The sequence below is a fragment of the Bolinopsis microptera genome, chromosome 13 (genome assembly GCF_026151205.1).
Source record: "Bolinopsis microptera isolate Bmic1 chromosome 13, MBARI_Bmic_1.0, whole genome shotgun sequence".
NCBI classification, from domain to species: Eukaryota; Metazoa; Ctenophora; class Tentaculata; order Lobata; family Bolinopsidae; genus Bolinopsis; species Bolinopsis microptera.
In genome coordinates this window covers 10,939,575-11,162,300 of record NC_087084.1, presented here as the reverse complement: position 1 = coordinate 11,162,300, position 222,726 = coordinate 10,939,575, and the positions used below count along the sequence as shown (strand labels likewise).

At 38.6% G+C, this 222,726-nt stretch overlaps 23 protein-coding genes across 28 annotated transcripts; 6 read left to right on the top strand and 17 right to left on the bottom strand.

Annotated features, from left to right (window-relative positions):
* The first annotated feature begins 6 nt into the window (after nt 1-6).
* LOC134825549 (solute carrier family 28 member 3-like) lies at nt 7-1,401 on the top strand. The gene has a single exon (XM_063837781.1). The coding sequence runs from the start codon at nt 30-32 to the stop codon at nt 1,182-1,184; it is 1,155 nt and encodes a 384-aa protein (XP_063693851.1). The 5' UTR covers nt 7-29; the 3' UTR covers nt 1,185-1,401.
* Nucleotides 1,402-5,659: 4,258 nt separating this feature from the next.
* On the bottom strand, nt 5,660-20,268 carry LOC134825545 (fibrillin-2-like). Its single transcript, XM_063837777.1, has 13 exons — nt 20,158-20,268; nt 13,303-13,382; nt 12,983-13,060; nt 12,348-12,427; nt 11,970-12,089; nt 11,714-11,836; nt 11,261-11,389; nt 9,528-9,659; nt 9,062-9,184; nt 8,628-8,747; nt 8,219-8,379; nt 6,816-6,882; nt 5,660-6,340 (listed from the first exon to the last, which is right to left on the bottom strand). The coding sequence occupies exons 1-13, from the start codon at nt 20,209-20,211 to the stop codon at nt 6,228-6,230; spliced, it is 1,380 nt and encodes a 459-aa protein (XP_063693847.1). The 5' UTR covers nt 20,212-20,268; the 3' UTR covers nt 5,660-6,227.
* Nucleotides 20,269-30,394: 10,126 nt separating this feature from the next.
* On the top strand, nt 30,395-37,785 carry LOC134825083 (uncharacterized). Of its 2 annotated transcripts, none has more exons than XM_063837211.1 (10): nt 30,395-30,452; nt 32,125-32,209; nt 32,353-32,489; nt 32,860-33,016; nt 34,070-34,231; nt 35,247-35,350; nt 35,659-35,758; nt 35,899-35,958; nt 36,440-36,547; nt 36,880-37,785. In XM_063837211.1, exons 1-10 carry the CDS (start codon nt 30,418-30,420, stop codon nt 37,012-37,014), a joined length of 1,083 nt encoding a protein of 360 aa, XP_063693281.1. In that variant the 5' UTR covers nt 30,395-30,417; the 3' UTR covers nt 37,015-37,785. The 2 variants fall into 2 exon arrangements, with proteins under 2 accessions (XP_063693281.1, XP_063693282.1); XM_063837212.1 differs by lacking the exon at nt 30,395-30,452 and adding an exon at nt 31,575-31,676 and having other exon boundaries at nt 36,880-37,784.
* Nucleotides 37,786-43,336: 5,551 nt separating this feature from the next.
* LOC134825543 (putative transporter svop-1) lies at nt 43,337-46,613 on the bottom strand. Of its 2 annotated transcripts, XM_063837776.1 has the most exons (4): nt 45,897-46,613; nt 45,311-45,433; nt 44,898-45,071; nt 43,337-44,757 (listed from the first exon to the last, which is right to left on the bottom strand). In XM_063837776.1, exons 2-4 carry the CDS (start codon nt 45,423-45,425, stop codon nt 43,607-43,609), a joined length of 1,440 nt encoding a protein of 479 aa, XP_063693846.1. In that variant the 5' UTR covers nt 45,426-45,433; nt 45,897-46,613; the 3' UTR covers nt 43,337-43,606. The 2 variants fall into 2 exon arrangements, with proteins under 2 accessions (XP_063693846.1, XP_063693845.1); XM_063837775.1 differs by lacking the exon at nt 45,897-46,613 and having other exon boundaries at nt 45,311-45,511.
* LOC134825542 (uncharacterized) lies at nt 45,763-117,113 on the top strand. Its single transcript, XM_063837774.1, has 62 exons — nt 45,763-46,019; nt 46,996-47,144; nt 47,361-47,452; nt 48,008-48,148; nt 49,001-49,118; nt 49,396-49,558; nt 53,793-53,898; nt 54,159-54,269; nt 55,967-56,075; nt 57,165-57,250; nt 60,047-60,127; nt 60,484-60,601; nt 67,171-67,281; nt 67,494-67,586; nt 81,164-81,292; nt 81,563-81,664; nt 81,889-81,981; nt 83,193-83,284; nt 83,566-83,706; nt 83,951-84,041; nt 85,502-85,590; nt 85,966-86,084; nt 86,758-86,850; nt 87,137-87,264; nt 87,466-87,585; nt 88,060-88,169; nt 88,381-88,445; nt 88,943-89,103; nt 89,393-89,508; nt 95,307-95,407; nt 95,690-95,797; nt 96,087-96,190; nt 96,723-96,900; nt 97,150-97,290; nt 97,887-97,975; nt 101,577-101,693; nt 102,142-102,263; nt 102,575-102,730; nt 102,993-103,127; nt 103,251-103,433; nt 103,650-103,792; nt 104,073-104,219; nt 104,506-104,663; nt 104,884-105,033; nt 105,338-105,499; nt 105,765-105,891; nt 106,127-106,238; nt 106,515-106,624; nt 106,797-106,894; nt 107,354-107,481; nt 107,834-107,976; nt 108,227-108,333; nt 109,118-109,244; nt 109,500-109,600; nt 112,991-113,143; nt 113,516-113,632; nt 113,802-114,257; nt 114,427-114,535; nt 114,708-114,916; nt 115,312-115,468; nt 115,985-116,079; nt 116,236-117,113. The coding sequence occupies exons 1-62, from the start codon at nt 45,860-45,862 to the stop codon at nt 116,512-116,514; spliced, it is 8,109 nt and encodes a 2,702-aa protein (XP_063693844.1). The 5' UTR covers nt 45,763-45,859; the 3' UTR covers nt 116,515-117,113.
* Nucleotides 67,936-68,626, bottom strand: LOC134825547 (calmodulin-4-like). The gene has a single exon (XM_063837779.1). It carries the CDS (start codon nt 68,609-68,611, stop codon nt 67,946-67,948), a length of 666 nt encoding a protein of 221 aa, XP_063693849.1. The 5' UTR covers nt 68,612-68,626; the 3' UTR covers nt 67,936-67,945.
* On the bottom strand, nt 68,850-69,543 carry LOC134825548 (calmodulin-4-like). The gene has a single exon (XM_063837780.1). The coding sequence runs from the start codon at nt 69,505-69,507 to the stop codon at nt 68,884-68,886; it is 624 nt and encodes a 207-aa protein (XP_063693850.1). The 5' UTR covers nt 69,508-69,543; the 3' UTR covers nt 68,850-68,883.
* On the bottom strand, nt 69,823-70,756 carry LOC134825546 (calmodulin-4-like). Its single transcript, XM_063837778.1, has one exon. The coding sequence runs from the start codon at nt 70,495-70,497 to the stop codon at nt 69,826-69,828; it is 672 nt and encodes a 223-aa protein (XP_063693848.1). The 5' UTR covers nt 70,498-70,756; the 3' UTR covers nt 69,823-69,825.
* On the bottom strand, nt 73,672-74,361 carry LOC134824938 (calmodulin-4-like). Its single transcript, XM_063836952.1, has one exon. It carries the CDS (start codon nt 74,344-74,346, stop codon nt 73,675-73,677), a length of 672 nt encoding a protein of 223 aa, XP_063693022.1. The 5' UTR covers nt 74,347-74,361; the 3' UTR covers nt 73,672-73,674.
* On the bottom strand, nt 74,609-75,454 carry LOC134824933 (calmodulin-4-like). The gene has a single exon (XM_063836947.1). It carries the CDS (start codon nt 75,277-75,279, stop codon nt 74,614-74,616), a length of 666 nt encoding a protein of 221 aa, XP_063693017.1. The 5' UTR covers nt 75,280-75,454; the 3' UTR covers nt 74,609-74,613.
* LOC134824937 (calmodulin-4-like) lies at nt 75,553-76,176 on the bottom strand. Its single transcript, XM_063836951.1, has one exon. The coding sequence runs from the start codon at nt 76,174-76,176 to the stop codon at nt 75,553-75,555; it is 624 nt and encodes a 207-aa protein (XP_063693021.1).
* LOC134824932 (calmodulin-4-like) lies at nt 76,363-77,337 on the bottom strand. Its single transcript, XM_063836946.1, has one exon. The coding sequence runs from the start codon at nt 77,157-77,159 to the stop codon at nt 76,494-76,496; it is 666 nt and encodes a 221-aa protein (XP_063693016.1). The 5' UTR covers nt 77,160-77,337; the 3' UTR covers nt 76,363-76,493.
* LOC134824934 (calmodulin-4-like) lies at nt 77,428-78,071 on the bottom strand. The gene has a single exon (XM_063836948.1). The coding sequence runs from the start codon at nt 78,054-78,056 to the stop codon at nt 77,433-77,435; it is 624 nt and encodes a 207-aa protein (XP_063693018.1). The 5' UTR covers nt 78,057-78,071; the 3' UTR covers nt 77,428-77,432.
* LOC134824935 (calmodulin-4-like) lies at nt 78,367-78,995 on the bottom strand. Its single transcript, XM_063836950.1, has one exon. The coding sequence runs from the start codon at nt 78,993-78,995 to the stop codon at nt 78,372-78,374; it is 624 nt and encodes a 207-aa protein (XP_063693020.1). The 3' UTR covers nt 78,367-78,371.
* LOC134824931 (calmodulin-4-like) lies at nt 79,309-79,938 on the bottom strand. The gene has a single exon (XM_063836945.1). It carries the CDS (start codon nt 79,935-79,937, stop codon nt 79,314-79,316), a length of 624 nt encoding a protein of 207 aa, XP_063693015.1. The 5' UTR covers nt 79,938; the 3' UTR covers nt 79,309-79,313.
* Nucleotides 98,620-99,835, bottom strand: LOC134825390 (uncharacterized). The gene is made up of 2 exons (XM_063837568.1): nt 99,667-99,835; nt 98,620-99,111 (listed from the first exon to the last, which is right to left on the bottom strand). The coding sequence occupies exons 1-2, from the start codon at nt 99,823-99,825 to the stop codon at nt 98,620-98,622; spliced, it is 651 nt and encodes a 216-aa protein (XP_063693638.1). The 5' UTR covers nt 99,826-99,835.
* A 2,020-nt stretch (nt 117,114-119,133) lies between the features above and the next one.
* Nucleotides 119,134-120,171, top strand: LOC134824780 (plexin domain-containing protein 2-like). The gene has a single exon (XM_063836756.1). It carries the CDS (start codon nt 119,134-119,136, stop codon nt 120,169-120,171), a length of 1,038 nt encoding a protein of 345 aa, XP_063692826.1.
* A 7,534-nt stretch (nt 120,172-127,705) lies between these two features.
* Nucleotides 127,706-134,009, top strand: LOC134825045 (uncharacterized). Its single transcript, XM_063837125.1, has 14 exons — nt 127,706-127,906; nt 128,156-128,291; nt 128,433-128,498; nt 128,716-128,817; nt 128,950-129,033; nt 129,286-129,394; nt 129,860-129,972; nt 131,155-131,294; nt 131,529-131,608; nt 132,406-132,584; nt 132,731-132,857; nt 133,047-133,123; nt 133,392-133,521; nt 133,690-134,009. The coding sequence occupies exons 1-14, from the start codon at nt 127,769-127,771 to the stop codon at nt 133,805-133,807; spliced, it is 1,599 nt and encodes a 532-aa protein (XP_063693195.1). The 5' UTR covers nt 127,706-127,768; the 3' UTR covers nt 133,808-134,009.
* Nucleotides 134,010-134,250: 241 nt separating this feature from the next.
* Nucleotides 134,251-161,735, bottom strand: LOC134825044 (kelch-like protein 5). Of its 2 annotated transcripts, XR_010161480.1 has the most exons (16): nt 161,454-161,735; nt 161,230-161,353; nt 160,730-160,808; nt 159,667-159,801; nt 158,876-158,982; nt 154,243-154,313; nt 153,832-153,940; nt 151,909-152,044; nt 148,071-148,180; nt 147,704-147,860; nt 147,446-147,555; nt 147,138-147,305; nt 146,737-146,834; nt 139,708-139,843; nt 135,118-135,450; nt 134,251-135,024 (listed from the first exon to the last, which is right to left on the bottom strand). XR_010161480.1 is itself a non-coding variant. In XM_063837123.1 (15 exons), the coding sequence occupies exons 1-15, from the start codon at nt 161,555-161,557 to the stop codon at nt 135,343-135,345; spliced, it is 1,752 nt and encodes a 583-aa protein (XP_063693193.1). In that variant the 5' UTR covers nt 161,558-161,735; the 3' UTR covers nt 134,251-135,342. The 2 variants fall into 2 exon arrangements, 1 of the variants encoding a protein (XP_063693193.1); XM_063837123.1 differs by having other exon boundaries at nt 134,251-135,450.
* Nucleotides 161,736-171,185: 9,450 nt separating this feature from the next.
* Nucleotides 171,186-183,803, bottom strand: LOC134825570 (G2/mitotic-specific cyclin-B3-like). Its single transcript, XM_063837804.1, has 8 exons — nt 183,739-183,803; nt 183,388-183,492; nt 175,946-176,052; nt 174,985-175,078; nt 174,587-174,799; nt 174,138-174,281; nt 173,763-173,956; nt 171,186-172,897 (listed from the first exon to the last, which is right to left on the bottom strand). The coding sequence occupies exons 1-8, from the start codon at nt 183,778-183,780 to the stop codon at nt 172,612-172,614; spliced, it is 1,185 nt and encodes a 394-aa protein (XP_063693874.1). The 5' UTR covers nt 183,781-183,803; the 3' UTR covers nt 171,186-172,611.
* A 552-nt stretch (nt 183,804-184,355) lies between these two features.
* LOC134824779 (mediator of RNA polymerase II transcription subunit 16-like) lies at nt 184,356-185,378 on the bottom strand. Its single transcript, XM_063836755.1, has one exon. It carries the CDS (start codon nt 185,376-185,378, stop codon nt 184,356-184,358), a length of 1,023 nt encoding a protein of 340 aa, XP_063692825.1.
* A 4,678-nt stretch (nt 185,379-190,056) lies between these two features.
* Nucleotides 190,057-208,281, top strand: LOC134825311 (centromere protein J-like). Of its 3 annotated transcripts, none has more exons than XM_063837480.1 (21): nt 190,057-190,203; nt 190,364-190,501; nt 191,361-191,552; nt 191,728-191,828; nt 196,376-196,457; nt 199,216-199,324; nt 199,770-199,882; nt 200,438-200,628; nt 200,909-201,127; nt 201,285-201,426; nt 201,913-201,970; nt 204,130-204,244; nt 204,531-204,662; nt 204,797-204,915; nt 205,167-205,329; nt 205,444-205,719; nt 205,786-205,954; nt 206,283-206,406; nt 206,636-206,780; nt 207,133-207,295; nt 207,569-208,281. In XM_063837480.1, the coding sequence occupies exons 1-21, from the start codon at nt 190,059-190,061 to the stop codon at nt 207,709-207,711; spliced, it is 3,039 nt and encodes a 1,012-aa protein (XP_063693550.1). In that variant the 5' UTR covers nt 190,057-190,058; the 3' UTR covers nt 207,712-208,281. The 3 variants fall into 3 exon arrangements, with proteins under 3 accessions (XP_063693550.1, XP_063693552.1, XP_063693553.1); XM_063837482.1 differs by having other exon boundaries at nt 205,444-205,653; nt 205,720-205,954; nt 207,569-207,801; XM_063837483.1 differs by lacking the exons at nt 190,057-190,203; nt 190,364-190,501; nt 191,361-191,552; nt 191,728-191,828; nt 196,376-196,457 and adding an exon at nt 198,750-198,818.
* Nucleotides 208,282-208,727: 446 nt separating this feature from the next.
* Nucleotides 208,728-220,604, bottom strand: LOC134825117 (uncharacterized). Its single transcript, XM_063837256.1, has 15 exons — nt 220,482-220,604; nt 220,047-220,210; nt 216,067-216,213; nt 215,753-215,856; nt 215,458-215,569; nt 215,128-215,313; nt 214,812-214,900; nt 212,589-212,697; nt 212,331-212,447; nt 211,933-212,066; nt 211,067-211,172; nt 210,560-210,732; nt 210,151-210,244; nt 209,584-209,713; nt 208,728-209,181 (listed from the first exon to the last, which is right to left on the bottom strand). The coding sequence occupies exons 1-14, from the start codon at nt 220,594-220,596 to the stop codon at nt 209,618-209,620; spliced, it is 1,746 nt and encodes a 581-aa protein (XP_063693326.1). The 5' UTR covers nt 220,597-220,604; the 3' UTR covers nt 208,728-209,181; nt 209,584-209,617.
* Between the last annotated feature and the right edge of the window lie 2,122 nt (nt 220,605-222,726).

The window sequence follows — 222,726 nt, the reverse complement described above, 5'->3', positions numbered from 1 at the left end:
GGTGGAGGTCTGTGCTGTGGGGTTTGGGTATGCAGTATGTGTTTGCCATGTTGATCCTCAAAACCAGTCCTGGTCAGCAGCTGTTCGACTTTGTGGGTGATAAGACCACTATTTTCCTGAGCTACGCAAGGAAAGGGGGTGTGTTTGTGTTTGGAGAGGTTGTGATGAATGGTGCGTACGAAGGGGATGTTCCAGATGAGCACAGGTGGGGGTACGCTATCTGGTGTTTCAGTATCTTTATACCTGTCTTAGTGTATTTCTCAGCGCTGGTCTCCATTCTCTTCCACCTGGGAGTGCTCCAAGTCATCATCCAGGGGATCAGTAAAATCATGTTCTACACAATGCAGACCTCCGTGGTTGAGTCTCTCTCAGCAGCTGGAAATATCTTTGTGGGGATGACGGAGGCTCCTCTCATGATCCGACCGTTCATCCCAAACATGACAAAGTCTGAGTTACACGCGGTTATGACGGGTGGGTTTGCAACTATAGCAGGTGGGGTTATGGCAGCTTACATAGGAATGGGGATGCCTGCCAAACATCTGATAGCTGCATCTGTGATGAGTTGTCCTGCTGCTCTGGCTATTTCCAAGCTGGTGTATCCTGAGAGGGAACAAAGCAATTACACTTCAGGGAAAAAGATTACAATGCCGAAAATGGAAAACTCGAAGAATTTCATCGAGGCAGCAACGGACGGAGCATCAAAGTCCATCTCGTTGTGCCTCAACATAGTAGTGATCCTGATAGCATTCATCTCATTCTACGCTTGCTTCCAAACCTGGTTCCATTACCTTGCCCTGTGTGTCAACTGGGACATCACCTTCACAGAGCTGATTGGGTATATCTTCGTGCCGTTTGCGTGGATGCTAGGTATAGAAGAGGACCAGTGTCAGCACGCTGGAGAGCTGCTAGCTACCAAGATTCTCATAAATGAGTACGTGGCGTACTCCACCCTCTCTGCTAAGGTCAGCGCGGGGCTGATTACTCAGAGAACCCACGTGTTGATGACATATGCTCTGTGTGGGTTTGGGAATATCGGGTCTATGGGGATACAACTGGGGGCTCTGTCTGTTATGGCTCCGGAGAGGAAGTCTGATTTGGCAAAGTTGGTGTTTAGTTCCATGTTAGCAGGAACAGTGGCGTGCCAGATGACTGCGTGCATTGCTGGCATACTAATAGACGCTTAGTTGGTTTTCAGTTCTGTTTTAGGGGAAACTGTAGCATACTAATAGACGCTTAGTTGGTTTTCAGTTCTGTTTTAGGGGAAACTGAAGCATACTTTTAGACGCTTAGTTATTTATAAACTTTTTAATCTAATTTATTAGTAAAGTTAGTTTTCAGTTCTGTTTTAGGGGAAACTGTAGCATACTATTATACGCTTAGTTGGTTTTCAGTTCTCTTTTAGGGGAAACTGTGGCATGCTATTAGACGCTTAGTTATTTATAAACTTTTAATCTTACTCTAGTAGCAGGGAGGGATTGAGTGTGCACTTCGATGTACAGAGTTTTTTGATACTGAATCGGGTTAAGTAGGTCATTGGTAACTCAAATCACCGAGGGGCACATTTTGTGTCGCTAGTCCCAACCCTGTGGGGGCCACGCCCATATTTCACATTAGGCGCATGTATGGGAAATATGTATCTCAGCTTCTGAAGGTCTTAGAGACTCAAACTTTGGCTTAAAATGACCGCAATGGACATATTTATATTGACACTATGAAGGGTATAAAGGCCCAAAATGCTTACTTTTGGAAAAAAGCCAGAAAAACCGATTTTCACTGGGGCGAGAGTGAAAAAATCTACTCTAGAAGCTTATTGACATCGAGTATGCAGTTTGGTGTCTACAACTTTTCTAGAAACCAGGTCTTTTGTAAGGTCATTCTGGATCAGAATTGATAAGGTACGCAATTTCTATCAGTAATCCCAACCCTAGGGGGACATTTCTAAATTACCCTCAGGCGCAAATATATGACTTTTGTATCTCGGCTTCTGAACGTTGTAGGGGCCTCTCTTTTACCTCAAACTAACTGCAAAGGCCACATTTATTTACAAGCTTTAAAGCATCATAGGGTTTATAGTGCTTAGTTTTGGAGATATTCATTAAAAACTGTTTTAACTTTCGTGCATCCTAAGTTAGTAACACATGTACTTAATTTTGGTATCCCGGGCTAAAAAAGTCTTACAGATACTTCACTTGCAGCACAGCAAAATGTTCAGCATGAACACATTCAGATAATATTTATGGAGCAACACAATTCAGTTTCAGAAGATCCTTCCAGCTATCTTATCTTATCCACAAATGTATACATCTAACCATCTCTCTTGTTACTTCAAACCACTTCAACCCCAAATTTATACATCTAACCATCTCTCTGGTTACTTCAAACCACTTCAATCCCCAAATTTATACATCTAACCATCTCTCTGGTTACTTCAAACCACTTCAATCCCCAAATTTATACATCTAACCATCTCTCTGGTTACTTCAAACCACTTCAATCCCCAAATTTATACATCTAACCATCTCTCTGGTTACTTCAAACCACTTCAATCCCCAAATTTATACATCTAACCATCTCTCTGGTTACTTCAAACCACTTCAATCCCCAAATTTATACATCTAACCATCTCTCTGGTTACTTCAAACCACTTCAATCCCCAAATTTATACATCTAACCATCTCTCTGGTTACTTCAAACCACTTCAATCCCCAAATTTATACATCTAACCATCTCTCTGGTTACTTCAAACCACTTCAATCCCCAAATTTATACATCTAACCATCTCTCTGGTTACTTCAAACCACTTCAATCCCCAAATTTATACATCTAACCATCTCTCTGGTTACTTCAAACCACTTCAATCCCCAAATTTATACATCTAACCATCTCTCTGGTTACTTCAAACCACTTCAATCCCCAAATTTATACATCTAACCATCTCTCTGGTTACTTCAAACCACTTCAATCCCCAAATTTATACATCTAACCATCCCTCTGGTTGCTTCCATCTCGTTAAAGCCAAGGATCGACCGAGACTGCTTTTTTGACCGGGACTGGGAAAAAGTGCTGGGACCGGGATTAAGACCGGGACCGGGATTAAGCCGGGATCCCGGTCTTACCACAAGTTGGGCTCTCTTCAGTACTGTTTGGCTATTATGGCTAATTACCTCCAATCCAACCTCATGTAGTAGAATCTACTTCTAGTTTCCTTCAATTCTGCTACCTCCATTCTAGCTCTTTCTAGCAATCTCTGAATGCTACTTCCTGCTATATCTAGCTTCCACCAACACCCAATAATTGTTGTTATGCTACAACTAGCACTGCAAATTCTAGCCCTATCCAGCACCTCAGACTTACTCCTACTCTGTTCAGCTGCAGCTCATTGGCCGGTGTACCAAAAACCGGTCCCCAAACAAACAAACAAACAGCTATCACCAGCACCTGCAAATTCTAGCACTATCCAGCAACCTCAGACTACTTTCTGCTCTATCCAGCTAACACTAGCAAACGGTACCCACAAATTTTAGCTTCTTCTAGTTACTTTGGGCTACATCCATCCTTATTCAGCTAAATGAGCACTCTCAAATTCTATCTGTTTTACCTAATTCAGGCTACCTCCAGGCTCCAGCTAGAACTTTAGGTGCTTGTGCTATCTGGATATAGCATAATGTAGTCTGAGTTTGCTGGATAGGGCTATAATTTGCAGGTGCTAGTGGTAGCTTAACAAGTAACAACAATTAGTGGGTGTTGGTGGAAGCTAGATAGAGCAGGAAGTAGCATTCAGAGGTTGCTAGAAATAGCAGGTTTCCTCTTCCTCAATTAACTAGAAATTGTTGAATGCAGCTGAGGCAGCCTGAAAGAGCCAGAATAAATTGTTGCTGGTGGTGTTATAAAAGGCAAGAGGTAGCTTAAGTTAAGTTTGCTAGAAAGAGCAGAGGTTGGAGGGGCCAGGGGGCCTTGCAGTAGCAGCTAAATAGATGTAGCCAAAGTAAGTGAAAAGAGCTGTAGTTGGTGGTTTCTGCCCACTGGTGGTACCTGTATAGAGCAGGAGGTAGCATTCAGAGGTTGCTAGAAAGAGCTAGAATTATAACGTGCTGGTGGTAGCTGTGTAGAATAGGCATGACATGGAAGTAGCAGAATTATAGGTAGCTAGAAGGAGATTCTACATCATGAGGTTAGATTGGAGGTGATTAGCCATAACAGCCAAACAGTACAGGAGAGAGCCCAACTTGTGGTAGATATAACGAGATAGTTAGATTTTCATGTATAAATTTGGGGATTGAAGTGGTTTGAAGTAACCAGAGAGATGGTTAGATGTATACATTTGTGGATAAGATAAGATAGCTGGAAGGAGCTTCTGAAACTGAATTGTGTTGCTCCATAAATATTATCTGAATGTTTTCATGCTGAACATTTTGCTGTGCTGCAAGTGAAGTATCTGTAAGACTTTTTTAGCCCGGGATACCAAAATTAAGTACATGTGTTACTAATTTAGGATGCACGAAAGTTAAAACAGTTTTTAATGAATATCTCCAAAACTAAGCACTATAAACCCTATGTTGCTTTATAGCTTGTAAATAAATGTGGCCTTTGCAGTTAGTTTGAGGTAAAAGAGAGGCCCCTACAACGTTCAGAAGCCGAGATACAAAAGTCATATATTTGCGCCTGAGGGTAATTTAGAAATTTCCCCCTAGGGTTGGGATTACTGATAGAAATTGCGTACCTTATCAATTCTGATCCAGAATTACCTTACAAAAGACCTGGTTTCTAGAAAAGTTGTAGACACCAAACTGCATACTCGATGTCAATAAGCTTCTAGAGTAGATTTTTTCACTCTCGCCCCAGTGAAAATCGGTTTTTCTGGATTTTTTCCAAAAGTAAGCATTTTGGGCCTTTATACCCTTCATAGTGTCAATATAAATATGTGCATTGCGGTCATTTTAAGCCAAAGTTTGAGTCTCTAAGACCTTCAGAAGCTGAGATACATATTTCCCATATGTGCGCCTAATGTGAAATATGGGCGTGGCCCCCACAGGGTTGGGACTAGCGACACGAAATGTGCCCCTCGGTGATTTGAGTTACCAATGACCTAATTAACCCGATTCAGTATCAAAAAACTCTGTACATCGAAGTGCACACTCAATCCCTCCCTGCTACTAGAGTATCTAATCTATTAGTTAAGTTGGTTTTCAGTTCTGTTTTAGGGGAAACTGTAGCATACTTTTAGACACTTAGTTATTTATACATTTTTTAGTCTAATTTATTAATTAAGTTGGTTTTCAGTTCTGTTTTAGTGGAACTGTGGCAAAATTTTAGACGCTTAGTTATTTACCTTATCGGACGTTATTCGACCGGACAATAAGATCGACAGCATTCCTAATCAGTATTTAATTTAACTACCTTATCGGACTTTATTTGAACAGACATTAAAATGAACGTTATAGCCTCCAGCGTCCAATTAATGACCGTTCAAATAAAGTCTGATAAGGTATAAACGTTTTTTATCTAATTTATTCTAATAACTAAAAAATTCTTAACGCAAATCGTTTTGATACAAATCTTTTTGTTTCATTGCTAAATATAAGTTGATGCAATAAAAAAATAATGATGGAAAATTTGGTAAACTAAATTATTTCAGTTTAGTCAAGAGTAAACAAACAAATTTTATTCTAATCACAATATGATTGATATTATTTCTTTAATAAATCTGACGTGTATTTAACTAAACCAAAACATTTCGCAACAACAAACAAGAAAATCATCAAAAATAATAATCATTATAAGCCTTGCATATCCTCAGCAGTTTCATTATCGAGATCTCATTCCCAAGATGTAAGTAAAAGTTCATTGTTCAACTTCTCTCACGATTCGCAAATGTTTCATTTTTAAACAATAGTAATCTATAAACCAATTACTATTAAAATGTTATAAGTCCGCAATTATGTGCATTTTATCACCCCAAAAAAATGATAATTACATTTGTCCAATTTACAATGGTGGTAATCCTGAAATAATTTAAACATAATGAGCAAGTTATGGCCGCAAAAGTTATGACCCTTTCAAAATCAATAATTAAGTTTAAATTAAGATAAGTAGGAATCCTAATTTTAGCCAGTCTTGCCACTGCTCTCTGCAGAGCTGACTAACGTATTGTTAAATGGTCGTGTCGTCCTCACTTGCAGTAGCGCGCACCCGCCATACGGCGTCACTACCATACTTCATCCTCTGCACTACTCCTCGGTAATACCATAATTCTTAACATTTTTCCTGTGGAATGTTTGGTACGGCTCAGCTCTTGATACCTCATCTGCTACTCCCATACCTCTAGTTTCCAGCTCCATACCTAGAAGAGTGAGAATATCAGAGATTAGAAAATTAGAAAAGTAGAAAAGTAGAAAAGTAGAAAATTAGAAAGATCTTTATAATTTAACACATGTGTCAGATCAAAACTGAATTTTTTATTATTATTTACAAACTCAGTAATCAAACAAAAAATGTTAAATGATTCCAAAATGAAAACTGATCGGTTAGAATATCACTGTTAGTGTTTTAGTTACCGAGGTGTGATACACGTGGTTTTTATTGTTACTTGCATGCTCAACGCTCATCTAAATGATGGCACATATAAAACAGAGGAGAACCCAACTTCTTTGTTTGTCTAATACACTCTGTCTCTAAGAGGAAAGCAAGACCAATAGACCATGTAAGACCAAGACACTGTCACTAGGCACTTCACAGAGGAGAACACAACTTGTTTATTTTATTTTTAAAATGAAAGCTAAATACCATGACTTACTGGTGCAGTTTAATTTACTTACTTTCTGTGTTAGGGTTGTAGAAAACGTCAGGTGGGCTGGGTTCACCGTGCTTTATTGCTCTTAGCACCTGAGAGATTAATTAGTTAGTACCAATTACTAATTAGCTATATCATAATGGATCACTATAAAAGTGCTTTGAATTTAGAGTTATCAAGGTCAGCAGAGTTTGTTATCTTTTAGATTTAATGCAAATTTTGTCAGAATGTAACAGAGTTTAAGTTAATAATTGGTTGTTGCTAATTTGTTTCTAATTGGTTGTTGCTAATTTGTTTCTAATTGGTTGTTGCTAATTTGTTTCTAATTGGTGACTGGTTGGTCTCTGATATCAGAATTTAGCAGAGTATAAGAGTGGGTTCAGTATTAACAATAGCGAAAAATTAAAATGGGTTCTTTTGCGATAGTCTAAACGCGATAGCTCTAGCATAAGATAAAAAGTGAAAATAGTAAGATAGAAAAATAAAAAGGGTAAGATTATAGTGTAAGATTACACTTTAAAAGGGTAAAAAAGCAGTTACCGAATTTAGAGAGGCACCTCATCAGTCAGCACGACTAATTTAATATTGTTTAAGATACGTATCAACTAGCAGTACGTTAGCGAAGAAGTAAGAACTCCTTTAGCTGGCAATATAATTGAACTGAATAAACTTTTACCTCCAATGTTAAAGTATTGTTGTGATTGAAATTTAACTGATCTTTAATATCGTTGGCCTGCATCTTGGGGAGTTTATTTAATAAATTAGACTGGCACCCGATTAAAAAATCAACTGGAAAGTGGAACAAACAGACTCATCTCAACCATGTTCTAACTTCAGCCACCTGTTTTCTTATAAATAACACGATCTGAACCCTCATCCCCCCAACTCTGTGAAGTCAGAGCTGATCTGTGAACTGTGATCTGATCTGAGTTTCTTCTCTCAAGAATATGGGACGCTGAATCAGAATACAGCGCAGCAGCTCGGGGCTCATGTTCCTGGTCATTGTAAAATGTGGCCATGGTCACACCTTTTAGCACCTACGAGAACAGGGTAAAGCGGGGTACGAGAACTTTCTGTGGTATTAACTTATTAAGTGGGGTTGAACGCTGGTCCTATTTTTGGGGCTTCAGTCTCGAAACGTGAGGTCGAATCTATTTATAAACTTAGCGAAACGTAAAACTGTGCACTCGCACATTCATGATCCAGCATTCTTTATTCCTTTTACAAGTAAGTCGAGGTAATTTTTGCATAGCAAGCATCGGTGAAACGCTCAAATTTCCTAAATTTACATTTCGACGAGACACCTCGCCGACATGTAAATCCATCGGCGTGGTATGGTGGCACCCAGCCGAGATTTGCACGCCCGAAACCTGCACCATATTAACAACACCAACTAAACATTAACCTTAAATCTAATGAACAACAAACCTTTTCACTGGTACTGAGGTTCCTCTTCAACATTCTCCAGATTACTACCACTAGAATACCCACAATCACCACTGCCAGCACGGACACCGCGATAACTAGTTTCTGTGACGTGGTGGTCTTACCCTCAGCAGATAGGGGTCTTATACACTTTCCTATCTCACCTGAGATAAGGACGGTAAGGGGGTCTGGAATAGCGTGGTTATAGACAAACTGGTTAGTAAGATAATGCTTTAATGAAGAAACTTCTTTGGACACAGCTGAGCAGCTAAATTGTTTCAGTTATAGTAATTAACTGTTTTAACTAATTGATTAATATATAAGTTCGTTAATTGATAAATTGTTTCGTATCACTGATATTTAATGCAGAAAATGATGTATTGTTTTAGTGTACTATATTATGTTAACTCACAGCAAGTTCTGTTATCATGTTCCAGTTCCATATTAGCCGGACAGGCGCACGCATAGCTCCCTGTCAGGTCATGGCAAGAGTGGGAACAGGGCGGTGGGTCCCTCAGACACTCATTCTCATCTGAACAGTACATATTCTTTAATTTTTTCTTTTAATTTAAATAAATCGATTATTTAATAAAACAATTATTTGTTTAGAATAATATAAAATCGATATCATTATTAGTTTTGCTTAGTATTCTTGAGGATATACATCAGATTACAAAATCGTCTGTCTCCTGCAAACGACAAAAATTTTCAAGAGCAAGTTTACAAATTAAAAACAATCTAAGATAAGATCCAATGTGCTACTTTGCTCTAACCAGGGCCCTCGCGCTTGCAGTAGCGCGCGCCAGCCATTCGAATGTGCTATACCTAGCAGGCTGTCCTACTAACCTTCACAAGTTTTATGGTCTTTTCCAATGATCATACCAGCCGGGCAGAGACACACGTGACCAGCATTCTTATTTACACACGTGTGACTACACTGGCTGATCCCTGCCTTACATTCGTCAACATCTGCCGAGTTAGATGGGTTATAGATATGTGCTGAAATCTGTAAGATCCTAGTTTCAAAACATAGCAACCCTCCAATTTGATACACTTACATTATAGACTCGTATTATAATGGAGTCAAAAAATGAAGATATAATAATTGTGGCTGAAACTGATAATAAAACACTAACTAATATTGTGACTGAAACTGATAATAAAACACTAACCAATATTGTGACTGAAACTGATAATAAAACACTAACTAATATTGTGACTGAAGCTGATAATAAAACACTAGCCAATATTGTGACTGAAACTGATAATAAAACACTAACCAACTAACTGAAACTGATAATAAAACACTAACCAATGCACTTTTCTCCATCTGAGTCTAGTCCTCTACCAATACCACAGTTACAAAGAGCCTTGTTAGGGCCCCGCCCACTAATACACGTACCCCCAGCACAGAACATGGGGTTACTCTGACATTCATCAATATCTGAAACAAGAACATGGGGTTACTCTGACATTCATCAATATCTGAAACAAGAACATGGGGTTACTCTGACATTCATCAATATCTGAAACAAGAACATGAGGTTACTCTGACATTCATCAATATCTGAAACAAGAACATGGGGTTACTCTGACACTCATCAATATCTGAAACAAGAAAATTGGGTTACTCTGACATTCATCAATATCTGAAACAAGAACATGGGGTTACTCTGACACTCATCAATATCTGAAACAAGAAAATTGGGTTACTCTGACATTCATCAATATCTGAAACAAGAACATGGGGTTACTCTGACACTCATCAATATCTGAAACAAGAACATGGGGTTACTCTGACATTGATCAATATCTGAAACAAGAACATGGGGTTACTCTGACACTCATCAATATCTGAAACAAGAAAATTGGGTTACTCTGACATTGATCAATATCTGAAACAAGAACATGGGGTTACTCTGACATTGATCAATATCTGAAACAAGAACACGGGGTTACTCTGACACTGATCAATATCTGAAACAAGAAAATTGGGTTACTCTGACATTCATCAATATCTGAAACAAGAACATGGGGTTACTCTGACATTCATCAATATCTGAAACAAGAACATGGGGTTACTCTGACACTCATCAATATCTGAAACAAGAAAATTGGGTTACTCTGACATTCATCAATATCTGAAACAAGAACATGGGGTTACTCTGACATTGATCAATATCTGAAACAAGAACATGGGGTTACTCTGACATTGATCAATATCTGAAACAAGAACATGGGGTTACTCTGACACTCATCAATATCTGAAACAAGAAAATTGGGTTACTCTGACATTCATCAATATCTGAAACAAGAACATGGGGTTACTCTGACATTCATCAATATCTGAAACAAGAACATGGGGTTACTCTGACATTCATCAATATCTGAAACAAGAACATGGGGTTACTCTGACATTGATCAATATCTGAAACAAGAACATGGGGTTACTCTGACACTGATCAATATCTGAAACAAGAAAATTGGGTTACTCTGACATTCATCAATATCTGAAACAAGAACATGGGGTTACTCTGACATTCATCAATATCTGAAACAAGAACATGGGGTTACTCTGACACTCATCAATATCTGAAACAAGAAAATTGGGTTACTCTGACATTCATCAATATCTGAAACAAGAACATGGGGTTACTCTGACATTGATCAATATCTGAAACAAGAACATGGGGTTACTCTGACATTGATCAATATCTGAAACAAGAACATGGGGTTACTCTGACACTCATCAATATCTGAAACAAGAAAATTGGGTTACTCTGACATTCATCAATATCTGAAACAAGAACATGGGGTTACTCTGACATTCATCAATATCTGAAACAAGAACATGGGGTTACTCTGACATTCATCAATATCTCGGTTGGGTTATCATAAAATTCATGGCTGACCATCAAACTATCAATGGAGAAAATAAAGCTAAATTTATCACAATTAAGTTATCGTTATAATAATATACAATAACTATGCAGGTACTCAAGGAAATAATAATAACTATCATAATAATCATTTATAATTATTTACCGTCACACTCGAAATTAGACTCGTTAAGCGTGAAGCCCTCAGGGCATTCACACTTAAACTGGTTGTTGTGGATGACACACCCGTGTTCACAGTGAACAGCGTCCGGGTCGGTGACACAGTGGTTCTCCGCTGGAAAGAGAGAGCGAGGTTTTTATTGAAATCTTTAAAATGAATCAATTACAAACAAATTATAACACAATTGATTTACAAAATGTATCCTGACAGTAAATATAAATGTACATCTTTAACATTAATTAATTAATTTAGCAGGCATTAGTTATATCATATCTGTGGAGAAAGAGAGAGGTTATTTTTAGTATAGAGTGGAATGAAAATCGTGCGAATTCAGAATATTCCACATCAGATGCACGAATAATGAATATTTTATTTTAAATATAGTTGAGATAAATAGAGTAGCACAAGTAACGAGATTTATAACGATAAGGAACTTACATGAACATGACCGTCCGTCCATCTCCAATATTTTAGGAGGTATGCAACCACAAACATGGCTACCGTAGTAGTTCATACATAAATTGTCACAACCGCCATTACCCACACTACACTCGTCAATATCTGAAGGTATACACCTTTAAACCCTTGCTTAAAACGGGCCACTTGTGTAAAACATATTTCTCTCACCATAGTAACAGCCAGATTATGAGCTTATGATTCTGAAGAAGATGCTAAAACTAAAAACAAACTTTACCTTTACAAACGTTCATGTCGTTCAGTTCGAATCCGGCGAAACACTCGCATTTGAAGGATCCAATCTCGTTAACACACTTATGTTGACAGCCACCATTAGCATTAGCGCATTCATCGACATCTGAATATAGGTGAACACTTTTTAAATTATTTGTTGATCATTTGAAATCTCCGATACCGACTTTAAATTCTAGAATACAGTACAACTACAGATTATAACTGTATTATAGTGTATAGCAAAAAGGTAATAGCCTTTAATGAAATTATGCTGAAGAGTTGAGACTTTTAGATTTTAAACTGAAATTAACCCACTACCCAGCTCTTTTAGAGTTTAAACTGACACTTACCCAGCTCTTTTAGAGTTTAAACTGACACTTACCCAGCTCGCAGCATGAACCGGAGTACCCCTGGAGACACTGACACATTGTGGATTGTAGGATACCGCCGTTCTCGCAAAACCTGGAATTAAAGGGAGCTGTGTTATTGTGTTCAGATGTACTGCTGCACTGTTCAACTAGAACTACCTTATCGAACCTTATTTGGACGGACATTAATTGAACGCTGGAGACCCTAACGTTCATCTTAATGTCCGTTTAAATAAAGTCCGTTCATTTAAGGTCCGTCCAAATTAAAGTCCGATAAGGTAAATAACAATAAGAGAGTCGCTGCACTTGATGTGATACTTTTGTGGATAAATATACGTGGGGAAGAATTATTCGTAAATTTTTTTGAATACCGCGTTATTTTACAAGCAATAAGATTGTGTGGTTGTGATTGGAAAACTTAATACACCATGCGCTCGGTTATTGTCATGGGAAATAAATTGTAGAAGAAAATCGAGTATTTAAAGACAAATTTTGGTTTACGTAACTAAACACAACGCTTTGTTTCGTGATCATTGTAATTTGCCAAAACAAATATCTATTTGTCGTTCATTCAGCCGAATAACAAGGCAGCTGATGGAATCAAAAGAAGCTGAAACTTTAGAAATCTTGAAGTAAATCTCTCAGATACCTGTTACACCCCTCTACTTCCAGAAAGTCCAGGGAACTACACTGTACACCGTCAACAGTGGGTAATATTGCTATTTTCCTGAAATTTACTTGTCAGTATCTACCACGATTATATACTTGTATCACATGATACACATGAGGAGCAATTCAACAAGTTGCACTCATCATTACTAAACTAAATTTACTAAAGCACCAAGAACTGAACCTAATGAGAATGGCATCGTCAATTAATACGATCAAACTAGGACTTAAAAGTCTAACGCCTCAACCGCGAAAAGCTGGCACTTAAACTACGTGATCTAGACGTATTGAAGCACTTGCCTACTCCGCTGCCGTGTACCGGTAGCACCGCAAGTTGTTGTACAGGAACTCCAGTCCTCCCACTGGTCGGGAATACAGTCCTGCAGGGGTAATAGAGTTATAGGTAAGTAGGTAAGGATTTTGTGAGTATAAGGAGGAGTCGCTGAGACATTGATCACTGATCGGTAGTCAGTTTTAAACTAATTACAACACTACAAATCTATTACCTTATCGGACCTTATTAATATTTGGACGGACATTACATAAACGGACATAATTATGAACGGACATTAATATGAACGCTAGAAGGCACTCAAACCCATCAAAAATCCGAATTTTTTTCATTTTTTAAAACGTTTTTTTAATTTCAGAAAATGATTTTTAGCAGTAAAAATGTTAAAGAAGTGTACATGATCAGTGTTTAATATCGCATATCATCTTCATCAAATGGGTTTTCGTGCATGAAATAGTTCAACGTTAAAAAATTAACCTTTAAAATTAACCAACGGTGGCCTATAAAATTAAAACGTTTAAGAACTTTTCATTCACAATCCAAAATTAAATACAACGTTAAAACGCTGTTCAACTTTAAACGTTGCTCATATCAATTGGTTCATCTTTTTGGGCGTTCGTGTAATGTTTTTTATCCCAGTTTCAACGTCTTTTCAGTTTCAATGAGTCAGCTAGACTCTTGATCTCTATTTCCAGACTTTCATAATGATCATTAGGCTCACAACAGCTGGAATAAAATAAGTTAACCTCCTTTCTGGCTCACTTGTGGGCTGCTTCAGAAGGCTATACTATATATAACTGTATAAATATAATTGAATAATTGGAAAAGAACTCCATCAGGCCTAGCTGAACCAAGCGGGGAGTTGATACACCTTTCACAAGCAAGAGCCACTTTGGTCTACTTGCTGTGAGGTGTCTCAGCTACGCCTACATGTATGGCCATGGGTTTGGGGTCCCCCCTTTTCTTTTTTTTTGGCTTTGCTGTTTGGTCTGCACTGATCACCATTATTTAGGACTCGACATGATTTAGTGTTTTACAGTGTGGGAGCTTGGGAGTAACTCTTAGAGGGAATATCTTCGATCAGATTTGCAAGGGTTTTGCTTGACTGTCCTTTTTCCAGTTCCCGCTCTAATTAGCGATTCATCAAGAGCGCTTTTTCCATGGGATTTATTTTCGTTGAATTACATATTGCGTAGTCTGAACTTTGATATCATTGTGGAATGTGGTAATATAATTTCCTGGAAATGCAAGATTTTGCAGTTTTGAATTCCCGGGTTCACTGGTTCAGATAATTTTATAAACTTAAAATTAAATTAAAGTCTATGTACCAAGCGCTTTAGGGCCGTTGCAATCTATAAATCAATTTTATATTGGAGAAACTCTTTAGTCTCGTCTAATAGACAATATCCTTGGCAACACGATTTACCGTAATATATGTAGAGGCTGGAACAAGTTTGTAATGTTGGCGGGGACTAGCTCATGAACTATGTTGTTGAGTGCCATAATTTCATTGACTTTTTCCGCAAAGTGCCCCTTGAAAACATCATATACAATTAGAGTTTTCTGTGCCTCCGGCAGACCAAGGAGAACCTTTCCGTGATCGTTAACTTACGGCACAATTAAGTTCTCATAGTTGTCATATTCTGGACAAAAAGTTCGAATTTTTGAAAAAAATTCAACGGACTTTAATTTAGACGGACCTTAAATGAAAGGACTTTATTTAAACGGACATTAAGATGAACGTTAAGGCCTCCAGCGTTCAATTAATGTCTGTCCAAATAAGGTCCGATAAGGTACATTTATTGAGGACATTACAGAAGGAATGTATTTAATGTATTTATGGAGGAGTCCTAAATCTCCTCACGTCCGTAAATGGAGTTTTCTTTGTATCAATATAGTAAAGTCACTAGGTTCCTTACTCTGTACTGAGAAGGACATTCAAAGAAGGAGAATCCTAGCTGACATTGCTTTTAAGAACTTTGGAAAAGTATGGTTGTCCGGTAAGAAAATTTCCCTTAAAAGAAAGCTGAGGTTATATGATGCTCAAGTTGCATCTGTATTGATTTACAACTCAAATAGTTGGAGTCCAAAGAAAGCAACCATAGAGAAAATGGACACACTCTATCGTAGACACCTCAGGTCCATTTTAAACATCAAATGGCCTAAAGGTATGTCGATTGTCGATAAGCAACAAAGCATTGTATGAAAGGTGCAAATTTGAAAAGTTATCCAAGTGTATTGATTACTACACCAGCGGTGGAAGATGTTTGGACACATTCTCAGGAGTATGGAGAACACCCCAGCCGAAACGGCTCTCTCTTTTGCTATTGAATCAGATAATTTATTATTGGTAGATTGGGGAGACCTAGAATGAACTTGTTATCGGTTTTAAGAAGTGATTTAAGTAGTAGAAATTTGCAAATGGACAACTTGCATGAATTGAACGAAATTAGAAACATAGCTGCATGCAACAGATGTTGGGAAAATGTTTTTCAAGGGTATGTACAGTTTACCGCATTAAGGTATTTTTAAGAATCATTTTTGTCTGTAAGATCTTGTTTTATAATAATAATAATAATACATTAAACGTGGTTTTGATTCTGATTAGGACTATCAACTCTAGCTTTGTAAATTAAGTTAGTTTGAGAAACTATCTTGTCTATCATTATTTACTTACATTTAGTATTCCACTCAAGATTTCGTTGAATAACTTAAAGACTTAAGTACCGTACTTTGATCTACGTACGGTTTTGTACTATGTTTATATTGGCGTGCCAGGTTTATAACAGTACCTATATAACCTACCAAAACGCGCGCCGGGTTGGACTCGTCGACGGTCTTGGAACAAATATTTTACAAGTATCATCGTATAGATCGTATAATCTTTTAGCTTGTGTGTTGATAACTGTTGCTCTCTTATCAGTAAAATCGTTTAATTACACTGCGCTCACCGTGTAGCCTTGTAATACAATTATTAGTTAAGTACATCATGGACGATATGGAATTATTAGAACACGTGTGTCAGCTCGCTCTGTGTATTTGACTGAAACGCATCAGGATTTCCAGTCTTGGATTACAGAACTTGAAGAAGCCTCAAACTGTGATGAATCAGAGTTCTCAGCAGAACAATTTGAAAAACCAGGGAAACCGACTAAGAAAGTTATATCAAATTTATTGTACAGTGTGTACAGGCATATGAAACAATTTGTAGGAGAAGCTGTCAAAATGAAAGAAGATGTGGAGGAGTTGAAGAACTTTCTTATTCGATCTCAAAATTCGGTGATTAAACTGCAGAGTGAACTTCTTGAGGGCAAATTAAAGCAGTTGGAATCTGTTCAGACCACCGTTAAATCTGCCGTTCAGGAAAGTGTACAAGCTGAGATCAGGTCATACAGTAAAGCTGTTTCGAAGGTCCCGCCGGAAACTGCACTGACAGAACAGAGTTTGAAAAAGGTAGTTCAGAGTGCTGTATCGAAAGAGGACCGCAGTAGGAATTTGGTCGTGTTTGGTTTAATGGAGACAGATGATGAGAAACTATCCGATAAAGTAGACGAACTGTTTGAACAAATCGAAGTAAAACCACGCTATGAAGCTGTCAGGATTGGAAGGAGATTAGCCGACAAGACCAGACCTGTCAAAATATCGGTCTCAAATACCAACAATGTCCACGAGATATTATTGAAATCGAAAAAACTGAAACTGAGTCAGCACCACAAAACAGTTTTCATTTCTCCGGATCGCTCACCTGAGGAGCAAACCAAACACCATCTGCTGGTATTGGAAATGAAACAGAAGGCAAAGGACGATTTGAATAGACGCTATTATATCAGAAGTGGTATTATTTGTTGTGAGGACAAGATCCTACACTAATTTAAATTATTTACGACATTGTCATATTCATTTTCACGCTTGTCTTTTTCACTCACCCTTTAGAGCCGCTCTGACATGGTTAGTAGCTCAATTTGGTTTGGACACATAGTAAGACAGCACAAATATAGGTGAATTCTTCGTATATTTACATCACTAGCCTATAAAAATAAAATTAGGTTAGACTAATGAAAGCAATTTAAAAGTTAACAACTTGAAAATTTAAAACAGATTTTAATCTGAAACTTTATTAAAGAGCTCAATGTGCTAGGTAGAATGGACAACAGAGCATAACAGATTATTCAGCGAGTAACTACAATCCTATTTAACCCAAAAATATTAGTTCTAAATTTTGAAATAAGAATGCTCTCTTCTCTATCAAGTGCTGTTGGTCGGACTTTTCTTACTACACCTAATTTAAAAACTCCCATAGTGAAATCAGATTTATGCGCTAGAAAACAATGCATGGAAAGTGCCGACTTCTCAAATGACAATTCATTATCAATTTTAAACTTGTTTCTGTGTCCGTTCATTCTGATATGAAATGGAGAAACCGTTTGGCCGAAATAGGTATCGTCTTTTAGGCTCTGGGGAAGTTTATTACAAATTTGGCATTGGGCGACATAAATTATATTGCTGTCCTTACATGTCAACCGGAAATCCAGAGTTAAATCCAAACCATTGACAGTGATAACTTCGTTGGAGTTGAACAGTTGGGGACAGGTTGCACAGCCTCTCCCGCCACAGTTTTGGCTGACGGTGAAAGAATCCGTTTCGGAGCACGAACTGAGTTTTCTATTGCGCACTACTGTGTTGCCTATAGATGGCTGTTTACGTAGTGCAAACAATATCTGTACGTCTCCGCATAATTGTTTGATGTCCTCACTAGTAGAGTGTACCAACTTCCTAAGTTCAGTGACCTCTTTGAAAAATTTCACTGAAAAGACAACTTTGTCAGTGATTGGCTTCTTATCTTCCCTCTCATACAAATCGTGTTCTATTGATCTCAAGACTGCTTCAGGCTCTGTTTCCGTTAAGGTCCCCTCCTTGTGTCCACTTTTCATTAGGTCTTCTTTAAGTTCCTCCAGGTCCTCCACACATGTGTGATCCTGCGAATTTCGCTTGATCACTCGGATCATCTGTGAGAATACTACTGATTTAAAGACGTGGTTTGGGTGGAAACTATCAGTATTAAGGTAAAGCCTGGCATCAGTCTCTTTCTTAAATAGTCTGTAGTCGATGTTGTTGTTCTCCCCCAGGGAGAGTTCTACATCCAAGTAGTTAACTGATTTGCCAAACTGACAATCACCGAACTGGATTCCAAATCGTTTTGCGGCTTCATTTAGTTTCGACACAAAAAGATCAAATTGCCTCCTGGAGCCCTTCCAAATTCCAAAGACATCGTCGATGAAGCGTCGCCAGAATAAAATAAGACTCCATAGCTGTATCATTTCAGGCCAGATGTTGATGAATAGCACCCAATGAAGCATGATATCAGCGACTTGACGCGAAATACAATTTCCAGTTGGGATACCCTTTTTGCCTGTGTACACATTTTCTTGGAAAGTGACAAAGGAGTTTGTGAAGATAATCTCCGTGAATGTTTTCAGGATAGCCTTTCGTTTATCAATCATAGTACTACCGTTCAGGGCATGTTCCAATGCAGACATAGCTATTTCAGGTTTTATGCTTGGATACAGACTGATCACGTCTAAAGTAAACAAGTTGATGGTGCTATATTTTGACATATCTGCCGATTCATTAAGGTTTTTTATGTTACTGAGAAGGTCTGGTGTATCCAGGAGAAACTCCTGTTGGCAATAAATCCTACTTACATCTGTTAGGTATGGGCTAACCCACTTTTCAAGCCTGTAGAGGGGGCCTTCCTTAGTGGCATGGACAAGCCTGGTAGGGGGAACTATTTTCCCCTCAATCTGTTGTGGACTTAATTTATGCAGCTTAAATAGAGGGTACACATAAGGGACTACTGGTTTGAATACATGTGCATGCATTTGGTTATTATTTTCATTAAGTCCAGTAATGAGTTTCTTGTCTTTTTCTGTGATTTTCCCCTCTGATAAAGCCAGAAGAACTGCATCCTTAACATTATTCTTCACATCTGTCATTTTCTCTTCAACTGACATTTGGGAATGAGCAAAGTTCTCTCTATCTCCTAAGCTCCTTTGAACACATTCCACAGCTTCCTTATAGTCAAGAATCAAGGTAGATCCTCCTTTGTCAGCTTTGGTGACAAAGATGTTCTCATCTTCTATATTTTTCAAAATCCATCTCTTCCCTCTCCTCTCTGCTGGTGTCAGGTTAGACTTCGGGTCAGCAGGCATGAAGCTGTTTACGAAACCCATCAGTTTTGTTTTTATTTCATCAAAGAGCGGGTTGCTGTACTCAGGATGCCTTCTTGAAGGTATCCTTAAGCCAGGATGTTCGTCTTCGTTGAAACTATTGTTCTCAGTTGGGTTATCATGAAAGAACGCCTTCCATGAAACTTTACGTAAGAACTCTTTGGTGTCATACTGAAGGTCTTCCTTACTTGCCTTTTTACTTTCCACAAAGTTCAAGCCTTTGGCCAGATACAAAAATGCTATATCGGGGACTTCTACATGGGACAGATTTCTCACAACTGTGGACGATATCTCCTTGACTCTCTGTTCCAACCATAACTTTTTCCGGTTCTGCTTGTTTTTCTGGTAGCGTTTGCGCCCGGCCTTCTTCTTTTCGGCAGATGCTTTTCTCCACTTCTTGCGTTTGGAATTTGAAGAAGGAGGGTTGGCTTCTGTTCCCTGTTTGTTGAGATGAAACTGAATTTTCTTTTGGTGGGTTTTCCTGATGCGCTCACGAGCCTTTTCAGCCTTGTTTTGGTTAGTAGCTGGAACTTGTGCCGGCAGCTAACCATATGGGCGGGATATAAGCACATTATTTCATTTCATTTCATTTCAAGTATCATCCGTTAACGTATAGTTGGGACTTGGGAGACTAACCTGTTTAGCAGATACTGAGTGAAGGAAGAGTACAGATAACAGTAATGGTAACATCACACTGCTGCAGACTATCTTTCAACCTTAACAGGTATTTAGTGTGAGATTAAACCTACATAAACAAACAGTGAATTAACAATAATTTCTTCATGAAGTGGATTGAAGTGTATGTATGTCTTCATAAAATCCATGAAAATGAATCGATAAGGTCTTGAGATAGAGCGACACGAAGAAGGTGACGTACGCAAATATTTAAAAAAAAGCTCTTGCAATTAGATAAGAGGAAATCTGGTTTGAAAAGCAATCATAGTGATCCCAACTCCCAAGGTCATGAAACATCCTCAACTCTCCGGGCAACTACTCACGCAACATTGGTATGCAATTACTATTGACAATGCTCAGCTGTTAAAGTTAAGATGCAATTTGCACGTGCAACCCAATCATGTAAATCGTCCTTTAAGCCTCGTTAAATGTCATTATGTTATTGTACATGTGGTTCCATTACATCATGTATCAACAAGCAACTTAGCAACTATCACACCAGGATGTGTGTAGACACTAGACATACAGAGACAAAACGCAAACTACGCTATAACAAAGGGAGATGCTGAGGTTTTGATATAAACATGTATAAAAGACTTCATCGGTGAAGTTACCCAAGGGGATTTAACAATAGCTTTGTAGCCGAGATATGTAGAATAATACCTGCACACAATTGAGCAATTATATATAACTGGGATTCAAAACGTGACAGCTACAAGTACTGAGAGATGAAAACGGAAAAGGGAGATTTGATCAGTAATCTAGACCAGGGCCCGCTAATATTATGAGATTAATGTCGTGAGTGTTGGCTTGTTAAGTTGTTAGACTGATACAACGAAGGCTCACCAATTAATGAAATATGTGAAATATGTGAAAGTTGAAGATCATGGTCCAGTTGTAAGCTGTTGGCAGCATGATTCCTGTTGACTGTTGAAATGATAATCTTAACTAATGACCAGTCGCCAGTCTAATAAGTTTTCGAATGAAACGTTTTCTAAAAATACAATAAAATAAAGACTAGTATAACAGTCTTTGAGTGTACGATTGTACAGTGAGAGAGTAGAGCTCCAAAGGGAACGTATCAGCGAAGTGATTGTGCTTCCTACAGTCATTCCATTAGTCTATAATATCTACATTATGTAAACAAGTCACCATCATTAGATTTAGTAATTACTTATCATAATAGTAGAATAGTTTGTAACCCTAACAGCTTACAGCGAGGGTTTAAAGATATTTCAGGTTTTTGTATTTCAGGTTCTCCTTTCGCCTTTGACGTATACTACGTGACGTCACACGTGCGTGTTTACTGTACGTGACGTGTGTTACTGTACGTAGAGAGGGTATGCGATGATGATTTAAGGTGCGGGATCGCTGCTTAACAATATTACTAGTCTGTGAGACTAATATTTATCTCACCCCCGATTTTATTGTTTAATCAAGCGACAATAAGGAGGATTACCATGTAAGAAACCCCAGATGGCAGAAGAGCAAGATGCCAGTGTAGGGTAACCACACCGGGTTGCTTGTTGACGTCACTACCGTGAGTGATAATAACATATCTGCCCGATGAAATTCACAGCCGCCTCTTATAGCGACCCCTATCAACCGGTTGAAGATACAGCTCTTCCAGGGGAGTTAGTTGTTAACCACCACGCTTCATTAATGTTGGGTCTTGTGGGTAAAGTATTGGTTAAGGTATCACGTCACATAACCACGTTCTTATCCATTACCGTTATGATTTGAATCTCACTTGTCTCAGACATTCAAGATAGCACCGTGAATTTAATTAACACGAAACTTAATTAATCACCAATCAGACATTCAAGATAACACCGTGAATTTTCTCTAAGTACAGTTAATTTAAGTGACATCACTCTTGACGCCTTTACGGACTTTTGCACTTTTCGAGCAAACTGTCGCTGCATGCGCCGTATCGAACCCCTTGGGTACAGAGTCATTCCCAGTTCCCACCATTGTAAATCACGTCATGATAGAGAGGTCAAGTGCACAATTGTCTCATGTGAGACAAGAGATGAGAAGCCATTGAGACCACGGATTCCCACCAATATTGATCACCTGAAAATAACGGAGAACCACTGTGCGATAAACCCTGAGCAGGGCTTGAACACGTGATGTACAACAGCCATTAGGACCGTCCGTTTGAGTAGAGTACCGTCACGTGACATTGCAGCTCGGAGTAGAGAAACACCAGTAATTGCGAATTGTGGGAGCGAATATGTGAATCTAGCAGTAAATAGCGAACCTTAGCAATTAACATAGTGTAACCTGAACCATTCTCAGTGTCGACACTGAGAATGGTTCAGGTTACATTATCTTAATTGCTAAGGGCGATCGCTGTGTACACGAAAACTTGATTAATAACCTCGAATGGTCTTTAACTCTAATATTAATTGTCCATGATTAGACTGTGATCTCGAGCTCTCTGGGTTACTCCTTTTGATGGTATAACCTGTAAGCTGAATTTTTTTTAAATATTTAGGCCGGGTTTGTACTTGTAAACATATTGTGTACCGAATGGAAACTTGCCCTGTTTTGATACCGTCAGTGTAAATAATGTTTTTGCGAATTTTACGTCGGCAAGTGCCTATATTTTGATCGTTTACATTAAAATTTAAAATATATATATATATATTGAAACAATGAGCTCAAAAATTGTTTGATAGTGGCCGGTTTTTCGTGGGTTACTCTATTATATTTATGTTCTATAGTAAGTAATTTTGCCCTGCTCTGCATCTTAATAAACCAAAACCAACATGATTTTATCGTAAATTTTATGAAATCTTTTACCTAATAATTTGCTGTGATTGTTGGAAACTGAAGCTTCGTGATCTAATAATTATAAGGTAATGACTAATTGTTCCTCTCCCTCCTAGTATATAAGTCATGTTACCAACAATGAAGGAAATCAATCACAGTCTCATAATCCCGTTACCTCGCTTTCGGGAAATGGTGGAACAACTCGGCCAAAGAATGAATACCATGACGCCGAAGACGCTGCTAAATGAAAAGCAATGTGTCGAGCTGATCCAGTCGCTGGTCAAAAGAATACTTCCCCTGAATATATTGTTATCGGGCATGGCTGATCCCCTCGATGCCTATGAGAGGATATTGGTAGCGACCAAGCAAGTCCTGGACGAAACGGCGCTCCCTGAGGAGTGGTCCTTACACATCCAAGCGACAGCGATTCGGGCCGCCCGATCTATGCTGTACTTCCCGCACCGACGCCAGGAGGAGATGAGCGCCCTGTTCGCCCTGATAAGGAAAGTTCCCTTAATGGGACCAAATACGGTGGAGGTCGCCACCCAGACGGAGGGGGAGGCGCCGAAACAACCGATCATATTGGAAGAGGACACCGACGACGAGGAGACGATTGAATTTGACCCTTGGTGGGATTTTCCTCGGAGCAACGACGAAATCGACTTTCGACCTCGCCACCGAAGAAGTGGGACAAAATCAAGCGACCAACGCAGCAGACTTAATCCGAGAGTTGAAGAAGTTCATGGGTCTGTCCGCCGCGTTGTGTCAAGACGTCCTCGAGAATTTCGGGTATCCACACGACATGGACGGAACGAACTTCGTGGGTTCAAGCGGCGTAGAAATGCGACCGGAGGAAGTCGCAGCCCGAATACTGAAGAAGGTCGCCAACAAATTCTCAGATGCACTCGTAAATCGTTGTGGTAGATCTGATGAACGAGCCGTCGGCGGCGACCAATGCTGAAGCTCATCGCATTCCGAAGGACTGCAAAGTGGTGACGATTATATTTATACTAGGAAAGTAATTAAGAGGCAGATGCTATTTTCTTTTTTTATTCTTATATTTACCTGTTCTGAGGGTCGACTACTGGGTGAGTACTCCTAGAGAGGCTTATAGATTACAACGTGTTAAATTTATATCCTATCGTGAACTATTGTCTGTATCCAATACTCTATATTATATAGTATATTTACCTTGATGTCAGAAGCGCCATTCTGACCCCTTAAATAAGCGTATTTCGATAGCCTTGAAAGCATAAGTATGTGATCTAAAGAGTCACTAGCCAGGAACGGTCCTGAGCTATAATTATCATTGAAAGTGTTAACAAGAGTCTTTGTGACTCCACGTATATTACCGCGGGGTAACTAACACACCGGTTCACTGATGTTGGGTGTCACTATATTAGTGGAACGTTACGAGTCCGAGACCCTGATGAGACCTGAAGGAGGACATGATGGAGGTAAGTACTAGCTCGGTTCCCCTGGCTAACCAGGTATGATCATGTTTCGAGAGCAGTAGGTACGCTCTCGTGGAATCTTCAATAAATATTCAGACCTAGGTTGTACTATACTAAGTGCATTTTGGTCCACCTTTGTAGATTACTTTTCCAGCAGCTCCTGTGTCTTACATGATTACCTTAGTCGGTAATATTATGGGTGTTAAAAATATGGACTGTTATAAATTTGGTTCTATGGCCAAAAAAGAACCAAATTTGACCCCCACAATTTTAATTACGATTTTGCTTTCGTGAAAAAATCTCAAATCGAAAATATTGGTCAAATTTTGTTCGCAATTATAACCACATGAACTTGTATTATTCATCTGAAGTTGCTGATCTGAAATTTAAATTGAAATTGTCCCTAGTAAACCCCTCAGATTGAAAGGATGGGGGAATAGTAGACAAATCGGACTTTTCGAACCAGAACTATAGCTTCAATTCAGCAAACAATAACGTAAGCATACTTCTGGACGTGATCAATGAAAGAAACGTTAAGCATATTATCAATTATGACTGTTATACCAAAAGGAATACCAAAATTTGACTCGGGGGGTTAAATTATGGGGGGTAAAAATATGGACTGTTATATTTATAAATATGGTTCTTTGGCCCAAAAAGGACCAAATTATACCCCCCATAATATTACCGACTAAGGTATTCATTAACTACAAATAGCCTATTTTTCAATATAAATTAACAAACCATTATACTGTTCATTTCAGCTCCTCGTATGGTATCTTCACTGTTCAGCGCTGATGAATCGGTCTGTGTCAACTTGCACTACTTCTTGGATACATCGTCCTTACAGAACTACAGAACTACAGAACAAGGGTGAGAATTCATTCTTTCTTATAATGTTTATAACTATAAGTATAAGACTAACTTTCCCCAGTTTTCAAAGGAAATGTATTGGACGGAGGGGGAAACGACAAGAACAGCCATTTTACAATTTGTTACTCAATTAGTAATGCAGGTATTGGTAAGTAAAATATCTGCTAAAACTATCATAGACCCAAACTAGCAGCGGAAATATTATTTTGATTCACTGGTGCGGTTCCAACTTCCACTAGATCCTTGATGGTACTTGTGGGTTTCGATTGGTCAATCACCGTTGGTACACGTACTTTAGTTCAACACGTACTCTAGTTCAACACGTACTCTAGTTCAACACGTACCCTAGTTCAACACGTACCCTAGTTCAACACGTACCCTAGTTCAACACGTACTCTAGTTCAACACGTACTCTAGTTCAACACGTACCCTAGTTCAACACGTACCCTAGTTCAACACGTACTCTAGTTCAACACGTACCCTAGTTCAACACGTACCCTAGTTCAACACGTACCCTAGTTCAACACGTACCCTAGTTCAACACGTACCCTAGTTCAACACGTACCCTAGTTCAACACGTACTTTAGTTCAACACGTACCCTAGTTCAACACGTACTCTAGTTCAACACGTGCCCTAGTTCAACACGTACTCTAGTTCAACACGTACCCTAGTTCAACACGTACTCTAGTTCAGCACGTACTCTAGTTCAAAAAACCCTAAAGTTCGACTATGTCGACCTAGAGTACGCTACCTGGACTCCAGTTCGACACGTACTGAATTTCGACTGTCGAACTAGGGTACTTAATACATCTTTAAGCTGGAGTTTAAACCTGTAACGTTGTTTATTAATTATTCTGATGCCAAAATTTCTACTGATCCTTTTTATTGCGAGAAAGAAAAATACTCTTTTTTAGAACTAGGTAATGGTCGACGTTTTAATGTCACAACATCGTCATTGAAACGTCGAACATTTCCTATTCCTTAAAAGGAGCATTTTTACTTGTCGCAAAAAGTAAAAAGGAATGACTATAAATGTTGAATCAGAACTAGTACTGGTAGTTGGTACTGTAGTTCATGGGCTTATAATTTATATACCATCTCAGCATGCGAGCTTGTTATCCCAATCAAATGCCTGTATGGTATTTATGGTCCTCATCAATTATACCTGATTGCCTCATGATCAGTTCGTGATCTGATGGATCACAAGGCAGTAAATGGGGGAAAGTATCTGTCAAACTTGTTACTAAACATGTATAGTACAGAAGTTCGGCAGGGGTGAATTCTAGCGAACTAATTCAGTTGTCGAACTATAGTATGTGAATCATCGCCGTCACGTGACAGAAAATTATGGTTTACCTCCCCCCGCCAGTATCCGAATCTATAACGGGCCACAAAGTTCCGAAATCACAATTTTTAACTTTATCTGAAGATTTAAAATGCTCCATATGCTTGGCGACACCTCACGACCATGACTTCACAATTCTATAAAGTACGGGACAAATTTATACGGATTCTAATTTAGCTTTATGGAGACACTTTCCACGGCCTAGCACATGGGGACATAAACGTGAAAAAACCTCCAAACTTAAACACTTTGGTACCAAACGAGCCATCACGAGAGGAGACTAAGAATCCGTATGATTTTGCTCTAGTGTCCTGGTTTGGCTGTGAGAGGTTACCAAGGTTACCAATGTTGGTTAAAATGTCAGTTTTGCCGTATTTATATTTTCTCTAAACAAGTTTTATTCTTAATTGTTTTTTCCTTATATTTTCTCTATTCTTAATTATTTTTGACCTGGTATCACAGCTTGAACAATCCAAGCTATATAGCTCCCGAATTAGCCGTTTAAAGGGACTCATTCAGTATTACATATAGCAGTATAAACAAAAACTGTCGGCACTTATGATAATAATTTACTTTTATTGCTCGTCTTATAGTAAGTATCATATCAGATAAGGGTCCAGTTTTATCTCGCAGGTTATCTTATCTTAGCAACCTTTTCTACTGATTACCATGGTAATGTCTCATATTTTTGCTTTGGGTTAGTAGGAGATAACATCGCAGCAGCGGCTTTTCAAAACTAACGGACGTCTGAACTCTGACATTCTATTTTAGTTTGCTAGTTTCTACTGATAATCATGATAATATTACTTTAATCGCTACTATATAATAAATAATTTGAGGCTCTTATGATGTAGTTTTTTACAAAGATTTCAAGCCTCGTATTGTGTATTTCCCTTCGAGTCCAACAGATAATCATGATAATCATCTTAACAACCTTCTCCACTAATAAAACTATGATATAATCGTCTTTTCCTCAACTGATAAGTTTACGCCACAATATATCAATTTGTCACAGCCACGTCTCTCTTCAACAACTACTCTCTCTCTCTCTCTCTCTCTCTCTCTCTCTCTCTCTCTCCTCTCTCTCTCTCTCTCTCTCTCTCTCTCTCTCTCTCTCTCTCTCTCTCTCTCTCTCTCTCTCTCTCTCTCTCTCTCTCTCTCTCTCTCTCTCTCTCTCTCTCTCTCTCTCTCTCTCTCTCTCTCTCTCTCTCTCTCTCTCTCTCTCTCTCTCTCTCTCTCTCTCTCTCTCTCTCTCTCTCTCTCTCTCTCTCTCTCTCTCTCTCTCTCTCTCTCTCTCTCTCTCTCTCTCTCTCTCTCTCTCTCTCTCTCTCTCTCTCTCTCTCTCTCTCTCTCTCTCTCTCTCTCTCTCTCTCTCTCTCTCTCTCTCTCTCTCTCTCTCTCTCTCTCTCTCTCTCTCTCTCTCTCTCTCTCTCTCTCTCTCTCTCTCTCTCTCTCTCTCTCTCTCTCTCTCTCTCTCTCTCTCTCTCTCTCTCTCTCTCTCTCTCTCTCTCTCTCTCTCTCTCTCTCTCTCTCTCTTCTCCAATACACTACAAGTATATCACTCTCTTCTAACACAACTACCCTCACTAGCCTCCGAACACACCTCACGTGACACACATCACGTGTTCAATGTTCAGAGTGATATGTGCTCAGGGAACACGTGTCACCTCGTCACGTGTCACCTCGTCACGTGTCACCTTGTCACCAATCTCCTTCTCTCTTCAGAAAAATCAACTTATCAGTATCCCAACGTGTTTTCTTCAGCTTACAAGATGCTTCACCCGCTATCTTATTGATTGGTTATAAAGTTATAAGTAAAATGACAAGATATATATAAACCTGTATAGGCATGTGACATGTATTATATCGCATCTAGTGTGCCACTTTTCAGTTAAACCTATATCATCGCGATGAAACAAGCATATTATATTATGTAATCATGTTTCGTCGCTTGTCGCCATTTCAGTGTAACGGTCAAGGGAAGAAATTCGTGTGGCACATATTTATTAAAGTATTTATAATACACAGAGATTTTAATAATTTATTAAAACCTCTGTAAGATATTAGATACGTATTATTTTTAAATAAAATGGTCTTTTTTATCAGTTTTCAATTTTCAAGCCAGGTTTCTCAAGTATTAGTTTTAGTGGTATTTTGATATGGTGATATCGTCTGATTTCAAAGTATTTTACGGTGATTATTTCCTGGCGTGTTGACCTTCTAAAAATAGATATCATCTTTATTCTTTACAGACTTCCTGCAATAATAGCAGCCACTTCCATTTGAGTCCTCATATTCGTGTTCTTTCATCGTACATGGCTGCATTTCTACCTAACGAAATCTGTAGAAACGTTAATAAACCTGTAAAAACAGCATCTTAGTAAAAGGATAAGTACAGACGATGTTTTCTGTTTCTGTAGATAATCACACAACTCTGCCGCTTAAAAATAAACACAGTGGTAAGTATAGGAGTTAACCACTCTTGAATAATATGGCATGTTCACATAACATTCCCGATCTGAAGACTGAAACCCTATCGACTTTCAACAGTGCTTTAAGAACTTAGCCTAATAAAACTTGATAATCACACAAGTTAGCCGATTAAAAAAGAAACACGGTGGTAAGTGAGAGCTAACGCATCATGTCACGTGACCATGTTTTATAGTAAGCTTTAACCACTCTTGCTGCCAATTATAAGATTAAAAACCTCAGTTTCAGTGCAGTTAACTGTGTTCAGAATATCCGCCATGAAAATGCAATAATTTGTTTGTAGTTGCCCGATAAAGCGTGTCACGTGACCTTTTAAATCATGTCACGTGACCTTGTTTTATAGGCTATCACTGGTCCGGGTAAGACAAAGTGGTCTGATTGGTTCAGATAAGGGTAGACAGCTACCAGGCAATATGTGGGAATCTGAAAAATCTCTTTTTCTATTACAGTATTAGCTTTTATTCGTATACTAGAATTATATACTGTTATTTAAGGGTTATCATAGGATTCAATCGTTAACAGAAACAGAGCAGATCTATTCGTAAAACGTTGTCGACTGACTGATTGGTTTGAAATTTAACTACTAATAGTAATCACTATAATATGTACGTTATTAAATTGACATGCTTGCTATATTATATTGAGAGCCAAAAAATTATCATGCCGGCAATTCATTTGATATACTTCACAGGAAATAAGAGTATTTAGTTTCCAGATAAAAATTCAGTATATAACGACAATCTGGTCGCCCTTCTCGTTACTCAATAGAAATTGTTCATTCTATCCTGTGATCAGATTTTAATTAAAACAATCTTACTCCTTTATCAATCTTACTCCTTTATAATACAGACAGTTCCTTTAAATTTCTTTGTTCCAACAATAGCTCATTTTCTTGGACAAAGAAACTAAGAAACAGCAGAGAAATGAATTGTAACAACTTATTGTCTTAGTTTGAAATTTATCAAAATTTAGCAATTTAATTTTGCCAATATCATGGTTGTGATGGAAAAGCCAACTCAGACACGTTCTTTCTCACATTTTTGCTTTGGTGAAGGATCATTTTACCCCTCAAAATTGTACCGCTTACAGTTTTCAACTGTTAGATAGGCAAGGTTCCGTCCAAACTTAGAATTTCCGAGTCGCCACCATTTTGCATTTCATTTGCTTTTGCTCTTTTACTGATGCTTAGCCATAACTTAAAAACTGTTCATCGTTATTTTTTGCAATCATCGTAAAATTAACACTTTCACTTTTCAGTTAGGTTTGAACAGCTGATACAGATGGCGCAGACCCAATTACAATCAGAAATAGTGAGGTGAGGCCTTTTTTAATAGTTCCTTTACACTTGTATTACTATGAATAACAGCTTATTATTAGCAATAAAGATCTGTATCCCCTGTTTGAACGATTTTTTGCCTATTTGAACGCAAGGAAACATTTGAAAAGCTAAGTTTGTCTGCTACAAACGTGATTTCTGGTCACTACTTGGATTTGATTCACAAAGCTTTTTTTACGGAAAATTTAGACAGTTTTCTTTGCTTTCAAGACGTAAAGAATGTTGATTGTTCAACTTCCGTAACCAACTTTGATCTATCCGCCAAGATGGCGATTTTAATGTGATACAAATTAAATTAAAATTTGATATAAAATGGAATTTAGAGCATTTGATCACGGGTAGTCGGCACGTAATATTGCGTTATATTTATGAAGTGTTATACTTCCCGGGGCGTTATTATTTCTCTACCCTTACTCCCACCACACAAAGAAGCAATTAACTAACTTATCTGCTGCTGATTACTGTAGTGTATAACTAAAATAGTGGAGGAGGAGCCCTCCTGGACTTTATATTAACAAACCCCCTGTAATTACAGCCCCTACAGGGTAGGTACACTCTACCCACTGAACAGTTAATCGTCTACCCTACCATAGTGTCTGTGTTATACTTTTATCACGTGATCATATCCACCGTGTATTTTATCAAACGGCGAGCAAGACGGCGTGATGTCGTCTCATATCTTTGTGACTCATGGCACGCGTTATTTCGCCGATGGAATTCTATTGCTATAGCAACCACTATTTGCATTTTTCCTCTGCTTGTGGCTCCATCTGGATCCTTAAGAATATAGATCATTAATGAAAACACAATGTTTAATTTTAGTTATAATTTTATGTACCAAAGATTTCTCCGGTAAACAATAGCCAGCACTTTACGAGTACAACAATAGCACAACAATTTCAAAGTTGATATGTATTCAATGAGGGAATTGAAGAAATATATATTGGGCTAAGATTAACGGCGCCCTGTTGATTGAGGGAGCAAATTCTTTGGTTTAATTTGTAACTGGGCAGGGCTGTAGTTATTTTGATTAGACGGTATTATACTCAAATATTTGCTTACTAACCGGGAAGCATTTCTTCATTTTTGTGCGATAATTTCTTAATTTTGTCCTATCCCATTCTAAGTTAAACAAGTTTTGTTAAAGAAGTTTTCCTGTTTGTTATTTGTTTAACGTCACGAGAAAAAGATGGAAACTTTAAGGTGATTATAATATATTATGATTTCATCTCTTTTTAAATTAGATGAAATAGTGATCTTAATTTTATATCTGCCTTTACGGAAAATAATTATCTTTAGTATCACGATCGCGTAACAATACAATTTTTGTTTCAAAAATATCAAATTCGTGTCGGTGTAGTTTACCAGTACTTCGATATAATGATAGAATTTGTTGTTATAAATTCTCATGAAGAATCCCCATGGGTTAAATCTTGAACTGGGCAAACTTTAGCGGAATATGTCAGTTTCAATCGATTTATAGGATCTCTGTTTCTTCAATTCCAACTTTGAATTTTGAGACGCCTGCGAAACTTTAGTTTTTACCAAATGTGAAAATTATTTTATTGAAAACGCTAAATTGTCAAGAAATCCACACACTTTATAACTTACACAGTAACATAAAAGTTATAGACTAATACAAATATTTCAGAACAGAGACGGACTCGACAGCAGATGAAAATATCCAGAACTATATGCAAGTAGTGGACCTACTATGGCAGCTTGGAGCCAAATCTGTAAGATATTCTTATTATTACCATCTTCAGTTGATTATTTAAATTCTATTTAATAGTTCAGTAATAAGTGTCTCCATTTATTTCCTTATGAAAGTTCCAAGAAAAACTCTTAACTATCACTTATAATAAGCAAATTCCCGCAGAATTACGACCAGTTTATGACAGAAGCCCAAGCTATTTGGGTAGATATCTTCAGTAAACAACCTGACAGAATTTCAATGCTGCTGGAACAGCTGAAAAGACAGAGGTCCACCCAGAACGGAAATGAGGCCTACAGATTGTGAGTTATATCTGCTTTTTATCTGACTTATCAGAGAATCTATAGATTCATATCGTGCGGATCTTTATAACGATTAGACTTATTTGGAAATTAGCATATCCGGCTCAGAGTAAATTCGTCAGAATGTAGATCAAACTATAGTTTTAAGAAAGTGTCCGTTTACAAATTCAGCATGTTCAGCTACAGAGCTACAAAGTTGAAGACTCTAATGTAGATAGTAGAGGCCTCAATTCCATGTGATTCGACAGAATTTCTACGAAAATTAGTCCTATTATGAACCCTCCATCAAACATTAGGGGCGTTACTTAACTTACGGCTGTTTCTATTGTCCTTAAAAACCAAGTTCACGAACCTCACTTTCTCTATCCAGGACAGAAAACGGTGCATTTCACCAAAATACCGAGGACAGCCCCACCCGTAATCATGGTAACAATGGTAACGATGTGTCTCCAATCTCACCCAGCCTCGCTTTACAGAGATTTTCTGATAACAGTAATTCTAATTCCATCATCTCCGAGTCTCTACCGGTAACTGTTAATTTGATTAATTAATTAACAACTAATTATCATTATCAATCTTCCGTCGTAGTGTTTTCCATCTACGGTTTCCTTTTATGATTTTGGTATGATAATTTCACCAAAACACTGATGAAGGCCCTCTCAGAACTTTATTAGATGTTAAGAAGGATAAGTACCCATTGAATGTAAATTTTTGTAAATGTAATGTTGAGCCGAACAATTACCTAGAGGAGTAATCTGATAGTGCAGAATAAGGACCTGGATAGTTAAACATTTGCAATGTAATTGTACAGTAAAACCCCGATTTACTGCGGGATTTTGAAGAAAGGAAGAAGCTGCGATAAATCAGGGTTTTAAGCTGTATCATCTCAGTAATGAATATCGTGGTCAACTTCAAACTTTATTCTGCTTTTTGTTATTGAACGTTAACAATATAATCAGTAACATGGTCAATATAATAAGTTCCATTTCTTTACATTTGCTCTTGTCTGCCAGAAGTCTGCAGTATGAAAACAAACCTCCCTCATAGAAAATATTGCAGATCACAATGTCTAAAATACTCGGCTTCACCATCCACTGCGTAAATATAATGGCTCACCATTACTCAGACATGTGGTCATATAAATATATTGACTATTTTAATGGAGTCTCCTGATGAGTGGGAATTGTTAACCAAAACACACCACCTTTTATTTTTCGTCTATTTAATACTTTCAGTAATTATATACTTTTAGCAATTATATATAGGGTAAACCGGTAAAGAATTATCGAGAATTCCACCTCATTAGCGACTGTGCATTATTCGGACTAATTCTTATATAGTTTTATTCTTTTATTGCAATTATTATCCCCCACTCGCCAGACCTCAATAACACTCATTACACAGAATGGTTTAAATAATTATAAACAATTAACGCTGTGTGGTATTACTTATCTCAATTAAAATTAAGTGCCATAAAATAAGATGCACTGGATGAATCATGATACAGAGTATTCGGTATCCATTAATCATTATTAGATAACGAACTTGCATACCGTTTAATTATATTTCCCACTTTTCAGATGAACCAAACAGCAACCACACCGCCCACCCCTGAGGACATCTCGCGGATACTATTCGAGCACTACCGGCGTCAGGGTTCTGTACCACGGGAATCAAGACCCAACCTCAACTGTCTCGATAACTTCCTCCAGAATGATGAATATCTCATTAATTTTCTACAGGTAATACGACTGGTTTAATTAAGTTCTATATTTTGATGTTCATTTTTTGATATGATTTATCGTTGTGTGCTCAAAAGCGGTTTTTACTCGCGACTGTGACGATATGTTATCAAGTTAGAATTAATTGTTGAAGTTAAAAATTAACACTTAACGTACAAATTCATTTTAAAAGTTAAACGTTTATTTCACCAGATTTGTAACGTAGATCTGTAATGTAGATCTGTAACATTTTCCCCAAACTCTATTATCAAACACAAGGAATGTTTCTAGTGTGACATATAGACCTCTAAAATCGACAACAAAGTCAACAGATTGAATCAGGAAACTTGGTTAGCTGATGGTCCCAGACACACCAAACTGACACTCAGCCACAAGCACGCCAACATCATCAAAAACCTCAACACTACACTCAGCAACAACAGACAAGATTACAGAACTGCAGTTCACCTCATCACGGGTCACTGTGGCTTAAACAAACACCTTCACACCATTTGCAAATCAAACACCAGTGCTTGTCCTATGTGCGGCGACGGAGAGGAAACTGTCTCACACTTCCTTGGACAGTGTCCGGCTATTGCCCAAATTAGAGGTCAATATTTCCAGGACTACTACCTCTCTGTCAATGACATATTCGACAACCAACACATCACCACGATTGTCAATTTCGCAAACCGCACCAAACGCTTAATTGTGCCGGAAGAGCTGGATCAGACCGGGGTGACTTAGAGTATTAACTCATATTATGCTGTCTCGTCTCTTTTTAAGCTTTTCCAAACCCAGCTGGCACTTAAGCGTATCATTTTGACTCATGTCACTTTTTAAACAATCCTCCACCATTCACTCTGATTTCACCAGCAACCTTCCCCAGGGTTGCCACAGCCCAGAGGTAGGCAGAGCATCTCAATGCTATCCTCTCGTGGACTAACTTGGCCCAGCCTCTCTTTAAAAAATTTTAAAAATAAAATAAAAATATAGACCTCTAATTAACCAATTATACTAATACTGTAATCTCAAGGTGTGTGCTCTGGATGTTGCGACTCTCCTGCAGATCTGTAATGTGTTCCCTAAACTAAGAGACGAGATAATGGACGTGGCTCGTCTCTGGGATAGATATGAGAGGTGGGTGAAATCAACTAATTTACTGATTAATCAACTAATTACTAATTAACCAGCTAATTACTGATCAATTAACTCATTACTAATTAATTTGCTAATTATTTAATTACTAATTAATGATCATCAAAACGTTGTTGAAACTTCTTACCAGTTTTAGTAGAGTTAAACCATGAACCCCTACGCCTCTATCTTTCAACCAATACTTTACTGATAAGGTTAATGTCACTCCAACTTATTTATAAATCTAAACTGGTATTATTGTTTATTCTCTGATTCTCAACTCTATTTTTATCATTTCGTTCCTCATTCAGTACGAAGTACAATTACGCAAGTACGAAGAAGTGGACTTGGAAGCGTAGTAAACTCACTGAGGGTCAGGAAATGATTCACGAGGGACTCCTGGAGGTCAAGGTAAATAAAGTATAGCCATAAGCCTTATTACAAGTCTTAGCTTATCTATAATTGAGAAAGGATTATCTACAATACTTTAATAGTAATGTGCTTGTAGATAATAATAATTGTGTACAGTTATAAATAACTAAAACCTCTAGGTGCGCCTTGAAGAGCTGTGTAAAAGATTTATTGCCCCCATGAACAGTGATGTTACTAAGGTTAGATAATTAAACATAATTAGGTTAGATAATTAAACATAATTAGGTTAGATAATTAAACATAATTAGGTTAGATAATCATAATTAGGTTAGATAATTAAACATAATTAGGTTAGATAATCATAATTAGGTTAGATAATTAAATTTAATTAGGTTAGATAATTTAGTATAATTAGGTTAGATATTTAAATATAATTTTTATACTTTTATTATTTGGACACTTCTCAAACCTATTTCAAATTCACTATAATTTTTACCTCTTAGCATTAATTCAAATAATTGAGCATCTTGGTAAATAATGAACAAAAACGATTTCCATTTATAACCAATTATAAAGTTTAGCCAATAGAATATTTCACCGCAACACATTTCCCTATACGTAGTGGTTTTAAAAATAAATCACTATGGTGTCTGGGTCATTTGCTATTGTTTTAAATCTACATCACGTTGTAGCACATTGTCAGAGCATAATCTATTACAGGTGTACGACTATGGTATGGTAGCCTGTCTACAACAAGCACAGAAAGCATTGAATTTCCTTAAAAACATCCTCACCGATGTAACGAATAGACTTCAAAAACGGAACCAAGTTAGTTAGCAATAATTTTCGTTTTTGCCTCATCAACACCATATTGAACCGACATTATACAAGTTTAAACTATTTTACGGACCCTTATTAGTTTATTACGAATAACGCTGGTCCAACAGTGGCGGAATGTCAACAGATCAAGAACAAGGACTCTTCTTGTACTAACACCAAGCTAGCTACCACTAGCTAGCTACAATTAGTTTAAGTTACCGCTAGGACTCCAAACTGTGTCTTTACAAGTTATCAGACCTAGCAGTGGAAACTTATGCATTACAAAACTTAACAAAAATTACTGTACTTATGGTCTGATATTCTAACCTGAACTTATTCAGATGCAGAGATCGCAGGAGCTAGCACAGGAGCGGCTGAGAATCGCAGAGTCAGAATTCAAGAAACAGTCGTGTGGTGACGTAGACAACACTCCTCGGAATCAGAACACTTTTACTCGGCAGACTCCACTTTACTGACCAGCTACACCGGGAACAACCTAGTTGCTAGGTGATAGATATTGACACACGTTGCAACCTCTTTTCGCGCGCACGAGAGAGGTATACAACGTGTAGCTAGCAGGATAGTTACTAGGCGATTGCAGCCTGTAGAACATCAACCATTAACAAACAAGTCACGTGCAGATAATCCCTCACGTGTTAAACAAAGTGTTAGACAGTGAAACCAAGAACTGCTAGCAGTCAGATAAACTGGAGTTAATCGTTTGCAACAGAATTATTTTAATCTCGACGTGCCCTTTTTGGTCACAATCTTTTGCAAAAACCTGCATCCGTTATCGGATCTAAACAATACAATTGATAAATGAAAGTGATCAGAAAGGCATTGTCAAATTGTGCCGTGTTAAAGCTTAACTAATAATTTTTTTAAATTCCTAAATCTAACATTTGAACAATAGATTTGTAGTGTTACTCAATTCAATTAAGTAATTTAGTATACTAGTATTACGCATGAAGTCAAAAAAACTTAGCTTGACGAATTAAATTAAACTTTTAATTTAGATTTACAATCCAGACAATAATATTAAGTATTTCAAGATGTCAGAAATTCACGATTCACGATTTGCGACGCGATTACTTAAACTTTATTTGTTTTTAGCGGTTTCAACATTAATTTAAATTTACATAGTGTTAGTGTGAAAACTTTAAATTTATTTAACATTTACAATTTATTTATAAATTTGTGCATGTGAGATCAAAAGTAAAAAACTAAAATATTTCGTCATTCCAATACATTTGCCTTTGTTATTGCGCTTGTCGCTGATTTAATTAACGAATAATCAAAGCAAAGTTAATTAACTTAAAAAGAAGACAAAAAATGCAATGAAACAATTCAATTCATCGCGGTTATTCGAAAAAATCTTTTAATTATATATACAAAGTGCCTAGTGTATAAGCAATTAACGTACGCGCGTAACATGACTAATTCACATTTCACGATATCAATTCTTTTCAGCTCGGCAAGGCCCAATGGACCAATGGTGTATTTTGCCGAGAAGAATTGCGAGAAGAATTATTTTATGCGCGGCGCAGCCGGGCCCAGTAGTGCATTACGCTACAAATAACATTACAATTATAAATAATTCCTTTCAAAAATAAAATAAGCTTAGAGTCCTCAATCCCCAGCAGACCTTACTGGATGGCGCTATTACTACAAGTGATTGCGTCTTCACAGCTTGCTGAACTCTGCACGCGCGCGGCGCGCGCTCGTTAGCTCATTGTTGATACATGTTACGTATCACAAATATCAGAGATATTATATTTTTCCGCCTTCGGCGGCGCGCGCTTCGCGCGCGAAAAGTGGCATGCAACGTATGTCAAGTTCATTGCATTTGCACGCTTCAATTATTCAAAGAATGCAATTGCACCACGTACCACGTGATACGATTCAGCCAATCAGATAACAAAAATCCGCAAAGTTAAAGCTGCGCACTTTTATAAAGCCCAAAATAAAACTTTTCGCGATAATTCAAAATCTGCGTTGTTTTTAAATTTCCTCCTGGGGAGGAAAAGTTATTTTTACAAGGCGAATATTTTGTTGAAAACCGGCCAGACGTTTCTATCTCTTTTATTTTCAAAGTTAGGCCCCTACCAGTAAACAGTAAGGCCGTTTCCGGGGTCGAATCGCAATCATTGAAATTTTTTTTCTGCGCAAAATTGTAATTAGAAGTAACCGAGCTCTTCACGTAGCCATGTGTCTACGCGTACTGCGTGATGCGCTTGTTTCACGGTGGTCGCGCGCTACTGCAAGCGAGAGGGCTCTGGTTAGAGCAAACCCAGCTCTGCTCGTTGGTTTACAAACCATTTTTAACCTCCACGAGCGTGTTAATTGTTTTTGATCACTGACTGCAGCCGCGACCTTAGGTAAAAAATCAAACAACCCCAAAACGTGAACTAACAAGTGAGGCGAAAAATCGTGATCATCAATATTATAAAAACTTTAACTTAAATAACGTTGCTGGGCCGCGCGCGCTCAGCCTGTCATTCCGCCTAATCTCTATTTATGTTTATGAACATAATAGCCTGAGGTCCCCAGGAAAACATTACGTAGCCAAAGCCAGCTTGTGCGCTTGCAACAGCGCGCATTTTCCAATAATATACACAACGGGCGACGGCGTTTGTGAATTAATGATTAAGCGCACGTACAGTGCGTACTCTTTTAATACACAATATGCGTAGCCTAATGGTTACTTTAACAGTTAAATAAAACCTTGAGGACCTCAGCTAGATTTTAAATTTTGCCATGGCCTGGTGACCTTTGCCTTTTACTTAAAAAGTTCATTGTTTGCTTCTATTCTATAATGGATATGCAAGACGCCGCGCAGAGGGAACGGCGCGCGGCTCTCTTTTTTAAGTTTCTTTTAATATTTAAGTAAAAAAAATTTAACGAACGGTACTAGTTTAAATTTTTCGAAGTAGCACGCGCAGTTATTTTTGAAATATTATATTTTGACCCGAACGCTCGGTCAGTACATTATCAAAAAAAGACTAAAAACAAATAAATGTAGGCTCCAAAGAGCGTCTGATTAATATAATAATGAGGTGGGTACTTTTCCTTTCAGCTGTAGACTGGAAATCCTCAATTTGACAACGCTGGCAGAGCGGCGAGTACGTTGGGACCTCATACTTCATAGAAGCTTTTAATTAAAGTAACAAGTGGTTTGACTGATTGAGGATCGGGGATGTTTAGAATTAGCAGATCTAGTCTTAATCTTGTTTCAACTTCAAGCAACAGATGTAGTAGAAGTTTAACTAAAATCAAAAATATCCAAAAGTCTTTTCTCATCCGAACGTCAAGAACTCTGTGAAAGTTTTAGGCTTTAAAATTAAATTAGAAGGATTTAAGAAAAACATGATTTCTAAAAGTATTACAAATGATTGCTTTTTTTAGAATGTTTCTAATGAAGTTTTAGTAATAATTGAGGGATCAGCCAGTTATGTCAGTAATAAAGAGAAACATAACGATTATCTTTGGTTTCATCCATATGTGACAAAGAAGCGTTATATAAATCTTTATTCCACTGGGAAGTTTGATTAGGTTTTTAAAATAGGATAATGTTTCGATAATGTTTTAAAATATTGTATTTGATAAATAATTAATGTTGGTGGGGAAATATTTATTATATATTTTTTCACATAGTGCGATGATATTTTGTAGACTTGTGTGATGATGTGATGTCATAAATTTTACTTTACTTTACTTTACTGTATAAGCTATTTAAATATTAAGTTAATATTATATTGATGATCGTGACCAAGCCTAAGATTAGGTAATTAAAACATTGGCCAATTATTTGCTGTTTACGAATGTTATGTGGGTTTAATTGATTTTATTACATCCGGCAACTTTTAGCTGATCACCTAAATTTAGTTACGGGGCGGCGCTCAGTGTGTCATTTTGCCCTATATTTAATGGTTACACTCCAGGTGTTTCCCTGGCTAAACCTTGCTTTGCTTAATAATACAGTTGGAACCCTAGGCTTAGTGTTCGTAATTTAAAACGTTCTTCAACAAGAAAAAGTGGATTAAAAATTATACTTTGCATTACCTGGGGACCCCAGGCTTAGTTTTTATAAACGCTTATTTTATAAAGTAGTCAAGAAGCTTGAGTTTTGGTGCTATGGTGCTCCAGATTTTAGTTGGTCTTCATATAAAATCTTTAGATAGAATTGAGCAATACAATGAGAATGGCTTCCTTTCTACATGATAACTCATAATGCTAAAGTAAAGTAAAATAAAGTAAAAATTATGACATAACATCATCACTAATGTCTACAAAGTATCATCACACTACATGGAAAAATAACTATTTCTCCATCAAATTTAAGAATCAATAGTTCCCACAGTTAGACAACGAATGAGTTTAAAAATTCCAACAAAATCTTTATAACATCATTGGTAAAACATTTTCGGACATCTTCAGTACCTAATAAAGATAAGGGTTAATACTCCAATTATATCAGAAAACTATAAATTGAACTAAAGGATGTTAGCTGTAAAAAGAAGCCAAACTCTCAAAAATGGAATGGGAAGCACTCGGGTATGGGGGGTTGTGAGGCCCCAACTAGTCGGAAAAAAATATACTAGTCCCTGCATTAAGGGTGAAATAATTTAAGGACCATTGTCAAAAGTTTTATTTTCAAATAAAAGTGGCATACCAAAAGGATCACATGAATTAATACCATGTGGTTTCAAAGTTCTGAGTTTTTGTATAAGTAGATGTTCGTTAACTTCTAAATTACTAGGACTAGAATTCTTTAGGATAAAAAACATTATAAGAAGCATCAAAATCAGGTCTATTGGAAAGGTTATGTGAGTCTATAAGGTGAGCTGCTAAACTATAGGTGTCACTATCATCAGATATAAAATCATCACTAAGTTTTAAGGAAGGGTCTTTCAATAATTTATAATAGTTAGCTCTATGTTCGGTTACTCTTTCATGCAGAGTCCTAATGGTACGTCCAACATAGCAGAAAGGAGATGGACATAATTTACAAATGAATATATAGACTATGTTGTAGCTAGAACAGGTCCCTGGAGCTTGTCTTATCTTGACTCCATTAATACTATAACACTTTTCACTTCCTATCATTGCACAACACTCCATCAAATTTAAAGGTAATAATTTATCAAATTATATTAATCATGAATAAAAACAACATTACAAAATTTAATTTATTCATACTTCCCAGTGGAGTAAAGATTTATAAAACGTTTCTTTGCTACATAAGGATGGAACCACAGATAATCATTGTGTTTTTCCTTATTACTGATATAACTGGTACCTTCAATTCTTGTTAAAACTTCTTTCGAAACATTCCAAAAATGAAAGTCATTTACAATACATTTAGAAATCATATTCTTTTTAAAACTTTCCAATCCAATTTTAAAACTCAAAACTGTCAAGCAGTTCTTCACCTCCGAAGGGAGTTTGTTCCAATAAGGAACAACCCGCTCTGGAAGAAAAGAACACTGAAGATTCTTGACCTTTGTCACACTCTTACTACATCTATTGGATGAAACCAGATTAAGACCTGATCTGCTTGGTCTGAACAAGTCTGAACCATAATCAGTCAAGCCATTAATAACCTTAAAAGCTTCAATAAGGTCCCCACGTATTCGCCGCTCTGCCAGCGTTGTCAAATTAAGGATTTCCAGTCTACGGCTGTAAGGAAGAGTACCCACCTCATCAATCAGACGGGTAAACCGCCTCTGGACGCTCTCCAGCTCCAAAACAGTCCCCCAACTTCCATGAGCCGCAACTGGATTCCACAATTGGACACAATACTCTAGATGAGGTCTTATCAAAGCTTTATAGATGGCTATCATTACACATTTTTCTCTAATTATCAAATTCCTTACAATCCAGCAAATCATACGATTTGCCTTGGAAATACATGCTTTTATCTGTTCATTCCAAAGCAGGGAACTATGGGTAATAACCCCCAAATCTTTTTCCTGATCAGATACTTCAAGTTCTACGCCATTTACTAAATAATTTAAGTTAGGGTTGCTATTAAGATTAATATGAACAACTTTACATTTAGCAGGATTAAACTTCAAAAGCCAAATACTCTCCCAGACTTCCAGTTCTACAATATCTTCAGCAACACTGCTGTGGTTAGCTGCATTACCAATCAACTTGAGGTCATCTGCAAATAATTTATGCTGGTGCAGTTATGTTGGGTACCTGAGTTTGAGTATTATAAATACTTCCATAAACGTGTGTTATGTATATAGAAAGGCCAGAAAGTTTTGTTGCTTGTATTATAGTGGTTTGCAATGCTCTAGTTGGAATAATGTGTGATCAAGTTCTTGGTTATCTTATTCATTAACACTGGTATTAACAACAATAAAAGTTAAGGATTAAATTTCCTTGTCTTCAAAAATTTAAATGGTTGGAAATATAGTGTTTGTATTTGTTTTTGTAACAGCAGTAATATCAATATAATGTACGTTTGGTTTTGTACCTGTTGAGCTCCTAATTCCTACAAAAATCTACTTTAATAGATATTTGGTCTACAGTTTTGTGAGTGAGTGATGGATGGTTTTGGTCTGTAACGATTGAGTGAGATCCAACAGTCATTATTGTTGATCATGGATTGTGATTCTAGAACATAAAAGAATCCTTTTTCGCAGTTAGTTTATCTTTTAAAAATTGTCTTTTCTCAATTAATCCACATATTTTTTGCTTTTGTTGAGGAAAAATATGGATAAATTCAGAGGATATTTTAAACTACCCTCACTGTAATTGTTGCTACAAGATGAACACAAAGTTTCTTTTAATAAGTTATGTACACGAATTACAACTAGCATTCACAAGAATTTAATTTACAAATCAGGCTTTAAGTGTTTATCTACATCGAAAATTTACCTGCATCAAAAATCAGCTTTTTAAATTCAGCTTTAACGTTTCATAATGGAATAATCTGGAAACATCAAAGGAATGATAGAAATATTTTTTTCAAATTCAAACTGTGGTCTGTATCTGCTGGTTTCAAATGACTACGAAGAAGCAACTAAAAGAATTTGTAGCTAAAGTAAGTTCTTAAGCCTAAGTGTCCATGAGTGCCACGTCCTGTGTCTCCTTTGTGAGCAAGAAGCTGCAAATGCAAGTAATGGCAGATATAACTACAAAGCAGATAACCACAGCAACAGGACTAGCATAGAAGAGCAGGTACACCATCGCTGTGCCTAATACTGCCCCAAGTTTACCAGAAGAGTTAATCATTCCTGTTGCGGTGTTGCGAATCATAGTTGGGAAGCTCTCTGGTATGATAAACCAGATCATCATGCAGATGAAGGCATTGATTATTTTGATAACTGTCGCTACCCCAAAGAGATAGGTATCATTGAAGCATTTAAACATCAATCCAAAAGTGATTATTTGTAGTATGTTGCTGCCCCTGGTTGGTTTGAGACGTCCCAGACATTTAGCCACAAAGTAAGCAGCCATGCAGCCAGCAAGAGAACCAAAAGCTGATCCAGACAGCTTCCAGAGATCACTCTGAGAAAGGGGCTGGCATCTGTCCCTCTCGGGAGCACCACTTTCCCCACCACAGAACTGGGAGATAAAAGCAAGGGGTAGGAACACAAGGACTGCTGTCTCAATGAAGATGTTACAAAAGTACATGATACTGAGGAGAACAGCTGGTTTCCTGTGTTCTGAACCAGATCCTAAAATCATCTTAAAGGATCCCAACTGTTTGTTCTGATGACAGAACACTTCTAGGTTCTCTGGCAAAGAAGCTTTGTTCAGTTTAGCCATGAGACGCACTGCTTTCAGTGCTGCTTCGTTTTTTCCACTCACACAGAGATATCGAGGGGTCTCCGGCATGATCATCAACAATATCCATCCTGGAATTATAGGTATGGTGATGATTATTATCACCCATCTCCAGCCGAGAGCGTTGATGGCAAAATAACCCACTATATTGACCAAAAACATGGACACATAACTGCCCATCAATGAAATCAGTGGTCCCACGGACTTGTGACTTGTTGGGGAGAACTCAGTTGAGTACACAACTACAGTAGCAAAGTTAGCTCCGATACAGGCTCCAGCTATTGACCTCCACACAAGGAAGATGTACTTGTTAGTAGCTAACGCAGCTCCAACTGCAGTTATTACTAGGATAACTATTGTCACTGACATGACTCTCTTCCGGCCATATATGTCAGATACCTTCCCGAATATTAGTGCACCTGAAAATGTGTATAATATTATAATGAATGTTATTTTAGGCAAGGTCTGAGTCAAGCAGCTATTGATTTGAATGTATCCAAGTTGGTAAATAAGATGTTTGTCTTTAAAAAGTAAACTAATAAAACTGTCAGCCACTTACTGATGGCGTATATAAAGAATATAGTGATGGTTATGGTTGCTTCAAAGGTTTCGGTGAGGTCCCACTCGCACCGCAAATACGGCATAATGAGAGCAATGAGAGTGAGCTCTGCATAGTCAGAGTAGGCTATCAGGAAACTTATTGTCCAGAAGATACCTTGTGATGTACCAACACCTGGAGGTGGTGAATGGGGTGAGAAGTAGATATCGTTATTTGGAATAAGCGAGTAGAGCTTATAATCATAAACGATAGTTAAATACTTTTGTTATTCACCGCAGTACCTCCAGAATGCAATTAGGTTTTATGAAAATCAAGTTTAAATCTCGCCACTAAAATTACTAAAATTACTCTCCTGGAATCATTAAATCGATCATATTATTTAATTCATCTAATGTTGAATATTAAACACTAACCAATAGTCTCGTACACTTTGTTAAGTTCCATCTCCTCAGGAAGATTATTACTCCCTTTCAAAGGATCTGTGTTAGCAGCTGTATCTGCCATCTCACTGAGCTCCGTCTCAGTCATGTCGTCCGCTGGGGAAGGGGAAAGGATCGGGTCTGTTATTGACCCATAGTTGTTATCTTTCCCCGGGTCGGACATCATGATCTGTCTTTAATAGTTACGGTTAATTTGACAGATAAATCATTTGTTTGTTAACTCAGATTTCTGTGATAAAATTACAAATTGAACAAATTACTTTTACTTTTACGATAAAACTACAATAACTTTGTGTTGAAATCAAAATATATTATTTGTAACACGACGAGTACCTAAATAACAGTTTTACAATAATAGAACATAAAACTGTGTTAATTTTAATAAAACACAGATATAAAACAATCCTGAATACAACATTAATCACAGCACGATGTAGAACAAACCACGTGACAAGAACCACGTGACAAGAACCACGTGACAATAACCACGTGACAAGAACCACGTGACACAGACCACGTGACATGACCTCTCTTACCGAGAGGGTGGAACACTTCCTACCTCTATCCCTCAACGAGTTCGAGACACGCTTTGTAAAGGAGTTGTACGAGAAAATAACAGAGAAGAAGATAGAAAGTTGGCACGTAGAGGAGGCTGTTAGTCGGATATGTGCAAATAAAACAGGTGAGTTAAAACAGTAACAACTGTGACAGTAAATCAGCGATAAATGCTTTGTAACTCAAGTAGGCTCTATAGAGGGGTGTTGATAACAAATAGAGAAATCAGCTGCTAGGGGTGAAGTATAATGGGATGAAGTATGAACTGAAGGATATACGACAGTCCTCTTACAATAAATCAGTAAATGATATGTATGCATGTTCCTAAACCCTCTTAAATACTGAACATCTGGTACGTGTAATCTGGTATGTGTTTTCTAGAAGTTATTGGATAATTAATAATTATCCACGAATTGCAAAGCGCCCTCGGCCCTCAGCACTAATCAGTTGAAGATTAAAATGAGGTAATAAAATTGGGGAAATGATAAAAAATGTGTCGATTCATCAGCACTTTCTAGTGATGCTCTATGAAGCAACGTTACTGATAACGAATAGCATGATAACAGAGCATGAACTGCAGCGCTTATCAAAATGAACCTGGATTACGCTACCAAGAGATTAGATCAATAATCAGTATTTCCCGTATTCAGATTGAGTTTAAAAAAGTTCCAATTAAATCTTTACGACATGGGCAGAATATTTTCGGTCATCATCAGTACCTAATAAAGATTAGATTAGCATTCTAATAAAAGAGATAAGCTCTGCAGAAGGGTTAGCTCTGCAGCTCACTGCTGATTCACAAGATAAGACAAAGAGAAAAGCTGTTTTATTGACGCACCGTGAGATGGCTGCTGTCACATCTTGACATTAACGCAATCGTGTACAATAGACAACATTACAAACACACAACTGCACTCTATACAATTATACAACAGAGCAATATGACAAACACACAATTCACAGCTACATGTTGAATACAAGATACAATGCTCCTGACAGAAGATGAAATACCACACTACATTGAAACAATGGGTGCTGAATTAATATAATATTGTTAGTTAACACAGAAATATATCCTTGTGTTTGAGAATATCTAAACTCAGGGGTGTGCTCCAGAGATAAACTAGGTGAGGTTATAAAAGAGCTGGAGAGACGCGAGACGCTGCAAAGACAGTTGTTATGGGATGTAAGGTTCCTACATGGTAGTGACAGTACACTGGTAACCCTTGACAACGCATTTATTCTCTTCAAGGTACACATTCTATTGTACATTTAAATAGACTTTAAAGATACTGTTATTTAAATGAGAACGAGATGTTATTGTGGCTTTTGCTTCGAGTTTACGCGATGATGGCTTAAACAATGTAGTTTCTTCAGATACATTTTCCGTCTCGAGGGCTCGTTGATATTTCTGATATTCCATTATATAAGGTTTTGTGAATACTGAGATATCAAATGAAATTTTCAGAGTTACTTCGGACAGAGTTTTGGTATAAAAGACTGGGAAGTATTCACCAAGAATCGCAACAGATCAGGACCAGCGACTTTCCTGGAGCTCAGGTAGTAAATTAAAAACTCGGCCGCAATCTAAATCTCAAATCAAGCCATAGATAGACGATGCAATAAGAAATGATAAGTAACGATAAGAAAATAAGTAACGATAAGTAACGATAAGTAACAATAACAACCGATAAAGCAACTCACCTTATAATTATATAGGGTATATAATAGACTATTGTAAATATCTAATCTTCAAAGGTAGCTAACTTACAAAAGGGAGCAAAGAACTGAAATTTAGCAAAGATGTGCTACAAAGCACACTGACAATTATAGTAATTAAATATTAATTAAATGTTAAGTCACTTAATATATTGTTATTTGTTAGAATAGGACCAAAAGTTACACAAAGAAGATCGTTTAAGGTTCTTTGTTATAATTCTCTTACACATTGACCATTGTCTAAAGCTCCGAAATTAAACTGCACAACTACAAATGTGTATGAAAAGATGTATACCCTAGAAAGAATAGGTTGAAATTATGTCAAATGCCCCTCATATAAGATCCCTCACGTAATACCTCAGTCAAGGAACTCTAAATAAGAAATTATCTTGCCAGGAATGCGGTGTGTAACTACATACCAAGTAGCAGTGATAATAGCACGGAAGATGTAGAGGACTACATTGAAGAACTAAAGAAACCAGCAGCACCTGCAAAGTACACTGAAACAGACCGGGAGAGAGACAGGAGGAGACAGAGGTGAGGGTGAGGGTGAGGGTGAGGGTGAGGGTGAGGGTGAGGGTGAGGGTGAGGGTGAGGGTGAGGGTGAGGGTGAGGGTGAGGGTGAGGGTGAGGGTGAGGGTGAGGGTGAGGGTGAGGGTGAGGGTGAGGGTGAGGGTGAGGGTGAGGGTGAGGGTGAGGGTGAGGGTGAGGGTGAGGGTGAGGGTGAGGGTGAGGGTGAGGGTGAGGGTGAGGGTGAGGGTGAGGGTGAGGGTGAGGGTGAGGGTGAGGGTGAGGGTGAGGGTGAGATATAGAAAGGGGAGGGGTTACTGGGCAATGCTGTTTAAAGCCATGAAGATTGAAGCTACTGTGTTATCTAGATATCTGACTCAGTAAATAAGTTTAAAGCTACCCACAATTGACATACTATCACCATAACTATCAATATTTCAAGAATCAATCGACATCTACACTTCATTTGCTTGTCAAATTATAATGTCCGTAACATTTATTAACTAACTTAATAATTAATTGAAGATTTCGATATTTTGTCATACTACGAAGGACAATTAATGTGAAATTGTAACAATTTGTATGCTCAATTTTGTGTGTTTTCAATTCAATTTTGTTTGTTTTCAATTCAATTCGATTCAATTCAATTCAATTTAAATTCAATTCAATTCAATTCAATTCAATTCAATTCAATTCAATTCAATTCAATTCAATCCAATCCAATCCAATCCAATACAATCCAATACAATCCAATCCAATCCAATCCAATCCAATCCAATCCAATTCCAATTCAATCCAATCCAATTCAATCCAATCCAATTCAATTCACAACTTTTTAGAAATTCTGATTTTCACCACCTATATTATCAACTCCTGCAGATACAAAGACAATGCAAGCAGCTGGTTAGGAGACCAGAGGAAACTACTTACCTCTGGAGCTGTTACTACAGACATGTTCATCTCAGCTCTTCATCTCAAGTACAGGGTCCTTTGCAAGGTTAGTCACGTGCTACTCACTTGTACAAAGTCAGTCATGTCAGGCCAATGCTGTCGACCCGGACTTGCCACCCCGTCATGATCTGTTATTATGCTATTCGTTATCAGTAACGTTACTTCATAGAGCATTACTAGAAAGTGCTGATGAATCGGCGCATTTTTTATCATTTCCCCAATTTGATTACCTCATTTTAATCTTCAACTGACCAGTGCTGAGGCCACATTGCAATTCCGTAGCAACATTGAATATATTGTCACCTCACTTAAAACTCCACTAGGTGGCACTGAAACAAGCGCTAGAAAGAGAAGCAGGAGAGGAGGCGTGGCTCATCAAAACAGAGACAGAGAAAGAAGAGCTGGTCTCAACTTTAGAGGCAAGGGTGGAAACATTGAGAAACATGGACAGGCTCTTGTACTGTGACCATGCCCTCAATTTGAAAGGTATTTGGGTATTTGGTTGACTTACTTACTTGTACTTGAAAAGGTCTCCTCCTAGTCGTTGGAGTGGCCTGCACCACATAGTAACTCCTTTCTCCGATGTATTAGGCCTCTCCAATGTACCCTGTTTGTTGCTTGTTGTTCTGCATCTTCTATCGTGATGTTATCGACACCTGTGAAGATTGCTGCATCCTCCCGGACACATGACAGCCAGTTTTTCCGAGGTCTACCTCTTGATCTTTTACCATGCTTTGGGATCCAGTGCAGAAGATAGTTGGGTATTCTTTCTTCTGGCATCCTCACCACATGGCCAAACCATCGGAGCCTAGCTGCTCGTACGAAAGTATCAACAGGGGCGATGTTGGCCCGCTTACGTACGTCAGCATTAGATACGTGATAAAACCATTTGATTTTCAGGATTCTTCTCAGACATCTATGATGGAACACCTCAAATCTTTTCATCTGCGTCTGTGTGGTATTCCATACCTCACTTCCATAAAGCAGTATAGTGAGGACAGCCGCTTTGTAGATCCTGATTTTAGTCGGTGTCTTGATGTTGCGACTGTACCATATACTGCTAAGCTGATAGAATGCCCCAGAGGCCTTCTGAATTCGAGCTGATAGTTCTTTGTCGATTGTTCCATCCGCACTGATGATAGCACCCAAGTAAGTGAAGCTGCTGACCTGCTGTATTGGGAGACCTTCCACATTGATGTCCATAGTGTCGTCTTTAGAATACGGCCTCTGCGATGCACTTTTACTGACAGCCATGCTCTGTGTTTTGCCAGCATTAATCTTCAGACCCGCATAGGCACTGTATTTGCAGAGAAGGTCAGTGGTTTCCTGCAGCCCCTCTTTTGAGTTATCTAACATGGCCATGTCATCAGCGTAATCAGTGTCCAAGAGATGTTTCTCTTCTACCCCGGGGGCTGGCAGCTGTAATAGAGCCCCCTTACTAATGACCTTGTTCAGTTCCATAAGGTATGCCGAAAAATTCAGACAGAAGTTGAATACTGGTGGTCCCTGTATATCACCTTGCCCAGTTCCCGAGTTGACATCAAACCAGCCTGTAACCTCTCCATTGACCCTAACAGCACTAACTGTGTGAGTAAAGAACGCCTTCATGATTCTAATGTACTTGTCAGGTAAGCCGTAGTGCTGCATACTTCTCCAAATGAACTGCCTGTCAATTGAATCAAAAGCTGCTTTGAAATCAACAAAATTAATATACAGAGGGATATTATACTCAATACATTGGTGTATAATACAGCGGAGTGAATAAACCTGGTCAATGCATGAGCGATTCTGCCTAAAACCACTTTGATTCTCCCGGAGAAATTTTTCCATGCCATTGCTAAGTCTTCGCAGGAGTATCATCTGCAGGAGCTTCGAGGCTGTGGATCTTAATGTAATGCCTCTGTTGTTAGCGCAATGAGAGGTGTCACCCTTCTTTCCAACGATGATAATAACACCTTTGGACCAATCCTCAGGAATCTTCTCATCTTCCCACACTTTCTTGAACAACACAACTAGTTGATCAACTAACCCATCCTGTCCATACTTAAGTTGCTCGTTGGTGATACCATCCACTCCTGGACTTTTGTGATTCTTGAGTTTTTTGAGGGCATCAACAATCTCGTTTCTTGTAGGAGCCTCATCCGAATCGGAAAGGTCATCAAAACTGGGTTGAGGAGAGATGTTGTCTAGGTCGGAAATATTAGCCTCTTGCGGGGGCGGGTTCAATAGCCTTGAGAAGTGCTCTTTCCACCTTTCTTTCTGGGCATGTGGGTCGGCAATCAACTGGCCAGATACGTCTCTAACTGCAGTTGACTGCTTCTTCTTCTTTCCAGATATGACATTAATCTTCTGCCATACCTCGCGTTGCTGACCTTTTCTCGCAGCTTCTTCCAGGTTAACAGCCATTCTAAGTGCCCAGTTGTTATCGTCCACCTTACTACTTTTTTTAAAGAGCTTATTCAATCTAGAATACTCTGACCTGTTAGCGTTTGAATTAGGGTCTTTACGCTTAAATTCTTTACGGTTCTTCAATAAATCTTTTGTCTTCTGAGATTGGTGCCTGTCCTTCTTTTTTCGAGGTCTTTGACCAAGGATTTCCATGGAGACTTGTTGGACAGTTGTCTTGAAGTTGTCCCACATTGATTCCAGGTCAACCTCAGGTTCCAAACAGTCAAATTTGTTTCTCAGAACAATATTGTATTCGGAAACAAGTGAATGATCACGCAGATGCTCAATAGCAGGAATCTCAAGCTTACGTTCCTGCTTCTTTTTCACTGACATAAGCTTCATTCTCAGTCGTGCTCTTACCAAATAGTGATCAGACCCAATGTCAGCCCCCCTACAAACTTTTACATTTAGCAAAGAGCCTCCAAACTTCTTACTGATACAGATATGGTCTATTTGGTTTACAGTACGACCATTAGGTGATCTCCACGTACCTTTATGTATATCCTTTTGCTGAAACATAGTGCCACCGATGGTAAGTTGGTGGGCAATGCAAAAGTCCAACAATCGGGTACCATTGTCATTTGATGAGCTGTGAAGCGAGTGTCCACCAATGACACCTGACATAGAACTGCAGTCTGATGTGACCTTAGCATTAAGATCACCGAGCAGTAATTTTAAATCATGTCGGGGTAGCTCATCGAATGCACTTGACAACTGCTGGTAGAATTCATCCTTATCATTATCTGAAGCCCCCTCAGTTGGCGCATATGCCACAACAACAGAGATGTTCAGGTGTTGACTATGCAGCCTTGCACTCAACAAACGGTCAGATATTGGTAGATAGGAAATTAATGAATTTTTAATCCTCTTTGAAAGGGTAAGACCGACACCTCGCCTTCTTATACCGTCCGTCCTCCCTGAATAAATAAGTAAGGAGCCATTATCCAGTAGCTCTGATCCTGTACCAGGCATATGGGTCTCAGTTATACCCAGCAAGTCCAACTTATACTCAGAGATATTCTCTGATAGCTGGAACAACTGACTTGAACTACTTGTCAGAGATAATACATTCCATGTCCCAAATGTAAGACCTGTTTTAGAATAATTCGCTGGCTGTTTCTTATTAGAGTCGGAGTCCACATGGGTGATCTGTGGAGAAATAAATCTGCTACAATGACGTGTTCTCCCAACACTCATCTGGCCACGGGGGTCCCTTAGGCTTTGCCCCGCCACCTTCATACTGGTATCATCCGTCCTTGCAGAGGGAGCCACACACCGTTTCTTGTTGTTACTTTGTGATGTTTCTGCAGCAAAATTTTTAGAGAGGAGAAGTTGCCAGCATCTCGCACCCGGTTTTTTATCGACCTTTGCCTGTCTAGATCCATAGTGTTTAGTTGCATGTCATCTGTTTATACTGGAGTCACCCAGGACAGATTACAATGCTTAATAGTAGCACCTCGAAAAGGATGTGATTCTTCATCACGCACTATGGTCATTGGAATAGGAGAGGTGATTGGTTACACGATCACTATTCCCTGAGATTAAAAATAATCTCTTGCCACCTCTTGGTTGACGGGGGCAAATAATTAGATAATTATATTATATATCAAAAATTGGATAATTAGGTATTTAACATTACGTTTTCGAATATTACTTATACTCTGAAAGTTCTGGTTAAATAAAACGCCGAAAATAAGCTCAACATTCCCATGAAAACAGAAATTTTTCACGACGATAAACAAGTTCTATTTAATATGTCCAAAATGGAAACAAGAGAACTAAGTATTGAGGTGAGAGCAAGAGGTGAAACACTTGCAGAACAATGTAGACTGTAGTGTACCTCAACTTTGTTACACTGACATACCTTAACATCCACATTCCACAGCTCTATTATCTCTCAAGAGCTGAAGATGTGGATTCTGGTGGGGAGATGAGGCATATTGTTTGACACGTGACAGTGATTCTGGGTCAATACTCAATAGTGGATGCTGATTGGTTTATAGCTGTCATGTGTCAAAAAAATGCGTCTCACCTCCCCGCCAGAATCCAAATCTATCAACTAAGTCCATCCAACTGTAATGACCACTCTAAATTTAATGGTTGTAAATAATTTTGAGGTGGAGATTGCTAAAGTTCAACTTTTCTAAGTTTTTTAGAAACGCAACACTGATAGTGAGCAGACCACTGATAAGTGATTATTGATTAAACACATACTAGCTGTATGACTTGCTTTATGATTTGCTCTATGACTATTTAACTGTGGTTTACACAGGTTTGTTGACTACAAAGGGTGGGCTTTACAACGTTATGGGTCTACACCAGCTGGAGTCTAAGATATTCGCTAATAAAATGATAAAACATCGGCAGAAACTATTCAGGTAAAATGAGAACTGGTCATACGCCTCCATATACCAGATTGCAACCTTTGTATAATGTATAGTGTATACAATGTATAATGTATACAATGTATAATGTATTTAAATGTATAATGTATTTAAATATACATTCTAAAGGTTCAATCCTTTAATCTAACCCACAATAACACCTCATATTTAAAGGACAACTTTTTCAACAACATTGCAAATTTAGCATTTTGAACATTGTCTACGCTAACAACAACTGATAAACTGATGCACAGGGCCGGTAAGGATGAGTCCTACGTAAAAGAGAGGGAAATGGTGGAATATTCTCGAAAAAGAAAGGAAAACGAGAGCAACTCTTCAAACATATTATACGATCTACAAAGAAGGTGAGTGTAAATGCAAACTTGGAGAATAGGATAGCAGTAATATCGTCAGGGAAGAAGTCCGGTAGTTGTTCACGAGAACCAGCGATCAAGTTTAGAAACCTGGATATTATTATTTACTAGGTTTCTGGATTATATTGAGAGTCCAAACTGTATCAAGTCTTACCCCCACAGAGCGGTTCACTTATAAGTTTATAAGCAGAAGTATTATTAAATTAAGTGCTGTGGACAACTCAGAACGTATTTAAAGCAGATGTTTAATTATACGCTAATGAAGGCACAACAGTGCTTCTCACTGGAAAACAACACTAGAAAAGTGCACTACACAACTGGTAGCCTATATACGTTAACTAATCTCGATATTGTGGACTATGAGTAGCTGGTCCGTGTATAGCTAGCACATGTAATGTAGTTATATTAATATATAATGTAGCTAGTAGTTATATTAATATATAATGTACAGCTAGTAGTTATATTAATATATAATGTAGCTAGAAAAGTTGATTCAGATGAACACATCAAGCGCTCATCTGATAAATAAGAGCACAAGTTAAAACAGGAGATTCTAATATAATATAAATGTAATATAAATGCACTGAAATGTGTTAGAGATCACGACTACTAAAACCAAATTATTGCGATGAAAGATGTAGGAACATAATTGTCGAATGCAGAGAATATCCTTCCTGGAAATTGAGAGATTTTCTCAGAATCGGTGTACAGTTCTGTCGCTCTTAGATTTAAAGCACATAATATGATACTGTAAGTTAGGCACTGTGTTTAAAATCAACAGACAGTAAATACAAGCTCTTTGTGGCATGACAAACCGCTATATGGGCGTTTAGAAACTGTGGTACGATTAAAAGCCACAAGTTCCAGGAAACACAAAACATCACGCAACAAAGTAACCTAGTAACCTATTGCTTAGGACTCTAGGACTGTAGAACTCTATTAAATTATTAACCCAGTAACCTAGTAACCTGGTTACTTGGTTACCCGGTAACCTGGTAACCTAGTAGCCTTGTAACCTAGGACTCCAGTTTAATTCAATGTAAGAAAGGGAAGAAATTGTAATTATATGATAATAATGCGCTCCACTCCTCCTAGATACAGTAAACAAGGTGGAACAGTGCTAAACGTGACTGCTAAACTATTTTGTGTCTGTCTAAATCAGCTAAATAGTGACCCTAAATATTTTGAATATTTAGCACATTTAGCATATTTAGGGTATTCAGAATATTTGGTATGTATGGCTCCTGGCATTGTCAGCAGAGGTTATCACATGACAATTTAATTCTACTGAGGCTTACAATACTATAATTTAAATAGTGACACTGGTCTTGAGACGAGAATATGGAGAGGGAGTTACTGGGCTTTTAATTAAAGTTATGATGTAAAGAAACGGTGGTTTTATTTTTATTGGAGCCCGGTTGATGATAAAGTCTCTATTGGCCCAGATTTATAATATAAATATAAACGCGATCGCAAACGCTTCATGGGCTATTCGGGTTGCAGTTTTGTTAACTTGCAACATCCATTAGCCGACGGCTTGTAAAGTAACAGTCATAAAACGGAAGTAATGATATATATCAAAACTACTGTTTTTTCAGGCTCAGTGAGGAACTGGAATATCAATGTATTTAAATCATTATATTTCAGGAGCAAGAAAATTAAAGTAATAAACAACTATTGTATTTCAGACTAGGAGAAGAGCTGGAGCTGTTGAAGAAGCAACTCTCAGGAGGAATGGGTAGAGTGTGGGGCTCAAGAGAGAGAGATACTATGCTAGCACTGCTCTACTTTCATCAGGTCACTTTTATACTCCACTATAAGACTATAGTACCTATTTTCTATGATTGGATTACTCGCGTGACCTTCACTTAGCTCTCACGTGACTGCTATTTTCCTTTGCTTCGCACGTGTTTGGGTTGCACGTGTCTGCTCCACACGTGTTTAGTTTGCACGTGTGAGATGTTACGTTAGATAAAGGCACTTTAGCTCTGTTCAGCCGGTATCCTACAATATTAGGTCCGGTACTCTAATGTATTGAAATGTTAATCGCCAGATGAATCAACCGGCGAGACAGACATATTAACATGTCTTTAATAACCATAATAATAAACTACAACAAACCATATACGATCATGTTATCAAATCCTAATCTATCTAGAACTTCAATCCTATAAAACGATATGTAAACACGAGTGACAGAAACCAGTCTTTAGACTCCCATAAAATAAACAATGTACTAACCAGTTAGAAATATCAATAAACTAGCCAATTAGAAACTGTACCACATTAGTAACATGCTGAGAGAACACGTCTTGCAACCACCACCCTCATAGAGCTTTAAGGAAAACTCACTAAACACCCAACCACTAAGCACTAAACACTAGACTCTAGACTCTAAGTACTAAGTACTAAGTACTAAGCACTTCTAGACACTGATAACTTGTTGAACTAAACAGCTGTTAAATCAGATGGTTATTGTCTTTAGCCGGTGTCTGTGACTATTTTTGAGTATGTTTCAGTCTCAGACTGTAGCTCAATGATTGTACTGAAATATGCTCATCTTGCACGTGCAAAACAGTCACGTGCCAAGTAGTCACGTGCAAAGTAGTCACGTGCAGAGCTGGGGAGCACTTAAAATATGAGATCCGTACAAAGTTACTAAAGCGTTTGATTCCACTTCGACAAGAGGGCAGAGGCAGAATACGAATTTGTGAGGCATAGTTTGACAAGGGGTGAGGGACTTATTTTAAACAATAACCCACATGTGACTGCTTCACACGTGACTCCTTCACACGTGACTCCTTCACACGTGACTCCTTCACACGTGACTCCTTCACACGTGACTCCTTCACACGTGATAACCTATTTAACCACTAACCCTTACAGTACCGAGCTACAGTTGAGACAGCCTTCAGACCAAGTGTTCTCAGTGTGTCACTAGTTGAACACGTGTCACCCCTTCCAGAAGAGAGGTTTGTTAAAAATTAGTTTATAGAAATTTAGGAAATTCAGGAAATATCAGCAATCACTTAAGAAACTACTGTATCATGAAATACGAATAAAATATTTCAATCTACTTAAAAAACCTACCACTCTTTCCTTGGTACGTTCTAAGAATCACCTCTAAATCTAAATGATATAAACAATAATAATCTACAATCTACAAACAATCTACAAACTATAATCTACAAACAATCTACAAACTACTTGACAATCAACAGAGCGTGAGCCACTGCCTCGAGGGCCACAATCGTAATACTGAGCAACAAAACTTGTACACTATGCACGAAATACAGCCTAATAATCCAACATACTGCATAACAATACACCCTAATAACATTAATAGAATAGTAATGTCAGTAGCTTAGTACAGCTCAATATCAAATTTCCAAAAACATAACAGTCGTTCATTTTACTTTTGTAAATCTGCAGACACACGAACGATAGGACACTTATAATTAATAGCTTAAAGCACTATAACCTTTGTATATATTTAGATGCAGTGAAACTATCGGACTACGATGTATGGGGACTAGCCACCCTATGGCAACATTAAAATATATCGACTCTGTTACATCGTTTCCTGTTAATATACAACTCCGTAACAAACTGAACTGGGATCCGGCGCGGCAGTCCTATATAATATGTATGAGGTGGTGTGTGATGTGTAGTGAGTATTGAGCTTTACCAGTGTATTGCAGACCACAGAGGAGAAAACAGTTATTTCAATTTAGGAAAAAGCTTTTAAGCTCACTCCTACGGGAAATCATGAATTAGTTGTTAGTAATTCTATCCTGGAGGCGACCATGTTGATTGGGCGACTCCTGTCCGACTCCGAAAATAGGTTTTCTTGAAACTTCCCAGATAGTAAGATAGCTTTAAGACGAATAATCTGTACAAGTTTGGGTGAAGTTCTATGTGCCAAATTTTAGATATCACTTCAAACACAAGAAAATAGTGCTGTCGGACTGGAGTCGTGTTACCGACCATGTTGTTTCAGTTCCAACATGTTAGCATCTTAGATTGGCATCTTAGAGCCAACGAGATTTATTATTAAATCGCCCGGATAATTCTTCGCCGGTATGTTCAGGCTGAATTACCTCAGCTCTTAGAAATAATGTCAAGTTCAATGATCCAGCTCAGATACGAATGAGCTCGGCTAAATATGTTCTAGAGCCGTGCCCTCTGCAGTCCAGGTCAGTCAACTGATACGTCTAGACCACTGCTGTTCACTTGGCGAGATGTCGGGCTAGCAATTCAAAACTGTCAAAAAGATCGATAAAGTTACCTGCTAAAATTCTCCAAGACGGGTACTTTGAGATCGTGTCAAAGAAACTGTACCTTAGTATGAGGAGTTACACCATAATTTCATCTGCAAAGTCATAAGTCTCAAATATAAAAGATGGCTATGAGAACCAACGTATGCGTACTGACCTTTGTCGCAACAAACGGGAACACTAAAAATTTTGCCCTAGAATCAATAACATAGCATATAATGCCCGTCTGCATTGGTTACACAATAACATGATAACATTATGTACATCATATATAGTTATATGGGAATATTTACTTGTGTCGAATTATTGGTGACAAAAGAATAACCTACATATACACAATACACGTAAGGAATAAGGATAGTCGCTATAATAGTAGCAACATGAAACATACCCATGGGATGGCTATACAATAAGGCTTTACTTTTTAAGTTAACTAGCACTTTAAACTTGTATCAAACAAATGAATCGAGTAGCTTATAACTAAACCACACGATAAAAAGAGCAACTTAACTCAGAACTAAATAACTTAAATAACTTAAATAACTCAAATAAACTAAATACGGTAACTAAATGATTTAAAGGACTTAAATAACTGAAAAAACTTAAATAAACTAAATACGGCAACTCAATAACTTAAGCAACTTAAATAACTTAAATAACTCAAATAAACTAAGTACGGTACCTAAATAACCTAAATAATTTAAATAAACTAAATACTGCAACTAAATAACGCACAACAGCAGCAAATAACACACAGCTCGAGTGTATTAAAAAGTTCTACAGTCAGACTAGGAGAGGAGCTGTAGAGCGTTACCTGGGGGTAATTATACCATATATGGAATAATTACCTACATCTCCACTCTCCAGTCACTCATTGGAACATGAGAAGTTGGTATGGTAGTATGATAGGTGGTATGTACTATATACCACCTATATATTATAGTTATAAATAATATTGTATATTGTTTAATAGAATACTATGATACAGTAAAACCCCGATTTACCGCGGAGTTTGGGGGAAAGGAAATATCCGCAGTAAATCGGGGTTCGCGGTAAATCGGGGTTTTGTTTGTATAAATTACACAATACACATGTTAAGCCCTATTTCATGGATTTTTTAGGAATACTAATAACTTAATTAGTAATCATAAAATTAAATTACTCCTTAACTTAACAAATATTCATCTTCATCTTCTGTGGTAGGAGAAACTAAGGTCGATTTTCACCTGAAGTTTTAAATATTCGTGATACCCTGAAAAACCTCTTGGTCAATTACCAGTATTAATGCTTTTCAAACAAAGTTACAACGAATTCTTCATGTAGTGCATCCTAGGTTTGGACAGGATATGCCCGTTTAAAATATTTCCATCACGTTACATTACATAATTCTCAATAAATGTAATAGATTTGTAGTGTTGTAATTAGTTTAAAACTAGAATATTAGAAGTTTAATCATATATTCAATCTACAGCTGATGTATTACTATCTCAGGTTATTCGAGGATTACGACAGGTGGTACGATCTAGCAAGGTATAGAGTTACCAGAATCATATTTGATGACGACTACGACAGGTACATACTCTGCTAGTGTTTAGAGATAGAATCAGTTGTCTTGGTAACGGTACTAGATTTACTACGGTAGCTAGTAGCTATCATAGTGTCTGTTCTGTGGTATGGTTGAGAGATGTACGCTCTCTGACGACCTCTAAGTAGTTCTCTAAGTAACTTAGCAGGGAAATATTTAGTTACTTTAGGAATATATTGTGTGTAAGTGAACATTTTGCAAATCAAATGAAATATAATGTGTTATTACTAGGTATCCTCTAAATTATCAGTACATTATTTAATTTAAAAACAAGGGCTTGAATCAACACATTGTAAGTTAACGTACTTTTTAGATATTATTACACCGAATTAACATCACACAGTTTAACAGGACTACCCCTCACCCCACTATCCCTCCCTCCTGTCCTATCTCTCACATCCTCCCAGAACACGCTCAGACACTGTCTTGTGTTGTTACACCGCGTACATGAAGCCCAGTGTGTGAGTAAATTACAATCCTTTACGTGTCATGCCCATATAAGGAGTCTATACTACAATCCTTCTTAGATTGTGGGTTTTGATCAAAAATATCAAAATTTTAAATTTTTGATAAGACAAAATATTAAAAATATTATTACAATCCTTCTATCTTTGATTATGATTTTTGGGCAAGTTTCCATAAACGATATTTTATGATCGTCGCCGATAATCGCTTATTGAGCGCTTTTTCGGCGCTTTTTTTAAATAAAACCGTTTACAATCGCTTTTTTTACGATTATAAACGGTTCAAAAAAAATCGCTTATAATCGACTATAATTGATGTCATAATTCAAAAAAGCGCTTTTTTGAATTTAAAAGCGCTTATAAGCGCTTTTAAGCGCTTACTAGCGTCGCTGAGCGATTTGAAAGCGGTTTTCCAGTAGGATTGGCGCCAAAAACGGGTGGATAAGCGGTTGGCCGGATAAGCGATTCGTAGGCGCTTTTTTGAACCATTTATAAGCGATTATAAGCGCTTATAAGTGGGGTGCAATTTAGCTGTTTGTAAAGCGCAAACAAAGCGCTTATAAGCGCTTTTAAAATTGAGTCAGGAAAACGCTATATTACATCTTATAACCGCTTATAATCGATTATAATCGCTTTTTTAGAAATCGCTTATAACGGCTAATTCATCGCTATTTTACCGCTTTTACCGCTTTTCCTATCATCCATGGCCAGGTGAGCAGGAATTAAAAAGCGCTTATAAGCGCTTTTTCGATGCTGCCCCTAACCTGGTCGGAACGGGGTAGTGCCCGGAATTTAAAAGCGCTTATAAGCGCTTTTTCAATGCTGCCCCTTACCTGGTCGGAACGGGGTAGTGCCCGGAATTTAAAAGCGCTTATAAGCGCTTTTTCAATGCTGCCCCTTACCTGGTCGGAACGGGGGAGTGCCCGGAATTTAAAAGCGCTTATAAGCGCTTTTTCAATGCTGCCCCTTACCTGGTCGGAACGGGGGAGTGCCCGGAATTTAAAAGCGCTTATAAGCGCTTTTTCAATGCTGCCCCTTACCTGGTCGGAACGGGGGAGTGCCCGGAATTAAAAAGCGCTTATAAGCGATTTCTCAATTCCCCTTTGGCTTTACCTGGTCGGAACTGGAAATCAGAGTGCCCGCTTATAAGTGCTTTTCTGTGCAACCTGGGCCTGGGGTGCACCGGCAGAGTCAGATCAGGATTTAAAAGCGCTTATAGGCGCTTATGATCGCTTTTCTACCGCTTTTCCTATCACCCATGGCCTGGTTGGCAGGAATTAGAAAGCGCTTATAAGCACTTTTTCAATGCTGCACCTAACCCGGTCGGAACGGGGGAGTGCCCGGAATTAAAAAGCGCTTATAAGCGATTTCTCAATTACCCTTAACCTGGTCGGAACTGGAAATCAGAGTGCCCGCTTATAAGTGCTTTTCTGTGCAATCTGGGGTGCACCGGCAGAGTCAGGATTTAAAAGCGCTTATAGGCGCTTATGATCGCTTTTCTACCGCTTTTCCCATCACCCATGGCCTGGTTGGCAGGAATTAGAAAGTGCTTATAAGCAATTAAAAAGTGCTTATAAGCACTTTTTCAATGCTGCCCCTAGGCCCTAACAGTAACCTGGTCGATTTGAAAGCGGTTTTCCAGTAGGATTGGCGCCAAAAACGGGTGGATAAGCGGTTGGCCGGATAAGCGATTCGTAGGCGCTTTTTTGAACCATTTATAAGCGATTATAAGCGCTTATAAGTGGGGTGCAATTTAGCTGTTTGTAAAGCGCAAACAAAGCGCTTATAAGCGCTTTTAAAATTGAGTCAGGAAAACGCTATATTACATCTTATAACCGCTTATAATCGATTATAATCGCTTTTTTAGAAATCGCTTATAACGGCTAATTCATCGCTATTTTACCGCTTTTACCGCTTTTCCTATCATCCATGGCCAGGCGAGCAGGAATTAAAAAGCGCTTATAAGCGCTTTTTCGATGCTGCCCCTAACCTGGTCGGAACGGGGTAGTGCCCGGAATTTAAAAGCGCTTATAAGCGCTTTTTCAATGCTGCCCCTTACCTGGTCGGAACTGGAGAGTGCCTGGAATTAATAAGCGCTTATAAGCGATTTCTCAATTCCCCTTAACCTGGTCGGAACTGGAAATCAGAGTGCCCGCTTATAAGTGCTTTTCTGTGCAACCTGGGGTGCACCGGCAGAGTCAGGATTTAAAAGCGCTTATAGGCGCTTATGATCGCTTTTCTGCCGCTTTTCCCATCACCCATGGCCTGGTTGGCAAGAATTATAAAGCATTTATAAGCGCTTTTTCAATGCTGCCCCTAACCTGGTCGGAACGGGGGAGTGCCTGGAATTAATAAGCGCTTATAAGCGATTTCTGAATTCCCCTTAACCTGGTCGGAACTGGAAATCAGAGTGCCCGCTTATAAGTGCTTTTCTGTGCAACCTGGGGTGCACCGGCAGAGTCAGGATTTACAAGCGCTTATAGGCGCTTATGATCGCTTATCTACCGCTTTTCCCATCACCCATGGGCTGGTTGGCAGGAATTAGAAAGCGCTTATAAGCGCTTTTTCAATGCTGCCCCTAACCTGGTCGGAACGGGGAGTACCCGAAATTAGAAAGCGCTTACAAGGGAGAGTGCCAGGAATTAGAAAGCGCTTATAAGCTTAACGGGCGATACTCGTAAAATATTTGTTTCAGATATTACGTTGAGTCCAACTCGGCGTGCGTCCTGGTAAGTTATAAACTTACAATTATAAGCACAAATCTGAACATCCGTTCACCTGGAGTGCACGGAATTTAAATGCGCTTATAAGCGCTTTTCTCGATGCCCCTAAACCTGTCATGCACTGGCGGGAGTCAGGATTTGAAAAGCGGTTATAAGCGATTACAATCACTTTTTATTACTGGTTTTTACCGCTTTATCTATCATTTATCAACATGGATTTAAACATAGTTGTTTGACTGGCGATCTAGAAGCCAAGCAAAAAGGCTAAGTGCACGGCGCGGCAAAGTTCTCCGACAATAATTGTCAGAAATTGTTAAGCGCTTGCAAGCGTTTATTTATATGTTGTTAATGGTGGCGGTTGTCCTGGTACGGTGGCGGTCGATGCCCGCTGCGTCATCAGTCATACACACTTCACATTCAGAACTTGCAAAAGAAAAGTATAGTATATGAAATTAAATTATTGCGCTGGGCCACGCTCAGTCTGTCAACGAGTATGACAGGCCTGTTCATGTTATTCCAAGGAATCTCTAGTCGGGCTGAGCGAATCACGACGTCTGAAAAAAGTGCGGTGCTCATTGAAAGTTAGTGTGTGCGTGACCAGCATTTATGATTTAAGTACTTGTTCATAATCAATCGCAAATCGTGGACATAAAAAACACGTGCACGCTGATTGACCATTGTTAATGATCTGGCCCGGCGCGCGCTACTTCGTAGCACTTGCCATCGGGCAAGTGATATTTCGAGAAGAAAGCGGCGCGCGCTACTTCGAAGAAATTTAGACGAGTAACATCCGTCAATGGTCAAGCACGCTGAGTACCAATAGGAAAAAAAGTAATGTATACGCTAGAAAAGCCGCGCGCGTGCTGAGATAGCTTGTAAAATCTGGTTATTAGATACAGTGGGGTGACATATGTTTTCGTCACTTCTGATAATGACAATACAAACAGCGTTAAACTAACAATTTTCATTAAACCATAACTCCACTTCCGGACCACCGATTTACAAAATTCAAAAATGGGTGTTTAGAGAAAATTCTGAACTTTTCTCGGACAGTAGAAATTAAGTTCATTCGTGCTTCAGAAGAGACTGGCAGGCCCATAAATAAGAGGTTTGATCACGATAATGATACTATTTATGAAGGAGCACATGTTTTAATAGCAAGCGACGAACTTTTTTCTACTTCAATATTACCATGAAGTTTAAAACGGAATATCTTTGTACTGCATCGTTCGATTTCGATAAAATTGATGAGGTAACAAGCGCTTCTACTAAATCGCTCGCCCAAATTTTAAGAAAATTCTTGTGAAAAGGCCTTTGGGTATGATATTGATCTGAATCGGTGTATTTTTTGGACGCTGATCCCGAATCACCCGCCATGAAGTAGGGTAAAAATACTTCCCTGGAGAGTTACATGGGCAAAAACCGTTTTACTTTTAGTCACGTGCTGCCGTTGCTCTATCCAGATAGGTAGTCCGCCATCGACAGTGAGCCGCGCGTGCCGACTGTATAGTAGTATGGTTTTTAGCGCTAATTTCGGCCAGCACAATTTTCTTCAAACAAAAAGTTATTGAGTATCCTTCCCGACCTCCGATTGCAACAAAAATTGTTGAGCTTACTAATAGACTTACAAGGAAAGTGTCCGAAATAATACGACAAAAATCACCGAATTTGGTCAAATTACGCGACTTTTACCAGGTTAAGGCCACAGGGGGGGGTCGAGGCCTCAAAAAATGCAAAAAAACATTATGCTTTGAATCAATATATATTTTTGTGGTGGATACTTTGCCACCACTCATTTGTCTGTAGCTATTTTACTTTTTTTTATAAATGAGGTTAACCAATTCTCATTTAACCTCATTTTTTTGATAAATCGATAATGGAGGGCAGAAATATTGATGCCATTACAACTGAAAACTACGATAAGCTTTGTTTTTATTGTTTTTGTGTAATTTCAGCAGTTAAACTTTGAAAAATATACAAATAAAGGCAAAATTCTCAAAAATCACATAACATAAAAAACAGTTTTTTGCCTCTCCTGAAAACCTCGAATTTTTGACTTCAAAATCTATCTTCTCCTAGAGTTTTTATCCATTTCACCTCAAATTTGGAACTTATGTTCCTGACATAAATTTAAAAGTTTGTTATGTAACGATCGTTGTAATTTTGCTCCTAACTCTTTTTATGAGGTTAACCATTTTAAATTTTTTAACCCGCACTCATGGTTAACCTCATATCTCAGCTTTGGAGCAAGATATCATAAATCGTTACATAACAAAAACTCAAAATACCTTGAAGAACATTGTTGCCAAGTTACAAGGTTCTAAGTCATAAACTGAAAAAGAAGATAGATTTTGAACACGATTTCATTTAAAGTTTTCATTTACAATAGAATTACAGGTAAACCTCAAAATTCAACGCGCGATATCTTCAAATAGGAAACTTTGTTTTCGGTAAGGACAAAAGCATTTGAAAATTTAGATCGAGCTCTACAACATATCTCAAAATCGCAAAATCGACCTCGGACCCCCCCCCCCCTGTGGCCTTAAGGGGCATTGAGAAAGCGCTTATAAGCGCTTTTTAATTCCGGGCACTCCCCCGTTCCGACCGGGTTAGGTGCAGCATTGAAAAAGTGCTTATAAGCGCTTTCTAATTCCTGCCAACCAGGCCATGGGTGATAGGAAAAGCGGTAGAAAAGCGATCATAAGCGCCTATAAGCGCTTTTAAATCCTGATCTGACTCTGCCGGTGCACCCCAGGCCCAGGTTGCACAGAAAAGCACTTATAAGCGGGCACTCTGATTTCCAGTTCCGACCAGGTAAAGCCAAAGGGGAATTGAGAAATCGCTTATAAGCGCTTTTTAATTCCGGGCACTCCCCCGTTCCGACCAGGTAAGGGGCAGCATTGAAAAAGCGCTTATAAAAGCTTTTAAATTCCAGGCACTACCCCGTTCCGACCAGGTTAGGGGCAGCATCGAAAAAGCGCTTATAAGCGCTTTTTAATTCCTGCTCACCTGGCCATGGATGATAGGAAAAGCGGTAAAAGCGGTAAAATAGCGATGAATTAGCCGTTATAAGCGATTTCTAAAAAAGCGATTATAATCGATTATAAGCGGTTATAAGATGTAATATAGCGTTTTCCTGACTCAATTTTAAAAGCGCTTATAAGCGCTTTGTTTGCGCTTTACAAACAGCTAAATTGCACCCCACTTATAAGCGCTTATAATCGCTTATAAATGGTTCAAAAAAGCGCCTACGAATCGCTTATCCAGCCAACCGCTTATCCACCCGTTTTTGGCGCCAATCCTACTGGAAAACCGCTTTCAAATCGCTCAGCGACGCTAGTAAGCGCTTAAAAGCGCTTATAAGCGCTTTTAAATTCAAAAAAGCGCTTTTTTGAATTATGACATCAATTATAGTCGATTATAAGCGATTTTTTTTGAACTGTTTATAATCGTAAAAAAAGCGATTGTAAACGGTTTTATTTAAAAAAACGCCGAAAAAGCGCTCAATAAGCGATTATCGGCGACGATCATAAAATATCGTTTATGGAAACTTGCCGATTTTTGATTGTTTTTCCAAAAGTTTGATTTTTGATATGATTTAGAAACGTTACAGCTCCTAACTTTATGGTCAGTTGAGATTTTTACACATTATATTCTAAGCCACGTTACTACGTTATTACGAAAATACAAAACTTGATGAGCATGACAAAACTTAACAATATTGTTCTATTCTCTTTCTGTAGGGCACCCTAATCTAAAAGAAACAGAGCTGTAATCACAATCTAACCTGAATTATAGTACACCGTTACCATGACAACTAAATGATAACACACTGTCACTCAGGTGTACCTGCAATTCCTCCTCTTCTCTGACCTAGATGAGGAAGATCACATAAAGCTTCTCTCATCCAGCCAGGATGAGTTGGAGGACGCTCTAGCATACATCCGACAACTGGTATTTGTTATATTCATTATACTTTAACCGTTATATAATACACAACAAAGTTAGTATATAATATTACACCTTATTATACTTTGAATGCAATTATAATACATTGTATTTGTTATAATGTAATTATAATACACTTTTACTGCAATAGAATCCTTACTGTATAATATATTAGTTCATAAAAGTTCTCATTCTAACCAATTTTAACCCTTTGCCAGAGGAATGACTGGAGACTGAGGTATGATGGGGTGAGAGCGGAAGAAGAACTACTCGAACAATATGAACTGCTCAAGAAGGCCATGTTTATTAAGGTATGTGGAGTATTTCAGCAGAAATACTGATATTATTATGGTGCTAACTATAATTATTAAATCTAAGATTATTGATATTGTCAAATTATCTGTATAATAGAATGGAAAATGCTTCATTTTCGAGGAAAATTGGTTGAACTTTTCAAGATATTTATGATCAGCAAAATGACAATCAAATCTCAAAAACAAATATAATTTATAATTTGCAAAACCATAGTCCAAAACCTGATTTTCGAGATATGAATAAGGACTCCATATTCATATCACAAAAATCAGGATTCAAAAGTGAAAACCGTGAAAGTCAAAGTGAAACTGAATGTACATGTCCAAAGGTGAATTAACTCATTTATGTTTGATGATCAGTATTTGTAAGCGTAGACACCGTCCCACTGAGGATCGTAGGGCTCCATCCAGAACTTTCTGAACAGATGCACCAGCTCAGGTCGCTCCAGTTTTCCACTTTTGTCTGTGTCAGCCTTCTCGAAGAAGGTGTAAGCAGCCTCCTGGGGCACATCGAAAGCTTTCATCATGGTTTTCAGTTCATCAACATCAACGGTACCATCACCATCATCATCCAGGACATCGTAGTAAGCGTTGGACAAGAGACCAATCATGGAGGCTTCACCACGTCGTTCCCTTTCTCTTTCAGCCTCAGCAAAGACTCTGTTAGACTCAACCCAGTTCTCCCTGAGAAGTCCGTTTACTGGATCCACTCCTTTGTTGGTGAAGAAGGTGTAGCAAGCAGCCCTCATCTTCTCGACCTGTTCGTCAGTAGCGTTTACCAGCTGCCTCATTCTGTCGGGCCAGTACAGGATCTCGTCGATCTCCATTTTGCCGTCACAGTCCAGATCGAAGGTGTCGAACCTCTTGTAGAGTCGGGAGACCATCTTGGGGTGGAGATCCTCTACGTTGAACTGCCAGTCGTTACCCACGCTCCTCAGGTATTTGTAACTCTCGTTGTTGGTCTCGTCGAGTCCTGGCATCTTGGTGCACTTAGCTAGAATAGTGGACTGTTTAGTAATCATCTCAATGGTATTTTTTCGAATTGATATTTGAAAAATGTTATGAATAATGAGGAGAAAGATTTTAAAGAAGAATGATCAAATTTTATCTGTTGCATGTAATTTGAATCATAGACGAAAAAATGAAAAACCGAATCTTTATATCACTGTATCATTGTATCACTGAAAACTGAAATTACAAAGAATATCTGACTGTTAAGCCGAGAAGCTCAATGTAAAGGCTATGGTGGGTAAATATCGGAGAATAGATTAGTCTATTGGGTCCATGAATCTGTTTAGTATTTGTAAGCGTAGACACCGTCCCACTGAGGATCGTAGGGCTCCATCCAGAACTTTCTGAACAGATGCACCAGCTCAGGTCGCTCCAGTTTTCCACTTTTGTCTGTGTCAGCCTTCTCGAAGAAGGTGTAAGCAGCCTCCTGGGGCACATCGAAAGCTTTCATCATGGTTTTCAGTTCATCAACATCAACGGTACCATCACCATCATCATCCAGGACATCGTAGTAAGCGTTGGACAAGAGACCAATCATGGAGTCTTCACCACGTCGTTCCCTTTCTCTTTCAGCCTCAGCAAAGACTCTGTTAGACTCAACCCAGTTCTCCCTGAGAAGTCCGTTTACTGGATCCACTCCTTTGTTGGTGAAGAAGGTGTAGCAAGCAGCCCTCATCTTCTCGACCTGTTCGTCAGTAGCGTTTACCAGCTGCCTCATTCTGTCGGGCCAGTACAGGATCTCGTCGATCTTCATTTTGCCGTCACAGTCCAGATCGAAGGTGTCGAACCTCTTGTAGAGTCGGGAGACCATCTTGGGGTGGAGATCCTCTACGTTGAACTGCCAGTCGTTACCCACGCTCCTCAGGTATTTGTAACTCTCGTTGTTGGTCTCGTCGAGTCCTGGCATCTTGGTGCACTTAGCTAGAATAGTGGATTGTTTAGTAATCATCTCCATGGTATTTTTTCGAATTGATATTTGAAAAATGGTATGAATAATGCTCAGGAGAAAGATTTTAAAGAAGAATGTACAAATTTTATCTGTTGCATGTAATTTGATTCATAGACGAAAAAATGAAAAACCGAATCTTTATATCACTGTATCATTGTATCACTGTAAAACTGAAATTACAAAGAATATCTGACTGTTAAGCCGAGAAGCTCAATGTAAAGGCTATGGAGGGTAAATATCGGAGAATATATTAGTCTATTGAGTCCATGAATCTGTTTAATATTTGTAAGCGTAGACACCGTCCCACTGAGGATCGTAGGGCTCCATCCAGAACTTTCTGAACAGATGCACCAGCTCAGGTCGCTCCAGTTTTCCACTCTTGTCTGTGTCAGCCTTCTCGAAGAAGGTGTAAGCAGCCTCCTGGGGCACATCGAAAGCTTTCATCATGGTTTTCAGTTCATCAACATCAACGGTACCATCACCATCATCATCCAGGACATCGTAGTAAGCGTTGGACAAGAGACCAATCATGGAGTCTTCACCACGTCGTTCCCTTTCTCTTTCAGCCTCAGCAAAGACTCTGTTAGACTCAACCCAGTTCTCCCTGAGAAGTCCGTTTACTGGATCCACTCCTTTGTTGGTGAAGAAGGTGTAGCAAGCAGCCCTCATCTTCTCGACCTGTTCGTCAGTAGCGTTTACCAGCTGCCTCATTCTGTCGGGCCAGTACAGGATCTCGTCGATCTCCATTTTGCCGTCACAGTCCAGATCGAAGGTGTCGAACCTCTTGTAGAGTCGGGAGACCATCTTGGGGTGGAGATCCTCTACGTTGAACTGCCAGTCGTTACCCACGCTCCTCAGGTATTTGTAACTCTCGTTGTTGGTCTCGTCGAGTCCTGGCATCTTGGTGCACTTAGCTAGAATAGTGGATTGTTTAGTAATCATCTCCATGGTATTTTTTCGAATTGATATTTGAAAAATGTTATGAATAATGCTCAGGAGAAAGATTTTAAAGAAGAATGTACAAATTTTATCTGTTGCATGTAATTTGATTCATAGACGAAAAAATGAAAAACCGAATCTTTATATCACTGTATCATTGTATCACTGTAAAACTGAAATTACAAAGAATATCTGACTGTTAAGCCGAGAAGCTCAATGTAAAGGCTATGGTGGGTAAATATCGGAGAATATATTAGTCTATTGGGTCCATGAATCTGTTTAGTATTTGTAAGCGTAGACACCGTCCCACTGAGGATCGTAGGGCTCCATCCAGAACTTTCTGAACAGATGCACCAGCTCAGGTCGCTCCAGTTTTCCACTCTTGTCTGTGTCAGCCTTCTCGAAGAAGGTGTAAGCAGCCTCCTGGGGCACATCGAAAGCTTTCATCATGGTTTTCAGTTCATCAACATCAACGGTACCATCACCATCATCATCCAGGACATCGTAGTAAGCGTTGGACAAGAGACCAATCATGGAGTCTTCACCACGTCGTTCCCTTTCTCTTTCAGCCTCAGCAAAGACTCTGTTAGACTCAACCCAGTTCTCCCTGAGAAGTCCGTTTACTGGATCCACTCCTTTGTTGGTGAAGAAGGTGTAGCAAGCAGCCCTCATCTTCTCGACCTGTTCGTCAGTAGCGTTTACCAGCTGCCTCATTCTGTCGGGCCAGTACAGGATCTCGTCGATCTCCATTTTGCCGTCACAGTCCAGATCGAAGGTGTCGAACCTCTTGTAGAGTCGGGAGACCATCTTGGGGTGGAGATCCTCTACGTTGAACTGCCAGTCGTTACTGACAGACTCACAGTTACTGACAGACTCACAGTTTGGATTTAGAAAAGGTCATTCCACCACTCATGCTCTACACAAATCTATAGACTCCGTTACAAAGACTCTAGCTGGCAATAAACATGTCTTAGGAATATTCATTGACTTAAGCAAAGCCTTCGACACCCTTGACCACAACATTCTTCTAAGCAAATTAAACTCCTATGGTATTAGGGGCACAGCACTTACCTTACTTAAAAGCTATTTGACTAACAGAAAGCAGTATGTTATGTATAACGATGTACCATCAGAAACATTGGATGTGAAATTTGGGGTACCACAGGGGTCAATTCTAGGGCCGTTACTCTTCCTACTGTATATGAACGATATAGTGAACTGTTTTTCTGACAGTGAGGTGAAATTTGTACTTTATGCTGATGACACTAATATCTTTATATCAGGACCATCTAGAGAAGCAACATACAAAAAAGCAAACTTAGTTCTTAAACATGTGTCGATTTACATGAAATGTAATCTACTCCATATCAATATGTCTAAATGTTGCTACATCCATTTTAAACCTGCCTCTGAATATGATGAGACCTGTGCAAGGACCAGACCATTTGCTAACCTGCTAGATGAGTCTAGGTCAATATTCATCGATGGTAAGGTTATTACTAAAGTCAAGGATACCAAATTCCTAGGTATTGTTATAGATAGTAAGTTAAACTGGGCTGCCCATATGCACTACATTCGTAAAAAACTTCGGTCCATGACTGGTGCAATCTGTAGAATTCGACACTCGATACCTGGTGAACTATATTTGAAAATATATAATGCTCTCTTTGAATCACATCTCAGTTATGGTATAAGTGTTTGGGGCGTTGTCCTTAAAGAACGATCAAATGACAGTCTTTTTATCACACAGAAGCACTGTGTAAGGATCCTTTTTGGTGATCTCGACTCATATTTAGATAAACAATCAACATGTGCACGTACTAGACCGTATGGTATGCAAAAATTAGACCATAAACACTTTGAAAAGGAGCATACAAAACCCATTTTTAATAGACTAAAAATTCTAACGGCTCAAAACTTGTACAAATATCACTGCATTTTAGAATTCTCTAAGATTATCAAGTACCACTGCCCCTACTCCCTTTATGAGGCCATCAACATTTCAAACCGTGCAACGAGTCTAACTGTTATTCTTCTAAATAAATCAAATACCTTTTTGTTTAATGCAGCCAAGCTTTGGAACACAGTTCATAAAAAAATTTTAACTTCAAGCAATTGCCTAGAAACTTCCATTAACTTGATAAAATTGAGAACCAAAGCACTATTAGTACAATCACAGGCAGCTGACTTAAAAGATACCTGGACTCCAACCAATTTTAAATTACAGTAATTAAATTGCACATGCAGCAGCACACACCTAATATTACTATCATGATTGAACTATAAGCTGATAAGCTTTCAGATCCATTTTTAACCACTTGATGTAATGTTTTTAATAATTAAATATTTTATTTTACAAATTTATATCAGATCGAACCTATATTTGATAATCGAACCTATATTCGATAATCAAACCTGTATTCGATAGTTAAATTTATGTGATAAATTGATATTGATATTATTATTGTTGAATGAAGTTAACTCCTGAGATAAATTTTATTAATTTTTAACAAAGGGACTTGGAGTATAAACGACCAAGTTCGCATAAATGCCTACCCAACCAAGAATTTAGGAGGCAAGGGTGGGTGCGTAAACTTTACGGTCTGCACTCTCCGATCCTGTATCACCCTGGATTCTTTTTGACGTATTTTTGTATTAGGTATATACCTTCTATCCATTCTCTTGCTACTCCAAGTCCCCTAAGATATCTGGTAAAAAGGTCCTGCTAGTTATATATAAAATATATTTATGTTTGCTTTAATTGATACTAAATAAAATTGTTGTTTTCTTGAAAATTGTTGTTTTCTTGTTACCCACGCTCCTCAGGTATTTGTAACTTTCGTTGTTGGTCTCGTCGAGTCCTGGCATCTTGGTGCACTTAGCTAGAATAGTGGATTGTTTAGTAATCATCTCCATGGTATTTTTTCGAATTGATATTTGAAAAATGTTATGAATAATGCTCAGGAGAAAGATTTTAAAGAAGAATGTACAAATTTTATCTGTTGCATGTAATTTGATTCATAGACGAAAAAATGAAAAACCGAATCTTTATATCACTGTATCATTGTATCACTGTAAAACTGAAATTACAAAGAATATCTGACTGTTAAGCCGAGAAGCTCAATGTAAAGGCTATGGAGGGTAAATATCGGAGAATATATTAGTCTATTGGGTCCATGAATCTGTTTAATATTTGTAAGCGTAGACACCGTCCCACTGAGGATCGTAGGGCTCCATCCAGAACTTTCTGAACAGATGCACCAGCTCAGGTCGCTCCAGTTTTCCACTTTTGTCTGTGTCAGCCTTCTCGAAGAAGGTGTAAGCAGCCTCCTGGGGCACATCGAAAGCTTTCATCATGGTTTTCAGTTCATCAACATCAACGGTACCATCACCATCATCATCCAGGACATCGTAGTAAGCGTTGGACAAGAGACCAATCATGGAGTCTTCACCACGTCGTTCCCTTTCTCTTTCAGCCTCAGCAAAGACTCTGTTAGACTCAACCCAGTTCTCCCTGAGAAGTCCGTTTACTGGATCCACTCCTTTGTTGGTGAAGAAGGTGTAGCAAGCAGCCCTCATCTTCTCGACCTGTTCGTCAGTAGCGTTTACCAGCTGCCTCATTCTGTCGGGCCAGTACAGGATCTCGTCGATCTCCATTTTGCCGTCACAGTCCAGATCGAAGGTGTCGAACCTCTTGTAGAGTCGGGAGACCATCTTGGGGTGGAGATCCTCTACGTTGAACTGCCAGTCGTTACCCACGCTCCTCAGGTATTTGTAACTCTCGTTGTTGGTCTCGTCGAGTCCTGGCATCTTGGTGCACTTAGCTAGAATAGTGGATTGTTTAGTAATCATCTCCATGGTATTTTTTCGAATTGATATTTGAAAAATGTGATGAATATTGAGGAGAAAGATTTTAAAGAAGAATGTACAAATTTTATCTGTTGCATGTGATTTGAATCATAGACGAAAAAATGAAAAACCGAATCTTTATATCACTGTATCATTGTATCACTGTAAAACTGAAATTACAAAGATTATCTGACTGTTAAGCCGAGAAGCTCAATGTAAAGGCTATGGAGGGTAAATATCGGAGAATAGATTAGTCAATTGGGTCCATGAATCTGTTTAGTATTTGTAAGCGTAGACACCGTCCCACTGAGGATCGTAGGGCTCCATCCAGAACTTTCTGAACAGATGCACCAGCTCAGGTCGCTCCAGTTTTCCACTCTTGTCTGTGTCAGCCTTCTCGAAGAAGGTGTAAGCAGCCTCCTGGGGCACATCGAATGCTTTCATCATGGTTTTCAGTTCATCAACATCAACGGTACCATCACCATCATCATCCAGGACATCGTAGTAAGCGTTGGACAAGAGACCAATCATGGAGGCTTCACCACGTCGTTCCCTTTCTCTTTCAGCCTCAGCAAAGACTCTGTTAGACTCAACCCAGTTCTCCCTGAGAAGTCCGTTTACTGGATCCACTCCTTTGTTGGTGAAGAAGGTGTAGCAAGCAGCCCTCATCTTCTCGACCTGTTCGTCAGTAGCGTTTACCAGCTGCCTCATTCTGTCGGGCCAGTACAGGATCTCGTCGATCTCCATTTTGCCGTCACAGTCCAGATCGAAGGTGTCGAACCTCTTGTAGAGTCGGGAGACCATCTTGGGGTGGAGATCCTCTACGTTGAACTGCCAGTCGTTACCCACGCTCCTCAGGTATTTGTAACTCTCGTTGTTGGTCTCGTCGAGTCCTGGCATCTTGGTGCACTTAGCTAGAATAGTGGATAGTTTAGTAATCATCTCAATAGTATTTTTTCGAATTGATATTTGAAAAATGTTATGAATATTGAGGAGAAAGATTTTAAAGAAGAATGTACAAATTTTATCTGTTGCATGTAATTTGAATCATAGACGAAAAAATGAAAAACCGAATCTTTATATCACTGTATCATTGTATCACTGTAAAACTGAAATTACAAAGAATATCTGACTGTTAAGCCGAGAAGCTCAATGTAAAGGCTATGGAGGGTAAATATCGGAGAATATATTAGTCTATTGGGTCCATGAATCTGTTTAGTATTTGTAAGCGTAGACACCGTCCCACTGAGGATCGTAGGGCTCCATCCAGAACTTTCTGAACAGATGCACCAGCTCAGGTCGCTCCAGTTTTCCACTTTTGTCTGTGTCAGCCTTCTCGAAGAAGGTGTAAGCAGCCTCCTGGGGCACATCGAAAGCTTTCATCATGGTTTTCAGTTCATCAACATCAACGGTACCATCACCATCATCATCCAGGACATCGTAGTAAGCGTTGGACAAGAGACCAATCATGGAGTCTTCACCACGTCGTTCCCTTTCTCTTTCAGCCTCAGCAAAGACTCTGTTAGACTCAACCCAGTTCTCCCTGAGAAGTCCGTTTACTGGATCCACTCCTTTGTTGGTGAAGAAGGTGTAGCAAGCAGCCCTCATCTTCTCGACCTGTTCGTCAGTAGCGTTTACCAGCTGCCTCATTCTGTCGGGCCAGTACAGGATCTCGTCGATCTCCATTTTGCCGTCACAGTCCAGATCGAAGGTGTCGAACCTCTTGTAGAGTCGGGAGACCATCTTGGGGTGGAGATCCTCTACGTTGAACTGCCAGTCGTTACCCACGCTCCTCAGGTATTTGTAACTTTCGTTGTTGGTCTCGTCGAGTCCTGGCATCTTGGTGCACTTAGCTAGAATAGTGGATTGATTAGTAATCATCTCAATGGTATTTTTTCGAATTGATATTTGAAAAATGTTATGAATAATGAGGAGAAAGATGTTAAAGAAGAATGATCAAATTTTATCTGTTGCATGTGATTTGAATCATAGACGAAAAAATGAAAAACCGAATCTTTATATATCACTGTATCATTGTATCACTGTAAAACTGAAATTACAAAGAATATCCGACTGTTAAGCCGAGAAGCTCAATGTAAAGGCTATGGAGGGTAAATATCGGAGAATAGATTAGTCGATTGGGTCCATGAATCTGTTCAGTATTTGTAAGCGTAGACACCGTCCCACTGAGGATCGTAGGGCTCCATCCAGAACTTTCTGAACAGATGCACCAGCTCAGGTCGCTCCAGTTTTCCACTCTTGTCTGTGTCAGCCTTCTCGAAGAAGGTGTAAGCAGCCTCCTGGGGCACATCGAATGCTTTCATCATGGTTTTCAGTTCATCAACATCAACGGTACCATCACCATCATCATCCAGGACATCGTAGTAAGCGTTGGACAAGAGACCAATCATGGAGGCTTCACCACGTCGTTCCCTTTCTCTTTCAGCCTCAGCAAAGACTCTGTTAGACTCAACCCAGTTCTCCCTGAGAAGTCCGTTTACTGGATCCACTCCTTTGTTGGTGAAGAAGGTGTAGCAAGCAGCCCTCATCTTCTCGACCTGTTCGTCAGTAGCGTTTACCAGCTGCCTCATTCTGTCGGGCCAGTACAGGATCTCGTCGATCTCCATTTTGCCGTCACAGTCCAGATCGAAGGTGTCGAACCTCTTGTAGAGTCGGGAGACCATCTTGGGGTGGAGATCCTCTACGTTGAACTGCCAGTCGTTACCCACGCTCCTCAGGTATTTGTAACTCTCGTTGTTGGTCTCGTCGAGTCCTGGCATCTTGGTGCACTTAGCTAGAATAGTGGATTGTTTAGTAATCATCTCAATAGTATTTTTTCGAATTGATATTTGAAAAATGTTATGAATAATGAGGAGAAAGATTTTAAAGAAGAATGATCAAATTTTATCTGTTGCATGTGATTTGAATCATAGACGAAAAAATGAAAAACCGAATCTTTATATCACTGTATCATTGTATCACTGTAAAACTGAAATTACAAAGAATATCTGACTGTTAAGCCGAGAAGCTCAATGTAAAGGCTATGGAGGGTAAATATCGGAGAATATATTAGTCTATTGGGTCCATGAATCTGTTTAGTATTTGTAAGCGTAGACACCGTCCCACTGAGGATCGTAGGGCTCCATCCAGAACTTTCTGAACAGATGCACCAGCTCAGGTCGCTCCAGTTTTCCACTCTTGTCTGTGTCAGCCTTCTCGAAGAAGGTGTAAGCAGCCTCCTGGGGCACATCGAAAGCTTTCATCATGGTTTTCAGTTCATCAACATCAACGGTACCATCACCATCATCATCCAGGACATCGTAGTAAGCGTTGGACAAGAGACCAATCATGGAGTCTTCACCACGTCGTTCCCTTTCTCTTTCAGCCTCAGCAAAGACTCTGTTAGACTCAACCCAGTTCTCCCTGAGAAGTCCGTTTACTGGATCCACTCCTTTGTTGGTGAAGAAGGTGTAGCAAGCAGCCCTCATCTTCTCGACCTGTTCGTCAGTAGCGTTTACCAGCTGCCTCATTCTGTCGGGCCAGTACAGGATCTCGTCGATCTCCATTTTGCCGTCACAGTCCAGATCGAAGGTGTCGAACCTCTTGTAGAGTCGGGAGACCATCTTGGGGTGGAGATCCTCTACGTTGAACTGCCAGTCGTTACCCACGCTCCTTAGGTATTTGTAACTCTCGTTGTTGGTCTCGTCGAGTCCTGGCATCTTGGTGCACTTAGCTAGAATAGTGGATTGATTAGTAATCATCTCAATGGTATTTTTTCGAATTGATATTTGAAAAATGTTATGAATAATGAGGAGAAAGATGTTAAAGAAGAATGATCAAATTTTATCTGTTGCATGTGATTTGAATCATAGACGAAAAAATGAAAAACCGAATCTTTATATCACTGTATCATTGTATCACTGTAAAACTGAAATTACAAAGAATATCCGACTGTTAAGCCGAGAAGCTCAATGTAAAGGCTATGGAGGGTAAATATCGGAGAATAGATTAGTCTATTGGGTCCATGAATCTGTTTAGTATTTGTAAGCGTAGACACCGTCCCACTGAGGATCGTAGGGCTCCATCCAGAACTTTCTGAACAGATGCACCAGCTCAGGTCGCTCCAGTTTTCCACTCTTGTCTGTGTCAGCCTTCTCGAAGAAGGTGTAAGCAGCCTCCTGGGGCACATCGAAAGCTTTCATCATGGTTTTTAGTTCATCAACATCAACGGTACCATCACCATCATCATCCAGGACATCGTAGTAAGCGTTGGACAAGAGACCAATCATGGAGGCTTCACCACGTCGTTCCCTTTCTCTTTCAGCCTCAGCAAAGACTCTGTTAGACTCAACCCAGTTCTCCCTGAGAAGTCCGTTTACTGGATCCACTCCTTTGTTGGTGAAGAAGGTGTAGCAAGCAGCCCTCATCTTCTCGACCTGTTCGTCAGTAGCGTTTACCAGCTGCCTCATTCTGTCGGGCCAGTACAGGATCTCGTCGATCTCCATTTTGCCGTCACAGTCCAGATCGAAGGTGTCGAACCTCTTGTAGAGTCGGGAGACCATCTTGGGATGGAGATCCTCTACGTTGAACTGCCAGTCGTTACCCACGCTCCTCAGGTATTTGTAACTTTCGTTGTTGGTCTCGTCGAGTCCTGGCATCTTGGTGCACTTAGCTAGAATAGTGGATTGATTAGTAATCATCTCAATGGTATTTTTTCGAATTGATATTTGAAAAATGTTATGAATAATGCAGGAGAAAGATGTTAAAGAAGAATGATCAAATTTTATCTGTTGCATGTGATTTGAATCATAGACGAAAAAATGAAAAACCGAATCTTTATATATTAATGTATCATTGTATCACTGTAAAACTGAAATTACAAAGAATATCCGACTGTTAAGCCGAGAAGCTCAATGTAAAGGCTATGGAGGGTAAATATCGGAGAATATATTAGTCTATTGAGTCCATGAATCTGTTTAGTATTTGTAAGCGTAGACACCGTCCCACTGAGGATCGTAGGGCTCCATCCAGAACTTTCTGAACAGATGCACCAGCTCAGGTCGCTCCAGTTTTCCACTCTTGTCTGTGTCAGCCTTCTCGAAGAAGGTGTAAGCAGCCTCCTGGGGCACATCGAAAGCTTTCATCATGGTTTTTAGTTCATCAACATCAACGGTACCATCACCATCATCATCCAGGACATCGTAGTAAGCGTTGGACAAGAGACCAATCATGGAGGCTTCACCACGTCGTTCCCTTTCTCTTTCAGCCTCAGCAAAGACTCTGTTAGACTCAACCCAGTTCTCCCTGAGAAGTCCGTTTACTGGATCCACTCCTTTGTTGGTGAAGAAGGTGTAGCAAGCAGCCCTCATCTTCTCGACCTGTTCGTCAGTAGCGTTTACCAGCTGCCTCATTCTGTCGGGCCAGTACAGGATCTCGTCGATCTCCATTTTGCCGTCACAGTCCAGATCGAAGGTGTCGAACCTCTTGTAGAGTCGGGAGACCATCTTGGGGTGGAGATCCTCTACGTTGAACTGCCAGTCGTTACCCACGCTCCTCAGGTATTTGTAACTCTCGTTGTTGGTCTCGTCGAGTCCTGGCATCTTGATGCACTTAGCTACAATATTAAAGTATTAAGGAATGAGATAGCTGTATAATATATAACTTACGTTTTACAAATTACTAATAAAACTTTACTTACTGATACTCATTAATATTATATGGCGTTTAAATATTGGCGGTTTTTGGGTTTTAACGGTTATAATTTAACCAGCCATGATATTAACGAGTAAGGTCATTTTTTGTTAAAATATCGGATGGAAATGGGCTGGGCACTCTATCTGTTCTGCGTTACAACAAATGTCTGACAACTGACAGATAAAAAACGTTCTAAGAAAGTAATAGGTCGAAAAGTAGAAATATTACAAGGTTGACTGACAAGCTTTTCAATATGATGTGAATACTTTTGCAAGTCTGAAACCCTCTGATGGGGGTGTAGGATTAAATCTTGCAATAACTTCTAACATCATATAGAATTTAACAATCTAACAGCTTATTTAAGGACTTGGTAAAATTATCAAACAGAGATTACGATTGCATAAACCCTGAACTCAATCTGAATGATTGTTGACTGCTACAGTATAATATGAGTATAGAGCAATATGAATTGAGGTGGACTTAGAACCAAAAAGTAAAACCTTAGAACCAACAAGTATACGACAACCACTCTGGCAGTGGTTCACCTAACGAACTTCTAGTCACTACAAAAGGAAACCTAGAATTATATTTTTGAAAGGTACCAAAATGTACTTTTATACCCTTCACTATAATTAATTTCATGGTCTCATTAGCCCAAAATACCTTATCTTCTAATTGAATGGAATTAACATTGGTAGTGCCAGGATTTAATCTAGATCATCCAGATACAATCACATAAGAAATATTAACCTGAAGTATTAATTAGATGTTACAGAACTCCTCCATTGCTAATTGATCGCATATTTTACAATTAGATGACCGGGAATAGCTCTAATTATAATGTAGATTACTCTTTATTAGTTTCCGGGGTAAACACCACTTCATTAACCATGCCAATCAACAAACTTGATATTAATCTCACCAAAAGTAGTGACTGGATGAAATCGAAGACCAGGGAAATTTAAGGGAAAATATTTTCGGATAAGATGATTCAGTTTTGGGTGTTTTAACTTTTAACTTTTTAACAGATCATCATTGAGAGAAATCTCTTGCTGGGGAAACTCCTATAACATTGTTATCTCACGTGTTATTTTACAGGTGCTACTGATACAGTAAAAGTGTTACTTTACAGGTGTTACTGATACAGTACAAACATGACCTGCTAGAGGATGCTGACAGTGCCATGGTAGTCGTTATGAGTGAGCTGCTACAAATACAAGAGACTGAGTTGGCTGTGCTCATCTCTCAGCTAGTTGTTACGGTGAGTGTTTCTATATTATTTTCATTAAATTATGCATTATGTTGTAATATAGTAATTTTTTTGTGTGCATGGATAAATTAAATTATATTCCCTAGTTTGAACTTTGAATCGTTCTTTAATTGCGATGCGATAAACTAAGTTTGGGTTAGGATTAGGGTTTCAGTTAGGGTTTTCTTTTTAGGGGAATCTTCATTTTAAGGATATTCCTTATTGGATGAAGTTGTCTGGTAGCCAATGTTTTATATCAGAAAAGTAAAACTAACCATTTAGAGCACAGATGAGGTGGAGAAGGTAAAGACAGGATTGAAGGAGACATCTGAGTCTGGATACAATGATAACGTGGCCCACGTCCTGTTATCAGGGGTCGCTGAGGTAATGTGCTGTTGTCACGTGCTGTTGTCACGTGCTGTTGTCACGTGCTGTTGTCACGTGCTGTTGTCAGGTGTCGCTGAGGTAACGAAACAGTGTATACTACAGTGTACAGTGTACACCATTGTTACATATAATATAATACATATTATATATTATATTATATTATGCATATAATATTATGTATATATTATATAATAAGTATTTGAAACCACACTTCTGTACAGTACGACGACAGTGTATTACTCGAGATAGTGAACATGAAGTACGAAGAGCTGAAAAGAGTCTGGAATAGACAACTCGTCTCCAGTAATCTGAATGTGAGACTTACCTTATAAAACATTTCCTTGTGTTTGATAACGCTGTCCTGGTTCACTATTTTACTTATTCTGTACCTTATCATTCTGATAACAGCTCCAGTTGGCTAATATCGCATTACACTGGTCTTTGAGAAGTTGAATAACTTTGTGATTTCTTTAATAAACAAGAATTTCGCCGCGGTTAAACCACGCACGATCAATTTTCCCTACGATGTACTTGTACCATTAACTCATTGATTCTTTAGAGTGAAAAGTGTGACTGGAAAAAGTGCACCATATTTACATACTATGTTTTTTATAAATGAGTGGGATTCGTGCATGGCAAAAATTGACGATTTATTTGACCAACGCAGCGCCGCGCATCAACAATAAATGAATCCAGAAAATTGCGGAAAATAACTTTGCGAAGGAGGAATTTCACTGTAATTAATTAACACATGGCTAGCGTCGCGCGCAGCATAACAGACGCTTCCTATACACATAATTATAGGGGAGTGGTCTATATTGCGAAGGAGCAGACTTTTGTCATCATCGCAGGTCCATCGGGCCACCTCATATATCCAAACCCGATTACTTATTCCCTACGATCTTTTTGCCTTCAGCAAGAGTATGGAAAACAAGAAATGCGGCCGCTTTTCTTTTGTGGATGGCCGCTCAATTTCCCGATCCGTGATGGCGTATTTATCATATTCCATACAACCTGGGGACGGCCCAGTCTTTACTGTTTATATAAACATGCAAATATGGCGAAGTGACATGCCGACTGCCGAGCGCCGCCCAGTTAATATAATTCTATATTAAATTTGAAAATCGTGTATACTTCTATGTAACCATATGTTTATTGTTTATGCAACCTGACACGGATCTGTGCAAAATAATAATACTAACTCAAAATAATAATAATATGCTATCAATTAGTGCCTAGTGGGATACGTACATGATGAAATTAATAATGTACTTGGTTGGTTCAGCGCCGCGCGCCAACAATTATATAATTCAGATTATCACGCAAAATAACTTTGCGCAGGTAGTCACGTACGTGGGCGATAACAGTGCTCGCAGGCACGTACGCACGCACGCACGCACGCTCGCAGGCACGGTCGCAAAGCTACCATATACAAAAAAAAACCTCGATCGCTAACCCTTGTCCTTGACTCTTTTGTGCCTTCGGCACGAGTCATGGATCGGGAAAAAATTAATGAAATCTTCAGAAAGGCCTATCAGAGACAGAGTTGTTGATGAAGGAGCGGGATTTGTACGCTTCGGGGCAATTGTACGACGCTAAAAATGTCTTCGGAGACTGGTATGTTTTAGATGATTTAGAAAGTTAATAATATTTTGTATACTTTTTAAAAGTACGTTATAGATGGAGAATCTGGTCGGGATGCACAATTTGTTGTCACGTGACAGCAATTAGCCAATAGCATCCACTATCGACCAATCATACTAACAATTTCGTAGTTTCTGACCTTGCAAATTATAAATTTGAATTTTCAAATTTTCGGTATAACATTAACAAGCATTCTGCATTGTAAAAATAGTTAAATTGTACGTTTCAAAAATAACCCTTATAAAACACCACAGTGTTGTCCACAAGTGGGGTCTACATGGACTAATGGGCCCTAACAGAGAGATAACGGAAGACACGTGGTCGGGGCAGGGCCAGGAGGAGATAGTGTTTGAGGAGGAGCCCTCTGATAACATCCTCATGGACGTGCAGTTCAGGTGAGAAATATTTATCTAATATAATTAGAATATTTTAGAATATTTTAGAATATTTTAGAATATTTTAGAATGTTTTAGAATATTTTAGAATATTTTAGGATATTTTAGGATATTTTAGAATAACATTTATTGAATTGATACTCCCTTGTTTATGGCCGTAAAAAGCCGAGGTCACAAACGAGTTGCCAGGTTGTGGAATGTGGGTTGCCTCGAGGTAAATATTTTTCATGCTTCCACAATTCAGGTATAAAGACGATAAAGCCTATCTGCTGAGTGAACTAAAGAATGCTAAACCTCGTCAGAGAATGTACGAACATTCTCTGCTTGAATACCAGGTAATAGAGTGACACAGCTGACAACTTATAAGCTCAAATTTGATGATTAAGCGAATATTTCGACAATTCCTAATAACTAATAAGTTATCGATTATCTTGATAAAATATTTTGTACCAATAATTTAAACCAGGGGTGTAGGAAGCGGGGGGGGGGGCAGGGGGGCCATAAAATCTGGGCAAGGGGCCAAAAAGGGCCAACTTTTTAATTTAGCTTTCTACAAATTTTTTCTACAATGTTTTTCTGGAAACTACTTTTGTTCATGTTTCATGCTACCCTGATAATTATGAGCCGAAAATATTTTTTTCGGTTTTCGAAGTTGGCACCTACACCCCTTCGACGCGATATACGATTTTGGACTCGAGGGTTCCCCTTTGTAATGCGATCTCGGAAGGCAGGCCTACCCTTCGCAATACGAACTCGGAAGCGGGAGCTCTGCCTTCAGAGGTACGTATCAAGAATAACTCGGACCGAAACTCGGAGTCAAAATTTTTCAATATTTTTCTGGAAACTACTTTTGTTTGAGTCCGATATTAATCTACCTTCACTTTTAACGAATTTTCTTCCATCTAAAATGCTAAAGTGGAAATTTTCGTCAATTTGTTGTTATTATTAGCTCTACCTATTTCTGGTTCTATCATTTGTCTCATCTCAGTCTATAACTTTGCTACCCTTGTTCTACAATATTCTGAAAGCGTTCACATTTCTCAGACTTCATATCATATTCGTAAAATATAACAGTCAATAGCAGTTGTATTGATATGTATTTGAAGAAGGTAGTATCACCGTTGATTTAATTAAGGAAACACATATTGTAGATATCTAAGTAACGGTAACCGGGGTAACGGGTATTTACTTATTTAATGACATATTCCTCAGCTCCGGTATGGGACAGTCACACAGTATGCAGATCGTCGTGATGGCGCGAACACCAAACAGCATTTATTATTGCTCCACAACTAATGCGCGCAGCCAGTGTAACAAAATAAACGCCGCGCAGTCACGTTTATTCGATCTGGCCAATGAAAATTGAGTAAAATGGTCAAGGGGGCCCTTAATGACTCTAACGAGACCCTGGTGGCGTAAAAAATCAAATTGTCCCCTGACAATACCAGCCTAATTATTTTGAATTTCAGTCACTTCTAGTTGTCAGTTGGTTGGTGATCTTATTTTTGAGACTAAATTGACTTTTTGGTGATATTGAACTTGTGATCTTGACTTGTTTACCTGCATGGTTGATGGATCCATTTTAAACACTTGTGATAGAAACTGTCTGCTTGATTATTACCATAGTTTTGCTGAACAGGTTAGAAAGTCTGTTGTCTGTTTTTCCCGACTAAAACCAAGGTCCTCATTCGGTGGTAATATTAGCCAACAATGTGTTTAAAACTGAATTATATCACAACGTAAATCAACCCGCATTTGTTAGAAAACTATCCTAAACAAGGTGTGCTGTTTTCAGATTTACCTCCTACAAGAGTACAGTAACTTTGATGCTGCAGCTAGCTATGTGGGACTGGTAGAAAAGGTTCACATCCACCCTCAATACAAGTCAGTATTAGTATTATTTTCAAGTTTGTAACACAACTAGCATCTTATGCAGTTGTTGTTTTTAGTGTTATTTAGTATAAAAATGATCACCTGGGCAGAAATGAATTTTTTGCGATTTACATTGTATACAAGTTAGTGCTGTGTCTATTATTTAAAGTTTGTCGCTTTATTGTCTTTTTATATGATATTCTTTTCATTTTTACTTGCATGTACTTAACATAACGTTACTTTCATAAACCGAACACTGTCAGATTATCACTTCCTTATCGCTTCCTTAACACTTCCTTGACAACTTTTATCATGCCCTCCGACCGAGTAAAAACCGGATAATGTCGAATTAATTATTAATTTTACTGCAATTTTATCCGTTTTCAGACTGAGTCAAAACTGGGGCATCCTAAAGAGAATATCAGACCATGTGTTGTGTTGTAATGTTGAAAAACAGCCCACATTTCAGCATATCAACCTCCTCTCACACTCACTCTTCCTCGAAGGTAAATAATTAACATTCTTCATTTTCACGTCCATTAGTAGTCTTTCAGACGAATCCTAATTTGTGCTTCAATTCTCAACTACGTCACATGGAGTGTTTTAATTGTTTTGATTTACAAGCTGACACCCACTAGCCTCTATCAGAACGCTGTTGGACTCACCACTAACCTTATTTATTAAAACTCTAAACCTTTTTACATGATCATTGACGCATGACAAGTGAAACCCAATATGTATTAAAACTCCCCACAGATCATGTTATTGAGTTTACAAACACTTCATACTCTAGTGTAGACATTTCATTTGGGCTCTCTAATTGGGTACCGTTACTTGTTATGTCATACTGATCTGGAAACATGAGAGTTTTAAATAGAATTTAAACCTAGATAAAATTCATACATACATACATCAGTGGCGTAACGTTGCCTGTTGGCGCCCCCTTTACTTTTGGCCCACCCTGTAAATACCTCATTTCATTTCATACTGATATGGGAACATGAGATTTTGAAATAAAATAAGATGTAATATAATTGTTAAAATGCACATATCGTAATATCTGGGGATAAAAGTTTACTGAAACTTCAACTAATTTGATATAATAAAATTTACATTTTTATAATTTACAGTTGAAAAATTTTGAAACTATTGAGAAATTAAAATAGTTCAATACCCCAGGCACGTTTAGACAAGTGTTACGAAAGACGATGATATATTTGTTACAGAAGAAACATCTTGGAGAACAGAGAGCTTTTAGCTTCATACTTAATGGTAAGTGAGGGGTTGGGTGAGATTTAACGTAGTGTGTGACGTCACGTCACGTGCTGTGTGACGTCACGTGCTGTATGATGTCACGTGCTGTGTACATTCGCAGTGTAAAATCTTAAAATGTATACTTTTAGAGAGTTGGGACCTTTATCTACAAACTCTTTACTAGTCTGTATTGACTATCTGATATGATAGTTTGAGTGAAGCTGACTAATCCCTCACCGCACTTAGTTACTTTAAACAGGATCAGTAATACTGCACAATATTAAACCTCTCCCCTCTCTCACAGTTGATCAGGTAAAGAAGAGTGAGCAGATGGAGCTGAAGATGGAGGAGACCAGATTACGGGAGATAAGGAGTGAGATGTGTAGCGGTCAAATTGCGGGAACTTTCCTCGCTTCTCTCCAAAACAAACAGGTCATTTTGTAGTGTGGCGTGTGACGTCATGTCACGTGGTTTAAGAAAATACGTTTTATGGCGCGAAATTTCGTTTATGTGAACTGTGCTTATATGTGAACTGTGTAAATACTAAATTTAAACCCTTCCTGCTATCTATCACAGTATTATCATATAATTGATCATATCACAAAGATTGTACCGTAATATATAATCTCTCAGTTGGCAGTGTTCCAAGAGCTGGTGGCACATTCCAGTAAAGATAAGAGCAGGCTGATGTCGGAACTATTGCTCTCAGAGATGGACGAGACTGCAACCTGTATCGCTGATATGCTCACTATGGTTTGTCACGCAGTGTGACGTCATATCACGTGGTGTGACGTCATGCCACGTGGTGTATGACATTGTTGACATGATTGGTTGATTCTCCAATCTCCTCTGTTAGTGTATGAGAGGAGGAGATAGTAAAATATAATTATCCACTTCTTGTCAGTGTTCATGTTTCCACGATGTTATTCGCTGGGGTGTCCGCAAGACATTTTATATCTTACCTTTGCTCTAAATCTTGCAATGCTCAATTCTCAAAGTCATCCCCACTGGATTATCATAATATGAGCTAACTATTCTACAGCATATTTGATGCCAGTAAATATATTAATCATTAAAATTAAGACTCCCCCACTCCTTAAACTCATACACATACAAATTGGAACGTCATGTCACGTGGTGTGTGACGTCATGTCACGTGGTGTGTGACGTCATGTCACGTGGTGTGTGACGTCATGTACTGTACAATGATAGTATCTCCCACCCCAGGGAAAGTTGGAACTCTCAGTTCTAGTTCACTCAGTAAGAGAGGGTATAACAACAGGATACAATGATAATATCTCGCACGTGCTATGTGCTTCAGATCCTGTAGCTGAATGGTGGGTTGCTTGCGGAGTTTTATGTGGAATATTTACTATTAACTTATTAAATTCTGATTTTTTGTCTTTCCGTAAAATTGTTTGCTGTTTTAATCAGGAACAACCGTCTGTTAGTTGATAGTATAATTGATATAATATATAAATTAGGAAATATCAACAACAAAAACACCGCTGATTCGCATTCTTTCTAGTCACCAATTTACTTTTACAGTGAAGAGAGCTTAAAGGCGTGGTTTCTGGCAGTACTGAGAAAACTCCTACCCTCTGATATCCCAGGTATTGCACTGCACTGTGACACTGCAATGTGACACTGCAATGTGACACTGCAATGTGACACTGCAATGTGACACTGCAATGTGACACTGCAATGTGACACTGCAATGTGACACTGCAATGTGACACTGCAATGTGACACTGCAATGTGACACTGCAATGTGACACTGCAATGTGACACTGCAATGTGACACTGCAATGTGACACTGCAATGTGACACTGCAATGTGACACTGCAATGTGACACTGCAATGTGACACTGCAATGTGACACTATGTAATTATGTTATAGCGACGTGTTTATTTATCCCTGTTTATAACTTCTGATTTCTACGAAGAAGAATTATATTATGTAGACTTAATTTAAATCATCTTTTGTTGCATTATCAAACTATGTTGCATGATACACATTTTGTAGAGCATAAGGAAATTAACTCTGATATTTTTGTAATCAATAATACTTAGAAATAATTAAGATACTATAATAAAATTCTCTGATCAGCCAGCCAGTCAGTGTACAAGAAGCTTACCTCCCCCGACCTCCCGACCCCGGAGGTGCTACAAGGAGTGGATATAGTCCCAGCTGAGAAGAGGTGGGGCCTGTTACCCTCTCAAATAACTGCAGTACTGGAGGCTATGAGAACTGAGGAGCAGTTACTAAAGGTGGGGTTGTGAGCTGTGTTATCTGTGGTAACTGTGGTAATTGTGTTATCTGTGGTAAATGTGGTAACTGTGGTAACTGTGGTAACTGTGTTATCTGTGGTAACTGTGGTAACTGTGTTATCTGTGGTATCTGTGGTAAATGTGTTATATGTGGTATCTGTGGTAACTGTGTTAGCTGTGTTATCTGTTTTATCTGTGGTAACTGTGGTAACTGTGGTAACTGTGTTAAATCTGGTAACTCTGGTAACTCTGGTAAATACTAAATGTAGTAACCACTCTATCCTCCCAGGATGAGGAACTGTCTGAAGAGGAGCTGAAACTGAGGATAGAGGAAGTGTACAGAACACAAACATTACACTGTCTTAAAGAGACTCCTAATCTTATCACCGCTATTAGTAACTACAGGTACAGATAATATAGAGATAACAGTAGTTCTTATCAGCAACGTACGGATAATTGAAACATGTAACCTGCGAAACGAAACATATTGTTTTCAATTTGGAAAAAGATCTTTCGAGTATACAGTAACAGGGTGTTCCACATGAAATGTGACTATTTTGAAACAATAACGTTACAATAATACAATCTGCATCAATTCCAGTTATCTAAAGTTCGCGTAAAACATGTCATTACTCATTATACAAGACAATCACGCCTCTACATCACGTGTTACAAAGTCTTCATCACTTAAAGTCACTGATGGGGATGGTGAGACCTTTTGATGTTCACTTTCACTTTCACTTTCACTCGCCTCCTCAAGAACATAATCCATATATTCTTCACTATGAGTATGACTTTCTACATTTTCACCTTGATTTCCTCCGATTAATTGATGCTGGGTTTGATGGCTACTACCCACCACCCCATGATGTGAAGTGACGTCGCTCATCACGTGACGTGACGTCACAGACATGACGTCACTCACCGTGTGACGTGACGTCATACTCACTGGTGCTGGGTGAACTTTGCCCTGATATCTTCCTTTTCCAAATATCATTAGTTTTGTCATGAGAACAGCTATTCCCACAATAACCATGGTCGCCACAGCAACACATATGAGAATCCACGGGAGATTGTCCGCCACGAGATGAGAACGTCTGCTTGGTAGAGATGGAAGTGTTGCCATGGTCAACTCGTAGATCTTTGTTACTTGATTTCCTAGATTCCTGTTAAAGACAGTGCATGTCCACCTCCCTTTGTCATTAGTATCAAAGTTTTTAATCTCAATCTGGGATACTATTCTATGGGTAGCGTTATTCACCGTGTGGGTTTCCCTTGAGCTTGTCTTGAGTTTCCCATCATGAATCCAGCTCGCAGCAAGGAAGGGAGCACCCGAGGCAGAGCAAGTGAGAGTGTAGGATCCCCCTAACTGTGCTTCTACAACTGAAGAAGGTTCATCACAGAGTCTAGGAGTTGCATCAGGACACACGGAGATGTACTTGAAGACCACACATTCCCCGGGCTCACTTGTTATCCTCACTGTGTCACGAAGTCTTGTGTTCTGGAACTGTGCCCAAATCAGTTCCGACCTGTAATTATACTCCACTAACCCCATTGACCCTGAGTTAGTGTTTCCCATAGCAACCAAATAAAAGTCACTATTCCTGTCTGATAACTGGAAATAATCTCCCATTTGTTCGGGGAACTCAAAGCGTTCCCCTGCTTGCTTAACCCCAGATATGGTCCCATGTAGAGTTACCAGTATCTCTGGGTGGAACACGATTGTAAGGGGAATGTTACCTCCAGGGCTACTCACAAAATGGACCTTGCTCGTAGAACAATCATCCCAGAAGTAGTAAGTTTTGAATTCAGCAGTCAGTATACCAGTCACTGTATCAGGCTCCGTTGTAATGGAGAAGCCTGCGTCCTGGTTCTCAGTTATCATCTCCCATTTTATCTCATTGTAGAGATACGTACACGTGTCAGGGCAGTGTGTTTCTAGCAGAGCTGAAGGTTTGATAAGGAACACGCAAAACAGAGACCTAAGCAAAACCAGCATACTATCAAACAAAATGTGTAGTGTTCCTGTTTATTGCGACAAGGAAAAGGCTCTTATCAGGAAATGTTCTACGTTTCAATGTAACAACATCGTATTCATGATTCAACAAGATTACTAATAAATTAATAAATAATGTTCCCATCTGGATATTACATAGTATCAAACACAGTGCTTGTGGATGGTAACAAGTAACTAAGTGTGTGTAGTTTTAATCTTTTATAGTAAAATAGTAACAGAATACGTCTTGTAGTATGTGTAGTTTTAATCTGTTATACTTATTAAATTAATAAAGCGATAAGTAGAGAACTAGATCACGCTTGATTATTCATCTGGAGTCTGGACTCCGTGATACAAGCTTGTCTTGATAAGTTTACAAAATTTTGTAGTGGAAATTAGGTTTGATAATAAGGTGATAAGCTTATGTAAGTTTAACTGATAACGTTAGTTTTACTTCAGATAACACAGCCACATGTGGTCATTCTTACTTTTTAAGCATTTTTACTCTCATCAGAGCCACATGCTTGCAGATGATATGTTTTGAAGGGCAGCATGTTTAAAACAAAATAAAAGATTTGGAGTTGATGAAATATGTTTGAACGAAAGAAATACATTTCTATTCAAGTTAAAATGCACATTTGACCAATTAAATAACACGGTCATTCTTTAAAAACGATTCCAAGATATTCAGAAATTAAGCTTTGTTTTGATTTGTTTTGATTTTTTTTTGCAAAAGTTTTTCTGCAAAATTTTTTCTACAAAATTAACACTACAGAATTAACGTGCTTCGATATATAATCATTCTATTTAAAAAGTAATCGTTACCACAAAATCTATATTAAATCGGTCATTAGATCATAAATCTACAAACAATAATCACTGTTTTTTTAATTTGTATATAATGCTTTTCAAACTTTACACGTACACTGTTATACAGTGTACAGCGATTATGTATAACGTATAAAATATATCAAAATATGGAACTAGCTTGCATAGTCGCAATGCCAATATAATCAATTACTTGCCGAAATTAGTTGTAAATTAAGCTAAGCATATTTTGTCATGTGTATGACTATAAGTCTCATATCGAAGTCCGTAAACACTATTTATTAGAACAAAATTATCGCACAAGACTGAAAAAGTCTTCTGAACGGACCATTTTTCAATTGGCAGTATAATAACTTTACTTTTTTCCTGTTTCGAGTCTTCCGTCTCTCGGTCTTTCAGAAAAAAAATGATGGCGTTATATTTTACAAATCTTCTAAAATGGATCGTAAGAAACACATTAGTTGATCGCAAGAAAACCATTACTACCCAAAATTCTATCTTTCTCAAAGCTTCAAAGGTTTCAATAAGAGCTTACCCGACTGTAGAACGCATCACCAAGTTTATGATTGAGGTTCCTTGAGAACCTCATAGGTATGTTCGTCATCACTAGGTTCGTGGGTTTCAGCGGCAGCCTCCTTTGTGGGCTTCATCCTGGGCCTTTTCTTAGGTTTCTTAGGTTTCTTGCTCCTAGATGCAGTGGCTCCAGCATACATGTACATTGTACTCTGAAACATCGTTTGTATATGTTATGGCATTCTCAATGTATTCGTGGTTTTCTTCCGTAAGAGGCTCAGTGAGGATGGTATTCTCAATGTATTCATGGTTTTCTTCCGTAAGAGGCTCAGTGAAGATGGTATTCTCAATGTATTCGTGCTCTTGAGTCATGATTTCTGGATGTCCACCTTGAATAACTTTAAGTTGGAGCTCGGTTTGATGGCTATCTCGTTGTGTACTTGTTGGGTTTGGATGTTCCTCCACCTGATGTCTTGTTCCTCTTCTTTTTAGTAGCTTTATTATCAGGATAACTACTCCTGCTGTTGCCATGACAGCAAGAAGTACAGATACCAATATCAGTGGAACAGTTGTGTCTCTTGAGTGTGATCCCGGTTTAAGAAAACAGTCTTTAGCTTTGACAGCATATTTGTGACTGTTCTCTCCGCTTGGCAGAGTGAGCAGTTATCTTTAACTCCAAAGAATCCTTCACCGCAGGAACTTTCTTTAAACTCGCAGTCCTGTATCTTGACGGTAGATTGGGGACTATCGCTACCGTGGGGGCAAGTGTGACATATGTCAGTGCCATATTCACCTTCTTCGCATGGGCTTGTGACAGTTTCACATTCTTGGACTTTTACAGAGTGCTTTTCACTTATCTTCCCTATTGGGCACTTAGTGGAATTGTTGTTATAACCAAACTCTCCTTTTCTACAGCTACTCTCAACTTTAACACACTCCTGTATTTTTACAGAACTTGTAGAGCTTATCTCACCCTTTGGACATACTTCACAGTAATTTCCACTCCTATAGGACCCGTCTTCACAGCTGCTTGTTGTTAATATACATTCCTGTACTTTCACAGCATTTTCCGGACTGATTGCTCCCTTTGGACATACCTCACATTCATCCTCTACGCCATAAGTTCCTTCTTCACACTGACTCTCGGCCGAGAAGCACTTTATACTTCCAGCATGACTTGTTTGTCCTTTAGGACATACCTCACAGCCTTTATCAACACCCTTCTCACCAGCCACACAGCCGAACCCTACCTTGGTGATATTCTTGGTATCTAGAACCTTATCACCGTCAGTGACTTTGCACAATACCTGATCTTTATCATGTAGTGTCAAAGTAAGGTTAATAAAAGGGGGTTCGTTATACTCTGAGCTACCTTTATTGATATCATTTTCTTCAACACCATGACAATCTAAAGTAACTTGATCTAGAGGCCAGCCTTCCACAGTCCACTCAAATGATGTTAGTTGATCATTCTTTGGTATGTAATAGTCCTGCGATGGAGCTTGGGTTACAGTTGTTTTGCTTGAGTAGGAATATTTGATGGTCTTTGTCACATTGTTCCCGAAATTCCTGTTACGAATAGTGCAAGTCCATTCTCCTAGGTCATTAATTGAGAAATCCTGTATCTCCATCTGTGAAGTGATTCTGTGATTGGCTTTATCAACAACATAGGTCTCTCTTGAGTTCGTCACGAGTTCTTCATCATGAATCCAGCTCGCAGCAAGGAATGGAGCACCCGAAGCAGAGCAATAGAGAGTATAGGATTCACCTAACTGCGCTTCTACAACCGAGGAAGGTTCGTCACAGAGTCGAGGAGTTGCATCAGGACACACAGAAATGTACTTAAACACCAAACAATTTCCCTCACTTTTTATCTTGACTGTGTCACGGAGTGTGACGCTATTGTTTTGGTACTTTTCCCAGGTTTCGTTGGATTTGTAATTGATCTCAAGGGATTGCATAGATGTTGCATTATTAATTATTCCCATGACCACCGAATAGAAGTTCGTATTCCTGTCCGATAACTGGAAATAATCTCCCATTTGCTGGGGGAATTGAAAATTACCACTATATGTTTTTGCTCCAGAAAGAAACCCGTTCACACTTACTGATTTTGACGCGTAGAACCTAAGTTCCAGGGGTATGTAAAAATCTCCCGCTTCACAACTTTTAAATTGCACCTTGTTTTCAGGGCAGCTATCACTTAATATGTGGTAGTAAGTGTTGAATTCTGCAGATATTATACCAGTTGCTGAGCCAAAATACAATTCACGGGTAAATGCAGCTTGTTCAACGTCAGTATTGCTTTCCCATTCAGTATCAAGGTACAAAAATGTGCATAAATCCGGACAGTTTGTGTTAGACGAAGTGGCCTGCTTAACGAAGAAAAGAAGCACAATTAGAAACCAAAGCAAAACCCTCATACTACCAAGCGAAGTGCTTGTGCAAGATGGCATTAACTACTAACTGGTAGTGCCAGTTAGTGCCTGTGCAACATGGCATTAACTACTAACTGGTTGGTCAGCATATGATAAGAATTCATGCTCCGCTGGGTATTCTACTTATAGTGGGGTTTAAAGCATGGTCACAAGTTATATATAGTTCACTTCGTTACACTGTGTGGAGTTTAAGGTATTCTCAGTTCTTACACTGCGTTTCTGAATAGCTAGCATCTTACCCGGAACTGGAAACTGGAAAGTGATGCATGGTTCTACTATACATAAACTTAAAGCAAGACGATATAGTATAAAATATAAAGATGTTGCCATTTTACTGACACCACGATATCAACTTTAACTCGACTCTCCTAGCTTCTTTCCAGTACTTTACCCACAATTTACAAATGTAATTTCTGATTTTGTCGCAGGTCGGAGATATCGCATATTTCGACAAACTCAAAACCGACTCTTACCAGTCTCTACATCTCTTACGGTAACATCCTGATAAACCAACAACCCCTTGTACCTGGTGAGGGACAGCTATTTCTTATCTGATCTTTAATACAAGAAAATTTCTGATTTTTTCTGATTAGAATCAGCGATGACAATTTTCTAATGAAGCTAAATAGCACTAGAGATTTGGTTAATGGTTTCATTCTCCAATAGAAAAGGTTAAATCTTAAAAACTGCTCACTTATTATTTTTTAAACTAGACGACACGTAACGCGGCACGTAACCAACTACGTGCCGTGTTACGTGCCGTCTAGCTAGGGCCACTAAGTAAGACACTAACTAACTAAACCCCCAACAGAACGGGTTATATTCTGCTACCTGTCTCACTTGCTAAGAATGATGGTCAGTGCCGACCATCTGACTTGTGAGGACACGGTTAAAGATGCTGCCAGGACTTTCCTTGCAGGTAAGCTACTAACACGAGTAAAAGTAGTAAATAAATTGTTTTGTACTAGAATGTAACTGCATTTTTATCGTTTAAATTTATGAAGGTTGTGGTATTTCAGCGTACTAATTTATTCTTGTTACATTACCAAACAGTGAAAAAGAATCAACACCACTCTGCCTAGGTGGTATAACATGTTATAGTGCATAACAACGTATATTATATTAAGGTAAAACAACGTACCATAACTATAAGCCATCTTAATTACTACCCAGGATATAATGTATCATAAACCATCTTCACTACTCAGGATACAATGCAGAGTGGGCAGCTAAAACCAAGCTGGGCAGTACAGGCATGTTCTCCCTGGTCAGGGACTACAGCAACATCCACTACAGCATCCGCTCCTACAGGGTTTGTAGATTTCAACACTTGATAAGCCCGGTTACACAAGAGCACTTTCACTTTCAATTTCACTCTCTCTTTTACTTTCAACATGTTCATCACTTGATAAACAATGCCAGGTTTATCAGTATATGGACTAGCGACGGTATCCGTATGGAGTTGCCTAGTGTGTCTTGAATTTGTCCTACAATTTCTAAACGGTTCATATAATTTTCTATACCATCTTTAACATAACCATCGCCCCCCCCCCCCCCCCCCCCCCCCCCCCCCCATCCATGGTTAGTAGGAGTGCAGCGAATTAATTTTAATACAATTACGTGAGGCATCAGTTACAGGATGGGATTGCTCTCTCCTATTTCTGTTAAGTGTGGACATTCAAATGTATCTCCACTTTATATTCGTTATTCGTATAAGCCCGGTCACACAAGACCACTTTCACTTTACCTTTCACTTTCACTTTTCACACTCACTTCCACGGTTACGAAGAATGAAACTTGTGTTTAACCGCGATGTACGATTTATCACTCGTTCTCATCCCCAGGAGTACATACTGTCATGTCTACACAAACACCACGGAATGGAGATCTCCCTGTTCTGTGGCCTCCTCCTGGATAGTGACAGTGGGATAGAAGAGGCTATGCCACAAGCGGACAGGGTTACTGAGATGAAGAAGCTACATGATCAGTGGAAGAGGGTTCAGGAGGCTCTAAGGGCTATGAGTGAGTGTTTAATGATTTTATAAACGACCCGCTCGTCCCTAATGAGTTAACATTTCACTGGGGGAAGGGGGGGGGGGCTTACTTATTAGTTCATTTTATGAAAGTTCTTTGTTTAATAATAATATTACTTGAAAAATTGGGTCAGAAATATGAAATTTCGTTTAACGAAGCTTTTTCCGGAAATCTAACTTCCAGTACCTTAACCCTCTCCTACTCAGCACTATTTAACCCATCCCTCCCCCCATTCAGCACTATTTAACGACAGATCAGCAGATCAGATCTCCCAGCTCCACGCCCAGCAGAGAACCCTTCTCTCTACAGCCCTCTCCCTCAAGTATGGTAGTGTGATGAAACGGGTCAAGTACCGGGAGAATAGTGGGCATGTCACATGTGAGTTAGCGGGAGATATCTATTTTTAGTTTTTTATTGTGTTTTAAAAGTAAAATTTGGAATGTTTTTTACTTCCATAGTTCATTTTATAGTTGTGTTGACTTGATGGCTTAATTCTGAATGGTATTAGAATCAATAAATTTACAACGTTCCAAATAAAAGTTGAAGATGGGAAGCCCAGATATTATTTTGTATCCCATTTCATTTCATAATTCATATCTTTTTCAAGGAACAATTTTCCTTATGGAATTACATATTATTATGTATAAGTTAAACGCTGTTGTCATTCACAATGAATAGCCTTTGTTAAAATTCAAACTATCATTTCCGAGCCTTCTAGTCAAATGCATAAATTTTAGTACGTTTAAGATTTAGAAAATGTATTCATTGATCAAAAACCATACTGCACATTTAAAATTACGATCGCTACAAGAATACCACTGAACTATAATCATTTTTAAAATTACATGAACTCTCTGCATATTTACGATTTTAACATTTTGTGATTTACAAATAATCATTAAATCCAAAAGGTACTTACACTTGTACAGTCCATATCATATTACATCAATTAATGAACCTTAAACTTTTTTCAGTGGAAGAGGCAAGAGTGGAGTTGTTGTCAGAACTTATAAAACATCACATTCAAGACATCGTGGAAAGTATCCGCTCTCTCCACGACATGGTACATATTTTATATGTTTATAAAAACTTAAATAACTATCCTCTCCTAAGTAAGAAATTCAATAATGTAAATATTGTGTACTATTTTATCTGTTTATAGAAAACCTAAGTAACTATCCCTTCTAAGTAAGAAATTAAAAATGAATTAAAAAATACCTTCGAAAATTACATATCGTATCGGATGCGAAAACATCAAACATTTGTATCTATAATGTCACCACTGAACTCCTCCAAACTAAACAAAGTGAAGCCCGCCCCCCCCCCCCCCCCCCCCCCCCCCTCTAACTAAACCCCCTAATCAACCCCTGCTCCTAAAGAGTGCTCTCTGAGAGGCAGGGTTAACACACGTCCTCCTAGCCCCTCTCCAGATACACCTCCCTCTATCATCCTCATCACACGCTATATCCCCTGTAGCACAGTTAGGTTCCCCCTTCTCCCCCCCCCCCCCCCCCCCTATAACTAAACCCCCTAATCAACCCCTGCTCCTAAAGAGTGCTCTCTGAGAGGCAGGGTTAACACACGTCCTCCTAGCCCCTCTCCAGATACACCTCCCTCTATCATCCTCATCACACGCTATATCCCCTGTAGCACAGTTAGGTTCCCCCTTCTCCCCCCCCCCCCCCCCCCTATAACTAAACCCCCTAATCAACCCCTGCTCCTAAAGAGTGCTCTCTGAGAGGCAGGGTTAACACACGTCCTCCTAGCCCCTCTCCAGATACACCTCCCTCTATCATCCTCATCACACGCTATATCCCCTGTAGCACAGTTAGGTTCCCCCTTCTTCCCGCTCACTCTATCCAAACACTGTCCTATCTCACACTTACAGTTGTACTTCTGCTCTCTCAGTGCGTTCTTCTCAAAATCAGAGGTTTCAGACCAACCCTTGCAGTATCTCTTCAACTTTATGTTATTCCAGTTATCAAAATACAGGACTGCTGACACAACCTGGTCAGTGTATGGTTCACGCTGATAAAAATCACAACCGTCAGCATCAGGGTTAACCTCAGTATCCTTGCTAAGAGCATGGAACATGCTGCCTCTGAGTAGAGTTGCAAATAGTGGAGCTAGATCACTCTTCAACACTTCCTCTACTTCTATCTCGAACCTCCTGTAGAACGGAGGGAGAGCTGGTTTCTCCTGGAGGTTGTGATTGGTTAGTTTGTGTCACGTGGTGTGAGTACTGTGTTCTAATTGGTTAGTTTGTGTCACGTGGTGTGAGTACTGTGTTCTAATTGGTTAGTTTGTGTCACGTGGTGTGAGTACTGTGTTCTAATTGGTTAGTTTGTGTCACGTGGTGTGAGTACTGTGTTCTAATTGGTTAGTTTGTGTCACGTGGTGTGAGTACTGTGTTCTAATTGGTTAGTTTGTGTCACGTGGTGTGAGTACTGTGTTCTAATTGGTTAGTTTGTGTCACGTGGTGTGAGTACTGTGTTCTAATTGGTTAGTTTGTTTCACGTGGTATGAGTACTGTGTTCTAATTGGTTAGTTTGTGTCTCGTGGTATGAGAGCTGGTTTCTTCTGGAGGCTGTACATGAATTGTAAAGTTATTATTTGTAAAGGAATGTAACAAAGTAAAGTAAAAATAAAAAGCTTTCCATCCACTGACATTACAATTGATGATAAAGCTTACAGTAAGACTAGGGTTAGCTCCCTACTGGGAGGTAAATTAATACCTGGGAGGTAAATTAATACCTGGGGGTTATTACTCTTCTCTATAGTGCCAGCAGGGAGCAGCTTAGCTTTAACCACGACACTGGAGTCACAGTATTCCCGCTGGGAGAAGTGGTTACTGTAGCCGTAAGAGTGGCAGAGGGAGGTTAGGGTGGTTAGGAGGAGCAGCACTGTTATCATGGTTACTTGAAATGTTATCATGGTTACTTGAAATGTTATCATGGTTACTTGAAATGTTATCATGGTTACTTGAAATGTTACCATGCTTACTTGAAATGTTATCATGGTTACTTGAAATGTTACCATGGTTACTTGAAATGTTATCATGGTTACGTCAACTTGTAATGTGATACAGCTGTTAGGATTTTGGTGGGCTTTGGGATAGTTTAGTTGCTTTTATTGATTGTTCAGCTTTATCGTTATGTTAAGTTAGTTCTTTCATTCAGCTATTTATTTCCATTAGAATCTGTCTTCACTGAGTTTATTCAGAAACAGTCAGAAATTTGAATGAAAGAACTATCAAATCATGAGACTCTATAACGCTACACGAATCCACCAGGTTATTATGTTAAGTATTCAAGTAAAAACTAATGAATTTATCTGTTAAAATACGTTTAAATTATGGCTAAAGTCAAAATTCCTAGCTCAAACGCAAACTTATGTTCAAACTAAAACAAATCTTATTTATCTGCAGTTAGATATCGGAAGGACATTATGCTCAAATATGCTCCAAAATGATCATGGTTATTTGTAACACAATAAAATACAAACAATAAAATGGCACACAACAAACAACAACGGAGCAAATCAAGGATCGTCTGAAAGTTCATCACTACAGTAACTGTAACATAAACTATTTTTAAAGTTTAAAGGTCGCTCTCTAAAACGAAGGAGTGGTCGTAGAACAGTTAACAGGCAATCTTCACACAACGTTATCCCACCGTCACGTCTTGTACTTTAACACATCCACTCAGAGGCAGGGATCTTCATGTTGTCCTCTCGTGGGTCACCAAGTACAACACTTAGCAGACTTTCTCGCTGACGTCATAGGTGTGGTTACGTTGGTACGTCCGACCAAATTACCAAACAAATGATAATTAATTAATGTTGATTACCAAATTAATGTTTATGATCAGTGAGCGTGTCATGTTCCGGGCTGGTCACCCGTGTTATTTATAAGTATCTATTTGTGGGATTCGAGTATTGTGGAGTTTTAAGTAAAGATCAGTGCAGATAAAACTGGAGTGTACTTAAATTTACAACTGATTCAACAAGGGATTAGCAAAGGAAACCAATATTATTTCAAGAACACAACTGAAATGTGAAATAACAAATTCAATGCTCAAAATGTAAGCGTTCTATATGTGACATTTAATCTAGGGAAGAAAAATGGAACAGGATGGAGAATCAGCCAAAATGGTTATCAGCAGATGTTTGTATTGGTGTTGAATATCAGTCCTATATCCATTATCCATCTCACATACATACTCATCCCGTACTAGGTTACTGTGTGTTACTGTGTGTGAACCAGGATTTACTGTGTGTGAACCAGGATTTACTGTGTGTGAACCAGGATTTACTGGTGTTGTAAACCAGGATTTACTGGTGCAGTCAACTTAATCTTCATTGGTCAACACAAAAGTTCTAAAAAAACATTAGAAAACCCAGTTGAGGCATGTTTGTTGGACACGTTACAGAAATTAACCCATCAGCTTCAACTATTGACCAATCAAACATTGGAATCACGTGATGAATAATATGTATATTATTCCGTAAAAAAATAATTGTTTTATTAAATAATTGTTTTATTAAATAATTGATTTATTAAATAATTGTATTATTAAATAATTGTTTTATCAAATAGTAGTTTTATTAAATAATTTTTATTAATTAAATAGTTATTTTATTATTATAATACACTGTATTTTCAGACGATGCTGGAGTTAGCAAGTCTGAAGATCACACTCCACCACAATGTTAAAGCAGGGATTGTGGGCTCTGTTGCTGTCGTCTGTTTTACTCCTCTACTTCTTGACAAGGACGAACAGGTATTAATGCTTTTCAAACAAAGTTACAACGAATTCTTCATGTAGTGCATCCTGGGTTTGGACAGGATATGCCCGTTTAAAATATTTCCATCTCGTTACATAATTCTCAATAAATGTAATATATTTGTAGTGTTGTAATTAGTTATTTGATCTTACCACCTTTTATTGATCCACTGCTTGGTTTCTGGAATTAGCGAACAAGAAATTGTAAAGAACAGAGTTAGAGTTAAAGTTAAAGTTAAAGTTATTATTAAGAAGTAAAAATCTGCCTATACTAGTCGTTCCACTAATTAGTTATGCATGATAACTGACATAAAATTTTAAAAAATATTTTTAATTTTCAGTGATCTTAATTTTCAACTTCACATCTGTTCACTATAATAACAGATAGTATAATAGATGTCAGCAACCAAACTACAACACTAACTAACTAAATTATAATGTCCAGGTAGCCCAGGAGTTAGAAGATAAGTATGATCTACTGAAGGATAAACTGTACGCTGCTGCACTGATGAAGGAGGCTGGGGAACAGGAGTGGGCTTTACTTTCTGAGAAAGAGCGCCAGAAAAGGTACAGATCGTTTGATCACTGTGGTTCTTTACCGATAGTTGAAATTCGACATCTAGATGACGCTAGATAGCGTCATCTTACATCTAGCGTCGAATAGATGTCGAATTTCAACTATCAGTAAAGGTGTAGATTATTTGTTCATTAACCAGTACAATGTCTTGAATCTGTACAAACATTTGAAAATTGCAACTGCTTTTCTTCAGTTCAAATTGGAACATGAGCTTCCCTTTACCTGTGTTAGATTCTTCAGGGTTTAACCCCAATCTTGTTATCAAAGGGGCCACAAAATAAACTCACCATTCTAAACCCAGGATATTAGAGATGAGAAAAAAAGCTATGAAGCTTAAAAGAGAAGGTAAAGAAGACGAGATGGAGCGAATGTTTGCTGATGCCCTAGCTAACGACAAAGGAATGATAGAAATACTTGGGATGTCTAAGGAACAGTACCTGAAGTCGTTAGAAGAGAAGTATGTACTCTTTATCATATTACAAATATGTGCACTGCTAACGTTCAAAATCTTAGCTAGTCATGTAACTGATTATGGCGAAACATTTGACAATAATGTGTATCAATGAATTGCATGCTTTCCGAACATCATATTCATATCAATGCTTCTCTACAAAAATAAATCTCAAACATTTTTTAAATTTAACAATAAACTCTCATCTAAGTCTCTTTCGGACCTTAACTTCTCTCAAATCCCCGGCACCTCTAACCTGTATAACCAGGAGGAAGCTTCGTAAAGAGACCCGTAAGAAGGTGCTAGAAGACGGAACTGAGGTGGAAGTGGAGGTGGAAGTAGACGAGGAGGGAAATGTGGTGGACAATAAGTTTACTAGTATTCTGGATGCTCTCAATAAGAAGTAGGGCTTTATTTCTCTTTAATTCTCTTTAATTATACTATCTAGAGTTTGTATTTTTATGGAAAAATACGTTTTCATTCGAGAATCTTGGTTTATTATAATCCTCAGCACCTCCAACTTCAGTTTCGAGTCTGAGAAGGACGCGCTGATGAAGCAGCTCCGAGACAGTGGGGACCAGTTCTCCGCCGCCAGAGAAAGACAGGCCATGTTAGTGAAACTGAGACTGGAGAAGAAGAAACTGGATCAGCAGGGCACGTTCGATCAGGCTGCTCTCATTCTGGGGCAAGCTAATGCTATGGGGGACAGGTTAGTTTCAAGCTGCTCTGATTCTGGGGCAAGCTAATGCTATGGGGGACAGGTTAGTTGCAAGCTGCTCTGATTCTTGGGCAAGCTAATGCTTTAAAGTCAGAAAAATTTCAGCTGCAAAATTATATTATTTCTAATATTTTTTCTAACAATGATTTCTGTTAGTGATTTACGTGATCTACATTGCAATTAATAACAATCCGTTTCATTCTCCAGGCAGCTGTCAGAGAAGGAGAGGCAGATTGCCCTTGCCAAGGCTAGGATTGCAGCTCGGAAAAACAAGCTTAAAAAAGCAAATTCTAAGACAGGACTCCTCCTCGACAGTGAGGAGTATATCAATATTGATACTGATGATGCAGGTTATTTTCGGAAACTTTTCACTTGTTTAATCTCTTAACTTCCAGTTTTAAATTCAGCTTATTAAAGCGTCTAAATCCCATTATTATTAACTCTGTTACGAAGCTGTTAACACTAATATGATTGAGTCGTGTAGTGTTATTGAACATCATTTGATGCTTCCTTTTTAAAGAAAATCTTTGATTGTTTCTGAATAGACTCAGTGATGACAATGTTCTAATGAAGTCCGCTCGATAAAACATATCCTTGTGTTTGAAGATAGATAACATGGTGATACCCCAGATGAGTTACAGGACATCCTAGTAGACCTGGTACACCGGAAACATGAAGGAGAAAGAGAGATCCTGCACCAGCTGATGGATAACGTGGATAAGGAGCAGTATGAGGCTGTGTCAGACATGTCACGCAAGGAGAGACAGAACGAGATTGGTAAGTTTTTAGTTTATGGGGCTTTAAAGGCAAAATTTGTGCGTTTTTATAGGCTTTAAGGACCAAATTGGTGCGTTTTTAGAGGCTTTAAGGGCGAAGTTGGTGTTTACTTTAAGAGAATACTCAATAGATGGTTGGGACAAATTTAAACTTGATTCTTTTTTACATTTTTTTAAAGGTTCCCTCCTTGATCTGATAATCTAATAATACACTGGTTAGATGGTCATAAAACATTACTATGGTATACATATTTTGTGGAAGTTTTGATCATGTTCCCCTTGACTAGGCCTGTTACGAGAAGACAGAAGAAAGTGGAGAGAAGAAGTGGGAGACACGGTACCCACAGCAGAGGAGCTGAGTAAACAGCAGGGTCAGCAGTTGGAGTGGTTGAGGCAGGCTGCTCTGTTGAATCTGGCTAATGTTCTGAGTGAGACCAGTCACGTGGTAAGTCACGTGTTTGTAGAGGTGGTTACTAGGATGTTGTCACTGGTTACAGCTTTTGTAATTTTGACAAAAGTCTGAAAGTGGCTGAGATCGTCATCACCTATCATTTTAATCGTAGATATAATTTTAAAAGTCTTGGTAACTCCTAAAATGGAAATATTTACATAATGTTCCATTTCAATTAAAGTAGGAATGTGGCTGCTCACTTGTGTACACCCAGGAGTACGACATGACAATAGAAAACGAAGAAGAACGAAAAGAAGATTTCGAGAGGAGAAGAAAAGAAGAAGCAGCAGTGAGCATGCTCGCACAGTTACAGGAGAAACAAGATGACGAGTCCGCCATGTTGCTAGGCAACATCAAACACAAGGTAATATTCTGTTGCTTACACAAGGTAATATTATGTTTCTAGGGAACGTCAAACACAAGGTAATATTATTTTGCTGTACTTGCTAAGCAACATTAAACACAAGGTAATATTATGTAAAACATGCGATTGTTTGGATTTGATAGACATTACATAAAGTAACAGTCAGGATTGGTTTTGAACTTCATATCCTTCGATTATGATGTTTTGGAGTGAGCAAATAGTTGGCAAATAATGGGCAATTAGTGACAAAATAGGTGAAAATTACTGAAAGTAAACCTACTTGTTCACCCTACCCTCCTTCCAGGGACTGAGCGAGATACAGGGGATGTGTCTGAAGCACAAGAGAGCAGTGACTGAAGGGTGGATGGACAACATGGCAGCAGTTTTCCTCGCTAAACAGGCTGCAGCTAACGAAGCTGAACAGGAGCTGGTTAAGGAGCTGGAGAAGAAATACGATAACATCAAGGTTTGTTATACTGAAGTCCATCGTGAGTACTTGAGGTACTGGATAGCTTCCTTAGTAAGATTTTGAGAAGTTTAGGTATGCGATTAAAAGCATGTTTATTGTTTATACATCATCTCCAACATCTTTCAACATTTCTAACCAACCTGGCATCCTTTAAACTTATTATTGACGTTAAACTAAGTTGTTGTTCATATATCATAATTTTCCTTGCGACCTCACACCTGCAATAATCTACACAACACATAAAACACCTCTCCTTAACCAGGACAAGCTGATTCTGCAGATGCTAGAGCAGCAGATAGGAGCTGAAGAGTGGGCTAAGTTATCTGAGAAGGACCGTCAGAAGAAGGTGATGCAGACTAAGCTTAGGGAGCGACAGCTCCGTGCTGCAGGTTAGGGACTATCATATCTGCCTATCAGGTATCTGCCTGGAGGGCGTTGTTTAAAACATATAAGTGATACGTAATGTTTATAAAGCAGGAGCTTTCAAAATACTTGTGTAAATTGTCTTTAGGTCATATCTGGTTTTGATAGTTTTATGAATGAATGAATTTTCTTAGGTAGCAACAAAAATAGTTATAGTTTGGATTCTAGTTCGGAGATAAGGAACGAGTCTTATAACCTCAGGAAGGGAGGATGAGGCGGATGAGATCTACAAAGCTATGATAAACGTGCAGAAGATGAAAGAAGAAAACGAGGAAGAGTCGAGGAAGAAACAGAAGGACAGGATAAAAGCAAGGTATGTATGTGTTGTCATGGTGACGGTTGATATATTGGAGTAGGAACAAACTAGCTTTAGATGAACGAATTTGTGTAATAGTTCTCGAAGTATCCTAAATAAAGTGGAATTTCAGTGGCAATTTTCAAATCAATTTATTACTGTCAACACTACTATATTATAACAAATACGGTAATAATAACGAAGATTTATTTGAAGGGTTCAAGAGGCGTATAAACTGTGCATGATTCGCCTCTCCAAACAAATCCAAAAATTTCGAATGACTATTTTTTGCAGACTGGAGTATAAGAAGAGGAGGCAGGGAGAAGGAGCATCTAAAGAGGAGATAGAACAGGAGTTGGAGGAGATAAAACAGGAGCAGGAGGAACTTGACGGTGCAAACAGAGGTTACTTAGCTGGGCATTCAGATACAGGGTGTTATATGAATAATGTCCTGATTTTTAAAAATAGTACAAATTTAGTTTCAAAGACATTTAATATTTTTCCAATGAAATACATAATAGACAATAGACATTAGACATCTTATTAAAAACCTAACGTGAATCTATACCCTCTTAGAGTCAGTATCTGCTAAAGACATGCTAGCAAGTCTGATGTCCAGCTTTGACTCCGAGAAAGACTCTCTTCTAGCACAGATCAGAGATGGAGATGGCAATGTTAGTAAAACTGAAACTTTCATCAAATAATACAGAATTATTAAATAACAGCCCCGTAACTCTTACCGTTTTCTTGATTAAGCCGCTCGGAAATTACACACGCACACACAGACAAACACACATCTTGAGAATATTAAGATTGATTACACAACAAGGGAACGTGAATAAAATCAATGGTGACAAAGAATGTTTAGGCTGGAAAATTCCTCGGACGTTGGTGAAAACAATGTTTATACTGCATAGTAAGATGTATTAAGATGTATTGACATCAAGCTATTTTGAAGCTTTTGACTTCAGTGCAGTAACAACATAACAGATCAGATACATATTTCTCAATGAAGCTCTAGAAAGAAAAAACAACATTTCAGTCGAATTTTAAAAGGTCAACTTTCATGATCTCCTTTTTATCAATAACGAGCATGCTCTCCTATCAGAAGTTCCTAAAAATCATCCTCTCAGATCAAAAATGAAAAAGATCGGCAGTTAGCATTACTAAAACTAAAACGAGAACGACTGAGAGTGAAGAAAGACGCGGAGATGGACGCAGCTGCTCTGGTGTTTGGTAAAGCTAAAGCTAAGGATCAGCAGTGAGTGTTCATTAGCCTGGTGTTAAATATTAAGATAAGATATATCTAAGATGTTCTACAGTTTTAATTTAACATTTTAATTTTTCTGAGTTGTGGAAGAAGAGCAAAACACATCGTATTGGCTAAAGATAGGATAGCAGTTGCCACAAAATGCTATCTCAGTTGGCCGCTCAAAAATCCATGTTTTATTTACATCTGAAACCCCGTGTGACTGTGATGACTGATGATCCGTCTAGATTCCTTCTTAATTGAGGGTACAAATGGGCGAGATACCTATGATATATACTGTCCCCTATAACGGTTTGAAGTGTATGTCATTATTAAATGTATACGGAATAATCTTCTTATCCAGGGTTAAAGACGCCAAGCAACATCAGCTGTTCCTTGCCAAACAGAGGATTTTAGCCAGAAAACGGAAGAAGGAAGCATCACTGGAGAGGGAGGAGGAGGAGGAGAAGGGACTGGAGGAGTTAAAAGACATCTCCAACGCTGAAGGTTTATAGAATTATATGTAACCCAGGATACATAACATGAAGACTTTGTTGTAACGTTGTATGAAAAATAATACAGCAAAAACCGTTTTTATCGTTCATAACAGCTAAGGTTAATACAGCAAATAAAACACTGTTATAATAAATCAATACTCTCAGAAAGGTGGGTTCTATATTAATGTAAGTCACAAGACACAAGCGGGTCGCCTTCCATTAGTACTACTTGTAACGCATACACAAATACCTCCCAACAGACGCGGTGGTGACGCTCCAAGACTCCATTATCCACCTCATTGAGCAGAAGCACGAGGAGGAGAGGGAAAGTTTCATGAACATTGCTCACAAGATAGCTTCTTTTGAGGTGAGAGGATTGTTACCTGACTTTCATGAACATTGCTCACAAGATAGCTTCTTTTGAGGTGAGAGGATTGTTACCTGACTTTCATGAACATTGCTCACAAGATAGCTTCTTTTGAGGTGAGAGGATTGTTACCTGAGTTTGCTCACAAGATAGCTTCTTTTGAGGTGAGAGGATTGTTACCTTTCATGAACATTGCTCACAAGATAGCTTCTTTTGAGGTGAGAGGATTGTTACCTGACTTTCATGAACATTGCTCACAAGATAGCTTCTTTTGAGGTGAGAGGATTGTTACCTGAGTTTGCTCACAAGATAGCTTCTTTTGAGGTGAGAGGATTGTTACCTTTCATGAACATTGCTCACAAGATAGCTTCTTTTGAGGTGAGAGGATTGTTACCTGAGTTTGCTCACAAGATAGCTTCTTTTGAGGTGAGAGGATTGTTACCTGAGTTTAGGAGACGGTTTTAGTTTATGGTCAGTTTAGGGCTAATGCCTAAAAGTCCAAGACGTGGTAAATAAAGAAGTTCACCGACAGTTCCTATTATCAAATCTGTTAATTATCTTTTATCACTACGACATGTAGCGACAGTAGTATAGAGGAGTATAGTTTTAAACTAATTACAACACTACAAATCTATTACATTTATTGAGAATTATGTAATGTAACGTGATGGAAATATTTAAAACGGGCATATCCTGTCCAAACCCAGGATGCACTACATGAAGAATTCGTTGTAATTTTATTTGAAAAGCATTAATAGATATTCTAACCGCCATTATTATCCAGGTAGTCTCAGAGAAAGAACTGCTAGAGATAAAGGCTAACACAAAAGAGGAACAGGAAGCTCGAATAGTTTCGTTACGGAGACAGCGTCTCAGAAGTCTGAAGTCTATTAAAACTGCTAACGATCAAGGTGCGTGGTGTTCCCTTTAACATCAAGTCTTGTAACACGGTGTACATAGTTTCACTGAGTCACCTAAAACATGTAGAGTTTTGAATTATTTGACATCAAGCAGTTGATCTGATTTCCACCATGTAGATTGTAGAACTGTTTAATACAAAGTTGTTTACCCAATATAGACTCTAGACCATGTACAACTGCAATGGAATGATAGATATTTAATGTCGCTATTAGACAATAATATATTCCTGGACATTCCCTTTTCAGATGAGGAAGAAGAGCGATTACTTGAGTTTAAGGATCTCCAGGAGGCTTACCTTCTTGACGCTGTTGCTGTGAGAATACTTTCAGAACTATCCCATGAACAGGTAATTATTATATAAAATTCCATTATTTTGAAGTTTTTACTTTTCATTCAAGAATTTTGATGGTTGATTAATATAAAGTCGATTATATAAAGTGTGAGCATCCATCCTTAGATTACTCACCCGGACTCGTTACAAAATGTTTCAACCTGTTCCGCACCATGCGGTTGTATATCATATATTTCTTATTATACTAATATAAGAGCAATGAGCATAAAGAGAAGATAAAGAAACTCAGATATTAAGAAACGCATCATTCACAGAGATCAGATCTAACGGGGTTCAACTGTTTATCAATACACTTGCCTGTGTTCAAGGTTCGACCGGGACCGAACTGGGATTTTTTTCTGAATTTAAAAACATTTTTTTGTTAATTTTGTTAAATTATCGAAACACTTTTCGACGACTTATGTCGTCTCGCTTTATATATAGTAAGATACGGTATCTTAGAACTTTAGAAGCCATAATAAACCTTAATTGATATATTTTAGATAAATATTTATATTGGTGAGCTTGGGCCCAAACTCGCCTATATCAGGGGGATTAATATAGATCGCAAATACATATTAAATCGGTAACGGATTATAACTGCGAATTGATTAAACAACACGTACACTTAAACGAAAAGCAGACATTTGAACTTTTGTAGTACAAACTTCCACAGATTTGCCAAATAAATTAAATTTAAGAATGGTAAACGAACATCCGAGTCATGTGTCCACTGAAAAGTGCAAATGCTTATGATGATCGTTTCGAGACTATAGTCTTATAGTACTCTTTAAAACCAATTCGAATACAATTGCAAATATTTGTTAGTCCAAGAGTTGAAAAGTTGAACATCAGGTGCTGAGAAAATAATCTCCTGCAGAGCACAATTCTAGGAGTGAGGTGAGAAACTAAGCGAGTTAATTTGCCTCGACTTGAGAAATTGTAATCGACAATTTGCTCTCCTTTTTGCCGTAATTATTGTCTTTGAAAATCGTGTCTTTAGCCACAAAAGTACCGTTACCGAAGCATAGAGTTGGGGATAATTTTCCAAGAAACGTTTATCATTATGCGCATGAACATTTTTCCCAAATTTGAACTAATGATTACTCTTAGATTTTTTGAAAAATATATGATCATGATCGTAATATAAGTTATATGAAGAAGCCACTTTTATAGTATTATGAAAAAAACCATTATTCAACATTTGCTAGATGTGACCACTGACCACGTGCCATACCCTCGTCCCAGACAATTAATAGAACAATTATTTTAAATGAAAGGTTATTTTAATCTATAAAGCAGACCTATCAATGCAAATGACCACACAAATCATGAAGTTTTACACTTTGGTTTTATTTCATTATTTCTTAATCACGAAGAACGATTACATCATTGGGAAACGTTCTCAACATCATTTTTCCTATGCACACATAGAATCATAAAAGCAGCGGCATTATGATTATTTTGTTGTGATTATTATCTTTAAAGTTCGTAATACCTTTTTATTTGCTATATTTTCAGTTCTGACGAACATGTTTTGAATTTGTAAAAACTTACTGTCAAAAATCACGACTAGCTTCAATCCTGTTACAACGTTCATTCTAGTTATGTATTCATTCTAGTTATGTATTCTAGTTCTGTATAAAATGCGAACAGACAACAAGACGCTTTACGTAATAACAGATGACCGGGAGCGATGTATCTTCATCTTATGGAGCTTTATTACTCTTTTGGCGTCCTTAATAGGGGACGGCATCATTCTGGTAGCGACTATAAGATACAATGCCATCAAACTTCAGAAGGTTATCATAGCGGCGATGCAGCACATGGCTATCTGCGACCTTTTACAAACTGTTTTCGAAGTATTCCCAATCACTTTGGCATTCATCACAGACCGTTGGGTGGTAGGAGAACTACTTTGTGAACTTTCAGATAATGTGAGCTGGGCTGGTGCAGTGGTGACCCTGTTCCAAACTTGCACTCTGACAACCCTTAAGCTGATAATCTTGAAATACCCCTTGAAATGCAGAATGTGGTCGTCACGGTTCGGACATAAAATCTTTATTTCAATCTGGCTCCTAGCAGTGGTTGTTTACTCTCCAGTACTTATGGTGAAGATAATCTATCTCAGAAATACGGCTTACTTTAGTTACCATGAATATGTTTGTAACTATAGTTACACTTCACCAAATCTCCCATCATGGTACAAATGGTATATTCTGATAACATTACCTGTCGTTGCTCTCCTTCCCTACATAGCTATCACTGTCACATCAATTGCTATTCTGGTTGTCGCCAAAAAGGCTAGCTCCCAGCACGGACGAACATTACGGTGGGAGGGGGTGCTAACAGTGCTGCTAACGGTGGGAGTCTTGTTACTTTCCACACTTCCGTTCGGTGTTGCATTTATAACTTGGCTCCTCGGAGCAGAGCATGGCACTGGAGTGTGGCGACCAGTTATTTTAGTGCAGTACCTCAACATAATGGCTAACTTCTTTATATATTCCATTACAGTTAAGAGTTTTAGAAAGTTCTTAAAGCTGAAAATTTCCCAAATCATGCTGAGAATATCTACTCGACGAACACAAGTAACCCATGAACGAGCAGCACCACCTCAAATGCAAGTTGCCACTCAAGAACTGGGAGGTCACTAGCAAGATAAAGCAGTACTAGAGTGGGGTACACGACCTGCAAGGGATGACCAAATCACGCTGTCGCCATGGTTGGATACAGCGCTGAATCCTTCGCTATTAAAAACAGTTGGGGAGGACACTGGGGTGACAAAGGTTCACATGTCCCGACACTATCACAACTGCAAACTCTACCATTTGGCGGACAAATTCTGAGTTTTGCCCGGAAAATTTCAAAATTATGCCGCCAAAATTTTTGGAGGGCTAAATTAACAAGAAATGCGCCCGTTGTTTCGTTGTGGCGGACGCTAGATTTCCATTCACTTACAACTACAAGCTCTAATCAGCTCACTTCATAATATGAAGTATGAACATTATGTTTTAAATAGGGAAACACTTGTGATTCAATTCAATTGCCGTAGAACTTAATTTTTATCTGTAATTTAAGAAATTATAAGCAAAAAGTGAGCTATACTCATGTTTTATAATTGTACACATCAGTAGTCACATCTCCACAAGCACAAGCTGAGGGATGAACAAAGTGTAGCAAATATTCTAGATCTTTGCTCTTACTCTTCTACTTAACTACCAGTTCTGTGACTTTACACAGAATGGGGTGTCTTTTGATTAATGAGTTAATGTTAAATGTTAATATTATCAAGTTTAAGGAACAAAAATTGGTGGCTTTAATAATCGCACAATATTTAAGAATCTTCTTAAGAATCTTTAAAAATCGAATCTATAATTTTATATCTTACTCGTTACTTTGTATCAGGTTGAAACTGAGGAAGTAGAGAAGAAGTCCCTGAGTGAACAGGTAGAGGAGACGGCGGTGAAGCTGCTAGCAACGGTACAGGAACAGCAGGAGCAGGAGAGTGAGGACTTGCTCCACTCGCTCAACGAGATGGGTGTGGGACAGCTGAGCGAGGTATTGTTACAGTGTTATAGTGTCACAGTTTTACAGTGTTACAGTGTTACAGTGTCACAGTGTCACTCTGTCTTTGATGACCTATCATCATGGGAAAGTGAAAGGTTTAAATGGGGGAGAGGAAAGGGGGGCTAGGTGTCCCCCCCCCCCCCCCCCCCCTCCCCCCTCCTGGTCACTACGCAGTATCCCAATATTTCCTAACTCCTATTCCTTAGATCTGACCTTGAGAGGAGTTATAGTAGAGATAAACTTATTTCATAACTAAATGTGTAGAGGATTCGAAAACTCATAAAATTAATCATTGAAAAGTGAGCAATATCGATATTTTTCACACTAGCAGTTACTTTATCAGCACTAACGCAAGTGTATCAGGTCAGACAGGTGATACACGGAGATATATCGAGGTCTGTATACAACAATCTCTGTGAGGTTATCCTAGGAGCTCCAACTGAGGACGACTACACTTTCAAAGCAGATGCCATGATGGAGGTACACTTTAGCACATTTTTGATCATTTTCAGATCAATTTGTTTTTAATTTAAGTAGCTGGAGTATGTTCCTTTTTTACCATTTATATTAATGAATTTAAATTAAACTTTATATTTGTGGCAGCGTCCTTCAAAAGTCTTGTGTGGAATTAACGGACCACTCACTTCAGGTGAAAACAAAACGTGACAAAGATTTAAAAGCAGTAATGTTAATACGCCGAGAAGAACGGCGAACAAGAAAAGATAAGGACAAAGCAAACCTAACCGCCCTGCTAAAAGACCTAAACAGTGAAACCAACAAGTCTGTCGCGGAAGTTACCGAACAGTTTGAGCAATACAAAGCAGCGCTGGACCACCTTCTAAGCAAGAAAAACCTAACTAACCTCACGAAAGAAGAAGAAGAAATGCTGGCAAAGATCCAGGATATGCTATCTACTGTTAACGATGGAGACAAAAGTGAGGACCCCCTCAAAGGTCTCACTCAAGAGAACAGAGACGAGCTCTACAACCAGTTGAAGCGGGAACATCAGTCCCAGCTAAACCAGATAACTGCTCAGAAGGAAGCTCAGAAGAAGGCTATGTTAGCTAAAATGAGGGTGAAAGTGGCTGTGAAGGATAAGAAGGAGGTAAGTTCTGATAGTATTAATAATTAGAGGTAATTAGTGGTAATTAGTGGTAATTAGTGGTAATTAGTGGTAATTGTGAGATGATTTATGAAGAGTGTTATGAATGTAGAACTAGATGTAATAATGACAAAACACAACTTTCAAGTTAATTTTAATTTCAATTTCAAAGGTAGAGGAGGATCACATGAGGTCTATATTCGGGGACTTTGAGAGGTCCCAGACAATAGTACGGAGTAAGAGTGTTACAGGGCAGAGTGCTGCTAAAGAGAAACTAGCAGGTTGGGTGTCAAATGTAGATTACAGGAGTAATGAAGCTGATGGAATGAAATTTTTTTCAGATATTTAAAAATATGGCTACTAACTCGATTTTTTTATTTCTCAAATTCGAATCATAACGATTCAGCTGGCAACGTCTTATAAAACTCAGATACCTTACATTTAAAATCTCAGGTATTCTTGCAAAAAATAAGGAGGCTGCCCAACTTGCAGCACAAAAACGGGAAGAGCAGAAGAAGAAACAAGGGCAAGAAGAGAAGAAATCGGAAGAACGGAGAGTGTCGACGGAAGAGGCCAGTCTTCCTTCAACTCCCTCCTCGACCGAGAGACCTGGTGATAGATTACTGGGGTCTAGACAGGGCTCTAGATCTTCAATGGTCGAGGTTTGTTAAACAGTGTATTTATTTTGTTTGTTTTTGTACGTCCGTTTTTGGCGTAAAAACATAAACTTAGAAATGATTTCCATAATCAGTAATATGATATCAGACGCTATCATAGATCGGGAAATTTAGCGGTCGTCCACTTATATTTATAACGTGTTATTATAATTTTATCAAACACATTTCATTTTTGCTCTGAAGTATACGACTGTTTTCCTAATGTACAATGTACCATGTACAATTTACATTGAAAAAACAATATCCTCCAGGAGGGGGATATTTAAAACATATAAGTGATACGAAAGGATTTTATTAGCAGGAGCTTTCAAAATACTTGTGTAAATCGTCTTCAGCTGGGGATGATGTTGTGAAGGGTGATTATATATGATATCCTCCAGCTGACCGGTAAACTGGGTGACAGTGATAAGAAGGAACTGCTAGACTCTTTAGTACGACAAGCTACCTCAGCAGAGGTCAAGAAGACCAGACAGAGAGACAAGCAGGCTGAGCAACTTAGAGCTCGTATTAGAGCTAGGCAGATGGCTGGAGGGTCAGGTAATACTCTAGGATACTTTTACTAAAATATTTACTTTTTATGATTAAGATATCTAAGGAATGTCACGTGAAATTATACTCTCTTTCTGTATAATTGATTCTCTCTCTCTCTCTCTCTCTCTCTCTCTCTCTCTCTCTCTCTCTCTCTCTCTCTCTCTCTCTCTCTCTCTCTCTCTCTCTCTCTCTCTCTCTCTCTCTCTCTCTCTCTCTCTCTCTCTCTCTCTCTCTCTCTCTCTCTCTCTCTCTCTCTCTCTCTCTCTCTCTCTCTCTCTCTCTCTCTCTCTCTCTCTCTCTCTCTCTCTCTCTCTCTCTCTCTCTCTCTCTCTCTCTCTCTCTCTCTCTCTCTCTCTCTCTCTCTCTCTCTCTCTCCAAGTAAGTCCACTTACTTTTTTGTGTATACCCACATAAATAAGAGGGTGTGAAAAGGGTATTTAAGGAATGTCACTTGAGATTTTCTGGGATTCTTCTTAAATATTTGAATCATAATGAACGTCCTTTTACTCCTCTAACTTTCAGCCGGTGTAAAACGAGATAAAGTCCAAGAAGAGGCGGAGGAAATATTAGGAGCTATGGAACGAGACAAAACACAGCTTGATTTCGTGCATAATCAGGTGAGCACATGCTCTTATCACGTGTTCTTATCACGTGCTCTTATCACGTGTTCTTATCTGTTTTGTCACGTGTTTTATTCACGTGGTTCATGATCAACTGTGACCTGTTCTATCACCTGTTTTATAACATCATAAATATATAAACCATCATTCCAGGAACTTACAAGACAGAAAACCATAATAAAGGAGCGAATAAAGAGGATCAGAGAGAAGACCCTGACTGGGGCAGCAGCAGAAACCAGGCCCCCTCCCGGTCCTCTCAAACGACAACAGTCTGACCTAGGCATATCCTCCCATCTCACTGCAGAGGAGCAGAAGCTGTCTAAACAGGAGAAGATGCAGTTAGTGGCAGCAAGAATGCAGGACAAGTTTAAGAAGAGTGAGGGTGGGGACCAGGGTTTGGCAGCGCTAAGGGAGGATGAGAATCTGCAGTAGGAGAAGTCATGTGACAGTCATGTTACACTGTTTATGTGACAGTCATGCGACAGCTGCATTCAGTACCCTGAAATGATGACAGTATCAGTGCGAGAATTTTGTGAAAACTAGAAGGGAAGAAAACCTATCATAACTGGAAACTGGAAAGACGCTTGGTTCACAGTATTTTGCAAACGTTTGATCAAAAGAAAAAGCATTTTTCAACATTCAAAGTTGACTTTTTTCACTATAATTCAAAGTTGACCTTTTTATTTACAATTTTACAATAATTCGCCGAATGATTCTAAATATTTTAAATCGTGAGCTTTTATTTCGAGGATGCTCTAAAGTTTCTAGTAACTAGTAACCAATCATTTACGTAGTTTATTCAGTATTGATTAATTAATTCTACTTATTTTTCAGATACTAGCTATTTATATCATACATTTTTATTCGACTTTCAGTTTCAACATTAAATGTATTATAATAATTTGTAGTAGTAACATACATTTTATGCAGTTATAAAAATTATGGAGTGATTTGTATATTTTAATGTTACTCAGACTAAGATAGAGTAAAAACATGCATGTATTTGAATTTGATAAAGATTATATCAACCAAATGGTTTACTTTACTTCTTTCACCAGTATCTACAGATCTGCTGAGGCCTGAGGTCGTTATTTAAAATAAACTGCACAAATTAAATGTGCCGACCCCACTGTCTGAGCTGAGGTGCGGGTAATTAACTAAGTGTTAACACTGACAATATCTCGCTAATTGTAATAATAATATCTCGACAATGCTACCCAGACTCACGTGTCCCATCGGGACCCTCTACGTGGAGGAGTAGGGAGGGCAAATTGAGTTAATTGCCCCCGTATTTGTTTGGTAACCACTAACAATTGTAATTGCACAAGGTTGGAGCAGCGCTAAAACTTTTAAAAAGGGGAAAAAGAGAAACAAAGAAATCGCGGGGAAGGGAGAAATCATCGCCCACATGAAATATTGGATTATGGAAAATGGGCAATTAACTGCACGACTATTTACCGAAATGAAACAACTTTACAGTATGTATACTATTAATTTTTGTTGTTGTAAACTGTTGTTTTCCAGTAACAATAAGGGTTTTGAAACCAATATATGATTATAAACTATTAACTATAGTTTACAAATGCAATATATAGTTTATCGAACTTACAACTGCAGTAGAATTACACTGAATGTTCGAAATGTATAAGAAAAGTCCAATCATAGTTGATTGTCTGTCCTTCTAAGGTATGGTTTCATTTGAACTCAAATATTAATAAACTTTTTGAGCAATTTTGAACATTAAAAAATTGAAAATTTAAATTGTACAAAAAATTGAATACTCAACTTCAAGAGACTACTTTTTTAGTCTTTTGAGTATTGACAGAACTTTAGGGTTAGACGGGTTCCTGCTAGTGGTAATAACTAATAAGCAATGCCTCCCCCTATTTAGTGTCCTGTTATTGTTAATGACTTACTGGGCGGCGCTCAACCTGTCATTCCGCCTAATCTCTAATATATGAACATTATAGCCTGGGGTCTTCAAGTTCAGGTAAGTTAATGACCAGCGCCTTTCTACTTTAAGAGAGAACAATTTGATAATTATTGCCGTTAGCGACGTGGTACTTGAACTATTATTAATTAGTTCAAGTCCACGATTGTCGTGATAATGATATGACATGGGTGTTAAAATTATTGACATAAGTTTTTTGGGACCTGGCATTAATTACCGTCACTAATAAATGAACCTACTGCTAGAACCTTATCGAATCATTATTTTTCAACTGTGGCACGACCGTAATGAAGACCGTGATGTGTTAGTTATCTGGATTAATTGGACTTAAAAAAGTAATTATATCGTACAGAAGTTAAAATTAACGATATAATTATATGTGAGACGAAGGTTTCAGATCATTGATGACACGGTTTACGCCTATACGATACAGTATATATCTGCTATAATTTTTCATCTCCATAATCTTTTCCGCGGTGGCGTTGGTAAGTTACGTTCGGTGAACTCAAGAGCTACCTTCTTATTCGGCGATGTTTCGCACTTTAAAATAACAAAAGCTATGTTGTGATTTGGGGAAATGTGAAATCGGGGATTGGGACTCATTTTGGCCATGATATGTATTATGTACCCAAGTGAAATACATTATACAATGCATCAAGTTAATTCAAATTGTAATTGGTAAATGATCCCACATTTTAAACTCAAGTATTTTTGCCGCTAGCTTGTCTAAATCTAATTCTAAAATCTGAATCTCTCCGTCTAGTGATGGTAGTGGTACACTGAATCACACAGTATTAATTTCACTCGTTTGGCGATTTACACTCTTTTTGATCGACTGAAATAAAATCTGCGAAATAGAATCTGCTAATCGCCTGATCACTGCTTGTTTTAAGCGGCTAATGAGTCTAAAATCTAATTAAAACCAAAAAGAAACCAAAAGCTATTAAAGCTTGATTGACCATCAACGATGTCAATTAACACCAAAGTCGATCAGTCAATTAGCCTCAATTCTTATTTTCAGCTGAGGTAGAATTGTGTCGGTCATATTGTGTCGTTATTGCAGTTTTTTCCGTTCTAGTGAACCTTTCAGTATACTAAACATGATTAAATTCCTGCTTTTGCTATCTTCCTGTGCATCAGTTATTTTCACCGACCCCTGGTACAGTGTTTCCTACAAAGGAGATCTGAACCACTGGATACCCCTCCCTGCTAACACCACCCACGAGATACTATCTAGATCCTATCTAGCCAGCACTACCTCACAGTCCCTCTTTACCTTCCCCTTCTATAACACAACACGTGACGACAACATGACGTCATCAGCACGTGACGTCATCACGACAACCTCCTCTGGGTTCCTGTATCTGGGCACGTTTAGTGAGGTGCCTCACACAGGAGTAGCTGGGTACATTGCTCCTCTGATGGCAGACTTCATTCCCAACCCTCACAGCCCTCCCAAGATCAGCATTCTCTCGCTGGACACTGTCTTCGTGGTGGAGTGGAGAGATATGCAGCTGGAGCATTACCATGGTAATGAGCAGGAGCCTCCTGCATTCTTCACATTCCAATGCCAACTGTACCCTAACGGCACTATTCTCTTCCTCTACCAGAACATTCCAGTATCCCTTGCCTCCCTCTCGTCCTACAACCACCCTCTGGAGGTAGGTCTGAAAACAGCACCCCAAATACCCCAGTCTGCCCACGTGGAGAAGGAGCTGTTAGTGGAGATGGGGAGGGTGGTGTCTGGTGTTAGTGTGGTGTTATCACCTAATATCACCGGGTGTTGTGGGGAGGAGGTGAGGTTGGGGAGGTGGTGTGAGATGGTGGCACTGTGTGGGGATCTGCCTGCAGAGGAGGAGTACTTAACGGGTGAGAAGAAAGGCCCTGGTAATAGTTCTGCTGGTTATAGTTCTGATTATAAGAGTTCAGCTGATAAGAAGAAACCCTGGGATTCTAGTCAAGAAAGTGGAGACGACAGTGACCAAGCAGGGAGTGACTGGAATGTTTTTGTGCTGATGTTGGCAGTGATGATCTTCTCCGTAGCCATGGTTATTTCCGCCATTTACTTGTTTTACAGATACGTTATGAGGGGGAGACGGGAGAGAGTGGCACCTTTTAAGGAAGTACTTTTGCTTTAGTTTTATAGGTTTTTAGAATTTTGACATAGTTTTGTAAATTAGAAATAAAGCATGCCGGGGTTTTATATTATCATTAAGTGTGCTGTTCAGTGTTCATCCAAACATCACTGTTGTTTTCAAGCGATCAATTAGTTTGCAATTAGGACCGAATAGAAACAACAGTTTCAAGTTCAAGTTTAATTGACCATCATTTGTCATTGCGACCAAGAATAATGATATCATAACAATCAACATCAAGGTAAATGAGCCAATTAGTCTCAATTCTCTATGTGAGTTGTGCAAAGTGGTTGTCCCCATCTTCTTTTGCCAGACTTTTGCTCAAAAATGTTTCCTTCTTTGCAGTATGAACAGCCACGGTGGAGTTATTAACTTTCATTAAATTGTACTTTTGTATATTTTTGAATGGAAGCGTTGTACTGGTTCTGTTTTTCAAATTCTTTGTGTAAAATATTCATCACTGGCATACCTCAAACAAGACACTGTAATTTACTACCACAAAGACGGTTAGTCTTGTTAAGTCTACCTAAATTCTAAACTAGCTAATAAACTCATGAAGTACTGAACATTTCATTACCAGGTTCCATATATCATGAGGTTACAAAATTACTGCTAGAGTAAACTTACTTCTGAATTTATTTACTATTTTTCTGGATGCATATTTTTTTATCAATCATCTTTTTCTGAGCTGATTTGTACATGAGTTAGTTTTTAGTGTGTTGATTGAACTTGATAACTTTTGTATATAATGAATAATACAAATTGTTGACTATTGATTTAAATGTTTCTCTGCTTGTATTGCGTGATATTGATACGTACAGTTACCATTGTGATACGTACAGTTACTATGGTCACCCTGTTGTGAGCTTTGATCTTTGTTAAACACAACAACAAATGGGCCACTGCACGGCCTCTTCATTTCCCTTACAGGACCCCACATGGCCTTTATTACTGTGGTCTGTGGACCAGCTGCAAATTGTAGCTGATCGTATCCTAAGATCAGTTTGATGTGCTCGTCTGGAAAACTGATTATTTTCAGAAATTACCGGTTATGATTGATTGATTGTATAATGCAGATCACGGTTTTATAAAGTGAAACCTTTCTGCAATCCTGCAGTTTCCTGCCCTGATTAGGGCAATGCGCCAATAAAAACCATAAAGTACATAGTTTAACGACATATTTTCCATGTACATTACTTACACAAACGAAAAGCTTTGAACCACTCACTTCGTTCGAACTAGCTTAAGCTAGGTAACGGCGGTATCAAAAGATAAGTTCCTTTTGAAGCCTTTCTTGACCGCGTTTCAATTGTTGTACTATGTGCTTAATAATAAGTTAACAACACATAAACATTCTCACTGAAAATTGGTTCAAATTTTGTGCCGTACTAGATTTGCTCACACAAAACACGCTGATGTACTATTTTTACAAATGAACTTCACTCTTCTCAAATTTGAAAATGCTGTTCGTGTCCATTTTAATTTTTAGCAAGATAGTAATAAAATTCTGTGAACATTTTGTTACAATTCTGTTCTTTTAAAGTTACATAATTAGCCTTATTACGTGGTTACGTGGTGTTCGTTACTCGTTAGGTCAATGTGAATTGCAATAATTTCGTGTGGCTTCCAATGTATTTGAAGTGGAAATTTTATGTAACTTTCTGCAACAAAATAAATGTATTTAATTGTAGTTGTGAAAATAGTTTAAATCTCTATACATTTAAAAGTTTTTGAAAGGACTATAATTGTAGAGGTCACTAAAACGTGATTTTTAAAATATCGTTGCCATGGCTAGGATCAATGCTTACTTTGCTTAGGTTCGTGATGATTAAGAATGATACGTGGTGTTTGGTTGTATTGCACTCGGCATCCCCTTTTCATGTACCTCATATAGTTTGTGACGACAAAGTACTTCCACATACCTGCCTTTACAGCTGTAGCGAGTTCTCAGAAACAAAAGAGTGCTGTATATACCGTATACACACTATCACAACAACGGTAAAAGCTATCAGCTATATTGACTAACTCCATTTGTTTATTGTTTCTAATCAGAGCGACTAGTAGAACCAGTTTCTAGTTGACAATATATTGTCTTTTTTTAAATACAGCTTTGTTCATTAAGTAATTAATTTCAGTATGCACAATTCTAAACGATTTTTTTACACGATTTAAAAAATTACTTTTTGCACAGGAATATAAAAAGATCGATTTAAAATAAGAAGTTTTCCTTAAATTGATATTCCAGTTGGTGACAGCGCTTACGGTAGGGGAAGCGATAGCTCACCACTGGGAGATAGATTATAATGCTTTGTAGTGTGCTTTTTTAAACCTGTATGTGCTTTTTAGTTTTTACCTGTATTGTGCTTTTTACTGAGCGCTTAGTGAAAAGAAAGTAGAGTACAAGTTATTTCTGGTTAGGTGTGGGTAGAAAGTCACTTTTAAGGTTTACCATAAGTACGAACTAAGGGGTGAAACCGGAAACGTTATAGTTATACAAGATAACGGAAACGTTATACAAGCTCAAATGTCGTCATCCAGATATAAATGCCGCCTTATAATTAATTAATTATCACAGATATGAAGGTGTGATGAAGTTTTAGCGGTTTTACAGGTTTGGTGTTTACTTTTGCTATCAACCTTTTTGTTTACTTGTATTTGTAATGTACGTCGCGATCAGTTTAGGTTCGACTCCTTAAACCATATTCTGCTTCGATAAACGTAATATATTTCACATCAGAGGCAAACAAATAACTGTGGTGGGTGCATAGTCACACTTATTGACATAATACCGCATTTTTTAGACCATCGTCCGTTATTTGTTCTATCAGATTCGTGTACTTTAATAGTTTAATGAGATGTGATCGATAAGCCCATGACTATGGTTACTGTTAAACTTTTTTTCATGATGTAACACTTTTTTAAATCGGACAGCAGAATATATAAATAACTTTTTAAAATCAGGAAAAACATATAACAATTTCTCTTCCTAAATATATTCTCAGAAGTTCTTTATTCAGTACTATTATTACCATATGGGAAGTTGATAATGCCTTGACTTTTAATACTATCGGTTAAATCTTGGCAGATAAATACCTTGTCATGCTGGATCGCAATGCCTCGACAGATTTTAGTCAAGTTAGTTGCTTATTATACACGCATTGTGTTGGAATCTTAATCGTATGTTGCAAGGTTATAATTTATAATATTGAATACTGTACTTCAATTATGCTCACCAACTAGCTCAAACTATCCTGCCCATGTGTGAATTGTAAACCCTTCCATGAGGATGAGACAAAAAAAGGCGCAATTAAGCTGAACAATTCGCTAAATTTGCAGCCTTTAAACTTACTATTATACTCCCTGGTTTGATTATTATAAATAAAGTTGCCTTACACAATTAAATTGTGTCTAACACCATATTTACCTTACTCTGTGTAGACATATTACCTAGAATCATCCTCATAGAAGGTTTTACAATTCCCACATGGGCAGGATAGCTTGAACAATTGATTTGGAAACTAACGTAAGGAACAATTGTTACCATAAGTTCAAGTTTTAGAACTTTCAGTTGAGCAGTAAACGAACCACTAATTAGTTACTGCTGATAAATTAGTTACATGTAACACCTCACCACCGATTAAACGACGAACGTTACCTGAAATTAATCACCTAATGAATGAGTTTAAGTAAATTTTACTGTGCCACCTAGGTTAATTACTCACCTCTGAGCTGAGTAGCCTTAAATTAGATTACCAGTCGAGTCCGAATTGTTTTTCGTTTTTTTTAACAGCGTCGTTTCTTGCACACATACGTTTAATAATTTAAGTACGTTTAGGATTACATACTTCATTTCGTTAAAACTACGAAAGCTTACTCGAACCGGATTAGTTTTAAACTCTACCAAGATATTGAATGTCATTTATATGGCATTAGTTTGTGAACACCCCTTATTTATGTTAATTTTTTTAGTTTGCTGATATAAGTTTACCTTTTTTTCGATTTGTACATTATCGCCTGAAGCTGTAATATTTGCCAGTTGAAATGTTTGTTGCTTTATAGGATACTAGTGTAACCCGTGCTTACGGCCGGGACTTCACTATCGCAGTTGAAATCCAAAAGTATAAACCCAGGGGAGAGAGAGTGAGAGAGGGAGAGTACGTGGGACGCTTTATTATCACATTTGGGTCTCCAAATGGTCAATTAAACCACTTACTATCGACTGATTTAAAAAACCTTAATCATTAACTATATCAACAACAAAAAACCAGTCCCATAGCTCCGGACAACCTTATAACGTAATTGCGGCACTGTGGCAGTGTGGACTGTGGCATTTGCGGCACTCGTATGCGGTACTTGCGGCACTATCATATGTAACATGCGACACTTGCGGCACTAATAGTAATACGATAATGTGGCACTTGCGGCACCAACATATGTGGCACTCTTATAATCACATCTGGTCAGAATTTAATATGTGGTACATTATTGGAACGTTGTTGTTTGATACAATGGTTGAAATGAGGCTGACCAATCTTTAACTTAAACTATTCGAATTTTAATGATGAATACGATCAAATTCTCGTTAATATAATTTGACCAAAACCCATAATCATGGGTAGAGTGGACCGCTGCCAGTGTCTCTCTTTCCCAAACAAAAGGAAATGATATTAATTTGAATAACCGTCCGCAAATGCAAAATGATACCGAGAATGAAATCGATCACTCGCTTTTCCCATTCATTCACGGCTTACGAATTTTAATAAGTTTCGATTAATTACATCAATCACATGCTGTACAAATCTCTTTGGGTTGCTTTCGGGTCGATACCTAGTATTTCGGGATAACAGTGGTAGTTAGTGTCCAATTAGCTGATGTTTACTGAATCTTTCTTGCCGAGTACAGCTGCATTCGGGTAGTTCTTCTTAATCTATTACAATTGTACATTGATTTTTACACTCATTCAAGTTGTCATTAAATTCATATATAATGCCATTTAACTGTCGTTGGAAAGCAAAATTTGTTCGAAATCACGAATGAGCAAAATTCTGACCTTTCGCTAGTGCAAACTTTGAGCGGACGTTGTGTGCTCATACAATATTTATCACCGTAAATGTTGGCATATTGCCATCAAAAAATATATAAAACACCAATATTATTGGTGTTTTATATATTGTTTGATAAGCATGGGTTCCAGAAAACCTTCTCCCGATACTCCTGAAACTTTTGTTTAAAAATTACTATCGATTTGGTCAACACCTAGCTGCTCAGTAAAATTTCAGATCTCTATGTCAATTTTAATGCATGATTTTAAGGCAACTGAATATGGCGATTTTGGGTTTTTTACCGAATTTTGTATAACATGCTGGCGCGTATTTTGCGCAAATTTCTTAAAAACCTCCACATAACTTTTTTCTATTCCTGTCATCTGACATTGAATTAGAATTGTTTGAACTTAACATATGCCTGCTGAACTACCTACTTTCGGTGAGTTTTAATGCCTGAAACGAGTAAAGGGGGTATAATAGTATAGGGGGTAAATAGTTTAGTGAGTATTAATGGCGACGGTCGTGCTTGCTAGCACTGTGATGTTTTGTTAATGTGATGTTTTGTTATAATGATATACCACAGTTCTCATGTCACCCCTGCCCTTATTGTTAGTCGTTATTCTGCAATTATAATTGTCAAATTTAACCAAAAAGTCTCAGCTTAAACCAAAGGATTGAACCATATGATAAAAGCTTTGTTGGCTCTGACAATTATATATCTGGCCATTGTTCTGCACTCTGCTTTTGTTACGAAATTTTTGATAATGAGAAAAATATATTTTTAATTATTCACGAGACTTTCTACAAAGGCTTTTTTATAAACATCCCCCAAATATCTGGAGCCTTGATACATATCAAAGCCAAGGCTTTGTTTGCTCTGACAAGTATATGTCTGGCCATTTTTCTGCGACTTCTTTGTTCTCATATGCACACTGGGAACCTTGCGGCTTTGCCCAAAGCACGTACTTCATTCTATTTACACACCCTCCTTGAACTCCGAGAGCCACTCCGCTTTTGGTGTTTCAGTAGCAAGTCTTGAGGCTGAAGGGTAGCTGGCCCCTCGAACCCGGTTATTTATCGACCTTTACTGGTCGACCTTTACTAAACTCATCTGTTTAAACTGGAATCACCGAGATCAGATTACCGTACAGGGTAAACTATGGTCATTGAAATAGGAGAAGTTATAAGTTGCACGATCACTATTTCCTGAGACTATAAAAATTTCTTGCCACCAAACAGGTCACTCGAATGATTGGGGAGACCTAATCAAGTACAAGTACAAGTACCATTATTCTGTACTCTTCTTTTGTTTTAAAAAATTGAACAATTAGAAAAATAAGTTTTTTATTATTCATGAAACCTTCTACAAAGGCTTTTTATAAACGTCCCCCAAATATCTGGAGCCTTAATTTATCCCATATAATGACTACAAGTTGTAAAGAAGACTGACTAATAATTCACATCACAATTCGTTTTATTTCGGGCAATTTGTTTTTAAGTCCGTCTGGTCTAACCTCATAATATGTAAGTATGTAACATGCGGCACTAATATGTGGCACTTGCGACACTATGATATGTAATAGTAATAGTAATAGTAATAGTAATAGTAATATGGGCACTATCATATTATATAATATGCGGCACTTGCACAATTAAGTGAGACACATTTGTGGCATTCTTATTTGGTATTAGACTAGTACCATAATATGCGATAAGACCTCAACTTCTAAAAATAATAACAGCGTGGAAAAAGTATGAGATGCTTTTGCAGAGATTCAAAACCTATTACACAATTAAAATGGTAATTTAGGACATACAGAAGGTATTCTGCAGACACAATTTCACCGCTAACAACGATTTTAAGAATGTTAAGTCATCTGAACATATAATGAACTTATTCCAAAACGTATCCATGTTTCTTCTTATAAGTTTAATCGTTAATGATATAGTTACAAAAAAATGAATGCTCGTTGTATTAATTATTTAATCAAGAACAAAGGATGAAATTGTAATTTGAAGAACTCGAGCAAAAATACAAACTTTCAGTTTCACAAACTAGTGCAAACATTTCAAAAGTAGACACAGCATCGATCACTAGTTATACATTACAACAACTATATCTCAATTAGCAAATGCCAAATATTACATATTATGTTAGTGATACAAGTGCCACATGTTAGTGATACAAGTGCTGCGTGTTAGTGCCGCAAATGCAATATTGCCGCATTTACGTAATAAGATCGGCTCCATAACTCTTACCTTTTTTTATTAAGCTGTTCGGAAATTTCCAACACACACACGAACCCACACACTTTTTCACTTTTTGGGATTATATATGTAGATAACATTAGTGAGTTGTGGCAGCCTGTTATGTTCGAGTTTAATAAATTTCTATGCGATTTTGTACTTCGTAGTTCGTATTTTGTTGAATTAAATGTTTATAATTAACAATTTTATGCCAGCTAAATTGCCGCGACTCTAACCAATTTCTCAGTAGTAGATAATCAGGTAAGAAAACTCAATCGACTAGTACGAAGAAGGACAGTGGAAGTACAATGTTACGAGCTTTAACAGTTCTAGGATGCCTCTTTGGGGTACTCCGTGCGGAATTAACTGACAGTGACTACAGAGGCTCGTACATGTCCGTACCAGGTGATCAGATGTCATGTGGGGGCTGTTACGGATTCGCTGAGGTATGTTTCACTGTGTTTCACTGTGTTTCACTGTGTTTCACTGTGTTTCACTGTGTTTCGCTGTATTTCACTGTGTTTCACTGCGTTCCACAACAACGGAAGAATTTCCGATGATGATCTAGCGGTGGTTTAATGAAACATGTGGAGGCTGTACATTGTGCCTTACGGCTTACCTCAATAACATTCTTAATTAATATTATATATTATATAACACATATTATATACAAAAGATAACTCTGCACTCTGCAGGCTGCAGTAATAGAGTGGTTTGCTGCAAACACAACGGGTAAACTAATACCCCTGTCGACACAGTTCTTTGTGGACTGCATGGAGGACGACTATGGTAATGATGTTAACGGGTGTAGTGGAGGTGTTGTTACTGATGGTAAGATCTGTGTCATAAGTAATATCTTTCTTTGTAATTCTTTTGGTTGCCTGTTTCAGATAATCAAACATTTAAAACCGTGATGTTACCACGGTGATATTCAACACCTTGTCTTGTTCATTATTATGAGTTACTTTTCAGGACTCAAGTACTTGCTGACTTATCAATATCACCCGTACGCTGAGGATTACCCCTACACTGGCGACTGTAAGTAAATACCGCCAAGTTTAACAGTAACAGTTTTATAATCATTCAAGTTTTTAAAAGTAATTGAAATTAATTGCTAAATATCAATTATAAGTAGTTAATAAGCTCGTGATCCTTTTGGATATATTGAAGAAATAATTGAACTTAATCGCTAATTAATTATGAATAATTGATAAGCTCGTCTATTTGGATTGCTTACAACTCTTCCCACACTCAGGGAATTCCCAGACATGTATAGATAACGGAGTGAAGGACAGAAAAAGGAGGAATGCTCTGGCTGATGTTTGGGTGTTTAACTACATTCCCTTGTCCAAAACAGGTTAACCTTTTCAATAATCAGCAGTATTAACTTTAACTTTATTTACTTAAAAACTTGATCTTAATTGACACTTTAGACACTATTTTCTTCTATTTTCTTCATATTATATGGGTTAATAAATGTTTTGTTCAGCTCAAGCGATGAGGGAGGCATTGCAAAATGGCCCTGTGATATCGTCAATGTATATCGGTGAAGAAATATTCGGCTGGGATGGAAGTAAGCATTCTTTTAACTTCAAATTTTATCAAATGAAATTATAGTCAAAGTTGGATGATTCTAAATAAAATTATTGACTATCACAAGTTTTCTGATTGTAGTTTTGAAGTATGTAGTTTTATGAGTCGCTCAACCTGTTATTCCGTACTTATTACCTTATATTATTCTTATTCGTGATATTATCTTAATTCCATTCGATGGAAACTATGCTCAATTTTCATCCAATCAACCTTGAGATTTCAATATTTCCAGGTACGATCAATACGGACACAACTTGTGCCACCTCTCCAGCTGCTCACGCTCTGACCTTTGTTGGGTGGCAATCTAACAACGAAAACCCTTACTATATTATCCGGAACAGGTAACAAGTTACTAGGTAACAGGTAACTAGGTAACAGGTATCTAGGTAACTAGTAACTAGGTAACAGGTGACTAGGTAATTAGTAACTAGGTAACATGTATCTAGGTGACAGGTAACTAGTATATGAAATAGCTGAAATAGTAGCGCGGGTAGCAAGTTATGACCGTTTCGTAATTCCTTTACAATTGTTTACTCGACCCATTCGTACACTTTATTGGGTGTGATCTTCAGAATCTGATATATTCGTGGGTAAACTGCACAGAATTAGAAATCATAGTTAGACGAAGACCACTTTTAATCATGTTAATTAATCAATTGATGTTAGTTAACAATCGACAAATCCTGATTCGTCCAACCGATGATAAGACTTTTTAAACTAAGACCATAAAAGACCCATATTATCAGTTCTGTTCAAACTGAAATATTTCTCACTAACAATTCTCACTAACGTGTATACCTTTACAGTTACAGCGAGTACTGGGCCGATAAGGGATATGCTAACTATGCTGATAACGAAGAGAACACCTACTGTAATTACCAGAACCATGCTGTCACACTGTCAGTGGGGAGACGTCATGGTTAGTGCATTTATTATAAAGTTATAAATAATGGGGTAACAAATATGATAAACTGAATTATTATTGTAAGTATTGGAGATTTAATTTTAATATAGCATCGGATTCAAACGGTGTTATTTTATAAATAAATACTTTTGTTTATTAGCATAAATCTAGCTACGATCCAACTTATAGTGTTATAAACTTATAACCCACCCAGACCTGGAGTACAGTAACCACAGTAACCACCCAGTAACCACACAGTAACCACAGTAACCACCCAGTAACCACAGTAACCACCCAGAACTGGAGTACAGTAACCACAGTAACCACCCAGTAACCACACAGTAACTACCCAGTAACCACAGTAACCACCCAGTAACCACACAGTAACTACCCAGTAACCACAGTAACCACCCAGTAACCACACAGTAACCACAGTAACCACGCAGTAACCACCCAGAACTGGAGTGCAGTAACCACAGTAACCACCCAGTAACCACAGTAACCACCCAGTAACCACAGTAACCACCCAGTAACCACAGTAACCACCCAGTAACCACAGTAACCATCCAGTAACCACAGTAACCACCCAGAACTGGAGTACAGTAAGCACCCAGTAACCACCCAGTAACCACACAGTAACCACACAGTAACCACAGTAACCACCCAGTAACCACAGTAACCACCCAGCACTGGAGTACAGTAACCACCCAGTAACCACACAGTAACCACCCAGTAACCACAGTAACCACCCAGTAACCACAGTAACCACCCAGCACTGGAGTACAGTAACCACCCAGTAACCACACAGTAACCACCCAGTTACCACCCAGTAACCACAGTAACCACCCAGTAACCACACAGTAACCACCCAGTAACCACAGTAACCACCCAGCACTGGAGTACAGTAACCACCCAGTAACCACACAGTAACCACCCAGTAACCACCCAGTAACCACAGTAACCACAGTAACCACAGTAACCACCCAGTAACCACAGTAACCACCCAGCACTGGAGTACAGTAACCACCCAGTAACCACACAGTAACCACCCAGTTACCACCCAGTAACCACAGTAACCACCCAGTAACCACAGTAACCACCCAGTAACCACAGTAACCACCCAGAACTGGAGTACAGTAACCACAGTAACCACCCAGTAACCACAGTAACCACCCAGTAACCACAGTAACCACCCAGAACTGGAGTACAGACTAGGGTTTGGTAAGAAGAAGTTTGACGATGCTAGGGAGGCTTGTCAGACTCTTGATGGGGACTCTCCCGCTGATAGAGGGGGCTGGGATCTGGCTGTTATTCCTACTCAAATGCATAACTTTGAGGTGAGGGATGTATTTAGTTTTTATGTAGATTGTATTTTATTTTTGTGAGAACAGACGGTACGTTTACAGAAATCAATAATTGTGAATTTAAACTGATTTAAAATGTCGATAATGTGAATAAATGATGATCGATTCAATTGACATAATAGTTGACAGTGAAAAATTTCCCCATAAATTCATTAATTTAGAACTTCATTCTTACAGTATCTAAAATCCTCCTCAATAATCTCACAGGTATACGATTTGTTCACACAAACGTATGGTAGCGACAAGAAAGGAGACGATTCTTTTAATTTTATCTGGATCGGCATGTTGTGAGTCTGAAACCTTGTCTATCATATCTTACTGTTTAAAGAGTACAATATTATTCATTGATTAATTAATTACATTTCGTAATCTTGAATTTTCAACACCTCTATTATCAATATTTTAGCAACAAAATATTCAAAGGAGATCACGCAGAAAACCTCATCATCTGCCTTTAATTATATGTCGATTCTTTTTAATCTTACATTTTATCGATAACATCTCAGACAGCAACCTAAAACCACACACCCAACCACATACACTAACTTAGTGTCCCGACCACAGCAAGCAGCAGTCACATATCATACACTAACTTAGTGTCTCAACCACAGCAAGCAGCAGTCACATAATATCATACACTAACTTAGTGTCCCGACCACAGCAAGCAGCAGTCACATATCATACACTAACTTAGTGTCCCGACCACAGCAAGCAGCAGTCACATATCATACACTAACTTAGTGTTTCAACCACAGCAAGCAGCAGTCACATATCATACACTAACTTAGTGTCTTAACCACAGCAAGCAGCAGTCACATATCATAAACTAACTTAGTGTCTTAACCACAGCAAGCAGCAGTCACATATCATACACTAACTTAGTGCCTTAACCACAGCAAGCAGCAGTCACATATCATAAACTAACTTAGTGCCTTAACCACAGCAAGCAGCAGTCACATATCATACACTAACACAGTGTCTCAACCACAGCAAGCAGCAGTCACATATCATAAACTAACACAGTGTCTCAACCACAGCAAGCAGCAGTCACATATCATAAACTAACTTAGTGCCTTAACCACAGCAAGCAGCAGTGGGTGGATGGTACAGATGTCAACTACGTAAACTGGTTTGATTACAAGTTGAAGTATTTCCACACAGCCATGATGAAGGTACACCCGGGTAACGAGAACCGGAGGGGAAAGTGGACAACCCGAGCTAAAGTGGACACTTACAGATTTGTGTGCAGTCGCTACAGACAAGGTTCATTTAAAATTCTGTGATTTGAATCAGCGGATCTCCTAAACTTTCTTTAGGAAATAGCGTCTTTTTGTTGTTGCTATTTTGGTGATTATGATTAATTTCAGGAAGAACACTCATTGTTTTTACAAACCGCATTTAATGTTCAGAGCGATGTCCAAGAATTTCTCAAACTGCAGTTGACAATGCAGAAACACTAACGATGTTTGATGCGGAGGGGGTCGTCACAAAAGAAATAGATGTAGGCACTGTCGCGGTGGTCGAATGTATTTCTGAGTAAGTGCTCCCAAAATGTTGACTTTACCCTCGTATGCTATGTACTTGCATCATGAAATACAATTCTAACTATAATTTGTATACTATATTTTTATCCGCTGACAGTCTTATATTATAAATAATATTGCAAGTCTGTAATGCATGGGCTCATTAATGTTATTTATACTTATAATGGATCTATCCTGACAGAACCAACAGAGTTGGACCGGAGACAAGTAAGTGCCAGGGAGATGGAACCTGGACGGAACTTCCAGCATGCAAGTCGGGTAGGTCTTGTTTGTTTTTTCTGTTCTTACCATGGTTACTGTCTTCTGGATAAAATGAAATCATGTTTTCTGTAGACAAACTTATAGATTTTCATGTAAATTTGTATGACATATCAGTCGATGAAGATGAATACCATCATTTTCATTCAACTTCATGTTTAAAAACTTCATGTTTACTAAAAAGCTTTACGATGCTTTAATCTTAACCGTCTAAAACATCTGAATTTTCAAATTGAATAAATTTAACTACTCAACATTAACACCTCAGCCGTTGTAAACAACAATTGTAAGATGTTGACTGTATCTGACATTCCCAACTCAAAATCGGTGACTGGTAAAGAGGTCGAACCCGGGTTTGTAGCTCCAGGAAGCACTTTGAAAGTAAAGTGCGCTAAAAAGTGAGTTAAATTGTTGTTAATTGTTGTTAATTGTTGTTAACCGTTAATGCCTTTCGTTATTTTCAAATATGACAACTTAATTTCAAAATGATTATCCTACAGCTGTAAAAGTAACCTGCGTATCATCCATTTCACCATTATTTGGTATTAAAATCATCTACAATTCAGGCTCAAGCTGATAAACTCCGGTGACTTCACGTGTTCTGAAGGAGAGTGGTTGAATATTCCTACTTGCGAGAAGAAGCAAAAAAAATCAAAAAACAGCAATAAGAAGGAAAAAGAATAAATCTAAATCCTAACTGCTTGATATGTGATATTAGCTTGTGACAAAACATCATTTTCCTAAAACTATGATTGCAATGTTGTACCGGGTTTACCATCTTATTTTCGTGTGTTTTGAAACAATACTGCTTTTGTGGATACACTTTTAGTTTTCCACAATTCCTGTCGAAATTTCTGCTATAATAACATTTATGTTCAGTATTAAATGAGTTTTGTTTCTTAGTTTTGGTGATATAGTATGATATTTCCTGAACCGAAATTGAGCCACATAGTACCTCACTGATTGGTGGCTGGCCAAAAATTGAATCAAAATTGTAAAATTTCCCTTCCTATATACAATATACATTCCCAGAGAAAGAAGTAAATATTGCAAGATCACCAAAGTGAGACAACTTTAAGTTGACCCTTGTTTCTTACTAAGTAAAGCGAGAGATATTTTCGTTTTTAATTACATAAATAAACATTTTACACAATTTTAGCAATATCAATCTTCAACACATCTGATATCCTAGTCGTTATTGACCACCAGTCCATGCTAAGAAATTTCATCTTCGGGGTCGTTCAAATATTACTTTTACACGTCATAGCTATTGCATAGTGTGTCAAAATTATTCTAGCGTAATCATTTAGAAATCCCATCCCTCCCCCTCAGTGATTACGTAATCATATGTGAACGACTCCTTACAGAAATACTGTCATCATTTACCGAGCTTTAATAATAATGAGATCCTATAAATTGGTTGTGGTTAAAGAAATTTAGATTCATTTACATTGTACCTGGTCGTTTTACTGGAAAACTGGTAAATTAAGGTTTTACTGTAGAGTTACCTTAATTTAAAGCAACAATTTTTCAAGTCCCAATCATTCAATCCTTGACAGCAGTAATATAACTTTCCTATTTGGGTAATTGTAATGAATGAAATGATCAACATTTCTATAACAAACGTTGTTGTTATAGCAACCAGTTGCAAAAGTATGGGTGACTGTTTAGATGTTTAGTTCAAAATACAAACCATCGCTATTATTCATCATACGGACACGCATATTATTGGTCCTTATATGGACATCTCGTGAGATAACGCAAATGCTCTTCAAAAAATAATAATCCATCAAATTAATTAATGTTGATTAATTAATTAATTAATTAATGTCGAAATTTCTGATTCTGCAGTGTCTGAAAACCATCCAAAATATAGTAAATAGTTGTAACCCGATGTACTACTGGGCCGCGCCGCGCATCAAATAATGCTTCTCGCCGTGGTGATGTGAAGCATTATTTGATGCGCGGCGCGGCCCAGTAGTGCATCGCGCTACAAAGTAAATAATAACTCAAAAACTTCGGCATTGTCTCAAAAAAAGGTGAACAAGCGAAGTCGCGAAGAGCAACCTTTTTATAAACATTTACATTTACTTCTTGGTTCTTGGTCTGATCGGAGAGTCAAATCTGAGATTTTAAATCTAACAGTATTACTGTGATCATCAGTATTCAGCGACGTCACCAGTTTAGACTAGTGACGTCTTGGGTGTCTGATTACGTCATCATCTGTAGAAAGAGTCCGGATCTGAGACATCTGAACCCCCTAACACTGCAACCCCGGCCACAGCTCGCGGTGTAGTCATGGGAGTTACTGGGACCCAGTCAAGCAGCTGAAATGGGACACAATGTTATACGACATTAAAACGTCATCAATACAACATCAAATACATTAATTGTAGCGCAAGTAGTGCAATTAGTTTTACACAGTTCAATCGCATTTAGCGAAAAGTGGTTTTTTCAAACAGTAAAATGTCTCATTTCAATTATAGGCCGAAACGTTTATTGTTGAGAAGTTTTTGAACCCTAATTTTAGCGGTCAATAAACTGCACCCAATTTATTACGCTGTCGCCCAGTCATCGACACAATGACAATTACCTGATTACTGAATAGTAATGAGTGATGAAATAGCATTGGTCGGAACCAATGTTCAATAATTGATAATCAGGTCCCAAATTATCATATCAAGGATCGGCACTTGCCCTTTAATAGCAGCTTTTATTGGAGTAGTTTGCGGAACTGGAAGCTAGATAATTCCTAATTTTGAGAACACGTGTGATCACGTGGTACAATAATCTCCGGTTATCTTCCTAGAGATAAGGAACCCAGTTGTGAACTTAGTCTTACTCTAAATATTAATGAGTACAGGTGGGTTGGAATAGTTCCTCAGTATTGCACGTGCTAGCTCAGTATTGCACGTGCTAGCTCACTGCTCAGTATTGCACGTGCTAGCTAATAGCCAGTTAGCCTAGCTCCCCGTGGTTAGTAGTTCCTTAGCTTACGATCTTACTAGCTTACTTTAGTGATAATATTTATTGTCGAAATTTCGCTGAAGTTAATTAAGTGCCTCCTTTTATAAAGCGACTTTTTTTTCTTCAGTAATTTTACATCGTCAATTGTAAGAGTAACCTATTGAGATTTTTAAAAGTTTGATCATCACCCCGACACTTTTAATAAAGCATCCAATATTAAACCGATGAAGGCTAGGATATTTACTTGAATAAATTTGAACGAGTAGAATGTTTCTTTGGTATGACATCACATTACGTGGTATGCCGCATGACGTCACATCACGTGATATGACGTCACATTTTCCCAGCTACAAGAGATGAAAATATTACCGTGGCTGCTGACACTTCTTTGTGGAGTGTCATCAGACGTGACAGAGAAGGATTGGAATGTCGTGAAGGTAAAGGAGATTCAGGTCATGTCGGGTGAATGGGTCGAGAATAACACAGGTTAGTGTGACTTCACTTTCACTTTCATTCTCACTTTCATTCTCACTTTCATTCTCACTTTCATTCTCACTTTCAATTTCTCTTTCTGTTTCCCTTGCACTTGTTTCTTGTACTCAATCCACTCCCTTACAGTGCTTACACGCTTTATCATTTGCTACCTCAACATTCAACAATTCAACAATTATAACCAAACTCAGAGTTGCCCGTACCGCATCTCATTTTGAAACAGATCTATGATCAGGGGAAAAGGGACACGACGGAGATATGAACACGTTCATGAAAGCTAAGAAAGAAGACGGAGATATGAAGATTATGAACACGATAGCTAATAACGAAAACATTTCTCTTAAAGTTCTCCTCAATATGGACCACCTGTCGGATCAATGGATATCACGTGTTACGGTAAGGTGGACTTTTAAAAATACAAATTTAAGATTATGAAAGGATCGAAAATTACCAGTACATTTGTAAACCTCATTAGTATTACTCATCTGACAACATCGCACAGGTTACAACGACACCAGATTCTGGACTGGATTACGAGATAAAACTATTCGGCAGGGAAGGAGAACAGAAACTGTCTTGTGAGGAGGAGAACGAAATTCAACTTCAAGGTAAGGATGAGTTAACTCAGCTTAGTGTGACGTCACGTGAGGGAAAGTGTGACGTCACATGAGGAAAGTGTGCAATTCTAAGTGAGTATTCATCAAACTTATTCCTCAGCGGAAAGCACAGAAAGCACAGAAACGACAGTGTACAGATGTGCCGAAACTACGAGTGTAAACTACCTTACTGTTTCCAGTGACAAGGAATACTTAAAGATAAACGAGATAAAGATTACTGCAGCAGGTCACTATTGTTATTATTATCCTTGTCATTTTACGAGTACTGATAAGAAAATATTAGTATCATTGGAAAAAAACCACAGTTTTACAGAAATCATATCTAGGCACACACAATAGTTTTAATAATCGCTAGTAATTTAGTAAAAAATAGTTTTAAACGAGCTAATTAAATGACGAGCTAATAGATTAGTAAACAATAGTTTTAAAAGAGCTAATTAAATGACGAGCTAATTAAATGACCCTCAGGATGCTCGATACCGTTTAAACTGACTGACAAGGTAGTAGGATACTATAACTCACAAGTAGAACAGGAGGGGAACCAGCCTTATATGTCATATTCCTCCTTGCTTCTTGCCACATGTGACTATGTGAGTATATGCATACATACTTAGTTGAGGGAGAGGGTGACGCCACACTCACTCATGACGTCACGTTGTGGTGTGTGACGTCACGTGAGATTGTGGTACGCTCACTCTGCGATGGAGCGCATTCAGTAGAGGTAGTGTTTGGGCACGTGTCACGTGACAACGACTAACCAGTAACCAAATCTAGCTGTCGCACAATGTTGTTTGTCCTTTACTATTCATCTGCATTCTTACATTGTACGCTGGTAACAACAAAATCGTACTTCGCAGGGACTTAAAGCATTCAGGTGTAAAGACGTGAATCTAAGCTTCCCGGCAAAGAACTGCGGCAGAGTGGGCATGGACATTACCTTTGACTGTGAGTTTAATTTGGTTTACAATCAACACACCATCAGTGTAAGTGCTATGGTTCCAAAATACAAACCGGTCAGCTAATAGTAATTAACGACTCCATGCTAATTAACAACTAAATGCTAATTAACAACTAAATGCTAATTAACAACTAAATTGTATTTGACGGTCCTACACTCTACAGCGGTATTCGTTCTACAAACCAAAGCAGAACCTGAATCTTACGACACAATGAAAGGTGTCTGTGAAGATAACGGTGGAAATTCTGCAAAGATAACGAATCAACTTGAGAACGACAAGGCTGTGTGGCTGATGAAAGCTAGGAGCATTGAGACTGCTTTCTTTGGTGAGTGGTGTGTGACGTCATGACACGTGACATGTGTGACGTCATGACACGTGACATGTGTCATTTCATTTAATCATGTGTGTATCAATTATCCAATATGCAACTTTATGATTTATTCAGTTAAGATTGCGTCTAGGTATTATTTTAAGTTCTCTCACATGAATCATTTTTCAGGCTTACGCTACAAAAGCGACAAACATTTTGAATACGAAGACGGCAGCGAAGATTCCTTCAAAAACTGGGGTAAGCCATCATTCTTTTAAGGTACTTATTTGAATATTGATATTGTTTTCCCAAAACAGTGAGATAGCTGTTAACGATATTTCTCTTCAGATGATGAAGAACCGAACTCCGGTGCCGATGAGCCATGTGCAGCGGTGCATATAAAGTCCAATAAAGTGGTAAGTCACGTGAGGGGTAGTGTGACGTCACGTGAGGAGTAGTGTGACGTCACGTGAGGGGTGGTGTGACGTCACGTGAGGAGTAGTGTGACGTCACGTGAGTGGCATTATGCCCCCCCCCCCCCACTATGATAACACGTGCTATTCCAGGGTAAGTGGGCAGATGTGGGATGCGAGGTCGCAATCTTCAACCCCGTGTTTGGGAGCATCGGTTTTCTCTGCCAGTATGACAATTTGCAGGTGAGTGGGCTATGTTACATGTTATAAATTAAAGATCTGGTAATTATATTTCAACTTATGTTCATTGTTTAAAGATGTAGATTATACTGTGAGTGGCTGATACACATTTTAACTTAATATTACCTAGGTTAAAGGACAGCACCTATTTCCCGGTAAGCAGTTTCTATTATATTAACTATTTAGTTCACTAATTATAATAGCTTACTGGTAACCGCGCCACAACCCAGCTGCACGTTAATTATCAGGACGCGCATCTAAATATCTGTATCTACACAGAATACAGGCTCTTGTTTAGAGTGAACCATAAGCGAGGCACGACATGGAGTATTGTAAATTAGCTTCACTATTACCACTTAACAAAGATATCTTGAAGATCCGAAACAAGTTCTTTATTAATGAGAAGAGAACCGAATTTTAAAAATTATGTATTTGCTCCCACAATTTTGGTTAAGTGAAAAAGAACCGGTGGAAGATTGTTGACAAATTACTTGACGTCACTCCACATGACATGACGCCATACCACATGACATGACGTCATACCACATGACATGACGCAACTCGTTTGTAGAAAATTTTCACGTACCCTCGGATCGAAACACTCCACGCTGTTAAGATACGCCCGGTCGAATCCGCCGACGGCGTAGATTTTATCTGATAAGATAGCCACGCCCACCCCATCTCGCGACGTCTTCAGTGAAGCGACTGTCTCCCACTTATTCCTGGCAAGGTGAAATTGAAATTAAAATGGTGGTGCATGGACTAGTTCTTTCTTCAAACACTAGTGATATAATTGTCTTTTAGAGATGTCGAAATATCTCCAAGACAACACATTAACTACCAATAAATAAATATTAAGAATCTGAAAGGTTCGAAACTATATATTTGTAATTTACGCAGCAGAGTTTGTTTGATTCGGAATTATAATTCAAAATCTTTACGATTCATAACGTTCCATTAGCCAAATGTTCGCATTTGGGTCTGTTTACATTCGCATTTCAGTAATTAGACTGTTGTGACGCGCGCTAATTTACTTTTCGCGCGACAAGATCTACAATTTGGGTGCCGCCCGTTCCAATTTAAATCCCCAGAAGACGTTTCCCTGAAATGTGTATGCGATTTTGTATGCGATTTGCGCGCCGCACGTACGTTAAAATAATTTATTTGTAGAATTTATGACGGTAACCCTTCAAAAGTCAAAATAAACTGCTCGTATATTTATAGACACTATGATATGAATTACTAAATAACACCTTGAACCCAACTTGGAACCACATCCAAGGGCTGCACCGACCCCAGAAAAGCTATAATTCAAGTCAAAAATCTTTACTCGGCCCTGTATGTGATTTGTGTTCCGGAGTAGTGGACAGATGTTTTAGTGGTTGAATAGCTAGTACCTATCCCAAACCATCATAAAAACCAAGTTTTGTTCTCTCAACCCACTCAGGCCACTCCCAGGGGCCACACATAACCCAAAATAGCTGAAATCCAGGTCAAATCCCATACATAAAAATCCAGACTAAGAATCTTTACCCCCGTATGCGATTTATGTTCCGGGGTAGGTGGCCCATGTTTTAGTATAAACCACTCTCAAACCACTCAGGCCAATCCCAGGAGCCACGCCCATCCCAAAATAGCTGAAATCCAGCTGAAATCCCATACAAATTCAGACTGAGAATCTTTACCCCCGTATGCGATTTATGTTCCGGGGTAGGTGGCCCATGTTTTAGTATAAAAATGGGTACTGCCTATCCCAAACCATCATAAAAACGAAGTTTCAACCTCTCAAACCACTCAGGCCACTCCCAGGGGCCACGCCCATCACAAAATAGCTGAAATCCTGGTCAAATCCCATACAAATTCAGACTGAGAATCTTTACCCCCGTATGCGATTTATGTTCCGGGGTAGGTGGCCCATGTTCTAGTATAAAAATGGGTACTGCCTATCCCAAACCATCATAAAAATCAAGTTTCGACCTCTCAAACCACTCACGCCACTCCCAGGGGCCACGCCCATCACAAAATAGCTGAAATCATGGTCAAATCCCATACAAATTCAGACTGAGAATCTTTACCCCCGTATGCAATTTATGTTCCGGGGTAGGTGGCCCATATTTTGGTATAAAAATGGGTACAACCTATCCCAAACCATCATAAAAACCAAGTTTCGACCTCTCAAACCACTCAGGCCACTCCCAGGAGCCACGCCCATCCCAAAATAGCTGAAATCCAGCTGAAATCCTAAACAAATTCAGACTGAGAATCTTTACCCCCGTATGCGATTTATGTTCCGGGGTAGGTGGCCCATGTTCTAGTATAAAAATGGGTACTGCCTATCCCAAACCATCATAAAAACCAAGTTTCGACCTCTCAACCCACTCAGGCCACTCCCAGGAGCCACGCCCATCCCAAAATTACTGAAATCCAGCTAAAATCCAGACTTTAAAATCTTTACCCCCGTATGCGATTTATGTTCCAGGGTAGGTGGCCCATGTTTTACTATAAAAATGGGTACTACCTATCCCAAACCATCATAAAAACCAAGTTTCGACCTCTCAACCCACTCAGGCCACTCCCAGGAGCCACGCCCATCCCAAAATTACTGAAATCCAGCTAAAATCCAGACTTTAAAATCTTTACCCCCGTATGCGATTTATGTTCCAGGGTAGGTGGCCCATGTTTTACTATAAAAATGGGTACTACCTATCCCAAACCATCATAAAAACCAAGTTTCGACCTCTCAAACCACTCAGGCCACTCCCAGGGGCCACGCCCATCACAAAATAGCTGAAATCCTGGTCAAATCCCATACAAATTCAGACTGAGAATCTTTACCCCCGTATGCGATTTATGTTCCGGGGTAGGTGGCCCATGTTTTAGAATAAAAATGGGTACTACCTATCCCAGACCATCATCAAAACTAAGTTTCGACCTCTCAAACCACTCAGGCCACTCCCAGGAGCCACGCCCATCCCAAAATAGCTGAAATCTAGCTGAAATCCCATACAAATTCAGACTGAGAATCTTTACCCCCGTATGCGATTTATGTTCCGGGGTAGGTGGCCCATGTTTTAGTATAAAAATGGGTACTACCTATCCCAAACCATCATAAAAACCAAGTTTCGACCTCTCAAACCACTCAGGCCACTCCCAGGAGCCACGCCCATCCCAAAATAGCTCAAATCCAGCTCAAATCCCATACAAATTCAGACTGAGAATCTTTACCCCCGTATGCGATTTATGTTCCGGGGTAGGTGGCCCATGTTCTAGTATAAAAATGGGTACTGCCTATCCCAAACCATCATAAAAACCAAGTTTCGACCTCTCAAACCACTCACGCCACTCCCAGGAGCCACGCCCATCCCAAAATAGCTCAAATCCAGCTCAAATCCCATACAAATTCAGACTGAGAATCTTTACCCCCGTATGCGATTTATGTTCCGGGGTAGGTGGCCCATGTTCTAGTATAAAAATGGGTACTGCCTATCCCAAACCATCATGAAAATCAAGTTTCGACCTCTCAAACCACTCACGCCACTCCCAGGGGCCACGCCCATCACAAAATAGCTGAAATCCCATACAAATTCAGACTGAGAATCTTTACCCCCGTATGCGATTTATGTTCCGGGGTAGGTGGCCCATGTTTTAGTATAAAAATGGGTACTGCCTATCCCAAACCATCATAAAAACGAAGTTTCAACCTCTCAAACCACTCAGGCCACTCCCAGGGGCCACGCCCATCACAAAATAGCTGAAATCCTGGTCAAATCCCATACAAATTCAGACTGAGAATCTTTACCCCCGTATGCAATTTATGTTCTGGGGTAGGTGGCCCATATTTTGGTATAAAAATGGGTACAACCTATCCCAAACCATCATAAAAACCAAGTTTCGACCTCTCTAACCACTCAGGCCACTCCCAGGAGCCACGCCCATCCCAAAATAACTGAAATCCAGCTAAAATCCAGACTTTAAAATCTTCACCCCCGTATGCGATTTATGTTCCGGGGTAGGTGGCCCATGTTTTAGTATAAAAATGGGTACTGCCTATCCCAAACCATCATAAAAACGAAGTTTCAACCTCTCAAACCACTCAGGCCACTCCCAGGGGCCACGCCCATCACAAAATAGCTGAAATCCTGGTCAAATCCCATACAAATTCAGACTGAGAATCTTTACCCCCGTATGCAATTTATGTTCCGGGGTAGGTGGCCCATATTTTGGTATTAAAATGTGTACAACCTATCCCAAACCATCATAAAACCAAGTTTCGATCTCTCAAACCACTCACGCCACTCCCAGGGGCCACGCCCATCACAAAATAGCTGAAATCATGGTCAAATCCCATACAAATTCAGACTGAGAATCTTTACCCCCGTATGCGATTTATGTTCCGGGGTAGGTGGCCGATGTTTTAGTATAAAAATGGGTACTACCTATCGCAAACCATCATAAAAACCAATTTTCGACCTCTCAACTCACTTAGGCCACTCCCAGAGGCTACGCCTATCCCAAAATAGCTGAAATTCAGGTCAAATCAAGAATGAGAATCTTTACACCTGTAGGGGATTTAAGTTCCGGGGTATTCTTTTTGGTATGACTTACTATCACCACTCATTCGAGGAATATGTTAAATCAAAGAATATTCATGTTCATTTTTTTCGAATGAAGGTTCATTATCGCATTTTTTAAATTGTTTTGATAATCAGATCGAGCCAAATTTTATAGGATTGTATTTGGCCATTCAAATTACGTTCGATCTGAAAAAATGAGAGTTGTAGCTTCTCAGATGTCCGAGATACGAGGCATAACGAGTTTATTCATTACGTGTGATCAGGTGATTGGATTACCTGTTCCGGTGATTAGATGGCCCCGTTAAATTGCAAGGGAACCCAATCAAGGTGTCCTATCACATAATCACCCAATCAATTTTGTTAACGAGATACATTCAATGCGTCATTTCAACTCCGATTGACCTCAATTTTTCAGATCAGATGCAACAATTAAATATCTACAGTAATCTGAAATAAATGGGCGTCTAGTATGTCTGGAAAGAACAATATAGGTGATTTAAATTTATTATATGGACGTAGGCCGTAGTCTAAATATTCAAATTTTCAAACATTGGCGACGGAATCCTCGAATGAGTAGTTACAGCATGCCATCTGCAAGGCTACAGGTCCATAATATGAAACACGGTGGTGGTGTAAGACCCAACATATGTAACGTTAGTTTTGCCCCAACCCCTGTAGCTTTTCTAGGTTAGGCGTGGCCCCTGGGAGTAACCTGAGTGGTTTGAGAGGTCGAAACTTGGTTTTTATGTTGGTTTGGGATAGGTAGTACCCATTTTTACACTAAAACATGGGCCACCTACCCCGGAACATAAATCGCATACGGGGGTAAAGATTCTCAGTCTGGATATGTATGGGATTTGACCTGGATTTCAGCTATTTTGGGATGGGCGTGGCCCCTGGGAGTGGCCTGAGTGGTTTGAGAGGTCGAAACTTGGTTTTTATGATGGTTTGGGATAGGCAGTACCCATTTTTATACTAAAACATGGGCCACCTACCCTGGAACATAAATCGCATACGGGGGTAAAGATTCTCAGTCTGGATTTGTATGGGATTTGACCTGGATTTCAGCTATTTTGGGATGGGCGTGGCCCCTGGGAGTGGCCTGAGTGGTTTGAGAGGTCGAAACTTGGTTTTTATGATGGTTTGGGATAGGCAGTACCCATTTTTATACTAAAACATGGGCCACCTACCCCGGAACATAAATCGCATACGGAGGTAAAGATTTTCAATCTTGATTTTACCAGGATTTCAGCTATTTTGGGATGGGCGTGGCCCCTGGGAGTGGCCTGAGTAGGTTGGGAGGTCGAAACTTGATTTTTATGATGGTTTGGGATATGCAGTACCCATTTTTATACTAAAACATGGGCCACCTACCCCGGAACATAAATCGCATACGGGGGTAAAGATTTTCAATCTTGATTTTTTACCAGGATTTCAGCTATTTTGGGATGGGCGTGGCCCCTGGGAGTGGCCTGAGTGGGTTGGGAGGTCGAAACTTGATTTTTATGATGGTTTGGGATATGCAGTACCCATTTTTATACTAAAACATGGGCCACCTACCCCGGAACATAAATTGCATACGGGGGTAAAGATTTTCAATCTTGATTTTACCAGGATTTCAGCTATTTTGGGATGGGCGTGGCCCCTGGGAGTGGCCTGAGTGGGTTGGGAGGTCGAAACTTGATTTTTATGATGGTTTGGGATAGGCAGTACCCATTTTTATACTAAAACATGGGCCACCTACCCCGGAACATAAATCGCATACGGGGGTAAAGATTTTCAATCTTGATTTTACCAGGATTTCAGCTATTTTGGGATGGGCGTGGCCCCTGGGAGTGGCCTGAGTGGGTTGGGAGGTGGACAATTGGTTTTTATGATGGTTTGGGATAGGCAGTACCCATTTTTATACTAAAACATGGACCACCTACCCCGGAACATAAATCGCATACGGGGGTAAAGATTCTCAGTCTGGATTTGTATGGGATTTGACCTGGATTTCAGCTATTTTGGGATGGGCGTGGCCCCTGGGAGTGGCCTGAGTGGTTTGCGAGGTCGAAACTTGGTTTTTATGATGGTTTGGGATAGGTAGTACCCATTTTTATACTAAAACATGGGCCACCTACCCCGGAACATAAATCGCATACGGGGGTAAAGATTTTCAATCTTGATTTTACCAGGATTTCAGCTATTTTGGGATGGGCGTGGCCCCTGGGAGTGGCCTGAGTGGGTTGGGAGGTCGAAACTTGATTTTTATGATGGTTTGGGATAGGCAGTACCCATTTTTATACTAAAACATGGGCCACCTACCCCGGAACATAAATCGCATACGGGGGTAAAGATTTTCAATCTTGATTTTACCAGGATTTCAGCTATTTTGGGATGGGCGTGGCCCCTGGGAGTGGCCTGAGTGGGTTGGGAGGTCGAAACTTGATTTTTATGATGGTTTGGGATAGGCAGTACCCATTTTTATACTAAAACATGGGCCACCTACCCTGGAACATAAATCGCATACGGGGGTAAAGATTTTCAATCTTGATTTTACCAGGATTTCAGCTATTTTGGGATGGGCGTGGCCCCTGGGAGTGGCCTGAGTGGGTTGGGAGGTCGAAACTTGATTTTTATGATGGTTTGGGATAGGCAGTACCCATTTTTATACTAAAACATGGGCCACCTACCCCGGAACATAAATCACATACAGGGGTAAAGATTCTCAGTCTAGATTTGTATGGGATTTGACCTGGATTTGAGCTATTTTGGGATGGGCGTGGCCCCTGGGAGTGGCCTGAGTGGTTTGCGAGGTCGAAACTTGGTTTTTATGATGGTTTGGGATAGGCAGTACCCATTTTTATACTAAAACATGGGCCACCTACCCCGGAACACAAATCGCATACAGGGGTGAAATCGCATACAAATCGCATACACAAATCAAGGAAACGTGCTCTCTAAATCCCCGAAGACTCTATTGACAACGAGTTGAACAAACAGCAGATATGACCCAGTAATTGCAATTTCCCTAAAAACTATCTTCTTTTGTTACTTACACTCGCGGATCATATGCCTCCACTTTGTCTATGGGTGTTGCTGTACCATGACCACCAACTGCGTATATTCGTCCATGTAACACACAGAGCCCAAAACCCTGAGAAAAGTGTAAGTTAACTGTCATGGTAACTGGGTAACATGACAATAAGGTTGTTTCTAGGATTTTCAGTCAATTTATTTCACATTTTGTGACATATCGTTTTCAAGAATTTACATTACTAGTCTACTCGATTTGATTAATCGTAAGAATTGACTTATGATTATGAAAAATTACGCATTTCGAAGCGATTACGTACAATTAGATTATGTCTATGTCGGTCATTTTTAACGAAGGTTTAACGATTTTGACCGATTACTGGAGTTAGCACTCTCATCATTCCAAATCTAGATTAAAACTAACCTGTCTATTATCAACCATAGGAGCTACGGGACTCCATTTAGCGCTGTGAGGGTGGTAGCGCTCGACACTGTTCAGTACGCGCACGCCGTCTGTACCACCGGCTACGTATAACCAGCCGCTGTATGAAACTACGCCTGGGAAACAACGCCGCGTACCCATCGGCCGCACCTGGGAGTTCGTACTGTTAGGAACTTGTGTATCATTAGTTCATTGTATTAACTGTTTCTCTGTAGCAAGCAGGTTGGAATCATGTGTGAATTGTATAACCCCCTCTGAAAATACTATTTGGCCCCACGTTTAGCACTCACCACTTCGCCCCACTCGTTTAATTGCGCGTCGTAACACTCCGCTGAGTTGAGATGTGTAACTCCGTCATCTCCTCCTACTGCAAATATCCTCCCTCCTAACACTGCCGCCCCTGAAACAGTGACGTCATGTCATGTGGTGTGTGACGTCATGTCACGTGGTGTGTGCCGTCATATCACGTGGAGTGTGACATCACTCCAATTGAAAACTTCACATTCATTTTTCAGTACAAATAACAATAAGATCAGATATCAACTAACCAACACCAGATCTGTGTATCCTCATAGGAGTAACATTAGTCCACTTGTTCTGTACCGGATCATAGCACTCCACACTGTTCAGTGTCATCCCTCCTGTAGTACCCCCCATAGCGTACATCTTGTTATCCAGCACTGCTACTCCCATACGCGTGCGCGCCTTGTGGTATTATGCGTTATTGTGGAATCGTGCAGTAGTATGTGCTTTTATGAATTGAGGAAGAAGTAAACCTTGTCTCACTGTATTGTACTCAAATCAGGGATTCATCTAAGTGCCCCAAAACATTTGTATCCAATTAATATAATTATATTCACGTATTAGTCTAGCTATTAAGGATAATATTGTTGATAAGTAAGAAGCTTTGTTTACCTTTGTCATGGGCGCCACAAGAGACCACTCGTTTTTACGAAGACTGAAACACTCGACACTACTAGTAACATTACTTGAACTCTCATGCCCCCCAACACAGTACAGCACACCTGGTAAATTGTAACATTATGTGACGTCATACTTACTCACGTGACATCATACCTAGTCACGTTATGTCACTATTAATCACGTGATATAACTATTAATGATTGATTGAAAGCCCCTCGTAAGGGGGTCGTCTCTAATGGACTAATTTATTGATTACAATCATAATAAGTTAAAATTAAAGACCCCAATGGGCACTCCTGAAAACATAACTACTAGAAAATAAGAAAATATATCATAACTAAATAGAAAAATAAACAGACGACAAATGTGATAAAATCGCAACAAACTGCAAATAATGGAAAATACGTCAAGTAAAATCATGTTTACAAATGGGTTTGAGATTGAGTTTCAAAATTTATTTCACTGTACGACAAACAGATTCTCTTTAAAGATTTACAGATTATAAACATAACATTCATTTGGTTTGGTATAAAAATGATAGAAAACAAATTTAAACTTAATTCTGGACGTTGGATTTAGCCCCAATTAGCAGCAAAAACAGTTAGGAATTTCTGTTTCTTTTGGACCTACGGAGGCCACTGATTTCGTGGTGAGAAATTTACTCGTGAACCACTCATTTACACAATCATCCCCCTTCTGCAGCTTCAGTATTGTTTTCTTACATTGTGATTTGAACGCCTTCAGCGATTGGCATGACACTGAATTGAATGCTTCGTCTATTGATGCGTCTACAAATAGGAGTGGGCCGTTGTAGAATATTGAATTTCTATATGTGGCAGTATTGTAGTCATTGAACCAATCATAGCTAGCTTCAGTGATAACTCCCGAGTTACGAGTCGGCACATTTTCGTGAATAGTTTTTGCTACGGGAGGAGGGAGCTGATTAGGGAAATAGAAAATTTTATTCATGAAAATTATTGAATTAGATAAAATTATGCTGTGTATGGTTAGGATCGAGTAGTTGCTGAAAAAGGATTTGGTACCAGTAGGAGGTGTCCCATCCTGGCATAACGGCTCTGATACCTTTCTTTTGTTGACGGAATAAACACTCAATTTTGGTCTTGGACGTAAAACCCCAGACCAGGGAACAGTAGTTTAGGTGTGATTGAATAAAACTGTGGTAGATTTGAATTCTAACTTCTAAGGGAATGTATGATTTGATTTTGTACAATATGCCAACATATCGGGCCATTTTACACTTTAGAGCTTTTATGTGAGATGACCAAGTTAATTTTTCATCAACAATCACACCTAAGAACTTAGCTTCGTTCAAGCGCAAGATATTTACGTTGTTTATGATAACTGGGGAGAGATTAGGTATCTTCTGTCGGGAAAATATCATATAATTTGTTTTTTTGAGATTAATAAGTAATCCATTGACATCAACCCATTCTACCAAAGATTGGGACAGCAGGTTCAAATGATCTTCAATCTCATATATGTTGTTACCTGATATAATAATGTTGGCATCATCTGCATATAAGATAAACTTTGCTAGAGTGCTTATGCCAGGTAAGTCATTAATGTATAGGACAAAGAGTAGAGGACCTAGGATGCTACCTTGTGGTACTCCATACTCCATATCCCTGCACGAGGAGTCAGCGCCATTAATACTAACATATTGTTTTCTATTCGTAAGGTATGACTTAAACCATTTATTAGCGATGCCTCTTATAGCGTAATAATTAAGCCTGTGTAGAAGTATCTTGTGATCTACCATGTCAAAAGCCTTTGAAAAATCTATGAGTAGAAGATAAATTTGCTTTTTATGTAATGAGCTGATGAGGGTATTTTGCGCATCCAGAAGTGCATGTTCACAAGATCTACCTGCCCTAAATCCATACTGTCGTTCATATAAACCTAAATTTTGATTCAAGAATTCTACAAGTCTGGCATGCATAACTTTTTCGTAAATTTTGGAAAAAGCTGCCAGTAATGAGATTGGGCGATAATTAGAGACTGCTGTTTTTGTGTATAGGAACAACTCTAGCAACTTTAAGTGCCTGTGGGAACACTCCCTCTTCCAGCGACTGTGAGATTGTTCCAGTAAGTGAGTAAGTGCATTAACAAATTTAACATCTTCAGATGCTAGTTTGAGTGCACTGATTTTAGTATCTTTGGTGCTTTTGTTTTTTAACTTTTTGACAATATCATAAATTTCCGAGTTACTAGCTGGTCTAATGAAGATAGAGAGGGGGACGGGATCGTTTAAGAAGGCCTCGTAGCTTCTGTCGTCATCTTGAATTTCAATTTTCGCCTTGAGATCACTCGTGATGTTAGAAAAGTAATCATTGAATTTCTCTGCTATTTCTGACGAGTTAGAAGCCACGTTGCCGTTTTCGTCTACGAGTTTATTGATTCCAGTATTCTTTTTGGTTCTATCGAGAACACTGTTGATCATCTGCCATTGCTTAGGAGAGTTATCGCTGTGCTCATCGAAATACTTTTTGTAATACCTGCGTTTTGCATTATTCTTGTGCTTTTCGCAGAATTTTTTCATTTTATCATACTTGGTTTTGTTCTGAATATTGGGTTCTTTAACATAATCTAAATAAAGTAAATTTTTACGATTAAAGGAGTCCTCAAGCCATGGTATGATCCAAGGCTTAGGGTCAACCCTTTCGTGTTTTCTGCGAGTTCGTCTAGTGTTTAGAGGGTAGGCGGTGTTGTGATGGTCGGTGTAAATTTCACAAAATGTTTCGTAACGCGTTTCTGCACATAAACCATCAAGCTCCCATGATTCATCATGTATCAACCTTATAAATTTTTCGTTATCGGCCTCATTAAACATCCTATATTCATGTTTTTTATTGGTCTGAGACATTCAACATTGTCCAAGTATGGGTTTAAAAGTTCGTGCAGCTCGGTCGAAAGATGGAGCGAGGGAAAGGCGTACATATGTACCCAAATGATCAGATAAGTCGAGTGCCAATACACTAGAGCTTATAATTTTTTCAACTTTGTTGGTAAATACATGATCAATCAAGGTGGCACTGTGGTCAGTTATGCGAGTTGGTCGGGATATAACCTGTGTGAAACCGTAGGAAGCAGCAGTGTCTATCAAATTTTGGGATTTTATTAAATATTTGCTTCATTTCATCAACTAGTTTGCCAGACATCGATTTGTCAGGCCGAGGTTTAAAAGAGCTAATCTTACATCCTCGCCAGCTAAGGTAGTCATATTCCCTAAGTAATTGTTTCTCCGTTAACAAGCCTTGCTCCAGCAGTTCAATGCAAGTTTGTGCACTGAATGTGAAGTACGGCAGCGTTGTATAGGTCGAAACATCAGCAGAAGTATGCAAATCTGACGTGGATGTATGCGAATCAGATGTGGATGTACTTAAAAAACGTTTGCGTACTGGTGTAGAAGAGAGTGACTTACTTTGGAATGGTGCTACCTCTCCATGAGGCAGCGAGGAGGGTGTGGTGATGACAGGGTTTGCAGGTACAGCGCTACAAAAACTGTCGGATGACCCACCCTCAAAGTCGGGAAGATTGCTCACGTTTGAATCAACTAAAACAAAACTATCACGACGAAGTGGAACGGCGGCCCCATCGCCATCCCCAGTCACTGAGTCCTCCGAGGAGTTCATAATCCGGGCTATACAGAGAAAGCGAGCTAGCTAGACGAGCACGAAATAACGATGCGAAATAGATAAGGTAAACGGCTGTACTGACGATGCGAAATAGATAAGGTAAACGGCTGTACTGATAAATAGATAAGGTAAACGGCTGTACTGTTAATCACGTGACATTACTTTACACATACCTGCAGTGCTCTTCCTTGGCTCAGTTCTACTGCTGTGAAGTTTTGGTCGTCTGCCAGGTAACAAGTGAAAGTTCTTAGCCTCGTCCAGTAGCTCCATACAGGAGGGGTTGTTCCGGACCAGGTTCTCTTTTGACACCTGCATACAGTCATATGTGAGGCAGTGGGAAAGAGGTCACATGATCAGCACAGTATCGATTTCTTCAACAAATTTTATTGAAATTAACCTTTTAAGGGGGGGGGGGACAATGGATATTTTTTTGTGAAAGTTGATTTCGAGATAGCAGTTGACCAACAAACTAGGACCAGTGACCGAACTTTTGAGGGGGTCCCGGACCCCAACCGCCAAACGGTGCCCGCGGGGCAGCCACGCCCATATTTGGTCCAAATTAGGCCCAATTTAGCCAAATACCCTGAACATGCCCAAAACCCAGATTTTAGGTGCTCTTCTTGTAGCTAGTGGTATCCTGAACTCGTAGATGAAATTTCATCAAGATTGGACAAAAAATGACTGAGTTATGGGCCAAAAACCATATGCCCATATTTGGGCATACGCACCAAATTTGGTAGATTTCGTCCCATAAATTGGGCAAATATCAATATTTTTGAATGAAACTTACTTTATAAGAAAGGTAAGCCTAAACTACATATTCTCTGTAAGTTATAGCTTTGTATTTGTTTAAATGTGGATACTAAGGCGAAAAAACCACAAAAAATGAACTAAATTGCCGGTATCTTGGTTCGCGATATTCGCGGAATTGATCTCATTAAAATTGTAACAACTCAATCAGTTTTCAAAATTTTTGCATGAAATTTTCGGAATCGACTCAAAATCGCATTTCCACTTTATTTTGAGAACAGATTTTTGATTTAGGCCTCCAAAAAAATTTGGCGGCCAAATTCCAAAATTTTCCCGGAAAAATTCAGAATTTGGCCGCCAAATTTTTTGGAGGCCTAAATCAAACATCTGTTCTCAAAATAAGGTGGAAATGCGATTTCGAGTCGATTCCGAAAATTTCATGCAAAAATTTTGAAAACTGATTGAGTTGTTACAATTTTAATGAGATCAATTCCGCGAATATCGCGAACCAAGATACGGGCAATTTAGTTCATTTTTTGTGGTTTTTTCGCCTTAGTATCCACATTTAAACAAACATAAAGCTATAACTTACAGAGAATATGTAGTTTAGGCTTACCTTTCTTATAAAGTAAGTTTCATTCAAAAATATTGATATTTGCTCAATTTATGGGACGAAATCTACCAAATTTGGTGCGTATGCCCAAATATGGGCATATGGTTTTTGGCCCATAACTCAGTCATTTTTTGTCCAATCTTGATGAAATTTCATATACGAGTTCAGGAGACCACTAGCTACAAGAAGAGCACCTAAAATCTGGGTTTTGGGCATGTTCAGGGTATTTGGCTAAATTGGGCCTAATTTGACCAAATATGGGTGTGGCTGCCCCGCGGGCACCGTTTGGCGGTTGGGGTCCGGGACCCCCTCAAAAGTTTGGTCACTGGTCCTAGTTTGTTGGTCAACTGCTATCTCGAAATCAAGTTTCACAAAAAAATATCCATTGTCCCCCCCTTAAGTACAACTTTTATGAGAAAATTACTTTCAAGCCTCACAACTTTTATCATGGTACAATAAAGGAGTGAGAAAACGTCACTTGACGTCACATAGCACCACGTGACGTCACATAGAACCACGTGACGTCACATAGCACCACGTGACGTCACATAGCACCACGTGACGTCACATAGCACCACGTGACGTCACATAGCACCACGTGACGTCACATAGCACCACGTGACGTCACATAGCACCACGTGACGTCACATAGCACCACGTGACGTCACATAGCACCACGTGACGTCACATAGCACCAGGTGACATAGTGTGACGAGAATGGTGACAAACTAACCTTGTCTACAAGGTAAACAGTACTGAGAAGAGGAAGTCTGACTGAGTTTAAGAGTTCTGGGAGGTACTGAGTTCTGTCCTGTTCAAACCTCTCTCCCTGTTCCACCCACCTGGGGGAGAAACGTTACATCTCGTGGTATGACGTCACACTTCGTGGTATGACGTCACACCTCGTGACACTCCTACCACAGTCAACATGCATCTCTAAACATGCCCCAATAACAATGATACAATATCTGTATTTTTCAATAAACTGAGCTGTCTCCAAGGCTGGTTCCTATATCTCCTCTCATTCATACGTCTGCATAGTGCATACCTATCTTATTCCTACCCTCTCTAACTCCATACTTCTGTATATCTTTAGTTTATATCCCTTTCTCGCCCTCTCTTTCTTTCTCTTTGTCTCTCTTACCTGATAACTGCTTCGTAGACGTGTTCTTCGCTAGGAATGTTGATATCATCTCTATCAATCAGCTCGCCTACCTGAAGGATATTAGTAATACTAATAGTAATACCATATTATTATTAGTACTAAAATAAATGCCTCTAGTTACTGTCAGTACCTACTAAAGTATAAGAATCAATGATGGGAACTAGAAATCGGTTGCTGATTACTAGAACTCATCTCTAACTACCAGCATTACTAGAATTCAGTGAGTATATTTTGTTAGCGATCTGTGACCTGTGACTTAGTTGATCAGTAAGATCAGTATATTGAATTTCAAGAATATTCTACATTTTAATGTGAAACATCATGGTATTTGGTTATCTGTATTCATTAGAGTCTTAGTAGCCAATGTATTAAACAAAATTTTAATACCATGTGAGATATTATATACCATGAGGACTAGGATGAGAATATTGCGCAGGGTAGCTTAGCGTTCCCTAATCAAATATCAATCGCCCAAAAACAAAACCGTGGAAACCTGAGTCCGTGATAATGATAATTTTTGGGCGAGCGAAATGATAAGAGTCGTAGCTTATATAATGCGTTAATTCTTCCTCCAATTGTGAAAACACTGTAACTTTTGGTTATAATGAAGATCATTAAACTCAATAAACATTTCAGCTTTAAATATTTAACGACTTTCAAAACTCTATCTGCAGTCTCTCATACGGAATAACAGCTGTGCCCAAATTTATTATGCCTTTTTTAAAGATTTTTACAAACATTAAAATTAAAATTGATTTTCAGTACAAAACTAAATTTTCTCTAACATTAAGTTTTAAGAACAAAAAATATAATACCGTCATAAAGTATAACAAACAAATAAATTGGTAGGTATTTTTAAGACGTTTCGTTAAAAAGTGAAGTGAATATGAATAAAAGCATTTTCTTAAATGAGCTAGAAGTAAAAGAAAAGCATTAGCCGTTATATTTTTCATTTCTTGTAAAATCTTGTATCGTTGCCAACACAATTTGTTGGAATTTCTATCAAGATAACGCCTCGCCGGGAAAAATATTATTTTTAACTGCGAAATCTGTACATGTATAACATCTTGTGTAGTCACGTGTTCAAATTAAGGCCGACTTTGAGAATTCTCCGTGATTTCTCCATCTCTAGCTCTTGTAGCTAGTTATAGTCACGTGTCTAACGTTAAGGTCGGCTCTAAGAGGCATCCGTGTTCTCACCACCCTGCACCGCCTCACCACCCTGCACCGCCTCACCATCCTGCACCGCCTCACCAACCTGCACCGCCTCACCATCAAGGCTCCTCCCAGTAACCTTACTCACATACCATCTCCATCTCTCCCACCCACAACCCACCACATTCCTCACCACATTCCTGTACAGCTCACTGTTAAAGACAGGGTTCAGGAAACTATTGACGGGTATCACCACCAGAGCAAACACTTCAAACACTAGAGGTGGGACTGGAGTAGAGGACATGTACTGGAAGTACACTGTAGCAAATATCTGGGGTATCCACCCCACCAGTTGTGTTCCAATCATCAGAGCTACTTTGAGGGTCAGAGCGTTGGAGCTGTCATCCTTGTTGGCGTTCCTTGGGTTGCTGCTGCTGTTGCAGCTGCTGCCGCTAAATTGGCTTTTATTCTTCTGTCCTTCCAAACAATCCTAGAGTAAGTAACCACGACGATGGTGAGCAGTACCACCAGAACCACACAGTAACCCATCTTGTACATCTCGTAGGAATCCTTTACTTTGAAGATGTTGTGTACACAGAGTCCAGTGTTACCATAGTAACTTATCTCCATGGTGTCGAATATTTCCGGTTTAGAGGTCACGTTTCTGAGTCCTGTCAGAGATGTGTAGATATCAGCCTCACTGTGGTATTTGTTCCGATACATCAGATCCAAGTGGGAAACATTCACTGAACTCCTGCTAAAAAAGGGGTTCTCCTCGATGTTTGAAAAGAAGATTTCCGTTCTGAAGACTTCTTGAACGAAGGCAACTGGAAGCAAGGGAAAGAGCGAATGTGTAGTGTTCACCAGGAATATGACAGCACAAACTACAACTACACTGCTCTTTCTAACATTGGTTCCAATACGTGCAGTGCAGGTGAAGCACCTGACGACACTCACACACGCAACCAGCATCAGGGAGCCGTGGGAAGAGAAGGAGAAGAGGACTCCTAGAGCTGAGCAGTATTCACTTCCCCTCCACTTCCGCTCTAAGATACAGTAGTCTCCCTTTATTCTCAGGACTACTGCTGCTACCACCACACAGCACAGGTAAACTCCCATTAAACCATCGTAAACGAATATTTGGAGTCGCAGGATTCTGTCTATATCTCCTTTTTTAGAGGATGGACTTCCCAGATAACACTGCCGTCCCTGGTAGAGATTCAGCAAGACAATGGACAGTCCCATGACAGTGGTCACAACCAGGATTACCTTGGAATGTATCAGGAATTTGGGGGATGATAAACTCCCAAAGTCGCACGTTTCACACTCATCTACTCCGTTAGCACAGTCCTTCACGTGATCGCACACTTTGTCCTCTGTTATCCACGTTCCTGTCTGGTTGGAGCAGTAGAACCTATCAGGACACCCCAACTCATCTGCTCCGTTATTACAGTCACGTGTCCCGTCACATATTTTGCTTATGTGGAATGTTTGGTCGTTTTGAAGGCTATCTTTTACACAGGCAAACACGAAATCTAGCATGTAGTTATTGGTAAATCTCCCCGGTACTATCCAATCACAGTATGACACCCAGTTCCCTTCAATAAAACCTGTCTCGTTGCTACAATAGTTTTTACAGATTGTCGTGATGTTAGTTATAAACAGATCAGCTAACAGTTCGTCATGTATTCCATTTTCTAAATTTTCATAATTTAGTGCATATAAACAACTATCGATTGGATTTTGAAAGTTGGTGTTGTTATATGATTCATGATTTGGAGCCTTGATTTCCACCGTGCAATTAAGTGACTCAATCTCCCCCTCCCAACTCCAATACTTTTGTGGAGACAAACAAATCTTGTTCTCGCTCATAGGACAAGACAGCTGAACAACCCCCTGACAAAAACACTCATCTGACCCGTCCTGACACTGTTGTCTGTCATCACACACCTTGTTCGAGGAGATGCAACCAGAGCCATCAAAACAGTAGAAGTAAAACGCGGAGGTGTTGCCTGGAGGGGGATATTTAGAGGTGTTGGTTTGAGGGTTGCAGTGACACTCGTCTATAGCACAGTGAGAGGTTCCATCACACAATAGGTTAGGCTCCAGCTCGCAGGACCATGGTGAGTTTTTCAAGAGGTTCTTGATCTGTAGGTTGTAGTCATATACGTAGCTGTAAAATATGTCTACGTTGAACTGACATCTCATGGTATCAACATCATTAGACACTTGACTGTCCGTACCGAAGATCTTCTTCATATGACGCAACAAAATAGCTTCGTGCAGTAAGTCTGCGCAGTCAGTCTTAGCTGGGACTAACATCAAGTCAACGTGGTATTCTCTTATCACGTCCAGGGCAAAGGTATAGTTGAAAGTTATGGAGTCTTCTGGTAACTGAGTCATCAGCATCGCGGTGGCGAGGAACACGGTAAGGAGTATCAGTCGCTTCATACCTACTTCATACCTCAGGAATCTGACATTTGTCAGAGAAAAGAGTTTCTCAAGAATGTGAAGTGTAAGCTGTACCTACAACACCAAATCTGGTAAGTAAATGAAGATCAACTCCTCGAATCAAGTGATATACAAATAAAATAGTTTTAGAGAATTCAGGATATTTAAAGCTTCCTGGCGAATCAATGAATATATAAATCTTTAGATATATTCCCCAAGATACAGTCAAGCGATGAGTTGAATTTTAATCACAATGAGAACCTCATCTTAATAAGAATTTTTGTAATTTAGATTTAAGATATCTTTAAGACTACAGTTTATGCCCTAAATGGATAAGATGTTATATTGTTTTCAAATGTTAATTTTTATTAATAAGTTTATTGAGATAATCCCGATAATTCGTATTCATAAAGTTGAGGTAATCTCCATTTTACGTGGGCGGTTCGTCAAATTCAGATTTTTATCAATTCTTATATAACATTCTTTATTATACAACAGCATATATTACTATTACTGTATATTACTAACAGCAGTCCATTTTAATGAACTCCTTTTTACAATGAGAACTGTCTAATTTGAATTTTACTTGGTTGTCGTGTCCTTCTTGCCTCCTAAAGTGGCTAATCATAATTCTTCATTTTAATTTTCTTTTTTACCTTTTTATGGAGTCTCGTAGTTAGATAAATACCAAATCTTCAAATAAGCATCGAGACTAGAGGTGTATTTAATAAACGTTAAAATTAACGATTAAATTAACATAATCCTATTAACCAATGCTACATTTTAGAATGACTATTTCAAGAACGTTTATATTATTCACGAAGTTGATCAAAATAAACATATTACATGTCTTAATGTTTACAATGAAAGGGTTGTTGAATTCGTAGATCTTTAGTACGATCTGGCAAAAACTTTGCACCTCATCCAAAAATACTATTTAAGCCTAATGCTTGATTTTAATATGATAACAATAGAAGCAATGCTATATGTTATCTTTTGTAGATACCTGAGTGTGAGTTAGAGATAAGAACTCCTCTGATGACGTCACTTCCACAAAGTGTTCCAGCACGTAGTCCGACGCAGTTATCAGCAGCTCCTCGCACGTGTGCAACTCTAAGGATTTAACGGTGGTTAAATCAAGTGACATGACGTCACACGTGACATGACGTCACAAGTGACATGACGTCACACGTGACATGACGTCACACGTGACATGACTTCACACGTGACATGACGTCACACATGACATGACGTCACACGTAAGGGTGGCGTAGCTTTTACAGAATGTTGATTATATCTGCTAGAAGCTTGGCTGTTGATGACTTAATTGGAAGGAATGATAACAATTAAGGAGTCAAGCTGCTAACATTTAATATAATATCAAATGACGGAGTAGTTCGCTGTTTATTAGTCTCATGATTGAAATACTGATAGTTGGATAATATCCGGTTGGAAGAGACAAGGACAAATGAAAAAAACATTTGCCTACATTCCTAACTTCCTATTTCATTTGTCCTTCTCTTCCAACCGGATATTATCCAACTATCAGTATTTAATATAATATGTACATATTATCATTATTATAACATAATTTAACATAATACTATTTTTTTAATATAATAAACATCCCACAAAAGCTGTAACCGTGATCTTCACTATTTCACTTTTAATGCTATTATATTTTACATATTCTGCGTATATTCACTATTTCAATCTCAATACTATTTAATTCAACATATTCTGCGTATATTCACTATTTCAATCTCAATACTATTTAATACAACATATTCTGCGTACCTGCAAAAGACCTGATCCCAATAGCGTTACTAGGGGTCAGCTGTTTCTCCAGGAAGTCACAACAAATCTCAATAACACAGTGTAACTGCATGAGGGAGGCAGCGCTCAGGAGACCTTGTACATTCTCTATCGTTACTGGGTGGGCGTGGTCAGTTAGTTGGGCGTGGTCAGTTATGAGTTATCTGATTAACTGATTAGGCAATTAACTGATTAGTAAACTTTAAAAAGGTGGAAGGAACTAATTTAGCAAATTGCAATTTGTTCTTTGTACGGGAACTTTAACTGGAACCTTATTGTTGAGTAGCCACCTGGTGGTCACGTGACCAACGGTTCGGGGTCACCGGTCACGTGATCACTGAATTTATGCACTATGTATAATTTCTACTACAATATTATACATATTTAAAAGATTCTCTAGTATTTTCTAGAAGATTCGTAGGTAAAGTTCCTGAAAACATGACGAAAAGGAAACAACTCACCTAGGAACCGACCAGATATCCGGTTCCGATTTCGGTCCGGTTTCAAACAATTTTGCCGGATATTTCTTCAAAAAAATGTATTCCTAAAATCTTGAAATCGATATTTTTCGTCACATTTTAACTCAAATCCTTAAAAAATCATAAGTATTTTGACTAGGTGCGGACTTCGAAAAACCGAAAATATATTTTCGGCTCATAATGAACAGGGCATTAAGATTTAAGGGGTCTGGTAGGATAATATGCCAATCGCATATCAATATCATTTCTGATAATAACTTGTCTACTCTTGTTACTTCTTGTTTACTCTGGCTACAACGTACTGCTTGTTGATTTGATATTTGACCTATGTCTACTGCTAGGCCTAAACAGCAAACATCATCGGTGTGGTTGTATTGCTCTTAGGAATGCAGAACTTATAAATTTAAATTTTTCGGCAAGATCCGGTACATTCCGGCAGCCTTATATTTGCCCTTCTAACAACCGGTTCCGGTCCGGCAAAATCCGGCTGACCGGATAATAGATTGATATCCGGCAGAATCCGGTCCAGCAGCCAAAAGCCCATTCCGGTCGGTTCCTAAACTCACCCTCCAGTTGAGAGGTGTAGGCGAACTCAATCAGCAATTCTAAAACATCAGGTTCTACTCCTTTTATCTGAATAATTTCCTGAGACGATGTGATGTTATTGGTGTGACGTCATAGTTCATACCACGCGCGGCGGTGTGATGTCATACCACGTGGTACCAAACTTGATCACTATATTTTAGGGTCTGATTCTCGTGCGACTGAGCTTCTGGGAACTGTTTCCTCATTTTCTCCTTCAATCGCCATAAAAACGGCAGTTTGAGAGAATTTGTATTCTGTTTTATGCTTCATACCAGTTTGAAAACAAATCTAAATTTAATACGTTTCAAAACATGTCATGTAAAGCGGTGATTACAAAATATGTATAAAGCTTGTTTTGATGAGATACACGTTGAATTGACTCAAGAGTGATGTACTCGACAATAAAGATCACGAGACTATTTTAACATGCCTTACCGCCGGATTTCGATACAATTGCTTGGCCAAATTCCTCTGTACTGACCTGCTTGCTTTCGCTCATAGGTCCCGTGAACATGGCGCAGAAGTAACTGCTGCACCCGGCTAGTACTACGCGGTGCGCGGGAACTTGGTGTGTTCCTACCATCAGCACAACGTCACACAACACACTAGGGGGGTGTAAACACATTAACTAATTAATTAATTAATAATTAAATAAATTGTTATTATATAATTGACTTATCATATCAATTAAAAACATTGACTCACTTGTTTTTTCTGAGCTGGTTCATCTTGACGAGGGTAGCAAGCGCGTAATGCTGCGGCATAAACTGTAACCCATCTCTGTTTTCCTTCGCTGAACTTGTGGCCATGATGGTGTTCTCACAAGAAAAGCGTGGTCCAGAGATGGTGTTGTCGGAGGGAATGTGAGTTCCGGAGATGATGATATCTCAAGGAACGTGCGGTGCGCGGATCCGTCAGGAAACGCGTAGGTTACCACAGCAAAGACTCGTGACCACTTTGACGGATCTTAGAGACATGGGCTGAAATGATGATTTAAGGGGGGGGGGTTCACCCTGATTTTTTTGTGAAACTTGGTTTCGAGATAGCAGTTGACCAACAAACTAGGACCAGTGACCAAACTTTTGAGGGGGTCCCGGACCCCAACCGCCAAACGGTGCCCGCGGGGCAGCCACGCCCATATTTGGTCCAAATCAGGCCCAATTTAGCCAAATACCCTGAACATGCCCAAAACCCTGGTTTATGGTGCTCTACTTGTAGCTAGTGGTCCCCTGAACTCGTATATGAAGTTTCATCAAGATTGGACAAAAAATGACTGAGTTATGAGCTAAAAACTATATGCCCATATTTGGGCATACGCACTAAATTTGATCGATTTTGGCCCATAAATTGGTCAAATATCAATATTTTTGAATGAAACTAACTTTATATGAAAGGTAAGCCTAAACTACACATTCTCTATGATTATCAGCTCAATATCTACCTAACTGTGGATTATGTGTTCAAATAATCGCAAAAAATTAACAAAATCGCCCATATCTCAGTTCGCGATATTTGCAAAACTGACTTCGCTCAAAACAATAGAACTCAATAGGGTTTCAATATTTTTTCATGAAATTTTCAGAATCAACGTAGAATTGTCTCATGACCTTAAGTTTTGGGACAGAATTTTGAGTTAGGCCTTTTAAAAAATTTGGCGGCAAAATTCTGAAAAATGCCCGGCAAATTTTAGAATTTGGCCGCCAAATTTTTTTAAAGGCCTAACTCAAAATTCTGTCCCAAAACTTAAGGTCATGAGACAATTCTACGTTGATTCTGAAAATTTCATGAAAAAATATTGAAACTCTATTGAGTTCTATTGTTTTGAGCGAAGTCAGTTTTGCAAATATCGCGAACTGAGATATGGGCGATTTTGTTAATTTTTTGCGATTATTTGAACACAGAATCCACAGTTAGGTAGATATTGAGCTGATAATCATAGAGAATGTGTAGTTTAGGCTTACCTTTCATATAAAGTTAGTTTCATTCAAAAATATTGATATTTGACCAATTTATGGGCCAAAATCGATCAAATTTAGTGCGTATGCCCAAATATGGGCATATAGTTTTTAGCTCATAACTCAGTCATTTTTGTCCAATCTTGATGAAACTTCATATACGAGTTCAGGGGACCACTAGCTACAAGTAGAGCACCATAAACCAGGGTTTTGGGCATGTTCAGGGTATTTGGCTAAATTGGGCCTGATTTGGACCAAATATGGGCGTGGCTGCCCCGCGGGCACCGTTTGGCGGTTGGGGTCCGGGACCCCCTCAAAAGTTTGGTCACTGGTCCTAGTTTGTTGGTCAACTGCTATCTCGAAACCAAGTTTCACAAAAAAATCAGGGTGAACCCCCCCCCCCCTTAAATCAAAACACTTCATAAAAAAGTCAACACTTCATGAAAAATTATCAACAAAATATTTAATAAGACATTCTACAAAGATACAAATTATTGTAATCTAACGATGAAAAAAAATTTCAAAATAGTTGGATTTAATTGTAACACAATCTAGAGCTGTTAATTGCTATTATGATTATTTATTATGTTGATTATATCTAAAAATAGCCTGCAAACCAATAATAGTCGATAATTTTGATTATTTCATCTTGTGTTTAATGTAAGGTATAAGTTCCTTGAAACAATCAAACTTTGAATTCGAGGAACAAGCTTGGAGCAATTAAAAACATTCCAGCACAATGTCCCCTTACGTAACTACAGTAAAAACTTTATTTTATCTTTTATAGCAGAATTTTCCTATAAGTAGGTTGTGCATCATACCAAGGTCCTATGTAAAGCCCTAATTTTAAGATTTCTGTCAAATTTAAGTGTCATACAATGGTCACTGCAATTCCGTTAAATTCTACTAAATGATCAGATAAAACACTATTTCGTGATGTTCCAGGATTTCTTCCATATTAAACCGCAGACACAGATAAACTCATCGCTAAATCATAGTTACATTCATTCAGACTAAACTGCCAAAAATAAATGACCTCACCTAAAATCTATTTCTGTGGCAGTTTGTTCTTCAAATCTCGAGAAGATTCACGAGAATTTACTCACAAAAAACTTTCAACACTGATAATTACGGAGAGTATTAATACATCATATAGATCTAGCCTGGGGCAGATATATTCTCAGCTCTGTCTCGGCATCTCGAGTTACCGCAAAGCCGTTTGCTGAGTAGCATAGCAGAAAGAAATCTACCCAATCACGTAAGTTTGGGTTTTGTGCCAGCCAATCCTAGCCGTTACTAAAGTCACGTGGTTTTATACCCAGGATTAAAGATTAACTCTTTGCCATGGGCTTGATATTCCGTTTACTATTGTGTGGTGCGAATTGTTATCATTGCTATTGTTAAAACTGCTGTAAATCGTATATCTCTGTATCGACCTGATGTGACTAGAACTTTTTCCTCAATCTTCAGTCTTAACCGTTCATTTCGGTTAATTGTGTATTTTAGGTGATCTAAAAGTAGCTGCCTTTAATAAAGGTATATGAAATATTGCTATAATTTTTGTTGTACTTAAATAGTAAATAGTTCCTTCGTAAATAGTTCCTTCTCCGGTTTGTTCACAGTACCGAATTTCAGTGTAGACAATCATGAGTAGTGAACACGCTTGGATATCTGGTGGATGTCCTTTTAAAGGCAGGAGGATTGACTCACGAGGCAATATCAAATACAAAGGTAGGAAAATGTAACAATTCATAGGTGAAACGACATTACATTTTAAAAAGGTGAAAGTTTGAAATAAAGTAGCCTACATACTAGATCATATCAGATTACTAATAAGAAAGCTTTTCAAATATGTTTACTTAAGTTAAATTTGATGGAGTTTATGGAAAATAAAGCAAAGTATATATTTTTTATCTATCAGGTCACATGATAGTTTCAAGCCATGAGCTTCAGTTTGTTTTGGCAAAGCCCAAAGCAAAGAGTGGAAAAGTCATCGACAAAGAGCTATTTCCGCTGAAGGTTTACTAAATTATGAGTATGATATGTCATTAAAACAAAGTTATCAGTGAAACAATGTTATCACTTTTATGCTAATTTTATACAGTAATAATGAAAAGATCTACAAAGAGAAGCAATTTTAAGATAATTTTTTTTATATTTTTAAAAAACAATGGAATAGTTGACGGGGGCCCCAAAGGGGCCCCCCCTTTTCCCCCTTTTTCCCACAAAAAAGCAACTTTTTTAAAAAAATGTAGGTCCTCTTATGAGTTTTCCCCTATTACTAAACTTTAAGAATTTTGAGATTGCAGGTTTTGGGGTTTAAAAATTTTTTTTTTTGGGGGGTTTTTTTTTTGGGGTTTGGGGGTTTGGGGTTTTGGGGGGGTTTTGGGGGGTGGTTGGGGGGTCCCGGGTTTTTTGGGGTTGGTTTGGGGTTTTTTTGGGGGGGTTGGTTTTTTTTTAAAAAATTTTTCTTTTTTGGGGGTTATTAAAAAAATTTTTGGTTTTTTTCAAAAATGTTGGGGAAATTAATTTTGAAAAATTTTTAAATTTAAAAAAAAATAAAGGGGTTATCAAATGAAAATGGGTTTTTAAATGAAAAAAAAGCCCTTGGGAAAAGGGGTTTTAAAAAATGGGTTTTTAAAAAAGTTAAAAAATTTTGGTTAAAAGGGTTTTTTTAAAATTAAAATTTTTTTTTTAAAAAAAAATTTTTTTTAAATTAAAAACAATTTTTTTAAAGGGGGGGATAAGGTTTTTCCCCCCCAAAAGGGTTTTTTTAAAACCCCTTTGTTTTTCCCGGGGAACAAACCCCCAGAAAAAAACCCCAAAAAATCCCAATGCCAAAATTTTAAAATGGGGGGTTTTATGGGTCCCTTTGGCCCCCTACCCCCCCCCCCCCAAAAAAAAAGGGAAAAAGGGAGGGAAAACAAGGAAAAGGGCCCTTTAAAAAAATTTTTTTTTTTCAAATTTTTTTAAAATTTTTGGTCTTTACCCTTTTTAAAAAATTAAATTTTGGGGGGCTTTTTTTTTTAAAATTTCAAACAATTTAAAAAGGGGGGGGGGGGAAACCCCCCCAAAATTATTAGAAAAAATTAATGGTATTCCCCTTTTTAAAAATAAAAAAGGTTTTAAAAATTTTTATTTTTTTGGGTTTAAAAAAAATGGTTAAAAAGGGCCAAAAAAGGAAAAAAACCAAAAAACAAAATTCCCAAAATTTTTTTTTTTTTTTTTAAAACAATTTTCCCCGGTTTATGCGCACCCCCACCCCAAAAAAATTTTTTTTAAAAAAAAAAGAAACCCAATTTTAAATTTTATTTATTTGCCCCCAAACCGTTTTAAAAATTTTTTCCCAAAAAACCTTTAAATGCCCTTTTTTAAGACCCCCCCTAACCCGAAAAAAATTTTAACCAAAAAAAGAATTTAATTTTAAACCCTTTTTAAAAAAATTTTTCCCAAATTGGAATTTTTGTTTTGGGAAAAAAAAATTTCTTTTTAAACCCCCCAAAAGGAAAAAAAAAAACCCCCCTTTAAACAAATCCCCCTTTTTTAAACCCAAAATTTAAAATTTAAAAAGGGAAATTAAAAAAAAAAAAAGGGAACCCCCCGGGGAACCCAAAAAAAGGTGGGGTTTTTTTTTAAAAAAAATTAATTGTTTAAAATTTTTTTGGGGGTTTTTTTTTTAATTTAGGGGTTTTTTTAAGATTGGGGTTTGGGAAAATTTTGAAAAATAAAAAAATTTTATAGAATTACCCCAGGGGAAAAAAAAAAATTTTTATTTTTGGTCCCCTTTTTTTAGAAAAATTTTTAAAAATTTAAAAAAAAAATTTTTTTTAAAAAAAAGAAAAAAAAGAAAAAAAAAACAAAACCCTTGTAAAACCCAAAAATTTTTGGGGAAATTTTAAAAGGAAATTTAAAAAGGTTTTTTTTTTTTTTTTTTTTTTTTGGGGAAGTGAAAGTGGGGTTTTATTTTTTTTTTTTTTTTTTTTTTTTTTTTTTTTTTTTTTTTTTTTTTTTTTGGGTTTTTAATTTTTCCTTTTTTGGGAAAAAAAATTTTGAAAGGGAAAAAATGAATGTTTTTTATAAAAATTTTTGTTTCATTTTTTCAAATTTTTAAAAATTTAAAATTTTATAAAATTTTTTTTTAAAAAAAAATAAAAATTAAAAAAAAATTATGTTAAAAATAAAATTTGGGGGAAAAAAAAATTTTTTTAATTTTTCCCCCAATTAGAAAAGGAATTTTTTGGGAAAAATTTTTTTATTTTTTTACTTTTGGGGGGTAACAGACGGGTAAACCCCCCAGGCTTTGCATTAAAAAATTTCTTTTTTAAAAATTTTTTTGGGAACAAAATTTAGTTGGGTTTTTTTTTTTTTGAAATTTTTTTTTTAAAAAAATTTTTGGAAACAAAAAAGGGGGTTTTAATTAAGTTTTTTTTGGATTTTTTTTCAACAAAAACCAAAAAACCAAAGTGAATTTTTGATCAAAATTTTTTAAAAAAAAAAAAAAATTTAAAAAAAAAAAAAAAAAAAAAAATAAAAAAAAAAAAACAAAAAAATTTTAAAAAAAACTTTAAAGGGGGGGGGCCCTAACCCCTGGGTTTTTAAACCCGGAAAAACCCCCCCCCCCCCCCCTTTATTTAAAAAAAGGGGGAATAAGAAAATTTTAAAATTTTTTTTGTAAAAAAAAAAAATTAAAAAAATTTTTTAAACCCCGGGGTTTTTTGGAAACCCCTGGCATTTTTTTTCCCAAAAAGGGGGGGGAAAAGGGGGGGGGTTTTTGGGGGAAAACCCCCCCCCAAAAAATTTAAAACACCGGGCCCCCTTTTTGGAAGTGGGCCCCCCCCCTTTTTTCGGCCCCAAACAAAAAAAAAACTTAAAATTTTTAAAAACCCCCCAAAAAAGGGGCATTTCCGGCCCCCAAAAATCAAAAAACATGTTTAAAAATTAAAAATTTTTACCCGGAAAAAATTTAATTATTTTTTAAATTTAGGTTTTTTTTTTCAAATTTATTTTTTAAAGGGGGGCCCCTTTTTTCCCAAAAAAAACCCCCCCCCCCCCCCCCCCCCCCCCCCCCCCCCCCCCCCCCCCCCCCCCCCCCCCCCCCCCCCCCCCCCCCCCCCCCCCACCCTCACTTTTGCAATTTAAGTTCGGTAATAAGATGTGACAGGTTTATTGATACCAAAACTACACTTCAAAATATTTTTAACCAGAGGCGGCTCGTGGGAGGCGGCTGGCAGTTTTGTTGGGTGTCCAATCGACGGACTGGGGAGGGGAGGGGTGGGGGACTTGGGGCCGGCCCAAACTCCCTCCAAACTACCGATTGTATTACACACAGGGCCTCATGTTTGTAATGTGTCACACTTCGCAGGCGACAGCAAACAAAAACAAAAACTTATAATATGTGTGAAACAAGACACCACACGTGTACGATCTCAGCCGCGCAGTATCATAACAGTCGATAGTTCAAATTGCAAGATGTCCTGGACGAGCAAATCATATAAATTACCTGTAGTGGGATGCGCTTGATGTGCTTTGTACCGTTTACAATTAACTATGTGTTAAAACTGCGCGGCTTATTCGTCCAAACGTAGGATTGGACGACCAACATCAAAAAATTTCACAAAGATAATGCGTGCGCTTTCATTCGAACGTTTGAGTGAATAAAGAGCTTCATATTGCGATAAGATATTTCGGAACACTATTACTAATCACTATTTCTATTTTTAAGCACCAGCCACCAGATGGGCGTCCACAGACGCCTGGACGCTTGCTCTAACAAGAGCCCTCTCGCTTGTGAAACAAGCGCGTCACGCAGTACGCGTAGACACATGGCTATGTGAACCTGGACGCCTTCAATGGCCGCCTCTGTTTTTAACCAATAACTGATATATGATATACGGGTGTTAAAGAACAATACATAACACGTCAAACCTCCTGTAACGTTCCAGGGCTAAATAAAAAATCATCAAAGCTGCAGCGCTCGATTATTAACAATTATATGTGCCATACAATGTATAAATATTTCATATTTTTTTAATTTGCGCGGCGTGCTTAGTAGTATAAAGTTTTCATGTCCAATATTTGATATTGAATATACCTTTTTTGATAACAATAACCACAAAAAATTTGTTTCGATTGCACAACCACCCTTACCACTTTTATATTTTACTTCTTCATTGTTCATTGTCTGCAACTTTTTTATTGATCGCTTTACTTATTTTACGAGCCCGCCCTGAATATTTTAAAACTGAAATAATTAAACTTGCACTTCTAATCGCAAGCTTCATTTCTCTAGTTAATCAAGGACTAATTGCAGTATTCAGTATAGTAGACATGTATATTTAAACGTGTGCTTTCGTTGTATCACGTGGTGACCCCCACTATACCCCTGTAGAGTTTCGACGATACAGGGAGAGCCGCGCACTCGTGCGCGGTGGGTCATACAACGTATGACAATGCTTTCGCAGGAGATTAACTGAGCCTTATTAATATTTAAACAGTCAAACTTACTTTTTGCAAGTTGAGTAATAAAGCGCACGTTTTATTATACATAGATTTATTTTGCAACATAACTATACTTTTATAACATCAGCCATCATGGTCATTTAGCAAAATATTAAAAATAATGATTATTGATCAATTATTAATTTAAGCACTCTACACTCGACTTGTAGCGCGATGCACTATTGGCCGCGCGGCGCATCAAATAATTCTCCTCGCAACCACCTTCCGTAAATCGGCAAGACTGGGCCTCGCCAAGCTGGGAAGGATTGACATCGTGAATTTCAGCACTCGACTGTCAGTCTCACGTGACTTTGTTAGCGGCCCTCATAATTGACGATGCCAATCTTTCGCAGCTCGGCGACACCTAATGGTTTCATGACCCCAGGCTATTATGTTCGAATAAAGATTTGGCGGAATGACAGGCTGAGCGCGGCCTTGACGGATGTTACTCGTCTAAATTTCTTCGAAGTAGCGATGGCAAGTGCTACGAAGTAGCGCGCGCCGGGCAAGATCATTAACAATGGTCAAAGCGCGGCCCAGTAAGTGTGGGCGCGCTTGTTTCACAAGTCAAGAAAAGCCGTGAGGCGGGCGCGCGCCACTGCAATCGCAAGGGCTCTGGATAAAGCAACTTAATAGTGCATTTCTTTGACGGATGTTTATACTCTTTAAATTTCTTCGAAGTAGCGCGCGCCGCTTTCTTCTCGAAATGGAAAGTGCTTAAAAGTAGCGCGCACCGGGTCAGACCATTAACAATGGTCAAATTAATCACTTCATACTCGACTATCGAGTGATTTAGCCATTAGCGCGACCGGCCGATACATAACAAAATATTTAATAACCAATTAACGCCGCCAGCTGCGCAACACGCAAGATTTATATTTTATGGTCCACACGCCTTGACTACGGTCGATTTGACCAGTGTTAATGATCTGGCCTGGCGCGCGCTACTTCGTAGCACGTGCCATCGAGAAAGCGTGCCATCGAGAAATCGGCGCGCGCTACTTCGAAGAAATTTAGACGAGTAACATTCGTCAACGTGCAACGGTCAATGAAAATTGTGAAGAATCGATTACGTAATGAGTGAACGACCCTTTATGCGTTAAGTTTATTAAGCGATTAAAAAGCGGTAATTGTATGGATCAAAATAACGCCCCCCCCTTATTAGTTATTTTCTATCCTTACCTGGGGACCCCAGGTTGACCATTGTTAATGGCGCTACTTCGAAGAAATTTAGACGAGTAACATCCGTCAAGACCCCAGGCTATTATATTTATGTTCATAATCGAATAGAGATTAGGCGGAATGACAGGCTGAGCGCCGCCCAGTAATTTCTATTGGTCCTTCCCTTATATAAGCAGTATCTCGGTCCTCGGACGAGTTCATTAAAGTCGGTAATATGTAATACGCTAAATTTCAAATTACACAAGCGTTACTAGACTATTCGTTGTTTATCATTTATGAACTACTAATAGCCTGAGGGCAGCCTGGGGTCTCCAGTTAACACAAGCGTCAAGCCCTTTATATATACTAGCAGGAACCCGTATAATATAACCCTAAACGGTGTCAAGACTCAAAATACTAAAATAATTATTACCTATTTAATTGGCGTTTTTGACACCACTTGGGGGTCCAAATTTTAGGCTCTAAAATCATTATTCCTTGGCCAATTTTTTATTTTTTCATGCTGATTTGAAGGCCATTAAAGCATTTGACCCAGCCAAAAAAGTTCCAGTTGTATATCTTTTACGGTTTTTGCGGAAAGTCGCGTTAAAGTTGATGCCGTGGTGTCAGTAAAATGGCACAGATATATATATATATATCGTCTCGCTTTATATATAGTAAGATACTTATATCCTTATCACTAATAACTGTTGTGTTAAAGTTTTAATTCAATTTGGTGGCAAGATTGGTTGTGATAATTTCTGCCGTAAGAATCACTATTTCTATCAAAATAGCAGGTTATAACAAAAGAAAACTACTCATATTCAGTACAAGTCGATAGTAGAATTAACCAATTTAATTAACTTTATTAAAACAAGATACACAATCGTTCTGGACTCTAGGATTCAGTTGAATTGTAAAATGTTACAAGAATAGACTAGAATGGAGAAAACGACCCTAATTGTTGCCAAAAAATCTGCGATCTCGTCCTCAATAATTACTCGCAATTAAAATAATAGCGCACATACTTAAAATTAGACATATATAAAAAGTTCTAGGACGCAATAATTAATTGTACAATCTATTGTCGCGTAAGTTAATCTTAAACGATAAAGCAGCTCAAAGATATACCTAATTGTAACTAACCCTCACTAAACAAACAAGAATTACATGCTACGAACTTAGCTAAGTCAGGAAATTCTATCAGGTTTTTATTGATTGAAATATTAGAAAATTTGCTTGATACGGTTAGGTTAGCCTGCTAATTGTGTTTACATGCAAGCAGATTTAGCCGGAATGGATTATTATTAGGCTCATCTCGCTTAACAAACAACCAGTTTAGTTATATACAAATAGCTCCTAACCATGCTAAGTATTCGTCGCTATGGATTCAAACTGTCTATATCATGTATACTATTAACTTAGCGAATCAAGTCTCAATCTCAACCAAATACACTGTAGCACATGATATCGACTTATTTATTAATAAGCTTATAAAATATTCCCTCAACTTTACCTAAAATATATAAAGCATTGTGATTAATATTACACATATTATTACATTAACTTTAACGCATGAAATGGTAAAAAGACGCTTTGTTGGATTTAGTAGCCAACAGTTTAATTAAAGTGCTCAACCTTTAAATTATTGAGTCTCGCTCGCCTCTTAATCTCACCTCGTAAACAGCAATATATCAAAAACTGATGTAAATAATGTAAAACGAAACTTACGGAGGAAACTAAAAAAAATTCGCATATTTAATTAAAGTGCGTATTTAATTAATTAAGGTAGCACAGAGCAACAAATATTAGTAATTAAACGGAATCTCGCTGTAGTCACTGCTTTTATCACAGAATACGGTGTAGTCATCAGCCGGCTTGTTTCGTCAGTAATGATAGACATTTGTTAGTTCAGTTATGTGAGGCGGCTTTCAACCCAGACCCGGGACTATTTTCATTGTGTATTTTAAAATATTGACCTTATTATGAACGAATGTTTTGTGCAAAACAATTCGAGTCAGTTTCATGAGAATTCGAACTAGGCAGAGAAAGAGATTTCATTATCTTATATCCTAAAATGGAGATGGGTTGAAACCTCTACCCACACACAAACTGCTAACATTTCACTTCTGAATCTCACACACACTCACACGACACACTCGGACACTTTACCTGTTAGAATAACACACTGAAACACTTCAGTTTCACGTGGTAATATTGCTATGACCATATTTGGACATAACGTGACACTATTGCAGGGGCGGCAGGAGCGCCACCTCGAAGAACACCCGGTGAGAGTACTTCTTGTAGATAGTTTTACAGTGTTTGTTGCTGGAAGCAGCCACTGTGCTCTTATCCATCATACTGATAAGCTCGTTAAGGTCCTCCTCCGTGTAGCTGGAGTAGTGCTGGCAGGTGATGTCCCAGTCGGTGTTGCCGGATTTGCGCATCGCGAAGAGGAGCGCAGCCGCAGCGAGCTGTGAGGGGCGGTAGGTGACGTATTGGTATTCTTGCAGGGAGAGTTCCAGAGCGTATCTGAGAAGGTGATGTGGTTAAGAGGGGAATAAGATAAAAAGTAAGGAAAGGAATAGACTTAATAACTTATCAAGATAGTCTTGAAACACATCGTTTTTACGTATTTAATAATGATGTTAACTATTAATTCTACTGCCCAACTTGAAAATGGGCAATGCAATACGGATGGTAGCTATTTCGAATCCTGACCTCATGTTTACAGTTAATACATCCAAATATGACAAGGACTTCGCCATAAAAGAGATAATATTCAATGCTTATGTGTTGACAACCGAATCACCGTTTTTGGTAATACCTTCCCTCACTGTCCTATAACCCCACCAACGTTCCCTTACTTTCTTTGATAAAACCATCAACTTTAGTTTGTGCATTTGAATGAAACGTGCCATTAAAAGCCAGGAATTCACGCCTCATAATCAATAATATTGGGTAAAATTTCCACACACATATGTTAGTAAGTCTGGTAAGGTTTAACATTTCAAGTGATAAGGTTTAACATTTGAAGTGATAAGGTTTAACATTTGAAGTGATAAGGTTTAACATTTGAAATGGTATAAAGCTTTTAAACTAAGTTATGGTAAGGGGCAACACTAAAACTAACAACTGGTAAGAATTGGCTAAAGTCGGTAACTGCAGATAATTTACACTAATTTTGGACTAATTACAAATCTATTACAATCATATTATCAAGGTGGTTTAATCAGTCCAAACGTAAACCGTGGCTGAATAGCGTGTAAACTGTAATGTTACGTTTTATTACTCGATGAAGAGCAGTAGTAACTTTTTAAACCGCTTCAGGACTTAATAATTTCGAAAATCTACCGAAATCGAGGAATGATATCTACCAAATTGACTAATCTCTCACCTGCCGATGGTCAGTAATCTCATATCAGCATTAACACATTTTCCGTAACGTCTCAGGAAGCTGTAAGAGAGAGGCATGTAAACTTCATACTCTAATTCAGCGCACAGCACTCGCTCCATCTTCAGTATTTGATCCTCTGTGTAGGCTCTGTCGCACACGAATATGAAGTCTTCCAGAGGGGGTGGGTATCGTTCCTGAGGGAGGGTGGGGTTTATATCAGGTACGATCACACAAACTTTCTAAATTTGAGGATAATAAAAGTTTGAACCGAAGTACCGGAACTTGTTAAAGCAGTAGTAGTTGAAAAGAGAAATGACCAATGAAATGAACAGTCAGAATCAGGGAGTGGCGATTGAAAACTGTAGCACTGCTTACCTCCATCTTAGAAGCGAGGAATATGGCAGTAACACCCAGCAGCTGAAGGTGAAGTTTACGGACGTTCTTTCGGTTCAAATACCTATCAACCATTCTCACGGCCAGGTAGAGTGTTTCATGGAACAGTTCGAATGTTTCCTGCACCTGAGGTGACGTGTGTGTGTAATCGTAATTGCTTGGTGCGTGCAAGCACGATCAGTTTCCCACCAAATTTGAAAGTGGCGCTATTTTTATCGATAGTGTGTAGATTTGAGGATTCGCCTTGCGCAGCGCGCTCACGCTGACAATATGTGGCTTTTTATGCCCGGAGACTATCATTTTTGACAAAGCAAAGTTTGCCAGCATTAAGACGCGCGCGGAGTTTCGAACTATCTAAAGAGAAAAACTAGACGGTCCCGCTCATATTGAGTTACAAAATATCGGCGTTATTATCAAAACTTTCTCCATACCTCAACAAGCCAATCAATGAGAATAGCACGCATTGTTTCTGTTATTTCTGCTTGATTTGACAGATAGTCTTCCACAAGGAAATGGACTTCTCTTTCCCTCAGATTTTCAAAGATTTCTGCGGCATATTCAGGTGCGAACATGGGATCTGTTGTGTCCGCATCTATATCCCTCCATTCTGGTTTAGGTTCGGCAGATTCCAGGGATCTTGATTTCTGAAATAATCACACTTAAAATTTGACGTGATGATTATATCGAGTGGTTTGGAGAATAGACCACGCCCGAAGCTAGGTCACATATTTAAAAGGCTGCAATGAATCATGGAATTAGGAAGCCAAGTTATACTAAAATGTTTCAACAGGTAAAAGTAAATGTTCTGAACATGAAGTTAAGATCGAACCTGTGATCTGGTCAGTGCGATAACTGGGTTTTGAACCACCAAATCTTTGGACCGTCTCGTGCTTTTTGGTTCGGATTTCTTTGCTTTTTTGTTCCTAAAACAACAGATGAATTATTAAATTGCTCAGTGTATGTTTGATGGTCTTATCTGATTCGATAGGATTTATGCGACCAAATATCTAGTCAGTTTTCAAATATTACACTCAACACTCAATTTCCCGTGTCAGTGACTCAGCAGATTTTGCGGTGTGAGCTAAACAAAACAATTTGTTCGGTAAAGGTGCGAAACATGATAAACAACAGCAAATTTTAAGTATTTAAGGTTGAAAGTTGGAATGAAACTACATTTCTGACACTCGAAACCACTGCAGTAATATAGGGGGGGCCGGGGGGGGGGGGGGGGGGGGGGGCCAAGTGGATATTTGTAGATAAATTTAGAATGGATAATCCACGAAAAAAGTGGATGACATTCTACAAATTTATACATTTATCTCCAAAAATTCAGTAGAATTTCTGGGCACATATTTGAGATTACATTTTTTGTAGATAAATGTAGATATTTGTAGATTATTGTCAATGGATAATTCACGAAAATTCTACAAATTCTACAAATTTATACATTTATCTCCAAAAATTCAGTAGAATTTCTGGGCACATATTTGAGATATACATTTTTTGTAGATAAATGTAGATATTTGTAGATTATTGTAATGGATAATTTACGAAAAAAGTGGATGACATTATCCAAATATCTACAAATATCCACTTGGCCCCCCCCCCCCCCCCCCCCCCAATATAGTAATGACGGTATTGAAAAGGTAATAAAACTTACAAACAAATCTCTTAGTAATAGTATCAATTAGTATTTACAGTTGAGGTAGGGGATGCAGTGATGTAAGTTGAATTAAGTATTTAATAAAATATAAAATTAGTTATTCTAATAAAGATAAAGGCCCACTTACTCTGGTTCTACATTCTCTTCGAAGATGGTGAAGGCTGGTTTTGGGGGTTTCTTTGGTCCAACCTTGCCTCCTTTTATTTGATCAATCGGATCTTCGAGTAGCACTTGCTGAAAAAGAGTGTTTATCAGCTTAAACGTATTGACAGTTATTTGTAATTGGGAAACAACACTTGGGACAATGTTTTAATTTAAAGTTTTGTTCAGGTTGAAGGAAAGAAGTCATCCCAAATTGTTTTAATTTAAATTTTGTTCAGGTTGAAGGAGAGAAGTCATCCCAAATTGTTTAAATTTAAAGTTTTGTTCAGGTTGAAGGAGAGCAGTCATCCCAAATTGTTTTATTTATTTAAGTTTTTCAGTTGACCAACAAAGTAGGAGATTTGGTATAACATCTGAGGGATTCCCGGGCTTTCTCAACTAAACAAGTTTGTGGCCATAGCATAAGTACAAAGCTATATTTTTTACTTTTCCTCTTTGATACCTTGATAAAATTGTAAATGATTTGATTTTATCTTTGACTTTAGATCTCAACTCATTTGAGACTGTATCAGCAAAGTTTTAAATGTGAATTAAGATAGTTTAAAAGTAAAGGTGTCAGGATTTATAATATCTGCTGATAGTGACTAGATTTAATCTGATAATGGAGTAATCGTAAGTTACAAATATTTATCATTTAACCCAATACAGCTTATCAGCGACAAGTAAAAATGTCAGCAGTGCTACTGCCTTTGGTTGTGTTCTCAACAACAATCCACTGACTCAAGTGCCTACAATAAAATGCATTTAATGTTTAAAATACATTCAGAGTAATTCAACTAGAGACAGAGGTCTGTGAAAGGTGTAAATCTACAAAATATAAAGAGGGAAAAGGGGCACAATATTCATAATGTTGGCGCTGCATCCTAGTAACTTCGGGACTACAGGTCACACCCTAATATAATCCACCTTAGTGGCCGTATTCTGGTTTATTCTGGTGTATTTTTACTGTTGTGATGAACAATAACAAATTTGAGGATGATCAAATATCTTATTTTGAAGAAAATCATTGGAAGAATACCGTGGTTAAAAGAACTGTATCATAACATTCAGGGGCGTGCCCAGGGGGGGGGGGGGGGGGCGATGGAGGCGGTCGCCGCCCCCTTTTTGAAATGTTGACCTATAATTTTTTGTCGAAAATTGCTTTTTATAGCAAAAAAATATTTTTAGGGGGGGGGTCCACGTTAAAAAAAGTTAAAAAAGTTAAACTAATTAATGTTAAATTTCAAAATTCAGGCTTAGAAAGTTTAACTTTTTTAACATAAATTCAAATTTGGGTTGAAATTGCAATGGAGTGAATATTCTAGACTAGTTTACTTTTAGGTCATGCGTTGGTATTTTTGTTCATTAGTCATTACATGTAGGAATATAGGAATGCCCATGACAAGAGTAAAACAGTCATATAACATAGGTACAACCGATAAATAATTGATACATTTGATCATTACAATAATAAATTATAATTCATAGAAATATAAACAGCTGATTCATAAATAATTTTTAAAAAACAACAGATTCCATTCACAGTGTCAACACTGAAAATAGGGCTATGATAATCTATATATCATTAAATCTAGTGATACTAATCGTAATGAATTAATAACTGAATAAAATTCTAATGATGTTTCATAAAAGTTATCGCTTAAACAAAGAGTCACTGTGTCACGATATTATATTACAAAATTTAAAATAGTGTCTAATGATATTTCATAAAAGTTATCGCTCAAACAATGAGTCAATTTGTCACGATATTATATTACAAAGTTAAAAAGAGTCACGTCTAATGATGTTTCAATGTAAAAGTTATCGCTCAAACAATTTGTCAATATATTATATTACAAAATTAAAAAACAGTGTCAATGAAGTAAAAATTTTACAGGTGTTACTGTAATAACGTAAATAAAAGAACTTGAGGTTCTAATTTGAAGTTACTTATATCATTTAACCTGAATATAAAAGTCTATCATTAAAATAATTTTCACTATAGTGCAGCCGAGTCCTTATCGTCGTTCATATATTTTAGAACTTCACTTGTAATACGATTAACATCATACGGTTGAGGAATCTTCATTATATCACGACATACATCATTATTCAGTAATGAAAATAGATGTTCCTCAATAATCTCTTCCTCGGACATTCCTGATGTCCCAAGACTAGGGAGGCTACCTCTTATGGCCAAACAACTGGCTAAAAAAAGCACAAATCCTTCAGTACTGATCCTGAGATCGCTGAACTGTCACTTGAACGCAAGCAGCTGATGATTGCGAATATGCAGAACAAATTCCCGACCAACAGGAAGCATGTCAAGACCAACATCAACCAGCTGAGACGTAAGATTACAAAGAGACTCAGAGATATCAACAACCGCAGTGCTGACACACTCGTCGAAGAGGTAAACAACACAGACGACGCCCGGAGATACTTTGGAGCCTCTAAGATACTCGCCAAAGGATATGTTAGACCAGCTCTAACCGTCCACAACCCTGCTGGGAATATCGCAGGTACTAATGAGGAGAAAGCGAGGATTATTAAGGAGTACTTTGAAGCTGAGTTCAACGACGCTGATGAGCCTACCCTTCCTGCCTTCCTTGACCCCCCATCTAGCCTTAACAGTCCCATCACCGTTGCAGAGATAGAGAGAGCCATCAGTAAACTCAAGTCTGGTAAAGCAGTGGGTATTGATAAAGTTCCTGGCGAGGTCATGAAAGCCCTGAACAACCCCCTCCTTCATGAAGAGCTGGCTAATGTGTTCAACGAGTCTTTCGAGAAAAACATTCACATTGAAGCAATAGGAGCAGGCATCCTCACACCACTGGCTAAGCCTGGTAAAACTCGTGGCCCAGTTAAGTCGATACGACCATTGCAATTGACCCTGCTGAATGTTTCTAGAAAGATCCTGTCACTGATAGTGCTAAACAGAATAGAGAGAGCTGTGGACAACTTCACCGGACCGTTCCAAGCTGCCTACAAAGCTGGCAGGAGCTGTGCCGACCTAGTTTGGGCACAGAGCATGCTCATATCTGTAGTAATGAAGAAGGAGTTTGAATGGAACAAAGTGAGTATCGACATGTCAGCTGCCTTCAATACCATCCGCAGAGGTACAACAATCAGACTACTAGAAGCTGCAGGATGCTCCAGAGACGACCTGAGGCTTGTACAATACCTCATGGCTAACACCACTCTAGTAGTCAGAGTGTGTTCTACTGACTCAGAGATGTTCTCTTTCAACATAGGAGCCTCCCAAGGAGACAGCACAGCTGGTAAATTGTTTACCCTCAATCTAGCTGGAGCTGTAGTGCACATAAGAGCAGTCCTCCCCTCAAGACCCAACCCTCCGATAGCCGATAACCACATGCCTCTTGAGTCCGGCTATTCAGACGATTTAGAGGAGATTGGTGAAGATATGGAGGAGTTACAGGATATCTTTCAGATCTCCAAGAATATTCTCAGTGAATGGAGTCTCTTTGTCAATGACACAAAGACAAAGTTTACCAGAGTGTATTTAGAAGAAGTTGGTGCCTGTGACGAGTGGGATAATGAACTAAGAGGAAAAGAGGAGTGGAGAAACGAGACGCTTCTTGGTACTAAGCTTGGATCAGAGCAGGATGTTACTAATAGAATAAATAAAGCTAACTCTGCCTTCTGGTCATTTGACAAGCTGTGGTGCCAGGGATCAGAGAGGAGTCAGATAACTGAGAAGAGAAAGATCAAACTCTACGACTCACTAGTAGTATCAGTGCTCCTGTACAACTGCTGCTGCTGGGCCGTACCTCAGCATGTTCTAGAGTCTGTAGATGTTCTTCAGAGGAAGCACCTCAAGCGCATCCTACACATATATTGGCCTAGCTCAATATCTAACAAGGCCCTCTACGCTCGTACCCAGACCAGGCCCCTTTCCGAGAGAGTGGAAAAGGCACGGTGGACAATGCTAGGTCATGTTCTACGCAGTGACAACGACACACCTGCCTACCAGTCTCTGTTATTTGCTACACTAGGATGTCAAACACTAAAGGGACGAGTGGGTAGACACAGGACTAATTTGTATGATATTATTGTGAAAAAGGACCTATTTAAGAGACAAATTTATTTAAAAAATGAAGATGATTTTACCAACTTAGTGAACTTAGCAAGAGATAGAGTAGGATGGAGGAGTTTATTTACTTTGAGACATATTGAACGAATGAGTCTTCGTAAGCGTAAATAGGCCAGCACTTTGCTGAGCCTCTTTAGGTGCTCTTTTGTTTATAGATGTTATTATATTATATAACTGGCTAAATGGCTCTTTAGATTATGAGAGCATCTATGTTTTGAAACAGAACTTCGATCTGGTTGTTTCACTTTCACACACCCCAATAGGTTCTTTACCTGCTTTAAGACTTCAGGGACTTCATTTTCAATATCTTCCGCGCTATCAATTACATTTAGATATTTCTTTGAATCCTGATTATTTTTTATTTCATTCAACGATCTATGCACAAGTTCCTCATCGTCACAACTTTTCAAATTGCTTGGACCTAGTGATCTAGTTAACTCTAGCATTACCGCAATGTGGGAAATAAAGGCAAAAGAATGCTTCCCTGTCACATTTGCATGGACATAATTAGTAGACAGCTTTCCTTGTATTTTTGGAATAGATTGAATAGTTTCCGATGACAAGATTGGTTTCACTCTAGCTATTGGGCATGGCTGATGCACAGTATTCTGCACCACATCATCTGTACTCTTTGTTCCATTCTGACATTCCGGGGTAGGTAAAATACTCATCATCCGACGACGTCTTTTCTTAGATTTTAGTCTTAATACCCGCTCCATGGATCGCACAATTGATAACGTAGGACACCTGGATTTTTTTCCTCCGAAAATATTGTATATATTCTGTAGGCAAGCTTCCTCTAAAGAACACCCAAGTCTGAATAAAACCCGTTGCATTGCTTTGGCCTTGATAATCTGGCCAGGTACCATGTCGTTACACTTCCACAATTCAATTTCAAAATTCGTCCTGACCGTGCATCTATCTTTAATCGTTTCGGCATCGAGCGCCTTTCTTCCGGATTTCTCCTTACAAAGTTTGTTTTTCGGCGTGGAAGTGCCATCTTCTGTGGCGAATCTTGTAGAAAGTTTGTTTAAAACAGTCTCTTTCTTCGCAATCACAGGCTTATCACCTTTTCCATCGTGTACTGGCAGTCTAATTGTACTCAGAGAACTTGTTGGAGGAGTATTTCTAGAGTTCAATTTGTCCCGATTTCCCTGCTGATTCTCATTCTTGATTGCAGTTCCACCTTCAATGAGTCGTGTAGACAACTTGTTAAGTGCTGTTTCCTTCTTTGAATTTAACACTTTCTTGCTGCTGTTTATCTTATCAACATCAATTGGTCGTCCAATTGTGAATTTAGAATTGTCTACTGTGGGAGTTCTCGTGGTTAAATTATCAGTGTTAGCCCGCAAATGCTCCTTCTTCTTCAGACCCGTCGATGAAGATTTATCCATAATCGTCAATTTGCTTTGCACCGTCGGTTTCTTAATCTTTGGAATCCTAAAAGTAGGGACAGCTCTCCTCTTGAATGAGTTGCTTGTTATTATCGCAGTAGTGATAACATCAGCAGATGATTCGTCTTCAGAATCATATTGAGTTCTAGGTTTTGATGAATCAGCAGCCCTTTTTGAAGTGTTGACAACAACTGATACGTCCTCAGTAGATGGTTCGGGTACAGGGATTACAGCTGGAGGAAGCTCCGGAGTATCAATACCTGATGATGTGTCCTCAGTAGATGGTTCGGGTACAGGGATTACAGCTACAGGAACCCTTCAAGCGAATGAGCGACTCTCCTGATTCCTTCGCTAAATTGCAACGTAAACATCTGTCGTATGTGAGACTTTCCATAACCCTTCCGCACTTACACCGCCAAGCCATATTCTTTTTTCGTACAGGGTGGACCAAAAGTCAGTGTGCAAACGTTGGGTCTTATACCTCCGCCGTGTTTTATATTTGAGAGCTGTTGCTTTGCAGATGGCATACTGTACTTACTGGTTCGAGGATTCCGTCGTCAAAATTTGAAAATTCGAATATTTTAGACCACGCCCATTCAATATTAAAACACCTATATTGTTTCCTCTGAACATGCTGGACGCCTAATTTTTTCAGAGACGGTAGATTATTAAATGTTGCATATGATCTGAAAACATGAGGCCAAACGGATTAGAAATGACGAAGTTATCAAGCATTTTGTGTATCTCGTTAACAAAATGACTGGGTGATTATGTGACACCGTGACACGACACCTTAATTGGGCACCCTTAACAATTCCCATAATGTTTAAGGGGTAGTTAACGGGGTCACCTTATCACGTGATTAGGTAAACCAATCACCTGATCACACGTAATGAATAAACTCGTTATGCTTCATATCTTGGTCATCTGAGAAGCTACAGTTCTAATTCTTTCAGGACAAACGTAATTCGAATGGCCAAACACAATTCAATAACATTTAGCTTGATCCGACTATCCAAACTATCAAATAAATGTGAAAATGAACCTCCATTTGAAAATAATTAACGCGAATATTTTTCGAGTTGACAAATTCCTCGAACCAGTGGTGGTACTAAGTCATACCAGAAGGTAGTATTTCAATTGGGCACTCAGTGACTGAGCTATTAAGGCCAACGTTTGCACACTGACTTTTGGCCCACCCTGTATTATATGAATGATTATATTAGTAAATTATACAATTATGTGTATATATAGATACAAGGTGTTTTTTTTTTGTAGAGTTATCAAATCAGTTACAACTACAGAAAACAATTGCAAGAGCGAGGTACTACTAGTACTAAAGGTCAACACTCATAATTGAGTTTAATTTGGGTAATTATGTTAAAATTTGAACCGATTAGTCAGCCAAAATCTGATTTTTAATTTATGTTAAAAAAGTTAAAAAAGTTAAAGTAATTAATGTTAAATTCCAAAATCTCGATCTTAGAATTTAACTTTTTTAACGTGGACCCCCCCCTTTTTAGATTAGTCATTAGTGATTAGAAAGAGGCAGATTAATATGGGAAAGAGGAGCTAAAGTATCTACTTTGATCTAGTATCTTCATGTACCATGTTAGATGACTGATGATATCCACTTGGCATCTAGGCTGATAAAGTTCAGAAATTTCTAATGACCAAGTGTGTATCAACTGTCTGAACCTTCTGTAATGATATCCTTAATCCTATTGGCTTAGCATATAATTCTATAATTCAGTCAAAAATTTTCCGGGGGCTGCGCCCCCGGGCCCCTGCCGCCGCTCGCTTCGCTCGCGGCGGTAGCCTCGGAGCCGGCGCTTGGCGCCGACTCCTCGCCTACCCCTTTCAAAAATCCTGTGCACGCTCCTGATAACATTCTTACAGACAAACAAACACACAACTTACGTTGGTGATATCTCCAAGAGCAGATCGTTTTGTACATTGTTTGTGGGGTCCGGGAGAAATTATACTACGTTTTCGGCTGTTAGTCGGCATTGGAATCTTTGTAGCCTGAGGAGTGGAAGGAGTTAGCAATAGTCTAACAAGTTTCACTGTGAAACGTTAATTTAGTTCCATTAAGTTGTATTAAATATTCAGTAGCTGTGCTAACTGCTTGGTTCGAGCGGCTGTTTTATGGAATATATTATTTAACTTAAATCATAAATCATTCCCTACCACAAATTGGTCAGCTCGACATGTTGATAAACCTGTAATTAAAACCCATTAACTAATTAGTAATTAATTAACTAAACTCACCACAACAGCAGCGGCTCTGGAGGTTGAACGAGTCAAAGGCATCTGTATTATAACTGCACTTAAAACCTAACAGCGAAGTGGAAGATTAGGAAATTATTCACACTTAGACCAATCAAACAATAAATCTGTTTAAACTATAAAATACTTGAAAGAAACTGGTTGCTGTCAGGTGTGGTCTACAAAGTACCAGGTGTAACACAACGAACAGTAAAATGTCAGGACGGAATAGGACACTTGCAAATAGAGCGGGGGTCAGTGCTGGCACGATTCCAGTAATATGATATTGCCTGCTGTCCCGCCATCTTATCATCAGACTTTTAACATTTCAACATTTACAGTATAAGTTTTAGAGTACCAATAAACATGACGTGCGGGAATATGAAACTTGGTAATAAATAACAATTAATAACAATCAGCACATCATCTTTCAAAAATAAAGGTTAGGAAAATTACAATTTTCTCTGATAAATGAAGTATGTAAGGAAAGCCGACAAAATGTCAAACCACTATGATGCAAACTTAACCTTCAATACAACTAAACTGGGGCTATCACCGTACATATAAAACACCAGGAAGCATCGCTAAACAGTAAAAATTATGGAAATAAACACAGGAATTTAAGCAAGAACTGAAGGTTTCTTCCAGCTGCCACCACACACACAGGAATGTTTCCACCTGGCCCACCAGTCGAGCTGGTGAGCGGGGGGTTGGAGGGTGGTGATACATCCACATACCACACACTCCTTCACAAAGTCCTGCTTGATGTGGAGGGAGTGGGCGCTCAGGATCGTGTTCCGGATCATGTCCCGGTCTGTACTGTTGATGACAGAGTTGATTTTAGAGAGGGGTAGAGCCGGGCGGTCGCACAACATGGTGGCACATTTGATGGTGTTTGGTTCGAACTGGAAGTGGTATTGGATGGGGGCGGTGGTAGCTGCTGATTCTGTGAGAGCCGTGATAACAACATGGGGTAGAGTGGTTAGCTTCTGCTGGAACAACTGGATCGTGTCGTAATCAGAACTTGGGATATCGTTCTTACATGGGAACTGTTTGACCAGCATTGACACAGCTTTAAAGATACTAGAAAAATCAGAACTCTCAGCCCCGCAAATAATAGGACCACATCTGGGGTACAGAGTGGACCATATCTTGATGTAACCCAGTAACTCTCGGAGATTGTTCAGAGTTTTACCGTCCGTCACCACACTCTGCCAATTCACCGCTGAAGACGTTCTCTTCTGAGGTTGAACACAGATGGAGATGAGCTGTGCGTAGTCAAGAACCCACTGAAATAGAGGCTGATGAGTGAGTAGGGTTTGTTCAGTGAGCTGGAACTGTTTGGAATCCACCATGCTTACCAAACTGTTGATCTCTATATCAGGAGGACACACGAAGTTGTTCACCACGTCTACAGGGAGAAGAGACTTGAACTTGTCAGCCAGACAGTTCAGAAAGAGACAGCACCACAGTTGGCCAGGCCAGTGACTAGTGTGTGGCTGTAGCTTATACAGCATCATCTTTATACTCATCATCCGGGAGAAGTACAGTTGTCTTATTTCTGGGTTTTGGGCGTCAAATGATCGGTTGAGGGTGATCTCCAGCCGAGATAACATCTCCTCTCGTCTGCTGGCAACTGACATGATCTCCCAGTGATCCCAGTTGTTTAGTATACAATGTTCTAGCACGGAGGTCAGCCAAACAGTTTCACTTTCAGTTTCGAAATCATTGTTTCTGAAGGAGAAAACAGAGATGACGTCGTTTGCAAGAACTGCCAAGCAGCATCCGGCAGGAGAGAAAGTGAAATTAACTTTCGATTTCTTTTCATTTCCTGCCTTCCTTTTTCTCATTCCCTTCAACCGCCAACTGACTCGAAGGAATAATCTCAATCTGTGCCAAATTATTCCTATCTAAAATCTGAATGCTACCATCAGTACAAGCAACAGCCACAGCTCTACCTATTCTGTTATTTATAGGATCAGACTGGGACGGCACAGAGTACGGGAGAAAGGGGATCCTCAAACTATCAGGGATACTTTTAATGGAGAAGCTGTGTTGCTTCTCCCAGTGCAGTTTAACTGAAGTATCAGACGTGTTCATGTTTCCACAAAGAACCGGGTTTATTGAGACGCTGGTTTGGGTGAATTTCCACTTCTCTATTTTCCCTCCCTCCGGATCTTGAATGGCTAGGAAGATATCAGAGTCCGAGCTAAGAGAATTGTCGAATTTCAGGAATATGATCCGAGTATCAGGGCTATCAGGGGCAAGTTGAACTAGCCTGGACAACACAAACTTAATATTAGACGTCATTATCTCCACTGTGTAGAGTCTCAGCGTGCACATCAAGTCGACTGTTGCGATGTCGGAATATGTCTTACCAGACACGATGTACACCACGATATCTGCAGTCTGCATGTTGGTGATGGGCAGGTAGGATGTTCTGACTTTCTTACCGGGGGTTATGAGAGAGAGCAGACCCCGCGATGTGACCGTGATCACACTGGTTTCAAATATCTTGGATTTAAGGAGCGTGCTGGGCCCCTCCATGCTAAACTTAGTGGTCCAGTAGGAAGACACATCTTCACTTCTCACAGCCCAAGTTTTCCTGACGTAATTCAAACCAATATTAGTCCAGGAGAAACAGATAACAGGCTGAGTGTCTACTGAGATGCAAGAACTATCGCTGGAATCTGTGACTTGCACCAACTGCCAATCGTTTATAATATGTCCTTGCATCTGCCATATAGATATCTTGCTCTGGGCGTCTATAACGCACAACAAAGTGCCCTTACCATCGAAACTGAGACTATTAATGAGAGCAGTATGAGGGGTGGGGGTCAGGGATACTTCCCAGGGAGTGTCAGGGTGGAAGAAGTGGAGGAAGTTTCTGTGGGTAGCTGTGGAGGAGGGGAACACTATCACGTTGGTTGTGGACCATGCTGTCGGTCCGTAGGGTGTCCAGACTTGGTCTCCGTTCTTTGAGACTTTGTACAGGTGGGAGATTAGCAGTTCTTTCTTGGGCTTCATTTTTACATTGCTTGACATTTGGTTAGACTTAACGCGTAAAGTGTCGTTTTTGAGGGTAAAAATGTGTTTGACATAAAGTTTTAATGGGACAGTGATTAAAAGACAAAGATAATGTCAAAATTAATTAATTTGTTCACAGTTAATTTATATATTTTCCCCCGCAAATTCTCTATTCAAAGCGCCGGCGCGGGTGTTGCAAGTTCAAGTTTAACTTTTGTAAAAAAAGATGTTCGCCAAGTACTACTTTAAAAGTATTTGTATCAATCAGTATAATGCCTCAGGCTTGATTTATTTGCAGTTTAGCATCAATCATAGCCTCTACCAATACAAATAGTCGTGAAGTTCACGATTGTAAACCGAACAAATAGCAGAGCAAAATTCATCGAATTTCGAGTTTTGAAGTGATAAATTCAAACTTTGCTGTATCGACAGACAATTTAATTAAAATCAGGGAATAGGTGACTCGTAAAGCATATCAGATTTAAAGCGAAAGGAATAAACTAGAGGATCTGACGGCTGACAAGGGCTATGTAGAATGGCCTTGAGTTCGAACTAATATCACCTACAGGACCCGAGCATCTGCCTTTGAAACGAAGACAGTGATGTCGAGAATGAGAATCGTACGGTCGAGTTTAGGAGTATTCTAGTTCATGAATAAAGAATAAAGATTCCTGAAATGCTCTTAATATTATATGAAGAGCTATAACCCGAGCGATTACAGAATGATTTCTTAAGACCTCTTAGGAAAATAGAAGTTAATGACATAACTGTTAATGACATAACTGCTTTGTTTTAAAGCTTGTTAGCCATAACAAGCCTAACAAAGCAGGAATCTCAGGTCTACACGTCATAAAAATATCTGCGGGTTGATGAAGATTGTAAGGTGTTAATATAGATGATTGGAAAAACTTAACTGCTTTTAGGAAAAAATATTAGTAATCCGGAGTACTGAGAGAAATGACTAAAGCGATACTGCAATTAACCATAAGTGTACGACTGAGAGATAAAGTGAAAAGAATTCGCTTTTATCCAACGCGAATTTATTATTCTCGAATGATACGAGAAACGATATCAACTGCGCGCGGCGTTTTACATAATCGATCGTGTTATCTGATCAGACTGTCCATTTTTTAATGATTTTCATATTGAATTTAATTTTTGAAGTTTTGGATGAATATAGTTCCCTTGTACACAATACATGATTTGTAAATATGTATATATATTATATGTACGTCTCGAACGATTTCACATGCGGTCGTAGTTAAAAAATATTTTATTCAGTGCACAGCTAGAGCTGAAAATTGACAGTGTAATAAATTCAACATTGCACATTTGCACGTTGATTCACGATGTCAATCCTTCGCATCTCGCCGATCTGCATACGAGGTTGCGAGAAGCATTATTTGATGCGCGCGCGACCCAGTAGTGCATCACGCTACAAATTTGCACGCAATAATCACGTGTTATGAAAATATTGTTCATTATATCCCTTGACTACCTCCTATTGTTATTTTAATAATACAAATTTTAGTCCAAAGTTACCTGAGGACCCCAGGCTATTATGTTCATTAACATATACCGAATTAATTATTCATTAACCGAATAAAGATTTGGCGGAATGACAGGCTGAGCGCGGCCCAGTAAGTCCAAAGGTCTTTTTGAAACTTAAGTTTTGTATTTTTAATTTTGATAATTTTCAATTTTTGAGACAGCTGTCAACTACTACCAATAAAATTTTAACAATTGCTGTTTTCAGATATTTTGAATTTTGATATATAGTTTAACGGGTGATACTCGTAAAATATTTGTTTCAAATATTACTTCGACCGTCGAGTCCAACTCGGCGCGCGTCCTTGTAGGTTTATATAAACCTACAAGATATATGATATAGTTTATTTTAAAAAACTACATCATTTGAATAATTTAATTCTGTTTGTTTGACTTTATAGTTGATGATGCATGTATAATTATTTAACTTTACAAATGACAAACTTATGCAACTGCAATTGTAAATTGCTTAAGCATGCTTAAGCATGCTTTCACAATTCAAAATTATAACTTAAACTGACAACTCACAACTGAATTTATTTTTTACTATGATAATTTGTTGATTGACGATGCCGAACCTACAAATCGTTACTTTATAAAGCAAAGCAACTATTTTTGATCTCGTGATATGATGCATGGAAGCATCGTCAATGGTAATGCGCGTCGTAGCGGCGTCCTCCAAAATAATTTAATGAACAAAGTACGTAAATTTAAAGTTAAACTTCAACTATTAAAACCAACAATTATGACTGTGCTGCAATACTAGATTGCATTTGTCATTGTTGCGACGGTGCGTAAAATAAAATGATCTATAATATTTATCGATCTTATCTGTTATCTGTAATTTTGAGTTTGATTTGATCGAGTAGGACATATTTGTATCACGTCGTGACCCCATCGTCGTTTCACTATATAATAGTGTAGAGTTTGTACGATACAGGAGAAGCCGCGCACTTGTGCGAGGCGGGTCATACAACGTATGACAATGACATATAATATGAGGTGAGACAAGCCTGCGCACATTTGCAATATTTTGTATTGTACTATAAGAATCGAGCGCTGTATTGATAGACAATATTTTTATCCCCGGAAGAGTTCGTTTCTATGTTATCGATTGACATCAAAGCTCTTTTCGTGTAATATATTGTTGTTATGTTGTTTACAAATGACTGCAACAACCGCCACGAATAGAAAGCAATTTTGCAGTTTTGCAGTGGCTGTACTGCAGCCACTGTAAAGTTGTTGGAGTTTCTCTATAATCATGGTAGCAATGTACAGTCTGATTTTAGTTTGTTGCTAACCTGCCGTGGTAGTATTCTTGATTTGCCATCCGATTGAGAGTATTTCACTTGATTTACATACTTTTTGTGGATCACTTGGCATATCTTAGCTCAAGGATTGGCTTACATTGTTACTTTGAAGGTGCTTTGGCTTCTCCTGGGCACGTAACGGTTCTGTACAAAAGGCTTTATCAGGGTTTCCCTTTACAATTTGATATTGCAATAGAGTTAGAATGATTTCAGACAGATGAGTGTTAAAATTTAGCTTTAAAATAAAATAATTTTTGTGTAAATTGTGACACTCCTCAGTTGAACAAAGAGTGCCTGTTCTAACACGTATTCCAGCTTCCGTGGCTTTTCAGTTTGCACTGAATCGACGAATCCTTCTATGTTTTAGATTTTATGAGTCGCATTTGGATTGATACTTGTGTTATGTATTGTAAATAATGTTAAATCTACTAGCCGATTATGATTGATCCCGATGACAAGGAAAATGTTGCATACAATTATAGTTTCCCGAAAAGCAAAGTGTCTTACAAACCTGAAGTTATTGATGATGACTTGGGTTGTGTCACACTGTCAGAATCCGAAGATGAGCAATGCAGTGAAATAGGTACAACACATTTTCATGGTAGACATACTGTTAAAGTAGAAAGTGTAACCTTGTCACAGAAAGTTTAAAGTAAGCCGATTAAACACTTCACTACATCGCACAATTACCATTAACCGAGCATAAATTAGCTTGATGAGTACATATTAAAATCTAATTTCAGGTGCTGTGGCAGTTACTGAGGAATTTCTTAATCAAGCTGAGAAATGTTTAATGGATATTGAGCAGTTTGAAAGTGAAGAGGAAGTAAAGATGGAGCTTATAAACCTACTTTATCATCATATCCAACTGCAGAGACAAGGTTAATCAAAATTCACATACATTTTCAAAACTTGCAGACAGTGGCGTAACGTTGCCTGTTGGCGCCCCCCCCCCTGCCGAAAAAGCGCCCCCTTATTGGCGCCCCCTCCCCTTTTGGTGCCCCTCCCTAAAATTGAACAAATTAGGTGATTTATAGGATACGCCGGTAAAATTTATAAAAAAGTGTGTATCTAGAGAAAACGTGCAGTTTTGCTAGTACTTTAGTTAAGTTTTCGAAATTGTCCCACATTCAAACGACGATTTGGCGCCCCCTAAGACGGCGCCCCCCCCCCGCACAGCGAGGTCAGCGGGGCCCTTTGTTAAGCCACTGCTTGCAGATGTTACAAACAAGAGGGGATGAGAACTTTTGAAGCTACACTAAATTATAAATTATAAATTATAAATTATACATTATACAGGGTGAAGCAAAAATAATGTTTAGTTGGGATTTTAAGAATTAATGAAATCGTTTATGAAGGAGCAAATTTTGAAATATGAGTTGCTATCAATTCACAAACGTTATGAAATTCATTTTAGTTTTTCGTTTGTCGACTCATAATTTGTTTGATTTATGGCAACACTGCAAAAAGTTTGAAAATCTTGGAACCGTTTTTTTGTACATTATATTTATTGAATACTGAGCATAATTAAATTTGCTGACTCATGCTCAGTCATATGGAATACATGAGTATTCTTAAATATTAATATTTTCTAACAACTTGTCAACGAGTAGTGTACTATTTTAAGACTGAATATTCAATAACTTACAAGTTTCTCATGCCACTCAAATGTTCGAATTTCATGACTTTTGGTTAGAGTCATCGGCGCCTACACTAAAATTCAAAAATTACAAATTTCAGGGGCAAAGACAGCAGCCCCCATAACATACAAACTGCTCAAAGAAAACTTGGTACCTACTCAAGAAACAAGAAAAGACAGCTATGAAGATCTAGAATTAGATGCTGAATTCTTTAAACCGTTTGAAGGACATATTGAGGATCAACTGGGTGTGTATGAAACTCAAACTGACATAGACATCGAAGATATACCAGGTACATGCTTTTTTGTTTTTTGACACTTTACAATTTCGTAGGTGTTCCATATTGACTATGATTCAGCAGTGTTCATTAACTATATTTTAAACTTGTTTTCTGAAAATAAGAGCATGATACTGTACTGCTACCCTGCATTTTAAACTAAACCTTACTTTATTTGTAACTTTTTTAGGACCACTAACTTCTCATCCTGAAGACATTGCCATAAAACCCAAGAAAACATTTGAAGAGATTCTAGAAGAGGAGTTAAGAAAAGAAAACCTTGATCTACAGGTCAGTATATAGAGGGTAACCGGGGAAGGGGGTTCGAGAGGGGTTGGGATGTGTGGGATTTAGATATAGTTACGAAGTTAGTACGTAAATCATGTGATTATTGTAGTATTAAATAAGTATAATTAGGATTAATTGCAGTAATTAAGTGAGCATAATTAGGATTAATTGCAGTAATTAAGTGAGTATAATTAGGATTAATTGCAGTTATTAAGTGAGTATAATTAGGATTAATTGCAGTAATTAAGTGAGTATAATTAGGGCCAGTATTCAGATTAAAGAGGGTTTGTGTGTAACTAAAGCATACAGTTTAGTGATGGCCATGTTGGTATGTAATGGTACATAATAAGCAATCTCCATCTTCTCCTTTGTACACATGATTCTGTATTAATACTGTCAAAGATATACCAACCATGTACCCACTACCCATAAATACATTACCAATTAGTTTACCCTAAAAATACCTTTATAATTATATCGAAAATACGGAGTGAGTTTACTTGAACTCACTACAGTAAAACCCCGATTCACAGTTTGGGCGAATAGAATATTGATGGTAAATCCGGGTATTCCTAAAGTTAGAACTTAAAAGGGCCTGCACATTGCCATGGGTGCCTAGACCCAAACAAGGGCCTAGACTCAAACATGCTTTCATAAAACAGCGAAACCCCGATCCACGGTAAATCAGCGTTCGTGGTAAATCGGGGTTTAGTTTGTTTACATAATGCATATTTGGGGAAAGGAAATGGCCGCTGTAAATCGGGGTTTTTATTTATTTAATTTACTGTACCTGACACAAGTAGCCCAGTCTCCCCAGACACACTGTGCTTTCTGTTCTTCTGTCATTATTCTAGGACACTGCATCTCTTTGTCTGGGCAAATGGTTTATTGTAAATACCCAAACTATACAGTATAGATACGTCACTATATGTCACTATATGTCACTATATACATAGTATATTAGCTACGTCACTATATACGTCACTATATTCGTCACTATATAGTATAGATACGTCACTATACGGTATAGATACGTCACTATTATATACGCCACTGTATATATGTCACTATATAGTATATATACGTCACTAAATAGCATAGATACGTCATGAAAACTCAAGTTATTGAATTTGTATTGAATGACTTACTGTGACAAATAAGTCAACTCGTTTAAAAAATGTGGAATTTAAAGTTCTAGTATGGTTAGCGCGGCGAGTCAAATGGTAAAATTTGTATGGTAATGTATTGTGGACTTTATTTTACTAGTAAGACAGAGAGAACTTTGGGCGGGGATGGGAGACGACACATTTTCTTCTCATTAGCTAATTTACAAAGATTAATCACGTGACAGTGATTCTTGGTTCTGATTGGTCAATGCTGGAAGCTGGTCGGTTCATCATTCCCACGTGTGTGAGGAGCTAAAGTTTACGTCCCCAATGGTATACACGTCCTATATTACTAACACAGAGATTTGTCTTTGTGACACATGACTTCAAACGAGGTCTCCAGTTCGTACTGAGACGCCACTTCATCTGCAAAAGTTAGTGAATCACGTGGTGTTGTGATGACGTCATAACACTCCTTTAAATAAGGTAGTCACGTGGTGTTGTGATGACAAATGGTATGCTGCTTATAAGGTAGTCACGTGGTGTTGTGATGACGTCACAATAATCCTTATATAATAAGGTAGTTACGTGGTGTTGTGATGACAAATGGTATGCTGCTAGTAAGCTATGATTAAATTTTTTAGGTTTGGAAAATAAAAGATGAACGTTACTTACTCGGAAGCATCTAACTATGTATCTATATAATCCATACTGTTAATCATCATGTCAATTATCTTATTGTTTAATTAATGAATTAATTATTGAATATTTACTAGCTTGAAGCAGGATGTTAGCCAGCTCATGAAACTCATCGAACACATCAATCTTAGTCACGTGATCCATTTCTGAGATCCCCTTCAGCTCAAACGTGTTTACATGATCCTCCTAGTGCAACTATCTGGATACCTTCTCTGAGATGAAGTTGTGAATAAAGTTGTAGATTTAGTTTAAATTCAGTGTGAAAATACAGCTACAGTTTTACGAGATTTTATTTCTAGAGTCGAGTTAAAATATTCCATTTGTTATAAATATTAATCTCTTTAAAACCCAATCGGAAGCCCATGTATCTATAAATGTTACAGCTGAACACTGTAGTGTTCCTATAAAATAAGGGTGGTCTCAAAACCTCATTCGTTTAGCGAAAGGTACAGGTGGCCTATACAAAACCTCATTCCTTTAGCGAAAGGTAAATGTGACCTATACAAAACCTCATTCGTTTAGCGAAAGGTACAGGTGACCTATACAAAACCTCATTCCTTTAGCGAAAGGTACGGGTGACCTATACAAAACTAAGATGAGAAGTACGGACTCGTTTAGGGGGAAAAGTACGTACTTGTACGCAACTTTGAAAAGTCCGACTCATACGACGTACGATTCGGATTAAGATCGATTTTTTTTGTTTTTGAATTATTATCATCGGGGCTGTTGTAAAATGTAATTGTTTGCCGATGTTAGAGAAAATATGCCGTTCGCGAACAAATTAAACACACAATTCTTAGGTCAGGCAGGCATTTAAATTTAAAAGTAAAACAAAAATTCTACAAAATTACTAGACAATTTACTTATTCAAACAGCTTCTTTAAAAGCTGTTTTTAAAAAAGCTCAATATAAGTCCTTTACTTGCGATTTAGAACTCTTCCATCGATTTCTAGAAGGAGAACTTTTCAGTAGAATTGAAAAGTACGTACGATACGAGTAAATTGAAAAGTCCGACTCATTCGTACTTCTCATCTTAGATACAAAACCTCATTCGTTTAGCGAAAGGTACTGGTGACCCGCAAGTGTTCGACTTCCCGTCCGTGATAAGAATGGCCACCTTTTTGAAGCTGGCAGTCGCTTGGAGCATCTGCCTGGCTACCTAAAGTTAGATTAAAGTAGAACAAAATGAAATATCGAAAAAGCGAAATATCAACAAAAAAAATCCTGCAACTGAACTGTTTTTTCCCCCTAGTTTTGACACTGTAACTGTACGGCAGTGTTAAACAAGGAACTAAAACCGAGGGGTTCCGTTCAGGCCCTTCACACTTTGTTTCTGTCTAGTTCTAATGTACCGTCACAATAGTGACTTTAATATGATAACCAAATCACATTTAAGGTGCACACCGAGATAGGGCAACATTTTTAACATGTTCGTTCAGTAACTGAATCTCGTAGTCAAGCGATTATATTAACTTCCGCGAAATTTAGACACCCACTAGTGAGAGTATCGCCCACTAATCGAATATTAAAGTTAGGGTCGCTCGAGTAGATACACTATACAGTATACAGCATACCATGGCTTTCACTATTACATTGTTCACATTTGCATTGCCACGTTTAGTCTCTGTTCACGTAATCATGACACATTCGTTTTACCCATTAATACTGATCACTAGTAGTTTGTTATTGTTAACACGATTAGTTATTTAAATATCACTAGTTACAAGTTATAATATTACGAGGTATTTTAGTATTCTGAGTCACATTAAATGCTTCAATACTCGAACGATGTTACAGAAATAAAGTAGATGAATGGCTGAACAACCACCTTCGAAGAAGAAGCAGAAACCAGAAGGATCAATTTGTGCTGTGGGTGATTGCTCGAATCGAGGTAGCCGAAACAAAGTAAGTGATCACAGTGGAAGAGGAGTTCTAAGATACATCATCTACTACCCACAGATCAAGCTTTAAAGCAAAAATGGGTTTTGAGGATGATTAGAGATCCACGATCATGGCAACGTAGCTTTAGTACAAAAGTTTGTACAGATCACTTTTTCCTGAGTGACTTTCAAGAGGCCGATTTGGAATGATACCATGCTCGAACCAATCCTGAAACTCGCACATTGATTCGCTTAAAAGTTAAAAGTTGATAGTGTACCAAATACAGATCAAAGGACTGGTAGTTTCGCCGACCCCTAGTCCAAACAACGTCAAAACTACCACCCCCTAAAGAAAGACTAGTTGAAATGCTAACGGCTGGGTCAACTGATAGCATAGATATTGAGCAGGATATAACCAACGTTTCCTGTTCCAACATTGAACCGGAGTATTTTTGGGAGATCGATGAGCTTGACTTCTACATAATGAAGATCTCAACTCTTCATTTTCCGAAGAAGGTGACTTAGAACTGGATGATCTTGGGCTTGATGAAACACACACAAAATCATGGTTCTAATTGAAATGAAAATTTGGAATCGGTTGCATACGAAAATATGTTAACTTATATTATGAAAATCTCTTATAAAATCTACTAATCTAGGTTTCATTTTAATTTAAGTCCGGTTACGAGAACCTTCAGGGCTATGTTTCCTGTTTTCCCCCTCTTATTAATTTCTTAAGTTTTAACATAATTCCGCTTTGTTTTTAGATATCACAAAATAATATAACGTTGATTGTACATAATTATACAAAAAAAAACAAAAAACGTTTAATCATGCTTCCTGTGCTATACATTACAAATTCCAGGAGGATAAGAAGGAGTTAGATAAGCAGCTGATGCCGCCTCCACCCGCCAAAGTGACACCTAAACGGAAGTTCTTAAAAAGAGGTAGGTCGTGAATGTCAGTCCATGACACGTGACATGGTGTGACGTCATAACACTTGGTGTGACGTCATGACACGTGGTGTGACGTTATGACACGTGGTTTTTGGCTCCGGAATTCTCTTCGGCAAAATGGTAAAAATTTGGTCGCTTCCACCACATTAATACAATTAATTCTATCCATTTAATGGGCGATTACACTATACTAGACAGTAGACATAATTAATTTATTAAATGATCATACAGCTAAGATACGAGTCAAATTTCAGAAACTTAGTAAGAAAGTTAAACCCTTTGACTTAATCACATAACTGTATATTATAATTTAAATCAGTATAACTTCACACACATTTATACTCCACTTCTTCTGCCTCTAGATATTTAGCGATATCGTATACCACTGTATTTATAGGTGGCATTATGGTGCTCCACTATTACCCGTCTCTCTTGATTTGGGAATGCGTTGCGTAGTTACCACATTCTTTGTTGCGTAGTTATCATGACTGAGTAGTAATCCAGAAGCAGGTTTATTTTTATAATTTTAGGCTTTTGTTATTTTTTGTAAATGGTCATTACAACCGCCCAAACAACAACATTCTTTTGCCTTGATTCTGGTAAATTGGGAATGTGTTGCGTAGTTACCACATTCTTTGCATAGTTACCTAGCATAGTTACCTAGGTTAGTTAGTGGTTACCTAGCATGTTAAAATGCTTACATCGTTTGGCTTGTTGATTCAATGTTAACTTATGTGCCTATATTTTATAGAATTGCGATATAAGGAAGATTGAAGAGAATGGAGCGATTTATTTGTATCCCTATAGAAGTATAGAATAAGTGTAAGAAATCACCACATCTTCTGATCAGCGCCAGAAAGGACCAACTATTGCCAAGAAATGTCTATTAGTATTATTAAACTTCGTTGAATGAGCATTTATAGGAACGTCTTACTTTAAACGATTATCAGCACGAGTTTTAAATTATAATTTTGAATATCGTTTTGAATTTTCAGTCCAAGTTTTAAACTAGATTATTAAAATGTTAGTACAAACTACTAATAAGTTAATATTCTTTCTACCCGGAAACTTCATTACTTGCTAATCTTTAACACCATAGTAATCCGTCCTTGAACGTTGTGCTCACGAAAACAAAACAAGAACTATTTATTTTTCACAAAAACAAAACAAATAACTATTTAAGTTCAAAACAAGGCCAGTCCCCTTCCAATGAGACATCCACGAGATTTTAACAACTTTGAATAGTGTCGTACAAATAACAAGTAGAGATTTCAATGGCGAGCCACGATACTTCCTTGCGTTTAACTTGGCCCGACTTTTGTTTAAAATTGGGAAGATTAAAGTTAGAACTTACAATTGTGGTTTTTATGTTGAATTGATGATTATTGCGGGATAACATTGCATAATATGTGTGCTCACTTTACAAGCTCGTTTACTGTGTGAAATGTGAATGTTGCTGCTGATAGTTGTGTATCTGTTGTATCTTGCTTCTAGATTCTGGAATCTTGATAATTTATTTGTCAATTTTTTTGATAACACGTGACGCAGTGATTGTAGGATTTTATTCATGGTAGTTGGAAGCTGATTGGTTGATTTAGCTGTCACGTGTTTGTCACGTGTTTGTAGAATTATTATTTAATTATTAATTATCAATTAATTACCTCTTCAGTATTATGTCACTATGAACCGAATCTAATATTAGTATAGTTGTCTTCTGTCAAAAAATTGTTGCCTCCTCAGCTCAATTATTGGTTCTACAATAAGATTTTATAGTACATTTTATTCGTGTTTTTAGTTGAAAACGCTCAACGCTTTTAAATGTCTTACGTAGTATTCAGTGCTCTACAGTGTATAATCGTTTAATTTGTGTTTCCCCTGATTAATAAGAATAGTTTTACCATAACTTACTTACTTGTACTTAAAGTGGTCCCCTCAATCATTCAAGGAATCAAGTGTCCTGCACCATCAAGCTTCCTTTTGTTTGTATCTCTTTATCTAACGCTTATCATCGCTAGTAGCCACCTCTTTCTATCTCTCCATCTGCATCATGAAACAAAGAAGTGTATTATGATTGAGAAATTAATTAATTAATTGAGAAATTAATGAGACCACTTGGCTTAAGTACCTGATACGGATACACATACGTTATTGTACATGATGATCGAGCAATTTGCCCAATTTGTTGCTAAGGGATATTTGAAAAATACACAATGTGTCACTTGCACTGTCAAATTTAGATGGTAGATGTTTTAGTTTTGTCGTGTTAGATGTTGTTGTGTTGTGTTTTGACTGGAATTATTTTTGTGATGGTACTAAAGCGGGAGATTCCAACAAGAAATGTCAAGAAAAATGGTTTTTGTTTTTATTCTTTCTACGGAGCTACGGGATCGTTCACTTCAGCCTTTAAGCTATAGGGGGTTCAAGGGTTTTGGAAAAGCTTGCATTTTTAACATCATCTATGTGAGGCGATGGGGTATAAAATTCCCAAAATCTGGTTAAAGTAATATGTGAACGATCCTTTAAATTTATTTAAAACTGCGATGAATGATTATGGCTTTCTCATAACTAATGTCTACACAGTGTTTGTTCCTCAGTTGGCTTAGGAAAATGTTAAATGATTAGAAAGAATTTGATCCAATTGAGAAACATGGTCATCACATACATATGTTACATAATATATAAATAATATATAAATATTAATGTAATTATATAAATATTAAATATAATCCTTATAATTATATAATTACAGGAGAAGGTATTGCGAGGTTTAACAGTGCGCCGGTGAGGAAAGCCCTTGTAAAAACTAAACCTGCAATGAAATCAGAGACTGCTCCTAAACGGATGATTGGACTAATCAAGTTAGTTTTTAGTTAATAAAACAATTATTTACTAAAACCATTATATTTGATAAAACTAACTTATTTTTACGGCACAATCTAACAATATCAACGGTAAATATATCAGTGGAGGCTTGTTTAAAGTGCCGAAGGTCACTGTTTAGTTGTAAAACTTGTTGTTGTCCGGACGGTACCGGTAGTTCTAATGACCAATTTACAAAAAAAGTTATATACAAATACTTACAGATCGTTACACAATTAGAGCTTTGATATTTAATTTAATTAATAATACATTTTAGCTGATGTAATATTACGTGGTTACGCTAAACTTCTTTGAGTTTAAACTTTTAAACGAAGCGATATTATCGAAACTATTCAGCTATTAAAAAATAAACAATTTGAAATTTAAAGTGAACCAACTGTTTCCTCTTTTACTTAGTCACAGATAACTATTTCCTCTTTTCAGACCAGGAAATGCTGATAAGGCTATGGCCAGAACCAACAAACTACCCTCAAAGATAAGAATTGATGATCCGATCACTGTTGTGTCCGGAATGGACCCTGTCAAAGCGATCAGAGGTTAGTGTAATATTGGAACGTTGTTTATTAGTCTCATTATTGCGATTCAACATTTCTGGACAAGTAAAAATGCTCTTTTTTAGGAATATAGGGAATGGTCACTTACTTCCTATCCCTAAAAAAGAGCATTTTTACTTGTCACAAAAATGAAATTACCAGAAATTTTTGATTGGAATCGATCAGAATTTAGTGCTATAACTAGTGCTATTGAATATTCCTCTGAAGTCTGATATGTCCGTTTCATTTTTCTTTGAGTAACAATGAGTTTTTAGTTGTACATTTAAAACGGGTTCTAAGCGAGCAAAACCTGTGTACTGAGAGTGTGGCAAGTTCTCATTTCTGATAATATTATAATTACAATATCAGATTTTGTAGGCACCAATGTCATTATGATTTGACCGCCGTGTTTTGGTTTAGCCTAAATAAACTTTACTAATGTTTTCTACATTTTTCTCACTCCAGCTGTAGTCTGGCGATGAGTTCCATATATCCTAACCTTTATAAATCATTTTGTCCCTCATCGTAGATATCTTGGTCATTATAATCCTATTTCAGGTAAACCGGTTATGTCCCCAGTACGGAACAGTCCAGAATCCTCTCCGGCCAGGTCTCCACAACCTTCCATCTCCCAGAGACTGAAGGGTAACGCTGCTGCAGGGGGTAACATGGGTAACATGGGTAACATTGGTAACGCTGCAGGGGGTAATAATGTTGCGGAGATGTCGGGATTCTTGAATCCTGAAGAGGTTGGTTACTTAGCATTTTGTGTTTAAGTAATGAGAAATGAGAATCTACTCTTTTTCATTAAATAAAATTACAATATTATGTTGTATTATTGATTCGAAACCGATGCATTTCCGTGTGAATAAACCAAGATTAAGTAAAGTTTTTATGACAAGATTTTGTACAAAGTTTCTGACCATAAATCTCTAACCTAATAGCGAAATTCATCTATAATTTATATATAATAAGTAAATTGTGCTACATATAAACTTGATTTTATTACTCATAACTAATGTACCACAGTTAGAAGAGCGTATAGCAGCAGAAGAGGAGGAGCTGGAAGAGTTCAGAATGTTAGAACAGGCAGCAGCTGATAAGAGTATCAACTCTCTGATTGGAATGTTGAAGTTCACGCCTTGTTCCGTGGTTAAACCGACCACGTGTTCTACAGTACCGGAGAGTGAGGAGGAAGAGGAGGAGGAGGAGGAGGAGGAGGAGGAGGAGGAGGAGGAGCTGGAGAAGGTGAGAGAGTTTAGAAGTTGTTTTACTTATTTAAAAATATGTTGTAGGTTGAATAGTTCGTCTCTTTAGATAAATGCAGGATTAGTCTTGACACTTCAAACCTCTGAAATACCACAAATTCCAACTAGAAGAGGAGTTTAAATCTCTAAATGTTCAGGTAGAGGAGGAGGAGTTTGATGATACAGAAACATGGGGTTTCAGAACACCCGTAAAACAAAGTATAGAATTAGAAGATCTGGAGTTACACACGCAGTACAATCTGTGTAATGGGGAGGCGGTTACTCGTCCAGCTGATAACGGTGGGTTGTTGTCAGAGATAATACCTGGTCACACTTCGTGACATGACGTCACACTTCGTGACATGACGTCACACTGCACTTCGTGTCATGACGTCACAGCTAATAACAGCCCCATTTTTGGGTTTTCAGGACTACTTTCCTATTGGTATTGCTGGATACTGTATTATAGACGCCAAAACACATTATTACATTATTACATTACAGAACAAATTTACGGAGAAATAACAATATTTCATGATCTCTCTGTTTAAACCAATTATAAGCACCTTTTAGCCCTTTTGAGACTTTGTGTCAAATATCAACTGTCAATAACCATCGCGACCTCAACCCCACAAACCAGCCCTACAGATGTATATTTAAATACCTGCTATATTTAAACAATAGTGCAACATGATCTGGTGGAAGCTATTAACTACAGCCGGTTGCCATGGTTACTGACACGTTACAAAGGTGTTGCCATGGTTACTGATATATCTTGTTACACAGGTGTCATGATGGAGATTACCAGTCAACCTAGCAAGCTTCTTGGATCTCTCTTTCCCGGGTCAGTACAGAGAAAATTATGCAATGAATTAATTAATTATATAATGGGATAATTAATTATTGTTGTTTTGAAAGTTAGCTGACTGATTAAATAGAGCCTTATAAATAAATAAATTAGAGTAAACTTATCTGTTGATTTAGTAATTTAATTAAATGCTCGTCACACCGTGTTTTGAGCACTGACCGCCAATGAACAGTGAAAGAATGTTGGTTATGTGAAGAATGCTGACTATGTCATGATTCTAAGCGAGTAAAGTTCCATGTGTCCAAATATTGCTCCACATGTCTGCAGTATTTTAGTGTGCTTATAACATTGTTACGGTCTGTAATCATGTGTAATATTGTGTACGTGACGCTCTATTTTTACTTGTGATTTACTTGTGATCTACGTGTGATTTACCTGTGATCTACTTGTGATCTACTTGTAATCTACTTGTGATATACTTGTGATTGTCTGCAGTGTATTCCAGTGCTCGTGATACAAGAAGTACATTTAATTACAGCTTACACTGTCCGTTATCATGGGTTTTAGTGAGAGTCACACCGAACTACTGGAAGAGAACGAATATGTTTTAGAGAAATGTAGTGACTTACTCGGAGACAACTCTGAACTGCTTGAAAAGAATGTGAAGAATGCAAAGAGAAAAGTTCTGGCTGATCTCGTGATCTCCCTGAAGACATGCATTAACAAAAACAGTGAATTTCTAAAGAACACTCTCCACGACCACCAGAAAACCCCGCAAAAACCCCGAAAAAGTTTCTTGAGTGACAAAAACTTTGACGAGTTACAGTACATGACCAAGCTGGGATTGGCAACTTCATTGAGATCACTGGTTTTTAACAATAGAAGCTCCTGGAACCTTGATATTATCACGTGTAATACCAAATATGGGCAAAGTGATACCACCAAATATGGGCGTCGTAATACCTGGACTGGATCCTACTCTAACCAGACTGAAATAAGAACCTCTTCACCACACAAAAATAGCGTTGTGATCCTTGGTTTCAAGAGTGCGTCACGTAATCGAGTGTTGGAGTTTCTGTCTCTAATCAACATATCCAGGAACCACATAGTTCAGTGTGTGGAGTTATGTGACGTCATACCATGTGACATTACGTCACACTTGCACTCCTCTGAAGTATGTGAGAAATCAAAAATATTTGACATACCTAAAAAATCTGAACCAATTGGAACAGCAGCCTTGCAAGACGAAGAAACTCAGATAAAATCCCAAGACATTCTGAAATCCATCTCTGAGTTGAAAGAGCAGATAGATCCTAAAAACAGCCCCACCCTCCCAGACTCTACCGCATCATACCGCATCATCACAGACTCTACCGCACGTTACCGCATCGTCACAGACTCTACCGCACGTTACCGCATCACACTCTCCAGTGCTAGTCTCACTGCTAAAGCTCTGAGATGCTCGCAGTTCTTGCGGAGGTACTGTAAGGAGCTGAGTAAAGTGTATGTTACTCCTGATAGGACTCCTGAGGAGGAGAGGAGACATCAGGAGCTGGTTCAGGAGATTAGGGAGAGGGTGCAGGGAGACAACAGGTGAGGAGTGTCACGTGGTGTGACGTCATGTCACGTGGCGTGACGTCATGAAACGTGGGGGGGGGGGGGGGCGGGGGCCAACGCCCCAAAAGGCCCCACACATATCGAAAATCCGAAAAGGGCCCTAGAAATCGGGGCTTTTTGGGACCTTTTGGGGCCTTTTGACCCTGACCACTATTTGATAGTGTTTATGGACCATAATATCCATGTAAATACACTCAAATAAACATAATATCATTAAAGCACTTAGCATATATATCAAACTTGATGAAATTGAAGTTAATTCTAGGGCCCCAAAAGGCCCTACATATATCGAAAATCCAAAAAGGGCCCTAGAAATCGGGGCTTTTTGGGGCCTTTTGGGGCGTTGCCCCCCCCCCCCCTACGTGCTGTGACATTATGTCAACAGGTGTGACGTCATGTCACGTGGTGTTCAGGAGCTCAGGGAGAGATTTCGGGGCTAGTGAAGACAGGCATACATGTGCTATATGGAGCATGGGTAACAAAAGAGTGTTTCTCTTTAAAGTCAAAGCATTTGCTTTTAATGATGATATATTTGACCGATTATGTGTATTTGTATCTTAACTCTGGTAATATCTCAGTCTGAAACCTCCTCCCCCACCGCCAAAGCCAAAGCCAGACGTCAAGAAGCCTGATCCGGAGTCTGAAGCTTTGAAAACAGAACTGAAGAGCAAACTCGCTGATCTCGAGAAGGAGGTTTGTTGATAAACAACTTTGTAGTTGTGTTTATTTCTATAACCGTATAGTATACTACCGGTCTTATCAACCTCTTGAATTCCTTTAAGCAAGAGAATATTTATAAATCAAGCTGCGTCTATAAATAGACGCAACACAACCCACCCTATTGTCATTATACCTTATAGCCTTCTATTTAGTTTATCTAGCTCGGGTTAAGTCGATAAACACACTACAAATATCACTATAAGTATAATATAATCTCTAATACCCTGGATTTATTACTTACAGTGTATCTTATGTGCAGGTTGCCCGGTTCCAGCAAGAGGCGGCAGGTCTTGCACGTGCACGTGCAGAAAAGGAATCTGAGCTGCGCAAACTGCGCCAAGAGAACGACAAGTATGTGGAGGATTTGGAGGAGCGTGAGAAAAAGTTCCAGGTTTGTTTTACCGCTTTTTTTACACATCTGCACTTGAAAATATTCGATTTTATCCGGAAGTTTAACAAAATGCTGACTAAATTCTAACTAAATTTCAACTAAATTCAAACAAATTGTTGACAAAATATTGGCAGGAGTTTAAAGACCGAGAGATGAAAATGATCAGATCGGAGAAAAAACAGTTTGAAATGACGCAACTGTCCTCAAAACAACGCGCTGCTAAGTTAGAGCTAGTCGACAATCTTACTGAGAGGTTAGTTATGAGGTGAAGTGACACGTGGTGTGACGTCATGACACGTGGTGTGACGTCATGACATGTGGTGTGACGTATTGTCACGTGATGTGAAATGTGACGTCACACTACTACGTAATTAGATATTAATGATTCAGAATTACAATTAAATCTCATTTATTTCATGTCCATTGTTGAAATCTGCTGTTTCCATTTTTGGCCTAAAGCCCAGTTTTTAGTACAACCATCAACTCTAAAGTGAAACTTCTCAGAGTGGCATCATTGGAGGAAGAGTTGACAAGGAAAGAAGAGAGATGGAATGCAACATTCTCCAGACTGAAGAACAAGGCAGAAACTAAAGAGAAGGAATGCGAGGAGTTGCACCAGCAGATAACCGTACTGGAGCAGGAGAAGATAGCTCTGTGGGAAAAAGAGGTCAGCACAAAAAGAGAGAGAATTTCTTAATTTTTAATCACAAAGCTATACTATATTTCTATCATAATATTAGCTATATTTGTAATCTTAACTAATGAGACATTATATGACCAGGTGACAAGAACAAGCAACAGACGCCACAAGCACGCCCAAACAGACGCCCAAACCCACAAACCGCCCACAAGAACACAAGCACAGCCCACACAAGCACAGCCCACATTCTGTGAGGACACAATAAAACCAGGGCTAGTCTCCCGCCACCCACAACTTGCTACCCTCAACTCTGCTGAACCCTCTAAAGTTACATTTGCTGACCAGAACTGTGTAACTACCACACACCATGCTGGTATTCACTCTGATAAGACAGCTGAGAAGATAACAACTGATGAGGTCCCTACCACACACCATGCTGGTGTTCACTCTGATAAGACAGTTGAGAAGATAACAACTGATGAGGTTCCTAAGAAAGCAGCTGAGGCTCAGTATGTTAATCTCATGGTGCAGGCTTCCCCGCCACCGCCTCAGGAGGACTGTGTGACTGGCCTGGAGCCAACTTCTGATTCTCCAACAAGTTCAAATTCTACCCTGCAGGGTCACGTGACTAAATCTGCGGTTGAGACTATCGGTTAGTGATCATTACATAATTAGCAGATAATTAGTAGATAATTAAGGTTATTATTTTAGAATTGACTGAATAATGTAAGTGCAATGGTTAGTAAACCCTGTTGTAAATATTTTTTGGTTTATTTGTTTCTGCATAATATTTAATCTATGTAAAATATGTAAGATATATGGTATGTTAAATATTAAGTTTGATTCGGACATTCTTGCAACACCAGTGTTGTGAAAATTACACATGACATTCAAATCGGCAACATTTGAACACACAACTAACCTACGACCTACAATTTAATTTAATTTTCCTTCAATAAAATCTAAATACTGGTTGACAGGAGCGGACGGGTCTGTAACAGTAAAATATGGTAATGGAACAGTGAAACACATCTCCCCTGATGGCAGGGTTGTTACCATGACTTACTTTAATGGGGACACCAAGAAAACATTCCACGACGGCAGGTTTGTTTAGAGAAGAGAGGGGGGGGGGGGACAGGTTTGTTTAATGTTAGGTGTAACTATTCCTTCCGGATTGGAAGCTCCAATCCGGACTTTTTCTAGCTTTTTATGGTCTTCGTTCTCGGACGTTTAAGTGAGGTTTAATAGGGTTAAGCAATATTAAATTGTGATAGAATAAGGTTTAATTATGTGTTAATTATGTGTTAATTATGTGTTAATTATGTGTTTACAGAGTGGTTTACACGTTCCTAAAAGACGGAATCACACAAACCCAACTACCTGACGGAACTGAGAGAACACTCTTTCCTACTGGTCAGGAGGAAACCAAGTTTACTGATAAGAGAGTCGAGATAAAGTACCCTGATAATTCAACCAAGGTAGGCGGCTAATTAATGTAACTAATTAGTTTAATTAGTTAATGTAATTAGTTAGTTAATTGATTATTGTAATTAATTAGTGTAATTAGTCAGTTTAATTAGTCAGTGTTATTAATTTAAAGTGTAATTTCAGTGTATAACTTTCGTGAGTCCTTGATTAACTTGACCAAGTTTGGTGATACACCTGGGATTGGATTTCAGTCGTAATCACCATATCATACCTCATTTGGTTTACCAAGAATATTAAATGACGTGTATTTCATTTCTATGTATCCCAAAGTTCTCCCTCTCTCACTCTCTCCCAACAACTCTCCCTCTTTTTCTTTCTCTATAAACCCCTGATATTTCCCAGGTAACATATCCAAACGGAGAAGAGAAGTCAGTGTACGCAGACGGTACTGTAGTCACATTGGACCAGACCGGCCAGCGCCTCATCCTTCTTCCTAACGGGCAGCGCGAGGTGCACACCAGCGCGTTCAAGCGCCGCGAATACCCTGACGGTACTAGTAAAACAGGTGGGTTTTCTTTTTTGCTGCCCCCTGGGAGCATTTTGAGCGAGATAATACACAAAATGGAAAAAATACCGCCTCCATCCCCCCCTAAATGTGCCGCCCCCGGCCGCTCCCCTGCATAGCGAGATCAGCGGGGGCGTGAATTCATAATGCTATGTTGTCCTTTCTCCTTTTTCCTTTCTAATCTTGTCTCCTATTCATTAGAAATGTACACAGTAGTATTGTCTCCTATCTTGTCTCCTATTCATAAGGAATGTTCACAGTATTCCCTTTCAGTGTTTAATGATGGCAGACAGGAGACAATACACTCAAACGGCCGAATCAGGAAGAAGGATCCTAAAGGGAATCTTACATCGGACCTGGTTATAGACGCAACCGGCAAAGTGGTTCATGACTATCTGGCTAAAAGTAGAATATGAAGATTTTACCGTGTACTCAAGTGTTACAAATCGGGCAGAGTAGAGACGCGATCCTGAGAGATTGCAGAATGTGCCAGAAGTTTTGGTAGAAATGTTTGGGGTGCTGGAAATCAGAGAAACATGTTATTGCCAACAGAATCAATACAAAATTAATCAGAACTGAGAATGGTTTATTGACCGACTGTTATTACAATACAGCATAATATTTTTAATTCAAACTTCGCCATTTATTTGAAAGACAGTTGTGACCAAATGCGATTTTAATGGAATTCAGGTCGATTTTAGTGGTATAAATTTCAGATAATCAAATTCAGAAATCAGAAAAGTTATTTATCCCATAATATAATAATAGTGATCAGTTTTTGTTTTACGCCTTTCAGAAAGAGGTTAGATTCAGATAATATCACATTTTCTCAAGTTTTTCTCCTTTGACTTTTACATGATTTATTCCAAATTAATGCTAGGCATTGGTATCAAAATAATATCAGAAATTTTAAATGATATTGTAAATTATGGTGTTGATATATTGAATAAAGTTATTGCACTATTAGTAAATTGTTACTTCTTGTTAAACGCTTTCTAGCAGATTATACTGGCAAAATAACATTGAAAGAATGTTTGTACAGTGCGCGCGATCTCCAAATGACAAGCGCGTGATCAAAGCAGTCAATGTCAGTCAAAAAGCACATTTTTTGAAAAATTCGTTATTATGAATTAAAGCGCCAGTTTTCGATATGAAATTCTGCTGCGAATTTAACGACGGACATGACGAATGACGATATCATAATCTATTTATAAACCGAAAATAGCTTCAAGTTGATCCCAGCCACAAGAGTTCTAATCAAATGATAGTATCAAATTTATTTCTTATTAATGAGCAATGAAACGTAGCCAGTGCAACCGCTGTTTGGGCGGGTTAAACAGGTTACACAACACATCAAGTCCATAAAGGTAATGGATTTGTAGGATTTTGTTTTTTAAATGTATCACGTTTAGAATAGCAGATGACAATCATGTAAACGAGAGAAACGATAGACTATCAAAATTATCAAAATAAAAAAATCGATCATCAATAAATTAATCATTATACGAATCATCTGCTCTACCAAAAGCTGCTGTAAAATTATCAAATAAAAATCAATCTTCTAAAAAACTCATAATTAAAACATATTCCATAATTATGATGTCCCTTCAGGCTTCATGGTATATTATTGCGAAAAATTCCGGTGACCCAACGTTAACAATTCATAAAATCCAACATTCTAAAACAGCAACATTATCATTAAAGCTGGCCCCCTTTTCAGTGGTCAAGTGATGGATCCGCCAAACGGGTAGAATTCGAGCTGTATAATATTGAGTAATGCTTTACTTTAATCATATACAATGACCATACATTTGAGCTGCCGAGGACAGCTGCATATCGGGGTCTTCTATTTCATCCAGTAACATTACCTTGTCTCCATTCTTCGACTGAAGTGGGAAAAGTTAGTGATGCTTTTTAGTTTTTGTTACAAAGAGTAATAGTCGTACAATCCATATAGTCATATCACAAAGGGCCTAGCATTGCAGCTAAAACCTAACTTAAATACAATTATTTCACTTATCACCCGAACCCAGATACAATATTGCTGTATTGTGCCTAATATTGCAGTATTGCACTAAGTATTGCTGTATTGTGCCTAAATTTTGTTGTATTTCACTTATTTTTGCAGTATTGTACCCAGTATTGTACCCAGTATTGCAGTATATTGTACCTAATATACATTATACAAGTATTGTACCCAGTCAAGCTGGCATATTTCTACCTGTCTACTATTGAGTAATAATGAACTTTACTTTAATCACAAATAATGGCACATGATCATGACGAACTTTTCTAAGTCAGGTGATGTTTTATGAGGTATGTTCACATCATGACACCATACATTTGAGCTGCCGAAGAGAGCTGCAGATCGGGGTCTTCTATTTCATCCAGTAACAATACTTTGTCTCCATTCTTCGACTGAAGTGGGAAAAGTCAGTGATGCAGGCTTGTCTCAACACAAAGATAGGGTAGGTCTCTCCCGGTGTTGGGATGAGGTGCTTATCTCCTTTACAATAACCCTAAGCTATTCTGTGCAAAGGCACTATACTAGTAGTAGTATTCTAGCATGTAGGGTGGTAATAATCCTACGAGCCAGGGAGTGTGTATCACCAGCCGAAGCTGTACCAATTCGCAGCTTGGTAACTGGCCGACTTGCAGCAGACCGGATTTGAACCCAGAAGAAAAAAACCGTACAATCCATAGATTCATATCACAAAATGACCTAAAATTGCAACAAAACTTAGAACGTAACTTGAATTACGCCACATGACCAGAACCCACAGTATTACATCCAGTATTGCTGTATTGCACCTAATATTGCAGTATCGCACCCAGTATTGCAATATTGCACTCACCGGAATATCCTCAGCGTCCATTTCAACTTCCTGAATTTCCAGGTTCTCAGTAGATCCCCCCAGAGTTGTGCCTTCTTTCCTGTACTTTATGTTCCTGTAACACAGTCGGGTATAATTTATGTAGATACTTTAGTACGGGCGCTAAGAGCACCAAATTATGATACTTTAACTTTAAAAGCTCCAAATTACAACGCCAGATTAAAATTTAGAGGCCAGTTTTTCTTGGTCGTACTATTAAACTTTAAATCTAGATATTATAGTCCTTTCTGGACATATCTGACGTGTGAACTTTCAAGCTTCACCTCTAAAATTCAAAGATTCTAATGCACTTTTAGGAACAAGAGACCATAATTTTAAGAGTCGTAATCAGTATGAGTAAGTTCATTGTAACTTCCATGCCAACAAATACCTGATCTTATTAGTAATAAAGGACGGGTCATGTTTCTGAACAGCTTTAACCAGTATCGTTATCAGCAGCATGATCCCCACTCCGATAAAAATAACCATCCCGAACACTTTCATGAACTTCGAGAAGTGAGACTCGATCTTAAACTTGGGTCGTTGGGGAATGTCCTTCGTTATCTGAAGAATGTTTGAGATGTGATGTAGGATTTATAACACAGTTAATAAGTTGGTGTTAGATAAATAAAGAAACGTTTTATTTTCAGGGTTAAGATTCTTAACCCTGAAAATAAAAAGTTTCTTTATTTATACGTGTATTATGTATTTAAGTGTACGCCAAGTATTTGTTGGGTTTCAATAAACCTGAAATTGAATTTAATGGCGTAAGGCATTACTAATTTAAGGAATAACTGCCACAAGTTTCGTTACTGTTTCTGGGAGTTGAGATTTGTGTACGAAGTTTGACAGAACCTTGCTGAAGACAGCTTCCTAACAACGAGTATAATGCTCTCACCGTGATATGATCTTCAAAAGAGACAATATCTGCATCGTCTGTCCGGACAAACATTGTTTCGTACTGGTTATCTTTAATCCTGGTAAACGCACACGGTCCGTAGTAACTAAAAATAAGAATAGTTAGCTCTTAGAAGAGACTGTTCGTGGATACGAAAAGAAAAAACCTTAATTTGGTAACCTTGTCACCTGTACAAGAGCAATTATAATAATTATAATGAATGCACATCCGCACACTGATACTACTTTCAAGGCATGCATGGAAGATTTGTTCCTAAATAGTTGAGTTAAAACTGCCTCTATGTCATCTCATTCGAAGGACACGGCACCTGATATGTGTTTGAAGGGGCTTATATGATTTTGCTCGCCCGTTTTATGTTTTAATAGTTTAACACGATTTTATTTGATGACATCACATTAAGTTTAAGTATCGGCAGAGATAAAAGTACTAGTAATAGCCCACCTGGCGAGTAACTTTAAATGCTTAATAAATACCACCCGTATTTACACTCATTTTTGAGTCGGATCATTTTCCAATACGAGATGGGGACGGGTTCTATACTTCTATAAACAAACCTGGTAAGAACCTGGCAGTATGGTTACTAAAATAGCCCACCTGGTGAGTAACCTGGCAGTATGGTTACTAAACATAGCCCACCTGGTAAGGAACCTGGCAGTATGGTTACTAAAAATAGCCCACCTGGTAAGGAACCTGGCAGTATGGTTACTAAAAATAGCCCGCCTGGTGAGGAACCTGGCAGTATGGTTACTAAAATAGCCCACCTGGTAAGGAACCTGGCAGTATGGTTACTAAAAATAGCCCACCTGGTGAGGAACCTGGCAGTATGGTTACTAAAAATAGCTCACCTGGTGAGGAACCTGGCAGTATGGTTATATTTCTCCATATTGTAGTCTTGAAGCGGGATCCCCCCAGTACCACATGTGTAATGTATTGTTCCGTTCACTGAGTCGAGCAGGTTGGAAATCCTTTCATCGGACACCTAGAATTGAACTGATAAAGGGGATTTTAATAATATGTAATATGTTTTGAAATGTGTAGCTCATTCTTTATCCTGTAGTTGACGATCCGGAATCAGCGTCCAAAAATACTACGTAATATGAGGTTACATTTATCCCCTCAGGGCCTTTTCACAAGAATTTTTTTTAATCTAGGCAAAAAATTTAGTGCGAGCGATCAAATTTACTAACTTAAAGTTTACAATCTAAACATTAGTCAAAAGGTAACTTGAAAGTGAGCTTGTTACCTTGTAGTTTTTCATGGGCTTGGTTCGCTCGTACCATCTTTCATGAGACCAAACAGCAAAGTCCACGTCGTACTTAGCAAACAGTTTATCTAACTGTATTCTGTTGATAGACTGCACCTGTAAGGTAATTAGCATGTAATTATAAAGTTATTAGCATGTAATTATAAGTTAATTAGCATAATAGTTTACTCTCATGTAAGTATATTCTTGTGACTATCACATCATAGTCGCGTTAAAAAATGAGGTGTGAAGATGAACCTCTGGGTGAAGAGACTGGTCTGACTCGTATATAGGGTCGTGCCCCATAACCATAATCCAATGTGTCTCGTTCGTAGATGAGGCTGCTTTTAAATCTTCTTCTAACCATCTGGAAATTTTATTACTTCAGCTACGTTACAAGTCTGAAACTTATAACATGTTTGGAAACTGTGACTTGGTGGGACTGCATTATTGTATGAATAACTGCTTAACTGGTTATTTTGAGTAGGTGAATGCGTTTAATTTTGTTTTATCACCGGACAGCGAAACAAAGATTTGGTTGGGTAATGTACCAAGCTGATTGGCGAATTTATTCTGTTTTCCGGTCGTAAAAATTGCGCTTCGCAACCTCTTTAGCATACATTTATGTATTTCTTCTTCGTGGCTGACTAATTCTTTTTGTTCGCAAAACAAATTTCAACTATATCAATATTATAATACCCGTATTGTTTCAGTTCTCTTGTAGTTTTCACGTATAATGTTTTAACTGGCGATACTAATAAAATATCTTGTCGGACCTTATTTAAACGTACAACTACAATAATTGAACGCTGGAGGCGTTCATTCTAATGTCCGTTCAAATAAAGTCCGTCCGTTTAAGGTCTGTCCAAGTTAAAGTATAATAGTTACTTGATAAAATTAAAAGTGATTTGATTGTGACATTAAGAGAGTAGAGACATTGAGTACAAGTAACTTGATAAAAAAAATCAGAAATGGACGTTTCAGAGGTCGACCGAGGGACAAGAAAATCGGTTTTTTCTTCACATTTTGAGTTGCCACCGAAAAAATGCTAAGGAAATCCACGATTAATCTGATTGTAAGTAGAATAGATTACGTACTATGCAGGGAAAGCCAGTAAAGATTGATAACAGTCTTGACATGACGACTCCAAGATGATTTTAATCAACTGACATTACACTAACACGTCATAAGAGTAAATCTTATCATTTTTTTGGAGGTTGACCTGATTAGAGATCTGACAGGAGAGTGTCAGTTGGAGCATTTAAAGTGCTTCGTCCTCCAAAAAGGGAAGTAATCTCTGTACGACCAGAACGTTCCTTAACACGCGCACCAATTCGAGGATGACCTGCTCCAGTTATCCTACTCACGTGACGCACACACGTGACAAGACCACGTGACGCGCACACGTGACGCACCCTGCCTCTCTTATACCCACCGCTCGCCTCCACAAAATCATTCCATTTCACTCTCAACTTGTTTTCTACTTTACGAACTTAAGTTTAGTGCTACAAACTTTCTCTAAAATGGCTGATGTCGAACAAGTACCCGCTGTCCCTGCTGAGGATGCCGCTGAAGATGCCGCTCCCGCTGCCGAGGTTCATGAATGTGCCGAAGACTCCTGTGAGCATGCTGAGGAAGAATCATAATCCTGGATGCAAACTAGATGATATTTAAGCTGTAGAATAAACTCTTTGAAAAACTGCAAATATTTGTTGGCGTGACTAGGATTCAAGACGAGAGGTAACAATTAGCTGGCCGTATGTGATATATGATGTGATATCTACACACTATAGGTCCTGTGTTTCTAGTTGTTAGTGAGCATTATTACTCGTAACCTGCTTTCAGTTCGACCTTTAAGTTTAAGAGTTAAACGAAAGTACCTTGACCCTGTGCTTTCTGGTTTATTTCGCACGTTTTTTTCTTTATATGTGAGTTTTAAAAGAAAGATTTATTCTTAGTTTTAAAGCTTTTTAGCAAAGACTATAATGCTTAAACAATATGTTTTTTAGAATTTGTACATTTTGAAGAGAGTAGATATGGTATTTTATGTAGCTAGGCAAATTGGTTGTTTGGAACCGAATATATGTTTATTACTTCTCACCAATCTTTACCCCAAAATAACAAAAAACCCAAAATAACAGTACAATAAAACACTAATTTACCGGGGAGTTTTCCTTTCTCCCAAACTCTGCAGTAAATCGAGTTTTACTGTAATACAGAAATTGATTTTGTAAAGAGTGATTGATAGTTTAAAGGTTGAATAGCGGCTTCTGAATTTGGTACGTTGTGATGGACAACAAAACGATCATAATCAAACCGAGGTAAATTTAGGAAATGTAGTCTATTCTTGACGATCGTAACCGAATTATTTTATGTCTGTCTCTACTTCTAGTGTGACATATTGGCAACCTAAATCTAATTTTGACTACAATTTAAATTTAATAAGTAAAACAAATCGAAGAACTAAGATAAAATACTAACTTGAACTGAGCTGAGTCATCACAGAGGTCACAGTAAGTGCACACAGAGACTACGTGAAGATTTCTGTGATTGAAACTGTACCACAAAACCTGTAGAACAATTGGCATAATTAGGATAGTTATGTTAATTAGCATAATTTGGATGATTAATAGGAATAGTTCGGAGAATATAATTTGATATTTCTGTTTAATCACAAACATTATCTTGTTAATGTATAAATGTCTATGTCTAAAACGAAATATAACTATTATATATTTTTATGTACCTATTTGGCGAAGTAATAGAATAAATAAAATAAATAATTTTTAATTGAAACCTGTTCGTCCTGTTCAACAAAAGGTAGCTCCATGAACCACCTGAAGTGACTCTGAAGTTGATTATCAGCAGTGTGAGGTAGCAGGTCCAGCTCGGAGGGCGAAGCTGCTAGGGGGATACAGCAAGTCACGTGTTGAACGAGCAGGAGCCAGGCTCTCCATCTGGTGAGCGAGTCTGATTCTGATACCTGGGGTAATTAGTTAATGACTTGATTAGTGAAATAGCTAGTTACTTAATTAGCTAATTAATAAAATAGCTAATCAGTTAACTATTCGATTAGTTATCTGGCTAGATAGTCTGATTATGATGGAACTAAGATAAAAACACGCACGTTTTCAGCCTCTGACTCTGTCTGATTATCAGCAACAGTTCTGTCAGTCACAATTCCTCCTGGTACCGTCCATAACACATTCTTTACATTCTCTGATAAGGTCTTTATCTTCCTGGAATTATGAGGAGATGATGATTTCAGTACGAGGAATATGGAGACATTGTGCAGAGTAAATGGTAGTCATGGAGACTATCATTAAAGTTGCTTTATGGACAACTGCGGCCGAAGCACCAGTTAAATGAATAATCAACCAATTAATTAATTAAATAATTAACCAGTTAACTAATTAACTGACCGTAATGTAAGTTTGGTAGTGTTGTAGAGACCCAAAGAGCCGACACTAACTAAAGACCACACATCTCCACTGCTAGAAAGTTTGTCCCAGTGTTTGTAAAGGACCTGGGAGGGAGAATACAGTTGATCAAACCTGTGCCTCCAAACCTCAAACGTGTGCCTCCAAACCTCAAACTTACACCTTCAAACCTCAAACTTACGCCTTCAAACCTCAAACTTACGCCTCCAAACCTCAAACCTGTGCCTAAAAACCTCAAACTTACGCCTCCATACCTCAAACCTGTGCCTACAAACCTCAAACGTGTGCCTACAAACCTCAAACTTGCCAGGATGCGATTCCCCATTACAGCTGATATTGTAGTGAAGAGTCTGGTTGAAGATGAGTATTAGTGTAGTGTTGTACTGTCCCAGGTACCATGTACTGGCATCAGCCGCCTGGCGTGGTTTGTATCGGGATGACACCTGTTTTTAGGGGAGCTAAGTCAGTGCAGGAGCAAATAGAGAAATAGGTACAATACTGACCGGCTGTTAGAGGGCTGTTAGAGGGCTGTTAGAGGGCTGCTAGAGGGCTGTTAGAGGGTTGCTAGAGGGCTGTTAGAGGGCTGCTAGAGTGCTGTTAGAGGGCTGCTAGAGGGCTGTTAGAGGGCTGTTAGAGGGCTGTTAGAGGGTTGCTAGAGGGCTGTTAGAGGGCTGCTAGAGGGCTGTTAGCAATTAGAGGGCTGATAGAGGGCTGTTAGAGGGCTGTTAGAGGGCTGTTAGAGGGCTGCTAGAGGGCTGTTAGAGGGCTGTTAGAGGGCTGTTAGAGGGCTGCTAGAGGGCTGTTAGAGGGCTGCTAGAGGGCTGTTAGCAATTAGAGGGCTGTTAGAGGGCTGTTAGAGGGCTGTTAGAGGGCTGCTAGAGGGCTGTTAGAGGGCTGTTAGAGGGCTGTTAGAGGGCTGCTAGAGGGCTGTTAGAGGGCTGCTAGAGGGCTGTTAGCAATTAGAGGGCTGTTAGAGGGCTGTTAGAGGGCTGTTAGAGGGCTGCTAGAGGGCTGTTAGAGGGCTGTTAGAGGGCTGTTAGAGGGCTGTTAGAGGGCTGCTAGAGGGCTGTTAGAGGGCTGTTAGAGGGCTGTTAGAGGGCTGTTAGAGGGCTGCTAGAGGGCTGTTAGAGGGCTGTTAGAGGAACTGTTAGAGGAACTGTTAGAGGACTGTTAGAGGGCTGTTAGAGGACTGCCAGAGGGCTGTTAGAGGGCTGTTAGAGGACTGTTAGAGGGCTGTTAGAGGACTGCCAGAGGGCTGTTAGAGGAACTGTTAGAGGGCTGTTAGAGGGCTGTTAGAGGGCTGCTAGAGGGCTGTTAGAGGGCTGCTAGAGGGCTGTTAGAGGGCTGCTAGAGGGCTGTTAGCAATTAGAGGGCTGTTAGAGGGCTGTTAGAGGGCTGTTAGAGGGCTGTTAGAGGGCTGCTAGAGGGCTGTTAGAGGGCTGTTAGAGGGCTGCTAGAGGGCTGTTAGAGGGCTGCTAGAGGGCTGTTAGAGGGTTGCTAGAGGGCTGTTAGAGGGCTGTTAGAAGGCTGTTAGAGGGCTGCTAGAGGGCTGTTAGAGGGCTGTTAGAGGGCTGCTAGAGGGCTGTTAGAGGGCTGCTAGAGGGCTGTTAGAGGGCTGTTAGAGGGCTGTTAGAGGGCTGTTAGAGGGCTGCTAGAGGGCTGTTAGAGGGCTGTTAGAGGGCTGTTAGAGGGCTGTTAGAGGGCTGTTAGAGGGCTGTCAGCCTGCTGTTAGAGGGCTGCTAGAGGGCTGTTAGAGGGCTGTTAGAGGGCTGTTAGAGGGCTGCTAGAGGGCTGTTAGAGGGCTGTTAGAGGGCTGTTAGAGGGTTGCTAGAGGGCTGTTAGAGGGCTGCTAGAGGGCTGTTAGCAATTAGAGGGCTGTTAGAGGGCTGTTAGAGGGCTGTTAGAGGGCTGTTAGAGGGCTGCTAGAGGGCTGTTAGAGGGCTGTTAGAGGGCTGTTAGAGGGCTGCTAGAGGGCTGTTAGAGGGCTGTTAGAGGGCTGTTAGAGGGCTGTTAGAGGGCTGCTAGAGGGCTGTTAGAGGGCTGTTAGAGGAACTGTTAGAGGAACTGTTAGAGGACTGTTAGAGGGCTGTTAGAGGACTGCCAGAGGGCTGTTAGAGGGCTGTTAGAGGACTGTTAGAGGGCTGTTAGAGGACTGCCAGAGGGCTGTTAGAGGAACTGTTAGAGGGCTGTTAGAGGGCTGTTAGAGGGCTGCTAGAGGGCTGTTAGAGGGTTGCTAGAGGGCTGTTAGAGGGCTGCTAGAGGGCTGTTAGAGGGCTGTTAGAGGGCTGTTAGAGGGCTGTTAGAGGGCTGTTAGAGGGTTGCTAGAGGGCTGTTAGAGGGCTGCTAGAGGGCTGTTAGCAATTAGAGGGCTGTTAGAGGGCTGTTAGAGGGCTGTTAGAGGGCTGTTAGAGGGCTGCTAGAGGGCTGTTAGAGGGCTGTTAGAGGGCTGTTAGAGGGCTGCTAGAGGGCTGTTAGAGGGCTGTTAGAGGGCTGTTAGAGGGCTGTTAGAGGGCTGCTAGAGGGCTGTTAGAGGGCTGTTAGAGGAACTGTTAGAGGAACTGTTAGAGGACTGTTAGAGGGCTGTTAGAGGACTGCCAGAGGGCTGTTAGAGGGCTGTTAGAGGACTGTTAGAGGGCTGTTAGAGGACTGCCAGAGGGCTGTTAGAGGAACTGTTAGAGGGCTGTTAGAGGGCTGTTAGAGGGCTGCTAGAGGGCTGTTAGAGGGCTGCTAGAGGGCTGTTAGAGGGCTGCTAGAGGGCTGTTAGCAATTAGAGGGCTGTTAGAGGGCTGTTAGAGGGCTGTTAGAGGGCTGTTAGAGGGCTGTTAGAGGGCTGTTAGAGGGCTGTTAGAGGGCTGCTAGAGGGCTGTTAGAGGGCTGCTAGAGGGCTGTTAGAGGGTTGCTAGAGGGCTGTTAGAGGGCTGTTAGAGGGCTGTTAGAGGGCTGCTAGAGGGCTGTTAGAGGGCTGTTAGAGGGCTGCTAGAGGGCTGTTAGAGGGCTGCTAGAGGGCTGTTAGAGGGCTGTTAGAGGGCTGTTAGAGGGCTGTTAGAGGGCTGCTAGAGGGCTGTTAGAGGGCTGTTAGAGGGCTGTTAGAGGGCTGTTAGAGGGCTGTTAGAGGGCTGTTAGCCTGCTGTTAGAGGGCTGCTAGAGGGCTGTTAGAGGGCTGTTAGAGGGCTGTTAGAGGGCTGTTAGAGGGCTGCTAGAGGGCTGTTAGAGGGCTGTTAGAGGGCTGTTAGAGGGCTGCTAGAGGGCTGTTAGAGGGCTGTTAGAGGGCTGTTAGAGGGCTGTTAGAGGGCTGCTAGAGGGCTGTTAGAGGGCTGTTAGAGGGCTGTTAGAGGGCTGTTAGCCTGCTGTTAGAGGGCTGCTAGAGGGCTGTTAGAGGGCTGTTAGAGGGCTGTTAGAGGGCTGTTAGAGGGCTGTTAGCCTGCTGTTAGAGGGCTGCTAGAGGGCTGTTAGAGGGCTGTTAGAGGGCTGTTAGAGGGCTGTTAGAGGGCTGCTAGAGGGCTGTTAGAGGGCTGTTAGAGGGCTGTTAGAGGGCTGCTAGAGGGCTGTTAGAGGGCTGTTAGAGGGCTGTTAGAGGGCTGTTAGAGGGCTGTTAGAGGGCTGTTAGAGGGCTGTTAGAGGGCTGTTAGAGGGCTGTTAGCCTGCTGTTAGAGGGCTGCTAGAGGGCTGTTAGAGGGCTGTTAGAGGGCTGTTAGAGGGCTGTTAGAGGGCTGCTAGAGGGCTGTTAGAGGGCTGTTAGAGGGCTGTTAGAGGGCTGTTAGAGGGCTGTTAGAGGGCTGTTAGAGGGCTGTTAGAGGGCTGTTAGAGGGCTGTTAGAGGGTTGTTAGAGGGCTGTTAGAGGGCTGCTAGAGGGCTGTTAGCAATTAGAGGGCTGTTAGAGGGCTGTTAGAGGGCTGTTAGAGGGCTGCTAGAGGGCTGTTAGAGGGCTGTTAGAGGGCTGTTAGAGGGCTGTTAGAGGACTGCCAGAGGGCTGTTAGAGGGCTGTTAGAGGGCTGTTAGAGGGCTGTTAGAGGGCTGTTAGAGGGCTGCTAGAGGGCTGTTAGAGGGCTGCTAGAGGGCTGTTAGAGGGCTGCTAGAGGGCTGTTAGAGGGCTGTTAGAGGGCTGTTAGAGGGCTGCTAGAGGGCTGTTAGAGGGCTGCTAGAGGGCTGTTAGAGGGCTGTTAGAGGGCTGTTAGAGGGCTGTTAGAGGGCTGTTAGCAATTAGAGGGCTATTATTTTGTGCGTATTAAGTCAGCTTAGGAGATGGAGGTTACGATTATATTACAATCATGTGAACCTGTGTATTATTGACTGCAGTCCTTTGTTCCTCCATTTCCCCATCATACCACACATTTACTCCACTGTTCAGCTCAAATTGAGCTTTATCCGCATCTGGAGGTATATCACAGCACCAAACCAGGTTCAGATAGTTGGGGTGGGAGGTCAGGAATAGGCGGGTTCCTTACGAGAATTACAGGGTTATTACATCTGGACTCTGGAGGTAGATCACAGTACGTAAGAAACATCACTGTTCTGATTGGTTAGTTTGTGTCACGTGATGAGAATACTGTGCTCTGATCGGTTAGTTTGTGTCACATGGTGAGAATTTAATTTAGCATATAATGTTACAACATATCAGTTTTGGAGATGATACTAACATAACCAAAAAGTTTAAAAATAATTTATGACATTCAAGGATACAAAAACCGGCGATAAATCTATAAATGGGTACCATAAGGAGCTGTGAGGGTATCGGGGAAGAGAGAGAGGTCTAGAGGAGAAGATGGAGGAGACGAGGTGCCAGTAGTACAGGTCAGGAGGAAGAGAAGGAGGAGGAGGGTTTTCATCACATGCTCCTGAATCAGAGAGAAATAATTGTCCATCATATCGTGAAGTCTCGAAAAAATAAGTAATCAGATATAATTAAGGTTTTTCTCAACGGCCACACATCATTGAACAACACTAGAAAGAAAAAACGCCCTAAAATACTTATTTTAAAAATTATTTCAGTATTTTTAGCTAAAAGGTTTCCTATCCACGAGAATTAACTTAATCTGCAGAGTCACAAATCTACTTCAACATGCACACATACACCGTAATCCCACATTAAAAATATACTCATATTACACGTTTGTACACTTCACTCAGTAATGAAGTACGTAGCCGTTAAATTAAAAAACAAACGAAAATCATCGGCGGTATTACTGTTCCATGGCCGGATATATTAAGCTTAGTTTTAGTGTAGAACGTTGAATAAAAATTATCGGTACATGCGTTTGTTAAAACTTATTTTCCGTTCTAAAAGTTAAGTTAAGTTAAGTTATTGTTAAAATTATGGAACTTGACACAGATGAGCTTATCGCACCGAAACAAAAGACAAATAATTGAACGTAGTCTTCTTTCCATCTTTTCTATTTTCAAAACAAAATCGCCTCCCTGAACCTGAATCGGTTATTTCTTAACCGCCACGACAGTCAACAGCTGCTAATCATATGCGGTCACATCATCAATATTCATTTATGCAGTGTAACTGTACACTGACTGACGTTCACAATGTCCAATCCCAATGTTCACTGCAACTAAGAATTTGCTCGTTTTCAGTAGTTAGAAAATAATAAATTAATAAATAAAGTTAAGACGGAAACTAATACAATATTCACAGAACAACCTCCCCATCAGACACAACAATATAAAATGACGACTATAAAGTTTCATATTTACATCGTCTCCAAGAGACGGAGTAAGCAAAACAAAACTCGAAAGTAGCACGGTAATCACGACATAATAAATCGAATAAACAGTGGCAGTACCATGAAAACTGTTACAAGTGTAGAACAAATTATTATTCACCGGGACGAAAAATGAAGTGTTTGAGCCGGCGGTTCTATCGTGTAATCGAATTGTGTGCAATATGATCCGTCATTTACTTCGTTCCGTTATGTTCCTCCTCCACTGTTCCCAGGTATTATCTAATGTTACATCATATTAGTTACCAACCTCCATATTAGTTACCAACCTTCATATTAGTTACCAACCTTCATATTAGTTACCAGTCATTGTTACCAGGTATTACCTAATGTTACATCATATTAGTTACCAACCTCCATATTAGTTACCAACCTCCATATTAGTTACCAACCTTCATTTTAGTTACCAGTCATTGTTACCAGGTATTACCTAATGTTACATCATATTAGTTACCAACCTCCATATTAGTTACCAACCTTCATATTAGTTACCATTTATTGTTACCAGGTATTACCTAATGTTACGTCATATTAGTTACCAACCTCCATAATCCATATTAGTTACCAACCTCAATATTAGTTACCAACCTCCATATTAGTTACCAGTTATTGTTACCAGGTATTACCTAATGTTACATCATATTAGTTACCAACCTCCATAATCCATATTAGTTACCAACCTCCATATTAGTTACCAACCTCCATATAGAGTCAAAAGATAACTTCTTCAAGAGAAATCAACCTCCATATTAGTTACCAGGTATTGTTACCAGGTATTACCTAATGTTACATCATATTAGTTACCAACCTCCATATTAGTTACCAACCTTCATATTAGTTACCAGTTATTGTTACCAGGTATTACCTAATGTTACATCATATTAGTTACCAACCTCCATATAAGTTACCAACCTTCATATTAGTTACCAGTTATTGTTACCAGGTATTACCTAATGTTACATCATATTAGTTACCAACCTCCATATTAGTTACCAACCTTCATATTAGTTACCAGGTATTGTTACCAGGTATTACCTAATGTTACATCATATTAGTTACCAACCTCCATATTAGTTACCAACCTTCATATTAGTTACCGGTCATTGTTACCAGGTATTATCTTATGTTACATCATATTAGTTACCAACCTCCATATTAGTTACCAACCTCCATATTAGTTACCAACCTTCATATTAGTTACCAGTCATTGTTACCAGGTATTACCTAATG

What these genes read in the sequence shown, in the direction of transcription:
- LOC134824934 (XM_063836948.1), bottom strand. Translation starts at nt 78,056, where the DNA reads ATGCCAGGACTCGACGAGACCAACAACGAGAGTTACAAATACCTAAGG.
- LOC134825545 (XM_063837777.1), bottom strand. Translation starts at nt 20,211, where the DNA reads ATGTTACCATTACTGTTATCTGTACTCTTCCTTCACTCAGTATCTGCT. An exon ending in GAAGTAGAGGGGTGTAACAG is followed by an intron (nt 12,428 to 12,982) that starts GTATCTGAGAGA and finishes CTTTAATTCCAG; the next exon opens with GTTTTGCGAGAACGGCGGTA. An exon ending in CGACATGAACGTTTGTAAAG is followed by an intron (nt 11,837 to 11,969) that starts GTAAAGTTTGTT and finishes GTATACCTTCAG; the next exon opens with ATATTGACGAGTGTAGTGTG.
- LOC134824779 (XM_063836755.1), bottom strand. Translation starts at nt 185,378, where the DNA reads ATGTCAGTTGCCAGCAGACGAGAGGAGATGTTATCTCGGCTGGAGATC.
- LOC134825390 (XM_063837568.1), bottom strand. Translation starts at nt 99,825, where the DNA reads ATGATAACAGTGCTGCTCCTCCTAACCACCCTAACCTCCCTCTGCCAC. An exon ending in AGAAGAGTAATAACCCCCAG is followed by an intron (nt 99,112 to 99,666) that starts GTATTAATTTAC and finishes CACAACCTCCAG; the next exon opens with GAGAAACCAGCTCTCCCTCC.
- LOC134825547 (XM_063837779.1), bottom strand. Translation starts at nt 68,611, where the DNA reads ATGATTACTAAACAGTCCACTATTCTAGCTAAGTGCACCAAGATGCCA.
- LOC134824935 (XM_063836950.1), bottom strand. Translation starts at nt 78,995, where the DNA reads ATGCCAGGACTCGACGAGACCAACAACGAAAGTTACAAATACCTGAGG.
- LOC134825045 (XM_063837125.1), top strand. Translation starts at nt 127,769, where the DNA reads ATGTTACGAGCTTTAACAGTTCTAGGATGCCTCTTTGGGGTACTCCGT. An exon ending in GTCAGTGGGGAGACGTCATG is followed by an intron (nt 129,973 to 131,154) that starts GTTAGTGCATTT and finishes GTAACCACCCAG; the next exon opens with AACTGGAGTACAGACTAGGG. An exon ending in GTGCAGTCGCTACAGACAAG is followed by an intron (nt 132,585 to 132,730) that starts GTTCATTTAAAA and finishes TTTAATGTTCAG; the next exon opens with AGCGATGTCCAAGAATTTCT.
- LOC134824780 (XM_063836756.1), top strand. Translation starts at nt 119,134, where the DNA reads ATGATTAAATTCCTGCTTTTGCTATCTTCCTGTGCATCAGTTATTTTC.
- LOC134825311 (XM_063837480.1), top strand. Translation starts at nt 190,059, where the DNA reads ATGATTGATCCCGATGACAAGGAAAATGTTGCATACAATTATAGTTTC. An exon ending in TGAGCAATGCAGTGAAATAG is followed by an intron (nt 190,204 to 190,363) that starts GTACAACACATT and finishes ATCTAATTTCAG; the next exon opens with GTGCTGTGGCAGTTACTGAG. An exon ending in TATCCAACTGCAGAGACAAG is followed by an intron (nt 190,502 to 191,360) that starts GTTAATCAAAAT and finishes TACAAATTTCAG; the next exon opens with GGGCAAAGACAGCAGCCCCC.
- LOC134825546 (XM_063837778.1), bottom strand. Translation starts at nt 70,497, where the DNA reads ATGGAGATGATTACTAAACAATCCACTATTCTAGCTAAGTGCACCAAG.
- LOC134825549 (XM_063837781.1), top strand. Translation starts at nt 30, where the DNA reads ATGCAGTATGTGTTTGCCATGTTGATCCTCAAAACCAGTCCTGGTCAG.
- LOC134824932 (XM_063836946.1), bottom strand. Translation starts at nt 77,159, where the DNA reads ATGATTACTAAACAATCCACTATTCTAGCTAAGTGCACCAAGATGCCA.
- LOC134825543 (XM_063837775.1), bottom strand. Translation starts at nt 45,503, where the DNA reads ATGATGTCCGACCCGGGGAAAGATAACAACTATGGGTCAATAACAGAC. An exon ending in CAAAGTGTACGAGACTATTG is followed by an intron (nt 45,072 to 45,310) that starts GTTAGTGTTTAA and finishes CACCACCTCCAG; the next exon opens with GTGTTGGTACATCACAAGGT. An exon ending in ATTCTTTATATACGCCATCA is followed by an intron (nt 44,758 to 44,897) that starts GTAAGTGGCTGA and finishes ACACATTTTCAG; the next exon opens with GTGCACTAATATTCGGGAAG.
- LOC134825044 (XM_063837123.1), bottom strand. Translation starts at nt 161,557, where the DNA reads ATGGCCACAAGTTCAGCGAAGGAAAACAGAGATGGGTTACAGTTTATG. An exon ending in TATCTCTAACTCACACTCAG is followed by an intron (nt 154,314 to 158,875) that starts GTATCTACAAAA and finishes AATATCCTTCAG; the next exon opens with GTAGGCGAGCTGATTGATAG. An exon ending in CTGTTTACCTTGTAGACAAG is followed by an intron (nt 152,045 to 153,831) that starts GTTAGTTTGTCA and finishes GACTGTATGCAG; the next exon opens with GTGTCAAAAGAGAACCTGGT.
- LOC134825117 (XM_063837256.1), bottom strand. Translation starts at nt 220,596, where the DNA reads ATGAAAACCCTCCTCCTCCTTCTCTTCCTCCTGACCTGTACTACTGGC. An exon ending in CTGCAGTCAATAATACACAG is followed by an intron (nt 216,214 to 220,046) that starts GTTCACATGATT and finishes CCCTAAAAACAG; the next exon opens with GTGTCATCCCGATACAAACC. An exon ending in CAGAGTCAGAGGCTGAAAAC is followed by an intron (nt 215,314 to 215,457) that starts GTGCGTGTTTTT and finishes TAATTACCCCAG; the next exon opens with GTATCAGAATCAGACTCGCT.
- LOC134825570 (XM_063837804.1), bottom strand. Translation starts at nt 183,780, where the DNA reads ATGCCTTTGACTCGTTCAACCTCCAGAGCCGCTGCTGTTGTG. An exon ending in TCATTGATTGGCTTGTTGAG is followed by an intron (nt 174,282 to 174,586) that starts GTATGGAGAAAG and finishes ACGTCACCTCAG; the next exon opens with GTGCAGGAAACATTCGAACT. An exon ending in AGATTACTGACCATCGGCAG is followed by an intron (nt 172,898 to 173,762) that starts GTGAGAGATTAG and finishes TCACCTTCTCAG; the next exon opens with ATACGCTCTGGAACTCTCCC.
- LOC134825548 (XM_063837780.1), bottom strand. Translation starts at nt 69,507, where the DNA reads ATGCCAGGACTCGACGAGACCAACAACGAGAGTTACAAATACCTGAGG.
- LOC134825542 (XM_063837774.1), top strand. Translation starts at nt 45,860, where the DNA reads ATGACCTCTCTTACCGAGAGGGTGGAACACTTCCTACCTCTATCCCTC. An exon ending in GGAGGCTCTAAGGGCTATGA is followed by an intron (nt 96,901 to 97,149) that starts GTGAGTGTTTAA and finishes CCCCCCATTCAG; the next exon opens with CACTATTTAACGACAGATCA. An exon ending in GCGACAGCTCCGTGCTGCAG is followed by an intron (nt 105,892 to 106,126) that starts GTTAGGGACTAT and finishes TTATAACCTCAG; the next exon opens with GAAGGGAGGATGAGGCGGAT.
- LOC134824931 (XM_063836945.1), bottom strand. Translation starts at nt 79,937, where the DNA reads ATGCCAGGACTCGACGAGACCAACAACGAGAGTTACAAATACCTGAGG.
- LOC134824937 (XM_063836951.1), bottom strand. Translation starts at nt 76,176, where the DNA reads ATGCCAGGACTCGACGAGACCAACAACGAAAGTTACAAATACCTGAGG.
- LOC134824938 (XM_063836952.1), bottom strand. Translation starts at nt 74,346, where the DNA reads ATGGAGATGATTACTAAACAATCCACTATTCTAGCTAAGTGCACCAAG.
- LOC134825083 (XM_063837211.1), top strand. Translation starts at nt 30,418, where the DNA reads ATGGCGCAGACCCAATTACAATCAGAAATAGTGAG. An exon ending in GGAAATGAGGCCTACAGATT is followed by an intron (nt 32,490 to 32,859) that starts GTGAGTTATATC and finishes TTCTCTATCCAG; the next exon opens with GACAGAAAACGGTGCATTTC. An exon ending in GACTTCAAAAACGGAACCAA is followed by an intron (nt 36,548 to 36,879) that starts GTTAGTTAGCAA and finishes GAACTTATTCAG; the next exon opens with ATGCAGAGATCGCAGGAGCT.
- LOC134824933 (XM_063836947.1), bottom strand. Translation starts at nt 75,279, where the DNA reads ATGATTACTAAACTATCCACTATTCTAGCTAAGTGCACCAAGATGCCA.